The sequence below is a fragment of the Brienomyrus brachyistius genome, chromosome 13, assembly GCF_023856365.1.
Source record: "Brienomyrus brachyistius isolate T26 chromosome 13, BBRACH_0.4, whole genome shotgun sequence".
Lineage (NCBI taxonomy): Eukaryota > Metazoa > Chordata > Actinopteri > Osteoglossiformes > Mormyridae > Brienomyrus > Brienomyrus brachyistius.
In genome coordinates, this window is record NC_064545.1 from 23,793,310 (window position 1) to 24,051,682 (window position 258,373).

A 258,373-nucleotide genomic window follows, 5' to 3' on the forward strand; every position below is an offset into this window, starting at 1 on the left:
GGGCTGCTGTTAATGGGGCGAATCGCTCACCTGAGTCTGCATTTATTCTTTCCTACAGCGTTTACCCTATTTGACTGGCATAAAGCTTAACAATGAATTAACTTCACTTCATTTATAATTCATATTCCTTTTTAACCTTCTGCAAAATTCAGGCCAGGGTTTCAAGCCCCGCGGGAAAAATGTCAATCACAAAACTGGTGGCACTGGGCAACACATATAATATATAGAGATTATATCGCTCTCCCCATAAACGGGAACACTGGGGGAAGTAGACACAGCAGAGAAAATGCACGTCACTGAAAACCTTAGAAGGATCTGGAATTTTTTTCCTGTAGTCTGTTTCTAGGCTCCCATTTCTGCTCGGCAATTCAGTGCAGCTCCACATCAGCCGCACCCTTGTTCCTCGCGCTGTAGGCCGTTGCCATGGACACGTACGAGAAGGGTCAGCTGACGTCCAGCATGGTGGATGACAGCTTCTACATCGTGAAGAAGTGCATCAGCAGAGCGCTGTCCAGCTCCAGCATCGACTGCCTGTGTGCTATGATCAACCACGCCACCTCTGTGCTGGAGACGGACTTCAGGTGCGCCGCCTCGCGACGCCCCCCCCGCCTCCTCCCCAAAGCCCGCCGTCACCGGCGGCTCTAATGCGCCTCCTTTCTTGCAGGGAGGTTCTGTACAACAAGCTGCGACAGGGCTTCCCTGCCACTACTCTGCAGGACATCCAGCGCGGCGTCAGCAGTGCAGTCAGCCTGATGCACAGCAGCCTGCAGCAGGGCAAGTTCAACACGCTGGGCATCGAGAGCGCTGAAGACGCCAAGGCCTCCTTCCTGGTGGGTGTCCGCAGGCCCCCCCTGCTCCGCAGCAGGCCCCCCCTGCTCCGCAGCAGGCCCCCCCTGCTCCGCAGCAGGCCCCCCCTGCTCCGCAGCAGGCCCGTGACCACATCCTCCTTTTTTACTGTCCATTAAATAGATATTCTGGATATACCTGTCTTACACCACAGCGCTGTTGAAGTCTCAGGTCTGATTGGTCAGAAGGGTGTTGATTTAATTTTCTATAACCGCACATGTAGTGCCAGGCAGCCATTGCTGTATTATAATTTGAAATTCTAACTAATGTTACTTTAAATTCCAGACATAGAACAAAATTTAAAGTTTAACAGAAACTATAAAAACATTAGCAAAAGTAGTTCTACTGATAAATGCTTTTTTGGTTTGTAAACGTAGAACTAATGTCTGCAGGTACAGACCTGTAAGCCAGATGCGTAGTGACTGTCGAATAAGCGGGTTATTGCACTCTGTGCCGTGCAGCATGCATTTCTACGCGAGTGGCGTGTGGTTCAGCGGGCCCAGGTTTGAACCTCGGCAGAATGGTCACACGTCACAGCTCCCTGGGGGCTGCAGGGTAGCTGCCCCTGCTCTGTGACTCCCAGGCTTGCTCTCGCCTGCATTTGCGTCTCATGGAGAGCAAGATGGAGTAGAGTGAAAGGAATTTCCCTACGGGGATTAATAAAGTACCACTATTCTACTCTATTAAATGCGCTCTGCAGCATGCGTTTTAAAACAAGACCCGCTTGTTGTGCATGAGCCCTTGAGCCCTTACTTGTGGTGCCTCTCTGTCTGGCAGGTGACTCTGAATAACGTAGAGGTGTGCAGCGAGAATATCATCACCCTGAAGAAGAACCTGGAGGTGTGAACACCGCACCCCCGCCAGCACCTGTTACTTTGTGGAGAAACGTGCTTTTCAGATGTCTTGCTGCTTATAGGCATGTTTTTGTCCCAGTAGCTGAAACTCCTAACCATTATCGAGCTGCCATTCATCGTATCATGATGATTTTGTAAGGGATTTAGGGATGTGAACCTCAGGAGATTTCAGAGGGATCTGTTAAGGGTCTGGGCCGGGGTCAGGCCGACTGGAAGCATGTGCACTCTAACGCCATCTGCTGACAAGATGTGAGAAGAACAGAGGTTTGTCGCCCCCTGTCCCAGAACGACTGCGCCAAGCTGTTCAGCCAGGGGTTCGGCTCGGGGGAGCAGGCGCAGGCCAAGATCGACAGCTGCCTGTCGGACCTCGTCAGCACATCCAGCAAGTTCAAAGACCTGCTACAGGTGAGAGAGCACCCCCTGGTGGCCTGATTACTGCACACGGTCAGTCACTGCCTGGATTAACCCCTCTAGCACCAGTAACTGGAGCTGCATTAAACCAGCCTGTAACTGAATGTGATAATCTCCCCCCCCCCCAGAATGGCTTTGAAGCTTTATTTCCCTATCACTAGCCTCTTACAGATGGAGTGTTCTAAAGAAAAAAACATTCTAAAAATTCTGGCGTAGTGTGTCTAACTTGTTGGGGGGGGGTTGGTGTTTGGTGCAGGAGGGTCTCACAGAGTTGAACAGCACGGCCATTAAACCCCAGGTCAAACCTTGGATCAGCAACTTCCTGTCCGTCTCTCACAACATCGAGGAGGTAGGGCGGCCATGTTGGCTCAGTGTCCTTATTTCACGCGTATGCCAGTCTGCAGCTGCCAGCCCAGCGTGGGATAACGGGCCGGGCCCCCCCGGCATTCCTATTGCAGGAGGAGTTTAATGAGTATGAGGCTAACGACCCCTGGGTTCAGCAGTTCATCGTCAACCTGGAGCAGTTGATGGCTGAGTTCAAGGTAACGCCAACCTTGGATGCTAGCTCGTTGCCATAGCGATCCTGTCATGATGGAAAACAATCTGTAGAGGATGCGTCCTCTGACAGCAACCAGATGAGGTTATGGGATCAATGAAACCCACCTTCTCTCTCCACCCTCAACCCATGCCCCAGGCCGGCCTCTCTCCAGTTATCTACGACACACTCACCGGCCTGATGACCAGCCTGATCTCCCTGGAGCTGGAGAAGACTGTATTCAAGTGCACCTTCAGCAGGGTGAGAGTCCAGTCACGGCCGGTCGTAGCACAAGGGAACTGTCGCCCTCTGGCAGGGAGCCAAGGGGATTTGGGGGGGGGGGGGGGCTGCTTAGTGACTCAGAGGAGAGCAGGAGCCGGCCTGCTCCCCAGAGAGTGCATGGACCATCCGCATTCTCACAGAGTAAAGACGGATTTATCCTGCTCATTATACCAGGCAGTTATGACCTCGGGAGGAACAGCTTATACACAGGATGTGGTCTGCAGAGTCTGGGCAGTGATGGTCCTGCTTTGTTTGAAGTGAACACAGAACGGTTTTGTATTAATGAGATACTGAAGATCTGCAGGCATCTGCCTGACTCTGTTTCTCCTAGTAGGCTGCTCTTGAGGGAATTAATTGTCTCCGAAATTGTTTGATTTCCCTCCCCCAACCCCCCCCAGCTGGGCGGGCTTCAGTTCGATAAGGAGCTACGTTCTCTCGTGGCGTACCTGACCACCGTCACCACGTGGACCATCCGAGACAAGTTTGCCCGCCTCACCCAGATGGCCACCATCCTCAACCTGGAACGGGTACTTCTCCAGGCTCCCTCTCTCCTGTCTCACGTCAGCTTATTGCATTAGTTATTGCATCATGAGTATTTAATTGCGACAATATTTCATCCTTTGTGCCTCTGAGACTGAATTATGATGGGCTGTGGTTGTGGTGGGAAAATCCCATAATGGGAGAGGGAGGCGGTTTTTGCCATTCCTGAAGAAGGTGGGGGGCTGAGACGGGAAGGATCCCGGGTAAAGTTACACCCCTGCCCTTCTCCTGGGCCCAGTGACGCACGCTGCCCCCTTGTGGTGCGCAACTCACTCACCACATAGCTGCCAGGGGAAATCCTTGCTGCCTTGTGGTCTGTTCCACACTGTAACCCAGACCCTGTCTGCAGGTTTGCTGTAGCTTGTCTGATGCAAACGAACACTGGAGCAATAAAAGATTAAGTGAAACCAATTACTTTAACAGCACATGGAAATATATATAATATATTGGAATGCGGTTGCATGACTCATGCTTCAGAGTGACGTTCCATCCATTTATGCACCTCGTAAATTACCGGTCAGATAAGTACCTTACTCAGGTTTACTACTGCAGGGATACCCGTGGGATTTGAATAAAAAAAAAAAACAGTCATTGTTTCTGAGCACCATGGACGATCTCTGGTGGTAAAGGGTCATAAATATTATGACAGAGACTGTTTTATTCAAGGGGGACAGCACCTTAATTTCACCTGGTGGATCTTTGGATATGACCTGCATTTTCACTAATCAGGAGCAGCCTCCTGCTTATGCTTCCCTGTCTCTGTGTTTCCGCCCACCAGGTGACCGAGATCCTGGACTACTGGGGCCCAAACTCGGGCCCTCTGACTTGGCGTCTGACCCCGGCGGAGGTCAGACAGGTGCTGGCGTTGCGCATCGACTTTCGCAGCGAAGACATAAAGCGCCTGCGGCTGTAGGGGCGACTGGCTCCCGCCCCACACCTGGACGCCGCGACTTGCTGTCTCCTGCTGTAGTGGACGCTGACACGCTTGGTGCGAATTTGGCCGTACCGTTGTCCATCACACGCAAACTCATGGCCTGTTCCTCCGGAGAACGTCCACGATCATCCCAGGAGGAATCGTCAGGGTGTGGTTGACGGTGCCTTGGTGGGGAGACGACAGAAAGGAGCAGTTTGCATCCTGTGCCTGGCGGACTGATGCTGCCCTCAGGCCTTTGAGCAAGACCCTAAACCCCCCAGTTTCGACAGGGGCGTCAGACACTGGCTGTCACCTGTATACATCTGCATGTCTCATAGGGTACAAGATGGAACAGGTAAAGAGACTATTTCCCCATGTGGATTATTATTAATAATAATAATAATGATGGTGACGATAATAATAAAGTATCACTATTGTATTCTAATGTGTTCCCACATGCTAAGATGGGGGAGGGGTGTGGCGTCGGTAACCCAGCATCCTAGGAGAGCAGAGAGACAACAGTTGGATCTGTTGAGCCCAACTGGACTAGCAATACTGCAGCAACCAGCAAAGCAGAGCCTGTACTGGACCTGTAATGGACTGGACTCACGCCATCAACTGTATCACAGGTGGCCATAGATTATAAACAGTTAGATAATTAATATGTGATTTTTTTATCCCTTTGAAATATATTAAAAACATTGAATATGGTGAATATTCTAACACTGAAAATTGCTGCAAGGGCCAGCTTTAGGTCAGAGGAGAAATTAGCGCAAAACTTTAGGCTGATTGCAGATTGTCTGAGCAAAAGCAGTTTGAAATATAGAGACGTGGATCTGGTAGTTAAGAAAAACTAAATCAGCAGTATATAGTCACCCAAACATTTTTGGGCAGTGCTGGCTTAATGGTTAGGGAAGCACACTTGTAATTGAAAGATCACAGGTTCGAATCTCCGACCAGCTAGGCACCTCTGAGGGACTTTGATCAAGGTATCGCCCCCAAGCACTGCTCCCTGGGTGCTGAATTAGCTGCCCCCTGCTATGTCATATAAAGGTTAAATGATAGGTTTCCAGAAGACCTTTGATGTTGTCCCACAAACGGCTCTTGCTTAAGCTCAGAGCTGCCGCGATTTTAGGAACTATAGCAGCTTGGATCGAAAACTGGGTAACTGACAGGAAGCAGCGAGTAGTTATTAGAGGCACAATGTCACAGTGGGCCTGTGTTCATAGTGGGGTACCGCAGGGTTCAATTTTAGGACCACTATTGTTTCTAATTTACATTAATGATATTGACACCAATTCATACAGTAAACTGGTTAAATTTGCTGACGACACCAAGGTGGGTGGTGTAGCAGGTACTGATCTAGCAGCAAAGAGGCTACAACGGGATCTGGATTTAATTAGTGACTGGGCTTGATACCTGGCAGATGAAATTTAACATAGATGAATGTAAGGTAATCCATACAGGGAGTAGAAATATAAAGCACAGATATTTTATGGGTTCCACTGAACTAAAGGTAGCTGATTATGAGAAAGACCTCGGTGTGTATGTTGATGCTTCCATGTCCCACTCTCGCCAGTGTGTGGAAGCAATAAAAAAGGCCAATAGGATGTTGGGTTACATCTCTAAGTGTGTGGAGTTTAAGTCAAGGGAAGGTGATGCTACAATTATTTAATTCCTTGGTAAGACCCCACTTAGAATATTGTGTGCAGGTTTGGTCACCATACCTAAAGAAGGACATTACTGCCTTGGAAAGGGTTCAGCTTAGGGCTACGAGAATGATTCCTGGTCTTAGAGGAATGTCTTATGAGGAGAGGTTAGCTGAGCTGAATCTGTTCAGTCTCGAGCAAAAGAGACTAAGGGGGGGACATGATCCAGGTATACAAGATTCTAATAGGTCTGGATGCTGTTCAGCCAAATGGCTATTTCAATATTAGTTTAAATACTAGAACTCATGGTCATAGGTGGAAATTAGCAGGAGAACATTTTAAAATGAATCTGAGGAAGCACTTCTTTACACAGGGTGTAGTTGGAGTATGGAATAATCTTCCTGCTAGTGTAGCGCAAGCTAAAACCCTGGGCTCCTTTAAACCAGAGCTAGGTAAGATTTTAACAACTCTGAGATATTAGTTAAGTTCTCCCCAAACGAGCTTGATGGGCCGAATGGACTCCTATTTGTAAATTTCTTCTGTTGTTATGCAGAGGACACATTTCTTTGTCGTGCCTGTTTACTGTGGTGTGTCAGCAATAACCACTGATCACTAAACTCAAATTCAAAATGTGGAATTTAATGATACTTGGAGGCTTTTAATATCCAAAGTCTGTTCCGGCCAGGGATTTGTTAGACAACATATAAATATTGAACTGAATATTATACACACTCAGTAGCCAGTTTTTCTGGTACGCCCGCTTGTTAACGCAGACAGCCAGCTAATTCTGCCCAAACAGCCAATCGTGTTGCTGCGCCTGAATACAAACAGCATGTAGACGAGGTCAAGAGGTTCACTGCAGTTCCCGGAGATTACAGCGAATGACACCATAAGCCAAAAACATCCAGCCATGCAGTGGCAGTCCTGTAGCTGAAAATGCCTCAGAAATAACTGAAGTTAGATGGTAATGGCCAGGCTCATTAAGCTAACTGGAAGGACACCAGTACAGTGATAACAGCTGAGTACACAGTGGTGTGTATAAAGTTATCTCTGACTTAACAACTCCTCCAAACCTGAAGTGGTTCTGAAGACAAGAGGGGAGCCCTAACTGGTAGTACACAGACGTACTCAATGACGCGGTCACTGGATGTACATCAATAGCCTTTGCTAATACTATCCATCCATTTTCTAAACCCTCTACCAAACTCTGCACAAGGAGCCAGAGCAGAATCCCAGAGGTGTGAAGCAACACTGCTAACCACTGCACCACCGGGCCGCCCTCTTGGCTAATATATGTAAAATGTTTAACTTAGACATTAAAAACTATAGAATGACAATTACTACGTTTGAGAATGTTAAAAAGTGATTTGCGAATTAACTTGTTCAAGTACCACATCGTCTTCCAGAACCAACTTTCCTCACTTTTGACATAGTACGCTTTTAGTTCACACTGTTAGTATTTACAAGCTACATATACAATAATTTACCATTATTTAGAAGCTGCAGGATGAAGCAAAAATGGTGAGAACAAATCTCTTGTGGACATCAATACATGTTGCGGTCACAAACAGCGCGATGTCGGATGCATGACAGTCATCATAAATAGAAGCTTTTCATGATTATGCGTTGCGTCTGAAACTGCAGACCGGGCGCTTTTTTGCACCCGCAGAGCTGCATTTAAAACCTGTGCTTACCTGGTGCCTTCTGCTAAAGATTACATCCAGCAAATGATCATGGTACAAGGACAACATTTCACATTTGAGACTCCCACCGTTTCATCATAAAAAATAACACCTACATAAATGTCGGTGTCCATATATCAATATATTACTTTCACAATAAATTTACAGGGAAAGTGAGAAACTGGTGATTAAGACCACAAACTTGTAACCTGCAAGGTTGACTAGGTCTAGTCCAACTAACCGTCCTGGTGTACTAGCTACGAGCAAAGAACATGAATCGTTCCACCAAAATATTCAGCGATCGACGACAGAAATACTGTCAGTTACCTGCTTGCTGGTAGATTCTCGCCTGACGCAGATCCCTTATCGGATGCCCATATTCTGCAAACGGCTGGGACTAGACAAAGGTGAACCCATTTACAGATATATTGGTTTAAAACCCGTTGTTCGTATATTTAATCATTTTAGATGTTTTTAGCACTGTCAACAGATCCGTATATTTTATGTTTAATCAATTATTGTGTTCTGTATATGCTTTTCTATACACTATATTGCATAAAATGTGCAGGCGTATAATTAAAACGCATAACTGTGATTGAATTGTGATTACCAATTCCCTCCTAATTACATTTGTTATTAACTTGCACGTTCCTATGTGAGGGATCTTTTTAAACCGGATTATTTTGCGCCTTGACATCGATGTCAAGTCATTATTGACTGCTTACAGACCTCGGCCTCATCCAGTTGCTGAGGCAGCTGCGAGATATCGCATCTGTATGGCTGGACCACAGACCTCAGACCCATGCTGAGTTTTGGGGGGGATTCCGGGGATTGTAGTAAAATAGCACCGCCAAATTTGATAAAATCGCTGTATTTTCTGTTCATTTTGAACTACATATCCCTAAAATTCGATTGGCGACCCCCCTAAATTAACAGGAGTGCTTATTAAGGATTGTAGTTCCTTGGATATCTGAACCCATTTTATAATTCATTACGGTAAATATGAAGAACTACAATACCCGAAGTCCCGCGGGTCTCGCATCGTACTTGGGGTGTCTTTGGGGGGGGCTGAAACATACGTCGGAGTCTAGGCACGGACTCTGCTTTTGGCAGAGTAGGGTTGTATGACAGATGATGAAGACAGAGCACAGACCGGGAGGAGAAGTAAAGATAAAATAAAGAAACGCTTTGAAAGAAATAACTGTCATTATTCCGCAGATGGGGATGCATCGTCGTCTACAATGGAGAACACGTTATCGCCGTTGTCATGAATTTTAATTAATGTTCACAGTACTGTTGTTTCTCCCATGCAGATAAAAAAGAAGAGAAATGAAAACCCCGTGCAACCAGTATGGATAAATCAGTAAATATCCCTCGGTAAAATACCGTACCGTGTCTGACAATATCTAACACAGTCTTAGTACAAGAAACGCTTATTTTTCTCTCGAAGGAGACACTACACAGATTTACAAAGGGAATGGTTTTTTGGAGTTGAAGAACGAGAATACATCACGAAATACCTAAGGTAAGGAATCATGATTGAAATGCATTTCCAGATATTTCCACTGTAACGGCAATAGGTAATGCAATAGTAACGGGTCGCGTCTGAGGGGCAATAGTGAGTTTCGGCGTTGAACTTGCTGGTTTATGTGCATTAGGCGGATGCGATTTTGGTTCGCAGCGCTCCGGTGTGGCGGGTGGAAGCCCCCACGCGTCCCCATGAAAGTGTGATCGCTCCCTTGCCCGCTTCCCCACATGAAAGGCAAGTTCCGTCCAGCCGCGGTCCTTCTGCTGCCCGAATCCCCCGCCGACCCGCCGGCGTTGCTAAGATACGATCGTCATGCTCGCGCAACGTTACTGCACGTATGTGGCTTTTGCACATGTGTGTGGCTCATCTGCGCTTTGCTTTCACGCAGCCCGCTCCCCCCAGACAGTCCTATAGAAATCTGACAGTAATATCCGGTAGGCTGTCGGCTGTGTGCCAGATTCTGTCCCGATCCCCCATATTTTGGGCATAATCCCGAAAGGCTACAGAGGGCCGAGGCTGCGTTTCTCTACATGCATTTGCCTCAAGTTTCTCCTACAGTCCGGAGAAAAAGTTTTTGGCAGCCAACAGCGGTGCAATTGGATTTACGAGATAATTAACGAGGGAAACGGCATTTGTTGCAGCTGGAACCGAGCGCATTCATTACAGACTAAACACTGGCCATTAGGTTTTTAATGTGTTGGGGAAACTTCTTACAAACTTGTCGAGTCGCTACGATGCAACGATGCAGATTTTTTTTGTCACTCATAGGCGTTATATCCGTTAAATGGACCCCATGTGTTACACAGACGTCCTTTGCCAGCGTATGGGAGTCCACCCCCCCCCAACCCTGGCCATGTAAACCGTGCATTAGGCATTCTGGTTCACTAGTTGTCTGAGCTGGTAATGCCATTGTGATTAATTTGATAAAAAAGTTTACGAGCAGTCATTTGTGGTATTATCCTAGTTGGAGTCCGGCATGTGTAATCGGCTGCGTACACGATGGTTAAAGAATCTGCGCCATTTCCATATACTGTGGCTCGTTTTTCATCACGCAAGAGATAAAAATCAAATAATGTAATGAAAAGGTGCATATTGATGCGATCTGTTGGTTATTAAACACCTAAACCTGACTTATGCATATCGCATTATTACCACAGTTGGCGCTCATCTTGTTAGTTGAACCTTCATGTTTTTGTTGAGCTGTTATGTTACAGCAGAATCGTTTCTGCGAAACCTGCTAAAATGCAGGGCAGTCAACACAGATGGTCTCTGCAGAAGTTGTGGATTTGTTGTCTTCTTAATGCTCAGTGCGACACTTGTTGGAAGTCCAGTTAGGTTCATGACTTAATGTTTGAAAAGACCAAATGAGAAGGAATAATCGAAAACTGAAGAGGGGCTTTGTTATTAATTAATTCACATGGGTGGCCATTTTCAATAGGGAGAATATCTCATAGGTACTAATTATCAAGGGGATTAACCTATTTCTATGACATTTCCCTTGGTGCATCATTACATTAAGCCATTAAATTGGAATTCATGCAGTATTAAATGATATTAGGAAACATCTCAGCAGGCTTGCCTGGTTTTGGTTATTGCTCCACGTAGAGCTGATCTGCAGCTCTTAGCTTTCAGTCGACTGTAAGATGTGTGTTAATGAATGGGTTGTGTGAATGAAACAAACGGCACTTGAACTTTTGGGTCTTCAGAGCCCGTAGACCTTCTTCCAGTGGTCCGCTTTCCCCCCTCTCCCATCTGCACATTTCGGCTCTCTGGAGCTCATCCCTTAGGATGCAGCCCTTAAGTCTCCCGGACTCGTCGGCACTCATGTTACCCGTTGTGGGACCTGTTGTGTGAAGAGATTTGAGTCAGGGCTGCTTACCAAGTGACATGTTGCCTGAAGGCTAATCAGATTTGCCAGTGGATATGTATTAGCTGGCTGTCAGTAGTCACCTGTGCATAGTGACAGGTAGCAGGGTGATTAGAGACGCATGGGCAGTTACCCTTGTGGAGGAATAAATGTGGAGCTGGGACCACTTCTGGGGGGGGCGATTTCTCTGAGGTCCCTCATCAGCATTTCAGGTGCCTCCCCGCTAAAAGACAAAGAAATGCATACAGGATGGTCACCTTGTCCACGGAAGGAAGCGTACGAGCGGTACAGTGCGGTACAGTGCGGTACAGTGCGCCCCTCCCGACACAATATGAAAACCAATACTTCGCACACAGCCTGTCGCCCTGGCTGTGATTGGACAAGTAACCCTGATGCGTGTTAAGCTAATATATCAAATGTCTTCAAGGACATTTCAGAGACTGACGCTAAAAGGCAATAGGTATTATTACATTTATGATATTATGTTTGTAATATATATTCCCCTCAGGTTGAATCAAATAAATCTCAAAAGATATGACACTATTTTTAAGAAAGCATGTCTTCCTTTCCCAACATGATCCAGAAACACTAATCACAACTGTTAGGACGTATGACGTACCACAGGTCTTGTAACATGTCTGGCTCCATTTTTCCTTTCATATGGGTTGTAGTGTTAAAAACAGTTCAGCTGCTGACTATATGTCGGAGTCCTGATTATTAGAGTTACGTATGAATGGCTGCCCAAGATGAAAGTGTTTTGTTCAGTTATTGAAGCAGTTTGAAAGAGGAAAACCGGTTGGAACATCACCTACACGAGATTAATACACACCGAGACACCAAGATGAATTGCTAACATCTGGACTGCTAAGATCCCTTGGCCATGCAGCCTCAATCTGGTAATCCGGTGTGGAGAAGCCTTCAGAGATGATGATGAAAGACACGTAGAGCGTCTGGGGGAGTCGCAGATGGAGAGTGGAGGGAAGGGAGTGGGATGGATCCGGAAGAATAAGTATTTTTTAGGAAACCCCCATTTTGGTGTGACAGCATCTCTATCATGGCTGAGAAACACTCTTTTCTGCCGAGAAGCGAATAAGCAAAGCCGGAGGGTGACCAGTACATGCAGGTTTTGTAAGCTAGAGATACAACAGATGAGATACCAGAAGACGAGTCGTCATAGGGAAGGGAAACATGCTGAAGACAAAGGAGGATTTGTCAAGATAAGAGAAGTGCGAAAGGGAAGTGGAGCAGCATCGAGGCACATTGTGTAGGGTGCTGGTGAGCACCATCAACATCAAAGGGTCCTGAGAGGGTTCAGACGGTGGTCAGGTCAGAATCCGTCCTCGGCCAAATGATCACATGCCGCTTGGGTGCTTGAGCACGGCCCTTAACCCCCTGAAATGCTCCAGGTATGTCAGATAAATAGCTAACCCTATAAATAGCAAGACGGGCGACGCGAAGAGAAGCACTCAAATATACCCGTGCGATTAACGCATCGTTTCATCAGATATTCCGTGGGAACTAATACAGTTTCCCAAATCTTCAAGGAAGTCTGAACACTGAATAGCAGTGCAGTGTTTCCCGCGGGAGGTTATGTCAGGATATACGCCATGGAGGGGGTGGGGAGGTGAAGGTAGGGCAGGAATCGCTGGCGGGGAGCGCAGTCATCTGAGCTGTGTCACTGCTGTGCCAGGATGGCACTGCTTAAGGAACTGGACCGCATGCAGTAGGGAGACTGATCAGAGCTGAGCACTTGTCATGGGAAATGCATGTTTCTGCCCCGAGCGATAAAGACCGAGCTGATGCGGGAGTAAGAGCATCCAGAATTGGCAGGGGACAGCGGGGAGGAGAGGTGTGCTGCGGGACGTGAGTGACTGGAGCCCTGGTGAGCCCGTACGTCCAGCAGGGCTTATGTGATTAGACGCATATAGGTATCCTGCCAGACTGGAAATATAATAGAGAGCAACACAAATGGCTTGACCCGTTACATAGATGGAAATGTCCCATTTCCCTTTCTGTCTAAAGAGAATGGTACAGGGAGCCCCCACCTCCACTAGCCGCTCAGAGAACTCAACGCTTATACTCAACACAATAATATATTCTCTCTCTCTCTCTCTCCCCCTCTCTCTCTCTCTCCCTCTCTCTCTCCCCCTCTCTCTTTCCCTCTCTCTCTCCCTCTCTCTGTCTCTCTCCCTCTCTCTCTCTCTGTCTCTCTCCCTCTCTCTCTCTCCCTCTCTCTCTCTCTCTCACACATGTATGTGTGTGTCTGTCACACCAGGAGATCCACATTTAGGTAGAGAAACTAAATAATTCATTCCAATAGTGGTCAGATTAATTTCCATGCTTCTAGAAAGCAGCATTATTGTATTCATGAATATATACAGGACAGTAATCTGTGCTAAAATGGCAATGAAGCAAGTCACCACTGAAAAGAAGCACCTTAATTATCCTCTTTTTGTATATACTTTGGCTGCTCATTGCCAACTTAATTCCTCTGTTCTAGTCGCCTTTCGTGATAACGACTGAATTGCTTCATGGCAAACAGTCCTGATTAATATTCATATTTTTTCCCACTGGTTTCCTTGAAAAAGCCTGACTCTTGTCAGACTGCGGTGATTTGCTCCGGATAAGCCCCGCCTCCACAGTCCAGTGGCCCAGCGCCTGGACGAAGCAGACACCTCTGACGTGCCCCCCCTCACCCCTCTCCCCCCTTCTCGAGGAACAGAAATTGTCAGCCGCACCCCATGCTGGTGTCACTGGTTCGAGTAGCGGAAAGGCTACCACACAGGGAGACGGTAGAGTCCTCTGTTCCTGACGTGTTGCCATTGGCCGGATTTCTGCCGGTAGGTTCTTGTTCATGAAACTGATATTTTTTTTTGCATTCATAATGAGATTCTTTATATCCCCCGGCAAAATGGGGGCATGTCATTTTCCCAGACAGGCATATTATTTCCTGCTAAATAGATGTGAATGCAGATCCAAAATGTATATTACCAGGTGAGCTTTATATTGCTCGTCTGAACATAATCAACCGGTTAAACTCGACAGACTGTAAAGCATGCGGTTATGTTCCTGTCTTAAAAAAGCAGCCCCCCGACAGTGACCTATAGTAAAGGTGGTAGTACCTGTAGTTATACACTGATATATGAAAGGAGCAGATCTGAAAAGTCTTCCAAAGTGACTAGCTAATTGGTTAGCCAATGATAAAGAAAAGGGCCATATATCTCATTTTCAACCCAGAGGGTCTTGATTTATAAAAAAAGAAAAGAAAGGTTTGGTCAGTCTTCTCTTTGCTCCAAATTTCATCATTTCAATTTATTTGATTATGACAGAAAGTCCCTTGCAGGCCATTTAAATGGGATATCTTTAATCTCCCAGACTGGAATCTTTCTTTTCGCCAGCTCACAAAGCAGGCACCTTGGAGGGCCTACATTTAAATGGGAGCCGGTTCCCTCAGTACCACGTAGCAGTAAAGACGTCTACTTTAATTACCGCAAGGTGTAGAATTACCGCCGCCTCCCTGCTATCGGGAAAACAAGGGCTGAAAACCAAGCCACCTGCGTGGGAATCCAGGTGGTTTACCTTTCGCCTAGAGACGTGCGCAGAATCATCGCAGAACAAAGAGTTAATTTCTGCAGCCTTGGGGTCAGCACCCTGGAGAACCAGTGAAGATCACGTACTGAGGCTACCATCGATGCAGGCTTGCTAATCAGGACTTATATTAAATAGCTGAAGCCCAGGCTTCTGTCATTAGCAGGGATTGTGTTACAGTTACAGTCCTCGTTATTAGTTATTGTTAGTTACTAATGTCTGAATCGCTATTATCTTTTTCTTGTGGTGGGGTAGCCACCATCCAACTGCCATTAATCATTTTTTTAATCGTCTTTCAGCACAATAATTAGAGTACGTTTCAGTTTGAAAACCGAACAAACTCGATACGTGAAATTACAAGCAATCACAGTCCTAATGGAGCAACAGCAGAATGAACTGCATTGAATCACTGTCTAAAGACTCCTTCCATATAGGGGCAGATTAGTGTTAAAATTAATCTGCAAGCATGGACTGGGGAAAACCCTTACATAGTTCTGGCACTGGTGAACAATTGATAGATGGGAACAGAAAACAAAAGTGTATTTCAGAGTGGGGCTTTATAACCTTTTAATGACCGCAGATTGGGGAGGGGGGTTGTGAAATAAGGCATGGCTTGAATGTACAGTTTATTTTTAGAAATGAACCAACCTTTTCCTCAAAGCCCCAGTGTTCCAAGGGGGGGGAAAGGCAGCTTTAGAAGGCCGTATCTGTTAGCTGGAATATCTGTCCGAGTGATAACCGCTGTAGCTAACGGGCTCTGTCATGTGATAATGCACAGATCTGCATACACAATTTCCCACACTTACACGGCTGTCGCATCAGCCTTCATCCAGTAGTTTTTCATCCACAAGTAAATTCAGCACAGAGGGTCAGCAGTCCGTAGTGAGTTTGCAGAACTGCAGGCAGATGCTGTCTGAGAAGGACTGCTGCGGTCCCCCCTGGTGGATACTCACCAGGTAACATCAGCCACAGCGCGCGTGCAGAGTTGGCAGATAATCATGGCATATTGGGTTATATTAGTGTTTGCTAGTCCAGTCCTCAGGGACCCACAGCAGTCCATGGTTTTGCTCCCTCCCAGCTGGACTGTCTGGCAGGGAGCCGGGAGGAAGCAAAAATGTGAACTGTCTAGCAGGTAGCTAGGAGGGATGCAAAAATGTGAGCTATCTAGCAGGTAGCTGGGAGGGAGCAAAAACATAGACCGACTGGGTGCCCAAGGACTGGATTGGGGAACGCTGGGTTATATAGATGCCTGTCCTCTTTGCCTGACCTAATCTTAAGACTGAACAAAAGGGCCCAGCAGGTAACTGTGTCTCTTAGGAGACATTATGATTCAAATAACGGAAGCGGTTTCAAGTTTTAATTCAATTAGATTATTTTTTTTTTTTTTGTTAAGCCAGTTGGTGCCCGAGAATAAGAATCTGACCTATATTCTGTGCACCAACCGGGCCCCTCCTGGCCTCCGCCCTTCCATACCAGGGAAAGGGAGTCACGTTTCACCTGATCCTTGGTTAGTCCGTCATCGGTGATGAGCGAAAGGACAGGGACGGGACTGAGTGGAAATGACAAAGGCTTCGGAAATCTCAGCTGCTTTAAATCTTTACGTCAGAAGAATTTTGTCGAAAGGCGGTAAAACGGTGCCCGTCTATATGGTCCTGCATTCCTCAGAAGAACAACAGCTTTGAAAATCTGCCTGTTTTTATGACGCCATGTCACCATTAGCCCCTGAACCTCCTCCGGTCGCCATGTCGGCACTGCGGTGTTTGTCCATGATTTCCTGTTAATCCTGAGCCGGACCGGCCGCAGTGTATGCATGTCAGTGTTCGCCTGGCAGCTGTGTGTGTTCCCATGGACACCCCAGGGAAGGTTAGACCTCGTTTGTGCAGAATGGCTGGTCTGCTTTAACACTTACACCGTACTGCTTACACTTACATAAGCAGCAAACAGCCATCGCATTCCAGACGGCCGCTGGGAAGACGTGCCCGCTGGCTCGTCGGGGGCAAATGCCACTGTTCTCATATTAGGAAAGGGGGCTATTTGGGGGGGGGGGGCATTAAAGGGGAAACAGGGTGGGGTTGGGGCTGCTACAATCTGCTGAAATCTGCCAATACCCCATTTCTGGAGGAAAAACACGTTGGTGGCAGCACTGATGCCTGCGGGGGCCAGTGATATTATAAACGGTTCGCTGGCAACACTGCTGAAAATACTGTGATCATGCTGGGGGTCTGTGGGAGGCTGCGGCTTTCATTCACACGACGGGATGAGCTAAAGCAGAGTCGGCCAGCGGGGCAGGGGCGGGGGGCTCTGACTGGGGATGGGACCCCGAGTACGATGCAGCAAACGAGCGTCCGCTGCTGCTGGGGGGGCGTTTTACACCTCTGAATGTGGTCCAATTATATTGTATACTGTGGGCTAGTGGGTTTGACTTGTGCCAATTTGCCCATAAACATAGCTTCCTGGTGGATTTCCCTTCTGATTGGTCTAATCCTATCTCACAGAGACTTAAACCCCTGACCGGTCTGTGGGTATTCGCCAGGCAAGGACCAGGGTTATTATCGTTAACTAAAACTATAAGAAAACATTGTTTAAAACTGAATTAAATAAACAAAAACAAAAGAAGTACAACTAAACGAAAACTATAAATATTCCTCCAAAAACGAAATGACAAAAATGAAAACAAACGTCAAATTCCCGTTACTGTTTTTAAAATACTAATTAGCCAAAGTTATTATTTGTTTATCTTTAATTACCATTAATTATACCTGGGACAGGCTTTGCCTGGGCATTATTTCATATCATAGTGCTCAGACACAGATCAGACACATGAAATAGGTTCATAACTTTCAGTCTATCCCTAGAAATAAAATTACTAAGGCAGAAAGTGAAACTAAAATAAATAAATATATATTTGATATAAAAACTAATAAAACCACATTAAAAACTGAAATAGAAAAGTAAAAACTAAAAAAAATCATTATAGAATCCCTTCCTGGTGGAATTCCCTTCGGACATGTTAGGGCAGTCATCCCTCTTCTCCTTTCTCTCAGACTTAATTAAACCCCCACCTCACCAGACTGTGGGTCGTTGCTGGGTGGGGGCACAACCCTCTCGACAGGGGATGCTGCCGCAGCCACACAGGCCTGTAACACGGATCCGCCGTCGTCATGGACACCACAGCCATCGGAATTCTTACCGAAGCTCCGATCAGAGGACAGGATCACGTGGCATCTGATTGGCTGACTTGATTGCAGGCATGGCTCAGTGTCAGAGCCAGGGAACGGGGTCAACAGCCCCCCGGCGAGGTCAACGCTGCTTGTCCTAAGCTGAAATTACAGTTCATTCCTTGGGCGCGTGTGATGGCCTGGATCCTCCTGTTAGCAGTAAATCATAACAGCGTGTAGAGCAATGTGTAAACAATGTTAATGAGTTTGAATCCCAGAGAGTGTACATAAAAAAGTGCAAGCCGCTCCGGATAAAAGCATCAGATACGTAAATGTAAAATCATGCAGCAATACAGCAGAATTTGCAAATCGCCAACTGGGTGTCTGATTCCTCAGAATGGAAAGAACTGAACCCAGGCGGGCTGATTGGAGACAGTGCCTGTCTTTCTCTCTGGGGCCCCTTCAAGTGGGCTGCTGCCGAGGACCATCCCAGTCACATTTACCTTTTTTTCTACACAGAAAACACCACAGTAAAACCACAGTAAAACAGTAATAAAAAACTGTAGATGATCAAGCTAAAATGTGCTGGTGCAGTCAGCACTTGACTTCCAGAGAGAACGCATCGCGGGTGGGGGTGCAAAGACCATTGAAATCATTAATCCAGCGCCTGCGTTACTTGCAGGCACCAAAGTTGGTCTGTTTCATCGCATTAGCCTGATAAATGGGGGCTGAATCTGTCTTTCTGGTCCCATCAGTAACTGGTTCTTCTAAAAACCGCCTCCTGGAATCTTCGGTTTTAAGCTCATTGATTTCTTTCATCGCATCTCCATAGCAAGTCAGGGGTGATGTTGCATCGTCATAGCAACCTCCTTCCCCCCCCCCCTTTGCTTGTCCAAACAGGATGGTAGCTTTGTGAGTTTATGTCCCTCACTTCACTCTGGGCTCATGTCATGGAGGAGCTCGGCATGGCGGGGGGTAGAGACCCCTGTGACTGTTCAGGGAGATTGACACGTTAGCTGGGGGGGGGGGGTGTGTCCCCCCTTCATCTGCTTTGTTTTCCTGCACATTCTGCAGACTGAGACTGTTTACTGAGGGATCCCTTGTGCTTGAAGCAGAAGTACATTCCGAATGTATGCCAGTCCCCCCTCCCCCCCACCTTCCATTTCTTTATCGACGGAGCCTGACAAAGGGCCCTTGTTAATCAAAGTGAGCGCGTGAGTGTCAGTTGGTGCCATCAGCTGGGCTGCCCCCACCTCCCCACTTCCGTGTCATAGGGAGAGCTGATGTCTTAGTCTGCGGAGGCACAATCTCTCAGTCTTCCTCATTGCTTCCTCTTCCCTCCCCTCCCTTCCTTTCTGTCGTTCTTTATCTCCAGTCCTTTACGTTGTCAATGCTTAAGGACACACAAATTGCTGGTTATGGGGGGGGGAGTTGAAACGCTGGAGATGTTACCTGGTACCTTGGGCGGAGCTTAATTTGGATCCGCTTCTTATGTCATAAGCGGGGGGGGCGTATCCCTTATTCTGATTGGTCGATGGGTTATGTCCATATATGGAATCATGCATGCATATGCCTATAGGGGGCCATATGGCTTGGGAGATAAGGGCTGCCGTTAAACTTTAATAGAATAAAAACACATTACATGTATTTGTGTTACTTTTAATTACGTTAAGGAATAATGAAACATATAGCAGGATGAATGCAAGCTAGCGCATAAACGTCCAGCGGGGGTCCGTCCGGCCGTAGCCATGGGTTGTTAGGAGTAAGCACAAGCCCCACGGCGTATCTTAAAAGAAAAAAGCCAAAATGTTTCAAAGAAGAAAAGCTTTAGCGGTATTTATCAGTGTTTTATTTCATTGTTAGGTTGGAGAAAGCATTTAACCAGCAAGCTTTTAAGAGGAATAACCTTTAAGTCCGATGGTAGCTAAAAGGTGAAATGAGCGAGTCCCGCAGCTCTGGCACTGTACGTGTGGTAAAAAGTTGTTCAGAAATCGCCACAGATGCGTAAATCGGATCGGATCCGTACGTGTTTGAGAGTCAAAATTACGAAAAGATGAGCTCCGTATGGGACTGGTGAGTGGCTCAGTGGGCTAAGTCGCTGCACTTGTGATCGGAAAGTTGAGGTTGGTGGTTCAAACCCGCCCTCAGCAGGATGGTTACAGGATGGGTCCTTGGATGCGCTGGCTGACCCTGCAGTGTGGAGTGTGTGAGGGAGAGAGAGAGTGGAGTGTGTGTGAGAGAGTGGAGTGTGTGTGTGAGAGAGAGAGAGAGCAGGATCAGTCAGTGTGCTCAAGGGCCTGCCCTGTAACCATTCCGCGGAGGGCAGGCTTGAACACACTGACCTGATCGCAAGCACAGAGATTAGCCACTCACCACCCTTTTTTTTGAAAAAAAAAAATTTTTTTTATTACAATTCACATCCCACCTGTCTCTCCATGGCCCCTCCTCCATCTCCATGGCCCCTCCTCCATCTCCATGGCCCCTCCTCCATCTCCATCGCCCCTCCTCCATCTCCATCACCCCTCCTCCATCTCCATGGCCACTTTGCCAGGGCTGGATTCGAACCAGCAACCATCTGATCACAGATACAGAGGCTTAGCCTGCAGTGCCACTCACCATCCCTACTTGTGTGCTGTTTTTCGTATATATGTCTTTTTTTTCCCCTATCTTGCCAAATAAAGGATTCACACACATGTACCACCTATCTCTTCTGCCAAGGCTGGGCTCGAACCAGCAACCTTCTGATAACAGATGCAGAGGCTTAGCCTGCAGCACCACTCGCCATTCTGGTTTTTATGCTCTGTTTTTCGTATATATGTCTTTTTTTTCCCCTATCTTGCCAAATAAAGGATTCACACACATGTACCACCTATCTCTTCTGCCAAGGCTGGGCTCGAACCAGCAACCTTCTGATAACAGATGTAGAGGCTTAGCCTGCAGCGCCACTCGCCACTCTGGTATTTATGCTCTGTTTTTCGTATATATGTCTTTTTTTCCCCTATCTTGCCAAATAAAGGATTCACACACATGTATCACCTATCTCTTCTGCCAAGGCTGGGCTCGAACCAACAACCTTCTGATAACAGATGCAGAGGCTTAGCCTGCAGCGCCACTCGCCACTCAGGTGTTTATGCTCTGTTTTTCGTATATATGTCTTTTTTTTCCCCTATCTTGCCAAATAAAGGATACACACACATGTACCACCTATCTCTTCTGCCCAGGCTGGATTTGAACCCACAACCTTCTGATAACAGATGCAGAGGCTTAGCCTGCAGCGCCACTCGCCATTCTGGTTTTTATGCTCTGTTTTTCGTATATATGTCTTTTTTTCCCCTATCTTGCCAAATAAAGGATTCACACACCTGTACTACCTATCTCTTCTGCCAAGGCTGGGCTCGAACCAGCAACCTTCTGATCATAGATGCAGAGGTTTAGCCTGCAGCGCCACTCACCACTCCTGCTTTGATGCTCTGTTTTTCGTATATATGTCTTTTTTTTCCCCTTCTTGCCAAATAGATTCACACACACACACATATATATATATACCACCTATCTCTATGTGTTAGAGTTAAGGCTGTTGCTCTAGGGTCTGCGCTGTGACTATTCTGCTAAGGCTGAATAACAGCTACTACTCTGCTGAGGCTTGAACCAGGGACCTCCTCGATCACAGACACAGTCGCTCAGCACGTTGCGCCACCATCCATCCACTGACCAGCCATGCTCATGGGTTCAAGATAATGATGTGCTGGGTGACACTCGTAATAAAAACTACTACTCTGCTGAGGCTTGAACCGTGGACTTCCTCGATTGCAGGCATGGTCACTCAGTGTGTCGCGACACCGTCAATCCTCTGACCAACCACCCTTAAGGGTTCATGATAATGACCTGCCGGGTGACGTGACGCAAGGGGGATGGATGGTGACACAACGCGCTGAGTGACCGTTCCTGCAGTTGAGGAGGTCCTTGGTTCAAGTCTCGGGCACCGGAATACATGTCATTGCGTCACGTCCCCTGGCAGATCATCATCATGAAACCTTAAGCGAGGTTTTTGGGAAGATGGATGGTGGCCCAACACGCTGAGTGACAGTGCCTGCGATCAGGAGGTCCCCGGTTCAAACCTCAGAGTAGTATCTGTTATTCAGCCTTGGCAGAATAGTCACAGCGCAGACAGGGGAAAAAAAAAACCATATATACGAAAAACAGAGCATGCAAGCAGCGGTGGGGAGTGGCGCTGCAGTCTAAGCCTCTGTATCTGTGATCAGATGGTTGCTGGTTCAAGCCCAACCTTAGCAGAAGAGATAGGTGGTACGCGTATTTGAATCCTTTATTTGGCAAGATAGGGAAAAAAAAACATATATATGAAAAACAGAGCATCAAAGCAGGAGTGGTGAGTGGCGCTGCAGGCTAAGCCTCTGCATCTATGATCAGAAGGTTGCTGGTTCGAGCCCAGCCTTGGCAGAAGAGATAGGTAGTACAGGTGTGTGAATCCTTTATTTGGCAAGATAGGGGAAAAAAAGACATATATACGAAAAACAGAGCATAAAAAGCAGAATGGCGAGTGGCGCTGCAGGCTAAGCCTCTGTATCTGTTATCAGAAGGTTGTGGGTTCAAATCCAGCCTTGGCAGAAGAGATAGGTGGTACATGTGTGTGAATCCTTTATTTGGCAAGATAGGGGAAAAAAAAGACATATATACGAAAAACAGAGCATAAACACCGGAGAGGCGAGTGGCGCTGCAGGCTAAGCCTCTGCATCTGTTATCAGAAGGTTGCTGGTTCAAGCCCAGCTTTGGCAGAAGAGATAGGTGGTACACGTGTGTGAATCCTTTATTTGGCAAGATAGGGGGAAAAAAAGACATATATACGAAAAACAGAGCATAAACACCGGAGTGGCGAGTGGCGCTGCAGGCTAAGCCTCTGCATCTGTTATCAGAAGGTTGCTGGTTCGAGGCCAGCCTTGGCAGAAGAGATAGGTGGTACATGTGTGTGAATCCTTTATTTGGCAAGATAGGGGAAAAAAAAGACATATATACGAAAAACAGAGCATAAATACCGGAGTGGCGAGTGGCGCTGCAGGCTAAGCCTCTGCATCTGTGATCAGATGGTTGCTGGTTCGAATCCAGCCCTGGCAAAGTGGCCATGGAGATGGAGGAGGGGTGATGGAGATGGAGGAGGGGCCAACGGAGAGACAGGTGGGATGTGAGTGTGAAATTGTAATAAAAAAAAAATTTTTTTTTCAAAAAGAGGGTGGTGAGTGGCTAATCTCTGTGCTTGTGATCAGGTCAGTGTGCTCAAACCTGCCCTCCGCGGAATGGTTACAGGGCAGGCCCTTGAGCACACAGACTGATCCTGCTCTCTCACACACACACACACACACACACACACACACACACACACACACACACACACACACTCCACACTCCAGGGTCAGCCAGCGCATCCAAGGACCCATCCTGTAACCATCCTGCTGAGGGCGGGTTTGAACCACCAACCTCAACTTTCCGATCACAAGTGCAGCAACTTAGTCCACTGAGCCACTCACCAGTCCCATACAGAGCTCATCTTTTCGTAATTTTGACTCTCAAACACGTACGGATCCGATCCGATTTACGCATCTGTGGCGATTTCTGAAAAACTTTTTACCACACGTACAGTGCCAGAGCTGCGGGACCTGCTCATTTCGCCTTTTCGCTACCATCGGACTTAAAGGTTATTCCTCTTAAAAGCTTGCTGGTTAAATGCTTTCTCCAACCTAACAATGAAATAAAACACTGATAAATACCGCTAAAGCTTTTCTTCTTTGAAACATTTTGGCTTTTTTCTTTTAAGATACGCCGTGGGGCTTGTGCTTACTCCTAACAACCCATGGCTACGGCCGGACGGACCCCCGCTGGACGTTTATGCGCTAGCTTGCATTCATCCTGCTATATGTTTCATTATTCCTTAACGTAATTAAAAGTAACACAAATACGTGTAATGTGTTTTTATTCTATTAAAGTTTAACGGCAGCCCTTATCTCCCAAGCCATATGGCCCCCTATCCGCAACATGTGGCATATGCATGTATGATTCCATATATGGACATAACCCATCGACCAATCAGAATAAGGGATACGCCCCCCCACTTATGACATAAGCGGATCTAAATTAAGCTCCGCCCAAGGTGTATAGCTGGTAGAAAAAATATCTAAAATTCATTTCTGAAATTGGGGGAAGATCAAAGTGCCAGCTACATTAGTACGCCGCCCTAGTGAGGCCGTGGTGCGAGGCTTTTGTGCCAGGCCGTGGTGCGAGGCTTTTGTGCCAGGCCGTGGTGCGAGGCTTTTGTGCCAGGCCGTGGTGCGAGGCTTTTGTGCCAGGCCGTGGTGCGAGGCTTTTGTGCCAGGCCGTGGTGCGAGGCCGTGGTGCGAGGCTTTTGTGCCAGGCCGTGGTGCGAGGCTTTTGTGCGAGGCCGTGGTGCGAGGCTTTTGTGCCAGGCCGTGGTGCGAGGCTTTTGTGCCAGGCCGTGGTGCGAGGCTTTTGTGCGAGGCCGTGGCCTTCAGGCTCATCACAGCCACCTGTACAGCTCTGTTCTCCTGCCCCCCGGGCCCGCGGGCCGCGCTGCGTTATGGTCGCCCATCAAGCATAACAGGCCTCTGCGCTGCAGCTCGGCGCCTGAGAGGGGTGCAGAGTGGACGGTGTGTGGCGTCGCCATGGTAACCTGTGCTCTCCCGGCTGCCCTGCTCCTGCCACGCCAGCTGTCAGTCCAGATGCACTTAACATAGCATTCCATTAGAAATATGCACATTTCACCAGGACCTGTCCTCCCCCATACTGTCATTTGCTCTCTCTCTCTCTCTCTCTCTCACACACACACACACACACACACACACACATTTGTAATTATATCTTTGTGGAGACTCTCCATTCATTTATATGGGGAAAACTCCAATCCCAACATGACGACCTTAACCCCCCCCCCCAGCCCTAACCTTAACCATAAGTAACCAAACTAAATACGAGACTTTTAGTATTTTTAGTTTTTTGACCGAAGTCACAGATCTTTGTGGGGACCTGAAAAAAGGTGCCTGCAACATCAAAATAACAGGTTTTTATTACATTGTGGGGACATTTGGTCCCCACAATGTAATATAAACATAATCCACAAACACACACACACACACAATGGTTTTTTTGCGTGTTTCACAGCTACTGAGAATCAACAAAAACGACCACGGAGGAATCCTAGAATTGGCTGAAAGCTGAAACCATGGCCTAGAATTTTACCCAGTTTTTCACGTTCTGATGAGTGAAATGTGGGTTGCTAATTATGATAATTTTTAAAAATATATTTTTGCTTTTCTGAGTGGCCGCTTGTGCTAGTCAGTTCTTGGCAGTGAAGCCGTCGCTCTGCAGAGGACATGTGTCTTGCCTCGTCTAAAGCTTCCCACTGGAGACACCCAAGATAGCAGCACACATTCTTCCTATAGCCAACTGGGACGAGCCTAAGAAAGGGAGTGAGAGCAGAAGGAAAAGTGAAGGAGACGTAGGGGTGACAGGGGACGTGGTAAAGAGCAAAGGGGAACAGTGACGAGAGAGACAATAGGGATGAATGGGAGAAGACAGACAGACTCACTCAAAGGTGCATGATACACCGATAAATGTGTCTTAAACCGTGAGTGGACACAATGTCTGTGTGCATTTAGCATACGCATGGATAAGAGGTGACCTCATACCACGTGTGATCAGTCTAGCCACAGCGATTGTGTCCAGCAGTAATCCAGATTATCCGTGTGGAGAGATCACAATCCCATTGTCCACTCTTTTTGCTCCACCGCCTGCATATTGACCTCTTGTCCCTCCTTAAATCTGCTGAGAATTTTGCCCAGATAAATCCAGATAACAGAGCTCTTTGCTGGAAAGCCAAAGACACACATAAGCCCATACAAATGCACCACAAATGACAACGCTGAATGAAGATGACTGATCCAAAGATGGAGCCGACCACTAAAAAAAAAGAAAACAATGCAATGAGAGAAATGAAGCTGTAAGACCCAGGGTAGGTAGGGGTGCTGCACGCTGTCAGTTACTGCCTAATGTAGACCAACTGAAACCAATAAAATAACCAATGAGAAGTGGGTTATGCCAGTCGCTCACACTAATCAAAGACCCCATGGGTTTTTAAACCCTTGTTTGTATCATTACTCACAGATAGTACCTTCCACAAATGCCACTCCGTATTTTAAGACTTGGTGAGGTATGTATAAATTGTTTTGGCCCTGGATGTGAATGTAAGTGTACAGCACATGAGAGTCAGGGACACTTGGGCTATAAAGAATCGAGGACCGGAATCAAGACGGCCAGTTTCTGTGCTCCGGATACATGAGGATCTGGATTTTCTGCTCATTCTTCTTCGAAGGGAAGACGGCAAACCCTTGTTGTTTGATGCAGTATGACCTATATTTATTTGTGGCTGCAGAATGCAGTGAGCAGTGCATTTCAAACTGGGGCAGCAGATGTAGTAATTAAGACACCAAAGACACACAAAAAAAAATTGTGGGTTGAATCCATTGTCCCCTCAAGCTGAACAACAGACCTGCAAGGTTCCTTCGTAAAATATCAGGCCTTATGCAGAAGGAATGCAAGCAGCCATGTATGAGCGGCTTTGAGTGAACTTTCCTCCACAGATAATGCAGACTGTTTTACCGCAGTGATGTCGTACCTACCTGCCGACCCTGTTAATGGGACGCATAGCTGTCTCCGCCAAGCAGTCAATATGCATATGGACCTACTGAAGTCTAGCATTTTTAGCCAGTTCCTAAGCAACATACTTTTTTTTCCCACCCCCAACTTTGCCTCCAGTTAAAATGATGTTGCTGCTGTTATCATTTCTGCAGAGTGAAGAGCACAAGAAAAAAATGCATTTTATATATATATATATATATATATATATATATATATATATATATATATATACATATATATATATATATTTGTGTGTGTGTGCGTATAGACAGACACACTGCAGCTGGAGGGCTGTCAGTCAGCACAGTGACACCCATCATTTGCACATGGGCAGATTTCATTCTGTTTGAACGGCTGATATTAGAAGTGATGTGATCATTGTCAACACCTCAAAGCAAATCGGGCAGGCGCTGTACTTCGGAGGTCTTCCTGGCTCCCAACGCGACGGAACCCAACACGCGAAGCTGCCGCCGTGCCAGTATCCCACGCGTAGTGCGCACACCCCCGCTCGGCCTTTCTGCACATAACAGACAAGTCCCCTTGCTGCCCACCACCTCTACATGATTGAATTCCAGCGTCTCTCACCTGTAATTGCCTGGCAGTGCCAACGTTGCCGAAAGGCGCCTCGCGAGACATTCCTGCTGGGTGGCGAATGAGGATTGTGGGTGGGTGTGGAGGGACGGCGGCCACAGAGCTCGCTCAGGGACGCTACGAAGCCCAAATTAAAACCTGCTTGGCAAACTTAACACTAAAACAAAAACACTGTTTCATACAAGCCTTCTTAATACATGTAAGGGGGGGCAGTCAGTGGTTCTCAAACTCGGTCCTCGGGCCCCACTGCCCTGCTTCTTTTCCTGCCATCCCTGCCTCACACACAAGTCCCAGCTGTCTTTCAGCTTCTGATTGACTGAACACACCTGATCCAGGTAATCAGCAGTGTGTGGGCCAGGGAGAGCTGCCTTCAGGCATGTTTAGGAAGCCGTCTGGGGCTCCCAAAAAAATCCAGGGAGCCTGTGGAGACAGAATTTTTAGAAGTTATATTTGTGGATAGGATTATTAAATTATACCATGTGCGTTATTAAGGTTTTTAGTAACAGTTTTCGGTGTAGACAAAGTTGCCCCTTCCACCCAGGCAGAAATGGACTTTGAACTTTACTTGACCTCATTCAGGACCTCATTCAAGGTAGAGACATATATGTTTTATTACCTTGTAAATAGTCTACTGGGTTTGCAAACTACCCCAATGCTTTTGATGCAACTAGTTTTAGGTTTATGAAGGAAAAAAATTGTCATAAAAGATTTGTCAGAAGATTTCTTGCATGAGCCAGAGCGTCTGAAAGTCCGAGCGTCAAGCCAGATGCGTGAGAGTTGGCAAACCTAGAGCCCCTACCAAGTGCGCTTTAATACTCATACCGAGAATAACATAAGCAGTCCACTCATCTCTGTTTCCTTCTCTGCCTTTTTGTCTCCTCTGCAGTCCGAGCCTCAGCTCGCAGGTCAGCCCTGAGCAGAGGCCTCTGGGGAAGTGGGGGCAGAGACCAGGAAACTGCTGGGAGAGCAGAGATACAGGCGCTCCAACCAGCGCAGATCGGGGATGGGGGGGGGGACAGCAGAGGTGGTCTGGTATCAGGGCACAGCTGCCACTGTGAGACTGTGGGACTTGGTAGACAGTCTGCTGTATCTAACCAAGCCGGCCGTCCAGCTTGACCCACGACAGAGCTGATGACTGGTGGTCACACCGTTCTCCCAGAAACGAGAGTCCACCTGAAGTGGAGAGATTTTCGGTGTTCCTTGTTAGGGTTCTTGCTCAAGGTAGCACGAGAACCTGTTTGCCGTGTCGTTCCTGCGATTTTTCGCACCGAGATTTGATTTGCATTTCCGTTCTGCCTTGGTTGGTTCCATTGGCCGACCCTCAAGCTGTTCCGGATCCTCCCTGGAAATCCTCTGCACACCCTGCATGGCTCACTCTGGAAACAGACACCCCTGGAGAAGTGATGTGAGTGAAAGGATTTTCCACACGGAGAGCAGGAAGAGGAAAGGCTGTAGACAAACATCTGCTACGGAAATAATGACTTTGCACAGAGCTCCTTATAGACCACCTGCATTCTGAGGGACAGAGACTGTGTCATTCTTTCCAGCAGGATAGACAGAGACCATGATTGTATGAAGGGTGTAGATCTTTAGCTTCAAAGCTGTTCTAGAAGGGACGGTGGGAGACAGAGAAAGCAGAGGATAAAGTTAGGCCTTCTGAAAGAGAAGCTGGTAGATCAAGTTGTCACTCAGCCAGTTGGGTCCAGGCTGTTTTCTCTCTGGGACCAGCCTGAGAGAGCCAGGAGACTGTGTGGGGAAGCGAAGGTGGGAGGGCTGGCTGGGATCAGCCAATGGGAAAAGGGGGGCGTGGCCCTGTGTACCACGCAGCCCCGTGAGCCGGGGTGGGGGACCTGGGCCAGAGCTCAGAAATCAGGGGGAGGTAGACTGTGGTGGGCAGGTGGCGGGGGAGGGGTGGAGCGTGTTGGGTGGGGCAGCGGGGGCGGGGCCATGCGGTGCTCCCTGCGTACCTGGGTGCTGCTGGGTTCCCTGGCGCTCCTCTTCCTCACCTCGCTGCTCTTCTCCCTCTCGCTGCGCGGAGGTGGAGGCCTACCCTACTTAGACCCCCCCAGCTGGGAGGAATCACGCAAGGTTAAACTCGTGCCCAGCTACGCCGGCTCCCACCGGCTCGGGCCACGGGGGGGCGCTCTGCCCAAAACTTGCGCCTGCCGCCGCTGCGTGGGTGACCCAGGAGTGTCGGACTGGTTCGATGAGAACTACGACCCAGACATCTCGCCAGTTTGGACCCAGAACAACATCCAGCTGCCTGGCGACGTTTACTACTGGTGGGTGGTAAGTGGGCCTGCTAAAACCGCCTCCTCCATCTTCTCTCACATTTCCGCTCCCCTGTTACTGTCCTTCTCCCCTATGGTTTCCTCTCTGCTTTTTAAAGAGCGAATGAGGTATAAATGACACTGAGCATAAAAACACACGTACAGGTGCAAACAAACAAGGAGATATGAAGCGTAGCCATCGAGACAGACGAGGATAATTGGGCTGGTAAGACAGGGAATGAGAGGCATGAGGTGGTGATAAGAAAGGAGACGGGAAAAGCAGAAAGCTTTGGGTATAGGCGCACTCTCCAAATTCTGTTTCACATTAACCGTGACTCAGTAAGGTCAACAGGAACATTTGCAAAGAGTTAGTCGTTCGAGTCACCGGTGAGCAGTGCCAGGCACTCCTCAGAGTGATGGCACCAGATACTGGCACCCAGCGGGTGTATGGTGTGGCACTCACGGTCGAGAGGGGAAAGTAACATGCCAGTATTTCAACTTGTGTGCTTAATCACACCATGAAAGAATAGGTTTCCTGTATAGATTGTAATGTAAGCTGGTCACACAGCCATTGTATTTATTCAGCAGATACTTGTATCCAAAGCGATGTACATTTTTTAATAAAGCAGGGTCTTTGGAGCAATTGAGTGGTTTTGGGCCTCGCTCAGGGGCCCACTGGTGGAACCATTCCACCAATTCTAGGATTTGAACCCACAACCTACTGATCACAGGCTGTGTCCTAACCCACTGAGCCACGCCACCCCCCATCTTACAGAAGTTCACAAAGTTGATGGGAAACCATTACCCAGAACTGGCAAGATACCTGTCCAGCTCGGCTCCAGTCTGTATTTGAAAGTCACACTGGTGTCTAATTTTCCTCTTTGCGGATGAAATGGCATGCTGCAGTGCAATCATGTTACTCGCCCACAGTAAAATGGATTTATCTCCTTTGTGAAGTCACGGGCCACACTTGGACCGGGCCCAAGCCAGCCTGACTCCCTCCTCCGCCCCACCCCCGCTCCGATTGCAGATGCTGCAGCCGCAATTCAAGCCCCACAGCATTCAGCACGTGCTGTCGCAGCTGTTCCAGGTGATCCCGGGTCACTCACCTTACGGCTCCTGGGACCCGGGACGCTGCCAGCGCTGTGCCGTGGTGGGCAACTCGGGCAACCTGCGCGGCTCCGGGTACGGGCACGCCATCGACGGCCACGGCTTCATCATGAGGTCAGTGGGCAGGGAGAGATATGCCTGTGCGTGCGTGTGTGTGTGCGTGTGTGTGTGTCCACTTTTCCAACATACCCACACCATAACATCAGCAACATAAATGTTCCTTAATGTTCCTTTTTTACATGTTACTGATGGAGCTTCTTAAAACAACAATTAACAGAACAACATTATGTTTTGCATTACAAGAGCACATGCAGGTGAAACACTGTACATTGGTGGCTTAACTTAATACCAGGGGTCAATAGTATGGCGAATCTATTTTTACCAGGGACATAGTATTTAAAAATGTAGCCTACAAAGGTTTTTTTTCCTATCAATCAAACCAGTTTGACACAGGCACATATGTACATATCCGGATAGGATGATCATCCCTGAACTGCATACAATAACAGAAACATTCACATTAAAATAGTGCTCACACCCACATGCTTTTATGTGCTCAGCATGATGGCAAGTCCGCAGCCTCGTTTCCTGCCTCCCTCGAGAGGCTGCCTCATCTTCAGCTCTGTAAATAATGAGAGCATGAATTCTGAACAGCACAGAATGGCGGAAAGACAACTGCTTTTGGGTGGTGTTCCCTCAATACAGCCAAGACCCCACCCAGGTCCACCGTCAAGTGCAGAACCACTGTTTGTTCTGGAAGCCCATGGACTTTTGTGTGCGTGTTACAACTGAAGCGATGTATGGAAGAGTGTTCTGTGTGTGTGTGTGTGTGTGTGTGTGTGTGTGTGTGTGGGGGGTAAGTCTGCCCGATCTGAAGCATCCTCAGCTTCCACCTTCCTGCTCACTCGTACAGACCAGCACACCATGGCTGTGTGAGAGGAATCGGTGCCATGTGACGATGTGGACGAGGTCAGCGTGTGTCTGTGCGCGCGTGTGTCTGTGTGTGTGCGCGTCCCTCAGGCCCTGCATTGTTCTCAGGCTCTAAATGAGATTGGAATGTGTGGGAGGATACATGAGAAATATAAACACGCTGCAGCAGCAACCCTGTCGTGAGGCCCCCTGTGGGGTCCTATGTGGGCTGGCTGAGCCGTCTATCCACCTGTCTCTGCTGTGTCTCTGCTTTGCGGCGGGCAGCCGCGTGTCCCCCACGCCAGCAGGTAGCGTCATCGATCAGGCGACCATCCTGTCTCTCCTCCCATCAGGATGAACCTGGCACCCACGGTCGGGTATGAGGAGGACGCCGGCAGCAGGACCACCCACCACTTCATGTACCCCGAGAGCGCCAGGAACCTGGCGGCCAACGTCAGCTTTGTGCTGGTGCCGTTCAAAACGCTGGACCTGCTGTGGATCACCAGCGCGCTGTCCACCGGCCAGATCCGCTTGTGAGCATTCAAAAAAAAAAATAAAAAGACTAAATACTCGACTCTGTTGCACGGTGGCACCGTGCCATGTGACGCCCAGCATCCCATTCCTCATAGGTGCCCGTTTCATCACACAACAACCGGCGCCACCTGCTCATAGTGTCTCGCACACTTACGACTGTAGGCTGCTGCTCCCCCATTCCATTCAGGTCTCCATGACAACCTCCAGACATGAAAGAGATGCATGATGTTACACAGTGAATGTACCCTTCGACGTAGGAAGTAACGCAGTCTAGTGGTGGCCTATCAGAGAGACATGGGACCTCCCTCCCTGACCTCCTGCTCTCTCCTCTCTCTCTGTAGCACATACGCTCCTGTGAAGCAATTCCTGCGTGTGGACAAAGACAAGGTACCCCTCCATCTCTTGAGCTGGGACAGTGACTCACTTTGTTTTTACAAGCCGTGTTGAGCAGCTTTGTTGGCCACTCAATCACTCCCTGCTTTCATCTGCCGTTGGGGAGTTGCTCACTGGCCTGTCACAGCCATGGAGTTACACTGTACATGTACAATGACAATAAAGACATTCTGTTCTCAATAGCATAGGACAGAGTTTGATATTGGGGGAGAACATGCCTCTCTGTCCCCCTCCCATCCAGTTTCTATGACCTTGTCTATTCTATTCTGTCACCAGGTTCAGATCTACAATCCAGCCTTTTTTAAGTACATCCATGACCACTGGACCCGGCACCATGGCCGCTATCCATCCACAGGCATGCTGGTTCTGTTTTTCGCTCTACATGTTTGCGACGAGGTGAAATACATGTTATACCTTCTTTGTTCCTCACGCTCATTCACCCACTCCTTCGCAGCACAGATTGGTGTAAATTGGCTACCTCTCTCTCTCTCTCTCTCGCTCGCTCGCTCCCTCGCTCTCTGGACAGGTTAATGTATTTGGCTTCGGCGCAGACAGCCGGGGGAACTGGCATCACTACTGGGAGCAGAACCGCTACTCCGGAGAGTTCCGGAAGACGGGGGTCCACGACGCCGACTTCGAAGCGCACATCATCGACTCGCTGGCGAAAGCAGGCAAGATCACAGTGTTCCCTGGGAAGTGAAAGTTAGGGGGGAGGAGCTGCAGGAGCCAAAGCGGAACCCCACAGTATACGACTCACCTGTACCCACCCATGGCGGCAAATTACCGAGGATCAACCGACTGTGACCCAGCATGGATCCAAAAAGTCAAATCTGATGGAAGGGAGTGTCTTGGGAGCCCTTAGGATTCGCCCCATCAGGAAGGAGCAGACTCAAGGTTGGAATGGTGAAGACAAACACACTAGAGACTTTTGGAGAAACAAAAGGATGGCTGGCTGGGATCAGCCCCTCCTTATGGCCAACTGGGGCATAGGCACATAGTTTCACTGGTGATGAAGGGCTCCAGTTAACCCTCTACCCAACCCACAGGGGGCTCCATGAACAGTCAGAGTCTCAGTCTACAGAAAAGGACCCGTTTGCGATTGACACAAAACCCTCTTAACTTTGTAGCGTTCTGTGTTAGGTACCATATAGACACTGACCTGCAGCTGTACAGAAGAAATTTACTTGTGACGAGGTAGAAGACTGAGGGGGGCAAGGAGGACGTTTATATTATCGTTAAGAAGACATTCCCCCCCACAATGAAGGGAAATTCTATGCTGCTACATGCTACCCTCACCAGGCAAGATGACAGTATTAGTCAGCTCATCTGTCTGGAGTCCCATCACGCCCCGCTGACTGTGCACGCCTCGCACCCTTCAGAGGTCAGAGGTCACGTCTTACTGCCGACGGTGTTGCTGAAGGGGAGGGGACATTTGCGGGGTAGCCATTTGCTTTCTTTGGCAAAAAGACCCAAACACATTGGTCTCTCCCTCCGGCTGCAGTCTCGGATATATTTGTTGCTTACAGATCTGCCGAACAGATGGACTGAGACGATGGAAGTGCTGTTATGGTGACACACACACACACACACACACACACACACACACACACACACACACACACACACACACACACACACACACACACGCACGCACGCACGCACGCAGCTGCACTGTTCACTGTGACAGCTCATATCTCTCTCACACACTCACCTGAACAGACAGCGACTTTTCATTATCCAAAGCTGTGCCGGGCAATGAATTACTGTTGCCATTACAATGCGAATATTAATCGGTAATGCTGTTAACATGTTCCAGTTACAGCACTTAAACTCGAACAGAGTGCAAACGAAATGGACTGGAGCGCCATGCCCAACGAGCAGGCAGTCTAATAGAAATGCAAATTAACGCAAACCACCGTTAATTTAAAGATGACGTTGCTTCTCCTTTTCTGACGCCCCCTACTGGCCGACTGGGAGCAGCGCAGGTACAGGGTGCGCCTGAACAAACACAACCTCATATCTTACTGGCACATATTAGTGTAGAACTTGTGAAGTTTTTTTTTTGTTTTTCCTCTGGAGCCCGAACTGGAGGTATTGTGATATTCTATGAGGTAGCAATTTGTTTTACATTTGTTCGTGTTATCAGGGCTGTCCTTAATAGCTTTGTGTCGATGTGACATTTGAATAAGCTGTCAGGGTCATGTCGGCCTGTCAGCTTGTCTCACCCCATCCCACCCACGACCAGCCACTGTGGGGACTTTGACAGGCAGGAGAGACCCCAGCCATTGTGCGATTGGGATTGTGGAACATAGAAGGAAATGTCAGACTGACATATATCCAGCTACCGCTTGCATAAGTGGCTTTGAGCCCCGTGGTGAGGGCGGGATTACTGAGCACCGTCGCTCGCTGCCTGGCTTAGCACCCCTTCAGTGATCATCTGATCCCCTTTCCCCCCCCCCCCATTTCCCCGCAGACAGCGTTAAAGTCCGCCTTCCCCATGCTGGCGTCGCCCCTGACCAGTGGAGTCGCAATCATGCTTCTATATCCCTGATACTTCCTCTTTGATGAAATGAAAACGGAACCCCAGTAAGGACTACTCGTATCCCTTTTCCCCTACCAGGTGTCGTTCAGGAGACTGATTGTGTCGAACCACCTCCCTACTGTACCCCTTCAGGCATCACGTTTTGGGTTTAAATCACTGACCAGGCTCGCAGATTCATCTACCCGCTGCTCCCCGCCACGGACGTGCAGACGTCGCTCGCTCGCTCGCTCTAGTGCCTTGTCTTCCTCGCGGCAAATTCCTGACCCTCCCACGCGAATCCGCCCGCTCCGCAGCCCCCCCAACCAACCTTTTTGTAGGGGGGGGGGTACCCACAGTGTGTAACTCGTACCGCTTCAGCTGTGCCAGGAGGACGCGAGACACGCCGTCCCACAAATCGCTGCTGCCTCCTCCAGAGGCCCACACCGACCACCTCACCTGCGCCCCGCTCGCCGCTAACGGAAGGTAACCGTGACAACGCTGTGCCTTTACGGGAGCGACTGTCGTAACTGCTGCGCGCGCTGCTCCATCTCCTTACCCCCCGAAAGCATCGCCCAGATAAAGTCGGTACCGTGGAAACGTAATATACGTAATATCACTGACAAAGCCTGCGCTCATTAGGTCTTAGCTCGCTATCATTTAGAAGTACACTTATAACCGTAGTGCTCCGTCTGTTCACCAGTGGAGGATTTTACACGCGTTGACAAATAGTGATCTGTGAAATTTTCCCAATCAAAACACATATAGAACATTTTTTTGCAGAAGGAGCTTAACGATTAAAATAACGTGCAATATTCCACCAAAGAATTTTACTCCCAGTATTACTTTTTAATCTTAATTTGTTCCAGTTGAAATATTAAGGACACGCCTGTCAATCAGTGCAGTATCTACAGCTTTAAAAGAAAAAAAAACCCGAAGAATTCTTAGCCAGTTTACAGTAGAGCTTAAGATTCATTCTGTGGAATGGCAGGGAACTCGCGGAGCTGGACCACTAAACCTTTCATTCCATTCTGATCTCCAAATCCCCACCCTCAGCATGCTGATCCCACCCCCACAGGATGTCCGTACCGTCTCACCTCCACAGCTCTGTGGCAGGTGCCTGAGGAAACCAAGCCCCCTACTGGAGGCTTTCAGAAGCCGCAACAAGGTATCATCCGTGTACATTAAGAGCCAAATTTATCAAGCTTCCGCGTTACCCAGTTCCCTCTGAGGATTGAGGGGAAAACATTTTTAACAGTAACCTCTAAGCTCCTTCTAACTCTTAATTAATTTTCTAATCATCTTAAGTATATGTTTTACAGTTTTATTACTGAATGGGGGGGAGGGCATGTATACTTTAACAACCTTCTGCATCACACATACAGAACAGCCTGATTTTGAAAGGTCTTTGGCCCAGACCAGGATAACAGGTCCGGAACATGGAAAAAATGGATGGATGGCTTGTGTGTGGGATTCCCAAGTGGAGATGAGGGACATGGCCTTACCTCATAGGGAAGAGTTCCGGGTCTTTGGGGATGTTAAGAGGTGCTGTGGGTGGCCTCCCTCAGGTTCTCCAAATCAGCATCATAAACAGTGATCAACAGACAGCCCAGCCCAACCCCCCCAGGAATCTGTATATAACCACATTAGGTGTGCAGCTTTGGTGTCCCCCCCCCCCCCCAGCCATTTGCAGTTGCTCACTGTCAGTCTCCTCTCTCGTTTTATAACCGTGACTTTTCTGTGATGACTTTTTATCTACTGCTGTTGTGAAAATAAAATGCAGAACTGAAAGAATGTGATGGTGCCATTTGTTTTAGCACATTTTACATTTAAAAGTTGTAAGTTCAGAGCAAAAAAAAGTTTAAGAAAAAAAATAAAAAATACAAAAGCTGGTAGCCTTTAAACTCAGAAAGCCAATTTCGCTTCTACGCGTAAAGGGTGACCTACCCTTCTGCTAACTCATATTTTGGTATTTACTGGGAAAGTACAGATAAATATTCATTTGGGGCATGAAACATGATAACGGAATGTTTAAAATAGGACCTACAAACATCGCAGGTCAATTCGCACTTATTTTTAGACAGGAGGGAACCAGCTTCACTGCAGTGGGTTCTTCCACTTGACGTCTAATTTGGGTCACGCAATTTAAAGTACTGAGGTCAAAAAAATGAGCAGAAAGATGATTAGGATCAAGTTATGAGCAAGACACTTCATAACAAGCAAGGTGGAGAGATTCACGTTTCTATGCTTTATTCAAGTGTCAGACTGAATCAAAGAAAGCAGGCATTTTATACAACAGCGATCAGACAGTCCAGATACACGACTGACGCACTGAGTGGCCGGACCCCGATTTAACAGCGCAGGACAACGACCTGCATGCAGCCAGCGGTGGAAGAGACATCCTGCAGACAGGACCAGGATGGGGGGGTGGGGGCATTTTGGTGTGACTGTGGCACGGCTCAAAGGGGGCTCAGACAAACATCTATGCTGGCAGGGGAGTCCTACGGCTATTCCCTTAAGATTAACTTAAAATATTTATTGTACAGATTCCCAGTGCGTGCAAGAAGGCTTTACTCACATAAAAAGGAAGTCGCTGGCAGGATAGCGAAGCAGACCAATGAGAGATGCTTGACAAAACCCACACCCCCACCCAGCTCCATTACACCCCATTTTACCTGAAGAGTGTCAGAACTTCTGTAAACATCTACCAGTCCCAACCAGAGTAACCACAACAGCCGGGACCCCACAACCCCCTGGCGCATCCCTTCTTAATTCTGAAGATCCAGTTTCAGGCGGGCAAAACCGTCAGCCAGTTCCAGCGCCTCCTGCAGGCTGTGCGTATTCCGGCCGGTCGCCTGCGCGGACGTGTCCTTGCCACCACCTTTTCCATCCAGCAGAGGGCAGACTTCCTGCACCCATTCGCTGGCCTTCAGGCCCTGATTTGCTACCTCCTAATGAGGGAGAAACAGAATGAGAGCGACTGGTCTGGCTGCCCACGTACGATTAGTCATGTGACACCTGTCAGCGTCAGCCGGGGGTCTCACACTCAAGCTAAATGAGCCTCGGTGGATGCAGCTCAACCTCAAGTAGGCCAGACCAAGAACATCTGGATAGTAAGCTGACATGTTTTTTTTTTTTCATTTATGCAGGAAGCAGGACAGCAACAGCGATTCTGAATCCACAATAAAATCACAGACATGATAAAACAGGCTACAATGCAAAAGTATCAATGGTTTGCCCAGTTCATTATTATTATTATTATTAATAATAATAATAATATTATATATTAATTAAATATTAATATTAATATTAATAATAATAATAATAATATCTGGGAACAGACTGAGACACTTCAGTTAAACCTCAGCTGGCAGTGATCCTGGTTACAGTGAGGCAGTCCAGTCCTATAGTCATTCAGTGCAGTCTATGCAGTTAATCGCCTTGCTGTTAGTGACTGAGTAGCGATTGAAGAAAATTTATAAAACATGCAAGACTGTGGTCCCCCCACCCCCAATGGAAAATTAAGACCTGGAGGTTTTTTTTTCTCTTCTTCCTAATAATTTATTGACAAACTCCTACATTACAATGCATTTGTACTTTCAGATCATCGCTGCAGGCTGCATTACAGCTCTATGTTTGACGAGGCGGGTTGTAACGATTACTGTCAATTAATCTCCTCACCATATGAACCGCAAATCAATCAAGGACCATAATGACTTGTATAAATGGCCGATCATTTGCAAAAGGGACAACAGACAAGCACACAGACACGTACCTGGGGCACTTGGCACAGGCAGATGATCTTGCCGGCATCGTTGTCAACAGTGAAGAGCATAGCAGCTGTGCTGGGCGAGTGGCTCTTCAGCAGCTTCAGAGACTCATTCAGGGCCTGTGGATGCATAAGGCACACACACACACACACACACACACACACACACACACGCGCACACGCACGCGCACGCGCACACGCACACGCACACGCACACACACACACACACACACGCAGGGTGAGCTCCAGGAGAGGTCCACAAGCCAAGGCTCATGCAGAGCTTGCAGGCGGCCGGCTGTCCTCACCTTTGCAGAAGCCCCGCTTTCCATCTCCATGACCAGTAAGGGCTGGTTGGGGTTGCTGTCGATCACCTGCTTCGTCTTCTCCAACACCTGAGGTGGACCAGGTAGCCACGGTCAAGATGCAAAGCGCAGGCCATGAAGACCCCCTCACACAAAACTGGGCGCTGACAGCATAACCACAGAAATACCAAAATAGCCCAGGACATGACATTTTCACCACCTAGATCCGCCGTCAACAGACAGGCGGCACAGAAAGTTGACTTTCGATGACTAACCTCATTCCAAAAAAAAAAATAAAAACCCAGTTGGCCCCTATAGACCTGACAGACAGGCTGTCTGAACAGGGTCACCAGCTGTGAGCTGGGAAGAGGGGTGTCATAAGGGGGGGGGTGCCAGGGCCACTCCAAGGGCCCTTGACTGGGCGGGGGCCTAAAAAAATTGGGAAATGTTTGGATAGCTGTGGCTTTAGCGACCAATATGATGTGCTCTCATAGGGCCCAAAATCTGTAGCGGCTCCCCTGCTGGAAGGAGGAATGAGGAGATGGTCGGGGGGGGACGTTTAGGGCTTTTGGGGGCTCTTTGCTGCGTTGATCTCCATCAGTTGCACCTTCTTTAGCTAAAGAGCCCCGTTCAAATTTGCCCATTACAGCTTGCTGCAGCTCCACAGCCCCCCCCCCCCAATAAAAGCTCACCCTTTTCTGCACGTCAGCCTTGCTGGCACGGTCCAGATCATCCATCATCTTCTTCAGTCCCTTCAGCTCCTCTCGCATCTCGTCCTTCTGCCACTGCGAAGTCACAGCGGTGCCCAGGGACTACAGCAGGGGGAGAGCGAGTACAGTGTCACACACACAAGCCGCACCGGACCGGGACACCGAAGGCAATAAAACAGATTGAAAGTACTGAACTAGACAGAGATGAATACTGTCTTCATACATGAAATATGGTTTTGGCTCGCTGTGATGAAGAGTGAGGAGAGTGTCGGTGAAATTTAACACTTCAGTCGAAGGGCGATGGTGATGTCACCCTGACAGGGAGCTTCTCACCTCAGTCAGGTCTGCGATCTCCTTCTGCACGTCCTTGCTGGGGGCGGTCTGCGATTTCACCTTCTCCCCCAGGGTAAACAGAGACTGCCTGAGGGCATCAGCCTTCCTCTGGGCCTGAGGGAGCGGCGGCGATTAGGCGAGTGATTCCCGTGACATAAGGGAATGATATAAAGTGACACTGGCAGGAAAAAAACATTAGAAATAGCGGACAAACGTGTGGGAGACAGGTCAAGCCGCGCCTCTGACCTTCAGTGCCTCTGTTCCCGTCACCGCGACAATACGCCGGATGCCCTTGGCGATGGCCTCCTCCGACACAATGACGAAGGGCATGGCATGGCTGGAGTTCTGCAGGTGCCTGGGCACACAAGGTCAAAGATCAAGGCACCCACACCGGGCCCAAAGGCGGCCGACTCGCAAACGTGACCGAGGACACTCACGTCCCGCCGCAGAACTCGATGGAGGTGAGCGAGCCTGCGGCGCCGCTGGGGTCCTCCAGCAGCTCCTGCACGGGCGTGCCGATGGACACCACGCGCACCGGGTCCGGGTACGTCTCATCGAAGACGGCACGCAGGCCCTGGATGGCCTTCGCTGCTGCCAGAGGTGCTTCCATGGCAAAAACTGGCTGCGGGGGGGTTGGTAGAGGGACATGAGGCAGATTTAAAGGGTGAGTGTCAAGTCAGGGAAAGAACAGAGGATTAAAAACATGACCTGAGGTGTGGTTTGGTATTTAATATAGTCAGCAAACCTCAGCCCACTCTGAAAACAAGACAAGAGCACTGCAGGGAGAGAAAACTTTACTCATCAATGTAACAGGCAGTAACTCCCCCTCCCCCCATGGATTTTCACTCCCCATCTGCAGTCGCATTTAAAAACAAGAGGAACCGTGTCAGGTATCACAAGGGGCCAAGAATCTCAGGATGTGAGAGAGCTTCTCCAGAACATCCCTGGACCGGCAGTAATGAGGAAAGTGCAGTGTGACACCCTCAGAGGTTCAGGCCTGAGAGGAACTGGGGGAATTCCTTAGACAGCAGCCCCCCCCCCCCCCCCCCCGTACCCGCTGGGCGACCCCTAACCTTGCCGTCCACCATCATGCTGCGGGCGATCTCCTCGGTGCGCTGCACCTCCTTCGTGCTCATAGCAGCCTTGGCGGTGAAGTCGAAGCGCAGGCGATCGGGGGCCACCAGGGAGCCCCGCTGGTCCGCCTCCCCAAGGACCCCCCGCAGGGCAAAGTTCAGGATGTGGGTGGCTGTGTGGTTGCTCATGATTGGCCGGCGGCGAGCCTGGGGTGGGGGGAGGCAGGGATGGAGAATTGAGATGGAGAAGAGCGAATAGGGGGGTGGGCCGGTGACAGAGTGTTAGAGGGTGCTCACCTCGTCGATGTGCAGCGTCACACGGTCCCCCACCCGCAGGGAGCCGTACACTGTGCCTACGTGCAGCACATAGCCCCCGCGCACCTGCGTGTTCTTCACGGTGAACTCCATTTTCTGCTCCAGAGACGAGACACATGTTCACTATCACACATTACTCACGACTCACACCATGCACCCATACCGTTTTCCAGAAATTTCCATTTGTGGACTGCATACTCCAAAACTTTACTAGTGTGTGCTAGTCTGTGCACGGTCTGCTTTCCTGTACGTGTACGTTCCTCTGCGCTCTACATACCTTTGCTACTGTATGCAAACGAATTTCCCTAATCTTATTACGCACAGTTCAGTGGTGAATCTGCTTCATACACACGCTGAAAATGAGACGTGACCTAATTTAACAAGGCAGCAGGTCTTTGACTGCGTTACACAGATACCCACAGAGCAAACATAAGGAGGCCCCCTCCCCCACGTGTGCGGCGTTAAGGACACCCCCCTGTGTGCAAGCCCCCGCTTACGTCCTCCGTCGAGTCATCCTCCCTCAGCATGTAGCCCTCGTCGAAGGTCTGCCCGCCCTGCTCGGCGTAGAAGCAGGTCCGGTCCAGCAGCACACCACACTCCTGCCCAGTGAGCACCTCGTCCACGAAGGCGCGCTCTCGCCGCAGGGCCAGCACGGTGGCAGTGACCTGCTCGAACTCTGAACACGCAGACGCAGCGCTCAGTGCGGCCATCAGCCCACCACCCAACGCAAACAGGTCTGCAAAGGCTCATAAGCAGCTTGTATATACTACCCCAGAAATTACAGTAGCTACAAAATCCACACTAAAACCAACACTCTCTTTCTCACTTTCATCCTAGGTGTACCTACCCTGCTTTGCCTGAACACCTACGGATTTCATACTCTTATCGTGAAACATTAGAAATCCCTGCAAACCTGATGATAAACATCAGTAACAGATGCTGAAAGGTGGCCTTGGGCCGCGGGGTGGGGTCCCCCAGGCATACAGCCTTCCTCACATTCGTAATAATAATAATAATAATAATAATAATAATAATAATAATAATAATAATCGATACTTTTATTGTCCCCGTAGGGAAATTGTCTTTACGCCTCCCACAACTTGCTCTTTTTCCATAGAGGAAGTTGTCTGTGAAGGGCTGCCACCTGTAGCGGCGCCCAGGGAGCTGGGGGTTAAGGGCCTTGCTCAAGGACCCACAGTCTGAGGCGGGGTTTGAACCTGCGACCTTCTGATTACAGGCACACAGGCTTAGCCCACAGAGTCACACACTGCTCCCACACACTGCTCATTTGTCATGAGCTCCCAGTTTTACCGTAGTTCCCGTTGTCATCAGAGGTATAGTTGTACTTGGGGGAGTCGTCAGTGGCCGGCAGGGCCTTGTTCCTCAGCTCCTCGATGGCATAAATGTCCAGCATTATGTGGTCCTCGTCCCCAGACCCTTTCCCCTGGGACCGCAGCTGTGGGGGCGTAAAGGAGGTGTGTCACCCATGACCTCATACCTACGACCTCTGACCCCGAAACGGCGTGTCACGCCGGCGCTCCTCACCTGAGCCGCCTTCTTCTCCTCCTCGAACGCCTCGTGATCGATGCCCAGGCCGCGTTCCTCAGCGATCAGGGCAGTGAGATCCAGGGGGAATCCGTAGGTGTCATACAGCAGCCATGCGGTGTCCCCTGGACAATACAGCACCACAATGACTAAAGCACAAAAAATAAAAACTATGCACAAGGATGAAAGAGTAAGCTGCTGTCCCACCTGTAAATGTCTATTTGTCTTATAGTAGAGCATGATGGGATATTTGAAAAGTACTTTTACAAATGACCAATGAAAGCATCTTATTTTAGAAACACGTAAGGATCCCCTCAAACCTGGGATCGTCGTGCTGTCTCCCAGACTCTGGATTTTTCTGTCAAGGATCCGTCGCCCCCTACTGAGCGTCTTCAGGAACTGCGCCTCCTCCTCATTGATGATGTCCTTCACCATATCAGGGTCTTTTCTCAACTCTGGGAAGGCGTCTCCCTACAGATTCGAACGCACGCGGGGCAGGGGGACGTCGAGGATCAGCGGGACGACAAGACGCTGGAGAATGCGGAGAAACAGCTGGCAGGACGTCGAGGCGGAGAGCTGTCCTTACCAGTGACTCCACCACCACGTCCACCAGGGTGGCGAAGAAGCCCCTGTGGGCGGCCAGTTTCTCGTGGGCGTACCTCACTGCCCGCCGCAAGATCCGCCTCAGGACGTACCTACAGGCACAGACACCACTTAGAGCGCCACCTTCCGGGCGCGCGGCACACGGCACCGGCCATCCTGCCCGCCGCTCACCCTCTGCCCGTGTTGTCGGGTCGCCCGCCGTCTGACAGAGCGACAGTGATGGTGCGGGCGTGGTCTGCCAGCACGCGGTAGGCCATGTCAATGCCGTCGCTGTCCTCCGCTCCCACCTTGCCCGTGTACGGCCTGGCGCCGGTGCCCTGTGGGCAGGGGGTGCGAAACAGCTGAGCGTACAGCAGCCACATGCAAATTAAGGTTTAAGGAGAAAAATTCTGCGGTGCAGCAGCTCCCCCTGCTGGAGGCTGACATGTATAGCCCACATATTCTAAAGGCACTGCAAGTAAACAGAAAGTCACTGAAATACTGATCATAACAGACATGCCATTAAAACATCGACTGTCCCAGCTGGGCTCAGATGACCCTTACAACCTTAACTGCACCTTCTCATATTTCCCAGCACAATCATTCTCTCTGTACTTCTTCTCTGCACCTCATGCATATTTTGGACAGAACGATAATAAAAATGACTTTAATGTTTTTTTTTATTTTTGCACTTATTATATTTATACCTAGTCAGATGCTAACTGCATATCAATGGCTCTTTATCTGTACTCAGCATAATGACAATACAGATTAGACTAGATTAATCTATTCTCCAGTTAACTTGTTTTCCCTGCCACATTGCTGAGGCTAAGCTACATTCAGCTGCCACATACAAGTCTGGTTTGACCCGTTTCCCTTATAAGGCATTGTGGAGTCAGTGGCAGGAGTTTCTGTAACACTGCAAACGCCTCCAGGGAGCGCAGCACGCGAGATCCCGCCTCACGCAAAAGGGAACAGCGCCCCCTTGCCTTCTGGATGGCTTCAAAGTAAGGAATGAAGAGGTCGGTGTCGTAGTTGGACATCTTGTTCTGCAGGACGGAGACCAGCCGCTCCAGGCCCATCCCTGTGTCGATGCTCTTCTTGGGGAGGGGCTTCAGCTCTGTCTCCGACTCCCTGTTGAACTGGATGAAGACCAAGTTCCAGACCTCCAGCACGTCGGGGTCGTCCATGTTGACGAGGTGGGCGGCGTCGCGGCCCCCGATGCGATCAAAGTGGATCTCGCTGCAGGGGCCACAGGGGCCCGTGTCACCCATCTCCCAGAAGTTGTCCTTCATGCTCCCAGGCAGGATGCGACAATCCTCCATGCTGTGGGAGGTGGGGAGCAGAGGGGAGGCACAGATGAGACACGGGAACACAGGATTGTGGGTAAAGAGGACCGTCACCCCTCAGCCAGAATGACAGACCCCCAACTTACTCTGACTTTACCTTCACTTACCAACTCAAAAAAAAACTGTTCACTGTCAATATACGTTTACCCCAAGGAAATAGACACATTATCCTTTTCATATAATTTGCTTTAAAATGAAAAAACTAGAAACATGGCACTGAAAATCAGTGGGAAACCCTGCAGGACTAAATGGAATTATGGTATTATGAGATGAAGTCATCACACAGTTACACGGCGCACCATAAAGCACTGAACTGAGGTGGGGGGTGGGGCTTTCATCCTCAAGGGCAGTGATTCCCAATCCGGTCCTCAGGAACCCACACCCGGTCCATGTTTTTGTTCCCATCGAGGCCCCTACTACACAGGGCACATTTCTGTTCCCCCGGGAACTAGGAGGGAGTGTCTGTGGGTCCACAAGGACCGGATTGGGAATGACTGCTGAAGGAGACTCACCCTAAATCCAGCCAAATCTGCTTGCACTCCAGATCGGGTTCCAGTCCGGCCTCGGCATTGCCACCGAAGTAAGTGACGTAGAGGCGATCGATGGAGATCCCGAACTCCTGGGTTAACAGATCTAGGGCCATCTTACAGGCCAGATGCTGCAGAAAGAACAAAACAGCTTTATTTTTTATATATAATTTTATCTTTACAAACATTAGTTCATCTGCTACCTGCTACATAAACATATAAAAACCCATCATCCTCCAGCTTCCGTCCCTCATATGGGTGAAGGCCCAACCGCTTCGAGAACATAAAACCCAGGGATGCTACTCCACCTTGAAGTAATCCCCGAAGGACCAGGAGCCCAGCATCTCGAAGAAGGTGTGGTGGTAGACGTCCTTGCCCACGTCATCCAGGTCATTGTGCTTGCCGCCGGCGCGGATGCACTTCTGTGTGTTGGCCGCGCGGCGGAGCTTGGCCATGGGGTGGGAGGGGTCGATGGTGTTCAGGAAGATGGGCTTGAACTGGGGACAGACGAAAATGGGAGGGACAGGGTGGAATAACAGGCGCTAATGAGACAGAGCAGAATTATGGACGCATTTATGATAGGGCATAACCATTTAAACGATGTGACATGGATTTACCATTTGAATTTAATCTCGGGATTTTATGGTTGAATTTATTGCTCTTATACCACAGATTTAGTGTCTAAAACAAGAGAGGCTGCCAGCACAGCAACACAGTACAGAACAGACAGGAAGAGCGGATCCAAAACAAGACAAAATCAGTGTGTAAAGAGGCAGCCGAGTGCAGAGAGATCCAGTCAGGAGCCCATCAGCGCCACACCAGCCCATCTTAAAGTAAGAGGGTCACTGGAGCTGAGGAGCACCTGGTTCATGCCAGCATTAGCGAAGAGCAGGGTGGGGTCGTCCAGCGGGATGGTGGACGACGAATGGACATATTGGTGCTCGTTTCGCTCGAAGAATTCAATGAACTTCCTGCGGATGTCATTGGCAGACAGGGACGTGTCCATTTTGGGACCTGCCAATGCAAGACAAGATGCAGAGGAAAAGACTTTTACACAGGAGTGAGCTGTGAGGAGTGAGCTGTGAGGAGTCTTCAAAACACCCTGGTCCAGATGTGATGATGATGTTACTGATGGCATTTGTAAAAGTACAGTATAGCGTCAGACGATCAGCCATCTTCCCGACACCCCTCGGCGATGCAGAGCTTAGTTTTAATCAATGTCTTGCTATAGCCACTAACCTCAGGCCAGCCTTCTGTATCCGTGCAAATACCCAGAATGCTGTCAAAACCTGGAAGTCCACAAGGGCTCAGTGGTGATGCGACTACTTTGCTGACCACAGGATCAGAACCAGGGACCTTCCGATCACAGACACACAGCCCGAACCCGGAGAGCTGCACTCCGCTGTATAAAATACCGCCATATTTCCTGTGTTCACTTAGTTACCAGCCTGAAGGATTCAGAGTGACATCATTCCGCTATATACAGTAATAAAGATTTGAGGCCCGAAATATGCCACACGTGTCTCACGAACACCCCAGGAGTGCTCAGATATATTCAATGTCTTGTTACAACTGCCAAGAACAGTGGGCCAGCATAGTACATTCATACAAATACCCTGAATGCTAGCTTGAAGTTCCCTATTAAAGGGAGCAGGTTAACATGTGATCTTGAGCCCTTTAGATAAGCACCAGTCCTCAGGGACCCCGGCCAGTCCATGTTTTTGCTTCCTCTCAGCTCCCAGCACCTGTACCAGGTATTCGCTGTTCTTGATTGGCTAGGAGCTGGGAAGGAGCAAAAATGTGGACTGCCCGGGGTTCCCTGAGGACTGGGTTGGGAAACACTGCTTTAGATAATTATAAGGATTACCTAGGGAGCCTCCCGGCTGCTAAGAGCTGTGTGCTAGGACACAAACCATAGGCAACGGCCCAACACTCAGTCCTGACAACCACAATAAAAACGACGACAGACACAGATTAATCTGCTCCGCCAGAAGAATTTGGAAATTACAGGATAAGGTGGGTTATACACGGATTCCTATATTCATGATATCGCTGCGGAGCTGCCGATTTGAATGTTTTTCATCAGGCCAAAGAAAACAGCGTGATTTCAGATGTCAGATCCTCAATTTACTGATGATGGAGCATAATTCAATTCACAAGCAGTCAACAAAGGGGAGCTATTTGTAAGAGAGTTTACCGCACAGTTAATGTACTGCAGAATACCAAAAAAAAACTAAAATCTAATGACTAAAATCATAAAATAACCATCCAGCAACGATCATAGTATTACTGCGATCATAATTATAATAATGAGATTTAATGTGCCCGTATAATGTGCTTTATTCTAAAAGTTAGCAAGGCCTTGTGATGTTACTGCATACGTTCCTACAAATCGGTTAGCATTCGGAGCCACCGGCTTTTACACACACATGTAACACGAATGAACGACAAGCTAACCGGGTATTTGTTCAGGGTTTAGCTGACGTTTGCCTAAACCGGAAACCTGAAATGTGTCAAATTTACAATATGCATCTACATCATGCTTATTGATCATGTCATATACTGCTCTGATTAGCTATTATAAAGAATGCCGCAATTTAAATGGAACAAGATTCATTATGCTATGTTTTAAAGCTAACTTTAGCCGTTACTTAGGTATTAAAACTGCGAAATCTTTATTCTGGGTTTGAATCAATTACGCTTTATTGAACCGTATTGACCCTGAAGCGAAACCGACAGCTTGTATTTAGGCTTCATCTAAAGAAGAAATGATATATTTTAAATATTTTAGAGCAAACAACTCCCCTATAACTTAATATTTAATTATGATATAATTTGTACAGTACTCACTCAGTAGATCTTCTTATTTCGCGCACAATACAGACACTACAAAACCAACGCACGCGGGAGCGCACGGCAGCGGTAGAAGTATGTCTGCCGAGCGACAAATGTCATTGGCTGCTACAGTAGGCGAGGTGGTAAAACACGGCATACTATTGGTGGGTAGTGCTGTCGATCTCCCTAGCCTGGAAGTGTGTTATGCGCAGCCGCTGCTGAGCGGCTGATGCAATGAAAAGGCAAAAGATTCAATTCAATCGGCAGCAGGTTCTGGGTAATGGAATGCGGCTGTGTTGTGATGTTCTGGTAAACTTAAGTGTACTTCAGTCTTAGTTAAACAAGCGCAATTCCAGTATGTTGTGTAATAATATGTTGTCATAAAATAATCATATTTCGCTAATTGCAGTTCTCTGATTCATCCTGCCTCAGTTGTCTTTTTTTGAGCACATACTACCGGTTCCACCACAATCGAGATACGGGTATTTGGTCTGTAATTACATATACATATTGAAAACAACATACAAACAACATACGAGTGAGGGAAACTATTCGTCAGAGCTTAGGCTTGGCCTGCATCCAGCACCCTGGAGAGCAGTTGGTGTTAAGCACCTTCACCAAGGGCCCAACAGTGATAAGTCAACAGTGATCAGTTTTCCCGCAACTGTACAACTTGGTCCTGAATTACACATTTGTGCACAACTTAATTTACACTAGTGTGCCCATTTTCCCCTAGTAGAACAAGGGCTGGGTGACGAGCCAGGACAGCTACTGGTCTGCCTTTGGGCCCATTTAACCAACTCGGCTACATCTGTGGAAATTACAGAGATTTTCACAAGGTGAATAAATGACTCAATGCTCTGCAATAAACAGCCAATAAACAATGAACGTCACTCAGATTTACCCAAAGTCTAGTGCACGTTAGACATTGGATGGCAAATAAAAGCGTGAGAACAGGGACATTGCAATGTGTCTTTTGACGCTTCCCATCTTGTTGTCTTGCTTGGGGTCTGAGTGCAGGGTCAGACCATCCATCCATCCATCCATCCAGTGCCTCGGAAGCATTTTCCAGGGGGTTAAGGGTCTTTTCCAAGGACTCGGAGCAGACATGGCGATGAACGACCGTCTGATCCCAGCCACTGAGGCCTAAACCACAGAGCCCCATATGGCACATACCCCCTTAATAACCTTTACATTAAGAATAGCCAGTCAACATAGATCATTGACACATTTTTTATTTTCATATGTAATCCACCATACATTAAAGCATTAACAAATAGAATGACCCAGAGTAGATGAACACAATTAATTCAGCTATACAGTCCTATTACAGTTTACCTGAATATGAGGTTCACCTTCTAGAACCACGGGACCAGGAGGACCGAACTCGAAATAACAAACAACAGGGTGTGATCTGGAACAGCCCTTTAACAGCCCAGTGTGAAACTGCTGATGGTCGCTTTCCTCCACACGAGGAGGAAGCTTGGTCTGGTCGCATTGCATAAGATGATGCCTGCTGGTGTCTGCACGGGTACTGCTAGACATTTTGGGCCCCATGACAGAATTTTATATTATTTTTACATTAGATCCACAGCTGATAAAAAAAGACGTTCAGCTCATGCTGGCCTGGGGGCCGGTCTCACTTTCCCCGCACGATCACCGTGGCAACCCCCTTGACATCCTTCAGCCTGTCTGAGTCGAAATCCACCAACAGCTTCCGTAAGCCGGGTCGCGTGGGTTTGAAGGAGAACTTGACAGTGACGTCCTCACCTGGTCCAATATCCCCTCTGTAAAAGAACGTCAGTCAGCCAACCGCAATGAGCGGGAAGGTTTAACCTCTCAGTTCCAATGACGAACTTTCAGGAGTCCAGTAGATTTATCAGAGATGAAGGCTGACATTTATACAAACTGACTATAAACAGGTTGATCAAAAGAAAGTGAACCGTAGCTGTTTTTTATAGAATTCTTACCATTATTTTTGCATCAACAAATAACTTTTTAAATACAAAAAGGGGACCCATCAATACAGGTTAGCACTGCACTGTTTCTTTCATTTTCACTAAACTGGATACCATTTTCATATTGTTCATATATTAATTTCAAAGTGAAAAATCATGTCGACTTATAACCACGTTTACATTTCTAATTAAAGTACTAAATTGCTTCCAGCTGTCACATAAAAAGTAGTTTCTTTCCCCTCTGTCCAAATGGCATCGATTTTTACAGACATCTTGGCCATCGCTATTTATCTGAGGTAAGACCTGGCCTGTGCTGAAATAGGAAGGAAAATCACGTGTTACGTGCGGTTTGGGCAAAGTAGCAGCATTTGCATCAGAGCGGGAAAGAGGAAGAGAGGAAAGACAATTTTATCGCCAGGAGAGGTTTGTAATTGCAAAAAGGCATGAATAGGGCGAATAATGAGACATGCTACACTCTCTCTCCCGCGTTCCTGGAAAGGTAAACGTCAGCTGACTGACCACAAGGCCATGAAGCACCTGTAGAGCTCAGTTCAAGGGCTGTGGTCAGCTAGGCTGTAACGCAACCATGCAAGACATTGCTCTCTGACACTTTCACACACTCATCATTCTGAGTCTCGGTCTGAGGCACTAAGCTATCAGGCAAGTAGAGCTGAGCAGATAGAGGAGATTCAAAATGAAGAGAGCTTCACCCCAGACGCCTCTCAGTAAATGCCAACGTTCGCACATAGCTGGTGCAGTGATGGCCAAGAGACATGTCACACGTGTGTCTGCGTGCCGACGTGCAAATACATACAGGGCTGGGATTTCCCTTGCAGGGGTGAGTCCCGCCCCCTCCAGTGTGAACACGCCCCCTTTCAATGTGACAGGCAGCGGATTGCTGAAGGTGACGCGGGTGGTCAGTCTGCGAGACACCACAGCCTCCCCCAGCACCTGCAGCAGAGCGCAGAGAGTGAGGTCAACATTCACAGATCGCATTAAAAAGCATCACTAGAGCAAATGGTACAGTCAGCATTAACAGCTTCTTAAAACACCCGCTGCATCTGGTTGGAACCAGAATAGCTTAACTTTCCAACATAAGATGGTCGTGCCAGTATCAACTTCAAAACACTGGCTAAAATATTCATGCCAAATTTCTATGGAGATGTTTAGTTTGAATCAAATATCAAACATTTCACTTTTTCAACAATAAATATGATACGATGAAGCTGAGTGCAGACTGGCATCCCATCCACAGTGAGCCTGTTCCCATATGCTGACTGGGATAGGCTCCAGGCCCACCTACAACATCCTACAACCCTATGAAGCAGTTTGAAGATGGATGGATGGATGAATGGATGGATGCATAGCATACGTGACTCTAGGTCTTTCTCTCAAGGTGCGAGAGCCCAACCATCATTGATTCAGATAATTTTTTTTTTATTAAAGTGTAGATACATTTTCAATAAATTATCATTACACATTGATATGACTAACACAAGCCACGTTTTCAAATATAACTTTTCAATATAATATAATTTTATTGAATTTAATATGCTCAAATAGCATTTTCATTTCAGCACTCCTGGTATAATCGGCTATCACGAAGAGCATTCCATACTCATGCCACCTTACCACATACTTCTAAGCAAAGGGGTGGCTCTGGAATGTGCCTACGTGCCTCTCACGGGCGGCCGCCCGGCAGCACAGGTCCTCCCTACCTTGACGTGGAGCTCCGGTATGCGCAGTGGGATGTTGACCTCTTGCAGGACGGCGTTTCTCTCTCCATCAGTCTGTAGCAGAGCCGTGACCCGGATCAGGTGGTGCTCGGAGACGCAGGACGCGTAGTGGGTGTAGCGCAGCCGCAGCACCTCCTTGTGCGCTGCTCGAGGTAGAGATGCACATTGTAACGGGTATTGGCGAAAAATCAATATATCAATACATGACAAGATCGCAATAATTTGATACGGTCATTTCTTTCCACCCAAATGATACTTGGCTACTTTGGATTGATCCAAAACATTTGAGAACTACTGTTAACTGGCAGGGTTAGAGTTACAAAGGAACAGGTCTTTCCGTCTGCGCAATGATTTGAGCAACTAGAGATGCATTTCCCCAACAAAATGCCAATGCGACTGCCTCAACAGCACCAGTGGGCCGTCACATGCCGTCGCATACCGTTATCACGTGCAATTATTTGGGTGCTAACACTCAGCCTGCGAAACGAAAGGTTTGACATTCTGGAAAGAGGGATGGAAACAGGGATACAGGTGGAATATCAATATCACCCTTAATGGGTGGAACATTTGAGAGGTAGAGCGGAGTTTCTAGGTGAAAAACTAGGCGGAGATTGGTGCCAAAAATGAACTGAAGTCAATGTGAGGAAACAGAAAGATGAAAAAGAGGCGGGAAATGAATGAAAGCTGGTTGAATTGTTTTCAGCTGCACACTAGATGTCTGTGGGAGCAAATCTGAAGCGCTTCCCCTATAAATCTACGGAAAATGTGACGGAGCGAGGGATGAAAAAGTGGGATGCAGATGGAATATCAAAGAGAAAAACACAAGCACACTTTTCCTTAATGCGTGGAACATTTGAGAGGCGGAGTTTCTAGGTGAAACGCTGCAGGAGACAGGGTTAGGAATTCACAGGATAAAAATGAAGAACAATATATAATGGCTGCACAATCACATGTTTAGAGACTGTGAAAGAACATCTGACGTGATTTATTGTATCAGGAGAGCATTCAGGACGTTACTTGTCTTGTGATCTGCATTAGATGTCCTGCACACTGTGGTGTTGTACTTCCCCCCCCATGCAGCCCTTATTGGCCCTCACCCCTTAGTGCTGGCACGGTGACACTGGCATTCTGCCTCTGACACTCCCCCCGGTGAAGGCTGTTGTAAGTGACGCCGCTGGAGGTGATGGTGAGTTTGGCCGGCACGTCTTCCCCGCCTTTGTTCCGCACCTCCACGATGACGTCGAAGTCCGTGCCGTGCACCGCTGGGGCGTGCCTGATCGCCAGCTCCAGCCGGCCCTCTCCTGCACCCCGCTGAGATACCCTCCGGCCCGCTTTCTCAAACATCTCCCTCTCCTTCTTCGAGCCTGGTTTGGGTTTTGTTGACAGTGGGGCTGATTACCATAATAACATCAGCAACATTTCATTTTATAATGAGACCCTTCATGTACACTAATGTAACTAAATTACCACACAAATTTTGCTGGTAATGTTTATAAACAATCAAAGAATGTGTACAAATATCCAACACTGCACAATTCCACAATTTTGGCCACTAGTGTAAAAACAAAGTGAGAATGTGTTACTGATTCCGATTCATATAACTGTAGCTTTCAGACTTTATTTTGATTGACACCTTGCGGTCTTGTGACATCACTGCTCACCCTCAGGGTATTTGTAGAGGGAGGTGACGTCCTCCCTCTCGTCTCCATACACACTCTTGGTGCTGATGTTGCGACCCACTGTGGCTTGGTTCAGGGAGGCCGGGGTCCGCTGTCCGTCCGGCTCCACGATCCAGCAGGCCAGGTCGGCGTTGACCTCGGAGAAGACGAAGGCCGTGTCGTACTTGACACCCACCTCGCCCTCCTTTATGGCTCTCACTGGAGAGGGACCGCAGCAGAACACACCTGGGTCAGGGGTACAGGAGGACATCCAGTGGAGGGGGGGTACAAAGGAAGGGAAAATAAAAACATTGCAGATCACCATTTTGTTCATTTGAAATCTAAGTAAATGTCATAGAATAGAATAGAATAGAATAGAATAGAATAGAATAGAATAGAATATCTTCGTTGTCATTGTACAATGAAACTCTGTAATCTAGTGCTGCTTACTTTGTTTTTATCTAAACTGGCCACAAATACCAACAAGAACAAATGTCTTGTGGTCAGATCCAGAGGTGCAGGCAAAACCGCGTACATATGATCCGTGTTGATGGATCCAGGCCTTACCCTCACTCCTCTCCTGGGGTGTGGGGTCCAGGACCTGCCATCCATCGTAATCCTCGGATAGGTCTTCTCGGGTCATCCATGACTCCACCCAGCAGTGGAAGTTCCTGTAGAGAAGCACATCATCGCTGCCCAATAAGAAACACCTTTCTCCAAAAATCCAAATTTCGGCACAGGGAAAAAAAATGCATTTTTGCAGAAACTGGACCTAAAACAAGATAATGAGACAACCTTAGTGCCACAAACAGAAGCCTGTCAGTGACCAGCTTAATGTTTTTAATGGACTTACAATTCAGGCAAATATGTCAGTGTCAACTAGAGACAAGATACAAACAATGATGTTAGTTATCTACCTATCTATCTAGTTTTCTACTTATCAATGTTAAGTTGGTACAGTTAGTGATATAAAGTAATTTATACAAACGTGAACTAGTGGAAACAAATGCTAATGAAATAGATGACTTCATAAAACATTTTTTCATTAGTGAATTAGATGTCAAATCGTATCAGTAGGCAGAGAAGAATGGATGTATTAATAAGTCACAATAATCAAGAAGCGGGTGGCCGTAGTTTTTATCCGACTGCGATGACGCCTGCTAACGGAACAGTACTTTTCTTGGGTGGTGAGAATCATGCGAGCAGTACTGAGGATCTCACCAGATCATGTCCTTCTTGCCGGCAGATATGTTCTCCAGCTCATGGTTGTAGAAGTAGTCGACTGTGAGGTTGCCGTCTGTATCGTGGGCAGAGGAGTAGTTGGTGATGCAGCGAGTCGGGATGCCCAGGCAGCGCAGAACTGTGGGCCAGAGGAACAGCGTAAGAGTGGGCTGAAATGTTAGAAATACATGGACTGACTGGGGGGGCCGCTGAGGAGCGGATTGGGGATTAAAGGGGTGTCCATCTAGCCATCCAACAAGATGTGTGTAACTTTTATAGAACCTTCATTTTCATTGTGTCATTGTTAATTGGTATCTGTTCCCATGTTTAATTGGATTCAAGGGGTTTATTTGTCACTTTGTGAGAGAATGTACACTTACTACTCAAATAAATAGCTTTAAACATTTTCTTTGACTGCCTAAGACTTCATGTAAATGAGCGAAAGTATGACATAGGCCTTACAAAAGAGGAACTCTGAAAAAAAGAGGAAGTTTGGACTACAGAAGGTTTCTGCATGGAGGTTACAGCGGTATGTGGGTGTCTAATTCAAGGCTGCCATCTGTGGCCCATCCAGTGACCCCATACATAGGAGACCATCTCCTTCCCCACCTCACCTGTGCAGGCCACACCCGAGAAGACCCAGCACTGGCCGTATCTCACTCTCCTCGCTCCAGTGCTGCTCCACTGCCTCAGGATGGGCACACTGCCTGTCCAGCGCGTGGGCGCCACACCATCCGAGTACTCCCCATCCCAGCGGCCCGAGATCACGCCCCGGTCATCGTTGGAGTTCACCTGAGCAGACAGACAGGGTGTCGTGTCACAGAAGCAGTGTCACAATCAGCTGTCATAAAGAAGTATGTCAGATGTATTGTATTTCCATACACAACCAGTCTGACAAGGTCTTGTTTGACAGCTAAGGATATATCTAATTACCCCCCACCTGACGTATTGCTGCGAAATATCTAAGCGACATCATCGTAACATTCTTTAGGCTCAATTGATGACAAACAGCTTTGACTGCTGTAACATCTCCTTAATTTATCGTCAAATTAATAGTGTTTCTATCTATATATTTGTCAATCAGACTTAGTCTTATTCCACTGAACTGTATGAGTAAATAATACATGTAGCGCCGATGTGTACAGTTTCCTTTGGTGGACTGTTTGACATCGGCAGATGATTTATAACCCATTTCTGAAGGCCTGGAGCCCTGGAGGCAGGCGGGGGGCTCACCATGGCGGTCACAGTCCTGCTCACGTACACCGGGTCGCTCCGATTGGCCGAGTCCATCTCCGGGTCCCTCAGCGCTGCCGGCGAGTTGTCCAGAATTTCAAAGCAGATGTCCACTACGTCCTTCTCAAACTGTCAAAAAAAAATTATAATAAGGGGGAGAAAAGCCCCCCCAAGCACATTACATTTCACGTTTTTTCAACAGATGCTTTTATCAGAAGGGACACAAAGTTGGGGGTCGAGGGCCTCACTGAAGGGCCCGTCAGTGACATCACTCTGCTGACCTCAATGAACCCCCCACCGGGCAGAAAGTGAAAGTATTCTGTGGACCACAGGATTCAAAGCGGCACCCTTCCAATCAGAGGGAGGTACCCTCTCCTAACCTGCTGAATCTCACACAGTCACGGTTTTATGGCCCCTACTGCTGGCATAAGCCTGCATCCTGGGTAACACAGCCGGGTATAAGCCTGCGTCCTGGGTAACACAGCCCGGTATAAGCCTGCGTCCTGGGTAACACAGCCCGGTATAAGCCTGCGTCCTGGGTAACACAGCCGGGTATAAGCCTGCGTCCTGGGTAACACAGCCCGGTATAAGCCTGCGTCCTGTATAACACAGCCCGGTATAAGCCTGCGTCCTAGGTAACACAGCCCGGTATAAGCCTGTGTTCCGGGTAACACAGCCCGGTATAAGCCTGTGTTCCGGGTAACACAGCCCGGTATAAGCCTGCATTCCGGGTAACACAGCCCGGTATAAGCCTGCGTTCCGGGTAACACAGCCCGGTATAAGCCTGCGTTCTGGGTAACACAGCCCGGTATAAGCCTGCGTCCTGGGTAACACAGCCCGGTATAAGCCTGCGTCCTGGGTAACACAGCCCGGTATAAGCCTGTGTTCCGGGTAACACAGCCCGGTATAAGACTGTGTTCCGGGTAACACAGCACTGAATGTCAGTCTTCAGGCCTGTTTGCCATCTCATCATCTTTAACCATTCCTTCTCTCCTCCTGCTCCCGCTGCACTGCTCCCCCGGATAATGTTGGCAAGTGGGAGGGCTGCAGTAGACTCGTTTGTTTGCGTTTGGCAATCTTGCACCTACCTGGCAGAAATGCCTTAAAACCACCAAGCAAGCAGCCAGCTCCAGTCCTGCCTGGCAGCCTTTAGATCTGATGACAGACTGATTCCCAGGCCTCCCTCTCATGCCTAGGCCCCTCATGATTGGGGGGCCCAAACAAGGCACTACATTGTGGGGGAGTGATATAAAAATCCTCTTACCTCCATATATAGAACTAGGAAAGTGAGTCATGGGCTGAGCTGTAGGGTGCCTTCTGTGTGGGGTTTGCGTGTTTCCCCACTGTTTACATTTCCCACAGTCCAAAGACTGGTAAATTTCCAGGTGAGTAGCCAATGACGGACAGGCATCTGATCTAGGGTGCCTCACGCGTGTCTTATGAGCTTATAGACCCTAAGTGGAGGTCCTTCTTTGAGAATTAATTTATTCAAAATGACACAAAACAAAACCTTGGAGTGAGAAACATCTCATACTGAGTGTTGTTTGCACCAGGCCCAGGTGTGGGTACCTGTCCAAAATTCCAGGGCAAGGAGGAGATCATGTCCCAGGAGCCTTGGTACAGCAGACCGTTCTCATTCAGTATGTACTCCTGCAACTGCTCCTCATCGGGGAAGTACACTGCGTCAGCTGGGACAGTGCAAGAACGAGGGGAGACACAAGCAGCCCACTGAGACGCTAACTGGACACAAACAGGAAGTGTTCCCAGACAATCCTATTTTCAGAACGTTGGCTTCCCAGAATCACTTTACTGCTGTTACTGGCCTATTAAATGTGGAAGGGCAAGAATGACACGTCTCTAGGAATGAAACAGCCAGACAAAACACACTTAGTTGTAGTCCATTCCCAGCATGCATTGCAATGTTAATGAACGAATCAAATGCGTGTAAACTGCTGAAAATGATTCAGCAGGTGCCAGATGAAAATAAAATGATCTGATAATGAATTTTTGTGTGTATAAACATACATGTTAATGTTTGCTGCACATGCAGTGCAGATGCTAACCTTTACACCAGGGGTTGAAAAGCAGGTAGAATGTTCCGGCACGAATACGCTCCTGAATGTGCCCCTCAGCGTCCAGCAGCACAACGGTCATCTTGTAGAGCCCCACAGGTGCATCCGCTGGCGTGTGCACTGTTAGGAGCAGCTCATTCTGCGCCCCCTGCTGGTGGAACCACCACTGGCCCCGCTGTCCACGGGCCTCTGACACCTTCACCACCAAGTCCCCCTCTTTTCCTGCACAGCAAAGCACACGAGAGAGAACTGAGATCTTCCAGCAGACAATTATCATCTGCATCGTTTAGTTTCCTAAGAACCGTCCTGCCTTTGTAAACCTGTATACGTGCGGACCAGAGGACCTAACCGCTCACACCTACCCTGGGGTCAAACTGACCCCCAAAGCCGCATGTCCAGTGACTTTTCTCATAGCAGCGATTATTGTGTAAGAATTAAGGGAACCGCTAAACCTCCTATCACAAGCACAAATTTCTAACTCGCAGAGCCACACAGCAAACAAACATTTAAAAAAAAAAAAAATCACTGTTGCATTATGTGTCACTGTAAGTCTGTTGTAAGTGTCCCTGTAAGTGCAGTCCCTTCATCACGACTTTAAGCAGGCTAGGATAGTAAACAAGATATTAGCATCTTATGAGGGAAATCGTCAGACCAAATGGCATGAGATCAACAACCGTCCAGCCTAGTAACCGTCACGTGGAAATCAAAACATGATATAAATCAAACTCAGAGGAAACAAAAGTCCCAGAGCACGCAAAGGTAAATACACAGACAATTATTCATTATTCAACTCAGGTGGGTCAAATTTCACATTTACTATATTTAAATTGAAATCTCTCCAGTTACAAAGAATAAAAACACATTGTAGTAAGGATAACTAGGGCTAAAAAATATGATCACGTTACACCGGCTTTTATCGGCCTACTCTGGCTCCCAGTTTGGTTTAGGGTGGATTTCAGAACAAAATCGCTGCACCATATTTCTCTGAATGTTCACGCGCCAAGCCGCGCTCTCTGCTCATTAAACTCGGACCTTCCAGTCGTACCGCATTCCACACCGTGCGACAGCTTCCCCACAGGCCTATGAGATGCAAGACGCCTCCTCTGTTGCAGGCTTTAAATCATAATCAACGACCTACCGCTTTGGCCCAGCATCAGGCCAGACACGCATCATTCCTGGGCCCAGGACATAATTACTTCAGCTGAGCCCACATGACACACAACTTCTCCCACCTGGACCAGAGCCCAGGACAACTTCCCCAGTTGTCCCCCTGGGACGACGGGCCAGGCCAGCACACAGCAGATAATGCAGCTGTATGTGCCCATATCCCAACTTCCCCAGCTGTCCCCCTGGGACGACGGACCAGCCCAGCACACAGCAGATAATGCAGCCGTATGTGCCCATATCCCAACTTCTCCAGCTGTCCCCCTGGGACGACGGGCCAGCCCAGCACACAGCAGATAATGCAGCCGTATGTGCCCATATCCCAACTTCTCCAGCTGTCCCCCTGGGACGACGGGCCAGCCCAGCACACAGCAGATAATGCAGCCGTATGTGCCCATATCCCAACTTCTCCAGCTGTCCCCCTGGGACGACGGACCAGCCCAGCACACAGCAGATAATGCAGCCGTATGTGTCCATATCCCAACTTCCCTCTGTCTCCATGGCTTATTTGTCAGTGTAGTGATCCTCTCCCCCCCAACATTCCCCTGGGATTCCTGGAGCTCCAGGTCTGCTTACTGACTTCAAAATAAAGCCTCCGTCTTGATGACAGCGACTCCTCACCTCACAACGACAGCCAGTGACAAAGGACAACTGCAGGTAACATTGAGCCAGAAGTGGACCAACTGAACATCACCTACCTGCAGATATTTGGACACTTAATTGAATTAGTGCAGCTAGTGTGGCCTGGTGGAGAGGCCAACCAGATGTCAATGGATCCCCCCCCAGAGATGTTTTCCACCAACTAGTCCAACCTAAGTCTTCTGTTCCTCTCTGCTCTTGTCTTCTGGCATTTTATGTTCTTACAGTGTGCTGTGTTTAAATATTTAAACAAGTGCTCTGAGAGACCTACAATGACAAGAGTGCAATATAAAATAAACTGAACACAGGGATGTTTACAGGGGGTGGGGTTACAGGCCTCAGCTGAAAGCTGATTGGCCTGCAGAATAGACACGCCCCTATCACTCACCAAGTAAAAGCATATTATTGGATAATGATACAGTTAGCCCCTCTGTATAAATTATGCCTCCCACCTTTAAAAAAAATCCTAGAATAGTCCCTGAATGAAGCGAAAATGTAAGCAGAAGGTATCGGCTACGATGGTGCGGCACTGGAAGCTTGCGAAGGGGGGGCCGCTCCACTCACCAAGGTGCAGGATGAGGTTAATGCTCTGCTTCGGTGGCAGTGGTGATGCGCTGCTGCACTGCAGCACCAGGGAGAACGGCTGCCCCCTGCGCAGAAGCAGCCGCTCCGTGTCCGTCTCGTCTGTGCGGTGGGCGCGGTTGTTGGTCGGGCACTGCAGGTCAACGGCACGAAGAACTGCGGGGACTGTGGGGGAACATGGGCCGTCAGGAAGGGGTCAAGCTCACTGCAACCTGGGCAACAGAACTGAAAAAAAGAACTGAATAACTATTAATGGAAATTTCGAAAGAAACCTGAATTGTTGCCCGAGATGAATTTCTTCAGTTGAAAAAAGAAGTTCGCAAAACCACGATGGAAAAAGAATTTGCGAATTCGTTGCTATGTAAGACATGATTATTAGTACTTCTACAGCTACCAACTTCTGGAAAGTTCGCTGCATGTTGATCTTAATCTCATGGGATGGTAAATGGTGCGTAAGCATCTCCAGAAGCTTTTTCTCCACTCAGCGGAGTTTTAATCACACAAAAATGTTCTGAGAGCAGAGCAAAAAATGATAAATAAGAGAGTTAACCAAACAGATTGAACAGGAGGTGGGACCAAGACAACCTTATTGGTTGGTACTGCCTTATCTAGTTTTTTGGACCCGCCTCCTCTACAATCTAATTGGTTATCTCTCTGAGCCAATTATTTTTCCTTCTGCCCTCAAAACATTTTTGTGTAAGTAAAACTCCCATGAAACTTTTCTCCTGCAACAGATGCCACCTGGCTCCTTCCACAGATTTTACTGCTGTATAACATTAAGTGCCATAGTATTACATCCTGCTGCAACTTATTGTAATTATTTTGGGCAAACGATGCAGGGAAGGGACTGCTGTGGAAATAAACAGAATAATGAAAGAACTACAATTCTGTTATGACTTATATTGTTTAAGGAGCATTTTTATTGCCATTAATTTCTCTTTTAATGATCCAGAAATCCGCTTATCCTACTGGGGCACGGGGGGTCCGGAGCCTATCCAGGAAGCACAAGGCAGGGAACAACCCAGGATGGGGGGCCAGCCCATCGCAGGGCACACTCACACACCATTCACTCACACATGCACACCTATGGACAATTTAGTAACTCCAATTAGCCTCAGCATATTTTTGGACTGTGGGGGGAAACCGGAGTACCCGGAGGAAACCCCACGACGTCATGGGGAGAACATGCAAACTCCACACACACGTGACCCAGGCGGAGACTCGAACCCGGGTCCCAGAGGTGTGAGGCAACAGTGCTAACCACTGCACCACCATGCCGCCCCATGATCCAGAAATTTAATGCTATTTTTTTTTAAGAACCCAAATCCGAGATCCAAGATTACATTTGTCACATGCACAGTTATACTACTAAAATCTGGCTTCTCTCCAGCAACAGTGCAAAAAAAAAGCTTATGCATTAGTGGCCAAGACTGTGGAATAATGCTTCCAATTTCCAGAGGTTGCAGAACTTTACTCAGCTGTCGCTCCAGTTACTTATTTAATTGTCCAGTGTATGATATCTGCAAAAACCTTTGATCGTTTATAAACATTACTGCCAATATGTGCCAAAAATGCCAGGTGCTTCCACAGTTTTGACCACATAGATACATAGAGGTTAAATTCAATTATGTTAAAATGGGAAGTAGCAGGCTGAAAAAGTCTAAATAAAAGATAAATGAAGGGCTATTTATAGAAATACTATTCAGAAGAAGTTGGCACTGAGCAAGTAGCAGTTTATACAAATATGAAGCAAGTAAACAATAATGTGAGAAGCTGACATACGAGGCATAAAAAGGCATAAATGATTAAGTCAGTTATAAAAAACGTCATCAGGCATGTACAGAAGTCTGACGGGCTGAGGAGAAGAGCTCCTCTTCAGGTTTTGCCCATCAGGCTGTGGAGATGTTAGTATATGTGAAGACTTTGTCAGTCCTCTTGGAATCTCAGTTACTTAAGGTTATAATTTGTGGACATCGGAGCGGAGACTCTGGAAAAGCCCATAGATCCCTGATATTACTCTCATTCCTGAGCGCAAAACCCAAGCAAAAACTCGGTGAAAATGACACAAACTGCACCCGACTGTTGTACTAATCTATGGATCACCTCCATGGGGGTGGAGGTCTGGAGCCCCACCGGTCACTTACCCTCACGGCTGGCCATCTCTCAGGTTCCTGCGAGCTGGGATTTTAGATGACCGCACTTCACTGAAGGTGCTCTGACTCCTCCCCGCTTCTCCAGTCCCGAATGCGCCGACTCCTCAATGCAGTTTCTTTTCTCCAGCCGCTAGCTTTCTTCTTGCTGAGCAGAGTCCTCCCTCCTCAGTGTTCCTACAGTGCTATGGATCCCGTTCTCGGTCCAAGTGATGCCTTTGATGGGGAGAATCTTGTCTTGGAAAAGCTTGGCTGTGACTCTCTTAGTTTGAGTTCTTTAGCTAACAGGACCTGGTACTTATACCGCTCCTGATTGTCCCACCCACCCATACTCATCTCTCTCTCTCTCTCACACACACACACACACACACACACACACACACACACACACACACACACACACACACACACTACCTCACCAACCATTGTCATCAACAGGCTTCCACGACAAAACTCCATCCAGTCCATATTACGTATCTTCAGGAGCAGGACTAACCAGCTCTGCCTTTATGAATATTTTGCCTCCTAAATAGCACATGGTGAACTATTTACCAGCAACTGTAACAGGTATTTGCCAAAGCTCTTTCTGATCCTGGGACAGACACTGAGGTTTTTGTCACTCGGAGAGGCTGTGGGCTGACATGCCCCCAGTCTTCCAGTAAACGCCACACATTACACTCGATTCACCATTCATCCTTTTATGATTCATGTAAAATACACCAAGTCTTCCTGTGGGCTCATGTGATTTACGTGCGTATGTTTGAGTGTGTGGGGAGGTGGGTAGGTGCTACTTCTGTGCTGCCCGATTGCGTAAAAAAAAAAAAAAAATCATGCCTCTTCCGCGTTTACTTTTACTTTTGACTTCACACCTGAGATCTGTCCAAGCTGGGGAAATTTAAATTGGGTTTTGCAGCCATTTGAAGCTTCACTTGCGGATGGTAGCACAGCGAAGGTAAACGATGTGATAAACAAACAGAAACAACAATAAAAATTAAAATTTTATTCAAGGGACGTATCGCAAGAACCTGCCTAGGATCCAATCTCATCCTTCATTTAAAAATGGAGGCACTTGTTGCTAACCCAACCGTTCTAAAATGGTATGCAAGACAAGAAAACACACCCCAGCTCTTAACCAGTATTAGTGAAAGTTTGAGAGTATTTCGTCAAACTCAAAGCCTCGGTAAATACCCAGATTCCTCCGAAACGTGTGTGAGAAGGTACATCCCAGGACAGGTAATTAGACAGAGAGCAGGAAGGACAGAAATCTTCATTGTAGAATCTCTTGGCCAGACGGACTCACAAAGAACAGAATGAAAAGAAGGGGGGTGATTTCACCCAAGACACACCTTTGAGAAACTGTCATGTAAACCAACTATTTGCAGACACCAATAGTCACATCTCAGAGGTTCAGAAACAAGATTTCACCTCCTTGTTCCATCTGAGCACCAGGTGTAGTCCATGCCCGAGCGTCTCACACTCATCCTCATGTTCTTTACATCATTACCTGAGAATGACGTCGTGTGCTGCAACTCAGACAGTACAACTGCAAACTGGCACGAGGCAAATTTGAAATGATATCAAATATCCAAGTGAAATGCTTATACGAACCACCCGGAGACCCCCAAAGCAAATTCGAAAGGATTCTAAATAGTTAAGTGAAATAAATCGGGCCCCAAAGCAAATTATTAAAAAATTTAAATATTCAAGTTAAATATCTATAAAAAAATAAAAGCAGGGGCCCGCCGAGCTGACAGGTCACATGGTAATGGAATCTGAATCGCAGTGAAGAGGAAACGAGCTGCACAGACAGAGAAGATGGACGCCGCTCTTTGTAGCCTTTTCAAGGGGCTCGTCGGAACCAAGATAAAAGAAAGAGTTTCGCTTATAAAATTCATCACACAGCTACAGACACAGACAGGGAACATCAGACAGACGCCACAGTTAATGCTGTTTCGCTCCTGAGTCAGTCTCAGATCGTGAAAGGGGCAGTCCGAGCTTCCGACCCACTGCTTAAGTGGTACCATAGAGTGTAAATAAGTGGTTTTGTACCACGGCATGTGTTTCGAAAGGAGTGCAGGTGTGTGTTTGATGGGAGCGGAGCTTCCCCTTTCACGGTGCCCTCAGGAGGATCTCGGTGACCTCCGCCCTACTTCCGATCCTCATGGGGATACCATAGTGCGCCGTCCCGGGCGAGACGTACACCAGGCTGCTGTCGCCGACGCGGTACAGGCCACAGAAGTAAGGGTTCAACAGATATGCCATAATAGAGAGGGGGAAGATCTGACCTGCATGGGTGTGACCTGAGGAAGAGAGAAGTACACAGCGGTCAGAGGTCACCGGCTGCAATCCAGGACGACGGCCTTGCAAACAACTTTATTTATGGTGGAAAAAAAGCTGCTAAACAATGATGAGTCTGTTTGAATTATAAACAAGCCTGTAAATTCTGGCACCAACAGGTTCTATAGAGTAAAATACTGTATTATGGCAGCAAACCAGCAAATCTGCATTGCCTGTGTGTTTCATTCCTGTGTTACTCAACTAAACCTGCCCAAAGACGGGATTATCTCACAGCGCACACTCTTAGATCACATTTCAAGATTTTTACAACACTTTCCATTTTCCTTTTAACACAGTAAGGGTCTGGATGTGGTTTCCAGGACATCGCTGGGCCTTTGTCTGAATCGCAATCACGCGCAGATGGGCAGTCGAGAAGCTGAGGGAACAATCGGCTTGCGACACCGTAAGAACACTGAGAATTCTCACTTAGCCGCTGCATGTTCAGGGAGATTTTCTGCAGACCGCTGGCAGACAGACGCAGACGGACGCTTTTTTCTGCAGACGCAGTGAGCGAATGCCTTGGCCCATTAGCTCCAAGCCCCAGACCGGGGGTGTGACAGAACCCTGAGGAATGCTGGGACAGAGAAGGTTCCAGAAGGGGCAACATCATGAGTGCATCATCTAACCCCTGCCAGCTCCAACCGTTTCCAATACATTCTGATCATTTTTACGTAAAACAAACGCTTTTACCATGACAAGATGGTTTCCATTTCCAGCACTTACACACTATGGAGCACCTGGTACTTATGTGCAGAGGTGGAAAGTTCAGGTCCAGAAAGTATAAATCCTGAGTAGGATTTTGCTTCAACCAGCCACCTGAGTACTCTCCGACTGCGATTCTTTATGTTGAACTGGTCGGTTAAAACAAAACCTTGGTCTGGATTTGTACTTTCGGGACCGGAACTTTCCACCTCAGCTTATCTGTTATAGCCTACTTGGTCTCCGACGAACCACACCTGATCTCAGGCGAGTAAGTATTCAACAGGTAGGACAGAAAACCATCTGGAAACATGCACTATAAGATCAGGATTGCTTACGGCTGTGTCATGGTTGCAAATGTATGTTTACCAAACATAAACGTCCATGATAGGTTAGAGTAGGGGAGGCCAATCTTACCTGCAAAGGGCCGGTGTGTGTGTACGCAGTGTAAGGTGTGTGTACGCAGGTTTTTGGGGCAACTTGTAGGTCAGCTGTTCACACCCAGGTGTGAGGACTCTTCAGGCAATCAGTCCTCTAATTAGTAATCTAATTAGAGAGTCGCAGCGAAAACCTGCACACGCAGCGGCCCTCTGCGGATAAGATTGGCCACCCCTGGGTTAGAGGAACAGAGTGTGGATCCTTCCTTTATTTGAACGTTCAATATTTTTACTTCTTTTTAAAAAAAAACTGCTTAATAAAACAATTTTTGGAACTTCATCGCATTACTGTCTCTACTTATATCCTCCAGGAGACTTAAATGGAAGGCCAATAAAATGTTTGGTCATGAGAAAGGAGGTCGGAATTTAAAGGGGAAGGCCCCGTTTGGGCACGTAAAAATAACACCTCCCAAAGACATGCACACACAGCGTCAGCAACAAACCCGCCGCTTCTTCGGCTGAGACAACAGGGACCTTGTACCCCCCCGGCTTCCTCTCAGCACTGTGTGGATGACGAAACATACGAATATATACACGTCCTCCTCAGAGTCAGCATGGTCTCATCTCACTGCAATGAGTCACTGTGTCAGGCGCACCGCTTCAGCTTGTGGGCCCAGACCAAAAGGCGAGACCAAATGTGTGGGTGGGGTTACACTGGTGGGCGGGGCCAGATAGGTGGGTGGGGCCGAACTACCTCAAATTACCCCGGTCTAGGCCCAGATTAGAGCACAAAAGCAAAGTCAGGTGATTCTGCTGTTGACCCACAAGGTTTCCAAATGCTAGGGGGGAGGGGGGTGTGAAGAACGACTATTCCTATCATTCTCTCTAGTGATGTTCCTCTCCCTCAGCTCGCTCCGCAGGGGATCTCGTTTACCCATAAGTCTCTGCATGGCCCTGTGGGAGTACACCGCAGTAGGAGCCAAAGTATAGCGTAGTACTTCCCAGCAAAACACCTTTATATCCACTTCTAATATAAAGTAAAATATAAATATTTAGTATAAATTTACCATGTCACATCACATACTTTTTTTAGAAGTATATTTTTTACACTATGATACTGGCCTGTAGTTAGATGAATTAGCCTACTTATACTGTGTCTTAACTCAAGCATTTTTGACACGATAAGAATTAGGTATCAGTGTACAGCTGTTCAGTGACACACCTGACATCATCAAGTTAATCCTACCCAGTTAACCCAACAACCCATTAACCTTTCCTGGAATGCAGCAGGTCGATGGTATCCGAGAGTCCCGGATTAAGCAGAACCTGGACATGAACGTAGCTGATGTGCTCTGAGCATTACCTGAAAGCACCAGACCGATGTCAGGCCTCTCCTGCAGAGCCCAGCGGGCCGCCCGAGGCTGGTGTGCAAGGAGCACGATGGGCCTGTCGGGGGAGCATCCCTCCAGCGCCTTCGCCACGTTCATCCCGTGTCCTGGGTACCTTCGGGGGTCCCGTGAGGTTGAATCCATTACCATAGCATCAATAACAATCACCATGGCAACCAGAGCAAAATGACCCCTGCATTCCAAACCACAGAGTTTCATATCGCTGTCCATCTCTATGTCGCTGTTACACGGATGCCACAGAAAAAAGCAGATCCCTCTAGCAAGTCAACGCAAATACAGTACAACAGGAACAGAGACATCATCGCAGTAATAGAGGAAACTTTTTCAACACACTCCAATGAAACAATGACAAAGTTTTAAACTTAAAATTTGTAACTGTATGGTCACAAAACATCCCTTGCATGCATAAGACCTTAAAGGATCTTACGTAAAACTACTAGCTGTTAAAAAGCAGGATTTTATATTAGACAAGCAGTAATCCACAGATTAGCTTGGGGGGGGAATAAGAGGCTGTCCCATGTACTGACCTCAGTATACGGGCCTCTAAGTCATCCACTCCAGCGAGGCAGAGCCAGTCACTCTTCTGGCCGGGCTGAGAGATGCGAGCGTGGTCATTGTGCAAGGCCTGGATGTTGAGAGCGCGCAGGTGGGCAAACCACGCCTCCACATCGGCCGTATAGTAGTCATGGTTACCTGGGGAAGATCAGGTTACGCGGGTAAGGCAGCAGGCAAGCTGACATAGCGATGGAGAGAAGACCCCATCTGTCCATCTCTTAATGACTTCGTAAGGTCAGTGCCTCCTGATTGCCGGACCACTGCACCTGTGACAAAGTACGAGCCCAGCTTGGACTTCATCCCCAGCAGCGGCTCGGAGGCACTCAGGAGTCGTGACACTTGGGAGTCGGCAAGGTCGCCGGTTATGGCCACCAGATCTGGGCTCGGGGGCACAAACACCTGTGATCAGTATATTTACTGCACACCAAACACGCAATGGAAAGTTGCAGAATGATGCTAGTGCGAGATGGCACACATCTACTCCCATAAAAGTGTCTCAAACAACTGAAATGCTTTTCCTCTTTTGCATAAACAAAAGCCTACCCTACCAAAGCACTTGGCTATTGCACAAATTTGCATTTGCTGACATAATTTTCCTTTGTATTCCTTTATTTGAACACTCCAAGGATCCTAGCAACATTACCTGCCTCCAGCCTGTTCACTATAGAAACTATTAGGTCCAGCCTGGAGCGGCCGACAGTTGATCCGAGATGGATGTCGGACAGCAAAACAATCTTGAGGCCGTCGAGGGAGCGGGGCAGTTTGTCCAGCGTGATGTCCAAGCGCACGACCTGCGGGGGCAGGGACGCATTCATGAGCCCGAAGGTGCAAAGCGTTACGGTCAAGGCGACGGCCAGAAGCGCTTGTCTGCCCAGGGCGCCGGGCGCCCCCGCCACTGTGGCTTCTGTCCCTGCCGGCGACCGTAGCTTTGCGCGTACGCGGCTGAAGGTCCTGCGGCATAACGCCATGCACTCCAGGGCTAAGAGAAGAAAGAGCAGGATGACGTATGCGCCCAGGCAGGTGTAGCTCACCCGGCTCAAAGCGTGCGGTTCCTCGGCTACCAGATAAAACAATGTCAAGAAGCTGCTATGGGTTAAGAGGAGGAACAGTAACACACCGGCTCTCCAAGCCTGATAGAGCCAGGGCGAAGGCGGCTTCGCCCCCAGAATCACCGCAGAGGCGATCCTCCTCCAAACGAAGAGCGATCCCAGCAGCATGAATGAGTTGATGAACAGCAGGAATTGCACTCGGTACAGAGTCGCCCGGACGTTTATATCGAAGCGCTCAGACATTAGATTCCTGGCGATCGCCATGGAGAGAAGCACAGCTCCAGCCGCCGCGGCTACTTTCGCTTCCAGGGAAAGCGTGCTGGATTTGCGCATGATTGCCGTGTTCCTGGGCGCCGTCCCGGTGCTGCGGCCGATCCGCCAGTGAGGTGCCCTTCTTCTGCTTTTGCGAATAAGGTCGACATGCGACAGCTAATCTTTCTGGTTTCTAAATTCTGACTCGTCACCTAACCCTTTGCATCACGCTGCTTGTTATGCAAACTGTTGAAGGACATAACACAAGTTTATTGCTCTGTTTTCTTAAAATTTAAAATCGCAACATAAAAATATCAAAACTTTTTTTATATACCGCCAAATTATACAGTTCAATTTTTCTGACCTGATACGCACAGAACCGACACATAAATCTGTATACACACTGCAAAAAATAACGTTATGGAGTAGAAAGCAGTATATATTAGTACGGCATTAGTTCACATATTTTCTGTCCATTCAAAATATTCTCTATAGAAAGAAATAGATCAATCTGACAACATATATTAGGGTAAATCTGTCAATGATTCTTCCAGCCAAAACTTACAACCACTGTCAGGATGGCCGAGCGGTCTAAGGCGCTGCGTTCAGGTCGCAGTCTCCCCTGGAGGCGTGGGTTCGAATCCCACTTCTGACATACTTTTTTATATTTATATTTTTATAGCCATTTAATGTTATTTCAAGTTACTTCTCCGTGTAATTCGACGTATTACATTCAGATAATGTGATCGTTTTCAACGAAGAGCAAAAACAAATGGTAGAATACGTGACAACGCATTTACCCAGCGAAGTTACAAACGCAAGAGATTTGTCAGAAGTGGGATTCGAACCCACGCCTCCAGGGGAGACTGCGACCTGAACGCAGCGCCTTAGACCGCTCGGCCATCCTGACATGTAGGGTTTTTTTTTTTAAATCAGATGAAACAATTATAACGCAAACCTTTGTCCTGGTATACATGCGTCGTATTATGACAGGCTGTATTCGTGATACATTCTGGTTTTTAATGGATATGTATGGCTTTATTTAGAGAAAACGTGCATTGTCGGAACATCTGTGCAATAAGTATGAGTCACTTTCTGGTTCATGGCATTTTATCGTGTAGTAATACCTACACAAAGGAACTAAACCACAATAATTAATTAGTATGTTGTAAGGCCTCCTTTTGCGGCCAGTAAGATAAGATAAAAGATAAGATAAGACTTTATTGATCCCATAGCGGGGAAATGTACTTGTTACAACAGCCTATAGCTAAAAAAGCAACGGGAAGAAAATCGACCAAAATACACTATAACAAACAGAAACAAATAAGGAAAATTAGTGCACAATTACAGATACAGGTTCGGCTATAGCAGCCCAGTCATGAATATCGACCCTGTGCGGCTTCAGACAAACAGTTCTGGTGGAAACAGACGAGTCTTGCTGTCTGTTCAATTCCACAGTGAGTTGGGCAGCTGTGGTCTTATGTCTTTTGGATACAATCCGGGTTAGTACCCGGACGTCCATTTCAGTCAGCTTCCTCTTGGGTCCACAGTTGCTCCTGTTGGATGTGGTCCGTCCTTCGTGGTGGCATGCCGACATTACCATGGAAACCGTGGCTCTCGATACACTACAAAGGCTTGCTGTCCTGGTCACAGATGCACCAACAGTTTGTCCTCTTTTGATCTCTGATATGTCTCCCATTTTGTTATGTGTGTTGCAATATTTTATATACAGCTGTGCTACTGCTCTGCTAATTCAACCTTCACACTTTACTCTCGGTGAGAATTGGCCACCAGGCCGCACATATATAGGTGTGAAACCTCAATGCTATTTTGTCCAGTGTTTCCGTTTGATTGCCCAACCCCTGTACAATACAATACTAGAGTGTGTGTGAGAGAGACAGAGAGAGACAGAGAGAGCGAGAGAGAGAGACCCTTGTTGAACTAGAAAGAGAAGTTGAGAAGAGATAGATCACTGTGGTTCTGCCATTATACAGGGTTATGTGTCTGATGCAGTGTGTAGATCATTAAATTGGGTGATGGCTGAATTTCCAACTCAGGTGACCACGGAGACCAGCTCAGCTAATTTACAGAGGATCTCCAGCTCACAGAATGCAAGCTCCATATTTTCGGGGATACAAATCTCCCCGGACATCGCTTTCCTGAAGACCATCCCCGCAATGCTGATGCTGGTGGAGATAGTGAGTATTACTTTAATCAAACTAAATATGATACATTACAGTTGTGGAAGGAACATTTTTAAAGCCTGAGTAATGTTGTTATTGTATAGATTAGTGTTCCTCATCTTCTGGGTTGCGGAGAGTGTGGCACCTCAAAGCTCGACGTTTACTATTCCCACCCCCTCCATCGACAAATTTTACTGCTGCCACCACCTAGTTGACAATTTTATGGTGAATTTGGGGTATGAAGGAATAATGGGAACCTAAACCAGTTGAGAGCCTCTGGTCTAAGTTTAAATACACATAACAGTTCACACCATTATACCACGTACAATATGTTCACATATACAGTCAGACCTGGGACATTTGTGAGGTTTGACCCCAGAACCCGTCACAAATGAGGAGGATTCGCGGATGTTTGGTAGAGTCACTAAAAATCATGTACGTGCTTATTTCTATAGTTTAAATCATACCGTTTAAATCATAAATATGATGTCATGCTCCCAAAACACATTACTTTCATTTAAAAGTTAGCTTAATACATTATACCTGTACTTTAAAAAAAACCAAATGTTTGATGTAAAAATACAGTACAGTATCGCCTAACGGATATTTATCACACTAGCACATTTACAGTACAGCATACTAATGTTACCCCTACTAATTCATAGAACACAGCATTGGCTGCCGATTGCTTTTGCATTAACAGTAAGGTAAAATGAGTAAACGAACAAGACTGTAAACTTATTGTCAGAAGTCATATATTTAACCAAGTTACAATTCAATAAAATACGTAAAGGAAACATGTACTGTACGTATAGGGTACAGGTATTCAGTCAATTAAAAATTACATAAAAATGTAGAGAAATAAGCTGCAAAAACACTAATGCAGACATTAAAAATATTTAATGAAATATTTTTATATCTCACCTCGTAAAAGCTACTTCGTTGTCTGATCTTTAGTATTTTATTTAGCAGATTCTTCAGTCTAAAGTGATGTACAAATGAGCCAGAGATGCACTTCAGCAAGGCTAAGCTTCACCGAACGGCCCGGGACAGTGCAAGTAGCACTGGAGCAAGAGTCACACAACATTTTACAAGAAAGCTAGAACGTGATAAGCCGGTTATCACCGAAAATTACTATTTTAAGCGTAATCATGGAATGCGGGGTGGTGTAGGGTAGTGTAGGTGTTCCTGAAACATGGGCTTCAACAAAATCCCCACCGTTGTAAAGTGTTGCAAGCTAATTTAAGAAATCGATGCCTCAAAATTCCGAGAACTCTTCAGCATTGCAAAAGCATTTCCCCATTTCAAAGGGATGTCTGGTACAGAGCTGATTGGAAGTGTTTGATATTCATTTCTATTGCTATTAGTCAATTATATGGACTATCAAAATGAAGATGGTCACTACGGTAACCTGTGTCAGGCCTGTAGCATGAAGCCGCATGTGTTACTTGCATGAAGTTGCATGTGTTGCAAATACAACCGTGAAAATATCTCCATACGCAGGAGTAGTAATGTAACGGTGACAGTTGAGGAGATTGGTGTAATGCCTGTGTATTCATGTGCTCCTGTTGAGGTGCCATTGTTTGCAGCTGTTCTTAAGGTTTCTGATATTGGTCTTCTGGTTCTGTATGACCTCATAGTGCTGTCATGCCCCCAGGTCAAACCTTAGTTGTTTTTCTCCCCCAGGTTCTGGGACTTCTAGTCTGGTCCCTCGTTGCAAGTCTCTACCATATCCCTCCGGTTCTCGTGTGGGTGATAATTATCACCTTGTTGGTCTGGATCTCTACTATTTTGCTGTTCCTCATCTACTTCTTCGGGGTCCCCTCCCAGTTCAGCTCCGTTCCCTGGCTAACACTGGTCAGTGGCCCGACACCTCGGTCTTCCCTACTTCTCTGACCACATTGGTCATACATTTCCAGGCCACCCTTGCTCTCGTGAGGAAGGGAACCTGGGAACCATAGCTGTGGCATTTTTAATACATCGTGCAGTTAGTGCAGACTTCAATAATCCTTGAGGTCTGTGTGATGCATTATGCACAAACCTTCTGCCTTTCACTTAACCCTTAAAAGAACTCTGCCCCCCTCCTGTTCACAGCTGCTGGTGTACAATATCGTGGCAGCTGTCCTCTACCTCATATGTGCTATGGCTAATGCAGTGTACACAGGCCCCTTCCTGCTGCTGATAGGGTACGAAAACCTCGCATCATCCACGGTGAGTGCATCTCCGAGAACCCTCATTTAGTCAGAGGTGGAAAGTGCAGGTCTGAGGGCAAATGGAAAATGATTGGTTCAGAGAGATAACCAATCAGATTGTACAGAAGGTGAGTCTAAGCAACTAGAGGAGGTGGGACTAACCAATTAGATGTCTTGGATCCACCTCCTGTACAAATCAGAACACGAGTGAGTCTTTAAACTCACCATGGATGGTGGAAACAAAACCATGGTCAGAATTTGTACGTTCTGGACCTAAACTTTCCACCTCTGCATTTAATTAAGCCACAAAGCCAATTTATCCTGTATTTTTTTTTATGCAACCTAATCTGGGCTGACCCCACTCCGCTCAGCCATTTTTACCATGAAAATAGTGGAAAGTAGCAGGGGGGGGCAACTCAAGCAGCCCAGGTTCCAATGACCATGTAAATACACCCCCGGATGTAATAAACAATGAGCAGATGATGTCACGCGTTTAGCACTTTCTGCGTGCGGGAGGAGCAAAGGGCTCAAGTGACCGAGTGACTTTTGCAAAATGGGGCTTGTGAGCAAATGCTCTGGGTCGGTCTCCTGTTGAGTAACGAGGGTTGCTGGTATTGTGGCTTTCATGAGAAGTAACCAGGACGAGTCAGAAAAGGTGTAAAGTATTGAGCACTTTATGCACTATTATATGTTACGATTCCTGGGCTTTTATACAGCAAAGCGTTGGACACACGAAGTATGATGATATATTAGGTTAGGAGAGCACAGTTATACCATGGAGCTGGCGTGTACTTTATGAGCTAACCGATAATGGCATGTTTGGTTATGAAACCAAGAGCTCTGTGGTAACACAGCTGAGTAACTCCATACTAACTGCTCCTTTATGGCCTCTCCCTCCTCCTTCCCATAGTGCCTTGCCATACTGGTGACGGTGACCTACAGTGGCAGTGCCTTCTTTGCTTTTAATGCCTGGAAGAGTGCGAGGACAGACCCTGCAATGCCCCCCGTCACTTCATAGAACTCCATCTCCATCCTTCTTCTAACCACTGATCTATATCACACTTAGAACACATTTAGAAAGGGGCACGCAGTGTCTCTCTGCCCAGATGTACTGTGGTCTTAGACATTTTGGGCCTGGAAGCAGCCTGCCACTCGGTGTTTTCTTAAGCCAGCAGAGCCAGGATAAACAGCATTTAGCAAGAGATTTTTTCCAGAGTTGTATATATTTGCCCTAGGACGTAAAGACTGAAAATACACACAATTTCTGTATGCTGTCATCTCTCCCTGGTCCAACACTTTTCTGGTTGCCCTTTTGGTTACACGCTCGCACCCAATATGGGCTCTCACAGCTTCCCTTTCACAGAGAAGTGTCCCATGAACAGCACAGCAGTTCCAGCTTAACCATAAATCATCTACTCGTTAGTACAGTGGTGAGAAGCCCCACCTGTCCCACAGGTCCCTGATAGGGGAGGCCCTGGGTGTGAGTTTTCTTTCTCTTAAAAAAAGAAATATCGTACTAGCAGTGTGTGGCTCAATGGGTTAGGATGCTGTGATTATGACCAGAAAGTTGCTAGTTTAAATCCCAGGGTTGCAAGAGAGATTATGCCATTTGATCCTTGAGCAAGGCCCTTAACCCCCAGTTGCTACGATGATTGTCTAACCCTGCTTTCTCCATACATGCATGCTGATTTGGATAAAAGTGGCTGCTAAACAAAATGCGAACAGGTTTACTGACTTATATTGAATATATTCGAAATGTATCAATATTTACAGACAACAGTGGATGACAAAGTTCTTTAAGAAAAAGAACAACAATGAATCACAATCACATCAAGCCCGAACGCTAAAAAGCCAGGCAGAGAAGAGGCGAAGGTCTGGCGGAATGAAAAGTGGGACGTCCCCAAACGTGATACGGCCCCTTGGGAAGCAGGAGTTCCGTACATCAGGCCGCGTGACGGTACGGCGGTAACGGAGAGCCGCTGAAACGCGGCGGACAAACGTTCTGTGCTCAGGAACTTCAGCGCCTCCCGGCCGCTTCATTCACAGCACGCCCAGGAAAATGGGAATCATTTTCACCATAGAGACACACCACTGAATGTGACCACCACTTATAAAACACAAGCAAACCACAGCACATTCACCAGAGTGCACAAACTATACAGCTGGTCTATAACGTCAGTGAAAGTGTTTACCTTCACTTAAGCAAACTAAATCTGACACATACATACACTTCACACGCACCCCTGACAGGTTAAAATAGGAATTCAAGTAAATTATTTTGAAAGCCCCCTCAGTATGTACATGCTACATTCATTTTAAAAAAATAAACCAAAGCTACCGTTTTTTAAAAAAAAAAAACATCAGAAATGATCTTTAAGCAAAAACTAGCTTTCAGGGAAAGACAGCAGCATTCACTCATCAGGGAAGTTTCTTACAGATTGTGATTTTGCGTGGGCAGTCCTCACAAAGCGATGTAAGACTTAGCATACCGAGTTAGCATTTGTGCTCGAGTTGTCAGCTGGGAACTGTTCAAAGGCATGTAGGTGTGTCTGTAGCTGAAGGGGGGAGGGTGGAACGTGTGTCTCCTGAGAACTGCACGGGGGGGGCTCCTCAGGAAAATGCTCCAGTCACTGCTGCCCCGATGTCGTGCATGTGCTGATGGGCGCGGAGGAGGAGCCGCTCAGAGACTTTACCACCAGCCCACTACTGAGGTCCAAACCACGTCCTTCCCTTTCCTATGAACAAAAGATAAGCTGAACCAAAGAGCCAGTCCTGTTGTGACAAGACTGAACCGCTACCGTTCCATCCAGCTGCACTACAGAACCAAGCTGCACAATCGGCGAAATGAGTGACTGCTCATACAATGCAGTCAACAGGAAGAAAGATGCACAGCACCTTATAAATATCAAACTGCATTTCCTTTCAGGTGATATATTAATCATCTATGATACTTAAGAATCGGTACTTTAAAGGCTGGGGTTTTCTGGTCATGCTTACCGCTCTGTAGTCCAGAAACATTTCTTTAAAGGCCAGGAAGTCAGTGAAGGTGAGTAGCATGTCGAAGATATCTCCTGACACTTCATCCTTGTGCTGTCTAATATACATATACACATGTCAGCGTGAAAGAGAGAGAAACAGAATAACTGTAAGGGAACTTGGCTGTAACAACTTACAGCAATGCAATCACATGTACGCAGAGTGCATTATAAGAGCTGTGAGACAGCAGAGAAGAGCACAGGAGGGTGGGAAGGGAGGAGTTTTACACAAAAATGTTTCTGAGGGCAACAGGAAAAATAATTGGTTCAAGGAGATAACCAATCAGATTGTAGAAGAGGTGGGCCCGAGCAACTAGAGGAGGCGGCAGCAACCAATCAGATGTCTTGGACCAAAGGGGCTCTCACGAAGACACAGGAAACGCCACGGAGACTCACTTGAGTGAATCCGTGAAGGCGTTCATGCAGAAACCAGGGATCCTCGCCATCAGCTCCTTCTCTATGTGTTTCTCCAGGAGCTCGATCTGCCAGAGGGAAAAAAAGGCATCAAACGGGTTCGATTACAGACAGGGATTCACATAAATGGTACACAAGTATGCATTTGTACATGTAGAGGCTTACAAGCAGCGTGCACATTACATAATGACTCATTATGCATGGCTACATATTTATGTATGACTACATAAATACCAGGTGCTTACATATTCATTGAATATGGTCGTATAGCTGAGCTTGTTTTCCTCCGAGTCGTCAAACTCCATGTAGTACTTTTCCATGAAGCTCTGCTGAAGGCCCTGGAACTGCTCTTCTGTGGAACCAAACCGTAAAGTTAATCTGCAGCCTGTAAGCCTCTCGCCTAACAGCTACCTAAATACTATCCCCACTCCATTCCCATTAATATAGTAATCAGAGGGAAAGGGGGTAGGTATACAAAATCCTGGGTTCCACTCACCCATGATGATGTCCTCAATGTTCCCGATGACAGCGTCAAACGCAGCGTCTGCATCGGAGGAGCTGGGGCGCGAGAAACACAAAGGAGCCAGAGATGTAGCAAGAAAAGTGAGATTCTGTCCCGCTTTTAAACAGAAAAGGCGGTAACTTACAGGCACAAATAAGAATACTTAGAATTACAAATTTTGCCAATCACATTTTTCATAAGCGAAACGTTGATGGCTTTTTTATTGACTCCTAACGTCTGAGCTGGCGCGTCGCTAGGGCTGTTTTAGGGGTCACTGGAGCCCTCTCCCACAAATAAACATACAGTATTTAGTTAACATAGCGTGTACTCGTATTGTTTCGTTAAAATCAGACCGCCCTTATAAAAGGCATGGCCACCTATTCTATCTCTAGTGACACTCCTGCTCCTGAGTATTTCGGGTATTTTGCTTAATTCCACGTTATTTACAAAGACGATGCACGCCTACTTGGATAATGCGAAATCCTCTGCGTCCAAATCCTCCATCTCAACCAAGTCGCCATCGTCCAGCAGAGCTTTCAATGAAAGAGGAAGCAAATCACAGAATAAGCCGACATAAAAGGGCTTAAAATACACATACACCATCACAGGTCAAGCATCCCTAGCTGCCTAATTCCTATTAGCGGATTGTCGGTTGGTAAAAACACATTATTTAGTTACGACAGAGCACATAATACACATTATTTAGCTAACTGGGCAAACGCGATATTTCGTTTTCTAATCCAGACTATGAATGTTTTATATCATGGAAAAACACGTGTATGACATGCAATAAAACGTTCAGTCTTTTTTAACACACCATGTAAGCGTGTTTAGTATTAAGTAGGTGAGCAAACTGGCTAATATTCATTAACCAGCTATATACAACCCTAAAGAACTGGTTTATTTCCTGGACGTATCAGGCTACGAAATGTTCCATTTTCATCACAGTCTCAAAGAGGATCGATAATTGGAAAATTAATTACGGTCTTACTTCTCTCTTTCGTTGTCATTATCTTGCAACCACTTGCTGCCAACTAGCTTTTCATATAAATAACTCCACAGCAACGGCAACACGCTTCCGTCACACAACACCCTTCGACTTGAAACATGACTAAACTTTGGTTCCGCTTTACCTGTATGCGAGTTTCAAGCCTTAAGTAACGCCATTGAATAACACCCATGAAAAAATAAGACGATATAAACAGAAATGTTTTAGATGGGGAAGCCGGAGTACCCGGAGGAAACGGCACACGGAGAAGCAATAACTCTAATCACTGCCCCACCCCACGAGGCAAATTCAGTTAGCCCGTTTTACGTGTTTCACGCACGCATGCACATACCTGCAATATAATACCATACATATATGGGACATATATTTTATATGGGTGGCGACATGGTGGTCCAGTGGTTAGCACTGTTGCGTCACACCTCTGGGACCCGGGTTCAAGTCTCCGCCTGGGTCACATGTGTGTGGAGTTTGCATGTTCTCCCCATGTCATCGTGGGGTTTCCTCCGGGTACTCCGGCTTCCCCCCACAGTCCAAAAACATGCTGAGGCTAATTGGAGTTGCTGAATTAACTGTAGGTGTGCGTGTGTGAGTGAATGGTGTGTGAGTGTACCCTGCGATGGGCTGGCCCCCCATCCTGGGTTGTTCCCTACCTCGTGCCCATTGCTTCCAGGATAGGCTCCAGACCCCCCGTGACCCAGTAGGATAAGCGGTTTGGAAGATGGATGGGTGTTTTAGATGAGAACATTTTGTATAGAAAACATTTATATGGCTTAAATAAGCAACTATCCGTTGCGATTCGTTTTTCAGTTTCACGCAGACACAAGCAATTTGAGCCTTGATATTCCTGCCACAGGTTTTTAAAGCATCTTGTGCTTATTAACGGCGTCGGCATATGTCAGATTTATCCTCAGATGCACATGAATAGAAATTGAAAATAAAAACGGAAAACACCCGAAACAAAATAGATATTCTGTTTCTAATTCGTCATGCGTAATGTATTGACTTTTTTTTTTAAAAAAACAAACCAGTTTTAGCGCAGCATAAAACCGGAGAACTATACCTGGTTACTATTACCACTAGAGGACCTGCTAAAGCAAGGCAAACAAATATTATAAATATATAAAGCGCTACGGTGAGAGTAGCTCAAATCTTAGCTGGGCGACTACATACCTTCCCGAAGCTAAAGTGGTCCCGTTCTTTAGTCGAGTACTCCATAATCCGACATTTCTTTGACTAATCCATCGGCTAGCCTTCTTCCCAAATTTCACCTGATGTAGGCAAGTGCCCGGGCAGCTCAAAAACGCTGCCCGCCCACTCAGTTGGTTTAAACATTAAAGTGACACGTATTTTTGTTACAAAACGTTGATTCTTTTAATTCAGGCTATAAATGACCCTACCAGAAGGGGGTAATGGACCAACAGAGTAAACAGATGCCAGAAATATTCTCGAAGTATATCAAAAAATACCATAAACCCTCAAAACTACTTTGCAACACATCAACATACATTTCTATGCAAACATCACAATCCATAAATGAACACTTTGCTCTTTCTTAATTCAAGTCATTGTAACCCTTATCTGTGCCAAAGGTGACGAGCAGAGAAATGGTGTGGAGGATCATCTCCTTAAAGGAACCTACAGCGGCTGAATCTGCAGTTCTTCAGATGTATGTGTGTGTGTATGTAATGCAATATATATATATATACACACACACACACACACACACACACACATACAGAGACGTAGACTAATTCATCGTCACTGGTCATCACACTGGGTGAGAATTTTTACTTCAAGTTTTTTTTTTACTAAATGGCAGTTTAATCACACATAAATAAAATATCATGTCAGTATATGTATTTTTTTTCCTCATCGAAAAAATTTGTGCCGTGGTATGAATCACTGCAAAACTGCTTCAAGTAGGATGCAAAAGAGGCGAGAGGGAACAATTCGATTCGACATTACATGCCCCCCCCCCCAACAGGAGGTGGGTGTCACCATCGTCTGTGTGCCTGTTTGAGTGGAATGAGAAAAACTAAACACTGATACACTGAACAGCTGGAAACAGATGTGCAGACAGAGAGAGTCTAGGCAGAGGATGAGCAGACAGAACTGTGTACTGCACGCTGGACACGTTAACAGAGGGTCACGCGGCTCGAGGAAATTTAGTGGAAGCCGCTTGGTCTCTGGAATCTTCTGGTCACTGCTAGCAGGAGGCAGATTTGAGCCTCCCCCCACGAGAGCATTCCGTGGAGCGCTCCACCATGAAAGGTCATCCCCGGTCTCCTCTCGTAAATCCGCGAGCCCCCCTGGGTTCTTCCCGCGGCCTCTAGGACAGAGACCCCTCCCCCCAAGAAGCATCACAGTCCTGGGCCCTGTTGGGCGAACGGGGGTCCGGGCTTGGGGCAGAGCCCCCCTGCCCTGGCACAGAGGTGGTGGCACCAGGGTCAGGAGACGTGCGAGATCAGTCTGACGCGACTCTGTATGTCGTGACGGCACAGGGGGCAGGTGTCCAGTTGTAAGGCACACTCCATGCACATCCCACTGTCGGGGGGGGGAGGGGGGGGGGGAGAACAAACAGGTTTTTTTTTTTTTTTAAACGCCTCCTAAAGACAAAGTAGGGTACCAAACAGGCAGCAAGCAAAACCGGCAGCTACCACATGCTGCATACAGGAAAGAGCCACAGGAGCCGGCAGCCCAAACCGCAGGCCTACCCGTGTCCACAAGGGCGCAGTTCAGTGTCGGCAAGCTGGTCACAGCAGAGTGTGCAGCAGTTGTCTCTGATGCTGACCTGCTTTAGCAGGGCTAAACGCCGGTGTCTGTGGAGAGCAGAGACATTCACAGCGTGTGTATAGACGGGAAGTAAAACACGCATGCCGCTGTAGACTTTAAATGCACGATGACGCAGTGTTTTAATGCGGTTCGGCATGGGGGACGTCTTGCTGGTTGAGGCTATTTTTACAGCACTCAAGGTGTTCAATGTAGTTGAAAACAACAACTTTCATTAATTACAATTACATAAATGCATTCATTCATTCATGTCCCCATGGCGATCGCTGTCATTGCCGTTATGTAACATCCTGACTTTAAACGCTTCTTAATTAAGCAACGTCTTTGTCACCCCCCCCAAAACGGTGCTCATCATTATCTTTAATTACTGTCATTATCATCAGCAGACTGGCTGCTGCAGGGTGTGAACGCGTTAGGCAGTTAGGGAGGTCCGCAGTGCGCCCTTTGAGATGACGTCACGCCCGCGTCACCTGCACACCTGGTCCGGCCATCGGCCACGCAGCTCACCTGGGCAGGATGATCTTCTCGTCGGACGCCAGCGAGGCAAAGTCATTGAACGTGCTGAACTTGACGGGTGGCGTGTGTCGGAACGGTTTGGCCCCAAAGTTGAACTCGCATTGCTGGTACGACATGAAGCTGGCCGCTGCGAAGAAGCCCGACCTGTGTGGGGATACAGGGCTTAATTCGGCCAGCAAAAATGTCATATTCAGGACAAGGACTGAAATCCTCACCAAACAACCTCATTCGGCTAAAGAGATTCAATGTCAGGAGCCATGCAGCAGTAAGTGGTGGGTTGCTGTCTATTTGGAAGATAATACGGTTGTTCATTTTTATTAAGGAGAACATTCTAGAATGATTTTAAGGCAAATCTGGCAATAACGAGGGTTGGGGTGTGTATATGTGTCTTTCCTTCTGAACAATGCATGTCAGTCACAAGACTACACCAAAATAAGGCATGGAGCAGTAACTCAAGCAAAGCCTGAGGATATGGCAGGGTCTCCGGGCGGCAGGCAGCCATTCCCACGCCTGGCGTACTCACGTGGCCGAGGAGAAGACCTGCTTTTCGGGAGGGAGCTGGTGGCCGTTCAGATAGAAGACCATCTGCTTTTTGCTGAGATCCAGCAGGAAGCCAACAGCATCCCCTGCAGGGAAAGAGGGCCGCATTTATAATGCGAGTTGCACCTGAGGTTAGTATCAGGGCACACAGAAGCCGCCCAGCTCAGGTGAGGGGGGTGAGCGGGTGTCAGGCTCACCTTCCTTCCAGCACGGGTGCGAGTGCGGCTTGCTGCGGGCGTTGTACCAGATTAGCTGCCTGCAGCCGTCATACGCACAGGAATACTCATCATCCCCGATCCCATAGCCCTCCTGTGATCAGAAACACGGACATCAGCAAACCGGGACGTCGGCACGTGGTCGCAGCAGCTTTGGAGTCACGTACATGGTTCAGGAACTTGCTGTCTTTGGTGGCCCAGCCGATCTGCATGACCCCGGACGTGATGACGGTGACCTCGTAGTACCACACCCCCGAGTCCACGCAGAACGTGCAACGGACACTCTCAAAGGAGGAGGCGTCGCAGCGAGCCTGGGTACGCGGGAGGAGGGCGGGGCACGGAGATGTAGAAGACCAGGCACGGAGATGTAGAAGACCAGGCCCAATGACCAACATAATGAACAGACATATGAAGGAGAATCTCAACCTTATTACCAACTCAGTGTTTCCAGGTTCAGCACCCTACTGCATATTTGTGTTCTGGTACATTGGATTAGAACAGGGACGGATTACGGACCGGGCCAGAGGGGCCGCTGCCCAGGGGCCCTTGGGGTGCAGGGGGCCCATGGGGCCCTTAGCCCAAAACAATTTGCAACGCTTATCAACAATGTATTTTCGTTTGTCTATTTTAGAGGGCCTACATTCTTTGATCCTCTGCCTACAAAGGCCCCTGACCCTATAGGGAGGGCGTTTGGCTGCCAAGGGCCCTTGAATTGTGGTGGTTGTGGTGGTGAGGGGGAGGGGGGGGGCCCTCACGAACATTTTGCCCAGGGGCCACACAACCCATAATCCGTCCCTGGATTAGAAGCCTCCATTCATGGTTTCTAGCAGAAGTAGGGGAGTCTAACCCAGAAGAGAAAAGCTGAGTATTGCTGCTTGCCCAGTCTTTAAAACGAAATGTATATTTGGACGTTTCTGAATGTATGCAGATTCAACTTTTAACAGGAAGTGTACAGAGATGATGGAAAAACCATGAAAGAACAGGACTCAGACTTCATTAATTACACATTTTCAATACCTGATAACATTCCTAAACACAAGGTCTTCCCCCACAACAAGGCTGAATGGAAAACCAACCTCCAGACCAGTGGGGGAGATTTTCAGGTATTCGCTGACGTCATTGCTATTCAACATGGCGTTGATGTTCTGAAGATTGACCTTCTCGTACGTCAGCTGGCGGCCCTCCTTCAGGACTGTAGGTGAGACCACAGCGTGGCTTAGAAGAAGCGGACTGACTCAGCAGCTCGTTCCCCACAATGCACAGCACCAGCAACTCAAATGCTCATAAGCTGTCTAAACCATCACTAACGGCAAACCAGTCGACTCATTGTTTGTTGTCAAACACACCTTCAATAGTTTTCCAGTCATTATGAGTCACATAAGGTAAATAGGCTAAAGTAAAACGAGTCGATACTGTTTGCTTTAAAGTGCAGAGAGGTTCCACTCGCTGGCAGCCCTCACAGATACTCACACAGGTTGTCCAGGCTCCACTGGGAACAGAACCCCACCTGCCGCTTCAGGTAGTCTGGATGGTTGGCCCAGGTCTCCAGGACGGAGAGCCGGTCACTGATGCATGACTCCGAGACAGTCAGCTTATTCTCACCTGAGGAGACGAGAGGCATGAGCGCCCCATGTCGGCCACGGCTCTGGGGGCATTACGGCTACCCCCCCGCGAGGCACAGGTCCCAAAAGACACAAGCATTCTCAGCTACAAAATAAGACGGCATTCGCGTGCGATGTCATGATCATTAAACACCCTCCCGAGAGAGACACATACTTGTCTGTGAAAATTTCTCCAGTGCAATGAGGGCAAACAGCATGACCGTTGGGTGTGCTTCTGAGCTCTGGAGGTGGAAAAAAAAAAAGATAGGAAGATATGAAGCTGAGAGTCAGACGTAGCTGCACGACGTCAGAAGGCATCTCCTTACCAGACTCTCCAGTAGGTACTCCAGGGTGCCGGGGCTGAGGAGGCCGATGCTGGCTGGGCCTGAAAAAGCAAGAGAGCAGAGATCAAGTGGGGAGTCACTGGAATGTGAACTTTCTGCTAGTCCGTCACACTTCTGTGCAAAATACACTGCAAAAATCACATGGTGGTAAAGTGGATGACAGTCAAATGGGAGCTAGTTGTGGAGAAATATTGCGATGGGGGGGGGGGGGGGTTAATAAAAACATGACTACTGAAAACCATAGGTTCACTTCAATGGAATTACGACCATATACATTTGCACCGATTAGGGGAGTGGTGTGCATGTCCCAGGGCTATACCTGCCATCTTTTCGGCCAGGCAGCCCAGCACGGCCGTGGTGTTGCGGTGCTTGGCTGGGATGAGGGCGTCTTGGCGGGCCGCTGCAGAGCTCAGGTTCAACATGTCTGACAGCTTCTGCAGCGCATCCTGGTGGAGGGAGGAAAGAATCACAACGGGCGTCGCTGTAATGCCCCTGCCAAAGCGGAGGATGAGGAGGGACGCTCACTTTGGTGGGGAGCGGGCACTCATCCAGCAGCAGGGTGATCACAGCCGGGCCCAGTGGGTCGTCCAGGGGAATCACCCGGATCAGGGACTGGACCACCTCCAGCCAGCCGTCATCTGGAGCCAAGCAACCAGGGGGAGGGGGCACAGAAGCCCCAGGAGCGAGAGGCATTTTAAAATGTGCGTTACATCAGGTAAAGTGCCGTTAATGCATCATTTCTCTCTTAAAATTTACTGTACCAAAAGATGGTTTTTAAGAAATGAAAATTCAAAAATTGAATATCCCAGAATTCATGCTGAGAAAGATAACACAGTAGTGCGCCAACTGTCCAATTCACAGCCCGCTGTCTAGGTGGAACTGAATCCAGAATCGGATCTCACCTCCTCCCACCTAGGGGAGGGACAGAACGCTGAACAAGCAACCGAGAGAGAGAGAGAGAGAGAGAAACAGAGAGAGAGACGGAGAGAGAGGCCGGCGTTCCTAAAAGGATCAGATGTCACGCCAAGAGGAGGCGCGTGTGGTCATGTCAGTGGTACTCGCGTCTCCTGAACGGGACGGATGACAGGCATGCGCCTCGGCCAGGAGGCCATGCTGACATCGGCTGCACCGCATCACCGCAGCCAGAAGCGCAGAAGTGCCAGTGCTTATGGCACGCAGTCACCACGCTGACACTGCGGTGAAACTGACCGCGGCGCATTACTTCCTGCTGACCCATGCGCCACCGAGGCTTTCTGGTACCTTCCGAGTGTGACAGTGACCCTGCCTAGGTGATCAGTAGTGCGGGGCTGCTTACCGGTCTCCGCCATCTCGTGCAGCGTGATCATGGAATATGGAGGTTCTTGGTCACTGAAAGAGAAAAACAGAAAAAATGCTACGTGAGGATGTACCATCATCTGGCAGCAGGCACCAGTTATGATGACCGAGTGGGGGGCCCAGTGATGGACGGGTGGGGCAGACAGCAAGTCTCCATGTGGCTCCCTGTCATATTATTTCTGCTTTGACGCATTTCCTCTTTCTAATAAAACCCATCATGTTCAAGGCCAAAACAATGAACAACAGGATTGGGACTCAAGTAACGATCATACATTCGGGGAAAAACGGAGGAAAGTGGCGTGTCTGTGAGTGACGTGTACGAAGCTGAATGTACATGCGTGAGGCTGAGGTGACCGAGCGGATAGAGAGAGGGGGCAGAGAACCAAGAGGGAAGGAGAAAAGGGAAAAAAGAAAAAGGGAAAGAAAAAAAAAAAAAGATATCAACACAGCAGCTGACCGAGAGAGAATAAATAAATTAGCTGCGAGGATAAATGAATAAAAGAGGCGTCTCTTGTTTAAAAATGCAAAGAGTTAGCTGGAACTTTCTGTTCAGCGTCTTCCTGAGCTAAGCACCTTTGGGGGGGGGGGGGGGGGGGGTTGCGGTAACAACACACTGCTCTTCCCCAGGAAAGCATGCTGGCTCCTGTAAGCAAAACCACCAACAAGCTGCTGAAAGTAAGGCGTCAGGCACACCGTCGTGCGGAGCGACTTGCCGACTGGAATGCTGTTTTCCGGACGTAGACGCGTCAGCATCAAACCGCGGCATGATTCGCAAAACGGGGATGGAAGCAAATTCTTCATGAGGCCCTCGCATGTCCGCGAGGCTACCCTCCTGCTCCTCTCATAAGGCAGCTCAGTCACCACCCCGATGACACAAGGCAGGTGGCACTGTTACTTGGCGGGTGTCCCAGGAAAAGGACAGAGGCTCCCCCGACCCACATTCCCGCCGGCTGGGCCCCTCGCGGAAGGGCACGAGAGAGGACAATGTGGCCAGAAGCTACCCAGCACAACTTAGCCTACCAGCACAACAATTCACAGCTGCCCGCGTGCAACAGGGAACACGTCACATTCAGCGTATCCGCCAAGCGACACGAAGCTGCTCCCCCCCCCCGCCTGAAACGGGCAGCCATTCGCCAACATCGACAGCTTGGTCCCTAGCGTCGATGCCGGCAGAGTGCGGGAGGCAAAACGGAACAGGGGGAAGCATGCTGAGTGCGCGCAAGTCAGAAATGCGTGCATGCCAGAGCACGCAGCACACGGTGCATGGTGGGGCTGACTGTACCGCCGAGGAGCAATGAGTACAGGCAGTCACAAAGCAAGTGTATAAATCACTATCGCTGTTACATTAAGTGTTATCTGCTTATAGCAGCCAACAGGACCCCTCATTCCCAGGCCCACCGGAAGAGCCGCTTACTTGTCGACTAGCGTCCGAATGACGGCCAGCGTATCCAGCACCAGCCCATCCACGTTCTGTTTCTTCCTCCTGGGTTCATGGGGCCCTCGGCCACGGCGTGGCGGCCGGACTGGGTCTCGCGGCCTGCTGCCTCGGATCTCTGCCGGCTCGGCAGAAGCATGGTCCACCCGCCGGAGGTGTCCGCGCGGCACGGAGCCGTCCTCCACGTCGCTGTCCTCCCGGCACACGCAGCTGTTGCCCATGGTCCCAGGCGTCGCCTCAGCGCTTTCCCAGAACCGGAGGAGGAGAAGCTGCTCTAGGGCGAGCCGCAGACCGCAAACGAGGCTCCTGCTGGCACAGAATGCGATCCAGGCGGCTACGATCATATCATTGGGGCGATAGCGGGGGCAGTCTTTGGGCGGTCGGAAAGGTCAGTCATGGTCATGGCTGCGGGGGGCAGGTGAGGAAGCAAAGAGGAGGGCAGCGGTCGGCACGAGGTCCGTGAGCATCCTCGGCCGATCGGACCACTGACCGGAACTGGGGACCAAAACAAACAAAACGATTGACCTGCTTCAGACGAAAGTGTGAAAGCACGACTGAGTGTAGACATACATAATACATTCATGGGAGCAGTATTGTTTACAAGCACTATCATGATGTTGGATAGTCGGTAGGGACTGTCCACTTAATGATGTTTGAAATAAAGAACATGGAGAAATCACCTCTGAACACAACCGTAAACGTGAGAAAATGTGAACAAAGAAAAAGATACACAAATGCATTGTCTAGCAAACTGCAGGTATTTCAGACAATGCTCCAAAATTTTGGTTTATTTACTTAAAAACTAAAAAGCCTACTTATGAAAAACAGATAAATAGTACAAGAATTACACATTTTATCACCTCATCATACTATGTTCACTTACGTTCAGTTTAACCGTGATTTCATCTCAAAGTCCTTCCACGGTTAACTCGCGGAAAGTTCCCAGTTTACCTGTCATTCTGTATTATTATGGGTGGGCAGCTGACAATCAAGCAGTGAGTCGATGAAATTAACACACACTGGTTATTTCTGAAGTGCTGGTTCTGACTGTTCTGCGGCCCATACTCGCCCACCTAACTTTACTGAATCAATTCAGAATTTGCAAATTGTCTGACATATAACTGAGTTCACTACGTCCAAAAACGATACTGAAAGAACACTAACCGATAAGCTATATGGAGCTGGATCAGGAACTGAATAATGTCTCAACGACAATATATTACAATTGAATCACAAAACCGACTCCTTAGACATTCATGTATAAGAAAACAAAACGCTGTACAACGGCATACTAATCATCGTTACGTATTAAGGTGTAGTTCGGGCCGAGGTGTACACCCACACGTACCTGGCTGAGAGCAGAGGTTCTCGGTCTGGCCTCGCTACTTTAGTCCGGGGATGACGACGCGGCAGGCCTTTCCGGTATCGCTCAAACGGGGAAGTTAGCGATACGTTACTAAATCCGAAGCTGACAAATGTATTTTAAAAACCCCACGGGATACTGCAGCTATTTCAACGCGGTATATGTCAGGCGCCGCAGCGCACGCCAGCCCTGGATGGCGGTCCTTCAGCCGTAATCCGGCTCATGGTCAGACGGTTTTGGTTTTTGTGGATATTGTTTCTACTAGTCAGGTGGTGAACGCCGATGACGTCAGCAATGACTACTGCCCATGTCCTCCTCCTAGCAACTGGGCACGTGACTGCCCATCCCGGCGGATCCCTTTTTCTTTAATTGCTTTAGAGCGTAAGCATGCGGTGATTTACAGATTAACGTACTATTACAGTAAAACGACGCTGATATCCTGCTCAAGGGTCAAACACTCCTGCTGTGAACACTCCTAACTTTCATGTTCCTACTCTTCATATAATGCATGCCCGCTATTCTGCCTGCTGACTAGGATTAAAATATTCACCGAGATGATAAACCAGCTTCCTGAATATTTTATTTACTTTTATTCATTGATGTGAAATTCACAAAGTTTCTAGACAGATATTTTTACTGTTACTTGAGACGTATAATTTATCATTTTATTTAGCATTTTCTTGTTGTTAATTTTTTTTTTAATGATTTAATCTTGGCCAGGTCGTTCTATATCTAGTTGTAGTGGCACTTTATTTAGCCGTGCTTATGCCGCATGTTTTAGCTTAAATATATTCTCCAGACGATGACTAAACATTTAGAAACATACTTACACATGCAGTTAGGCTATTTGTCGTTTCTAAATGTCCAACAGCACATGATCGTGATAGTATGTATGCTCTCTGCGATGGACTGACATCCCACCTAATATATTGATGAAAAAATATAGACGTCATGATATATCAGACCTTGGCGATTGCTTTAATTAACATTGAGCCCACGTGCAAATGGAGAGAGGACAGGAAATCTGCATACAGTGTTAAGAGACGGGAAAAGTTCACCTGGCACAGGGGCGTCCAAATAGGGGACATCAGTCTGTGAAGCAGATGGTGTTACTGGCAGATACACAAGAGAATCAGGCAGCTTTTGTAAAGCTGAACAGTGTCAATAACAGGGCGTCGCCTAACTCCCGCCCCAGGGTCTGCATGTCCCAACACTAAATTAATAAATTGAAATTGATGGTTGAACCGACAGTATCATTACACTAATCCCTTGAATTCTGAACTGCGTGAACCGCAAGGCTAATCTAAACACATACAACTTCCCACCGCAGACAAGGTCATAGGCAGGTCTGGAGCTCATGCCAAGGCAGGGTTACAGTCTAAATGTGCTGCCAGTCTGTCATCTTTGGACTGCAGGGGGAACCCTGCAAAGCATGGGGAGAACATGCAAGCTCTACACACAGAGAGCAGAGGCAGGATGGAAACACCCTACCTTGGAGGTATGAAGAACAGTGTTTCCTACTGAGTTGACATGCCAACCAGTGAATCACAATCCTGTCCCTAGTAACTACCATGTGTTTGGTATTTTAAATTTAAATTCATTAAGAATGACTCAATTCTGGTTGTAACAAAGGCACTGTTCACGTATCTGAGGATCTGACTTGAGGTCCTTGTGTGCTGACTTCTGAGTGAGGAAGGCCCACCAACCCCAAGAACCATCTTTGGTGTCTCAGGGACCTCAAGATGCCTCTCCCAGTACTAAAGAATATCTACACTATCACCATCTAAAGCATCCTGACAGGGAGCATCATTGCCTGGTTCAGGAACAGTACACAGAGATAACCAATCAGAATGTAGAAGAGTCTCCATGTAGAACTAGAGTAGTTGATTCTCACTCAGAGTGAAATCCAGTTGGTTGGTCCCGCCTCCTCTAGTTGCTTGAACCCACCTCTTCTCCAATCTGATTGGCTATCTCCCTGAACAAATCATGTTTCCTTCTGCTCTCAGAACATTCTTGTGAAAGTAAAACTCCGATGAGCCAACAAAGACCTGTGCTCTTTGCACAGGTCAGGCAAAACCTATCACTGCCTGTAGGCCGACACAGAAAGCCTGAGGAACAGCTTCTTTCCCCAAGCAATTCGTATCCAAAATGAGAACAGTGTCTAGGACCTATTCACCAATGTTATATCTTATCTCTTAAACCTGTGTCCATCCATCATTTGACAGTCTGGTTCTAGGCAGCTATACATTATGCTGCACATTTTATTGAGTATAATTGTGTATGTGACAAAAAAAACTTTGAAACGTTAATTGTCTTATTTACATCCTGTAACAGTTCGATTCAATTCAGTTTATTTTTATATAGCGCCTTTCACAACAGTATCGTCCCAAAGCTCTTTACATGTACGTACTGTGATACATAATCATTAGACAGGGATACAGAGTGGCAAAAGGGAGCCAGAAGACAAGGAAGGGGATGGTTTTTTATAACATTTCAGAGTTCTGAACAATTAAAAGGCTGAATGATTGATTCACCCCGTTCAAGCTGTGATCTTAAGGGTAACAAAATTAAAGTATTAACTTAATCTTTTATTTATCTGTAACTTTAAAAAGGAATTGTAGGTCATTACTTTTGACGGCCTATTTGACTTCAGAAATTAGCAAGTTTATTGTGACAGAAAGCAAAAAACAACAAACAAAAGGATGTATAAAAGCTCTCTTGCACTGGGTTTGAAAAACAGTGATTCAGATGTGATCCATTACACTTAATCATTCATTCTGAAAGTCACTGGAGAACAGATTCTAGTCCAACGGGGGGCATAGTGGTTAGGAACAAGTTCAGATTATTGGAAGGTTGCCAGTTGAAACCACAATGAAGAGTCTTTTTGTAGAGCCTTTGAGAAAAGTGTTTGACCCGAACTGCTCCAGCAAAATGCCCAGTTGTATGAATGAGTAGAAAATATAGGTTACTTTGGATCAGCACTTCAGTTAAGCTACTATACGGAAACATAATGTCGCAGAAGAGCAGAACTGGCTGCTAGGGCTTTCCAACACGTGATTAAGCTAACCGGATCAGTGTCTGTCAGCCCTGTCTCCATGGAGACCCAACAGTGAAAAGCCGGGCACTGCAGAATACATCTCCAGTAATTCAGAATGTAGGTATGGAGTTAAGAATGTTCATACTGCTGGTAAAATACAAGAATTTATACTAATGAGGTCGAAAATGCGTGAAAATTCCATCTGAAATCAGAGTACTTAGTTTACTTCCACATAAAAACAGAGACTGTCAAGTTCATTTGCGTGGTTCAGCATTTGATGCGTAAGCGGATTACTCTTTGTGTTCTTTTCGAGGTATTAACCAATATCACTGGATTCTCATATAAAATATCCATCCATCCATCTATCTATCTATTTATTTTCCAAACTGCTTATCCTACTGGGTCACGGGGGGTCTGGAGCCTATCCTGGAAGCAATGGGCACGAGGTAGGGAACAACCCAGGATGGGGGGCCAGCCCATTGCAGGGCACACTCACACACCATTCACTCACACATGCACACCTACAGTTAATTCAGCAACTCCAATTAGCCTCAGCATGTTTTTGGACTGTGGGGGGAAACCGGAGTACCCGGAGGAAACCCCACGACGACACGGGGAGAACATGCAAACTCCACACACATGTGACCCAGGCGGAGACTTGAACCCGGGTCCCAGAGGTGTGAGGCAACAGTGCTAACCACTGCACCACCATGCCACCCCTACCATGTCACCCCCCCCATGTGAAATATATATCCCATATATGTAGTGTTATATTGCAGGTATGTGCATGCGTGCGTGAAACACGTAAAACGGGCTAACTGAATTTGCCTCGTGGGGTGGGGCAGTGATTAGAGTTATTGCTTCTCCATGTGCCGTTTCCTCCGGCTTCCCCCCACAGTCCCAAATCATGCAAGAGTTACCAAACTGCCAGTAGGTATGAGTGTGCGGGTGAATGATGCGTGTGTGTCCTGGGATGGGCTGCTGCTTGTCTTGCGCCCAGAGGCTCCGGAACCCCCTGCAAGCCAGAATAAGACCGATAATGGATGAGTTCCGATAAATATATATATATATATATATATATATATATATATATATATATATATATATATATATATATATATATATACATACACAGAGAGAGAGAGAGAGAGAGAGAGAGTCAGCGTGTTCGCTGCTTTAATATTGTTCAGAACCCAAAAGTATCTTAAAATTAAAAATTAGATTTAAATAAGAATAAATTCCAACGAAAGCTGATTTCCACCTCTGACCTTGGACCAAAGTTTCTAAATGTACGTGCTGAGTGCTAGCTGTGTCTCCGAGGTTTAATTTCGGATAATTTCCAAATTAATTGGAAAATTAATTCACTAGTTTCTGATAAAGTCTGAACAGCAGTTTTAGAAAGAGACCGATCATTTTGATCTTCTAATAAAGGAAAAAAGGGATTGAGGCGAGTATAAATCTGCTACAAAATAATGTTGAACATGTTTAATATAAGCTGTCAGTTACGGAAGTTTGAATAATTGTTTCAATCCCACTTCCGACGTCAAAGGAACATTTTACGTGGCGTTGTGTGTCTCGTCGGGTTCACGCTCAGTGTTCGCGTCGTTTAGAATCTACTGGCCAGGAATAATCATAGGGGACTAAAGCCCCTGCCTAAGGCCGTTAATACCAAGTACTCCAGGGGTTCTGAAACCAATAGCAAGGGAAAGCTTCTTATATTATAAAGTAGATATCGGGGCCTTTATTCAGTGCGAGCAATTTACAAGCTTTGAATTATATGAGGTTTGGTTTATAGTTTACTATTTGGTTGATGTTTGACATGGTTTAATTACTAGCACTATTTAACGATGAGTCAATTCGGAAATACTGTATGTCCTCTTATGTTTTTTTCCTGTTATGCGCATTTTAAAACTGCCAGAAGGGGGCGACAGAGTATTTTTTACATGGCAGCATAGGGAGGATCGGATCCTTGTTATATTTCTTCCTTTCCTTTATCACAGTGGTTCTCAAACTTTATGGGCTTTGTCCCACTTCAGAAAAAGCCAAAGCAGCCACGTACCTCATGGTTGAAAAAAAAACCCTCAGTCACCTGAATACATGTGCGCGCGCCCGCCCTCACACACACACACACACACACACACACGAAAAAGCAGCACCATTTGCAAACACTAATCGTCAGGGTTGGGCGGGCACCGAATACCGGTAATCGGCGATACGTATCTTGGTATTGGATCGAATCGGACCGAAAAGAAGATCAGAGTATTCTCCATCCTGGTATTAAAAGCTGAAGATGTGCCGCATGCAGTACTGAGCAGGCTACCTTTAACCTGCCCTAAGCGTGATATAACAAAGAGTATGAAAAGTATCTTGATCAACCTAAAACTATTCATATATTAAGTAATCTCACATGCTTACAATTTTCAATTCCTATTTTTTGAGTGCACACAACAAATCACCAGTCTTGTCGCGCAACACCTGGGAACGCCCCGAGCAGCGCAGTTTGAGAAGCATCGCTTTATCTTTGCCTTGCTGCGCCGTTCCTCGTTATTGCGGTTATATTTGGGAAATATTTTTTTCCCAGGCACATCTCCCAAACGGGTTAAAGGCGCGACCCGAGGGCGTTTGGCAGCGTACGCCGGCAAGGCAGAGGGAGTCACAGTGCCGATGTGTTTGCACCGATGCTCGTGAAGAACGGAGAACGTCTATAGATCCGCAGAGCCTTCAGGACCCGAGTCTGTAGGCGTTGAGAGCAAAAGCGTGGGGTAAATCAATCACAACTTCAAATGCAATGAATTTTCCTTTTACTCGTCCCGTAGCGATTTTTTCTGGGTTTTTTTTTTCTTCGAGAAGCAACATTCAAGAACGAGGGAGGGAACAGAATCTGGTCATTCTCTTTGTAAGGGTTTGTATGCTTTTCAGGCGCATTTACCACTCGTGGCGGTTATTTATTATTAAAGTTATATAATACTTTGTTTATTTTGACATCGGTGCATATATAGTCGCGCTTTGCCACAGCTAGCTGGAGGAAGCGCTTTGCTTTACAGGAGTGCAATGAGGGCGAACTCCAGTGTAAAGCATAGTTGCGGGTGATCAGTTTGTTCCCTAGCATAAGCTGTTATCTGATAGATCTGAATGTCATTAATTTTACATCAACTGTACAAATGGCAGATGGGCATATCAATAAAATGCTTGTAATATAGGCCTACTGTAATTTCTCTTCCCTTCGTTGTGAACATGGCTGTGAACCCGAAATCCGTGGGTCCATTTAAAGATGACCCAAGTGAAACATTTCTTCCCCGAATATGTACGTCAGCTTGCAGTAGCGAGTGGAGGTTAAGGTTACAAGCTCCCAGCTCTACCCACAAGAATATGCGAGCAGTTAATTCTGTTCTCACTTCAACTAGGACAGGTCCTAGCTTCTAATGATGCAACATATACACCCTTAACCCTTATAAAACACAATTCAGATCATCCATCCATCCCTTCATTACCTTCTGCTTGTCCAGGGTTTGGGTCGTGGGGGTAGCAGCTTCAGCAGAGATACCCAGACCTCCCTCTCCCCAGCCACCTCTACCAGCTCTTCGGGGGGGATGCCGAGCTGTTCCCAGGCCATCCAGATACAATCCCTCCAGCGTGTCTTGGGTCTGCCCTGGGGCCTCCTCCCTGTAGGACATGCATGGAAAACCTCTCCGGGTAGCCACCCAGGAGGCATCTGGGGCAGGTGTCCAAACCACCTCAACTGGCTCCTTTCGACGTGGAGAAGCAGCGGTTCTACTCGGAGACTCTCCTGGATATCCGAACTTCTCACCTTATCTCTAAGGGAGAGCCCAGACACCCTGTGGAGATCATATCTCCCCATAAATATCCTGCCACAAACAAATTCTTCAGTTAAGCACATAGCATGCTGTGTACATCTTTGGCTCTCCTTAAACGAGGGCCATTAAATTGGAGACTGGCGTTTCTTGGCAGTTGTGAATGACAGTTGTCTATGTTTTGCTACAACCTGAATGCATGTTCTTTACATGACTTAACTGGTTTCTGCTAAATAGCTTCTCTTTAAATGGGCCAGAATGCAGATTACAAGGTGAACAGTCTCAGGAGCCACTAAAGGCCCAGAATAATGCAATGAAAAAGGACCAAACCAGAACCAGTAGTTAATGAGAGCCAAAGACCTCGCTTCTGTTCTGTGTTCCCATCTTTCCCATGTTCTTTCGCTTGCGCTCTTCATGTTCTTTCCCTGTAATAATGTTAACACTTCTGTGTTTGAGCCTCCCACAGAATCTGAGGATTTGCTGTTACTATAGGAACTGAGTCTAGCATGTGAAAAGAGCCCATCAGTTTCAAACATCCAGTATAAAAGGTACGTCTTTCTTTTTTGGTTGTGTTGGTTCTGTTGTTTGTTTGTCCGTTTCTCTGTTGGTCTTAATAACGGAGCCAAATCAGGGCTCTGATCACTCAGTTTCACAGCCATACTCTGTCATTAAAGGCGGGTGAAACTAAATCGGCTTTTCTGTATTTTCATGACCCTTTTCCCTTTTGACTTTCCAGTTCTCTTGGTCTCTGGGCATTTCTCACCTCGGGGAGCCAATTACACATGAGCTTGTTAAGATATGATCCGCACACTGACAGCACTCCTTCGCTTTGTAGCCTTGTCATCAAAAGTCCGACCTCGTTGCTTCGGCTTTCACCGGCCGTTTCACAGCCGGCCTCTTTCCCTGACAGCTTCGGGTGTCTCTCTGCCACACGCTCTGGCTTCTCCCCCTCCGGTTCATTACGCCCATGTCCAACGTACGCTTGATGGAGGTCAGGGTGAAAACATTTCCCCCTCATTAGTTCTACATTCCCCCATCCTGGTTTCTCCTCCCTTTCAAGCGAGGTGAACCGAACATGAGGACATATTCTATCACTCTGCCATCAACCCAAACCATAGCTGTTAATACTCCGTGGTCATGTGGGGGATCTCTGACCACTTAATAATGGTTTGGTTTACAATCATTTCACAGAATTGTTTTAATCACAAGTAGAATATAACAGAGAAAGCAGAATCAGACAGTCCATGGAGTAACTAGGGAGTTAAGACTTTGCTCAGGGGCTGAACGACGACATCTCTCTGTATACACCAGGATTTGAAGCAGCAACCTTTCGATCCTAGCCACAGACTCCTAATCCACCAAGCCACACCAGTTGGGGTACTGTGTGAAGGACACAAATAGTGACAATTCGGTGACAGCAATGAACCTTGGGCACCCAACTGAGCTACATAGTTGAGTGATGGGTTTCCCGCCTTCAGGCTGATTGATGATGAGTGGCAGCTTGTCTTTATATTGTGCTTTTCAGTTTGAAATATCAAACTTGCCATGTGATACAAGCTGTCACCTTAAATTGCCTTTTTTGTGTATTTTGACTTAAGGGCATGATTTTACAATGCTAATTGGATTTTCTTTCTAACCTACATTTTAACTTAAGTAACCCCTCTCACTGCGAATCTCCAGACCGTGGCAGGTCTCCTGATAGCAGACATTCTGGGAGCGAAATACAAACACACCATGATTACAAATTCTTTGTTGACAACAAACAGGAACACGATGTTCAGGCTTACAGGGCTGACGATCAAACCGTGCGCTGTCACGGTCAATGAGAAACAGCCACTCGGCACCCAATCCGCTGCCGGCCTGAGAGCAAGTTGTCACGGCAACGTCGGAGAGATGGTTAGTCCTCCTCGGAACGTTTACAGCGATTAGCATTCACTATGAGTCAGATGCTATGTTAATTATCTGCATGTTTTGTAACATATTCTCTCCCGGTTTGACACTCGCAAAACTTTTCATTTTAAAAGCTCAGAGAATGCTGTTGTAAGACAGACGAAGGCACTTGTTAGATTGCTCATGCTCCGAATTTCCCACTCGCATTAATTTGGCGTCAAAATGGTTGTAGAATGGTGGACGTCCTGATTCTCACACGACCTGTTTTCAACACCGAAGTGGGAAAAACCAAGCAGTGCGGAGCATTTCGTTCATGTCGTTGTTGTACAGTAGTACAGGGAGATCTGTGTGGTCATTGTGTGTTTGTGGGGTTGCCCATCTACCTATCCATTTCACTGCGTTTGTGGGGTTGCCCATCTACCTATCCATTTAACTGCGTTTGTGGGGTTGCCCATCTACCTATCCATTTCACTGCGTTTGTGGGGTTGCCCATCTACCTATCCATTTAACTACGTTTGTGGGGTTGCCCATCTACCTATCCATTTAACTGCGTTTGTGGGGTTGCCCATCTACCTGTCCATTTCACTGCGTTTGTGGGGTTGCCCATCTACCTATCCATTTCACTGCGTTTGTGGGGTTGCCCATCTACCTATCCATTTAACTGCGTTTGTGTGGTTGCCCATCTACCTATCCATTTCACTGCATTTGTGGGGTTGCCCATCTACCTATCCATTTAACTGCGTTTGGGGGGTTGCCCATCTACCTATCCATTTCACTGCGTTTGTGGGGTTGCCCATCTACCTATCCATTTAACTGCGTTTGTGGGGTTGCCCATCTACCTATCCATTTCACTGCGTTTGTGGGGTTGCCCATCTACCTGTCCATTTCACTGCTTTTTTGGTGGCGCTACTAAAGAAAATCGGTCTTGAAAGTGCATAGAAGATGGGCGGCTATAGTGGAACTCGCCTGCCGACAGGAAAGAGATGTTGAACGAGTGATTAGGGATGTGTACATGGACAGAGAAAGTGACCTGCTGTGTCAGTCTGTCTCAGACCGAAGTCCAGACGTTTGCATTTCGATACGAAGACACACATAAATGTGTCCAGAGAGACCAAAAATAAGGGCAAGTCATGCATCATGATATATCGTTTGATCCAATGTGACGGGAAAAGAACTGAAGTCATGTGTTTCATCCAAGAATAAGACACACATCCTACAAAAAGAGTTTTATAAGTATGTCGGTGCAAAAACCAAAAGTTTTTTTTAAGGTTTTAAAATGGTGAAAGGTGTAAGGCATTAGAAATGGTTAAGCTACTAGGAAACGCTGCAGATTTGTGCATCCGAGAGCGGCCAAGAGCGAGAAAGACAAAGGCCAAGAATGACGTGGCATAAAGGGTTGGTACTCGGTGTTCTCACAGACCAAGAATCCCCGATAAATGTTGCCGTTCTAGCATAGCGGATTCTTATAGTTCCACACCTGTATGTCGTAACAGGTGAACTGGAATTCATCAAGAGTCTTTAGTCAGGACTTTGAAAATCATATCTGCCCATATTAACATGACATTTGGAGCACAAGTATCAGAGTATAAATACAGAAAAGTACCACAGGATCTGTGTAGATTTGTAATTAGACATGGAAAACAAACCTTTAAATATTTAAATGGATTCGCATAATTACGAATTTATGCAAATATATGGCAATATTTATTATACATACAACTTACATTTTTGTTTTAGATCGGAAATTGTGTATTGCACTGCAAATTCAAACTGAAAGTGAACGTACAGGTTTTTAAGTCCAGCTGCTGGTATCTGCACATCAAATTGTACATAAACGTCAAGAGTTTCCTGTTAATTCTATGTCCATATTAAAAGCATAAAAACACATTTTCCTAACCCTTTAAAGAATGGACACCTTGTTGTAGGTCCCTTCACTGTCAGCAGACAAACGAACAGACACACACACAAGCAGACATTTATCTATGAATCCTAGATGTATGAGAATTTTCTATTGGCTGGGACCCCAACACAAAAACTCAGAGAAGAAAACTGGCGGGAAAAAAAAACGACGTTTTGGCACTTTTAACAAAATAAAATAAAAATGAATAAACATAAAAAAAAAAGGTTTTGCAGGAATATTCTCCTTGTTGACACACACACTTGGACACACACTGATCAGCTTCAAAGCACAGGTCTGTATTAATGAAGGTTTATTGACCTGAGAAGTGACAGAAATAACAGATAAAATGAATAAAATCATTAACGACAAGTACTTACTGTTCCACAGACGGCAGTTCACTATATAAACATCACATGTACAGTAACATGATCATCTCAGAAACCAAGAACCCCGAGGATAAAACAGAACACGAGTACAAATGAGCATTTGGCCATTTTTTTCCTGCCTTGCGGCGTCTCCCAGTCCAGTGAATCCAAAAGTCCGCGTCGAATTCTCCGTTTTCATTTTTTTTTTCGGTAGTTCATCGTAAAACAGTCTTGGAATAAAGATACGAACATGGTGAATACAGAGTGTCATGCAGGTCACATGTTGGTGATGCGCTGTAAACGGCGGAGTCACGGGGGGGTGCCGGCGGAGGGGGGGCTGTTGGCAGCATGCAGGCCGGTTCTGAGTGTCCTCAGTCTGAAGTGCTGTTCCTGGGCGCCAGGTCTCTCTGTTTGAAATACTGTGTTGCCTGCTGTGGCAGTTCTGCCAGCACTGTTTTGGCTAAAGTTTCCTTTGGAGCCTGTAAAACAGCAGCAGTGAACGTTTGGTAGACGCCCTCCGCACTGAAGGTCTCTGCCGAACATTGCATGCCATCTTCCTGACTTGCCGCTGCTTTTATCTAAAACAACGTACATGCCTGGCCCTTTTTACATGGACAGGGGTGATTCTAGCATTTTTTTTAAGGTGGGGGGATGTGCATAAGAGGGGCCATAATTCATACAGAGGGGCAAACCTTATCATTAGCCAATGATGTGCCTTGACTTGGTGAGTGACAGGGGAGGAGGCACGCTGTGGGCCAATCAGACTTCTGCTGGGGCCAGTGCCCATGAGGCCCCGCCCCTGTACTGCATGTTTCAGTTGACTCGCTACGGGTTAAATGTGGGGTGTGGCCCGGTGAGTGGGGCCCATAGCCTGATCACTCTGGTTCTGTGGGTTGATTCAGCTCCCTGGATTTGTGCATGCGTGGAGGTTTACATGTCCTCCCTGTGTGTCTAAATTGCCCGTAATAAGTAGGGGGTTTGCTCTAAAATGGACAGCATGTACCCAGTGCCAGACAAGTGCTTATGGTGATTGGATGGATCAGAACAGCCCAAGGGCAATAAAACAGGACCTTGGAGGGACTTGAACAGACAATTTCTGGGCTAGTTACTTAAATCCAGGTTCACTTCCATTACGTTCCCAAAATACTATGTTTATCTGGCAAGACAAGCTAAGTTTCTGCCTCTCTACACTTCCACAATAAAATTAATTTATCGTTTCCTGAAGATGGGCTTGTTCCAAGCACTGGTGTCTGCTTTCTCCTTCTGTAGAGGAAGTCACATGAGTCCAAGAACACCCACTCCTGCCTCCTACTGCTGTCCTGTTCACACACGTGCCGCAGAACTGGTGTCAGCCCTGGACAGCAAGAAGAATTCACCGCTCACAGGCTTCCCAGCACTGGACACTTCGCTCATGGTAGCTATGATGTCACGCTGTAAATTTGCTCCAATATTATGATCGTTTGCTCTGGACAGCAACACTGACCGCATTTAAAATAAACAGTTTCCTAAAAAGAGGAGTCGAGTAAGATAAGCAGAGGGAACATTTAAACACCATTAACTAGTTTCCAATAACTTGCCTGTTTCATGTTCATTGGAAATAACAGATAATAATGATAAAAACAAGGAGGCTGTTTTTTCTGTAAGCGTTTTAAAGATTTCGAAACGTAGGCCAAGAAGTCCCGAGACTTCAAGGTTCTTCCTTCGTTTGGAAAAAAAATGTGAAGGTAAAATGAATTGCTACTTCCATTAATATTCACTCTGAGGAGGGAGTAGTGCTTACATCTGACACCGATTCATGACGCAGTAATATTACACGTCTTACACCGTCTGAAGAATCACTGTCACAGAAGCACAGCTTACTAATGGGACATGAAGTGAAACTTACACTGGGCAACAGGAAAGACATAAACGCGATTATATTTCTGAACTGCAGTGTTCAAAGAGGACACAAGGGGGCAGAGTGATTAAAGACATAGACCGATAAGCCAGAGATGTATAAAAATAAGCAAATGAATGAGGTTAAAAATGGCACTTTGGGATTGTGGCACATATTGATTTAAGAACTGAACTGTTTTTTTTGTTCACAGCCCTGTGCTGTAACATCACTGTACACTAAGCCTGAACCTCATCCATCCAGCTTCCATAACCATTTATCCAATGCATGGTTGCAATGTAAACTGGTTCCAGTGAAACATAAAACGGCATGACTGGGTACGAAATCGCGAACCGCTTCAGAAAATGCACCAGCCCGGTGGCGAAAACGTGGAACTAAATTTTGCTGAAAGGACGGAGGCAGGGGCACTCACGTTGCGATAATCACGGAAGGGCACGAACTGCACGATGTCCCGGATGGCCTCCTCGCCTGTGTAGGACCGCAGCACGCTGTTGTCCCCGTCCAGGAACTCCATGGCAGCGAAGTCGGCGTTGCCCACGCCCACGATGATGATGGACATGGGCAGCTTGGCGGCCTGCACGACGGCATGCCGCGTCTCGTCCATGTCGCTGATCACGCCGTCCGTGATGATTAGCAGAATGAAGTATTGCTGTGCAGGAGGGGTTGGGGGGGGGGACACTACAATTACCAGGGTGAAGCAGGAAACACGCATTTCCTCCTGAAGAGGAACAGCAGGAATAACACCAGTATGAGTAACAGTGGATTCCAGGGGTGTTTGTTTATGTCAGTCATAAACCGGCACTCTGATAAACAAACCGAGGCAATTCTAGGATGTTTTGTTTGTGGTTGGAAGTATGAAAGAGGCCATAATTCATGTACAGTGGCCAGCCTTATCATTAGCCAATGATATGTTTTTAATCGGTGAATGACAGGGGAGGGGGCCAATCAGCTTTGAGGTGGGGCCAGTGCCTCTGTAGCCCCGCCCCTGTATACACCCCCTGCATACACCCCCTGGATCCGTACCCAGAGCAGGTTCACTGCTGTTCTTGGGAATGAAACACTAGTGCTGTGAACGAGCTAAAAAGGCAGCCTGTGATTCACAGGGAGCTGGGAGCCATTTACACCTCTCCACGCCCCCCCCCCCAGCTCTCTTTCAGGGAAGAGATCCACGGCCCCCGTGTGACGCCTGGGCAATAGATAAGGAAGAGGGCAGTAAGGACTGCGGAGAGACAGGGGCCGAGATATCATTCAAAGCGAGTGAGGAATCGCTCATCCGGATAGCCCTCGGATCCCGAGTTCCATTGTTCTGTTTATCACTGGAGAGATGAGAGAGAAAGAGTCACTCAGTAGCCGGGGAGGAGGCAAAGAGACCCTGAAAAGTCATGGTAGAGAGGAAAAAATCCTACACTAAATATGGAAAAGCCCACATTAAAGCATACAAGCACTGATATCAAGCTAGACCTTGTTGAAGTACCAAAAGTACAGCACCTGGTACAGTGGAAAAGTGCCCCTTAGAATTAGACATTTTTACAGCGCTGTACATTTGATATGCGCTGTACATCCCCAGCTATGCTTCAAGCTTCTTCTGTGTACCGGCATCTTCTTTCTTTCATCTTCCTTTTGCGGGGGGGGGGGGGGGGTCGGGGGGGACTGTGGAGCATACTTAGAGCGCCAAGGCCAACTGGGTCCGATTGAAAGTATACATCTGGGAGTAAGTAAATCGACTCCCAATCGCATTATCTGGGCGTCTTAGTCCCACTTCAAGAAATTCGATTTAGTGCGATTTCAGTTGGACTAACATGTTTACATGTCCGGTTTTAATTAAAATAATTAGATTTTCTTGGTGTGCATGTAAATGTACTGACTGTGGAATAGGCAGAGTGGAATAGGCAGAGGTCATTGACCTTTACCCATGTCACACATGGGGCTACATCTGCTCACATGTGTCCGTGAAGATGGTGCAGCTCCTGCTGACGTCCTCTGAATCTTTTCTGTGATACTATGACCGACCTTCTCCCACAATTACACTGGACCTCACCAGCCTCTATGCACACATGCCAAATACTCTCCAAATACTCACATGTAAGAAGTGATGTAAATAAGTGTTTTGTTTGCTATCTTTAAAAAGAAAAATCCTGTGATTCTTACAGTCCCTGCGGTCCACATTCAAACGGCAAAACAAATTCCTGTGCTAATGCTTTCTGCCGTTAAGGAGACAAATCGCTTCAGCAAAGGTGAAATCATTTAACCAGGAGTGAGAAATGCATCTACGCACAGGGAAGCACCGACACTGACATAACAGATCAAATAAAAGCCTGACATTTTCTCATTTCACCACTTTACTCTGTTCTGTTGATTATCATGTTGCAGGTTCTGGCCATTTAAATGGCTGGATCTTGTAGCAGCACAGGCTAATCACAGGCTAATCACAGGCTAATCACAGGCTAATCACAGGCTAAAGGGAACAGCACCAGGCCTCTTCCTTTGGGTCACAGTGCCACAGCCTTCACTGCTATGCTGCCCGGCCGTCAGTCAGCTCCACTAACTCTACCCCCCACCCTTCCTTGTCCCAGTCCACCCCACCCCTCTCTCTGAACACCTTATCTCCCCTTCCCACTTCCCAAGCTCTGCCCCCCCCACCAGGGGCACATTAACATGGTCAGAGACTCCTTGGTAATTTGAGTTGTGAGACCCCTGATTCTATGGACCACCTGCTAGCATTTCATACCCCACTCCGCTGCATGTCCTCAGATGTCTGCCTCTTTAATGAGCTAATAAGTTCACTTATTAGGAAACTTGTTAATGAGGCTGCAGAAACAGTCATACCCATATGAGCGTGACAGCAAACGCTCGGCATTCGTGGGAGGGCAGAGCCTGAACACGGGCCACCGGGACCCCATGCTCAGCATTCGTAGGAGGCAGAGCCTGAACACGGGCCACCGGGACGCCACGCTCGGCATTCGTGGGAGGCAGAGCCTGAACACGGGCCACCGGGGACCCCATGCTCAGGCATTCGTAGGAGGCAGAGCCTGAACACGGGCCACCGGGACGCCACGCTCGGCATTCGTGGGAGGCAGAGCCTGAACACGGCCACCGGGACGCCACGCTCGGCATTCGTGGGTGGCAGAGCCTGAACACGGGCCACCGGGACGCCACGCTCGGCATTCCCGGGAGGCAGAGCCTGAACACGGCCACCGGGACGCCACGCTCGGCATTCGCGGGAGGCAGAGCCTGAACACGGGCCACCGGGACGCCACGCTCGGCATTCGTGGGAGGCAGAGCCTGAACACGGCCACCGGGACGCCACGCTCGGCATTCGTGGGAGGCAGAGCCTGAACATGGGCCACCGGGACGCCACGCTCGGCCTTCGTGGGAGGCAGAGCCTGAACACGGCCACCGGGACGCCACGCTCGGCATTCGCGGGAGGCAGAGCCTGAACACGGGCCACCGGCACGCCACGCTCGGCATTCGCGGGAGGCAGAGCCTGAACACGGGCCACCGGGACGCCACGGTCGGCATTCGTGGGAGGCAGAGCCTGAACACGGCCACCGGGACGCCACGCTCAGCATTCTGCTGGACACAGCAGCATCATTAGGATGCTCTTATCTGCCTGAACACACACACAGGTTTGCAATTATATGTTTGTGGGGACTTTCCATTCATTTCTATGGGGCAAACTTTAATACCAACACGATGACCTTAAGCCCTACCTAACCCTAACCATAAGTAACCAAACACAATACCAGACTTTTGCCATTTTTTGTTTTTTGATTCCATACACAGACCTTTGTGCGAACCTGAAAAATGGTCCCCACAACATCAAAATACATTGTGGGGACACACAGGGTCTCCATGAGTTCCTGTAACTTCATACTTTCAGTCTTTCCACTTTGCTATCCACTCGACATGTCAGCTGACAGTCAAACCACCAGTGAGTGAGGCATGGCCGTGACAGGAAGGTCAAGACACGTGGAGTGTCATGTGACCGTAAGTGTGAGAGACACACTCACACATTTAAGAGTGACACACCACTGAGCACCCCTCACTGTATCTGTTCCTTCCCTCATTTAAGTCTTGTCAAGACATTTACATTTTACATTTTAAATATTTAGCAGATGCTTTTACCCAAAGCGACACACATTATTGTTTTTCTGGAGTAACTGGGAATTAAGGGCCTTGCTTAGAGGCCCGACAGTGAAATCACTCTTTGGATCCTGGGATTCGAACCACCGACCTTTTGATCACAGGCCCAACCTACTTAGTCACACAGCGACCCAGACTGTTCCAGACATGGGTTCCGGCGCCTGAATGCCTGCGGGAGAGCATGGTATCCTGGCCATGTGCAGAGCCGAGGGGTGATGGGACCAACCCGTGTTGGCGCGCATCAACTGACCCCCTCCCCCGTGGAGCTGACCTTACCCACAATGCCTACTTCCTGTATCTGAACACGTCGTGGACAGCTAGAGCATTACTGTGTCATAATAACATCCAAATCATATTAATTTTAAGTTGTTTTAGTCTGTCTTCTGCCTACACTGGGCACTGAGCCAGCGGGCTGCACGATGCAGCCTTAAAAACAACGCTTCTATGCTCCATACAGTTCAGCTGCATAGTCAGTCTCAGCACCTCTCTGGGTAAGAGCCTAAGAAGGGCGCATGGATTATGTAACACAAGGCATTGACACGCACTCAGAGATTATACACACTCACACGCACAGCAGCGTCAAAAAGTGACAGGGAGCATTTAAGGACAAAATGGTCTTTGTTCCCAACCTTCAGAGGGGAGACTGTATAAATAATAAGAATTATCTCATCACTGTGACTATTTAATAGTTTATTTTTTGCACTGCCACCAGACCCCTGCTGATGACCCCCCCCCCCCCCCCCCCCCCCCGGTATCTTCTGAACGCCGATATCTGTCCATCATTCCTCATAACTCACAGTTTAATAGTTATTATACCTAATTATGCACCTGCTAATTGACTAAATAATTACATTCGATACGCTGGATGGAGCTGCAGAATTCTCTTTCCACTGTATCACTGGACCCGCGTCCATTTCCACAGAAACGTACCTCATTCCATCCTTCTCTGACTAAATCAGAAGCCGCATTCTGGCCCTCTGTGACATACATTACTGTCCCACGCTGTGACCCTCCCAGACGGTGACATTTCTTTCCTCCCCTTTACTCTGACGTCCCCTCACACTGCCAGTAGTTATCAGTACTGTGATAACGCTCGAATTCCCTTCCGCTTTGTCACCTTTCCAGGACTGACATTTCTCACAGTTACGCACCATGGTGGACCCAGCTATATACTGTTCCGTTGGTTCTCTTTCAGGCCAGAAACACCAATGGGAAAGATATTTCTTGTTAACCGAATTCCACTCCCCAAACAGCTATATTCGGAAAAGGAAGCTAAAACTACTGCATCCTTACCCACATTCCCCGTGACTGAATTGGGGCTGCATATTAATACAATCACACACACACACACACTAATACAGGATTTACCACTGAGAGTCATTCTGCTGTAGCTAACGATCTGTAACCTCAAACCGCTGATACAACATAAGAGGAAATAAGCAGAAAAGGCTTGATGCTTCTTCATTTTCTGAATAAAAGCTGATGAGGGAGGACACTGTCGGGTCCTGATATTCTCATAAGATGCTGAAATCACACATACAAACTGCAACACTGCAGATGTCTGGTGGGTCACGACCCAGAAGTGGTTATTAAAAAAAACACTGTCAGAACCTGACCTCGGATTAGGAAATCTTACTGGCAGCACTCCCCCCCCCCCCCCCCCCGCCCCGCCCCGCCCCCCGTTTGGCAAACTTTGCCGGTAGCATCTTCCAATTACGGCCTTATTTTAAAATACAGGTGAGACTGAACCAATTGAGAACCACGATCCTTCAGCCCAGTCACCGACCGCAGAGCCCTGAGGACCCTTTTGTAAGGTCAACATCTCGTGTTCCTCCTGGAGCTAAGACCAGTGGGTAGAGGGACTTCCCAGCTGCACTTGGGGGTCAAGGAAACAATGACAGCTAGCATGAACCCAAGAGCACAAGTCAGGACAGACACCGGTCACAAAAACACTGAGTGGATTCAACACATATTGGTCCAGGAGAGAGACCACGTTGCTATGGTTATGACATGAATAGAAGAAGCTGGCTTGAAGTATCTCAAGGTTCGACCACCTGAGATGGTGCAGAAAATCGTCCAACATTTCCAACATTCTGTCTTCCTTCTCTGTCAATGGAGGACAGACACCTCCTTCTGTTCCAGTAGGTATAATGACGATTCCCTCTCATCAAATGCAACATGTACTCTGCTGCTTGTGATGGAGTGACAGAACAAGGCCAGCCTTCTGAAGGTTTATGACAGATCACGGGGCTAATTAGACAACTGGAACCTGGCTTTGTTTATTTGTTCCAAGGGGAAGTTCAGATCTGTAGACAAACGTAATTGATTTTGCATGCCAACAAAACCTGGAGGGCAAGTGAATACATTTCATTTTGTCCTCATACTGCAGTTATTTTTACATCTGCTCTCTATCCTACAGGTATAAAACGTGAATTATGCATCTGAGTAGTTGTGGAAAGATCCACCCCAGGCAGACAAATAAAAAGGAAAGTCACTTGGTTATAACTAACCTGTCAGCCTGGGTTTACATTGACTCACTTTCATCATAGTTATCAGAACCAACGCCAGCCTGGGTTTACACTGGCTCACCTTCATCATAGTTATCAGAACAAACGCCAGCCTGGGTTCACACTGGCTCACCTTCATCATAGTTATCAGAACCAACGCCAGCCTGGGTTTACACTGGCTCATCTTCATAATATTAATCAGAACCAACGCCAGCCTGGGTTTACACTGGCTCACCTTCATCATATTAATCAGAACCAATACCAGCCTGGGTTTACACTGGCTCAACTTCATCATAGTTATCAGAACCAACGCCAGCCTGGGTTTATACTGAGTTATCTGAATTGTATTTACAAGAATTAAGAACCACCCTGGGTTTATGCTACTTCTTCTTGCCCTGTCCTTGTCCCTCTCACACACTTACCCTTCTCAGCTTCTGACCCGGGATACTCCGCCCACCCTTCTCAGGGTCCCTACTGTGGGTACCCCACCCTCCTCCCCCCACTCACCGCCGCCGTCTCCTGCTGGATGGCCTGAGAGGCAAAGCGTGCCACGTGGTTTATGATGGGCGAGAAGTTGGTGGGACCGTAGAAGCGGAGGTGCGGCAGGCAGGCGGAGTAAGCCTGGACGATCCCTTCCACGCCTGCCGGGGGCACAGGAGACAGCGAGCACCGGACTCTGAGCTTCAGACACTCAGAACCCTACCTGGCCAGAAAGCTTGTGGCTGGCATCTCATGTAAAATTTTAAATTAGAGGCAAGATTTAAAAAGATGACTTTCATGCCTAGTGCTACCATTTTGGATTCTTCACCGTGATTCCTGTAATTCCCTCTGACAATCCCTTATCCTCTCATGAGCATCAGTAATGGTATGTAACATTCGTACAGGAAGAGAGAGATCGAACTCCCAATTCAGACGGTCACACGGTCACATGGTCACTCACCCGAGCAGAAGGGGTTGGTGGGGTCGAAGTTGATAGCAAACTCATGTGACACCTGTAGGGGCAAGCGGGTGGAAGAGTGAGACACCAGAGCATGTTTCCATGGTGACGAGCATGATAATGTGAGGGGGAGATTATTAACACGTCATGACTCTTACACTCTCCCAATGTCATTGTGTCACGCCTGTTTCTACCATCCTCTGCTTGCCTGGCTTGAACTACCACCACAGGTACATCATGCTTTTTACAGGTTCAGCTATGCATACATGCATGCGTGTATCAGACATACGTGTTTTCAGAAGGGCCAGTTACCTCCAACCACTGCATGCTGCCTCACATCCCCTCCTCTCTCCTGTCTGTGCCCTTCTTTCCATCTCTCTCTACAGCACAGTGCCATAGCAACCCGTGTATAACCATGAATCGGTTGCATAATTATGAGATTATGTGTATATTGTGCTGGAGGATGGGGGGGGGGCAGTGTCCAATCAGCCTCAACCCTCATGTGCCTTCCTTTGCTTCATTATGACATCCAATCATCTTCGAGGAGCCTGTGTCACATGATCCCCAAGGCATCCACACTCGAACGCAACTTATGGACAATGAGTGACACTCTACCCCATTGCCAACATGTAAATGTTATGGGATTCATTTAGCAGGAGAGCCAGACATCTAATTAGGTGAATTAGTCACATATCAACATACGCTTCACCTTGCCTCATTACGTTTTAACTCCTTCGACACTCAGCCGCCCAACTTGCCGAGTACAATTGCTGCACGAGCAGGTGGCTTGTGAATTTTTCATATATTGTGGAGAAAATAAGCCGAAGGGTACCTTCCAGTCAGGGGGAAGCTTAGCTCCGAAACCCAGAGCGGGGAACATCTTATCCCTGAAGATCGAAAGCAAGAGGAAAGAGAGAGAGAGAGCATGCATCGTTAAGGGCCAAAATTTATAAAGGGGGAGCAAATTTATTATTGTCCAATGATATGCCTTGAATTGGTGAGTGACAGGAGGAGGGGGAACTCTAGGGGCCAATCAGATTTCAGCAGGGGCCAGTGCCCCAATGAGTCTGATCTTCAGGAAAAAGGGAGATTTAGCCTGAAATGACATTATGTGCCTTTCTGGTGTCAGAACATAGGCGTGTTTGTGTTTGCGCACCAGGCCGGACTCACGGACTACATGCTTCTCTGCGTGTGCGTCCGCCGGACACTCACGTGTCATAATCCTGGATGATCTGGCCCACAGCCCAGATGGCCGACAGGTACTCGTTGCTGCCCATCGGGTTGATGTAGTGCAGGGAGATGGGCTCGCAGGGGTTCCCGTTGGAGGCCGTGAAGTCGATGCCCACCTGAATGGTGAGAGGCCGAGGTTCACGGGGAAAAAGGCAACACGTGCGAATGTGTCCACTAGTCGTCCGTACAGAGACATGCACACTCGCCACAGGAAGTGAAATACAAACATCCACACGGATACAGAGACCACAGACATCTGTGTACAACAACAACACACACACACACACACACACACGCACTAACCAGGCAGTCCAGAATAAACATTCAGATTGTGTTTTTGTTTTTTTTTATATCAAACATGCAGAAAATGTCAAACGAAAATACACATGCTCACAGACTTGGACACAATCACACCAAGGTGGGTGTAGCTGCAAAGGCTGGGATTATTAATAAAGACACCATATCACAGTTTTTTTATCATCATCATATGCGTGTGTCTTCTTGGATTTCCTGCTTTGCCCGTGGATCGAGCTTTTATGCTAATTTAGGTTCTTTTCTGAGCATTTGATTCTCACCCTTTCATACAGCTGGATATTCTGCTGCAATCATTTAGGTAAATTGCCACCTCAAGGGTATAATGGTGGGGGGGGGGGGTGCTGACCATATAAAGAGGGAGCTTCACAGAGCGGAACATGTGCAATGTGCTCGAAAGTTCTCAAAAGTTGACATCACAGCCTCAAATTCATTCCATTCTACATATTTCAATAGCCAGAGAGCAAGAGCACTAAGGAGGCAAAGGACGTTTTAGCAGTGAAATGTTTTGCTTGCTTCTTTCCCCACAGACGTCCTACGTGGGTTAATGCATCTCCCATCCTGCTGGTCAGTGGGTTAGTTCAGGCTCACCTGATTATTGGATTTGTGTCTGTCTATCACTCGCTCTCCAGATATCCTCCCACATGCCTGTGTTAAGTGTCTACATATCCCCTCACACAGACTCATTAGGTCATGCGTCCATATGCAGCCCCCCTATCATCCGGCATGCGTCCTCAGATCATCATGCGCTGGCTCGCCTTCCTCATGTCCTCCTCATGTAATTTCTCGCGCACAGCGCCTGATGTTATTTTTTTTCTTGTGTGTACTCGCCCCCCCGCCCCCCCCAATCCTCGGATGTACGGACCCGCTTCTGCACAGGTCACGGTTACTATGGCAACACAACATTCCCTCTCTCCCCACATCTTTCTGACAATCACGTAAGAATGAAATGTCAGAGTTAAATATAGAACCTGTTCATATTGCAGACAGGAATAAAAAAAAAAAACCCTTTGTCAAAAGAGATGATGTATGTAATGCTAACAGCAGCTCTGTAAAGGCTAACAGCAGCTCTGTAAAGGCTAACAGCAGCTCTGTAAAGGCTAACAGCAGCTCTGTAAAGGCTAACAGCAGCTCTGTAAAGGCTAACAGCAGCTCTGTAAAGGCTAACGACAGCTCCGTAAATGAAAACAACAGCTTTTACGGGAAGCTCACAGTCTTGGTTTTACAAGCTACTCAGGGGTGGGGTAGGGCAGGGCATAGCCACCTGATGCGCTGAAATACACTCCCCCGACCCCCCCCCCCCCCCAAGCACTCCTGTCATGAACCAGGCCAGCTATTGGGTCTGGGAGGCTCTCGGCACTGGGAGGGTTTGCGAAAGGCGTGTGGGATCGGAAGCAGTACGAGGCTGGTGTTATATTACACGCTATTTTTAGTTTCTAGGTTCTTAGCTGACACTTTCATCCCAAAAAAATGTACAGCTGGATATAAGATTATCAGACCTGTTTGGGCTCAGGATCTCGTCCAAGAGCATTACAGCAAAAGCACTTCTGAGACTTGAACCAGAACCCTCAGGTCACAACTCCAGGATGCGAATCATTACCTACTGGCTCAGTGACATCATCAGTGGAGTGTGATGGAGTCACAGGGGAGTGGGGGGGGGGGTGTATGAAATGAGTGAAAAGCACAACCCCAATACTCACAGTGAACATGAGCTGGCATCCTCCCAGGATGTAGTCCAAGAAAGAGTAATCTCTCGCAATCTGAAGAAAACACCTTACATTTTACTCTCCGGTACATTTAATAGACATTGTTAGTTTGTTACATGCCACCCCATCTCACGCTACGCATCCTCATCAAACCCACCTATACTCTGTCTCGCTGACTGGTAAGAAACACAACAAATCACACCGTGATTTGATGTGATTCATTACAACACGTCGTACATCCATGGCTAACCAAAAAACACAATCTAATTAGGTGAGCCTGTGATCATCCACGAAGGATTGAAAACCCAGGGCGCAGTCGATCGTTGCACAAACACAGCTGAGGTACAAAGGCCCAAGGTGCGGGTGACCGTAGAAAACCACACGACTTCTAAATGTTCATAATCAATTTTCGAGAGTATTTATGAGCCAGAACATTGTGATGTCAACGTTGACCTGAGTACATCGATCCATTAAATTAGTTACACATTAATCATCAGTAGCTACATATTAATGAAAGTGCAGCACTTTTGAATGTATGCATGGCAGAACTGACTTGCTCTTAATGAACAGACAGGTCATGCTGCCTTAAGGGAGGTACTCAGCGCTCACTGTGCACGACTTCAGAATGATGATCCCAGAATTTTTGTAAGACTTCTTCTTCTTCTGTTTCTTCGGATTTATGCATTCAAACTCTACCTGCAATGACATCATCATCATCAATATTATGTTGCTGAACAAATGTGACTTAACTCTTAAAAACCAATGCAGTAATTCACCAGTTTTAGTTATATAAATGCATGGGTGTAACGGGTTTAAACCAACAACCATCAGGCGACAAATTCAGTTCCTATTATGCTACAAGTACATATACCCTGTGTGTAATAGCTGTGTGTGTTCAATCTGCCTAGATTGGCTCAACAGCGAAGCGTCACAGCTCCACTACCGTTACTCTCTAAGACGAATGCATTCAGACATGAAGTAAGAGGAGCACTGATTCATTGGAATGTTACATAATGTTTGTCGCCTTTGTCTTTAAAGCAGCTAAATTCAACTGGAGCAACAAACTGGCACCACTGGAAAATACAGTATTTTAGCATTTGTAACTCGACACGAAGATGACAGGTCTGAGCAGATGGCAAACCGTCCCCCACGTTGTAGTTTCATGCAGCTGGAAGAGCCACCAGTGGGAGGCATTCCTGTGTGCTGTCAATCACTGCTGGCTTTCAGCCAATGGGAACAAATAATGAGATCAACAGAAAGTGGCCTCGTCCAATCAGTGACTAGCAGCATGTCACTCTCCCACCCACTGGTCTTGAAGCCTCATTTCTCCAGTGATTAGCTCTGTGCCAAGCTTTCAACGAATTCTCACTGAAAGTCTGTCTTATAAGTCTCAATTAAACAGAGAGGTCTTCAAAGAAAAGAGCTGCTAATACAGGCATTATAATACACTACAATTACGGAAATGTTAAAGTAATCCACTGGTCCTTTGAGCACCAACTCTAATGTCTCCATCCATCCATCCATTTTCCAAACCGCTTATCCTACTGGGTCGCGGGGGATCTGGAGCCTATCCTGGAAGCAATGGGCACGAGGCAGGGAACAACCCAGGATGGGGGGCCAGCCCATCACAGGGCACACTCACACACCATTCACTCACACAAGCACACCTACGGACAATTTAGCAACTCCAATTAGCCTCAGCATGTTTTTGGACTGTGGGGGGAAACCGGAGTACCCGGAGGAAACCCCACGACGACATGGGGAGAACATGCAAACTCCGCACACATGTGACCCAGGCGGAGACTCGAACCCGGGTCCCAGAGGTGTGAGGCGCCAGTGCTAACCACTGCACCACCATGCCACCCCTCTAATGTCTCATTTGCTTTAAGTGTCCTGTCAGAAGTGGGATTTGGATCCCACCGCCAGGGGAGATGTCCTGACTACAGAGAGCACTGACATAGGAAGCACATGCTGTTTATATCTGGGAGATGCTACTAAAGTCCATACATGCATCTACATACCCTGGCTGAGGAAAGAAATAATGGTATTAGCAGAAAAGTTATTCTGACTTGAAGGTGGCGGCATTGTGCTTAGCTCAGCTTTTAGGGCTTTGGTGAACAGTGCTGCCGTCAAGGGCCATTAGTCTTGATGAACATGTGAATCCAGCAGAAAATCGGCCCATTCTGCTCCAGCTCGGGGGCCCTGTGCTCTCGCTGCCGCCGTCGCCTTCTTTATTCTCTGCGGGGCAGAATGCTTAGGCACCGGCCGATAAAAACCCATTTCCCCCGCAGTCAGGAACGACGCGTTTTTCAAACACACGCTACTAAACTAATACCCCAGGACACACCTTCCCAGCAATATGTTCTTGTGAGCAAAGACTCCTAGCCCTAAAGAGCCCTAAAACCCCACAGCAATTCTTAAACAACAGGATGGAGACACAGTAACTACCCCACAAAATTGTCCAACAATATACAAACCGGGGCTCAAGTCTGATGAAAAGTTTGGAGTGAGATTAGGGTCGTGTGTCTCACGGCCAGCGCGTGACACTTCAGGGCCCTGGCTACTGCAATCCTCGGATCTCGCTCTGCCGCTTCCACCCTGTCTGTACTCCGTATATCGTATGCACGCATGCATGCGATAATGTGCTTGCAGCGGGATCACATGTAACAAATGCTAGTTTCTGATTGGCTGGTAGGTGGCTAGTAACTCTGCCCAACTCAACTGAGACGGCTATGAGCTTGGCGGAAAACTCCACTCCGTATTCCAGCGCCTTGTCCATTAATCCCACATAACGGGACACGTCGGTGAGCGCTACCGCTCAGGGTGAGAAGCACAAGGTGTCGCGTGTGAGCGTGTGAACTGCTTCAAATGCTCGTGTCTCACGGTCAATGCGTGAGACTTGAGAGCCCCACATACTTTAGTATATTATCATATGATAAACTCTGAAAAACCATATCATTATACCCAGGTAATTAACTACAAATTTGCGACTGAATGGTGTGCATATATATTGCAGCATTTTCAATGGCCATTCTATTAGGGATACACCTGCTCATTAATGCAAACAGCTTGCTCATGAAGACAGAGAATCACGTGACTGCATTTGAATACATACGGCATGCAGACAGGGGCAAGAGATCCAATTAGTGTTTGAGTAAGCATCAGAATGGCTAAGTGATTTTAAACGTGGTATAATTGTTGGTGCCAGACGTGGATTCTGCAGCTCAGAAACAGTCACCCTCCTGGGATTTCAGAGAAGGGTGAAATAAACAAAAAATAAATAAACTTACTGTCGGTGGCAGTTCTGTAGCTGAAAACACCTCGCTAATGAGAGCAGTCAGAGGAGGATGGCCAGACTCGTTAAAGCTAACAGGAAGGACACTGGTGCAAAAATAACAGCTCAGAACAACAAAAAGCATCACTGAACATGCAACTCTGCACACAAAAAGGGATCATACATGGTACTATGTAGGGGCACCTAATAAAGTGGCCATTGAGCGCCAGTATATACCCCACCCAAAAATGTCCCTTCCTACCTCTTGTGAATTCTGGGCTTCGCTCATTTTACTGACAGTGGTGTAAAATTCTCCAATAAAGTCGTGTCCTCCGTCATTATCGTAGTCAAAGCACACGACCTGCAAGAGGAGGAGGAGTTCGAGCCGGAATGTGTGAGGGAAAGAGAGAGAGAGACTGGATTTCATCAGGTCAAAAAAAATTCTAAATCTTTCCAACAGCTAAACATTAGCAGAACAGTCATCTCGAGAGAAGGAGGAAGACAAGCCTGCACGTTAAAAAGTCCCAGGGCTCCTCTGTTCTCAGTACGCTGATTAAATATTAAGCCAACATTTTATCAATTTATTCCCACATTATGATCTTATTTCTTTACGCCAATTTTATTCGTATTTTTTTTGCATTTTCAGAACCTTCTTCGGCTTTATTGTGTAAACTCCCCAGGAGGTGAAAATCACAAAAACAGCATGCGATTACATTCCCACAGTGCAGCAGGAGAACCCAGGCTTAGGCCTGAACCTCACAATCTTCTGTGAGTTAGACAAAGGACCCCTGTGTTCTACGGCGTAACCACCTAACTCTGGAAGGTTACGATAGAGAATCCCCTTAAGTTTAAAATTGCGGAAACTTCACACTCGATTACGCCACGAAGTGCGGCTTTAGAGTCCGTGCAATTTCTCCCTCCCAGGTTTCAGAACCCACCCGTGTCCCACAACCACACCTACCTTGATGCTCCTATCTACATCCCCATTGCAGAGCGAGATAAGGGGCATTGTGAAGGACTTCCAGACTGGATCCAAAGTGTTTTTGATTACCTGAAACCGGAAGGAGCACAGAGGTAAACAAAACAGGGAACACTGTCTTAGTGCAAGAGTGGAAACTGCACTAAACAGGTGCTTCGAGCATAAATTTCCTGGGTTCGAGGTTTATGTCATTCTCTTCCCTCTTTGTATGTGACCACAGTGCTCATTGTTTTTCGCGTTTTAGGGAAAACTCCCAAGAGAATCCCATTACACTGCCCAGATATCTCGCTATATCGTACAGCATGGCGCCCAGGTGCCCAGCACAGAACCAAAGATGATACGCCAACCACAAATGAGAGAAACAGGTAGGCTCTGCTCCCATAAGGGTAATGCATAACAATGTGTTAACCACATGCATGACATGAATAAATCACAGGCCCTTCTGTCTGAGTCTCTTTGCCTTATTCTGACGCGGAGAAAACGGGGCCATTTAATGACTGCAGCCGCGGCTGAAACGCCAGCCATGACCGCGAGAACGTGCTTATAGAACAGCTAGCGTGACAGAAGTACTCGTATTCAGGGCAGATGCGGCTAGTGCCTGTGGAGGGACCTGGTTCAGAAAACCCAGAACAATCCATGTGAAAAAATGTGAAAATTGTAGAAAGGAACCTGAAAATTTTAAATGCTATGGAGTAGGAAATGGGTTAGTGGATGGATGGATGGACAGACTGATAGATCTGTTTCACAGACCAACCTCCTGGACCCTCTCAGTTTTAGAGCCGTCTTTATCCTGATACATCCTGATACATCTTCCTACAGTCTTCGACACTATAAACTACTAAATACTCCCAGCTACCATGACACTTGGCCTGACAGGGACTGCTCTGAACCATTTACACTCTTGCCTGTCAGGACAATCATCCCAAGAGCTTTGGAGTCCACGTCATATGAGGTAATACTGGATGTCCCTCAAGGTGCAATCCTTGGTCACCTCTTGTTCTCTCTCTACAGCACCTCTCTATGGCTGATTTCTCCTACCACTACCTTGCTATGTGACACCCAACTTCCCTCCCGACAACAACACGATCTTTGTATGCCTTGAGGACGTTGCAGCCTGGAAGAGAGATCATCACCCCCAGCTTGATCACGTGTTTCATACTAGCCCTACAATCCAGCATGACATTATTGTGCACAGAACCATCCCAAAACACAAACAAACCAAGTGACTGCTTAAGGCCCCAGCAAAATCTGGGGAAAATGGGACAATCGATCTCCTCCCCAGCTCAGCAAATTTGATCGTCAGCAACCCACCCCCCAGTACATTTAATCTGCCCCTGGCAATCGGTTGCAATTGAAATTTTGTTGAGGGCCCCCAAGACGGTTGGGTCAGCACTGGCCATACAGATTGGATAATTGACGTTGTCTCCATCTACGTCTGCCAGGAAGTTAGGGATAATGATGGACAACCAGCTCTTCTTTGCTGACCACATAACAGCAGTCTCCCAGTATTGCAGAATCACCCTGTATAACATCTTTGTACATGCAGCATATCTTCTAGTCCACACACCTGTTTTCTCATCACTATAATATTGCAGCTCTTTGTGGCAGCACATCTGGTATTCAATCGGCCTAAACATTCTCACGTCACACCCTTGCTTGTCTCTCTTCACTTGCTCCCAATAGGCGCTCACACCAAGTGCCAATCCTTGGAACTAGCTTTCAGATCCCTTAATGGATGGCCACTCAACTCCATAAAAATGTTCCTCAAGACCCATCTTACCTACGACGCTCTTCGTTCAGCAAACCAAACACTGCTTCTCTGCCACCGTGTGAGAAGTCAAAATCCACATTTCTCTCACGCGCGGTTCCCCCGATGGTGCAATGAGCTTCCAAACCACATTTAATCATCATATTCTCTTTCAACCTTCAAGAAATGCTTAATGGCTCATCTGATCCCAGAGCATCTCTACTAGCCTTTAGCTCTCTATGTTCCCTTGCTGTTCTCTCATATATCCTGAATGTCCTTGGTGCAGCAATTTGTCTGTTGAATGAATAGTCCTAGGTTCTTGTTTATGTCTGAAATGCATTGTGTGGCTCTTGCTCAAACCCGACTTATAGCTATTATTGGGCATTCAGGAAGCTCAGCCTAACTACACTTATGCCTTCCTGACTCCTTGACGGTCGTATATTTGTAATGTGCTGTTTGCCTCACTTGTACGTTGCTTTGGACAGAAGTATCTGCTAAATAAATGTAAATGTGAATTAATATGCAAAACTATATTAACATGTAAATATATGTGGGGTGTTTTAACTGAAAATATGGGCTGACGATTAATTGCTATAATCAGATAAATTAACATTTAAAACTAAATTTAACACGATTTCCTACGGCTAAGTTCGCAACACATCTGTTACTGTTCAGAAATGGAAAAAAAAACACGTTAATGACATGAATGTGATTACACAAGTGTGGTCTGGTGCCACGAACTCAAACAAATGTGTGAATTCTGGCCCCAGCTCAGTGCATTTTATTTCCACATCTAAGGAGGTGCCCAGTGAGCATGTGCAAAGGGAACGCACGTCTGTGTGGTGGGTGTCCCGGCTGTGCTGTAACCAAAATGTGCCGGTAACAGGCCTCAGTTCGTCACTGCTCGCATTCCATAAGCGGCGATTTAAATACCACGGGTTGTTAATGAAAATTATTCAAATTCATTTACACCATCAAAGTTGTTTTAAGGTCGACATTAGCCATCTTTAAACACTGCCAAGAACCATCGAAAGAAGTGGTTTAATGGCTTAGAGCCGATGAAACTTTCCTTTATATGACTGACAGAGTCTGGCAACCCCGTACTTGATTAGCACTTGAAATATGGGCGATGAGGCTAACTGACGCAGCCATGGCGGTCGATACGAGGCCATTTAATACTGTGCTGCCTCGCCACCCACCTCTGTCCGGTGCACCATCATCCACTTGCCGTCCTCCCCCTGCTTGTGGAACTCTAAATAAGGATCCGATTTACCAAAGAAATCCTGAAGGAGTCAGAAATATATAAGAACTCAACAGTTGTCATGTTATATAAACTTAACACAATTCACTTTCACCCTTGCAGATACTCTCCTCTTTCCTAGATGCCTTTTATGAAACATGCAACGCAATAAAGCTGGAATTAAGAAAGCAGTATCTATTTTGACTCTTTCCTTTAAGAGAAAAGCCTCTCACCTTCTTGTCCAGTTTCCTCCCACAAAAACTCAGTGTAATTATCCTGTTGTCTGACAACTCCTGAGCTGTTATCTGTGCAGCGGACAGAAATAGACCCTTCAGACCAAAAGCATGGTCCTGATTCAAGAATTTTGTGTACTGAAAATTATTTGAATCATCCTGTTAAAAACAACATGCAATTCGTACTTTCTTATTGTTTTAATTGCCAGTTACATCCCCATTTTCAGTTCAAGACCAATCGGGAATATACACAGGGGTGGGGCACTGGTCCCACCTGAAAACTAGCTGCCCCCCAGAGTGGCCCCTCCCCATATCATTGGCCAATGATAAGACTGGCCCCCTTTGTATGAATAATGGCCCCTCTTCTGCCCCCTCCTGAAACAAAAATCCTAGAATCACCCCTGTGATTGGTTAAGGGTCTGTACTGAATTGAACACTGCGGCCTACTTTCAGTCATTAGCATGGGAGATCCACACAATCCTACTGCCTTCCCCCAACCTTAATCCAGCCTCTTTTAACACTGCAAATCAGCTGACTCTATGTACAAGGGCTGAGTGCTGATTGGAGCAGTAATATGACGGACATCTTTCAGATCCAGTAACTCAGGGCCACCAGACAGGCTATTCACTCCCTCCGTGTGACAAAGGATTCATTTCCTCCACCCGTGGGAGCTCCTACGCATAGAAGGTAAATGACACGTTTGAGGAGCAACTTGGGCTTCGGAATTCTAAGCCACTCCAAGCCCCTTAATCTTTGGAAATACATGCAAATAAGAAACCTGTTGCTATACACATTGATTCCTGCTCCAAGCTGTAACAGGGGTTATCAGAGAGGAGCCGTCAGTGGTTTTGTTTGTTAGCGTGCATCCACTCACCGTGATGGTTCCTTTACCTGCCGGCTTCCCATTGGCCAGAATAAGCGGCCGCTGAAGCTTCTTGCCGGAAACAATCTGGTGGGACGTTCGAGGACAGGTGAGAAGAAAGGGGAACGTGGACAGACAGAGACGACCAGAAAATGTGGCAGTAAGCCGGAGCCTACCATCCCAAGCGTGCAGGTGAACTCCCCAAGGAAGTCGTGTTCGTACAGCTGGCTGCTGCACTTGTCCTCGTCAAACAGGGCGAACTTGAGCTTCTGGACCTCCTCGAAGTGATAGTCCACCTGGAACTTCTCCCCGAAGACGGGGTTCAGGTTGTTCACGGCCGTCTCCGTCCGGCCCGTCTGCACAGAGACACGCACGGCACATGCGATCACTTTCAGGATGGCAAGGGTTAAGCAATCCATCCATCCATACATCCATCCATCCATCCATCTTCCAAACACTGATTATGTCATGGTGAGCCTGGAGACAAGGACAAGACGGCAGCTCACTGTAGGTTTGGGGAAGACACACGCACACACATGCACACGCACACATGCACACACGCACACATGCACGCACGCAGACACACACACACACGCACGCACACACACGCAAGCTGAAGTACTTGAGTGTCAGGGTTGCCAACTCCCACACATCTGGAGTGACACTCACGCTTTCAGACTCGCGCTCAAGCAAGAAATCGTACAGCAAATCTACAATATATCATTCCATTATAAGCCTCAAATTGCCTACATCAAAAGCTTTGGGCCAGTTTGCAAGCCCTATGCACTGTTTACAAGGCAATGGAACTCGTCCATACATGTAAATGCGGGTGCAGACTCATCTCACACTGACCACCTGACCAAAGTCGCCAATCCTGAAGTGTGGCAGCTAATATGGCAACTTTAAGGGGCCACCAGGGCACCAGAGGAAATGGCAGGTGGGGTCAGGATCTGTCTGTGTGTGATGTGGTGTTCAGCCTCGGTTCCTGTGTGCCTATAGCTGAACTACCTTCACACTGCACTCAAACTGTCATAGCTGACGTCTCAATACCAGGCAGCCCCTGCTCTCCGCGAACAGGATGTCACACTGGGCGTTACAGTACAAACCCCGCCGGATGAGCTCTCGTTATAAATATAAATATATATATAATCTCATACAGCAAACTGGTGGTTTGTCTAACCTAGATAAACCAAACCATCACTGCGACCCTATCTTCCATTGGAGGGTATGCCTTAGCCCTGCTCTACATGACATATATGAAACAGAAGAGGTTTGACTATTTGAACCTTATGTTCCGGGAGGGGTTAGCCCTCCTCCCCTCACTGCAGTGCATTTCCAGCAATAACAAGCGCAAACCTTCGTTTTATATGCAAAGAGCTCGGATTGGGGGGGGGGGGGGGGAGGGGGTTGGCATCTTATCGTGTTATAAAAAAAATATGGACTGTTAAACTACCCTGATGGTATAATCAGTGCAACACGTTTTTAAGAAAATGTTCGGATGTGAAGTATGCAATGCATGTAACGTACCCCAGTGCTCTGCGCACATCATGGGTGATACCCCCCCCCCCGCTATCATTACCTTTTTGAATGGGTTTAATTTGAACTCGACACACACCTTCAGCAAATGCGCTCACACACGCGCACGAACACGCAGCGGAAACACAGACGCGGATTTAAAAATACGGTGCTAGCGAGCCGGACGGCGTGAGTCAGCCTCGCGGCTCTGGGGCTGGACGGAGAGTCTTCTGAGTCATGGCACAGACGGCACGCAGGGCTCAGCCACTGACTCGCTGTACGCCACGGGGCATGTGCTGCCTGGTTCAGGCCCTTTTTCCCCCTCTCTTTAAATGACTGTCATTCACATTCAATTGTCTCTTTATTACGTTTCCAAATGCACCAGCCGTTTGCAGCAGGCAGCGGCGGATTCCAAACCGCACGGTTATTCTACAGACATGAGCCATGGTGCTCGTCTCGGATCATAAACTCCACATTACAAATGACCTTTGTATTTCAAACCTGTCTTTATCATACAAAGACATACTCATAAGATAAGAGCATATCTATATATATATATATATATATATATATATATATACACAAAACTCTTTATAATTATATACATTGCAAAGAAAATCATTTCTACATGACAACCTCCTGCCACTTAGATAACGTTATCTTGATGACATCGCGACATTAAGAGCTTTACTGAATGTTTCTTCCCTTCAAATCATTTCCTTAATCTATATCTGCCCCAGACATAGAGATCTTCATTGATATAAAGCCATCTAGTGATGCTAATGCGTTCACCCTAACCCTCATTCTCATTTCCTTGCATTTAAACGCTCCCCCAACCACTTCCTGTTGCCCCTCCCTACTCTGCCGATACAGACGGCGCTTTTCTGCTTCTTCAAAGGACTCGCTCTCCGCTACAGCCCATGCTAACCGCTCTGTTCCAGCACAAACCACGCTTACACCGTCACCCTGGCAACCATCGCTCCGGCATCGCGGACGCACTGCCAGTGCTGGGTCTCCATTAACTGTGCCCAGCGCGCTCTCTACCCAAAACTAGGTCCGAAACCACAAACACAATCGGCGGAAGACATTTTGCCGCATTTTAAACAAAGGCTTTGTTGGAGGCCAAAGCAAGATGGGATACGAGAAAAGATCAATTTCCCATGGAGATAAAAAAAAAATGTGAAACTGCAATGACAAGTTTCCAGTTCCTATTGCTATGTGCGTTCCGCAGTGAAATTCTTATGCCACAGTTGCAGTGTAGGGAAATGGTGGAGGGGGAACAACAGAACAAACAGCAGTGCAGGAAGAGGCAAGACAGTAAGACACTGCAAGAAGACAATAAATACGCAATAAATAGGTGATGCATCAAGAATGGAGTGTACACGGGGCAGGGGGGGTTCTGCCTCATTTACACGCTTCACTCTGTCTACAGCATCGCAGCCTGCATGAAACCAAATAAAACAGCCAAAGGCCATCTGTGTTTCCGACCTGGATCCCGCATGGACACACTGCACTCTGTTTACTTTTAATTGCAGCCCTCACTGCTGCCTCTCTCCCCAACCCATCAAGTCACTAAATAACCAGTGACCCGCATCTGTCCTCACTGCACTGCTATTAAAATTCCACTTCTGCACTTTATCAGAACTGTACTACCTCTGCGAATATTTGCACATCCTTCTCTGATGCATCACCTACTTATTGCATGTTTATTGTCCCCCTGTTATTATACTGCAGTGTCTTACTGTCTTGTCTCTCACTGCACTGCTGTCTGTCCTGTTGTCCCACCTGCCCTCGTCCTCTACACTGCTATTGTGGCATAAGAATTTCGCTGTGTTTCTAAGAACGCATGAAACGATCAAAACTCGAAACTTGTCATTGCAGTTTCACATTTTTTATTTCCATGAGCAAATGATCATTTCTTGTTCCCCATCTTGCTTTGCATGAGACACACAGACAGGTGAGAGCCAGCTTGGGGGGTCACAGAGCACGGTTAGCAAGTATGCAGCACTGGGGTGGAGTGGGGTGGAGGGTTAAGGGCCCTGTTCAGGGCCTAATAGTGACATCACTCTGCCACCCCCAGAATTCGAAACAATGACCTTTCGATCATAGGCACAGTGGCCCAAACAGCTGAGACACACACCACCCCCCGAATCTGACACTTCGTCTAACCCCAGCTTCCATTTCTCACTCTCATCTTTTCTATAAAAAGAGGTTTTGCAAAAGGGAAGATCCTGAGGAACTCAGATTTAATGATATCATCAAATTACAGGCTATTTAAAAAGATAATGTGCGCAAGGATTCATCGGCAAACAGTCAGTGGACTGTGCTCTTTTCAGCAGACCTGAAAATTCCTTCCCACATATGCAGACAATAAAGTGAACTTCAAAGCTCATTATTCAGACCTCTTTTCCCAGTGGGGGATATTTTTGTATATCGTCTATGGCTCCAATATGACCAACGGGTCCCCTGGCCTTGCATCGTAATGCGAGTAGCTGTCCCATATACATGCGAAAAGGCTCCTCATTGCTCACCACAGCCGCTCACCTCCACCCAGTTGCCGTCCACCTCCAGGAAGAGCACGCAGAAAGGGTCCGACTTGGAAGTGACATCTCGGTCCAGGAGGTTGGCGCCCGAGACGGACAGCTCCACTTTGGTGACGCAGTATGGAGAGCTGACTGTGGACCCCTTCCCAGGCTCGCTGGCCAGTGTGTAAGCCATGTCACCCAGCGGCACCCTCTTTGCACACCCTAGAGCAACAGACAACAAACAAACCTGAGAACATGCTTACGATCTGTGACACTGAGTGCAGCCCACCATCAGCCAGCTCACACAGACCTGCTTGGGGAATTATGCTATGCTAGCCCCCCCCGGGCGGGGGGGCTGGGAAGCCAGTTTTTGGTTCCTCTCCTCCGTTGTCTTCTGGTATTCCATCTTTCTTTCCCTTTTCCCTTTTTGATGAAGTATTGGATTGCCACACACTCTTGTCAAGTGCCTTCGGGTGAATGTGTTATGAAAGGCGCTATATAAAAATAAACCGAATTAAAAACACCTGCGCGGTTAGGCTGCTTTCACCTGGTACGTGTTGAGCGTCGCAAAGAGCTGTGTTAACGCGCCACTCTCTTACATGAGCGGTGTTGCTATGAACCAGGATCTGAGATGCCATCATAAAGTGCTCTCCTCCAGAGACGGTCTTTTTCGGTTGGTTACTTGTGCGTGATAACTACGTTAGGATCAGTAGATATGGTCTCTCACCGACACTAAACAGCGAAGTCAAGATCCTCGTGCTAACCGTCCATTTCAGATGTTGCAGCCTTTTTCAAACCTGCCATCCCTGCCTGATAACTAACACCCGATACCTGATAAGCTGCCTTTTTCCTAGACCGTGATACGATTTTAAAGTTGCGTACACAGATTGGGAAACTGCAGGATTCTAAAATAATACCGTTGGATTTCATGTATATGATCGCTATCATACCGGCTATTTACCAGTTTAAATTTTGCGGTAAGATTTTATGTAGAGTTTCTATTTACTATGTTGTGAAGCACTTCGGTAAACACTTAACATTTTTAAATGCTATTTATAAATAAAGTAAATGACACAAGCTATGAGCTTTCCCTCCATCGTTCCGTCGCTATGCCGTCATGTCGCTTCGGCTCACATCACACGCAGCGCCTTGAAGTGGTCGGGCGGAGGATGGACAGCAGCTGAATCTGCTTGTACTCTGAGCACGGCGTCGAAACGGAGAATCTGAGCGGAGCGCGTCGCTCAAGGTGGCGTGACAGTAATGGGACGCCCAACTTAGCACGCTGCCCATCTGGAAGCCACCTAGACGGCAAGCTGAACGATACAGGGTTTGGATGGATATTCTCCTGCGCTATTCCACTTCTTAAAGACTTGTGTTCGCGGTCACATGCGAGCACTAATGGCCTCCTTCAGATCGGCTGCTCTACACCACGTTCCATGGCTTATAGCTGAAGGGTAAATGTTATTTAGCTATGAACTTCTAACCGAAACCTGGTGTTTCGCTGTTAACTAAAACATTAAAATACCAAGATCTAAAAGAGGAGCAGAGGTCCAAACATCAAATCTCATTGTCCTCCTGCCACTTAGGAAATGAACCCAGTAAAATGTCACCAGCAACAAGAAAAATTCTGAGAACTGCAACGCATCAGGATACAAGGAACAAGGCAAAGCTTCTTGTTGCTAAGCAACGAACAACGGGTCAGTGTTCCTCATTATGTAGGTCCTTTATTGCAGCAGACTCTACCCCCTGACCCGTGTCCTACAACCACACACAGACAGCAATGGCTGAAAGTTAATAGAGTAACAAGCCAGTGCGAAAAATCTGCCTCTTTTTTTTGACAGGAAACAGACCCAGAAGGAACAAAAAGTGGATTGGGCCGATTTTATTTGCACCCTTGGGATATTTTGGGAAGACACGCTGCTCAATAACTTAAAGGAGCATAATGTAAACGTGTGAAAGATGTGCCCAGTGGTGCAGCCCAACACGCAGCAAACACGCTTTACCACCTTAATTATTAATTACAGGCGAGCAGAGGTGCTTGTTTCTTGACCTCGTAGTCGCTGTGTTTCACAGCCACAAGGACCTATTTTCCTTTCTTCTTGGGTACTGAAGGCACGTGTTCTTATCTGGGGGAGAGCAAATGATTAGCTCTGCACTGCACAGCTTTATCACAGCGGGACATATATAGAAAGAGAAAGGCTCCCAGCAGAGTGAAACAGGCATCTACAGCACCGGTGCTAAAATGGGCAGTAACCCACAGAGCAGACTGTGGATGAGGTCTGAACCTCAGACGTCTGAAAGCAGCCCAGTGCTGCCAAATCCGGCATCATCATCTGTGTCGTCATAGCTGGACCGCCACAGGACCCCTGGGCAGCCAGAGTACAGGTCCGGACAGGCGAGATGGCTCCCCCCCCCCATTAGCACAGGCAGGGAGGGGGTGTGAACTTCCCACTCTCGCACTCGCTTCACATGACCGCTGTCGTTCATCACCCCGCCACTGCGGCCATCAGCAGGAGGAGGACAGTCTGTAAAGCTCACTGACCTGCCGTCCTCAGATGCTGAGGAAGCCTTTACGACATCACCCTCACGACAGAGCCGTCTCCCCGGCGACCGGCACGGAACATCTGAATTCATGATACCGAACCGGTGCCCACATCTTTAGCTAAATATATACATTTATGTCAATACAGTTGGAGCAGCAAAGGTTAACTTTGTTCATACACAAACCACCAGTGGTCACAGGAAAACACTTTTTTTAAATTTCACATCTTCAGTTATACTTTCATTTAACCAGAAAGACTCCATTTCCTGAAACATACATCCCCTTCATATTTCATTCATATTCAGCTATACGGTTTTACTTCTGGCTATTAACAAACATAAAAATATACCTTCCTTCCTATCACTTTTTTTTTACACCAAGGCTTAAGTTGCTTGTTATTTTCAGGAACAGGGGAGGTTTTTAGGACATGGTGTACAGCTCCTCTACAAAAACTGTCGCCCCCCCCCCCCAATGCTCCATGTAAAGGTGAAGAAAGCTTACCCCATGTCCGCAGGCAGTGCCTCAGTCCAGCAAACATGAGGGCTATAGGGCTGCTCCCTCGTTCGATTCCACACTTTGGTGCATGGGCGACGTTAGGTCCAATCACTCGGGGTTATATATATATATATATATATATATATATATATGTGTATTTTAAGACGAGCCCCAAGTATTTTAGCTCCAATGTCAGTCTTCCTTCCTTCAAAAAACGTCAGGCACGAGGTAAACTTGACCCTGGTCTTTTCAGTAGCTTGAAACTCCCCTAGATCCAGACTCTCCCGAACTGATATTTATACGTACAACCACTCCCTCTTATCCATAAGTGGCACTTTCTGGGTACACTAATAGGCACGAATGGCAAGATGCGCCTCTGGTCACAGAACCTGACGCGATGGAAACTGTTCGCCAGACGAACACGCCAGTGTGACCCATGAAGAAAAAAAAACCCTGACCCTCGAGTGGAAACTACAGGTCATGAGATACTTTCGGGACGAGTAACCATCACTTACAGTAGCTGGTCTGCCTCATGCCATGTAATTAGCCACACCAGTCTTACCAGGTACATTTAAATGTGATTTGGTGGAGAGAGACCAGCTGGGTTTCACTCAACTGAGGGTTGGCAAAGCAGTGAGAGGCTGCGTGCCACACTGTCCTGGAGCATCTAACTTTAGGAGATCAATTTCGGCCCAGATCTCAAAGAATTTTATTACTGCGTTCGTTTTCAAGTTTGTGTCTCGGAGCAGGTGCTAAATTTATGACTCTTTTCGGCAATGCAAGTTAGAGCAACGTTCTGGAAGCTTCTGTGACTGATCCTCCGGGAGGATTAGACTGCAGCTCATAGGCAGTCTTTAAATACACGCAAAGTGATGATCTCCACTAGGGAACAGGGCTCAAACAAAAAATAATAAGAATACATACCCAGAGGTAAGACGTCGATGACACGTCCTGCATGCATGTCTGAGATGGGGGAGCACGTTCTGAACCACGGAGCTCCATGATCCTGCTATTACGGTCAATGTCTGTGTTTCAACTGACATGAACAGTTAATTGCTAGTCATCACCCCTTGACTGATGCTTGAGGATGACAAAGACCGATGCGGATCTGCATCCTCAAAGCTGTGGTCTACAAATCAGAGCCACAGACTCTTGATTTTAGGTCAGGAAGTGTAGAAATAAAAGGTGTCTGACACACACACACACTCTTCAGGGGGAAAAGCCCTCAGAAGCTTTCGCGTGCCTGGAAAGGTGACGATCCTTCTTTACCCGAATCACACGCACACAAAACAGGCATAAACACGCAGGTATGAACATGCTACGCTTAGCTACCGCTCTGATTCCGGTGTCACAGTAATTAACGATGCCGGCTACAAGCTGCCAAAGCTGAGAAACAGGTGAAGACGATGACAAATAAAATATTTCTGCAACATGATGACACGGTAAATACAAGTTGTTTATTTTGTCAGGTTTGCTAGATAGTTAAGCAAACACACACAGGAGGGAGCAGGGACAGGGCGGTGGGCGGGGGGACCGCAAGCTTGAATACTAAACACTATCACTGTTAATCATTAGCCTGAATCAGCTTATCCTCTCTGGGAAGTCTCACCATCTTGCACTGGTTTTTCTGAAACGTGTTTTCATCTTAAACACCTACAGTTTCAGTCCATGAGCCCTCGACAGTCATGGCATGGCAGTTGGCGCGAGGCAAGAACCAACGAAATATTGCAGCGTGCACACCGAGTCACACCTACGGTCAATTTATGCACTGCAGTTAATTTAAGTTACACGTTTCTGGATAGTGGAAGGTAACCGGAGAATCCGCCGAGAAGCACCGCACACACAAAGTGAAGGTGCAGGCTCCACACACACAAAGTGGCAGTGTGCGGTGACGGCGCTAATCACTGCGACACTGTGCCTCCCTCAATACTACAGGCTTGCACAACTTGCGACGTTCATGTCGACACGGCATTTTACGCGCATCCAGTGGTCACGTGGCAAAGAACGCGATAGTGTGCTGGGTTCCCTTCAACACTTCAAAAGTCGTGCTAAAAATGTTGTCAGTAATAGGAAGCAAGATTTGGAAAGGTTTGCAATTTTAAGGATGGCTCCTCTTCTACCTAGTATATGTAAACTAGATAGATAGAATCAATCAAAAGTTTGATTGGAGCGCAAAAGAGAATTGCATCAACTAATTTGACAGACTTCGTTGGTAGATAAGTTCAGTTTGGCTATAGTCCTATAGTTAATTTTGAATTCATAAATATCAATCTTTAAATTTTTTTATATCGCAATGTGGACTTTTTTCAATATGGTTCGACCCTACTCAAAAACACACAATTACGCTCACCAAAAGTATTGTATGCGGTTATGCAAGATGATGCGGATAAGTGACGGGGAAATAACGTTCGTTTTTAGCAGGAATTATTTTGACAGAGAACGTAAATTAAGCAAAATGATTTAAGTAAAAGTGATGATAAAGACAGGATAGGCTACTCCGAGAGGCTGAATGGCACATACTTATATCTAACCTCGCATTATAGGTGTCTCCGTCGAACATGAACGTCTTCTTTTAAGATCTATTTGAATTCCAGTTGTGCTGTGGTGATATTTAAATGCAGTTTTGCAATACTGACAAACGACTTCATTTTCATTCACTTTTAATGTTAAATGCTTCCACACAACTGATGCTTTCGCTCTTTATTTGGATCATCATGCGCCGTCTTCCTTCTGCCATATTGCCGAGTAACCGAGAAGGAAATTTTTTAATCGATCATTTTAAATAATCGAGTAATAGAGTTTAATCAAGTAATCGCGACAGCTCTATTAATAAAACAGTGATAAACAGACACACTGGACACAAACAACAGTAAGATGAAAGTCTGATTTAGACATAAATATCACGGTAATAACGTGACCCTGCATGGTACTCTTCAATTCCCTTTTCGCCAAAGCACATACACAGCCTTGACCCCCTCCACTGGAGACAGGTACATCTATGCCTTCATGACAATGGTCATACAGTCAGCAATTATTTTATTTTCATGCTTTTATATTTATTGGTGAAAAATTACAGGTAGGCCTATAACCCATTTATGTAGTTAAGTATACTACTGGCAGAAAAGATCCGCTACCTTCATGTAAAAGGATACATATCCACTACGATACCGGAAAATCAAAGGCTTTCCACTTTTTTTAAGCAAGTCAAAGGGAGTTTAAAGCGCAATATATGCCCCCGCCCCACAGAGACTGACTAAAGAAAAGCCGGCACTCCCCGGCAGACAGCTACCGATATGTTGATGATGTTTTAATTCCAAGATGCACAGGGTGCTAACGGAAACCACGGCCAGAACAGCATGACAGCGCCGAACAAGGTGTAGGAGGTGACAATGGCAGCACCTGCGATGCCAGCCTCTGATCTCCCGCTCACCCCGAGCTGCCACCTGCTGCCCGGGACCGCGGAAGCAGGCATTCTCTCGGGAGGGGCTGCCTCAGTCGCTGTGGCGGAATGCCGTCACTTCTGTGTGTTCGTGCCAGTGACACACTGGTAAACGATTACTGGTTTAGTTGATCTATACAAACAACCTTTTGTAGCACTTACACTTATTAAGGGTTTCCCCGGGATCAGTAGAGTGTATCTTGCCTCTTATTTTACTTCTTTGAGGGGGGGGGGGGGATCTACTACTGTGTACCGTGGCTGTGCCTTCTGTAGAGGGAGTCACGCACTGCATTTAAACAGGATGAAACCTAAATGACCTCAACCCATCCAACTGTAACCGGTGTAACAGTTAGGAGTAAAGCAGGTTTTTTATGGGGAGGGATGCTGATTACTGGCTCTTACAGAAGCCGCAGTCCTATATGAAACCGCAAGAGGTTCCGCGTCAAATCACGCGGCTCCATGTCCAAAAGTCGTATAACAGTTAATTCCAAAGAAAAAGCTCCGGCCATCCGTCCCTATGTGGTGCCCGCAGGACGGAGGCGCTTCTTGCACCGTTGCTCTCGTTACCGGTGACCGAGCTCACATTTGATCTGCGTTGCGCCGCTGACCGGACACCGCGGCAGAAGCCGCGCATCAGTGCAACTACAACGGGATCTGCAGGAGGAAAGTGTACAGAGGGTCCGAATCACATCGGAACTGCTCAGTGATCTGTTAGCCTAGAACACACTGTAATTTAAGGGTGGAAATTGAAAAAAGCGAATCAGAAAATATGTTACATATCCAGATTTGGTAGTAGGTTTGCGCACAAACTTATCTGGAAGTCAGGGATGTATGGACATGGAGTGGTCTGGTATCTTTTAACCATGCATGCGACTTTCCCTTGCGCCCACCACACCAACCTGTGAAGCCCGCTTAACCTAACCGTGATGTAAACGACAAATTAAGGTGTATGTTTCATAATGAGTTTCAAAATGTTACTGTGACGCACGTGGCACGGAAAACCCCCCCAAACCACAACGATTCTGTGTATAGTCACTTAAAGCGTAAAAACGCATGTTACGTAAAACTGCTTCTTTCTTGCAGATACAGCACAATAGAGACGTAGTGCGCTCACAGCAGCTGTAAGAACGTAGGAAACGCACTCCAAGAGGCTGCTGTCAGCTGTCTTTCAAGTCTCCGTTTACATACAGCTGCTGGAATAATGCTTAAAACGAATAAATATTAATTAAGGTCAAAGGATGGGTGCCGTATACATTCCAACTTGTGATGTCATGCACTATTACATTTAAATGAGGTTTCTTCGCACGGTCTAATTTAATTTTTAATGTATATATGTATCTATTTAAAGCATGCCCACTCTAAGGGCAAGATAGGGGGCAGAGCCAAGCGAGTGCAAAAGACAAGATGCTAAGAAAAACCTCATCTTTTCTTCGGCAGTTTCCCGTATTACTTACCCTTGGCAGTGGAGCGATGTACCGTCGCAAGTTGCTGTCCTTCGACTTTTGTAGTGAGATTCTTTCGTAACTAAACGTTGGGCGTCTTTGTCTTCATTGTATCCAACAAGAGTGCGCGCGGAGATCGGGGCAAAATTACAGCCCGGCGTTGGAAAAAACCAATATACTACCGTTATGTACGAGAGGCATCACTGCCAGGCACCGGAGTGAAAGTGATATCAGCATCCGCGGACTCCAGTCTCGAAAAACTCCGCCCAACTAAGGCAAGTCAATCGCGCACCAGCCTGAATTCACAGCCTGTTTCTCTATGCGCCCATATTTGGTACATCAGGGGACCTTAATATTGCGGAGACTTGCTCTGGTCCTGTTTGACAACAGTGTAAAATCTGATAAATGACTGAAAATTGCAAATAATTCCAGATTATTCACTTTAATTAATATCTAGGTCGTAATTTATCGAATGCATATCTCGAATTGCACTAAGCAGTACTAAGTGAAAAGGCCACCAATCAGTTCCTTTTATATTAGTCTGACAACCTATACAAGCAATTAACCGTAAAATACTTTTAATTTTCTGAATGTATATCATTTTATCCATAACTTTGTTTGATTACTAATCACCACAAATGAACTTATGCATTTCTGCGCAGGAGCTCCTTTCGGGGACAAAAGTCCAGCAGACCAAAGAAGTCAGGACTGAAATTCACCGTCGTGTGCCTACAGGTTACTGGTGCGCTTCCAGTTGGCGACCTTCAATAGACCTTGGACTCACTGAATTTCTATCAGCGGGAAAAAATGCCCCGATTTCACCTTTATTTCAAGAATGAGCTGCCGACGCCATTATTTCAGCTTCCCTCAGCACCTGTGCTAACTCACCTCAGGGGGCACCTGTATCAAAGGCAGATCGGTAACGAAGCGTCAATTTTTAGACGCATTAAGAGGATTTAAAAAAAAAAAAAACTGACCCCAAAAGGCATCGATTTTAAAACGGGGACACATAAGTGGACAGCTTAGAATGGGCCTAACGGACAACCTTAATTAACCCAAAGTCCCAAACGGCGAATCAGTTTGTCTTAAACACTCCCGTCTGTATCCAAGGATGTTATCACGTTTCACATTCAATTAGAAATGTTGAATAACATACAAGAATTAAATACTGTGGCCGCACTGAGGAGAGGATGCATAGGATAAAATGGAACCCCGTGCTAATGGAAACTAAAGTGAACAAAATTTGTATGGATACTATTACTGGTTTCTACGCTCTAATGCACAAAAACCTATTTGACAGCACTATAGCTTGAAGAAAGTACATTTGTAATTACTTGCATTTTACACTTGAAAATATCCAACGTTTCAAAGTCTTGCTAAGAACGTGAACATAGAAACGACGTTTGTATAACCTTTGTATGGCTCTGCGAAAAGCAAACGCAACACTGGGGAAACCGCGAAGGTGCATTTTTGCAGCAGTGTGTTGTTGCGCATCTGTGGTTAGGCAGCTAATCTTCCTTCTCTTATTATGGCCGTAAATGTTTCTGTAGTTGGGCTGCCATCTAGCGTTCAAAATATATAACAATACTCGAAATAATGAATCGGATGAAAATCATTTAGGCTTACTTGGGAAAACAACGAAAACGTTTTAAAATATGATCAATGGCAGGCACGTCTAAGGGGTAACTCGTGTCATTCTTATATATATGATTCTTATATAACGCTGCCTCAAAATGTAGCGATCCTTCTTTCAGACGTTTTGTCTTATTAACAAAGATAAATAGTAAAGTGAATGAGAAATTAAAATAAATCGCATTCAGATGTTCAGACATAAGTAGTTAATCAAAGAATCACGTTTTTTCATGCAGAATTGTAGCTCTTATAATCGGAGAGTAAAAACCTGAGCGTACAACTATGTTTTGTGATTTGTATTCGGTCTTGTTTTTTTTGCTTTGTTCCGTGGTTGTGTTTTACCTGTCTTTGTTATCCCCCTACTGTTAGATTCTGTTTCCTAGTTTGAGTTTCATGGTTTATTAGTTTCACCTGTTACCTGTTTTACCGGCCCTAGTTAAGTGTTTTCACTTGTCCTGCGCTACTCTTGTTAGCCCTCTGCATTTAAGTGTCTGGTCCTGTTCTGTTCCTGGTCATTATTGTTGTTTACGGTGCTGTTGCTAATGTTCTCGTCGACTGTGTTTGATTTTTGGTTCCCTGCCTGCTCCTTGTTGCCCTGACCTTCGGTAGTTAGTCTTTGTTTTTCCTACTTTGCTTTTGACCCCTCCCGGTCTGTTTGTTTTACTAGTGTTCCCAGTGTTTTCAGTTCTCTTAACAAACCCCCGGAGCTGTCAGTGGAACAACCGCCTTCCTTCCCTGCCTGCACCGCGCCTCGCCCCGTATCAGAAACCCCTCCAGAGCGTGACACTAATAAGTTCCCAGAAAGTGTACATAAAAGAAAACACAGGCTGTGATCGACAATTACGATGATAAAGCTGTGTGCAAAATTAAACAAATTAAAAATTAAACAAAACTTAACTTAAAACTGCTCAGTGTGATATACAGTAATATAGAATAAACTGGTTAGAAACCAGTTTTGGTAAGCTGCATTTTGTATTTGAAAGTATTTATTTGAACAGAGTACAGTAAGACAGCAAGGCCCAGTTTAACATTCTTTAGCCTCTTTAAATATAAAATTAAACATGGCTTTCATAGCTCATGTGATGGAAAAGAATTTCAGATCAGCAATGCATAATATCACCTTCAGAGATAAGTAAAGGCTCACCGGTGTTGAAGGTGGCTAGTGACTCTATATCAGAAAACTGAATTTAATAGTGACTTGCAAAATGCTTTTGGACAATGAATAATTACATAACAGTATACAGGTTTTGACAGCCCTTAAACACACTCATTTCAAACGATGTCAATGGTTCCAAATTTTGAAAAACAAAAGTGTTGCTGCCACTGCCCCTTTGCCAACAACTTGGGCTATCAAAGCTTTTTTGACCTTTACCATTTTACTATGTCACTGTGACAACAGTCAATGCTACATTGTTTAAAATAGCAGTATTGCTCAAAAACGGAATTCCATGTCTAGTGGTCACAGAAATGTACATTTTAGCACTTAAGAGTACCTTTTCCTTGTAAATCATTAGGAAGTGCGTTAAACCGTCATGTCAATATTATGGACAATGAGGCTCAAAGCAACTCAAAATCTCATAGACCTAACACAAGTATCTGGAATATATATATAATGCTTCCAGGATAAGAATAATGTCAATATATACATACACAACACAAGAGACTGGCTCTGCAAACCTGTTTTACGGCGGATCAAGTGATAACTGAATACGTTACCACACCTCCAAAATGGCCCTTGTCTGGGATTTGATTGGACACCACAGCACGGCATAATAAGGACATGGATAGGTTTGAGTCCCAAGGGCTGCGCTGTGACACCCTTTAGCAAGACACTTAACCTGAATGAATCCAGTGAAATATATAGTTGTACCAATTGGGTCAAAGTTGTGTCACGGTGGTAGGTGTGTGACGCGAGTTCTCACAGTACACTGCACTTCCTGTCACTCAAGCGTCTTCTTAAGGAAGTCAACAAGCAAATGGTGAGGGAACCCAAAGTCCAGCTGTACCACAACATAGCCCTGCAGAAATGGGAAGAGCGAGATGAAGCTTCACAGTGCGAGCAACTGCCTGCTGTCAGTCGCTGCCTAATTTCACCCAATGGGAACTAATAAGATATCAAATCAGAAGCAAAAGGATCCTGTTCATATGATGATTCTTTTTGCTGCCTTCTCTCTCGCACCACTAGCTGTTAGTGTTATTGCAGTAACTGAATAAACAGACACACATGTAATTATATCTTTGTGGGGACTCTCCATTCATTTCTATGGGGAAAACTCTAATCCCAACATGATAACCATAACCCCCACCCAGCCCTAACCATAACCATAAGTAACCAAACTAAATACGAGACTTTCAGCATGTTTAGTTTTTTGATTGCATTCACAGATCTTTGTGGGGACCTGAAAAATGGTCCCCATAACGTCAAAATAACAGGTTTTTATCACATTGTGGGGTACATTTGGTCCCCACAATGTAATATAAACCTAATCCACACACACACACAATCACTCTGTACTGTGTGGTACGGAGCTTCTTGCACTGAAAACGGAAAATGCTGTAGCTTGAGATTTAATGCCTATTGAAAAATGGGTGAGGTTAACCAAGGGGTACGTTACCTCCTGGGGTAACACAACAGGGTTGATGATATCAAACAGATCCAGTCCTTGTTTGTTCATTAGGGTCGTTATCCCCGTCTCCAGGTCTGGGGAAAAGTCAGTCAGTCAGTCAGTAAACACACAGAGGCGGCAGTAAGCACTGGGTTGAGAAGAGTCAGACTTAAGACACGGCTTTATGCCTCCCGTCAACACAAGCTGTAAGATTCAAAATCCGGAGGCTTTATTTACACTTTACATAAACACCAGTATTTTCTGAGGCGCTAAATGTAATCACACAAAAGTCAGAGAAAAGATCTACTAGCGACGTCCAGCACAAACTTCTGCAATTTAAGTTAATCATCGAGATGATTACTATTGATTAGATGACAGATGATATCTGGAGAAAGTGGCACAAATATAAAAACTTACAGGAAGTGATTTTAGGGACGCCTATCTTTTCAACAGCCTCCCTTAAGTAGTCCAGCTGCCCACCCTGGAACCAGGAAATATGGGTTAGGCAGATAAAAGGACGGAGACCTTCCCTCCGACTTGCCATTATGCGAAGGCTTACCTGGAGGCTTCTGGGAGAGACCGACTCCTCCAGGATGGAGACGCTTTCAAAGAGATAAACAACATTTTACTGGGTGATTTTTAAAACAGCCGGATGCTAGATGCTGAGCTGCGGCATCGTCTTCTGCTTCTCCCTTTTTTCGGGTTTCGTTTTATGTTTGTTGTCGTTTACTCTTAAATACCTAGACCTAGGTTTCTCAACGCGAGCGGCCGCCGGCCACGGAACTGTGGCAGGGAAATGTGGTCTGGACCATAATGTGCTGCTGCACGGATGAAAAGCCGGTCGCCAGCCAAGAAAGAGACTCAGTAAATGAGTTATGGCATAAATGATGAACAGAGGGGCCTTGTACTTGGGAAGGTTCAGAAAGCCTGATCTAGATTATATTAGAAAGTCTTCTGTAACCCCCTAATGGACCATAGCCATTTCTGTATGACTAATGCTAGTATTTAAGTTTGACTATACCACTGTTCTCGGGGGGCCCTCTGGGGGCATCTGGCTCTCAGGATCAGTTTTTTGTTAGCGTAGGATGCTGTCACGAGCACCTTCACTTCCTAAAAGAGGGAAACGCTCAGAGTTGATTGAAGTCACAAGAACCAAGCGCGTTTCATTTCCCCAGTGTCCATGTCATGTGGAAGCTGGGAATGTCTGCGGAGGTTACCGCATTAAAGGAGAGTGGGGGGGTGCCGAGGCTCCCGGCCAGTTCCACTGAGGCAGTCCCTTGCACAAACGTGCCCCGGGCGGTGGTCCAGAGATGGGGGGGGGTCACACTGCGCACCTTCAGCTCCGGTGCCTCTGTGGACAGCAGCTTAAAGACGCGTGTGAAAACATACATACGGCGGATGGGAAAATACAAAACGACACAACAGAACACGGGTGACTCCTGCTGTCGTCAAAATAAGGCAGGAAAAACAAAATACGCTGTTATCCTCACTGCATGAGGTTACCACGAGAACCTTTTGTTTGGTAGCGCTGAAAATGGAGCCGTGTTGAACCAACCATGGGAGCTGTTAGATAAAGAGCACAGCTTCTACGTCCTACACCCTGAATCCACAAATTTGGTCAAGTTTAAACAAGGCAATCAGTCCAATCAGAATGAAGTGGGCTTTATTACTAAGGGATACGCGACCATTCAAAAAGAGAAGAGACTCCAAGGCTTCAAGGAACACAAATATATCTCACACAATTCAGGTTCTAGCTGGCATCAGAATTTATATTATTAAGGCAAGAGCCCAATAACCTTCAGCAAATAAATGTACCTCTTCCAGAAGAGCTGGCTTGGCTGTAGAAAGGTCCACTTTGAAAAGATCCTGAAATAGTATTCAGAAACAGAATGAAACTGTAACACGCAAGTAGGGCCGATTGGGAAACGCTAATGTAATGCATCTGCTCAAGGTGCAACCACACACACACACACACACACACACACACACACATACACACCAGGAGCTCAGGGCCAGTAATGGTGCATTTATAGCGGCTGTCGAGATGAGCAACTTTAACCAGAGGCTCCAGGAGATCATCCGAGATCCAGAAGTACAGCATGCGGTCCTCTGTCAGCCGGGCAGGGGTGAACACAGAGGCATTGATGACCGCTGTCATGTTGTGGTACTGGGTTACTCCCTAGGCATCATGGGAAAGGGTCATGCAGCTCATGACATCAGAACACAGCAAATTCATGAGGCATCTCATCACGGAATGCATGCCAAACAATGTACCACACATACAAGCCACGTTAAATTAACAAAATGTAAAAGATTCAACCACTTATCTAGTCATAAACATAAATGTATCAGAAACACATCCAGACAGTGAAGTCTATGCAGCTGAGGAAAGCAGCTGCTTTCCATTCAAATTACAAATGCGGTTTTGGCAGTGCTGCAGTATCACGGCCTGTTATTGGATGGTGGAGGGGGGTACCTTGTGATAAGACTCTATGTAATTGGATGTGATGACTGGTGGAGCAGTGACTGAGATATCCACACCTATATCGCCATCACTCAGGAAGTTTTCTGCAAGATTTATGGAAGAGTACGACTTACTCAGATCCTAGAATGAGATTATAAATGCATAACACACAACACATTTAGCCCGGCCTGACAGATCATGACTGTAAATCCAAGACATACCTGCAGTCTCTTGTATAAAGTCAGCAAGTATGTCAGCAAGCTTATTAATCTCTTTACAGATCTGAAATTAGAAAAAAGCAAGGACACTGGGATGTTACTCTTCCCTTGTAGCCGATGGTTTGTAACAAGCATGTTACAAACAGGAGTCCTCTTAACCCCCAGCGTTTGGACATGTGGCTCCAAAACCAACCACCAGGTGGCACTGCTGAGTCACCAGCATTTCACCAACACAGTACGTCACACACCATTTCAGAAAAAATAAACAAAGGTTTATCCCCTCTTGGATATTCCTGGAGATGCAATATTTTCAGCAGTTTCACTCCATTTGCTGAACCATACAACACAATGGTCAAGGATACCCATCACCACATCTGAACTGACCTCCATCCTATAATACTAACCTGGCTCTTAACGACCATCTTCACCGTGAACGTGACAAAATCTGTGAAGAGCCTTTTGAGCCACCCTGGCCTGAAAACAAATAAAAATAACTGGCTTTAGCACAGGATTTAAAAATATTATATAAAATACTAACTTGTCTTAGCTAAAGCTATTATAGGTCGACATTGGTTCAACAGTATGAGGCTGATGTGGACTGACCAGAGAAATAACACTCACAATTAATATCTGTGAAATCAAAGTCAAATCTTTGTACTGGAACACAAGGTTATAAAGTTGGGGAATATGGGGGGGGGGTCATTTCAGCTACCCACTGTCGGTCTCCCTGTAGAAGGAGATGCAGCTTGTGGAAGGTGAGGGAGCAATCGGACGTGTCAGCAGCCACTTTTCCATCCCCACAGTCTGAGGAAGGGAAGCGAACAAGAAACGTGAGGGAAGATGAGCGAGTGCAACTGCTGGAGTCGCCACCAGAGAGCGCTGCTTCACACCGTATATGCTGCTTCATTTCGTATATGCTGCTTCACACCGTATATGCTGCTTCACACCGTATATGCTGCTTCATACCGTATATGCTGCTTCACACCGTATATGCTGCTTCACACCGTATATGCTGCTTCATTTCGTATATGCTGCTTCATACCGTATATGCTGCTTCATTTCGTATATGCTGCTTCATACCGTATATGCTGCTTCATACCGTATATGCTGCTTCATACCGTATATGCTGCTTCATTTCGTATATGCTGCTTCATTTCGTATATGCTGCTTCATACCGTATATGCTGCTTCATTTCGTATATGCTGCTTCATACCGTATATGCTGCTTCATACCGTATATGCTGCTTCATACCGTATATGCTGCTTCATACCGTATATGTTGCTTCATACCGTATATGCTGCTTCATATCGTAGTCATGCAGCGCTAGACGTTCCGCCCGAGTTGGGTTTCACCAAAGCATCGTCGAACCGAGATTATGGTTAATTTTACCACATGAAACATTGTTAATTTAAGAACATTTCTCAGAACATTCACTGCCAACACAGCACTTCATTCCTATCGTTAATTAACAGGCCTGACAGAGACTGGTTCGGAGCAGCCAGAAGCACTTTAACATGCAGAATTAAAATCTGACAATAGTGGCTTTAAAATACAAAACAATTGCTGATTTGCTGTATACATCCCATTCACACACGGTAGTACATTCAAACTAGACTCATTGTTTGAGCATTAGTACGTTAACAGACATCCCATCTCTCCCAGCAACTCCCTGACGGCCCCGAATCATGCGGTGAATTTTCATTTTACAGGGTGGTTTGGGAGCATTCATTAATATACATAAGAGAAACGCTATCTGATTGGCCAGTGAATGCCATACATCCAGTTCACCGGTCAATCAGGTAGCTTCTCTCAAGAATATTAAAGAGTTTCCTGAACCACCCTGAAAAAGCAGGTACCACATGTCAATGGGAGCACATTCTCCGGCCAATCAAGTAGCTTCGCTCGTGAATGTTAATGAGTTTCCTCAACCCACCCTGCAAAACTTAAATTCGTAATTATGTGTAATGTCCTAAAAACTTGTCATTCCGCTATTCAGTGGCGGTAAAATTAACAGGGCAAATGCTTTACAACCCCACCTCACCTGCTTACAAATACCTCTCAAGTATAGCCAACATCCCCTATCCTGCTTGTCCCTCATCCACCTCCCACAAATCATTATGTGTCATATTATGCCATTATGGGATGTCTGTGGGATGTAATTAAACCAAAAACGCGCGCGTGATGGTCGGCTGAGAGCGCTGGCAGGTAGAGGTATACTCACGCAGCTGGGGGTTGACAACCAGATCAATGTTGGATTCAATCTCAAAATCCACCGAATGTCCAAAGCCTATTCTGTTGAACAGAAGTGAATTTTTTTTTTGGTTGTACACTTTTTATTAAAAGTAGTGGTGTTGCATTCAAGGGCACTAGGCCCTAATGCCCCGTGCTTCTACAGGTCACCGAAATGAGTAGCTAAATTCACATGCAATACGAGAGGCTTGTTCCTCTGGTGAGTCTTTAAAGATCATGGAGCAGTATATCAAACTCAACAATGCAAGGCTAGTTGGGTGGTGCACATCCATATTTTGATATGTCAGGTTTAAATGCCTCACATGTTTAAATTCTGTCTGTTGCTGGTTCTTGTCCCATGACAAGATCGAAATTGTATGACTGGTGCCCCATATAACAGAAGATGACAACAAAGATATTTTGAGACGAAGCGAGAAGCAAAAGGACTTACAGCCAGCTGCCATATCCATAGAGGATGGTGCCCTGGAAGACGGCGGAGACGCTGGAGATGGAGAGTCCGATGTGTTCGTTCTCCCTGAGCTCCACCCTACTCTCCCCAATGGACAGATTGTGGATTTCCAGGCTGCAGTGTGATTTAAGGGTTACAGGGGTTAGAGTCTCTATTGCAAAAGTCATATGGTGGGAAATCTTCATACTGTCAGCAGTAATGTGTGTCACTAAATCCATTACTCAAAAATAACATCGTTATCAAATCTACTGCTACTGTTACTTTAGATCAAAAGAAATGTAAAAAAAAACATTTTTGAATATGACGAGAATGTTGGCCACTACATCAGGTATTCTTAAATAAACTGGAATTGGAACACATGTATGTCTTCAAACACCCTGTTGGGACCATGGACGTCCTACTCACTTGCTGAGATCGTAATGCACCTTCCCCAAGAAGGAGGAGGACTCTCCGCCCATGTTGGGGTAGCGGGCGTGCTGGAACGCAGCCTCAATCACATTGGTGGTCTTCTCGTTCACTGTGGAGACAGCGGAGTGCGTCGGGCTGCGCTCCGTAACCGGACACCAAGGAAGCCACCATCCTCATTAGTGGCAGCCGTGCTACCCGCCCCTCACAGGCACGGCTACATTCAGGAAAGCAGTACCCTGCAAAGCCTCTTCGGTGCACCAGCGTATTCCCACAGGCCACTGCGTTGGGTTACATTTCACCCTTTTCCAGGTCAATTCTTCTAAAGCTGCAGATGATTAAGGGGGCAGCAATTTTTCACCGTAATACAAGCCCCAAGGACAGTCTCTGATACTGGGTTACTGGGTGAACAAAATTCAGAGAAGTCCCTCGTTTTGCGAAGCACATGAAAAAAATCATTTTACAACATGTTAGAGGCTAACATATAATGCGTTGTCACATAAAGTTTATTATTTAACAATTAATTTTATTATTTGATTGAATGACAGTATTAGGTTGAACAATTACCTGACTGTGGGGCCTAATGGTTTGGAAGGTTGCTGGTTTGAATCCCTAACCTGCACAGTACCACTGAGGTACCCTGAGCAAGGTCCAGCTCTCAAGCCCTGCTCCCCAGGTGCTAAATAATAGCTACCCACTGCTACGACACATATTGGCTAAATACAGAGGACACATTTTGTTGTGGTGTGTCAACAATGACATTTTCATATTTCAATCAAATACACTAGTCTCCTCTAAGCCAGATATCATGACAGGAACACCTCAGCAAGGGCCCCAAGGAAGTAATTAAATTGGTAAAACAGTCAAGGCTAAACAAGAACTATTTTAATAAGAGTGGTCAAAGAACTGAGGCCCAGAAACCCACAATGGGAGCGGCTATCCTAAGCTGAGGAACCAGTTGGTAGCTAGCATGTTAGTTGTATGGAATATTACATACATTAGTGTTGTAATTAATGGAGACCCCTACAGTTAGATGGTGCTATATACCGGCACAGAGTGAGACAGACAGGAGATTGGAGACACACAGACATCCGTAGTCGGTGAGCTCAGCAGGCTGTACTTACACACCAGTGCTGCTGGGTAAGTGAGTCGACACACGGCACCGGTGATCCTGTATGCAGAGTTGGGGTCCAGGCATGACCAGGTCAGCCCAGCAAGGCTGAAGAACAGGAGGAGAGTGGAGATCCCCATAGCACCAGCTGGAGTGCCTTTGCCTGTGTGATCTGACCGAACGCTCGAGAGATCCTGCACCTCGGGGCAAGCCGGGCTGTATGCAATAAGGAGGGGGGGGCAGGGCTCAGCATGTGGGGCCGTCCTCATCGGGGGTGGGGTGCTGGTTTTAAACATCCATACAGTGCTTCGGAGACTAGTGGGGGCTGGGGGCCTAAGGTTTTGGGGGGAGGTCGGATGTATGATCGAGTAAGATCCCACCCCCCTCAGAAATGTCCAATAGCTCTCAGACACATATACATTATGGAAAAGCACCTAAACAATTTCTGGACTGTTTTACTTCCCCATACTGGAAAACTTCTCAATTCACTTCAAATATATACCAACATTCACAAGAACTAACCTTTAAAATGATCCGAATCTCGCATTGAGCCCATCATGTTCCGCCCCGCTTACCTCAGCTATGGTGGTTCAGGAGAGATGAACAGGGTTAAATGAAAGCTAAGGAAGTTTCACATTATTTGGTTTATGTTTAACAAATATCATCATAAAAAATGAATAAGATTTGATGGTGATTTCTTGGTGAAATATTTGAAAGTATGAAAAAAGGCTTCAAATAAAGTATTTCATTTCAAAATATCAATTCATTCCTGTAACTAACTGTAATTGTGGGTTTGGATGTGACATTCTGCTCTGCTTACGCTCGGTGCTGTCGCTGTGGTACTTCAGCATGACGCAGCGCTCTGCTCTTTTCCACAGTGAAGATGGTGTGCAGAGTTCAGGGTCCGCACATCCCAGCTGTTCAGCCGGCCTCCTTAAGACTCCCTCCCCACCTCCTCCAAGGGCTCTAGAGGAAATGATGCAAGAGGCGAGGAGGCAAACAGCCGGCAGTGCTGAACGCTGCTGCCGCAGTGGGGTCATGGTGACACGGGCCCCTTGGAACCAGAGCGGGAGGAAGCAGCTTAAACACCTAGGAAGGGAAGTGCAGTGAGGATCAATCCCTCGGAATGTCTAGCACTGCCTAGCAACACTATTCGTTCAACAACAGGAACGTATACTCAGGATGCTGTATATGATCCATCCAGTGATTCTCAACCCAGTCCTCCGGGACCCCTAGCCAGTGCACATTTTCGCTCCCTCCCAGCTCTGAGTATACCTAAACCAGGCGTGCAGTGAGGTAAGATGGAGCAAAAATATGGACTGTCTGGGGCTCCTTTAGGACTGGGTCGAAAAACACTAACCTAAGGTAACGCGTATCTCATAGGCTGTGAGCATCCCTGGCAGTATAAGGGCCAAGGTTTTGCAGCAGTTATAGGACACTAAACTGGGTTATACTACAGGTGCTGGGCAGAGACGCAAAGTACCACGTGTATGATAATGCGACAGTATGCAGCATATGTGGGTGCACTGCTACACCAGCACCGCGTCCACAGAAGTGTCTAGCGGCTGCATGCAAACCGCACAAAGGAAATGCGCAGCAGCGCGCTTAAAGGCCTTTTGGAATGCGACACCATAGGCGCAGGAGCACGACTGGCATTTCCTGCATAAACTGCGGCACCTCGCAGTAAACGCCATGTTTATCTTCCAATCAGAATCTGCAACAATACCAGGAGTAAGTGAACTGATTGACAGCAGGGAGGTAGCTCTGACCCTCCCCAGGAGTGAATGAAGAAATGGGGGCACTTCTCCAAGCTTGCTGGGGAGGAACGACGGAAACATGATAGTCTTTCCACCTTTCAAGGAGACACGGGTGTTGCACAATAAGGGGGAGACATGTGATGGATCTCAGTTAGCTGGCAGGGGGACTTCCAGATAGTACACCCCTGCAGCGGAGCAGTCCTGGGGGAGGGGGGTCTCAAGTTAAAATCTCAGCTGGAAGATGAATGCTTAGACTGGTTAAAACTAGACCAGGAGAGGAGAAGACCCACTCTCCCTCGTACGTGTTGACTTTGTGTGCTACTCACAGCCTTATGTAAACTTCAGAATATTCCAGCAAGAACATCACGTTCTTATCCACGAATAATGAAACAAACTGCGCAAACATTCAAGACATACATAAGCTGTTAAATATTTAATATACGCTTACAGAATTAGATACATATGGTAAAATGTTACGAGCAAATAAATCAACAGCCTGATAAGGTGCAGAGGCTAGAAGTACACTTAGTGTATATGCTTACATTAAAAAAAAAAAAAAAAAAAAATCATCCCAAAAGGATTGTACTGTACACAAATCCTGATTACAACATAAAGGTCATAATTTAAATAAAATGTACAGAATTTAAGAAAAAAAATCAACGGTTTATAGCAATTTTTACATAATTAGTCCATCAGCATGCCGACATGACGCTTTGCCCGAGACGTGCAGAACCGACCACTTGCGGTCCAACGCAGTTTCTTGACAGTTAGAAAACAGAAGTTGGTGACAAAGCGGTGAGAAGCCTCCAATCAGGACAGGCGGGTCTCGTTCTAGCGACGCCAAAGGTGCGCTGGAGGAAACGCAGCGGAAATGAGGACAGACAGCTCCGTGCTCCTGAAGTCTTTAGAGTCCCATGCGGTTTTACAGCACCTGCAGTGGTCCGAACAGGAAATCCCTGGGCCATTCTGGGAGGCCACCAAGGGTTATTAAGCTGGAGGGGCAGGAGAACCTCGTCCAAAAATGTGTTAGGAGTTGTAGGAATAGTCATGAGTCACCCCCTGCTAAGGGTAAAGTCTGTCTCTCTAACAGAAGAGTGACAGTACGTTAACATTTAGTGGGTGCTTTTAGCCAAAGCAACATACATTTTTGGAAATCAGGGTCAGTCAGTACCGGGAGCAATCGCAGATTAAGGACCTTGCTCGAGTGCCATGACTCGGCCAGCCATGGGATTTGAACTGGCGACCCTCCGATCGTGGGCATGGAGTGCTAATACAAAGGTCAGTTCACTATGCCCTGTGGTGCCTCGGGGACCAGCGAGGCGAAAAAGGTCTTGAAGAAGACCCAGGCTGTCTGGAAGATGGACAAACGAGGAGCTTGCAACACCACCGGTTCAGGGAGTCTTCCGTCTTCGCCATCTTCTGCATCAGCCCCTCCCGCTGGGACATGCACCTGCAAGGAAGATAGCACACCCTTAACTGGGGGGAGCATAGCAGGACTCCTAACCTGAAAAGGAGGGGCCCTACTGCACAAAACAGCTTAAGTATCCAGCAGTATTAATGGTCAACATGGGAGGAAATAATCCAATGAATGCAGTTCACCTTGACCTGAAGCTATGCCTTCATTTCAAAGTAAAAGTCCTCAAAAGTCACTCATGGGGGGATGGGCATTATAAATAAACTTTTCTTGCAACTTCGCAAAATGGGACAGATCTAGCCAAAATAGTAAATTCTGCTTATTTCCCAGTAGACTCTTCTCCATATTTAACTCCCATACAGCAGAGTATGTCTTTACCAGCTCTGGGTCTCTGTCCTGGTTATGGACCACCTCTGGGGCCTGATCACGTGGCCCAGGGCCCACAGGCATCCGGCGGAATGGGAACCAGCCAGCTGTGTGCCTAGAAGACAAGAAAGGGGAGGGAAACGTGTAATGTCCACTGGCAGTAGGACAGAGGCTGGACCAATGAGATTACGGTGGGACCAGGGTGGGCGGAGTTCTATTCTGAGTATTACACACTCAGAAATAAAAGAGTAACAAAAAAAATAAATAAATCTGTACCTTTGTATGTCAATGGAGCTAAACCCTTGTAATTGTACCTTTTAAGGTACAGAAATTGTACCTTTGGGATGTTCCTCAGAGTCTAACAGCCTTAATGTACCATCAATGGTACATAAATGTACAGAAATGGGCTCTGACGAACCTTAAAAGGTACAATTACCCACAGCTAGGGTACAATTTGCAGACCCTTGAGGGTGCAGCCCCAGTGACAAGCAAAGGTACAAATATTTACCCTTTTTTTACTGAGAGTGCAGTGCATTTTTTTTGTTTTTAATTTAGATCAGGGCACAACTTTCAACAAACACAGAACCCTTGGATCACAAGTCATGCGAGCAGACAAGGACACGGCCTCCACGCCACGTGGCCAGCGAGTTAATGATTACCCTCCTCCACCGTTACCGTGCGCAGGCCGGCCGATAAGCTGGACCGCGGCACACGCAGAAAGTGAAGAGCTACAGTGGAAAGTAGGCCTGGGGGGGGGGGGGGGGGCAGAAATGAGATCTGAGCCGGTGGGAGCCTCTGCGGCCCTGTATGCCAGGAGTCCCCTCACACATTGTGAGATTCCCAGAAAGCTGAAGCACTAAGGGGCAGGGTTACATGAGCAGGGAGACACGCGACTTCACTCCGACCCAGAGGAGGACATTCCGTCTCTGGCTTGAGGAAGAACAAACTACTTATTTCCAAAACAAACAGCTCCTGCTTGAGGTCTACTGCCAGAACATTTCAGCCTGTATTTCAGAAGCTCCTAACTAACCACGGACCAGCACTGCAGACACCTACATGCAAGAGAATAATTATCACCTACAAAAACGTCGGGGGGGGATCTACACAGTGACAGGGGAAATTAGACTTGGTGTCATGACTTCCTGGTTTAACACAATGGAAGCCAAAATAAAAAAACCAATCAGTGAGTAGCGAGGCACTTTAATCCCACCCACAAAAGGAACTGGTGACTCACTTCAGCAAATCACAATCACTGAGGTATGAGGTTAAGGTACAGAGCCACACTCACAGGTACAAGAGGAACAGGCTGCTCATCACAAGGACGAAGCGACTGATGCTCGAGTAGAAGTACATGATGCCCAGGAACACGGAGAAGCGGGTGGCCGTGTACACCCATTCCAGCCAATCGTGTTCCACTCCATCATCCTCCTCCATGACAGGCCCACCCTGGGCGTTCATACGCAAGTTCTGATTGGCTCCTGCGGGGTTGATGAGGCGGGGCTCCGGGACGTTCTGGTCGGCTGGCTGGTTGGGCAGGGCCGCGGGGACGGCAGCGGGTTGGGGGTCTACAGGCAGGGAGTGACTGGCGGCATTGGCCACAGGGGTGCTGGAAGAGGCTGCTGCCACCAGGGCCGCTTGGCTGCAAGAGGGACAACCAAAACTTAATATAGAGAAGCAGAAATGCATCATGGGAAGAATGCCCGAGATGCACTTCCTGTAGAAGAAACGCCCCTTACAGGGTTTAATCAGTTTCACTCTTCTTCTCAAAAGTTTTTTTTTTTAATACTTGTTATCTAAGAAGGAAACCAGGAACAGAAAGTGCTACTTGTGACTGCAGTAACTTCCTGACACACAGCGAGAGAGTGGATTTAGCAGGTGCTTTGGTCCAGAACGACATACAAATGAGGCAAACTGCAAACAGACACGATGTCAGTCAGATAGGTACAAGTGCAGCTAGGCTGACCTTCTAATGAAAGCCCAGGTAGAGGTGTAAGCAGGACTGGAGCAGCAGCTGCACAACTTCTAACACACCAAGAAACTAATAGGACCATTGAAGGAGCAGAAGTCGAACATTCAGGGAACATAAAAGGCATCTGGCTCGGGCCACAACATCTTAACTTCTCCCCTCAGGTAAGAGCTACAGCCCACAGAAGAACACAGGAGGTCACGCACAAGAACTGCTTCTCACAAGCCGTCTCTCTCATCGACACCCGAGGTGCCACAGCTCAGCCGCACCGTAACCCCCCTCTTGACAAGAAGCCTCATTGCTCTAAACTCACTGCGCTTAAATACAGTTCATAGAAAATGTCGCATTTCAACAATCCTTGTGCTTCCACAAAATCATGCACGTTCCCTACATCTATACCTTGTATATGAACAGAATTGTATGTCACCATTGTCTTGTCTGTACCACTGCATGTATGACAGCCACTGACAACTGGAGACAAATTCCCATGCTTGGCCAAACAAGTCAGACTGCAGTTCTTAATATCGCGTACGCACCTCCACCTAGCGTGCGAGAGCAGCTCTGTGCACATGAACGAGTACTTACTACTGCATGTAGTACTGCTGAGCGTAAACTCGCTGAAGCCAGAGCAGCTGCTGGGGGCTGTACAGGGAGTATGTGGGGAACACGGGCGGATTCATCGGTGCCCCAGACCTGGAGGCGGAAGGAGGACCTCAAAGTCAAGGGATGGCAACACAAGTACAGCAGCTATATGGGGCCGCTTTAAAATCAGGGTATAGTCATCTTGTTGGAACCAGAGGTGGTCTCCTGCTCTGTGCAGGGTCTGCATTTGGGGGGGGGGGTATTTTAAGAGAGCAGATCATTCCCCAATCAGCAGGGACAGATGTCAGAGGCTGATGCAGATAATGTTCTCACCCGGGGGCTCTGGCCGGAGGCTGGCCCCTGTTCCTCAGCCCATCACCTGGGAGCGTGGGGGGAGGGGCAGTGGTGCTCTGCTGGGGGAGTCTATCACCAGCGGAGGAGGAGCCCCCACCATTCAGCTCCGCTTCTGCAACCTGAGCAGCGACAGGAGACATTCATTACCAGCGGAGACACAGGACAGCGAGGAGGGAAACCAAGTCATCCACACCATTCATGTCAAACTGCGGAGCTTCAGAGTCTTAATCTCCACCTCAGGATCTTAATGAGAAGAAGCCAGGGAGATGCCCTCCGGAGACGGTAACCAGAGGGCCAATGGGCCGGCATGAGCAGGCTCTTCAGCACGCAGCGAACCTGATCCTAAACACTGATTACATGCTAATACCAGAAGGATGTAACAGGCCTACCTTGGGCTGGGTTCCAGGCTGGCCACCAGCCTGCGGTCTGAAAGCGCACACCATATGGATGATGGGCGCTGCCTCCAACTAGACGGGAAACGAGGAGGATGTTTTACATGTCAGTCGCAGTGAATATATCGACTGCAGCATGCATGATGGCTCAGACACAAGTATGCGAGATATGAGAAACACTGCTCAAGAAGAGGCCCCTGTGTGAGAAATGGGCCAAGATCGACCTTGTATAGTGACATACGACTGGATCTTGTTTATTCTGGTAACCAGATGAGCCACTTAAATCAGATGTAGTGTCAATCAGCCAGCAAAGACAAGCCTTAAGGTTTTCACCTCACGTTTATAAAGATTGGGAGTTTTTGGTTTAACAAATATAAAACGTTGGTCTGGTGCAGGAACCACAATTACCACTTAACTTTTAACGTGGTTAACTTATAAACAAACGTGTTACCTTTCCGAAGACACTAGACACATGTTGCTGGTCCAGGAGCAGCTTTCCGGCGTAGATGATCCTCTGGTCCCTTTCAGGCTGTCGCGATGATGCAACATGCACGGTTACGTTATCATCAGTATTCATCACCAGTGAAGAACCCTAACCCTACCTTAGCTTGCGATTTTAAATGGAAATTACAAAATATATATACGCAAAGCTTCAGGAGTAACTCTCCACTTCCGCCTTAAACTCCCCTCAAGTTAAAAACAAAAGCCTGGAGGGCCCAGACGGGACAACGCCACTTACCGGGTTGCTCGGGTATACCACGGACAAATGGGTTTTCAGCTCCTTTATGGTCCAGTCAACCCCAACCCCTTCGATGGTCTGATCTTCACACGATCGGTTCGACGATCTGATTATAAGCGTGAGCGTCTTTCGTGCAGCAGTATCGCAATCGTCCATTTTAAAGAGTGATTTTCACTTCCCCACCCAAACAAACCCGACCCCAACGCCGAAGCAAAACTGTCGCTTAAACAGGAAATATCGACGCAAAAGGCTTTGCCCGTTGTATGCAACGATCGCGTTTGTTTAACTGCCTTATTTAAAAGACAATGTGAAAGTGATGCACAATACTACGCCAAGCTACTAAATCCTACCCGTTGACAGGTGTGCAAGAAAGTTGAGGTCGCCTGTTAAGTCCATGGAGGTTTGTTGCCAAATAAAGTGTGGCTGCCCGTGATTGGCTAAAAATTGTACCTCAGTGCTGTGTGGCCGTCAATGATTGGTCAATCATTAGCAATGGTTTTAGAAATACATCCGGAACTAGTGATACAAACTGCGCATGCGCAGTAGAGCATACTGACGCAATAGATTCTGTACGGAAAGCAACTGTTACGCTCTAGGTAGTTCGCTAGAACTGATTACGTGTAACTGTGCAGTTAAAGCTATCGGCTGTGCTTCTTTTGTTCATAATATGTTTAATAACTGTGATGTGTATCTTTTTATTGCAGCTATATAGTATGACCAACCTTTTGTTAGGATCAGGAAACGAGCAAAAGAACAAATCCATTACTGTTTTGATTAATTGAATGTTAACTGCTATTTAATGTTTCTTAATTTGATTAATAAAGACTATAGGAGGTTTTGTTCAGCCGTTCTTTTTTTTATTTATTTGTTTGTATAAACACGCGAACAGCCCTTGTTTTATTGAGCAACTATAAAAATTTAACTGCCATAATGAATTATTAACCTTAATAAATCAAATCACTTGGTTTCCCTAAATGTTTAACAGGAGTTGTGGCCCTAGATGTGATTCCAGTCCATTGCAAGGTTGTCTTACACTCAGGGCAGCATCGAAATACCAATACAACTAAAACTGTATGTTCCGATTTCACCAGAGGAAACCCACCTGAAGTTTACATTTACAGAACTGGGGCTGGATTCAAACCCACAGCCCTAATGGTGAAGAGAAAACTACAGTACTAATCACTGACCTACCAAGCCACAGCAAGCAGAGTTATAACACCTAAACATAGAGGCAATTTGAATAACACCAACTTAGCAGAACAGCTACCTGCCAGCCACTATGCAAAATAAATAAATGAATATTTCATTAGAGCAGTAACATTAATACAACTTCTCATTCATTTACAGAATCTAAAATTCAACTGAATGCAATTGGAATGTATATATCAATCATTACAGGGGCAGCATTGATTTGAACAAGATTTTTTAGAACACAGATTCCAAGGCCCAAACTAAACAATGCAATCTGCTGAAGTTTTATATATTCCCATTTTGCACAGTTTGAGTAAAAGTTACTTCATCAAAGTGCAGAATTAAATAGTGGGTAAGAAGCAGAATAATGACATTTACAAAAACTAACATTGTAAGACAATTTGACTCAAAATAATAATAATTTATAATTATTATCATAACTGTGCTTCAGTGGGGCTCTCAGTGTGAGACACTGTATGGCCAAAAGTATATGAACACCAGCTCGTCCGCCCACTCATTCCGAAACCAAGGGTACGAAGATGAGGTTGTTTAACCCTGTGTTGCTATAACAGCCTCTACTGTTCGGGAAGGGTTGCCATTAGCCGGTGGAACATTGCTGGTGCCACGTGGAAAGTCACTGAGCTCTTCTGCACAGCCGCACATTCTGCTGCTAATGTCTGTTGCAGGAGTTCGCATTGCTGTGTGCTTAATTACACCCCCATGTCCGCTGTGGCTGTGACTTATTTTGGCAATTCACCTAATTAATAGGGGTGTCCACATATTTTGGCCATATAGCACATGAGATCATTCACCCTAACCCCAACGTGCTAAACATTCTCAGACTAGCTCCTTAAAAAAGTCCCTAAAAAGAATTCTACACTACTGCATCTGCCAAGAGCACGTGGTACTGGAGAATCAGCGGCCAGCTACTGGCAGTAGAAGGTGAGCACATTCTGTTGGTTGCCCCTGACGAGGAAGACCGGTGGCCGTAGGTCACATGACAGGGTCTCCAGCCAGGCCATGTAGAGGGCACTTGGACAGACACCTCTTCTGCCTACGGGCATAGTCCTATCATAAGCAAAGACAGGGGGGAGGATGGATGAGTGATATACAGTGAGAAATAAAGAAAGAGGCACATTGTACATTGTACATCATTATGTTATAATTGTGTTAGATTGCCCCCCCCCCAACAGTACGTGGTATGTGTGACCAGAGGTGACCAGAGGGGTCATGCGCAGAGGTGACAAAGTTCAGGTCCAGAAAGTAAAAATCCCGACCAAGATTTTGTTTCAACCAACCAGTTGCGTACTCTGTGACTCTCATTCTTCATACTCAACTGGTCGGTTGAAACAAAATCTTGGTCGGGATTTTTACTTCCTGGACCTGAACTTTGTCATCTCTGTGTATGACCCCACAACCTGCGAATGGGAACCTGGTGGGAGTAGGAGCAGGACATGGAAGCACAAGAAACAGGAGAATGAAGTAATGTGAATGAGTGGAGCAGGTTATTGGGATATGTGGGCAGTCATATGTTTCACATTGAGCTGACATTGGGTTGCATAGCCGGGAGATACTACGACAAATGAAGGTGTAATAAACCAAGCTTGTCTAAAGCTCTCCCCACACACACCCAGGATCAGTGGGTGTTGTGCTTTAACTGGCCAAGCCCTTGACAGCACTTATTTCTCCTGAATTGCCTCGACTCACTTACACAATAATCAAGGCCGCGTCTCTGGAGTAATCCTGCAAAATCTCATTCAGACGAATCTGTCGAAGAGACTGAAGGACAAAATGCACACGTTTAAGACAAGTTTATATGGGGAAGTGTCACTGTCCTCATGAACGTAATCAGAGCTTTGGGATTCTGGATAATCCGGAGTGACCACCGGCGTAAAACAACACTTGAACTGTTTTTGTAATCGTGTCCCATCACAGAAAGACATTACAGCAGACTACACAGCCCGGAGCACTGCACACTGTAATTAGTATACCACAATGTGTCACGCCGTACCTTTCCAAGTGGTGTAAACTGACCACCCAGTACTGCAGTTGCAGTGTACGCCATCTTGTTGTCTACATGTCTTATCAATGCCCAACAGAAAGCACAATCCTGTGCCATTCTCACCTTTGCTTTGTTTCTCTCCATGTCCTCGTCAGACACCATCCATGGACGGCTCTCAGCCTCAGGGTTGCCTGATTGCTCATCCTTATGCACATTTTTCAGCTTGTAGGGGTGAAGTAGGTCCTCAAATCTCTTCACGCTGATGACGAAGAGAGAGAAACAGAGACAACTGGCCCCCACTGCATCACCAGGACAAATGAGGTTGGGGTGCTTTAGTCACCTGGGTGGTTATGAAACTGTATCGTAATTAAATCTCACTAAAAACCACTGAAGCCATCTGATCTCAAGGTGTTGCGGCCTATATCATCAATGAAATAATCATTTATATGTAAATAAGTAATGATTATATCAGGCAGGTAAAACTACCTGACATTCTCCTCAAAGCTTCATACAACATACATACATAAAGGTGTAAAGCTTCTAAGGCAAATATAGAATGTCATGGGAGAAGTACAGTACGAGTGCCGGGAGGCGGAGAGTCACGGCAGAGCGGGCCGTACTTTTCAGGTCGCGGCCTCTCATTAATGTCAGAGAGCACCACCACGTCATGGAAACGGAGACGGAACTTGGCGATGAGAGCCAGGATTCTGGAAGATGGCAGAGGAAACAAAGCATTGTGGGAAAATGTCAAGGCATCGTAAGACAAAAGCATCAGCATGGACAGGAGTAACTTCAAAGTCAGTGTAGTACTAACCAAAGGACTCAAGACTGCAAATAGCCTGTAAAACATTTGTTTATGTTGATGACTATGTGGACTATCCATCATAACGTCGGATCAATGCTATCTGGCGAGCTACACACATGTTAACTGCTATTTAATGTTTCTTGTGTATGTAAGTACTGCATACAGTAGAAACACACAACTGCTTGCCCTCATTTTTAACCTTCATTGTGTTAGTCTCTGCTACAGCCTGCCTGTGTACGGTCCTGACGTCTCCCTGGCTGAGACGACGTTGGCTGAGATCATCACTCACTCTTTCCTCTGCTCCTCCATCTGCTGGACATCTCCCCCCACGAAGATGCGCACCTTACATTGCGCCCAGCGCTTCTTGCGGGTCAGCAGGTACGGTATGAGCAGCGTCAGGCCTGTCGACAGATCGCGGCGGTCTCTTGGGATTAATGCTCCGACTTCTACCGCATAAATCCCACAGCCCTGACCTCCTGGTTTTGGACACCTTGCTGTCTCTGCTCACAGACTCACCTCCGTCATCGGAGAGCCAGTACACATCAATGGTCTTCTTTCCTTGCTTGGACTGGAACACAGTGCGGGGCTGGAGCTCAGCGACTAGGGCGTCCGGGTCCACTGAAACAGACACGCACCCCCCCCATCCTGTGAGGGATATACACTCTAATGCTGTGAGGGGCATCTGAGAGAACAGCCTGCTGCGGCAGAACAAGTGGAGGCCGGGGTTTTTATCGCTAAAGGAAACTAAAACTATAAGAAAACATTTTCGTAAACTGAAAGATGAAATTAAAATAAACACAACTTATTCAAGTAAAAAAAAATGTAAATTATAATAACAGAAGTGAAGGGTCCTGCTGTTACGTACATGTGCTATCTGTAGGGATGGTCAGCGTTCTGCCATTGCTGTGAGCCTGCTCAGCGGACGCCTCGAACCCGGGGTTCACTGCGGGAAAGGAAGGGGTTGACATTAGGGGCTGAGGGCTGAAGCAAAGACAAATGAAGGATGCTGGGATCCTCACCGTGGGCCTGCATGTTGTGGGACATGTCCAGGCCTTCCTTCATGCGCAACACACCGACGCTATACTGCAGGTCGAAGGCATCACTGGGAAACACAACACAACCAAAAACCATGAGCAGAAGCTCAGACATGATGGCCAGCATCCATCCCACAGTTCCTCCACCTCTGGATATGCCTCAAGACATGGACCCTTACTGCACTTTGAGAAAATCCTGGAAATAGAAATCAGGTTGCAAATGGAAGGTAAAAAAATTAATAAAATTCACTTTAGTGTAATACTTTTTCTTTGTGATTATAACCTCATGCAGCGTGAACTGCACTGACTCACTGTATGACCCCGACGTAGTTGTCCATGCAGCGTGAACTGCACTGACTCACTGTATGACCCCGACGTAGTTGTCCATGCAACGCGAACTGCACTGACTCACTGTATGACCCCGACGTAGTTGTCCATGCAGCGCGAACTTCACTGACTCACTGTATGACCCCGACGTAGTTGTCCATGCAGCGCGAACTTCACTGACTCACTGTATGACCCCGACGTAGTTGTCCATGCAGCGTGAACTGCACTGCCTCACTGTATGACCCCGACGTAGTTGTCCATGCAACGTGAACTGCACTGACTCACTGTATGACCCCGATGTAGTTGTCCATGCAGCGTGAACTGCACTGCCTCACTGTATGACCCCGACGTAGTTGTCCATGCAGCGTGAACTGCACTGACTCACTGTATGACCCCGATGTAGTTGTCCATGCAGCGTGAACTGCACTGCCTCACTGTATGACCCCGACGTAGTTGCCCATACAGCGTGAACTGCACTGACTCACTGTATGACCCCGATGTAGTTGTCCATGCAGCGTGAACTGCACTGACTCACTGTATGACCCCGATGTAGTTGTCCATGCAGCGTGAACTGCACTGACTCACTGTATGACCCCGATGTAGTTGTCCATGCAGCATGGTTTATCCTTGCGCCAGTTCTTCTTGTATCCCAGCACCAGCACGTTGGGCTTCATGCGACCTAACCCAGACGCCTGGATGGGGAAACATGAGGCAGCAGGTAGCCTGCGGTTTTAAATCCTGGTATTCTTGGTATTTGAGTGCCAGCAGGTTCCCTGCGCTAGTACCTCAGGCTGTGTACACTGATAATGTAACGCTGTCAGCTTTGCAAGTCTGTTTGAATAAACATGTCTAATCAGCAGCCAAAAATACACTTTCAGTGAAAAAACTCTTTTTGTCATATTAACATTAAAATGTGACCAATTACATTGCAGTTACATAAAATATCATTGGGCGTAGACAGAGAGTCTGGCCCCCCCCCCCTAGGATTACCACTTTCAATCTGAAGAAATATATGTTGTTAATAGTAGCATTTGCCAAATGGGGGGGGGGGTTCCCACTGGAGTGGGGGGCCCTGTGCATAATATAGGTCCCTTGTAAAGGGTTGGGCCCACTGAATCTGCCAGGGAATCCATGCGCCTGGAGTATCCATGATTGTCATCAGTAGGTGAGTCTCACTTACTAGAGATGCTGGCTTTGGTGAGGAGTGGGAGTGCCAGGGGAAAGAGTGAGAGGGGAAAAGCACAGGGGCCGAGGGACAGGAAGGTCACCCACCTGAAGCAGCATCTGCACCCCAGAGCGCAGGTCAACCGCAACCACACCACGGTAGAAAGACCTAACTTGCCGCTTGTTTAGCCATTTGACATGCCTGGTACTGTGTGCTGCTTCAACAGATTCAGAGGAGGGGCTGTCCTGTGGGAGGGGGGAGGGTAGTCCGAGGGAGGAGGAGGAGGAGGAGGAAGAGCATGTGGATCATGTGTGTGCTTACTGAGGAACAAAACCACCACATCAGCTTCTTCAACAGCTATTTAAATCGTTCCAACTTTATTTGAAATGTCTCAGCTCACATGGGCACAGATTGTTTCTTACGCATGTCCAAGCGATTAGCTCCCCATTATCCCCAATCTCAGACGAGGACGAGGCGAAGGGAGCGAAGCAGCTTACTGTGACCACGTTCCCGCACATCATCATGCTCAGGTTCTTCGTGAAGGTGCTGACGAAGTCCACCATGGCTGGCCGGAAACTGGGGGGGCCACTGAGTACCAGACACTGCGGCCTGTGTGGCGGGAAAAGACGGCCGCTCTGGGAAGAGTCTACTCTGCGACGGAGAGGGTGGGGGAAGGACTCCGACATGAAATATTCTGGCTACCTGTAGTTCTTGATGTGGTCTTCAATGGTGTTGAGGCCAACAGAGTAGGATAAGGCCATGTTGTAGGAACTGGCCTGGACTGAGGACCCCCAGTTTACACCTGAAATTGGACAACACAACACACACCAAATACTTTGTTAGATAGATAGATAGATAGATAGATAGATAGACAGACAGACAGACAGACAGACAATTGATGCAAATGCTTTCATTTCTTTTGAATTTGAGATTTATTCAGTTACCTGTATGATGTAAAAATAATATAGGCATATGGCCATTAACAGATATACGGTAGCATCAGTTATAGTCCCTGGTATGTTACTGTATATCTGTATATATTAACTGACTATAGCTGTGTTTGATGCGAACAATCTGATCCGTCATCTGATTGAAATGCATCTGAAATGAGCCAAAGTACTATACTTGTAAACGGGATTGCGGCTGGGGTGTGTGGTGCGGGGTACTCACCTGGCTTCTTGTACAGCACGTAGGCTAGCAGGAAGATAATGATGCCGATAGCTATGAGGGCCGCCCACCAGGTCAGCAGGAACATGATGACCACCGAGACCACGGCGCCCAGCAGCGACAGCCACTTGCTGTAGAAGCGGAAGGATGGGCGCCACCCTGTGGAAACCGCCGGAGGAACGAGCTCAACTTGCACTTGTGGGCGTGGTCATTTGTTAATGTGAACATACAACACGTGTGTCAAAACAGACTCATCTGCACAAATTGTTATATTTTGAAAATTGGGTTCTCGAGCACCAACAAACCTACAATATTATTATTGTAATTATTGTTACAACTTGCTGACGTTTTTGCCGTTCATGTACGTGACATCCATTAATCCTGTTTATAGTTCAGCTGGACCAGAACTACTCAAATCATCAAGCACCTCCGATTTCCCAGCCTCCTTTACTTGTAACTACCTGGGAGAACTGAAAGCAAGACCTGGATTTATAATCAAGGTACAGATTTGAGGAACCTGGAGCCAGACATTTTGATGAGGGAGGTTCTGCCTTCAGCATTCAGCTCCATAGGATGTGATATCAGTTTTCTCATGCTTTAGACTGCATTTACACAAGCCCCCCCCACACCGTGCGCTTTTACCAGGGGAGTTAGTGATGGAGGCGTGGAAGCAACTGAAGTTGATGAGGGCGTAGGAGCAGAGGAAGAAGTTGGAGATGATGGGAGCGATGGTGTTCAGCTCGGCTGCGTGGGAGAGACAACGGCAGCATGACATCATCGCCGATTAGCGCTCCCAGACGCCGCTCGTCGTCGAGACCCGAATTAGATCTCCCTCTCTCAGACATGGCGTGTTCAACACCCAAGAACCATTCAAAGCCAGATCATCTCAAACAAAACAACTCAGAATAGCATAGACATTTTATATATATATATATATATATATATATATATATATATATGCGCTAAGGAAGACCTTACTGAAGCATTTTAAGGCTTCTGTCAAAATTTTATCTGATTGAACTTGTCCACCTCCTGCCAAACTGTCCGACCTACCAATGAGAATGAAGCAAACGGCGATGATGTAGGCGAGTAGGTAGCCTCTGATTGGCTCATCATTCTTCCCATAACCTTTCCCAAAGAAGCCGATTGCCGGATACAGTCTGTCTTTGCATAGGCACTGTTCGTATGGTGGGGGGAGGGGAGGGGAGGAGAAGATTAGTTAAATTACAGAACGATGTTCATGTTGCTTAAAGAATAAGTAACATTACATCAGAACAAGTAACATTCTTATTTGAACACACTGTCACTGTCACATGCCCCAGAGTTATGCATAAATACACACACCTGTAACTCCCTGTATATATAAAGAAACACTTTGCATATCGCTCATCTGTACCTCCTGCCCTCACAGTACTTTCATTTCTGAGTCTGAGAACTGAGTCACAGCTGAGTGGGCGTGGACACATATTTGCAGGTGTGTGTGTGTGTGTGTGTGTGTGTGTGAGAGGGAGTGCGAGGGAGAGTGTGTGTCAGTGTTACTCAAGAGAGGGAGGATGTTTGGGTTTGCAGGATAAAGTGAAGTCTGGTGTGACTGAGGAGCAGCATTGCTGTGTGTTATATGTGCGGCTTTATCTAATAGATACGTCCTTAAGGAGTCAAGCAAGTCAACTGCTTTCATCAACTGCCGAAAATCCCAAAATGCAAAACCTTTTAGTCTAATATAATCTGGTGCATGTGTCAGACGGACATGGCTGGCAGGTATCTGTACTACCTGAAATACTTTGGGTGCGGAGACAAGGCAGGCCAAGGCTGAGGAGAGTGTTGCTCCAAAGATGCCAGCAGTGATGAGGGGCGCGAAGGCAGACACCATGCTCATACTCTGAGGTGGGGATGAGGAGGACTGAGGAGCACAGACTCGGGGATGAGGAGGACTGAGGAGCACAGACTCGGGGATGAGGAGGACTGAGGAGGACTGAGGAGCACAGACTCGGGGATGAGGAGAACTGAGGAGCACAGACTCGGGGATGAGGAGGACTCAGGAGCACAGACTTGGGGATGAGGAGGACTCAGGAGCACAGACTCCGGGATGAGGAGGACTCCGGGATGAGGAGGACTCCGAAGCACAGAACCTCAGTAACATTCTCCTACATATTTAGCTGGAACTCCAACTGACACATTTGTTAAATGCTCCTGATCCAAAAGCTACTATTGACTATTGTAACTCAACAGGGTCATGCTCCATAAAACATATTTTACTTGTGAGTCAGCGTGTGTCTAGGGCTGTGACAAATATTACGACCCACACAGACTCAGGCTTGGTGCTGTTTTTGTGAGTGTTTTGGGTGTATTTACCTGGTAGTAGTTACTGAGGCCATAGCTGCAGGTTTTGTTGCTGATGCATTCGCTGAAATCCCAGCCATACTGGCACGCTGGTCCCACGCAGTCTGTTGAGTTGCTCATGTATATAGTGCCGTTGAGATCCCCCGATGCATCGCGGACCACACACGATGCTAAAACACCAAAACTCACATGCATGTACTGCAATCCACTCATACTATACTGATATAATCTGTTACAAGGTCAAAATGTCATCCTGCATTGTTTCCTGCTTGATGCCTGGAGCCTCCGGACCCCCCCGTGTCCCTGAGTAGGACAAGCAGTTTCAGAAAATGGATGAATGGATGGATGGACAAATGGACAGACAGATAGATGGATAGATTCATTTTGAGCATTTCTCTTAAGAGTCTTTTTCCCTGTTGACCTGGACTTCCATGGAGTGACAGAGTTCAGAAAGAAATAATTTTTTTAAACGACCAAATTAGCAAGGGTTGGACCATTAACAGATGGTAGAATCTCCTGAGGGATTAAGCTTACCGATGGTGGCGGAGATGATGAGGTAGGATAGTGTAGTCCAGAAGATGGACAGCAGGGTCCCCCTAGGGATGGCGATTGCTGGGTCCTGCAGAAGGTGCCATGGGTCACAGAAGATGACATGAAGCAGAAGGACATGGACACTTAAACAAAATGTTAGCAAGAAAATCCAAAGATGGATGTTAACATTTGAGTGATATACTGAATCTGAAGTCCTTTAGAGAACAATGCTAGAGTCATAAACAATAATAAATAATAAATGAACAACAATAATATTAATATTAATAATAATATTATTAATAACAACAACAATAATAATAATAATAATGATAATGACAGATACTTTATTGATCCCCATGGGGAAATAGTTTTTACGTCTCCCCCAATTTGCTCTTTGTAGAGTAAGAATGCAACAGAAATGTCACCTAGACGGAAGTGAAAGGACAGTAAAGGTTAATCTGTGCTTCATTTATGGGATTTATTTTGCTGAACCGGAAAAAAAGTTTCCAAACTACGACTCGTTTCGCTCTATTCGTCTCTATTGACTGTATCCACTTTTGTCTCTGTAAAGGCTCCCTGTCTGCGTGGGAGTGACTTTATTCTCGCTCCCTGTCCTTTTAAGAATCACGCAATAAATGGGCCTCATGATCTCTTCGCCACTCGAACACCACAATATTTTATTTATTCGAGCTGTAACATATTTATACTTCATTGTTAAATCTGGCCAGCAGATCGATCTTTCGTTTTTCCTCAGAATAAAAAAACGATGTAACCTTATATCCCCGTTCCCTGGTCATAAAAATGGTTCATCGTGATGCAAAAGAGTCAACTTGCCTTGAGGTCACCTGAGATGTTCGCTCCGGCAAGGATACCGGTGGCCGAGGGGAAGAAGATGGAGAACATGCCGAAAAAGCTGCCCTCAGGACCTCGCCAGCTTGGTACAAAGTTCACCGCGAAAATGTCAGCTAGTGTAGAGTACAGAGCTGTGTCAGTCAGGAATGGAAGAATCATCATATGGCGTGATGCTTTCAAGGAACACTGACGGCTCCTTATTGCATCTTAATCGCATGCATCCATCCATCCTTTATCCAAAACAGGATTACACTGCCAGTTCGTATCTCAGGCCCTTAGACAGTGCAAAGCATAAAGCAAAGATGATGTCTGAACAGCATGCCAGACCTGCGCAGGACACACCCACACACATATACACATAAACACAGAATATGGGCAAGCTATTGACACCCAGGTCTCATCAATCCTATAGGCAGCGCAGGTGTCTGACTAGGGTGTGCTGACTCGCCAGCCGATTTCAGTTTGTCTTGGATGGGGGGGGCTGGGGGTGACACGCGCCCGGGGTGCCATACCAGCTGGGACCAACCCTTTTGACTTAACTGCATGTCTTTGGGCCACAGGAGAACACTGGAGTACACAGGGGAACCCGGGGAACACAGGGGAACCCGGAGCAGCACTGGGAGAACATGCAATATCCACACAGCATGGAAACTCGAGCCAAACCCCAGACCCTGGAGGCAATGGTGCTGCCCACTGATATACTGTGCCACCCTTAGTCAATTATTCACTGAATTACACCTCGTTTTACTTTACAGGCCTTATATACATACAGCCTAAGGTTTGAAAATGATTGGATTCAGCTAGTTAATGAGTTAACTAGCTAACTTAATGACATTTGAGTAATAAAGCCTAAAAACATCATGAGGAATTACAGTAGGTTGTCCGAAAAGCCAGCCTCTGACCTTTATAGCTGAAGAAGCCTTTTGCCTGCTTCTGAGGTGTGGCCGGCATGATGGTGCCCACGAGGTAGCTGGCAAAGGAGACCATGATGACCAGGAAGAAGAGAACCTGGGCCTGCATCGGGAAACTGGAACCTTCAGCTCGAAATGGTAAAAACCAGAATTCGCAAAGAAGCACCATCCACGCACAATCTCAGGTGTATAGCACAACACACATCATCATGCATTCTTCAGCCAGCTTCAAGGTAACCAAGACAGGCAGACAACAGGAGGTACAGAATTTTTATCTCCGGCCCTCACCTTGGACTCCCACTCCATCCCAGCCAGGGAGATGAGCAGCAAGCAGGTGACGGTGATCACCCCGATGATGCGGATGTCGTTAAGACGATCTACCATCATGGCGTTGTTCTCCTGGGAGGATATGGGGGCTGGAAGTCAGTCGAACTTAGGAGACGTGCAGGAAACCATAGAACTCCAACAAATCTGTTACTATAAAAATGAAGGATCAGTAATACTTAAAGCAGTCATCATAATGCATTATAGATAGCTTCATAACGCATTGTAAAGGTCAGTGTAAACCATTATAATGCATTATGAAGGAATTTATAGGGCATTATAGATGAGGGCTTCATAATGCATAATAAACATGGCTATAATGTGTTGTGCCTTTTATAGTTATAGCCTTGTTTATAATGCTTTGTGAATGCATTATAATGCATTATGAGGGTATCTATAATGCATTATACGTGAATGCTTTAAGTAAAGTGTTACAGAAGGATCCTATTATTTTAACGTAAACACGAAGGGTTATTCTACTATACCGTACCTTAGGGTGTGTTACCAAGCCTTGACTAGGGTAAGCGAAGACACTCTCACCTGCATGAGTGCCTGCACGGTCTCAGCGAAACCCACAGTGTGCATGGCGACCGCCACAGCGTTGGCAAAGGCAAAGATGAGGCCGATGGAGCCGCCCAGCTCGGGACCCAGGCTGCGGGAGATGAGGAAGTAGGTGCCCCCTGTAAAGAGGGTTTTTGGGGTGGGGAGGGGGGGGTGGGAGTGTCACCACAGTGAGTACAGGCTGATCGCAGAGCCAGGCTATCCATAGTCTATATACAAGGAAAAGCCAGGTCAAGGGAAAGACTCCTGGTCTACAGCTCTGCACGTTCAGGAGCCAGTGATATTTAACTGGAATTAGTCCAGAAGCTGGCCTTGCACCAGCAGCCTTCTGATCTCAGGCAGAGGCTTATCCTCTGATCCCCATCGTGGAAACACATCACATACCTCCTTTGACCTTGCCGTTCGTGGCGATGGCAGAAGTGGACAAGCCTGTGATGCCGGTGATGCAGGAGGACAGCAGGATGATGATCCAGGCGAGGCCTGGATGGATCAGGAGGTTGGTCAGAGTGCGGAACGACCTCAGTCATTCTTAAGCTGCTGGTTTATCGGGAAATCGATAGCCATTAGTTGACGAGACTGCATACAAACGAGGGGATTGGAAAAGGGCATAATGTCTCCTTGATTGATAACGAATAGCAATGATTTTTAGGAAAAGTTATTCAGATTAATTTCCTGTCTCCATACGAGATCTGTCACAATACCCAGGGGAGCTTTAACCAGGTTTGCTCACAACAGTACAAAAATAATGTCACCAGGACAGCAGGCTGCTTTTAGATGAAGCAGAAGCCTACGCACCGATTCCGGCCTGCGCCGTGATCCAAGGCAGACGCAGGTAGAGGATCACGCCCCAGATGTTGAGCATGCACCGAACCTGCAGGAAGCAAGTCAACTCACTACAGTCCAGGGCTGAGGCCAGAAAGACGAAGAATCTTAAGTGTTCATCAGTAGACCATGATGCCGCTCAATAATGAACCATGAAGACTGAGGAGCAAACGTCCGGTGTCTTACCATGACGCCCTGCACCCATCCAAACCGTGTTGGCTCTACGGGAGGCTGATCCTCTCCCTCTTCATCTGAGCTGTTTCCATGGCCCACTCCATCGGTCTCTTCGTACAAGGGGGGTGGCGATCCCTCTTCCTGAAAGTAGGAGAGAAGAGGCGCCATAACAAACAAACATCTCCAGGCTCCAGATTCCTCCTTCATTATAACGGCATTTTTTTATTGTGATGGCGTCCTTGGTGAGCATTTATATTATTTTACTGAATTACAATGTTTAATGAAGCAATTTTGCTAATATAAAATAATTCTCTTCTGAAAAAGGGATCAGTATTATTATAGTTTTGAATTTGTAATTTAGTTCTCTTTATTTTACTAGTTTTATTTGAAAATCCAGTTTAGTCTTAGTTAGTTTTCAATGTGGTTTTATTAGTTTCTATCCATCTATTTTCTCTAATCAATTATCCTATTCAGGGTTGCAGGGAATCTAGAGTCTACAGGCACAAGGTGGAGGATGCCCCAGGATGGGACACCAACCCGTCACAGGCACCTTGGTGACTCCAGTCAACCTCAGCATGTTGCTGGCCTGAGGTGGAGGGGTACCAGACCCCAGAAAAAACCTCACAGCAACACAGGTTAGAACATGCAACCTCCACACACATGGAACCACAGACTTAAACCCTGGTCACAGAGGTGTGAGGCAACAGTGCTAACCACTGCACCACCATGATACACTTATTTTGAAGATTTATTTCTATTTACTTTTTATATATTTTAGTTTTAACATAAGTAATTTTATTTCTAGACATAGACTGAAAATTGTACAGATATTTTAGGTAGCTGGCCTTTGGAGAATCCTATATGCGTGCACAGTGCACATTACGTACCAACGTCCTCAAAATGTCCAGGTATTATTAACTGTAATCAAAGTTTAAATATATCACGACTTTTAAAACAGTACTAAAATCAGTAAGTACAGATGCTCCTCTACTTACGAACAAGTTACGTTCTGAATGGCCGTTCGTAACTTGAAATGTTCGTAAGCCATTATTCAACATCATTTTAAGGGTATATGCAAGTACAAAGAACTACTGTAGGATGCTGGGAGTTCGCACGCTACGCTGCTGTGAGGCGGGAGTAGCGGCCAGAAGTTGTACTCGGCGGAATTGGGGCGCAGAAAAAAAAATTATGTTGCAGACAGGAAACAGGAGCCCAGTGAACACAATCTGGACTTACAGTCCTCATCGTTCGTATGTCTGAAAGTTCGCTAGTTGAAAGTTCGTAAGTACAGTAGCGTCTGTATTTGACGTTTGTTTTCAGTTTCAGTTTTGGAAGTAATATTTATCATTTTTGTTTAGCTATAGTTTTTTTTTATTTTATTTTTGCTTGTTATTTTATTTTTTTTCCCAAAAATGTTTTCTTATAGTTTTACTTTTCGATAACAATAATAAGCCTGGACAGGATGCTTTTCAGCATCAAATAATGGCTCCTAGCCAACCACCACCCTGTACTGGATAATCAGCATGAAAAATGGACGGATTAAGAGATCAGCTCATCAGTGTTTTATAATGTTTAGCACCTTGTTGGGGTGCAAACCCTGCCAGTATCTTTATATCCATTTTCTGCACCTTCAAGGTCATGGGTGTCTGGAGACTGTAAGGCAGAGTATGACTCAGGGTACGGCAAAAACCCACTGCAGGGTGCTCACTTATGGTGTGAAATCAGATTTACCACAACCTGAATCTGGATTTATTTACTCGAATTTCAGTGTGTTGAACCCGAACTTCAATTTCATTACCTGAATACCAGAACCTGGATTTCAATTTATAAAAAGTCGACCTTGAATACGTTTATTTGAAAGACATCGAAATTTAACTGCTCACCCGAACTTCAATTTATGTTGCTTGCGTGGTAATGAAAATTCAAGTTCAGGTTGTAAAATTCGGCTTTTTAAAAATTCGTATTGTGAGATTCGGGTCAAGAAAATTCTGGATGAGAAATTCAAGTTCAGAAAAACACGGAAAACATCGGAAAAACGAGCAAACGAGCGTAGATCTAATCAAACGCAATCCTGGCCAGTACAAGACAGGTCAGCAGTCACGTGAGATGCGCTTTCTACATCCATCACGTCAATGATGGTTAATACCAAGATATTGAAATCGACTACACCTATCTGTTTTTCAAATTTGCACGAATATATATTTGTACAAAAGGTCTCCTCACCTGAATGATGGAATGTAACTGGAAGAGAGAAGGTCTTGTTTTGCGGGATCTCCCGTACACCTCTGTGTTTGTATAAAAGTCATAGTTTGGCGGGGCGTCCAGAGTATTGTACCCTGAGAAGACCTCTGATCTCGTGGAAGCCATGCTGTTGACATCGCAGTTGTAGAAGTACTTATCGTCCACACTGTAACTGTATTTAGACTCTTTCTCACCAACATTTGGTGTGGAAACGGCTATGGTGTCCATTGCTGGCACCTCTGCCATCCCAGTGTCAATACCGCTGCCCAGTCTTTTTCAGTGACAAGGCGATGAAGTCCACATGGGTTATATATGCATGTGAACCAGCGAGAACTGCTTCTGTTTGGTTACAGGAGAAATACAATTTATTCTCCAGCTAATTACTAATTACTAATTACTACCTTGGGCAGTTGAGCAAGATCTGTGCATGTAGACACCATTATTACATTAGGTATTTCAGATCTCTGGCTAGATAACATTAATTGAAAACTACAAGGACATAAGGACAAAAGACTGAGTCACCTGGTCAATGCTGATTGGTTGTCCTCAACTCCCCCACAGACACCTTCGACACTGAATGAACTCCACATGATCTTTCCTCATTGACACTCGATGGAATCATTCTAGGCAGTATCAATACTGTTAAAGAGCAACTACAGAAAACAATGTTATCGGTGATCCTTCATTGGCATCTCTAGTGTTCTCCACTGATATATTAAATATTTTTGGCTAAATGAAGTAATAACGGATTGTCACATACTCTTGTCAAGTACCCTAGGGGCAGTGTTTCTCAAACCAATCCTCAAGGACCCCCAGAGAATTGGGAGTGAGTAAAAACATGGACTGCCTGGGGTCCCCCGAGGACGGCTTTGAGAAAGATTGTTCTAGGGCAGCTGTGCTGCAAAAGGCCCTGTATGAAAAGAAATAAAAATTGAATTGAATGGAGTTGAATAAATGCAAATGAATGGCAAATTTCTCACTCAATATTTTATTGTTTTTGGGATGAGACTGCCGATAACATAAAACATACCCTGTGGACTGGGTTTAGGTCATTTGCTCTTCAAATGATCCAACAGTGACTTTAGAAAACCAAAACTCAAAATGCAGACTAATTACAACTTCTGTAGGTACTTCAGAAGCAGTAACCAGACTAGCGTCCCGGCCAGATTCCATGAGCGAAATAATTTGAGCAGACTGGGGAAGAAAATACGAGAGGTATTAATGGTCTCATACATTGTGTTGTAAACTTTTTATTCAAGAAATAAAAATGTTGGCCGCAGTTGGGGCAGCGCTTAGGGCTATTGCCTCGCAGGAGACCAGGGTTTGAGCCTCCATCCTTGCTTCACCTGTGTGGAGTTTTCATGTCCCCCCGTGTCGTCGAACCACAGGGTCCATGAACCGGCAGCCGGCAACATGCAGGTTTCCTTTAAGTGACCTTGTCCTGCCAGTAGCCCCGACGTGGAGCTCACTCCTGTTCCTCATTAACCCTCAAGGCCTTATGTTCCCTTGAGAGCACTGCCCAGGTCACTCTAGGTGGGCGGGGGGGGGTGAGGCTTGGCCGTTTTTCCTTGAATAACGGAGCCACAAGATGCCCTGAGGTGGACTCTACCTTTCTTAAGGTAGAAACATGACGCGACAAAAAGCTTCGCTTCCCTGTATCACAAATCCATCCGTTCGGTGTCACGTAGGTGTTGCATATTTGTTGGTGTGGTAACAGGTGAGATGTAATGAAGTCAAGGTCTAACGTGGAACTAAAATCCACAGGAGGTTCTAAATGCTCTTCAAAGCAGCTTCAGTCCCTATTTTTCTGTCTCTGTCCCCATGAAAAATAATCTTTCTAAAACCATTTAGTGATTTCTCCCATCTTTTTAAACATTTCATACCCTCCCCCAGCAAATGATATAATTGTGGGGGGCATATTTTATCAGGGCACTGAGCCCCCCTAAGGGTCAAATCCTGAAGTCACCCCGGCTGAAATCAGTATCACAGTGACAAAAAAAGGTCATGGTGTGTGTAGCCAGTCCTGCTGGGAGCCGGAGGCCGATCAGCGCGAACATTACTGCAGTGTTTTATGTTCAGACGAGATGCTGTTAGATCTGGGATGGATCAGACACAGCAAACAGGCAGAGGAGACACAAGATTCTGTCAGGTTCTTTTTATTTATTCATTTTTGCTTTTAAATTGTATGAAATTTTGGCATCCATTTTTGAAACATGTAAATTCCCTAGAATTTCTTTAAACATGTAAAAAAGGGGAAATACATAGCTAGGTCTCCACAGAAAAAAAACTCTAAAGACCCCAACAGACTCCCAAAACTCTAAAGACCCCAACAGACTCCCAAAACTCTAAAGACCCCAACAGACTCCCCCCCCTCCTCACAGCCCATTCCCCAGGGCTACATGTCTATATTTCATAGGCAATTATGAAACAATTATTTATTCTTGTTTTATCAACAAATATATAAATAGGTTCTGTAGACAGTGGCACGACCCACCTGCTGAAGGTTCTGGATAGAGTAGCATGGTTCATCTGCTGAAGGTTCTGTAGACAGTGGCATGACCCATCTGCTGAAGGTTCTGTAGACAGTGGCATGGCCCATCTGCTGAAGGTTCTGAAGGCAGTAGTATGGTACCACCCTGGTGTTGTGAAATAGCCGGATTCTAGCAGGCGTGGGTCATCGGCCTGATTCACAACACCAGCTGGGGCACGCATACCGAGCAGCAGGGCAGTATGAGGAGCCATATCAGCTCACCTGGGGTCCAGAGCATCTCCACGGACACAGAGAGACATACACTGGCCTAAACTTTCTGTCTGGTGCTTCCTTGCCGGGTTTATCATTACCATCTGTGTGTACGCATTCCCAGGGCATGCCTCCACCATCGCACCATCTGCTGCTGGTGACAGCAATCCAAGCTGCAGAGATATGGAGGTACTGAAGCAGAATCTGAAAAAAGCTCTGGTGTGATCCCAGGCAACATGGCCCAACAGTGAGCCAGGTAAGGAAACTCTACTAACCTTAACCCTATTACTGAGAGTGTGTGTGTGTGTGTGTGTGTGTGTGTGTGTGGGGGGGGGGTTGATTATTGAGCAATAAAATCCGGCAAGGCACAGGTAAATGTTGGGGGCCAATCTTTGAATTTAAATCATCCATGAACAAATCACATGGGGTAACTTTGTGAGTAAAGAAACTGCAGGTAATTCTGAAGAAATAAATATTATTCTTATTATGTCCTTAAATGAACAAGATTCTGGTTTGGAATTTGGCTCTCTGGGGGGGGGGGGGGGACCCGTGGTCGAACCTTAGAACAGATGTACGTTGTTTAAATCCAGGACCAGAATATGTCCCCTCCCAAAATTAACATCCCCCCCACTCACCCCCGGGCAACTACACTTATGATCGCTCAGGTGTCCGCAGGGTAAAGGAAGGGGACACAGGAAATTCACTGTGCTGTGAAATTCTGCCAGCTCTGACAAAGAGGGGATTGTTTTAGTCATGGTAAGCAGGCACAGTCAAATTGCAATAGTACCATTTTCATGTGGCTTTAAAGCTCATGTTACAGTTTCACAGAACCATAAGGAGGGCGGAGCATCCCGGGGAGTTCCAAGAACCAGAGTAACATTCCACAAAACCAAATGTCACTTTCCAGAATTCCAGTGGCGCCCTGTCCTGTAAAACACAAACTGACTGTATAACAAGTCCCTCTGTTTCTTTCCACGTTCCACTGTGAACAAAACAACAAAATAGTTTGTTTTTTTTGTATTAATGTCTTAATAAATTTGCATGGGAACGTCTCAAAGTGGCAGCCGAGAAGACAGGATGTGGAAGGATCTTCTGTGCCTGCTCAGTGCATGTCAGTAAATATTTACAGTTTAAGCATGTCAGAGTTTGAAATGGAGAGTGTTTCGTTTTTGTGTGAGAGAGAAGCAACTTCTCCTGTCATTGTGTCTGTCAAATGGCATTAATAAACCCAATAAGTCTTTCAGCTCCCACCTCAGAGCAAGAAGTCTGCAAAACACATACAGAAAGCTGATGTGAATGGACACTTGTGTCTGCGTGTGTGTCTGTGTGTGTGTGTGTCTGCGTGTGTGTATTCACAAAGCACAGTATGTTTACCCTAACATTAAGCTAAACCAACGCACAATCTTATTCTTGCAAACTGACAATCCCTTTATCTAACTTTTCCTAACATAAATTTAAAAATTCTTGTACAAAGCGGACAGCAAACAATAATATTCTCAAATAAAAGAGTCTAGCTTGAGTAGTGATTTAAAAAAAAAAAAAAACCATAAAAATTCACACAAAAAGCACATTACACAAAAAAAGCTGGAAAACCTCAGCAGCACGCAGTGAATGAAAAGAGAAGACATCACTGTATTCACATTCACCATTAGCTGGCCCTGCTGTGAGCTTCCCATTCAACTCCCTGTTTTGACCCCCAGCATCAGATATAAAAAATTCTCCCAATTAAACTGACACTTTCACTTTTGCCGTAAAAAACCTTGTAAAATCTCAAAAGAACATAGAACCCGGTGAGTCGACCCAGCTCCCATCCATGGGCAAAAGGAAGCCCTTTGTTGCCCCCTAGGGGTCACTGTGCTTCTGTGCACCTGCCTCCCGACTTTGGAGAACCAAGGACTCTCTCTCCATGTGACCGGGGCATGTTAAGTACCCAGAAAAACAGACCGAAACACTTTGTAACACCCCGTGCTGGACTTTTCTCAGCTTTTATATTTGCGACGTGATAACCTTACATGTCCTTTAAGTTAAAGCTTAAGCTACCGGCTCGGAGGCAATTAATAAAAACGGAACTCCGCACAGCATTAAGAAAAGTGAATGTGTCAGCTATTCACGACGACTCCCGTGACTCACAGCCTCGTTCCCTTTTTAAGTATGAGCCTGAGATAAGGCCGTGAGTCACCGTGCGGGAGAAAGGAGAGCAAGCGAACGAGGGAAAATTAAAACATTAAATTCCGACCAGCTGAACTCATTTCCTTATCCGGACGGCCTATGTCTCTTCGGAAAGGTGACTCTTAAAAATAAAGTTGTCACACTTAGCTGCCTTATCGGACGGCAGACTCAGGCGGTTCGGCTCTTTAAGTTACACAAAAAGCAGGACTTCACTAGCTGTTAATCTTTGCGGCATTTTTTCCTGATGTCCAGCAAACTAGATATGATCTCCTGTCTCTGTTCACTAGCTATCTGACGATTTTCGAGAGGAATACCAGAAGCAGCAACACGTCTGGTATCCCTGAGGTATTTGGGGGCTGGCATTTGACATATTTATGGATGGCCCTGCGACCTCCCCACGTTCATCTGGCTCCACAATATGTCTCCTGTAGCAGCCGAGTCAGGCACCAATACAGTACCGGTCAAAAGTCTGGACATGCCTGCTGAAAATCCCCACAAAAATCTTATGATTTGCAATAAGAAAACAATCCTAAGCACACATTGAGGCCATGTAAATACTGCACTATCTCGTAAACAAGAAAAGAGGTGGAGTGCTGTGACAGATGACCTGGCCCCCACAATCCCCCCCAACCTAAACCTCACAGAGATGCGTGGGATGAATTGGATTGAAGAGTAAGAGTGAGGTAACTAACTTGTGCCCAGACCTTGTGGGAATTCCTTCAGGACTGTCGGAGAGGGATTCCAGGTGGCTACATGTGGAAGCTGGTTGAAAGAGTGCAGAGAGCCTGCGATGCTGTCATTGAAGCAAAGGGGTTATGAAGAATCTGAAATTCAAGAAACTTTTTGAACATTTCTCTTGCTCGTTGCAATATTTCATATTTATTATTTAATTGCCTCGAGGCCTTTTACTATAAGGTGAATGACATCGCTGAAATAGAGACAAATAGTAAAAAGTAGGTGTGTACAGATTTTTGGCTGGTGCTGTAAACGCGGACGAACGTCGGCCGTGGCCGACAGCAGCGTTACGTGTAACGTTACAAAAACATCCGACATCAGCTCTGAGTAGCAATGAACGTGAACAATATGGCTGCCCGTTTACACTGTCCGGTTACACTGTCCGGTTAAGGCGATTCCCAGCTCATACTGACATCATACTGAGTGCATCTTCTGCTGTGCTGACAACAGGAAATTGCTACCTTGGAAAGTCAACAATCCATGATAATTATCCTGGGATTCCCTCTGAGCAGCTTCAACCTATTTGCATCACGCCTTCAGTGCTCCAGAAGGTGTTTTAGTAGAGATATTTTTTTAAATGGCTCTTGAAAACACACGCATCGTAAAGGTTTATAGAACTCGGATAGACAGTGCCCGTGCTACGGTGAATTGGGTTTAGGACTGACCTTATCGTTGGCATAACCAGCACACCAGGGGTTTCCCAGCAAGCACCAGTCCAATTCTCAGTGACTAAGGCCCAGTTCAGGAGTTCACTGTCAGGACAGCCCAGGAGCCTGATAATAAATGATGGATGGACAAACAATCTGACAGAAGAGGGAGGATGTAGCGCCAGAGCTGGGTGTGAGCAGTGATGTGGGAGGCGCCACTGAAGACAGACCTGACCCCGGCATGTGTGGCCTGGCAGAGCCCCTGATACATGCTGTCTTGGAACTGCCATCTTACGTAACGTGGCCCAGTGCGCCCTCTACAGCCTGGGAGGTGTTACTGCACACCTGCTGTCACCGAAGGTCAGTCCCCACATCCTGCCAAGCATTTATAAATGTGTTTCTCTCATCCGGCGGTGTTTCTTCATATTCTAGTAATACTTCTGAACTGTGAGAGGGAGGCAGGCAAGCGATCGAATGATACATGAAAAAATCTGTGAAGTAAATAAACCTAAATTCCTGTGAATAATAGCATCAGTTCATGACGTTTTAATTTGTTTGTATATTAAACAGAATAAATGGTTGGAAAAAACAGTTATAGAATAAGCAGTTATGGAAGATGGATAAATAAACTGTCATGTTATGAAGTAAACATACGCATAAGTATATTTTCATCATGTATTACACACAGCAATAGCAGAGACACACATTCCTAACAGGCAACAGTAGGTGGATTCCACTGAATTCTGCATGTGTGTGTCCATATTATGTAAGGGACTATCTGATGTTAGAGATTTAAAGTAGCTGCCATCTTAGGACCATGTTGGAATCCCTGCGCAGCCATTGGTTTGAGTCCCTCAGTGGGTGGGGCCTCGGCAGCAGTAAGATTAGCTGCGGGGGAGGGGCCAGGTCCCGGAAGTGTGAGCGCAGGGTGCAGGGGGGGGCAGAACCGAACGCAGAGCTTTTAACTGCCGGCTAACAATCATGGCAGCCAGAATGCAGCCCACGCACTTTGGAAATCTCATACTACGCTTGGCCAGGCGGCGCGGAGCGACACTCGCGGTGCACAAACACATCCACGCACACCCACACATACAATGCAGATCACAATCCCTATGGATATTTTATCAAAATTAAAGTAAAGAATACAGTCTACCTGCAGTCCTCAGAGGACTAATATGTGAGACAGGCAGGCAGGAGAGACACTGTGATCAGTCTGAAGACAGGAGAGAAGCTTTTAAATCCCCTGAATGCTTATGTAACATTAAAACAGGAAACGCGTTCGGCTATAGCAGAAGGAGTCCTTCCAGTGCTGTTTTGTGTTTGAAAAGTAATATATTTTTGATGAAAGCTTGTGAGTATTAAGTACTTTTCCTTGTCTACACTCTACAATCCTGGGTGAGACTCGTGCGGAAAAGCAGCAAACAGGAGTGAGAGAGAACGGCGTGAGGAGGAGACAGGAAGCAAAAGAGGAAGAAATTTGGGAGAGAAAAAAATGCTCCCGAATAGCAAGACATTAGGAGAAAAGTTTTGGTGCAAATTTGCCTCTGAGGGGCTTTCTGCTAGCGGTTAGAAATGCAGGAACTCAAAAGGTGTGATGAAGGGACGATTAAAGCACGGAAATCGCGGGAACTTCCGAATGATTGATGGAGAGAGACAATGAGAGAGACTTCAAACTGGGTCTTGTCCGTTGGGTGGCGTGGAAATGCAAGAGCAGGAAATAGATGCAAAGTGGGTCTGGACTCTCGACTGGTCCTGATTTAGAAGGAACCCCGATTAGAATCCGAAGGCTGTCTATTTTCTATCACACCTGGGGATCACTTCATAATTGCTAAATTTCAAATTAAACCTGCTCTGAACTTCATCAAAGCAAAAAAAAGCTCAGTATTAGTCAAAGGACAAAAGCTCTCAAACTTCCTGAATACAAAGATACCTGTGAAGGGATTATTTTCAGATGATGAATAAGAGAGTTAAGGAAACCTCTGCAAATGACTTCCTGGCTGTAATGCACAGCTTCCTGCTAATACTGTAGGTTTCTCAGAGAGATCCCCCTTTATTAAATCAGCCAACATGTGCCGATACGCCGCATCTACTATTCAAAGTGTTCAGTGTCCAGGGCAGAGGCCCAGTATTCTGTCATAAGCGGAGTTAGATGTTTGCTATTGGCGGTGAGAGCAAAAAAATTGAATCCTGTTTACCTTATGTTATATATACACATAACCTGTTATTTTGACTAGCTAAACGGCACCAACAAACCACTCATGCGAAGAGTCAAGGTGTCAGTGCAGAATGTGTGCAATGCTGGTCTTGCAATTAATTGCAATTTTGACTTAGGAGACTAGGGGGAGCAGTGGCTCCCCGCCCCAAACTCCCAGGCATCGTGTCTCATTTTACAGGCACCCGCTCACCAGGAAAGGACCAGAGTGTGTGAATGGCCGATCCACTTCTTCCGATTTGTAAATGAAGAAGGTCCACTTAATAATTGTAGAAATGCTTTTGAATTTGAAAAGTATTGCTGGTTGGGATGACTGTAGATTGTTAATCACAGCCTTGGGAAACCCAATATGACCCAATACATAAGCCAATGGGAAGCAGGTTACACCAAACAGCGACTGACGGGGCGTAATAATCCCACCCACAGTAGGTTTCAGAACTTAATTTCTGCCATTTCTGTGTGAGGTCAGGACAATGAGCAGGACTGACAATGAGAGTAGGCAAAGGCAGTTTTGCAAACAGAACACAAAATACAGGCGTAAGAAACATGTCACAATTGATGCATGATGTGGAGGACATGGTGTGGTGCAAGGTATGAGGAACAGGGCATGGGAAATGGGGCGTGGTGTAGGGCACGAGGAAGAGAGGATGAGGACTGGGGTGTGGTGTAGGGTATGAGGAAGGGGCACAGGGAATGGGGTGTGGTGTAGGGTATGAGGAAGGGGCACAGGAAATGGGGTGTGGTGTAGGGTATGAGGAAGGGGCACAGGGAATGGGGTGTGGTGTAGGGTATGAGGAAGGGGCACAGGGAATGGGGTGTGGTGTAGGGTATGAGGAAGGGGCACAGGGAATGGGGTGTGGTGTAGGGTACGAGGAAGAGAGGATGAGGACTGGGGTGTGGTGTAGGGTATGAGGAAGGGGCACAGGGAATGGGGTGTGGTGTAGGGTATGAGGAAGGGGCACAGGGAATGGGGTGTGGTGTAGGGTATGAGGAAGGAGCACAGGGAATGGGGTGTGGTGTAGGGTATGAGGAAGGGGCACAGGGAATGGGGTGTGGTGTAGGGTATGAGGAAGGAGCACAGGGAATGGGGTGTGGTGTAGGGTATGAGGAAGGGGCACAGGGAATGGGGTGTGGTGTAGGGTACGAGGAAGAGAGGATGAGGACTGGGGTGTGGTGTAGGGTATGAGGAAGGGGCACAGGGAATGGGGTGTGGTGTAGGGTATGAGGAAGGGGCACAGGGAATGGGGTGTGGTGTAGGGTATGAGGAAGGAGCACAGGGAATGGGGTGTGGTGTAGGGTATGAGGAAGGGGCACAGGGAATGGGGTGTGGTGTAGGGTACAAGGAAGAGAGGATGAGGACTGGGGTGTGGTGTAGGGTATGAGGAAGGGGCACAGGGAATGGGGTGTGGTGTAGGGTATGAGGAAGGGGCACAGGGAGTGGGGTGTGGTGTAGGGTATGAGGAAGGGGCACAGGGAATGGGGTGTGGTGTAGGGTACAAGGAAGAGAGGATGAGGACTGGAGTGTGGTGTAGGGTATGAGGAAGGGGCACAGGGAATGGGGTGTGGTGTGGGGTATGAGGAAGGGGCACAGGGAATGGGGTGTGGTGTGGGGTATGAGGAAGGGGCACAGGGAATGGGGTGTGGTGTAGGGTATGAGGAAGGGGCACAGGGAATGGGGTGTGGGGTAGGGTATGAGGAAGGGGCACAGGGAATGGGGTGTGGTGTAGGGTATGAGGAAGGGGCACAGGGAATGGGGTGTGGTGTGGGGTATGAGGAAGGGGCACAGGGAATGGGGTGTGGTGTAGGGTATGAGGAAGAGGACACAGGGAATGGGGTGTGGTGTAGGGTATGAGGAAGGGGCACAGGGAATGGGGTGTGGTGTAGGGTATGAGGAAGGGGCACAGGGAATGGGGTGTGGTGTAGGGTATGAGGAAGGGGCACAGGGAATGGGGTGTGGTGTGGGGTATGAGGAAGGGGCACGGGGAATGGGGTGTGGTGTAGGGTATGAGGAAGGGGCACAGGGAATGGGGTGTGGTGTAGGGTATGAGGAAGGGGCACAGGGAATGGGGTGTGGTGTGGGGTATGAGGAAGGGGCACAGGGAATGGGGTGTGGTGTAGGGTACGAGGAAGGGGCACAGGGAATGGGGTGTGGTGTAGGGTATGAGGAAGGGGCACAGGGAATGGGGTGTGGTGTGGGGTACGAGGAAGGGGCACAGGGAATGGGGTGTGGTGTAGGGTACGAGGAAGGGGCACAGGGAATGGGGTGTGGTGTAGGGTACGAGGAAGGGGCACAGGGAATGGGGTGTGGTGTAGGGTACGAGGAAGGGGCACAGGGAATGGGGTGTGGTGTGGGGTACGAGGAAGGGGCACAGGGAATGGGGTGTGGTGTAGGGTACGAGGAAGGGGCACAGGGAATGGGGTGTGGTGTATGGTACGAGGAAGGGGCACAGGGAATGGGGTGTGGTGTAGGGTACGAGGAAGGGGCACAGGGAATGGGGTGTGGTGTGGGGTATGAGGAAGGGGCACAGGGAATGGGGTGTGGTGTAGGGTATGAGGAAGGGGCACGGGGAATGGGGTGTGGTGTAAGATTTTAAACAGCACAAAGACTTACTGCGATGTGTGACGCCCACAGATGGAAGATTAAACTCTCCTTCCCTTCCACGCCTCTGCCATCCTCGCTAGTGTCGTGCTGACAGGATCAAAATCTTCACACTTCTCCTTGTGTTCTCTGGCAATCTAACAAACAGAAATCTTTAAAAAAATCAAGATTCCCACCTTCAAAAAAGCCACAGTAATGTGATGTTTAAAAAATGTGTTACGTGAATAACTGCATTTAGAGAATATTAGTGCTTCGGTCATTTGACATAAGGAGCCAATCAGATTCAAAGTATGCAATGAACTCCATGCACCAAACCACACTCACAACAACTGACGCATGCACACAGACGCAAACACATAGACGCATGCACTCAGACGTACGCATATGCCGTCACGCATCCATGCACTAGCATGCACACAGACGCAAGCACACAGACCAATGCACGCTACTGTCCCTTATTCTCTCCTCATCTTCTTTTTAGCTTTCTTTTTCTTTGATATGTATCGTGTTTATAGTGTAATACAAAGGCAAAATAACTGCATATTTCATCAAAATTGACCACGCCCCATTGACCAAAATCCAGTCTCTTAGGCTCTGAATTCTCGCCGCAAATATCATATTATTATTACTCTTTCTTAATAAGTACACTATCGTTTACGTATCTACTTCTCAGTTTCAGTGTCGGCATAGTGTCGGCTTCTTAGGGCAGTATAGTTTTGTGTTTGTATAGCTCTGTGATGCTATACTGTCTATGTGACATTGTGTGGGGTTGTACTGGATGCTTTTCTAGGAATACATCTTGCTAAACTTGTGTGTGAAGCTGGTACGCATGTCAATGACGTGCACGCTGCATGTGTGTGGAATAGCACCCTGTAGTGTGTGTGTGCATCCCCGGTGCCCTGGGCTCCATCGTGTGTGCAGTTCGGTTAAACGCAACATCATAAAGCAGCAAAGCTGAACCAGTTCTAACCAGCTGGATGCGGTCAACACAAAGCAGACGCGGTCACCTGGACCCCAATACAGTCTGTTACTCCTTCATCGGTCTGACATGTTAACTGCACACAGACACATACAACTGCTGCGGCTGAGTGTTAAAGCTGCAAACCTTAATTAAACATACAAGTAACGCATAACAAAGGGAGAGGTTTAATTTCATCGGATTCCTTACAATGACTTGTCTAACATATCTGAATAAATGAAGCCTGACTTTAGATAAACTAAAAGCCAATTACATCACGGTTCTCCCTGGATGCTCTAGACTTTGTTCTGTTACATACAAAGCTAGGAAGTGATAGCATATGCAGGCAACCCCTGTCTGCTTCCATTTCTCCTCCCAGGAGATGCCACATATATGGTGTGAATTTGGTACAGACCAGAAAGCGGGGTGAGGGTGATCTTGGCACGGCACACGGCGACCGCTCGCACACAAAGGCGACGTGACCAGGCGGTTCTCACACACCGAGCAAAAATGATGGGTTTGAACGGGCGATGGCGGCCGCTGCCTACACAAAGAGCGACCACACCCCACACCACGCCAAGAAAGGAACCACACTGCGAGATACATGTGGTGGATACGGACGGAGCGACCACACCCCACAGTGACGTACACCACCTACAACACATAGAGGGGCCGTGGCACACGGCACCCAAAAACCGCATCCTCAGAGCCTCAGAACGAGCACATTGCCATGTGACACTCGCACAGCTCACTTACCCAGGGTACAATATCAAGAATTAAAACATGCAAGCTGAACAAACAAAAAAATAAATGCGATGAGGGTACACCTGTTCATGCCGTGTTAACGCACACACCTGAACGTCAGACGCAAACGTCATTTAAGTCCGACGAGCACACGCGCAGACTCGACTCCCTTGCAAACGCTGCAGCGCTGTTGAAATCTCTGCACACAGGGACCGTTTCTGTGCCTCATACCTGCATCTGCACATGCACAGACCCCAGACGTGGTGCTGCTGCGCTGGGTAGAGGAGGCTCTCAGCGCTCGGCACAAAGCGGGCAGGCGGGCGGGCGGATGCTCATCGGCATGAGCAACTCGCACCATGGATGCTCACGCTCACCCATCCGGTCGCCGACACCCATTTGATAATCTACACACGCCGGTCCGGACGGAGGTACAACCGTCTCTCTCGGTAAATGTGCACATGCAGGCAGGAAGGAAGTCCAAGTAGTGTGGAGATGCCAGTGAGACATTAAGCAGGGGGGGGAGGGGTATCCCCTCTACATGCTGCTCTGCTGGGTGGGGCAGGCATAGAACTACGGGCCCAAAACCACCACCCAAGGAACATTCTCCGCTCCAGGCCCGACGACGGCCTGCTACCACACCCCCATCCTCCACATCCCCCCCAACTTTCATCCGCTCTAACAAAAGGCATCCCCCCTCCCAATATAACAAACCCATAAGTGACTCTAGGTGCTTCCTTGCAGGCCATTTAGCTCACGCATGGCCCCCACTAGATGTTCACAGCAATTGCCTTTCTTATGGATTTGTTCCCACTCTGGCGTGTCCAGCAGACGCCCGCAGACGGAAAATGACATCCACCCCCAAAGCTAGATGGCAAGCGGCTGGCCCCTCCCCCATCACTGCTGCTCCAGTCTGCATGCCCCTCCCCCAACACCATTGGCTCAACCCCCTCTCCTATTAATTATATCAGATTACAGCTGGACACCCAGACACTTGTCTTTCATAGACATCTATCAATTATACTCCCCCCACGTCCCTCCCTCCCAATTTACCCCAGTAGAAACCCACTAGATGGAGAGCAGGAGAGGCGTGGGGGGGGGGGGGGGGGGGATGGGGTGGGTTTTGAAATTGACTTCGAATCGCTGCCTTTTTTCCTGAAGAGGCTTTGAATAAAACCTACGATTATACTGGTTCACTGATGGCGAGTGAGCCTCCGCGATTACCCCGTCCCCTTCGTCATCTCCGTCGTGGTGGTGTCCTCTCCAGGTGGGGTTTCCAGGAACAGGGTCGCTTTCCCGGGGTCAAACCTTCCAAAGTTCTATCCAGCTGTCATCCCAGTGCGCAAGAATTAAGGTTCTTCTTTTTTTTAGCCCCTAAATCCAAAATAAACCACTTCTGACTGGCTACCATTAGCATCTATCTTGAAATCTGTCTTGCAAGTCATGGTGGGAAGAGAGAGACACGGACATTAATACTGGACCAGGTTTCTGCAATTGCTCAGTTTGTCATCTCTGAAAGAATCTTAGTGATTTGCGCACATTTAATTACAAATGTAACAACAAGAATCAAAATTGTCACATTTGTTTTAAACCTACATATCGCTATGCGTCAGCTAAATACGCAGGCACACTCTTCATCAATGTGTTCGCTACACAACCGATAATTACACTCTACAAAGCGAGAAAAAGCAGATGAGCCCCCCCTTTACAGGCTAGCTACTGTGGATCTCCAGAATATTCCAGATGTTCTGCCTTCTTCTGCCGTTCTCCGGGATGTCAAGGGGAAACGGCGGCCACCATCAATAGATATCCAATGGCTTCTCTAAAAAGAGACCCTCATGGTGAACCTGAAGATCACGCACATGCATGTGTATGTACAAGACGGGATGCTCCACATCTGAAACTCAGCGCTCTCCCGGGACTAAAAAAAAGCTTCACCCTACAGAAAATTACCGTGTGACACACAAGACTCTTATTAAAGCTTATTATAAAAATATTTTATAAATAGCAGCATAAAACAGCACAAAAATGACCCAACATGACGAATACATAAAAGACCTAAGCAGTTGTATAGTATAAAATATTCTGGGCTCTTTTGCTTCGAACTATTAAAATTCACACCATATACAATATGAAACAACATTCATATGAAGGGAAGATATTAAATGAAAGAAATATTCAACATAGTGCATGCTAAAACAGCCCATTGAATACCAAAGTGATAACAGAGGTTATACTTTTATCATTCTGTAATGACATTCGATAATGATATTTTCGATTCAGAGAGAGAAGGAACTGGAGCAGATGGTTTAATGTTGAGGCATCAAATTGCATTTCCTCCATTTACTTCTGAACAATGAACTAGAGTCAAAAACCCCACCCTTTAAACTGACTTTCAGGACAGCCGTAACGGTGAACATTGATCAGCATCACCATTATCAACATCCTTAGCCACACAAACTAGGGTACTGGGCTGTGCTGTCAGAGGCAGGAGGAAGAGAGGTGGAGGAAGGCGGTGGGAGACAGACAGATAAAACTAGACGTGCAAAAAAACGAGAGAAGTCGAGCTCTTTGGAGGCTAAGAGAAGATGAGAGGATACTCACATTGCGACTGGAAAGGACTGGGCTCCCCGTGCTGCCTGCCGGCATGTGACAGGAGAGGGGGATGGAGAGAAAGAACGAGAGGAAAGAGAGGAGAGGAGAAAGGCGGCGAGCAGCGCATGCAGGAAGCAGGCAGGGCGAAGTTACCGTGCAGCGCCGTGGCGTGTGACTGCATCCCACTCACTGGGGGGGACCGGCAGGAAGACATACTGGGGGGGCCCTGAACCTGCCCCGGGGGCCACAGCCGAGCTGCTGCGGGCGGGCCCATCGCCGTGTCCTGCCTCTCCAAGCTGGCTCTGGGTGCCCCCGTGGGTCACTGGTACGAAACCCACTAAGAACTGTGCCACGCGACGGGTTACTGTGGGCTGTTTTATTGTTGGAGGACCATACCATGTCAACCCTATAACTCGGGGGGGATCAAGGATGAGTAGGAGTGACTTCTCAACATAATTTTCTACTCTGTGTCTGGAACACCCCCGCCCACTCTCCTGCCTCCTCCTCCTCTTTCCATCTTACTCTGACTTCTTCCTTTTTAGACATCTCTCTATCCCTTCCTCCTTTGCATTTCCCCCTCGTTCCCTGCACAATGCAATTATGGTAATGGGTTTTTTCCTTTCTCCTGATGGCTTCTGACATCCTGTCCTGAAATTGGGCTAATAATCCTTTTAGGAGTCATGTTTACTTAATGAACAGAGTGCTGCGGCCACATCCCCACTCCCCGTGCTGCGCAGACAATGTGAAGCTATTTCCCTAGGCTTGCAGACGCAGACGCAGACGCAGACTGCTTTTATTAGCACACGGAGCGATTCAACAGCCAGTGCTGTCTGCACCAGTAGGAGAAACGGGAGGAAAAAAAGACAGAGAGAAGGAGGATGGGAAGAAGACAAAGAGAGGGGGAAGACAGAGCAAAAAACTGGTAGTGATGGAGAGTGATTGAGAGGAAGAGAGACAGATTCGGTCCTCAGGCTTGGGTGCCGCCATGTTAACACAGCAGCATCTCTCTCGCTTTCCTGCATCCCTCCCCCATCTCCTCCATCCCTACCTTTCCTTTAGGCTGCCTCTGCTCGCAATTGCAGTCCTCCTTGTGGATCGTGCGGTCACACACACACACACAGACACACACACACTTACATACAGAGACACACGTCCTTACACGCGGTCCCACAGACATGCACGATGGCGTTGAACACCACCTGCAATAGCGTGGTGGCGGGCACACCCCAGCGCTCCGGGACACGGCAGCACACACGCACACAGACACATGGTCCGGGAGAGCATCCCCCCCAACCCCCCACAAGCACGCGCACTCACACACACACACACACGCCTGTACAGAGAGCTACACCCGCACACGCAGCCCCGTCTAGGAGCGCGTCCTGCATCGTGTATAAATCTCGGCTTGTTCTTTTGTCCTCAGACCTGACCAGGCTATACAGCAAATATATAACACGCAACACGATCTGATAACACGCAGGGGTGTGACGGAAAAATGCCACATCCCAGAAGCCTGTGGTGTTGCATATCAGCCTCTGATAGTTCTGCAGGCCAGTAAGGACTAATATGCGGATGAAGGATCGGTAGGTTTGTGGGAAACTACAGGGATTTCAGACCAGCGACTGAAGGATGAACGACATCACCGTTTGCGAAAGGTGAGCTTATGATTCCAACATTCATACCATGGTTACACCCATTTTTCCCCATGAGCACGACAAGGGCTACACGTCCGTGATCCGATGAGTTGTACGGCGAAAACACAGCCAGCTCCGTCTGCTATGTCTGAAAGCAAGAGGATTTAAGGGTCATGTTAGCACACATTGCTACCCTCCACACAGGGAAAGGTGCAGGAGGAGATGCGGGCACACACACACCGAAGCTAGAAGAGTCGCACTGACCACTGGCCCCAGCTCAAGCTGGGCTCTGGGCCGCGCTTGCTGAAAAGTTCCACCTCGTGCCAGGCGCTGAGAGCACTTCCAGTAAAATGACCTGCTCTCTGCACATCCGCAGTGGGGGTCAGGCCCAGCCTGTGAGGTGGGGGGTGGGATGACAGCAGGGAAGGAGCGGGCTTGTGACAGTGAGCAGGGCTGCATCTAACTCTAAGCAGCGTTTTAATATTCGCTCGAAGAATATTAAAAAAATAAAAAACACATCAGCATCGTTTACGTGTCAAAATATAGGCAGCATCCTTTCATCCTTATTTTATTAAGGAAATCAGTCAGAAACGTGTAAAATCAACGGCACGCTCTGGAAATCAAAGACACCCCACAGTTCACATCGTTGTATCCTGCCGCACTGGACGTGCACAAACACACATAACCCTGCTAACGTAGACGGACGCTGAGTGACGACCCTCAGCTCTCTCACCTGATGTCCCCCAAGGGGGGGTCAGGTTGGGGTCACCACCTGCCCAGGATCCAGTGAGGAATAGGAGACACGGCCTCTCTGTCTGTACACACCCACACGCATCGAAGCGGGAGTCTGTAATCAGGGCCAAAAACATGTCAGATTTTCAATTTGCATCCTACGCCTAGAACTCTGTTTTGATGCATTTAAGCTCAACCTGCAGAAAAAGAACATATTTCTACCGCCTTTCATTAAGAATTACCAGACATTCTGTAATTTCTAAGGCAATAAGGAGTCTTCAGAGTCCATCTGGTTTAACAGTCTTCTAATATGGTAATTCTTCTAACATGGACATCCTGAGCAGAGTCCGTCTCCTTAATTCCTTTTCCGTTTCAGTTCAGATTCGACATTATAACTCTTCACCGAATCAAGAAGCCATGTGTACGTCCTGTCAATCAAAGCAGGACGATGATGTCGGGCCCATCTGGAACCGGCTACACACACGTGAACCACAGGCTGCCATGCAGTCTTCCGCACCGCGAACAAAGAGGGGGGAAGAGCCACCTCCTCCCACCCACATGCACCCGCGTGCCCTCGCTCTCTCTCGCTCGCTCTCGCTCGCTCTCTCTCTCACTAGCATGCCTTGCCACTGCACACACTGCACACTGGCTAACAGACTGCTGTTTCTTCAGAAGCAAGTCCCATAACCCTCTGCTCACTCCTCCCATTGTCCCCCCCCCCCACCATGTCACAAAAACACACCTGAATAAAATAAAATCCCAGACGGGTTCATGTTTTCCATTTACCTTTCAGCATGGAATGCAAGTCTGTCAGCATGAAACCAAGTGAATTATCTGACTGTTAACACATCAGCTGATTGACAGTATCTCATGACAATAACAGTTGACAGATGGTCTGATTATAATGAATAGTTCCACTTATAAAGTGAGTGATAAAGTATGATGAAGGTACTAAAAATGTTGAAAAAGCACTGTCACATTTCTGAAGGGGGCCATTTTGCAGCCATGCTCACTGCTGATTGTGGACAATCTCACAGGCATCTCTGAGGATATTCAAACTATTTTTGCATAACCCAGTTAAAGACCCATTTCCTAAAGCAATTCTGGCTGGGAGTCTAAACACCACCAACAATAAATATGTTTTCTTGTAATACAAAAGCTAGTTCAATACAAAACAGATCTCGTTTAAAGTATGAATAGTAAGGGATCCGGAGCTTGATGAAAAAGGTTTACTGCGTTTGTATTGTGCTGCTGTAGTTTAACTGAAGGCCGTCGTTGTCTGGTGATTACAGACCACATTTGTGTGAATCCAGAGAGGCAGACAGTGAGGTAATCACACGCTCATATTCTAAATTCAACCTGAGTGTCACGCCATTCTGTCAGAATTGCACTTTGATGCTCTTGCTTCCAGCAAATCAATTCTGTCTTGTTACGGGAAGTCCAAGACCCCCGACTCCGACTCACCGAAGGGTGACATCACCACAGACACAACAACGATAGATTAGAATATAGTAAAGATGTCCAACAGGGCCATAACTTTGAGTTGAACATTGGAGGGTGTTGGGGGGTTGAGGTCTCCACCCATTTAGGAGGCACAGGGGCATGTGCCCCCCGCAAATTCTTTCATGCAAAAAAGTTGTGAAATGGCTTTCACACTAAATTTAAAGAGAGGCGATGAACCCAAACGATATACATATCCATCCCAACTAGGGGCTTTATTGACTGGTTTTGATAATAATCCCCCCCACCCCCCATAATATACACATACGCCATCCTTGGTTTAGGTAACCCCATAAAATGACATGACGTCTCAGGAAATGAGCAGATGACTAAACACAAATCCGACACAATACACCAGTTCATGCTCAATGGCGATTTGAAGCAGTAACTTCCCGTTGTTTTATGTAATAACACAGGTTAAAGGAACAGGAATTACAACTTGTGCATCATGAAAAACTGTACACAAAAAGAACTAATTTTCCTAATGTCTGGCACACCATGCCTTTAAGGAGAAAGGACGAAGACACATTCACTTCGGAGAATCGTGTCAGAAACGAAGCGTCATCAAAAACAAAGTGTCAAAAATTAAATTAAAAAAAATGTTTCTTTGTGATGCAGATAAAGGACACGGGTGTCACTTTCAACATGTAACCTCAGAGGTTTGCACACGAGCCTGCAGTGAGATAGCTACGCCCTCCAGTGGTGACACTGGTACGCGAGTTTCGCGTGTCGTTCACACAAAATGAGCAACGCAGCAGAAGCAACGCAATAATGAAAACAGAAGCAGCCAGACCCAGAACAGCAAGGAGAAAAGATGGATTTGATATCAGTACAACAAAACAAGAGGATCAGAATGCATAAAAAAAGCATTAATCGGGGAGACTTTAAGTAGATTATTAGATTAACTGTTGATGTGGGCGATTACAGATTGAGGCTATTTCCCCTGGGTGGTTGATCACACCCTCACCAGGTAAAGTGTGGGGTTGATTCGGGAATGGCTACATCAGAGTAACATGAGATATGTTCATCAGAGTCTTGTAGCAGCTTCTCTTTTGCCTTGCAATTTCAATATTTTATACTTAACCTATCGGGAATGTACCCAACAAAACAATTCTCAGAATTCGAAGTCATTCCAAGTACAGCTGGTGATATGTTGCAGTATTCCACCTTATCACATCCAGCAAGATTGCTTTTCATTGGGACATACTAATTTGAATAATGAAAAATCACGATGGTCCTTTGTTTAACAACGGAGATCATGTGACCAGGAAAGGCAGCTGACGATGGTAAAAAGTCGTTGTCAGAGCGGTATCTCTGCGAAGACTTAATACCCAAATTTCTTCCGTCCTTCTATGCGAGCCCTTGAGAAAATAGTACCTAAAGCCTTTGTCCAATGTAGTATCCTAACATCACCATAAGCCGAATTTCATACTGTTCCAATGGGGCTAAAAATAATTACGTGTCTTTTGAGGAACATTGGCTATACCATCTTACGAAGGGATCGTCAACCTGGCCGTACAGACAAACGGGTCCTGGGCAAACCGTTTTAATTGAGAACAAAAATATTATATAAACTACATTTTGATCAAAATCTAAATCAGGTGTTGACCCCTGTTTTGAAGTACAGTGTGCTAAGGAATGGATTTAAGGGACAAATAAACAGCAAGACAAATAATGCAAATGCAAGATATTTATTAGAGACATCCGTGCGTCAATGCGTTATAAATGGAGAATGTCGCTCATTTGCAGCAGCTCGCGTCGCACGTGCTTCCCTTGCACACGCAGCCAGAGGCGCATTTGGCGCATCCGCGAGGGCAGCAGTCGCAGCAGCCTGCAGTCGTGAAGAGAAGGAACCGCCTTTAGCTGCGCGCAGTGGGGACCATGAGCGCCCGTGTCGTAACTGTCATTTTTAACATCCTCCGACATAAATCAAGACAGCCGTATATGTAACGTTCGTTTCATAAATCGCTGGAAGAAAAATCACTCACTTTTTTTGCATGACTTGCAGTTGCAAGTCGTGCATTTGCAGCTGTCACCGCAGGTGCAGGATCCATCTAAAATACAAACAGGTCCAGGTTAAGTCTTGGCATTAACCAAAATGAATAAGTCAACAGTGAAAACTTTTACTTAGTTCAGACCTCAAATGCAGTATTCTGGATAACAAAGACAAAAAAGGTTCTTACTCTTGGAGCAGGAGCAGGCATTTGGGTCCATTGGATGCGGCTTGTTTTCTCTTCCTGAAGGAATTATGATTATGAGTCGATCTTCTCTGCGTAGAGTTGGTGTCTGCACGAATGATCGTTGGGATTATATAGTTTTCAGCTCCTTCGTACCGAGTGAAAAGCCATGATTGCAGACTACTTTGCACACGAGAACATGTTGCACACGAAATTCATTGTCGTATTGCACAACAAAAAGGTTTTGTTGGAAGTGTGGACAAACATTACTGGAAGCCAGGGGCGTCGCTAGGAATTTGTTAAGTTACTAAGCCGTTACTAAGGGGGTAATTTTAATTAAACGAATGGGAACTAGTCTAAAGTGTACATTATAAGAGCAGTTTTTTTTTTTTTGGGGGGGGGGGGGGGGGGTTGGGGGTTAAAGCCACTCTAAAACAGCCCTACCGACGCCCTTGCTGGAGACGTTACTGTAATTGCCATAATTTTATTCAGCTTCTTTTTGTGTTAGAATTTAGATCAATTTGTATTAAGGAATGTGACAAATTCCAAGTTCTCCATTGCTTTTATTCTTCTCTCCACCCGTGTTGGATTCCGCTTGTCAGGAAGATTTTATTTCAAAGAATTATTTTATAATTTAAAATGCGGTTGTTTATTCATAACAAATATTTAATTAAATTGTATTTATAGAATAATTTCAATTCAGTCGACAATTAAAGAAAAATCCGGCAAACAAGTGCAAATTGTGGTGAGAAAAGGTGGTGACACACAGCATTGTGAACGGTTCATTCAGTAAAGATGAGTCATCGTTTTGCTTGGAAATCGATGACAAAGGCAATGCACGCGGCCCGCTGTGACTGTGCACTCAGCCTGAGATGCGACACAATGATTACACCCGAACGTACGAGGCGTTATGTGTTGTATGCAAACACATCAGCTATATCCCAGATGATATGGCGGAAGTTTAAAATTTCTTTACAGTGTATTTAAAACTGGGTCAAATGATTCATACATTCGAAATATTTAAACATTTAATATCCATACATCACATTTCTTCCCAAGTGTGTACTACAATTATTAATATAATTGTATGAACCGATAATCTGCAGTCCTCCTGATGGCCAAATGACCATCACTATTGTACTATTTTAAAGCTTCCCAATTAATAGAATTCGTTAAATTATCTTATCAATATAAGACATTTATTATACTGTAGGTATCACACAAAACTTACAAATAACGGACAAGGCAACAACAAAAAGTACGTATTGTCCTCCCGAAAATATTTACAAGAGCACCTACAATTTTACAAATTATTTTTTGCCGCGTTTTACTCTACTTATTTGTAAAATTACAATATATTTTGCAGACTAAAGAACCGGAAGTACCATTCAGGCATCGTGTTTAACTTAATATTAAAACATTAATGTTAACATATGTGAACCAAGTCTTACGGAAATTTTGAAGTTTAATCAAAATGATTCGCATTTGAAATGACAGGCCCTGGCTTGCTCACTGGGGGCTTTGAGCAGGGATAATGGATCGTGCTTTGAGACAAAGTAATGTGAAAATGCGCTGTATAAAATAAAATTGAATTGAATTTGACAGTTTAAGAAAAAATGTTGTAACTATGAACTAAATCACGGTTCCTCAGGGACCGCCATACGGTCCACGTTTTCGCTCTCTCCCAATTGTCAGGAAATGTGACAGCAAAAATGTGGACCTTCTGGTCGTCCCCGAGGACTAGGTTGAGAAACCCTCAACTAAATGATATGCTAATTTACTAAACTATGTCATAATCACTCATGCGGCGCCATGTTGTGCTGCATAGTTTTGAACGCTAGAGGCGCTGTATAAAGTGTTTAAAACAGCTGTTTGCGGTGTTAATTCTATGGTATCTGAACTTTACACTTTGAGGTGATTTGATCACTGTTCTAAACTGATATATATGTGAATTATTGCAATTGGAAAAAAACGAAAAGCAATGCAAGAAGGAAAGATGGGTAATTAAGGTTACAGTCCTGTATATGCGCTTGCAAACTCCCCTGTGAAGGCAAAGCGGCTTGCAGTGACGTCACTCATTCCCGTGAAAGGCGGAACCACGAGCGCATTCTGTGTTTATATTCTTAAGTGAAGGCTGCTGCGTTCAGTCACGCTGTCTGGTAAGAAATATTTACATTTTATCGAACGTTCAAACGAACGGCGCACTTTATTATTATTTTCCGGGATAATTTAAATATTCGAATTAAAAAAAAAATTGTGGATAACTTGCTTTTCGCGTCCTTATTGAAAGCTTGTTACCAAGGTGATGTCCTGACAGTCGAGATTAATCCACTTGAAATCATTTTAGTGCATATAAATGTTTATTATTAGTAGACGTTTCGGGAACTATGAAATTTACTAGTGGGTTGTAGCTAATTTTATATTAAGTGATGCAGAAGAGAACCAAGCAGTGATTCTGTAGTTAGGGTTTGAGAAACTGCAGTACGTTGCTAGGCAACTGGAGCTCTAGCTGAAGTCGCTAGCTATGGTACTTTAGTAGGCTAAGCAGTTTATAACATTAATCTCTTGTGGGTAAGGTAGATCCAATTAAAAAATCGGGCTTAAACGAAGACTGAGATGATGGGAGCGGTTAGAAAATACGGTAGCGACGACGAGAATGCTTCACACGTCTGGCAGAGCGTCAGTTCTGATACTATAGCTTAAGGTTTGCAGTTACATGTGCACCCACTAGAGCAGGGGTAGGGAACCTGATCCATGGAGAGCCGGTGTGGGTTTTTGGGATGGCCTCTCAGTCAGCCAATAACAGTGGATTAAAAGGACTGGAGTTGAGAATCGCTGCTTTATTATTGGCTGATGGAGAGGTCATCCCAAAAACCTGCACTCACACCGGCTCTCCATGGATCAGGTTCCCTACCCCTGCACTAGATAGATTATTGATACAAGAAGAAAATATCTACAACACAAGACAGGTCTCCATATAACTGTTCCCTCAAACACCTGCTCCTGTCTTCATCAGTAACGTCTAACCATGCTGGTGCCAATCTTCACTCTCAAGCTCAACCACAAAATCAACCCACGTATGGTGACAGTGGGCAAGTTCGACGGGGTTCACCCCTGTCTCGCTGCAGCCACGCAGGCAGGGAAGGTAGGCGTGTGTTTCTGTGCTTTACATTTTCAGTTCTGAGAACTTTGCACGTGAATCTACAAGGGAGCATCCACATGAAGATTAGATTAAAGAAAGCAGTACTGCTGCTGTTACTTCTGTGACTTATTCTTTATTAAAGATGTTCCTGTTAATTGTAGCATCTTTCCATCAGCTAATCAAATAAAAATCGGAAGGTCGCTGGTTTGAATCCCAGGGCAGAGTGATTTCACTGTTGGGTCCCTAAGCAAGACCCTTATCCCCCCGTTACTCCCGGGACTGTCTGACCCTGCCGTCTCAATTGCACGTCACATTGGATGAAAGCATCTGCCACATAAATAAAATGTAGATGTAAAATTTACTTCTTGCTGTTAATTGCTACCTGCAGGGCTGGCTATTTAACACCGCTTTAGCCAAGCAGTAACTAAATGAATGTCACATTTCCGCTCCTGTCTTTTCATACCCGTCCTTGGCTCAGAGCAGCACAGAGCTGCAGCTGTGTAATAAGGACTATTTAATCCTCCAGGTGTTCATCCATAACCCCCATGCCCGCGCACAGCGGCAGCAGCCCGCCCACCGACTCAGCCACAGCGCACAGGACTCTGACATTTCCCTACTGAACATCAACCAGGCTGTCAGCTGCCTGACAGCCGGCGTGCTGGGGCCTGGCCGGACAGGGCATGCCCTCCTCGTGGGCTCACAGAGCACCCTGCTGGCCTACGACGTGCATGACAATGCAGACATCTTCTACAAAGAGGTGGGCGCGACGTGACAGACACTCATGCATTCAGGCAATGTCTTATACAAACACGTTAAATTGATTCACGCGACTGGATCAGCACTGTTACTTAATGGTAATTCGATTCCGGAAGGCATGTTTTTGGAATGTTTTGTAGGTAGCAGATGGGGCCAATGCAATCGTCTTAGGGAGCCTGGGGGACATTCCCTCACCCTTGGCCATCATTGGGGGGAACTGTGCCCTGCAGGGGTTTGACCACCAAGGGAATGACCTGTTTTGGACGGTATGATTGCAGCCACAGTGATAATCTCCTACCGTCGGTTATGGGACAGAAACCTTATAGAATAATGCATCTGACACAGCATACTTGTATTTTACCAACTTGAATTAACTCTAAGAAATAAATTATCAAAACATTTTTTTTTTTTTTTTTTAAACATTTCCTTAAGGTCACTGGGGATAACGTGAGATCTCTGATGCTCTGTGACTTCACTGGAGATGGAAAAAACGAGGTTGGTAGTGAATCACCTACAATCAGACTCTTGAAAATGTAACACATGCAAATCCTTAATGAGCACCTGGTGTCACCAGCTACTCGTTGGGTCGGAGGACTTTGATATTCGAGTTTTCAAAGAGGATGAACTGATATCCGAGATGACGGAAAACGAGGTAGGGATCCCGGCTGTTTCCATGCTCTGAATCGTCATCGTCGCCATCGCAGTACGATTTCTGCAGATACGCGCTGCAGCTTGAAAGCTGACAGCTTTTCCCTTCTCAGACGGTGACATCACTTTGCCACATGCATGGCAGCCGGTTTGGGTACGCTCTGGCCAATGGAACCGTGGGCGTGTATGACCGTAGCGCCCGCTACTGGAGGATTAAGGTACTGAATTTTTGCCAATGGCATATAATGAAATTCAACTGTAAACTCCATCCTTTCAACCCATCTGTTTACCTGACACACACAGGTTGTTTTTCAATATGCGTACTTGACCGTTCTTGTGCTCTCATGCACCCGTTTTACATCGTCTTCCATTGCCGAAGACCAGTTTCAATACAGAGGATGGCAAAAACTCCCAGATGCCATTCTTACCTCGCCCCAAATATCACCTATGCATTGGTTGTATGCTTGATGAGAGCAATCCCATGATGCACTGCACCCCAAGTTCGTTCTTGGGAGGCAAGTTAGCCAGACCAGTCTTACAAAGACCACAGTTACGATCTTTGTGTTCTTGGTATTGAGAAAGACCTATTTTCCATGCAGGGTCAGGGTGAGACCAAGCCTATCCCAGAAAGTATAGAACATGAGCTGGGGACACCAGCCAATCACAGGGCAGAGTCACACGCTATAGACAATTTAGAGAGACCAGTTCATGTAAACTGGTACAAATTACATATAGTACATATTGCGTAGTTATTGGTCAATCTGTAAGCTTAGTCATGAGTAGTACACAGGAGGAAGAAACAGAAAAATAAAACAAGTTCTCATGTGAATAGGGATCCACAGGAATGATTCATGTGCAGATTCTCAGGACAGGGACAGCAGCTGTTCCCACAGAGCGAGTAGCCCCAGGATGCACAAACAAAATGCGCATCACAGCACTACAGAAATGCTAGAATCGCATGCTGGTGGTTTGTGGGTCGTCAGATGTCATTGATGTCTAAAAACAGGAAGAAAGTGAACTCCATGGACCCCTCATGACTGAAGAGCTCCACGCTTTCAGGGTGTCTGATTTTCACGATACTGTGGCTAGTATTAGATACTGAGTGTTTAATGCTGTCTGACTGGGCAGAAACAAGGGTCAGAATGGGTTAGAAATCTAGCTGCTTGTAATATATAACAGTCCTGAAAAGCATCCTGACAGCTACACTCAGGCAGTTCACGGGAAATCAGGATAAATATATTCGCCAATATATACTTATATTTGTCTTGGTCAAATGACAAGGCAGGGAATAATGAATAGAAACAACTAAATTGACAATACAAAGAGTATTGAGAATATAGTACATTATAGTAAATATAATGTACCTTTATTATATGTGCTTTGTAGGGTGCTTTGCCATTGCACCAGGCACTGTATTTTTGTAAAGTACCAAAACTACGCTACTTCAAGGTGTTGGCATTGCCCAGGCTTTTTCATACCTTCATGCTGTCTGGACAATATAGCATTTTTATAATATTTCTATTCGTTTTTGTGAAAGGTGTTGCTGAACAAAACAAATAAGCAGATCTGTGTGAATCATTTTGACCGTAGATTTCTTCCTGCAGCATAGTGACTTAGCTTTTGTTTGTGCAGCATGACAGTTAGTTGTCGTCTATAAGAAAATATAACAACAAACACTAAATGCGTAAAACTAAATAGTCTGGCATGTTAATTGGCACAAATATCTCGTTTAATGTTTAGTATTTGATAAAGGAGAAATGAAATTAGTTTTGGTATTGGCGAATACTCAATTTTAGCATTGGATCGAAGCTGAAAAAATGATATTGTTCTGTAATGACCAGTAATGTGGAGGCCTACTTGTCCCATTGTGTTTCTGCAGTCTAAGAATCACGCGATGAGCATCCATGCGTTTGACCTAAATGCGGACGGGGTTGTGGAGCTCATCACAGGCTGGTCCAATGGAAAGGTGAGTGCGGCTGGACTGCTGGAGCCCTTACTCTGCTCCCTACTGCAGCTTCCAGTTTCACACTAGAACAGTTCAGGTTCCAGGGCCCACAAGGAACTGGAACTAAGAAGGTCAAACCATGTCTGTACCCACAGTGCCTCCTTGCTAACCCAGCATGCTACTGCCTCAGCATTTTTCAATCTGCCTTTACAGTTCCGCAAATACAATCATGGTACACGTTTAGTGTAGAGGCATAGCACTTACTTTCGTTTTCTGTCACAGATTGACGCACGTAGCGACCGCACAGGTGAGGTCATCTTCAAAGACAACTTCTCATCCTCGGTGGCCGGTATCGTGGAGGGCGACTATCGAATGGATGGCCAGATGCAGCTCATCTGCACCTCTGTCGAAGGAGAAGGTAGAGAAAGGTTCATCCAGTTGAGCTGTATGCATCTCCGTCGCTAAGCGTCTACGAGTTGCGCGCATGGCGTTTTATGAAAGGTCACTTGTGGTTGGTGTGCATGCTTTGTCTCCGAGTGAGGGGCTACCTGCCGGCCAGCAAAGAGATGAAGGGGAGCCTGATGGACAGCAGTGTGGAGCAGGACCTCATCCGTGAGCTGAGCCAACGGAGACAGAACCTGTTATTGGAGCTTCGCAACTACCAGGAGAATGCCAAGGTTCTGAAGGACAGATGCTTATAAAACACACACACAAATAACCAAGCCTTGGGTCTGTCCAAACCATTGCCTGACTGCATTTGCAGGCCGTCCAGGGATCTCCAGGCCCAGAGGGGGACAATCAGATGGGGGTCATCCCAGCAAACACACAACTCCAGACCGCCCTCTCAGTCAAAGCGGCCACAGAAACGCAGAAAGCCCACATTGAGCTGAACATCTCAACACCCAATGGTAATGCACCTTGAAGCAGGCTTGCCGTTTAGCCTCTGAGCTAAACCTACACACACGATTACTACATACTCTGGGAATTGTGAGGTTAAAGCCCCTTCATTGCATTTCATGGTTGGAAAGTCGTGGGAATTGATCCGCCTCCTCCGACTTGGTAAACTGATCCTGGCAAACACTGCCCTCTGAAGGCAAAATGCAGTAACTACACTGTCACTAAAAGTGAGAAAAGGGCTTTTTTGACTGTCCATCTGTATATGCAGTAGGTAGGTAAATGGTAGTTTAACTATGGTTGGTTTTGAATAACACTAAGAAATTTTGTCACAAGATAAAATAGAGTCCAAGAGACTCAGTTTTGGTCATAACTGAATTTTAATATAATATGCATTTAGTTTTTTGATGATTTTTCCTTTCAGCCAGTTTAATCAGATAAACATTTGTATTAATAAGATAAATAATTGTAATCAATGAAAGGCCAGGTTAGCCCAGACCCTGAAAAAGCACAATGTACTCTAAACCATGAGTGGTTCTATGAGTCCGCATGATGTCCTGCAGGTATGACAGTGTCTTGATCATGCTTACCTATCCTGCGTTCTCATTGGCTCTTCGCCGTCACCTGACCACCGGCCTCCACCCATCCAGACACCATCATCCGTGCGGTGCTGATTTTCGCAGAGGGCATCTTCGAGGGGGAGAGTCATGTGGTGCACCCAAGCGCCCAGCACCTATCAGGCTGCATCCGTGTTCCCATCATCCCCCCAAAGGACATCCCTGTGGACCTGCATATCAAGGCCTTCGTGGGGGGCAGGAGCAGGTGGGGTGCTTTACTCCACATCACAGACCACAGAAATCATCTTCAGATTTCTTGGAAGGGAGGAGAAGGTGCATATGAAACCCAGTGCATCCTGCTGATGGAAGCAACTCAAAATATAAACATTTTCTTTAAAAATATCAGACATGGTAATCAGTGCGACTTGTAGCTCAAATCACCTTTCCCCAAGTAATACCTGTTTATCTGAAAGCAAGCTTAAAACCAGGTGTCACCATTGAGGGTCTGTCGCTCTCCCACCGACAATTAAACTCACGTGTAGCAGTAACTGATAGCAATGGACTGCTAATGTATGAATTTGATGAATCATGTGGAATTGTGGGTTGTTTTTAAAGAGATGCTCCAATTAAAAGTAGTTTCTTCTTTCCTGAAACCCAATGAGCTGATGTGTTTCGGCAGCACTCTGCCGTCCAGGTAGCTTCCCGCCATGCCTGTGGACTAACTCTGCGGCTCTCCCTCTCAGCACGCAGTTCCACGTGTTCGAAATCACGCGGCAACTGCCCCGCTTCTCCATGTACGACCTGCACGTGGACCCTGCCGCCAGCCAGCCCACGGGCAGAGTGACATTCAGCATCAATGACCGGCCACAGAGGGTAAACTGCACTCCTGGGTCGAGAGCTTCTCACTCTTTCACACTCTTAGTCCTGTATTCACCTTTTATCCAAACCGATGGCGTTTCAGTCTGTTTGTGAAGGCAGATGTTTCCATGGAGAAATTCTTGTACTTTCAGGGTTATAGACTGTAGGGGTGCCATTGACCCCCACCTAACTACTCATATGGGAGTGTTGGTGTGATTCGTGACGCCCTCTCCTTGCCCGTAGGTCATCATATGGTTAAACCAGAACTTCCTGCTTCCAGAGGGAATGGATTCCCCGGACGTGACCTTCACTTGTTTGCGTGGAAGGGGGCTCCTCAGCATCAGCATGCAGTCCAGTGGGGAGGTACCGTGTTCTAGAAGCGCTCAGAACCAGCTGATGTATGCAACTGAGCTTGACCCTGTAGCCTCGATTCAAATGCAAAGCGCCAGGCTGTATTTACAGTCATAAGCAGGGCAAATTACAAAATGAAAATGATTAAAGTCCAGCCCTAAATTCTGACCCCCAGTGCTTTACTAGAAGCCGCTGCCACTAGGCACCGTGGTGACAAGGTCCTTCCGGCTCGTTCCAGATCACACTGAAGACTGACGACATGGACTTGGCGGGGGACCTTGTCCAGTCCCTGGCCTCCTTCCTGGCCATCGAGGAGCTGCAGGTTGAAGCAGATTTCCCTGCATATTTCGAGGAGCTGCGAGGGACCCTGGCTGAGGTGGAAACACAGGGCGCACTCTGCTCACCCCGTCAGCCATGGCTTCTTAAATGCTTCGTCTGATTGAGCGCGCAGTTTCCGAATCGAGCGATTTCTCTTCCACATTTGCTTTGTAGGTGGACGAGTACCACATGGTCCAGCAGAAGCTGACGGCGGCCATGGCCGACCACTCCAACCACATCCGCACCATGCTGGTGCAGGCGGAGGATGCCAGGCTCATGGGCGACGTGTAAGTGACAGACAGCCTGTGGCTGCGCGTTTGCAATAACATCAAGGCATATTTAAGGAATGAATTTCACGAACCTGTACACACAGCAAAAGCTTATAGGTAGCTGTAGCAGAATTGAGGTCCACAGAGGGGGAGGATTGTAATGTCAGAGGCACTGAAGAGTTTAACCCACTTTTAGTTCCTGTTGGACTCACCTGGTAAATCTACCCACCTCAGTTCTACATTGACAATAAGATCGATTCGAATGGGAAGAAAGAATATCTAGTTTTTCATTTTTGAGTTGAGAAAATGTGAGGTTTGCAATAGTGTTTCATTTACATTATTTATTCAGTAAATGCCTTTATCCAAAGTGACATACAAGCAAGGCAGGCAGTACAGCATAAGCAGATACCAGGCAAAGAGCCAAGCCAGGCATAGCTTGGCTTAGGGTACTTTAAGTAGAAAGAGCTTTTAGGGTCTTGCCTCTCTTCCTTCATGTTTATATTTAGCCGTTTTACTTCACGTTCAGGAGGAACATGAAAAAGCGCTACATCGAGCTTTATGACCTGAACAGAGACCTGATTAACGAATACAAGATCCGCTCCAATAACCACAATGCCCTCATCGCCTGCCTGAAGTCCGTTAACCAGGCCATCCAGCGAGCGGGACGGCTGCGGGGTGAGCAGAGAGGCTGAGTGCATATCCTGCCCCTAACACTCTCCTTACAGCAGAGTTTCTCAGGCCACTCTTCAGGGATCCTCAGACAGTATATATTTCTGCTCCCTCCCACCTCCCTGGACACCTGAACTAGACAGTCAATAATACCTCATTCCTGTTACACGGGGAGCAAAAATGTGGACTGTCTGCAGATCCCCGAGGACACTGATCTAGGGGAACAAGTTATAGCCCAGTACGGTCACATGCTTCTTGGTGAATTGTAACCTCCTTACTATACGCGGGGGAGTCCTAACATCAGCAAGTCAGCAATTACTGCATGGCCATGGAACATGTATGTAGCGAGTTTGTTACGGTGTCCTGGTTTGAATATACGAGGTATACATACCTCCTATGTATGTATGTTTTCTTTGGATCTTACCATGTCAGACTGATTCTTCTGTCGGTCCCTTAGTGGGCAGGGCCAAGACCCAGGTCATCACCGCATGTCGAGATGCCATCAGGAACAACAACATCAACGCCCTTTTCAAGATCATGAGGGCAGGTACAGCTTCTTCTTGAGGACGATTACTGCCGGTACCTCGGAAATCCCTACGTGAGGGAGTGGAGATTCTGGTCCTGAAATGATGCCAAGCCCGCCGGCAGCTGTAGGAGAGAGACCCTCCCCCACCCCGGAATAGCACTGGACATGTCCCATTCGGGTCACGGAAGCTGCTCTGATAGTTACCTTAAGCTAAGAAGTCTTCGTAAGACTAGCTTATGCGGGTCTGCAGTGGGACGCAAAGGCAACCTAGAGGAGCCATTGAGTGACAATGACTGGATGGTTATGAACACGCTGGTGTAGCCAAAGAAACACAACACTGATCAGCAGTCAAGCGTTAGAACATCAGTCGTGGTTCTTTTCAAAGCCTATAAACAGTAATCTTGTCTGTCTATATACATATTTATGTGATATGTATACATTATTCATTTGAATTTAGTAACAAAATCTTATATATAAAGTATTATGACTTTCTCATTTTCACATCTCTTCATTTATATGGGTGATTTTACAAGTATATTGGACATATTAAAATAGACTAACGGTGAAATCCCAATCGGGCGGCTAAATGAGTTTTATCCTTCCGTTTCATACTAATAATACCAGACCGTGTGTTCCAGGATCACCACTGTTCGTTCGAGAGGCTGGACACTCCATACAAGTACCGAGGGGCGCGTTAACGGCGATGTGATTTATGGTATACTTCCCGATCCGGGAACAGTTATCGCAGCTTATAAAGCGATACAAAGCTCAGCAGCCGAAACCCCATAACAAGCAAGTCTCCGGTTGCCTCGCTGGCATCTGGCTCGCAAAGGGATCCTGGCTGCAAAGAGGGACGCTGGCGAACACGCCTTAAGTTACAGGGGGAGACGAAGTGATCGCAAACGCATCAGGTACTTCTGCAAGTGTAACAATTATTTTAGTTTTTACATTCTTTAAAGGCTCGTTCAAAAAAGCGGTTTCAATCAGATCCAGATGTTGGCAGCTGTGCCGCGTTGCGTGTGCGACTCGCCGTTTTTTAAATGCGGTAAGCGCGACGAATGCCTGCGACGATTTATATGGCTTGGTGCTACCAATTATGTTTAATGAAACTGAGTAAATCCCAACAATAAAGTGACTGCACGGAAGGTTTTTAACGCAGGCCGGATTTAGTACCAGACCGAGCCTCGATCTTCGTTTCACTGCCCTAACCTGCACACTTCCAAGGTATCGTTTCTTATACATTATCGCTACAAGTATTCAGGCAGATTTTGGCTCCACCATCTCCTTAAATCTGTCTGCATGTTTGGAAATTTTCGGCTATACTATGGCTGTTTTCGGCGGTCACTAATGTAAAACAGAAGACTAGAGTCCCAGCACAAGTATTTGGCAGAGGTGAAAGACTGAGTGTGAAGTGGATTTGTAGATTTGAGCAAGTTCAACAGTTTGAGTAGCCTATGAAATATAAGCGGTAGATCATCGCCCAAATAGTTGTCTTTATGAAATCTTCGTTTTTAACACTTTTCTTGAATGGGCGAATATAAACACTTGTGTTAACCCAGAACTTGCTCAAGAGATGTACCACTGCTTTTTCAGCTGAGTACGTCTGAACTACGTGGAGACTTTCCCATCCTTTTTATATGTAAAAGTAATGAACAGTAATACCGATACTAACCTGACACGTTTACTGGAACAGCCGTTTTCTATTTTAAGAAGATCTGTGGAAATGAAAACACGACCATCAGGGAGTTGCTGAAATTGCCGACTGTCGGGCATTTTAAAAATGTTACACTATTTATTTGGGCAGCAAATGCCATAAGATCGGTAATCGTTGCGAATCAAGTCGTACATTTACAAAGAATGTTAAGTAAATGTAGGAAAGTGATCTTGAGGAGGAGACGGTGAGTGTAGATATATGCATTACAGACAAAAAAAACTGAACTCTGACCCACTGATGTTTCCCAGGCTAAAATCAGGCCTGTCTGTGGACATCTGACGGAAGACTTCCCTTTAAGGGGGGACAAGCACCGCCCCTAACGCCACAGACATGTCTGTTAACGTCATCCAACAAAGGCAAACCAAAAAAAGTGAATTTGAGGTGAAAAGGATTTTTAACGCTGGACACACAACCGTTCTGTAACATTTCTGTCTCCAGGGATTCTTTGAGTTATGCTAGAGCAATAAATATGAGCCGGACTTGAAAGGTCAGTATGAAGCAATCCTCACTGGACAAATCTGTTTGGATAAAGGTGTCCGTTTAGCATCGGGAGGTTTGGAAGTGCTGTGAGTATCAAAGCAGGAGCCAGACTGACCTTTGAATGATGAGGAGGTTCCACCTGAAGGGGGACGTGCTGTGCACTGTGGTCCTGCTGCTGCTGCTCTGTCTGGTGCTGTATTCCTGGAACGGCTTCCAGAACGTGTGGAACCCTTGGCCTCTAACAAAGAGGCTCACCAGCTCCCCAGCTCCCCTGACAGCCACACATGAGAAACGGACATCGATACGAGGTCCCAGCAGGCTCACTGATCGGGCCACATGCCAAACCCAGTCCCGGGCACCAGCTGCAGTCCAGCCCAGGGTAAGCACAAGGAAGAAGGAGCCCCCTACTGGTTTACCTGCAGTCACACACCCACCTTTCGACTTCCAGCAGTACCTGCGGAACAAAGACTGTCGGCAATTCAGGCTTCTGATTGACCAGCCGGGGAAGTGCTCGGGGGGCCTGGAGGGGGCGCCCTTTCTGCTCATCGCTGTCAAGTCAGTAGCGACCGACTTCGATAAGCGCCAGGTGGTGAGGCGTACCTGGGGCCAAGAGCGCACCTTTCCGGGTGGGCTGCAGGTGCGGACCATCTTCCTACTCGGCCTGCTGCAGAACCGGACCCACCTCCCGATGTGGGACCGGCTGTTGGCTTATGAGAGCCAGTCGTTCGGGGACATCCTGCTTTGGGATTTCGAGGACACCTTCTTCAACCTTACCCTGAAGGAGACGCACTTCCTCCAGTGGGTGGACCGCCGCTGCCCAGGCGTCCGGTTCATCTTCAAAGGCGATGCTGATGTCTACGTCAACGTGGAGAACATCCTGGACCTGCTGCAGGGGCAGGAGTCCGGCAAGGACCTCTTCATTGGCGACATCATCGTCCACGCCCGGCCAATCCGCAGGAAAGCCAGCAAGTACTTCATCCCCGAGCTCATGTACGGCCTGGGCATCTATCCATCATATGCTGGGGGCGGCGGCTTTGTCATGTCGGGTTTCACAGCGCGTCGGCTCCACCTGGCCTGCCAGCAGGTGGAGCTGTTTCCCATCGACGACGTTTTCCTGGGCATGTGCTTACGGCGGCTCGGCCTCCAGCCCGTCCGGCATGACGGCTTCCGGACTTTCGGCATCGTGCGGCCATCGGCGGCCCCCCACCTGCAGATCTTTGATCCCTGCTTCTATAGAGAGCTGATGGTGGTCCACAGCTTGACTGTTCCTCAGATCTGGCTTATGTGGAAGCTCCTGCACGACCCCCAGCTGCTCTGCCACACACGGCCATCGCAGCCCACAAGGCCCTTCAGGTGGAGAGGGAATTTGGGCGGTGGACCCCAGGTGAAGGGCACCCCCTCGGACCAAGACTACTAATTACTGGCATTCGTGAGACACTGAAGACGTCAGTCCACCACAGACCAACCCAAATAGCATACAGCATGTCATTATCCTTCAGCTTGGCAGTTACAAATCAGCACAGTGCAAAGTCTGAGACTAGCTGTGTAACAAGGACTACCTTAAAATAAGTGTTTATAAAGCTGTACCACTGGCAATACGAAAGGGTTGTGGCCCCCTCCAGCATGCAGTGCAGGCTGAACAGACGTCCAAGTTGACGCCACGCCGTTACACTTTAAAATCGCGCGACACTGTAAACAATAAATCACGAGTGACGACAGTCTGCAGCTGCACGCCATCTTTGTCAAAATGTATTTTTATAATCTTGTGGTCACTTTTTAAAGATGGTTATTCCACGAGGGGGTAAAAAGGGAAAGCCGCCATTTTGAAACATGCATTTCTAAGACCTGACAGAGGTAGATGCAATTCACAGTTCATGTGTCTTATACATTTATTACGGCACTGAATGTAACAAGATTATCAGCAAAAACAAATGAGGGTTCTTAAGAACCGCGGATATAGCGTTTAGAGCAGAAGAGATGGCTCTTTCAGATCAGGTACTTCAACGCTCCTGCAACACAGTAAGAGTGCGGACTTCATTTCGGCTCATGTGAAACTGACCCAGCGGTATTTATTGCTCTCAGACATGCTCTCCGCAAGGCCAGATGCGACGGCCGCTCTCGACGGCTGGCGGCATACGGACAGCCAGTCGTCTTCTACGGCGGCGCTTCTCAAGCCCCCCCCCCCCCCCGAGACGGTCCATGTTTTTACTCCCTCTCAACCCTTGGGGAATTGGGAGCAAAAACATGGACCGTTGGACTGGTTTGAGAAACACTGTTCTACACAAATAAAACATAAAAACACAACAATCCATAAATTTAATTCACCATTTTAATCAAGGCTAGCCCCATTTCCAGAAATGGGTTAAAATGTACTTAATCCACAAAATAATTGCTTGCAAGGGCGAGTACATACAATAGAGAGAGAATATATACGTTTACATAAACTTCGCTCTGGGTTAGACAGACAGCACTGCCTTCTCCCAGTTACAATCTTAGGGGCAAACCTGTATCCTGAAGCAAAAGAGAGCAAAAATCCAGGGGACAGGAAACCTACCCAACAGAAGAGAGGCCTGCTTTCATTTCGCTCCCCAGTTGTCTTGTAAGCCAATCACCTGAAGGCTGTTGATGAGAACCTACGCCGTCATTTGGCTACACAGAGACTGTCACTGCGATGACCACGTGACAGTTCCACAGTGATGCTGCTGGAAGATTCCAGAAGCTGTGGTCACACAGGGCCAGCCTATGAGAACTATCCTCTTAATTATTTACACACGCTAGAAAAGCAGCGATCCCCAGACACAGACAGCATAACGTTTTGGTGTACAGATGTAAGTCGCTATAAACCAGAATCATTCCTGAATCTAGAACACAAAGTGACTGGTTTGGAGCTGAAACTAGCCTTCCCTACCCCTCCTGACCTGGCACGACCCCCCATCCCTTTTTTTGTTCTCTTTTGCGGAAGATTTGTCTGTCTTGTGTAGCACACAGACTTCACAATCTCACATGTTGACAGTTCATGCTCATTATATGCAATTCATTTCACTATTTCTGTTATACAAATGTCAACACAGGCCGGGCACAAATTTACTTTATTCCCACCCCATTGTTTTTTCGCAGTAAGCACAGCCAGTACAGCCTTCCATTGCAATCTTTAAAACAAATTAAATAATAATAATTAAAAAATAAAACAGTAACAGCAAGCAGAGGAATCGGGAAACTCTGTGAACACTGAAATGCCGAAGAGATGGGGGTTCATGTGAAAAGGAACCGCAACTGCAGCCACGGATGCTGGAACACTGCCCTGGGGGGGGGAGTAGGTGCACTCAAGGCTGGTCCTGGGGGGCCACAGGGCTACCGGGAACCCTCTACGCGGCTCGGATTAGAGCAGGCCGCCCCAAACAGACCAGGCCGAGTACCGCTTTATGGCACTAGGGGGGTGTCCCCCCCCCATCCCAAACAGACATCCCTGGAGATGGACCCTGGAATCCATATCTCCATTTTCTGCGTTTTGCGCAACGCAGGGTTACATCGTAAAACCTCTTTACAAATTTTTTTCTTTGAATGACGAAAAAGGTAGCTGACGTCATATTTACAGATCTGTACAGGCTTCCCTGACGGCACATTTCACCAGGAAAACCGAAATGAGGCCAGACTTTCGTTCCGTTAAAAAACCCTATTAAAAGCATTATGCAAAAAACGATAAATGACAAGAACATTTTAATAATAATAATAATAATTATTATTATTAGACATTTTTTAATCATGAGAAGTACAAAGTACTTGGTAGAAATGAAGGAGTTAAGATTAAATATGGTTGGGGGACACTGTGCAGTTTCGGAAAGAATCGATGGGAATGTTACTTATTTTAAAGCCTAAAAACGAAACAAAAAAAAAACCTTCACGTTAGAATAATAGTCTGATGATGCCATTGTTTCAAATTTTATCTTTGAAAAGTGAAGGTCATGTGGGGGGGGTGGGGGGCAGTTATAACCAACTGCTTCCTATTGCATGGAAACTCCTAATTCCTAATTGAAATTCCTAATTAAAGAAATTCCTAATTGGAAATAAGACTCAAGTACGTAATGTGTACATTTTAGTGCAAATGTTAAAACTACTGTACTGAAGGAAGGAAAAATTTAACTACGGGATAGTAGGTGTGAGAAGAGGGTGCTGGGGAGCGTCGGCGCTGTGTTCGGGGCAGAGCGATACAGACTTCTGTCTCTGATGACACTGTGTGTGTGTGTGGGGGGGGGGGCTTGTGCTTATAGTCACTAAACATTATACAATGTCTTTTAAAATGAGTAGTTCCTCACCCTGTGTGTTAGCGAGCGCGAGTCACTCAGTACGCGACGTGCCGCATGCCGGCAAGCACACGTGTGACCGAAGCTCTCCCTGTCCGAAGGGAGCGAGACTCGTGCCACTGCATTTGAAATAACGCCACTTCCGGCAGACAGAAGCGTGCTTTAAAAATCACACACATCCGCCTCTGCCTGGCCATTCCTGCGGACACTGGTCATGCAATGGGTGAAAGGGGCGGAGCACGGACGACACGAGGAGGGCAGGAGAGACGTACTGGTCACAGAGACTCAGTACTGGTGTACCTGGCTTGGTGGGCTGAGGACGAGGGTGACCTCTGGGTGTTCCCAAAGGTCAAAGGCTGCCTGTAGACTTATTGGCACCCCCTGGAGGGCACAGAACGGAAAAACCAGAGCGACTTGCAGAAAGTTTCTCGCGATGGTGGGAATCAAGGCACACTGTACTGTTGTGATGTTCCTCTAGATCTGGACGGAGCTCAGAGGGGGCAGGATGGATGTAAATGTGTGTGGGGGGGGGGGGGGGGGGGGGGGGGGGGGAGTAGAAGCTCAGTGTGCATGGGGCCCAGTTCGGGCCTGGGCGCTGGGCCGGGGGCTGCCGTACAGGGTGACTGACGCGATGTGCTTGTTCTGCATCACCTGAAAACAGCAGGAGGCCCATTCAGATCACACATGACTGTAATGACACACACTGAACACTGCAAACGGCAGGAGGCCCTTTCAGATCACACATGACTGTAATGACACACACTGAACACTGCAAATGGCAGGAGGCCCATTCAGATCACACATCACTGTAATGACACACACTGAACACTGCAAACGGCAGGAGGCCCTTTCAGATCACACATCACTGTAATGACACACACTGAACACTGCAAACGGCAGGAGGCCCTTTCAGATCACACATCACTGTAATGACACACACTGAACACTGCAAACTGCAGGAGGCCCTTTCAGATCACACATCACTGTAATGACACACACTGAACACTGCAAACTGCAGGAGGCCCTTTCAGATCACACATCACTGTAATGACACACACTGAACACTGCAAACTGCAGGAGGCCCTTTCAGATCACACATCACTGTAATGACACACACTGAACACTGCAAACTGCAGGAGGCCCTTTCAGATCACACATCACTGTAATGACACACACTGAACACTGCAAACTGCAGGAGGCCCTTTCAGATCACACATCACTGTAATGACACACACTGAACACTGCAAACGGCAGGAGGCCCTTTCAGATCACACATCACTGTAATGACACACACTGAACACTGCAAACGGCAGGAGGCCCTTTCAGATCACACATGATTGTAATGACACACACTGAACACTGCAAACTGCAGGAGGCCCTTTCAGATCACACATCACTGTAATGACACACACTGAACACTGCAAACGGCAGGAGGCCCTTTCAGATCACACATGACTGTAATGACACACACTGAACACTGCAAACGGCAAGAGGCCCTTTCAGATCACACATGACTAATGACACACACTGAACACTGCAAACAGCAGAACACACACATCCATGCTGATCACGTAACCCTATACCCCACACACACACACACCCTGAAGTCTTACCTCAAAAATCATCCTCTGCAGGCCAAAGCAGAAGGTTGAACCAAAAGGGTTGGTGTTGTTCGCAGATGATGACCTGCATGTCAGAGGTCACACATCAGACAGGATGAACTCAGAGCCCATGGTGTGTCCTCCGTTTGGCTCCTGTCTGACCGTCAGGAACAGGACTGGACCAGCCATCTGGAATTCTGCTCAGAATCTGCCGTGGGGAACCCCGGTCCTGTGCCAAATTTTAATTCTGGTCCAGCCCCAGTCAGAAGGTATGAGAGTAATACATCTCCTAAATCAGGGGTGGGGAACCTCTTCCATGGAGGGTCGGTTTTTCGGATGACCCGTCAATCAGCCAATAACAAAGCAGTGGGTCTCAACTCCAGTTCTGAGGACCCACTGTCCCCAAGAACCCATACCGGCCTCCACGGAACAGGTTCCCCACTTCCCCACCCCTGTCCTAAGTTATCTATGAATGGATGGCTTCCATAAAACACGGGGGACATCTGTCAGCAAGGCGGGGGCCATTTAGTACAGAACAGCGTCTTGTAGCGAAACGCAGGACGCCACGATTGTCAGAGCTGCATATCAGAAGGACTGGCTACAGAAGCTAAAGCACCAAAGCTGTAAGTGGAGGGCCAAGACACAGGGCAGGGGGCTTCTACACAATGCGTGTTTCACATAGCACGCGAATGGTGCCACCTGCAGGTACCCAGGGACAATACAATCCACTGATTCGGCCCTCACCTGTGGAGGACGACGGGCTTCTCCATAGGATGACCCAAGAGCTGCTGAATATGATCCCACTGTAATAAACACAACGAACGGCTGTCAGCACACCACCCCTAATCCACACCCCCAACCCCCCGGAGGAGAAACACGGCAGCTGAGACTGGCACCTTCATAATGCTGAACACAAGAAATCAACACAAACAGGCATCAGACACGACCTCAACCTGCAAATGCCCAGTGTAAACCTGAAATGGCAGGAGGCGGAAGATCCTCTAGAGGATTTGTACCTTGCTGAAGGTGGTCAGGATGCAGTCTTCGGGCTGAGCCTCGGCACCTTCTGGAGGAGGCCAGAGAAGAGGGGTGAAGCAGAGAGTGGGGGCCACAGAAACACTCACTCACACTCACTCAGTCTACCTACCAGTCTTCACCACAAGCGGGATCTTGAAATCACAGCGGTGGTATCTGTTACGGAACGGCGGGGGCACATATTAGCATGAAGTGCATCTGCAGCGAACGACATCGTCATCTTTAAGAGGCCTACTTGATGGATATGAGGCCCACGTGCGGTGAACCTCATTCGGGATCGCGGACATCGAGCTGCTTACATGTTGAAATTGTAATGACCGGGGAAATTGGTGTGGAGCACAAACTTCTTCACTAGGTGTGTAGTGGCATCGAACAATATATCCTGAGTTGGGGCAGGGGGTGAGGGGGAGGGAAAAGTCAGAAAAACAGACACTTTAGAACTAAAAAAACTACTTTTGAACTAAATTTTACCTTGTGTTTATATCTATATAATTAAATTGGCAGATCAAGTGTCAGCCAAACGCATTAGAAATCAGAGGGACATGGAGGTCTATGTCCTGAGGTTTGCTCTGCTCCTTAATTACAATAAATTGCACAATTATTAAACATCTTAAACCATTTTGCGGGTTTAAATAATTGGGCCTGTCTGTGCAGTTCTGGCTAGCGCCGAATGGCTGACTCTTGGCGCACCATGACACCCAGCCCTGGGCCAACCCAGCCTGTCGGCACGGATACGCACCACTCCCAGAGTGAAGTAATTGAAGAAGTAGTCGTTGCATTTGGAGGGAACTTGCTTATGTGGGGAGGGGGAATGGATCTTCATCTGGAAAAGGAAACGGGGGGGGGGGGGGGGGGGATTCAAGTCCGCAGTCATGAAACCTAGACAGACGCCATCATCAGGAGTGAAGGGAACCACCGTGCATCAGGAGGAGAGCTTCTGCGCACCTTATCCTCAGACTTGTAGAACACCTTGTGTGGGGAGCCCAGAGCACTGAGGACATCTTGACAGGAGTCTCCAAAGTAGATGCTGCTCTCAAGGGTGCGGACCTTCGCATCTGCCATGACCCCCAGGCCACACCCTGTCCATGAAAGCACAGAGAGAACGTGCAGACACACGCATGGCGGCACAAGTACGAGGCTAATGTGGCGAATCAGGCCAAGGGTACCTGCCGTGAGGAGGCGGAGCCTAAGGCCTAGAGGCCCAGCCCCATCCCGCAAGACATCTACGCTCTCCGCGTACACGTTGCCAAGGAAACAGGCCAGAGGCATCCCCGGAGCCCTGAAACAACCACCACAAAGGATCCAGGATTTAGTAAACACAGGCACCTTAGGGTGGGGTTCATTATCATTTATCTGTTTAAGGGGAGGGTCAATAGAGCAGCACCCCCCGCACCCCCACCCGGGACGCTCACTTGGTGTCCTGCAAGCTGTTCCCGGTGTAAATAAACATGCGCTTCACTGTCGCTCCATGAGGAATCTGCAGGGAAAGCAGACCCGTGGGGACAGTCAGGGTGTCAAGATAAAACAGCTAAACTCAGTGGGCCGTGCGAATTTCACTTTGCATGGGGAACGATCGTCCAATTACCAGCCGACTCATTTTTGACAAGCTACATGTTAAATTACTTGTATATACAGACATCACATCCTTACCAAAGAATCACAGCAACCACTAATTTTACTGAACATAAATTTTACTTGAAAACCAAACTAGAACCAAAATTAATCAGTAAACTCAGTATAAAAAATCCTTCATATATCAAGAACTCTTATGGGGAACAGAGTATTAAGGAACCCCATCCAAGTAGGAGGGAGAATGTCCTTAGATCTCGTCTGACCAAACATCTCTGACAAAACAACTTTGCTAGACCAGCCGGGAATCTCACCTCATATTTCGGAGCTTCGCTCCAGGAATCCAGTTGGAAGGAGAAGGAAAGCCCTCGGAAATTCAGCTGGAAGAGCTGCTCAGCGGCGTTGTAAACTGCAGAGGGTGGGCGCCATTCAACTTAGAGCCAAAATCCTTCAGCGTTCCATTATGCATAGTGCTTTAGACCACGCCCCCACCGCACAACAATAACAGCACTAATGACGAGGTTTAAGTAGTAATGCATCCCAGGCGAGCGAGTGTAGAAAAGGGGGAAAGAGTTTACAGACTCATCTAATTCAATTACAGCACAGAGGACACAACACTAATGGCAAATTTGATGATGAAATGACAACATTTGTAATCGGCTAGGTAGTTACTATCAATGATGAGAAAGAACACGAAATACGGACAGAGAAGGCTTCTTACCTCCTGGGTGTGTAGCTCCGAAAGACTGGTCGATCTGCTCTATGGTGGGTGCTATAGCCTGAGAGTTAAAATGGACTCCACTGCCGAATAGAGATGGCGCATTACCGTGTGATACCGTAAAACATCCTCTAAGCACATCCCATGTAAAAGAACAAACCTCAAGCTTGAAGCAAATAAAACAAGGAAGCATTACTTTCTTCAAAGGAGAAGAAGGGCCAGTTAAGGAAAAATAAAGAGGCAAAGAAATGGTGCCCCCCCACCCCAATAAACATCAGTGGCGTCAGTGTATCAGTGGGGCTGAATACCTTGACCACTCACCAGTATTTCAGCTTCACTTTACTCATGTCATAGACTTCAATGACCTACACAGGACAAAGGGGCAACAAGTCAGTCAGGGGCAGCCGGTGGGTGTCTGTACAGCTCATGTTGTAGGAACAATCAAACAAAGACGTGCAATAAATAGCTTTTGTGCCTCAGAACTGGAACACAAACAAGGTGGCCTTTCATCACTTTCACACTGACAGCACGTCACAAATTCTAAAAAGGCTTTTTTCTTCCCCGCTCTTAAAGAGACAGAACATCTTTAATGTGCAAGAGATGCTGAGCAGACGTTCAGTAAGTGGAAACTTAAAAAGTATTATATTAACGCCATCCTTTAAGCACATCCTGTGGAAACAAACAAACCTCGCACAGTTTGTTGAAAGACTACATGCTACATGGATAACCACCATCTCACACACGGACGGCATGACATCTACAGTCTCACCTTCAGTCTCTGATTACAGGCATCAAACAGTAGTTTAATTCCATCCTGAGTCAGGCTGAGAATGAGGTCATGACTGAGTGGTGTCTAAGAAGACAGACAGTGGACTTTAGTACAGTGCTATACTTATGTGATCGACAAGCACGTGGCAATAAGTTTGCTCTGGGAAAACAGAAGTCCAACACAATGCAGTACCGCGCGACACCGGGGACCACCACGTGACACGCAGCCCACTTACCTGCTCACTGTAAAGGACCTGCACATTCTTGATTATTCGGCAGTGTTTCTGCAGAATGGAGATGGCCTGGGCCAATGGCATCCCTGAGAGACGCAGAAAGAATAGCTTAAAACATTCCGTATTTACACAAGAAAGTGATCAAGACATTACTGTAACGCAACCCCCCTGTAAACACTCAACTTCCGGTTTCTTGCTAAGGAGCCAACAAAAACAGACACTACACAGACATCTCAACTCCAGCACAAATGTTCTGAAGTTTGCACTTGCAATAAATATTAATCAACGTCCGTCAACAAGTTTACTGGCAACCGAGCAAACCAAATACCGCTAGCCAGGCACCAATGGGTATGTAAATACTGCACCTAAATGCAGTCAGACGGTTAGCATCAGCCTGCAGTGTAAATGATGGTATAACGAAACTGCCAGCTCACCTAGTGCGAATTCCCATTGCTCATTTCCTAGCGATCTCTCCGGAACGACCTCCAGATCCAGCATTGGCGACTTGGTGGTCTGATGTTCAGCTCGCTTCCCCGCCTGCACTCGGGCTATTAGGCTTAGCTTAAAAACGACGCTGGCAAAACAGCTCGACGGGAACTAGTCCTGGAAAACCGTGGGGATCGGCGACATTAACGGCGGACGCTCCTGTAACAGAGTCGCTTTGCCGCCCCGGTGATGTGTCACCGCTGTTTGCCAAGTTTAAATAACATAAAACAACCTAGCTGACGTTCCTGTTATGAAGATTAATAATTAATAAAATACGCATACACAAAAACACACTCGCATGTAAAACCAATGGAACGGCCCCGTCAATTCAATAAATAAATATGTTAATCAGTATCACAGCAGCCCAGTGCTCAAAATAGCTAACGCGTCCGAATCTAAAAGCCTCGTCTTCCGTTTCATCCGCTTCCAGTCACTAGTACGTTATCGGCAATTTACTACTATACAGATTTATGTTAAAAAAAATTCAAACAGTCAGATAATAAAGCGCAGTAAACGATGTGATCAATATTACACCCGCTTCTTATTGTTACCCAATAAGTTTCTCAGCTGTCTTCGTCAATAAATTACGAAATGCCCTTGTCTGTTTTATCTAATAAAATGCTGTCCCTGTACCTGCCGCCACATCTGTACATAGTATCCAGTATTTATTCATGCCTTGTTTTTTCTAGTAACGTAGTTAGCTAGCTGGCCAGCTACACAGAATTCGGCCAGATAACGTAGCAAAATTACAACTTCAACACCTGTCTGTGATGTCAGGTTACCACGGAATTTTGTCTTATTTGCTTGTGTATTTTTCGTGTTTTAAAAATAAAGGCGATAAGCAGAGCGGCAGCAGCAGCTACTCCCATTAAAAACAACTCAAATCAGCTGATACTGACTTCCGGTATAGATGACGCGGTCACTTCCTGGTCACGTGGTCTGCGAGCGAGCAGTAGACCTGCGGATGCAGGCACGTGTGAGACGTGTGACTTAAATAAAGCTTTTGATTTCGTAACCGTGCCGCGGCTTTTCGTTTTATTGCGTATATTTATATTTCATAACGGTCATACAAAGCAGGTTACGTAACATGCAGCTAAATATTCCCTCGGATCATATTTGGTTGTTGTTTTTCTGAATTGATCATGATAGTTTATAATTGTTTTCCTGTTTGATGGACACCGATGCATTTTCAAACCGTTTCTTATTACTAATCTCATGAGTATCTTCTGACACATCTAATAATGAAACCATGTGGAATAGTAAAGGCTTACGTAAGTTTGTTGGTGCTACCCTTTAAATGGGGATTTTTGCAAAATGTATTAACATACTTTTAAAATAGATGTAAGGTATTTTTTAATAAAAGATGTAAAATGGTGAGCGTTTACATTTAAAATCATACGCACTGTTAAATTTGATACAAGTTTATTAAGAAAAAAGAAAAAACAAACACTTCAGAATCAGTCATTTTCCCAACAAAGTAAAATGTAGCGAAAGCAATCTTTGTCACGTAAGGCAACCACTGAAAAACAGGAAAAACAGAAGTACACATTGTCTTATCTTCATAACCGACCCTGAAAACTGAACAAAGCTCCGTTTGCTTCAATAACTTAAACAAATAAGAAAATAAATCAATAAAAAAGAAGAGGCAAGCTTTCCAGCAGACAGTCAACTGTGTGTAACTCCCGGCCTTAATGCCAGCATTAAGAAGGGATGAATGAGTAAAGGGCGGGCAGGTGACGCCGGGCAGCGGCCAACGCCCTGAGGACGGGAGCGAAACTGTCCGTCGCGGCTACTAAGGCTACCATCTGTATCTAGATGTTCGCCAAACTCTTTGGCTGAGAAAGTTCAGCTTGACTGCAAATACCAATAGGTGGTAAGGAAAGAAAGTGGGGAAAATACACATACAACCCCGGTTATGTATAACGTGTTCGTAACAACACTGTGATCCTGTTGGAACATTATTACATAGATACAGGATTACATACAAAAGCTGTGGAAAAAAAATCCCAAAACTTCTTTTTGGTATACGTTGGAGGTAGGTCTTAAATAGTTTCCGACATCTAACAAATGAATAAGCAGTGCTACTGTTAAATGGACAATACACGATAATCTTTCCGTTTTGATATGTAAACTAGACATAGGCATAGACCCAGGGCTCTTGTTATTGATAGATCATTTCAAAACATGCCAATTAGTTGTGAACTTGGTCAAGCACTCCAGAAATGACTTAATAATAATTTTAAAAAAGGGTGAAGGAAAAACTACACTGAATGTTCACAGGCACGTGAAGTACATTACAGAACGACGACCCTGTCTGTCAATCATTATATGACAGTGTTCTTTCTGGCATGCTTGAGGATTACGCAATTTTAATCACGTTTCTGTTACGGACTCTCCTCCAAATATTCAGTTGAAAGTAAACTAAGCTTGAAAATTTCAAATTAAATACCTTTTTAAATTAAAACCCAAAAGGGGATTTGGGTTACTCTCGACCAGTAATCAAACGTGGACCCCCTCACTCAGACCTAACTTCCACTTGTATCACAGTCCATCTCCTAGCCCCCACCCCCCCCCCCCCCTCCACATTCCTTTAAAAACCTTCAAGCAAGACCCAAGACCCGAGTCTCATTCATTGCTTTCCTTCAATCACCTTCATAAAGCTCATAACCAACCTCCCCAGTTTTGGACCAGTTAGAACTCTTTCAAAACCAAGAGACTGAATTCTATAATATGTACCTTTCCTCTAACCTGCACAGTGAGGTTCATGCATTGATGTACATAAAACAGATCAATCCATTAAATAAAATTCCCAGCCAAAACAAATGACTGATCACTCAGCCATCAATAAACCAAAGAGCAAATGCATTCTTAGGAACGAAGCGACGAGTTCCCAGTACATGAACCTATTCCTTCCACCAGGGGGCAGGCATACACCTCAATTACTACTACGCTGATACAAATTAATTACAGTGGCCCATGAAGGAAGCGTTGTAACCATTCCCACCCGGAAGGCAAACAATTACATTAGATTGTTAACTTTGAAATGTGCAGCTTTTATAGAGCCGCGCTGAAGTGTTCTGGGTTAACTGGGAGAGAAACACAGACGACTGAAGATCCAAATCAAATTTGAACGCTCCATTCAGCGGCGGTATTTTACCCTAAAAATGTCACCTTTGTGTCACTGATGGGATGAAATGAATGATAATACAACGACCTTGTAGTAATGTTACAAATTACCCTGTTAGTTATAGATTTCCACGTAGAACATCAGCTTTACTCGAATGGAGCAAAATGAACTAGATATAAACCAATTTATCATCCTGTTGTTTGTCCAAATCAGACACAGTCCCCATTCTACATCTGAGTCATGTGTGATCAGAGACAGAGATAAATTTGAGAAAACAGGGAATATTCTGATTGAAGTGTGGAAAAAGGCCCTTTTCACCTCGCAAAGCAGCAGCTTTTATCTTAAAATGTCATATTGAGATCATATTAATGTTCAGACAAGTTCCAAAACATTTTCCTTGTTACATCTTAATTGTATCCTAACTCTAAATCAGGAAACTGACCTACAAATATCAAAAATACAAAAAAAGTAAACATCCTGACTTTTTAGACAAAATATTAATAAAATAATAGAAATGCCATTGTATTAAAATAGTGCTTGAAAACAATAAAGCTTGCATAGGGGACAAAGAAAACAGAAGAATCGATAGGTGATCCATGCATACAGGCATCGTGGGAGCCGAACTGTGTCTGCCACATAGTGCAAAAACACCCAAGAAACGGGGTAAGGGGGACCGGGGACAGTCTGCCAACCCCACTGCATTGCTACCCCAATGGTCCCCCCACCACACCATAAAACCAACCCCCCCCCATCCCAAAGAAGAATGACCAATGACTCCCCCCTCACCCCCCAGCCCCTTGAACTTTGGTCTCTTCCATATTCAGCTCGATGCCACACTGAAAGATGGCCATGGTGCGAGGGTCACATGACTCGGCCCCATGACTCGGCCCCATGCCCCTAACCCCCCCCACCCGCCACCCGACACCCCCCCCCCCCACCCGTGTCCCGCGTTGTTAGCGCATCTTGTGGTCGTCGGCATTCCCCATGTTCGAGCCAGGGCTAGGGTCCTGCTGTCGCCTTGCCTGCGTGAGATCGAAACAGAGTCCGGAAGGTTAATATCAGAACCTTGGGACGCAGAACGTAAAAAAAAAAGAAGGACCGGACGCTCTCTCTGTCTCTCTCATGTTTCAGTTTGAGGAGAAGTTGTCACATGACACAAAAACACAATATACGTCACAGTGCTGTGGTACACAAGGGGCAGTGAGCACAGGCTCTGGAAGCCAGGGTACGCCCCCCTGTCCACCTGCAGCACCTCGACTGTCCACCAGGGAAAATCGGAGGGCATTGGCTACAAGCCTAAAAAGTGATATTCTTTTTTGGGGCAGAGGGGCAGACAGTTATTCATCAGGAGGAAGTCTTAACCCCTCCCCTTTAAAAATAAAGGCATGACTGCCTGCCTGTCAGAGATACATGTGTTTATGTCTGTGTCTTAATCACTCCCAACATAGATGTCGGGACAGGGACATGCAGGCAGAGAGGAGAGAGACAGACAGGCCGGCAGACAAGGGCGTGAGCTGTATATCTGGCACGCTATGGAGTCATCATCCCACTATTACAGCAAACCCCAACCTCGCTGTGGGACCGCTGCCCAAAGCCAGGGTGCATTCTGTTATTTGTACCGAATCACATGATTAGTTAAATGACGTTACAGCTCCTTCATATGCAAAGCAAGGTCAATACTTTTGAGTCAACATGCCATTAATGTGAGTTAAGGCTACATGCCATCACTCCAACGCTGATTTTAACAATGAACACATTCCTAGCTACTTGCAAAAACATACACACACATACACAAACAGATAGACACACACAAAGACATGTCACTAAATCCAGCAATTTGAAAACTCAAGTGAGAATTTTAAAACACGTTCAAATGATATTTAAGATCAAGGTGCTACTCACAGTACCTAAGCTCTGAAATATGATAATCATCGGTGTTTGTCCAACTGTTTACATTTATGTTTCTGGTTGATTAATTTTTAATTTTTTTTTTTTTGGGGGGGGGGGTTCAAAATTATTTTAGCCAAACAAAATATCTGCCTGGATAATTATTTACACAGTCTGGCCAAGAGAGCAATTTTAGGAAGCAAAAGGGGAAGCAGAAGAACGACAGAGGCTGGAACCTGAAAGGCCTAACGAAGCGTTCAGTGCCTGTGTACCCGTATACACAGGCGTATCTGCACTGCACGCACACATCTGCGAGCATACCTAACACACACGCACACACACATCTGCCCGTACACAGCACACACAGGTAAGTAAGAAGGCATGCATTCAGAAACACAAACACCGGCCAACATCCACACCCGTGCATGCACAGACAAACCGCATGCATGTGAATACGTACAGACTCACGGTCACACCTGGGAGGTCCTCTGACCACATGCTCCCCCCCCCCCCCCGGAGAAAAGGAAGGAGGGGGGAAATCGTTACTCTGCATGTAGAGTCTCACATGCAAAAGCCGGTTTTAGTGAATACAGCTACCTGCCCCTGCCAAGAAACACCGGTTGTTATTGCACTCTCGGTTAAATGGGAGGGGGGTTAAAATCCCAGGCCACACAAGTAGTGGCTGCAGCTCAGGACAGTGCAGGCCTATGGTAGCATAAACGGCCAAAGATGTTAAATAAGGCACCTGACACAGCATGCGGGGGGGCTGATGAATCGATCGGAGGGCCTGGCTGCAGCCTATCCAGCCTCACTGCAGGTCAATAGCGCCTGGATTGGGCGGCCGGATGCAGGGTGGGGGCTAATCAAGGAGATCAATACTAATGGCATATTAATACGTGGGACGGCAGCACATATTTCACTCAGTAAGTCCATCTGCAGCCCAGGGGCCGGTGTGATGAATGTGGCCCCTCATCGGTGTCTCTCACTCCGAACGTCTTTAGAGGCCCACACTCCACCCCAGGTCCCACATGGCATCTGCCAAAGGACCCTTTGTCAAGACCTAGCCATGTTGCTGTGTTATTTAACAAAGCACTGATGGAAAAAATATGCTTTGGGGGGAGGAGGTGTATAATTAATAGGTTTAAAACTCCATCTGAAGTGGACCTCCTCAGCTTTTATATACAGTGGCAAAAATGCTGCTTTGGCGTTTACTGATACAAAACAGGCATTAATATTTCCAGTAATGGTCATCTGTAGTTTAAAATACAGAGTCAGGATGTTCCTGTGCTCATGCAGGGTCTCTGTACAGACGCCCACGGCCCGTATTTCAGAGCAGGAAGCACAGCCAAGTCTTTCTTTGGGGCCCGTTAAGAAAACAACTGCAGTTTATATGGCAGAGACTGAGCTGCGTTAGATTTTTAATTTTTTTTTGGCAGTGTAGCATGTCTCCTGTGAAACCGGAATAATTTCCATTCGGGGACATTCCTCGGGTCCCAGGAAAACCGAAGGGTGCCTTTTCCGACGGGTCTCCGAAGAGGGAAGCGCCCGGGAAAAGCTTCCAGGGGAGATTCCGGCTCACCCCTCTTGGGGATCACGTGCTACCAAGCTGTGGAGGACCTCGCCCGAGGCCCCCCCGCCAAGCGCGGGGGGTGGCAGAAATAAGAGGGACAGGGTGGGCACAGTGAGACAGGATGCTGGTTGGGAAGGTCTGCTTTCCATTACGTCCCGGCGTGGGGGGGAAGGGAATCTGCCTCCTTGTTAGTGTCCCTACAGCAAAGAAATCCGACTCCATGACCACTCAGGAATTTTCGCTTCCTTCCAGCAAAGCACCGCGTTACCGTCACAGAGGATGCCAGTACGCCTCCCAGGGGAGCCTGCAGACCGGACAGAGTTCCTCTCACACAGGAAGCCCCTACACCCCAGGGATGGACTCGTGCCTGGACAGTACAGGAAGCTCTTGCAATGGAACCTGACCTTGGCTAACCTTCAGTCTGGTAAAGGAGACCCCTCTCCAATCAAACGAGCAATAAGATCTACATATTACCCATAATCCCTGCCTTCAAATAGTCAGTCTCTACTCTCCAGGTGTGACAGAGATCACCTCGGATACTCAATAAGCGCCACCCCCCCCAAATCTGAAGCTTCAAGTATTTCGGTCAGCATGTTACTGATACATTTTTCGTATCCCACAGAAAAATGTATATGTTTGTTTCTCAGAGGGTGCAGGCATGCATGCCTGGGAGGGAGCGTCCTGCAGGAATCCTGCATCTCAGACTGCCACCACAAGCAGTAGCGTGTATGTATGTATGCATGCATGTATGCATGTATGTATGTGCGTGTACATTTCCCATCTCACATGCACGCACAGGCAGACAGAGAAGACACGCATTCCCAGGTCGGCACACGCAGCCATGCATGTGCGTCTGCTCGATCAGGCCTGGAGTTTGTACATGTGGACACGCACACACACACACACACACACACACACACAAACACATATAAATATACACATATACACACACACGCGTGCAGACACACATGTTAAGTGCATGACAGAGTTGAGAGTGAAAAGCAGGAAGGACAGACCCTCGTCCTTGAATCCCATCAGTCCCAGATTTTTGATCCAACAGGGTCCTAAAAAACACAATTTGGTTTTTCAACTTTGGTTGGAATGCAGTTCAGCGTGATGTCACGTCCTGTCAAACATGCCATCCGGCGGGACGGGGACACGAAGACGGACACGCAGACGGGCACGCAGACGGACACGCAGACGGGCACGCAGACGGACACGCAGACGGACACGCAGACGGACACGCGTGCATTCTGCACATGTTTGGCAGATCTAAATGCTGTATTTCAAATTTGTAGGTGGCCCAGGGAAAATAGTTATTTAATACAGGTGGATAAAATGCAGATCTTTTGTGTCAACATGTGTCACACACACACACACACACACACACACACACACACACACACACACACACACACGTATACATATACACATACAAAAACACAAAACATGCATGTCCAGCTGAAGAAACACAATTAGAGCAATACACACACACACACACGTGCACACACACACACACGTGCACGCACTCACATGCACACACATGTAAGTATCACAGCGGTCTGCAAATCATAAGCAGAAACCTGAATATGGGCCAGGAACATGCCGATGTAGGCCTGACAGATCCGCATCGACCCGAAATTTAGTGTGCTGTCCTCTGGCTGGTCAAGCCCTCGCCAATCCTGCACGGCCCCGCCCCTCACCTCCAGGTCTTCACGGTGAGAGCGCTCCCTGTCTTCGAATTCTCGGTTCCTCCTGCGCACCTCCTCATAGGCCTGCTGGGCCAGGGCATCCTCATGCTGTCACACACACACACACACACACACGTATACAGACACACACATGCAGATACAACAGGACAGGGAAAGAGAAATTAACTGTAACCCTCACAGCGATGTGAAGACATTATTTCAGGCCATGGGTCTGTCTGACATCCAGACGTGAGTGTGCAAGTGCAGCGTACGTGTGCGAGTGGACGTACAGTATATGTGTGCAAATGGGTGTGCAGTGTATGTGAGCGAGTGGGTGGTGGTATGGGTGGGGTGTATGTGAGCGAGTGGGTGTGCGGTGTATGTGTGCTAGTGGGTGTGCGGTGTACGTACTCGCGCTCTCTCCTCATCGTACTCCAGGCAGCCCATGCCGTCCAGGCGCTGCAGGTCGATCCAGCCCCTCCAAATGACACAGACACCGTTCAGGATCATCGGCGCCTTCAGGTACACCTGCACAAAGACATGGCCGACAGCATCAGGCCGGCGTCCTCAGGTCCGGCCAACGCCACGCAGAACGGCGACGGCACAGCAGATGGCGACACACCACAAACGGGCATTACTGTCCGTACAGTCACTGTTCACTGCCATGATGCCGGTGACATCACATCACATGATGCCGTGACATCACATCATGCCGTGACATCACATCACCTTGGCAACGATTTGCCTAGGCGGCAGACACTGGATGCACATGCTGCTGTGTAACCGAGACGACAAAAAAGGATAAAGACTCGGGGCAGACAGAGCATGTAAAGGCTGGACTGTGGAGGCCGGAATGTCAACATGAAGTACTGGAAATACTCATAAGGACCAACGTAGGGATTCAGCTGGAAAATAATTAATCAATTAAGAATAATTCATTCATGATACGAGGGTTGGGTTCCTGACTGTCATTTGTGTCAGGCACATGCTGTAGTGCGGCTGTGTTTACCATAACACAGACCCACAGCCAGTGAAACTCACCCTGCCTACTACTCATTTTATTTTTGGCGTCCCTGTCTGGCGATGGGACACCTCTTGACCTCGGCAGCCATGAGGCAGACAGACACAGATAGCCCCCGCTTCCTGTCCCCTGGCTGACCCCCCCCCCCCCCCCCCGCCGCCGTACAGGTCTATGTAAATCACCACATTTGTGTATTTGATGAATACGTGCTCCTTTTAGGCATTTGTTTCCACGAGCACAGCCGCCGCATTTGGGGTGAAAGATGAGAGCCTGACTGGGATTAGTGTGTGTGTGTGTGTGTGTGTGTGTGTGTGTGTGTGTGTGTGTGTGTGTGTGTGTGGGGCGGCACACTTGTCACCCACCCCGCAGTGAGAGCCACTACAGGCCAGACGTTTGCGGGCTGAACAGGCTGATTCTGTTCTTGTACGACACGAAGATGCACATTCTGATCCAGCTTTTCACCTTCACGTCTCGCCCCCCAACTTCATTTAGAGTGATATTTCCGTCCCGAGATGCCGTTGTATATTTATACAGACTGCATGTCTGGAGACGGGCTACTCGTCCTTTTGGTGGGGGTGGGGGGTCTGTATGGCCCCCGGCCACAGAAATATCACGGTGGCGAGGGTCAGGAATCCAGGCACAGTGGACCGTGTGTGGCCTTTCGTTTATTTCTGTAGCTGAGAGAGTGAGGAGATGTGGGGGGCGAGTCCATCATCACCTCCCCAGCAGGGGGGGGGAGCAACGTGGCTTGGCAAACCAATCAGTGTCCCACAGCGTCTGCATCAACCTATCAGCTTACACTTCTACATGCTCCACACCTTGTGCCTTCAGCCAATCACTTCCAGCAGTCTGCACCACCCCTGCCACATCTCCCTGCCACTGTCCATCTCATTAGGCTGCATCCTGTCTTTGTGTTCACCAGGACAAGATACACCTGCTCACACATAGAGTGCACAGGCAGGTACCCGCTCACACAGTCTGGGACCTGCTCGCACCGAAAGGGAACCGCTCGCATATACAGGGAACCACTCGCATGTACAGGGAACCACTCGCGCAGACAGAGAACCACTCACAGAGTCAGGGACCCGCTCGCAGAGTCAGGGACCCGCTCGCATTGACAGGGAACCGCTTACACAGGCAGGGACCCGCTCGCACAGGCAGGGAACCGCTCACACAGTCCGGGAACCGTTCACACATTCAGGGAACCGCTCGCACAGGCAGGGACCACTGTGCACAGGCAAGGAACCGCTTGCACAGGCAGGGGACCCACTCGCGTAGGCAGGTATGTAAATGCAGGTAAATGCTGGTACAAGCACTAACTCATTCACACAGACAGGGACCTGCTGGCACAGGCAGGAACCTGCTCGCACAGGCAGGAACTCTTTCACACAGACAGGGACCCCGCTGGCACAGGCAGGAACCTGCTCGCACAGGCAGGAACTCATTCACACAGACAGGGACCCGCTGGCACAGGCAGGAACCTGCTCGCACAGGCAGGAACTCTTTCACACAGACAGGGACCCGCCGGCACAGGCAGGAACCTGCTCGCACAGGCAGGAACTCATTCACACAGACAGGGACCTGCTGGCACAGGCAGGAATCTGCTCACACAGGCAGGAACTCTTTCACACAGACAGGGATCCACTGGCACAGGCAGGAACCTGCACGCACAGGCAGGAACTCTTTCACACAGACAGGGACCCGTTGGCATAGGCAAGGACCCACCTGCACTTACTGTATATAGGCAGGAACATAAAGTATTTTCACAAAAAACACTTAAAACAAAATAGTGTGTGGAGCTTTTAGGATAATTTTACTTAACCACTCCCCCTGCCCCCCCAAGTCCAACCACCACAATAAAACACACAAGAGTTTTCCTTGTCAATATAGAGAGCAAAGAACTCTCAGCCATTAATAACACATTTAAAACTTCTTTCTGGGATGTGAGCAGGGAAGACATCCAGAAAAATGTGACACATTCCACTTTCCCTGGTGCAGGCTGGGGAATCTGCCAGCAAAGACGACAAACTGAACAGCGGCCCGGGGTTAGCACTCTCTAAGGCAACCCCAGCTCTTCCAGCGCCACAAGTTTACTGCCCCCTTTGTGTGAAAGGGGTACTGCACCCTGGTTGCCTAAGGAGCCTTGAATCCTGCACTTTAGGGTGGGGCAGGGCAGAGGGGTGGATGTTGACAGTTTGGGAGGGTTGGGAGAAGACCAGTGTGTGTGTGTGTGTGTGTGTGTGTGTGTGTGTGTGCCTGCCTGTGTGGGTTTTTGTTTACAGCCGTGTATGTGTACATGTGGGTGTGTATGTACATATATATATATATATATGCCTATGTGTGTCTATGAGAGAGATTATTACTATATCCGCATCCTGTCTTTGCAAGCATGTGTGGGGCTGGGGGGTAGTGTTACATCCCCTGGGGGCACTTTAGTGCATGGGGGGCTACCACCGAAAGCCAAAAACTCTCCTCTCCCCTACGCACACCTACACACATCAGGGGAGCTGGGGGTTCAAAGCAGGTACTGTACGTCAAGGTAGGGAGGGGGGAGATGGTGGGTTAACAGTAGGACTCTGTTTGGAGGGAGAGACTCCATTCCAGCTGCCAATGATCAACACGACTCTTTGAAACTGGCATTTGGCGAGATGGAGGAACAAAACAGGCCCATTCAGAGGAGTCTGTTTATTCTTAAAAGGAAATAAATAAACAGAGCCTGTCACCATCCATCTGTGCCCATCGCACCCTAGGTAGGGACATGGAATCGAGTCACAGCACCTTAATTCCTCACAGACAGAAAGGAGGTGGGGTTGTGTGGTCACATGACCGAGTGCTCCTCCGTTTGCGGGCTCCTCTGAGCCGTTCACACACACAAGTCGAGGCGCGTGAGAACGCGTCTTTAAAATGGAGGCATTACCAAGGAAATGAGCAGAAGCGGGAGACGTTATGGCTGCATTTTTCCAGTGCGCTTCTGGCTTAGATTATAACATCTTCTCTTCTGGTGGGGCCGACGGGCTCGTCCTGACGGGACCATGTTGCCCACGGTGCAAACGCAGCATCCCGCCAAAAGGTTTGTGAACTTTCTTGGCGGGACGAGTTGCAGGGAGACGCTCCGCCCCCCTGTCATCACCCACAACAGCCTCAGGGAGTAAATTTAGACACCCGCCGAAAACAGCCCCCTTGCTGGGTGAGTGTCCCCGAGCTGCCCCGCACCGGCGACCTCGATTCACTGACAGCCTGCCCTGATTACTTGGAAACCGCCGCGCTGGGTAAATGAAAACAAGGCAGCTGCTAATCAGACCCACATCGGAGGACAGGCCCCTGTATGGCTGCATTAAACGCCTCGACCGCTTCTGCTGGCTCCTCATCACACACAAAGCGGCACCTCCTGCCCTTAAATTACCCTCCTTCTCTACATGCGTAACAAATGAGCACCGCTCAGCCCTTCAGAAGTGCAGACGAAATAACCTTTGCGGAGAATTTCGAGACCGGGCATACATTTCCTTCGTATGCGTCAGAGTACTCGGGAAGTAAGGGCTGTAGCTGAGTAGCATGGAAAGGAAAGGTACCGAGTCAGTGAGAGAAGATGTGAACTTTCAAGAATCACTTCGCTGGTTGAGGCGCAAAGAGAAATTCCCCGTTTTGTCAAACGAAACTGCAAGCAAAACTGAAACAAACACCTATACAACATACAGCTTTTGGCACAAAGACTGAAAGCTAACATTGTCTATAAAGGTTTACGGGATCATCCTAGTGCAGGTGGGGCCCGACAGCGTCCCCCCGGGGGGAAGCTGAAGCAGTTCCAGTTAACAGGACAGCTTCCCCAATCTGCAATCAGCTGCAGTGTGTAGCGAGAGCCGCCTGTCTAGAAGCGTTGCATATACAGGGAACCCTCATGGGCCGCCGCGCTGTCCCACCCGACCCGACGGCTGCAGGGAAGACGGCCCACCACAGTGGGCCCCTCCCGCGGGAACCGGGATGCGAGCGCTCTGCAGCCCCCGAGCTGTGATGCACAGCAGGAAGTGTCGTCGAGACATTTCCTTCTTCTGAGCTCCCATGAAAGACAGGGATGGATTGAGCGGCGTGCCAGGGAGGGGAGGGCGTGGGGGGGCTGGCAATTGTCACTTCATCATGTGCATTGGTGGATGGGGGGGGGCAAAGAAGCATGAGAGCGGCCCAGTGAAACATCACCAATGTGGGGCTGCAAAAAATGGCTGGAGGAGGGGGGGCCTTTACATGCACATGTATATTACACACACAGGCAGCACTAAATATGTAAATATACTTAGATTCTAATCCCTAATAAAAAACAAATACATGAAAAATTAAAAGAGAAACCTGCCTGTCCTTCAGCCAGAGTCACGTGTAGACACAGCCAAGCCCCCCCCCCCCCCCCCCCCCCCCCCCCCCCCCACGCACATGGATCACGTTTCCCGTTTTCGTAGATATTTTAAGCCAACGCAAAACAGAAGATACATTTATGACGGCTCCGGGACCGCACTTCCCCCACAATGCACTAGGGGGCCCTCTACCATGCAAGACTTTATCCACAGTCCATCAGGACCCAAGGCTGGTTCATTTCACACGTACAAGAGCAGAAATTGCTAAGAGAAACGGGGAAGAAATATGGCTGAACCACAGACTTCCTTTTCATGAGAACGTCAACCCCCACATCTCTCACTCTGACTAACGGAGTGCATGCATGCACATTCTCACACACACACACACACACACACACACACTGACACGCTCACATACACACTATATTTGGGTTACGATCACTTTGGTAAATAAACCCACCCTACACATGTGAAGAAGTTCAATGTGTGCTATTAATAAATATGAGCTGATGTGGTGGAGCAGCTTCCCATGATTGCACTGCTGCAGGGCGGCACGCCTCTTTTTAAAGAACAAGACTAAAGCCGCAAATGTGACATCGATGTCAGAAAACCAGCAGGCGAGCGGAGGGGGGGCTCAGTGACTGGGCTGAGCAGCGGGTCACCATGGTACCCGCAGCCCCGACATCCACCCGCGGGGACCAACCGACCAGGGCCGTGAGAGGGGGCAGCCTCCCTCTCAGGAAGTGGCGGATAACCGCCAGAACCAGACTCGGTGTGCCAGAATCCATTGGGTCATGGCACTCTAAACACAGAGAAGCACTGGAAGGGAGCCAGGAAGTGGACCACAACGGGGGGGCCTCAACAGGGGGCCCCCTCTGCACGGGCCCCCTCAGCACAGGCCATGGTCTTGACCACAAATTCACAAATTTGTACTTGGTGTCCACGTCCAGAACCATGAAACTGGTCCCTGGACCCTAATGAACTCTTCCCAAATTACCTGAGGCTTACAGCGGGATCTTCTCCAGAATCTAAAACACATCAAAACTGGCCAAGACATGGAGAGAGACAGCAGATATGGATGCATTGCTGCAGTGAGCTATTTGAACAAGTCACATACAGATGTTCCACTGCACTACATCCCACTGCCACTGCCAGTACCAGCGCGTACAACAGGCCAAGCGGGGCAATCCTCAGGGGGTGGCGATCTCCACCCGGAAGGTACGTGACCCCACCCCGCTCCGCCCCACCCCACCCCCACACAGCCGACCTGCTGCGCTCACTCAGTCAGTCGCATTTCTGCTTTTTTGCATTTGTGCGAAACAGGCACGGACAGTTCTGCTTGCTCTCTTTGGCTCCTTCAGTGTTCCCACTGCGAGGGGTTGAAACATGCCTTTAGGCCTTTGGAAACATCCTTTCTGTATCTCCTTCACTGTAAAGAGATCTCTTTCAAATGCAATTCAGTTCTTATCAGCAATTTTAGTGGCTAGTAGTAGGTTTATGTTAGGATGTAGAGAAAATGTATGTTTGGGAGTGAGAGTTAGAACACTGACAGGCTCATGGCAGTATTACACAAAAAAAGTTCTGAGGGGGAAAGGAAAAATGATTGGTTCAGAGTGATAACCAATCAGATTGTAGAGGAGGTGGGTCTAAGCAACTAGAATAACATCTGATTGGATGGTCCTACCTCCTCCACAATCTGATTGGCTATTTCTTTGAACCAGCAATTTTCCTATTGCCCTTGGAACATTTTTATGTAAGTAAAACTCCAACTGATGGGCGTTTGGACCTGAGGGGGGCAGGCCTTATTACAAAGGATAGACAAGAAGACCCCGCCCCCCCAAAAAAAAAAAAAAAAAAAAACAGAACATGCTGGAGATGGGAATGAGACTAGTTTTTCACCACCCCCCAATGCCCCCCGGTGGCAAAGATAAGCCAATGTGACCCTGTAAAGAGACATGTGATCTCCCACACACATCCAAACACACACACACACTCACAGACACACACAAAAAGGAGGGAATTGCCTCCCAACACTTTGCAAGTGATTTCCTTATGCGTGTGTGTGAGCGTGTGGTTTTAATGCAAGCAGACTATGAGTGACTTGTTCTCATGGCGCGCCCGAGGGCGTTTAAGAGTGTGCGTGCTTCTCCCCCCCTGAAACGTCAGCCCGCTCGCACGTGTGCAAGCGCTATCGCATGCCAGAAGCAGGTCGCGGAACAATGCGACCTGGCGCGCAGGAGCTCATTATACTATTGCAGTTAATGCGCCCACTCACACTGTACACTGTGGCGTGCCTCATTCACACAGGCGTCTGAGTCACGATGCGAGTCAGAGTCCCACTGGGGCTGCCACCGCCCCCCCCAGAGGCCTTTCTCTGCAGCCCTCCCCCACTGCTGAGTAACCAGTGACTAATGACAAACCTGCTGGATCATCCAGCCTCCAGCAGCCCAGAGGAACAGCTGGCCATGACCCCCGTCCCCCACCCCCCACCCCACGCCTCCCACCCCCCCACCCGCTTCCAAAAAACCCAGAGCATTTGACTGCTTTCTAACTGCGCCAAATGGGGGTCCACTACTTGTGTGAAGACGCCAGGCAGCATGGTCAGCCCGTCAGACCTGACAGGAAGTGACACGCATGTGAAAGTGACCATCGCCCCCTCCCCCATATCAGGCAGCCTCCTGAAGACATCCATACATCTGTTACATTCACAGATGCCTGGGGCCTCAAGGTAAATAATATATATATCTTTAAATAGGACCCCTCCACCCAGGTGTGGGGGTGCCGGGAGGTAAACCAATCCACTATTATCATGTGCACACACACACACACACACACAGATACACAAAGCGCCCCCCCCCCCCCGCCACCCTAAGCACCTGCCACAGAGACAAAGGAACGTTTACCCCCCAACTCCAACCCCCAACCTGCCATAAAGCCGGCAATTACCCCCACCTCTGCTAGACCGTGTCAGGCCTGTGCCAGGGAGACAAAAACAAATGTGTAAATCCCAATGGATGGGGGCCAGATGCCACCTGGGTAGGAGCTCGAGGTGGGGGGGGGAGGGGGGGCCGACCCGCAACTTAAATTGATATGTGTATATATAAAAAACGGACATGCGGTCACCATACTGGACAAACCGACAGCATTACTCAATAAAGACGACGTGTTTTTCCACATCATTAAATAATCGGATCTTTATAACTAATGAAATAATGTTTATTGGACCATAAGCAAATTAACCAAGAAGGATGTGCTATATTGTGATTGGCCAAATGCTGTGTTTTGATTGGCCAGGTGGCCAATCAGGATCTCAGAGGGAGACCATTGATCAGATCCCATATGCTGGGTTGGTACACTGTTCATTAAGAGCCGCAGGTGGAATGGAGGGATGTGGTCTTTTTCCCCCGTATGCTACCTGAGCACCGAAATACTCAGCATATTTTGTATGGCTAAGAGCCAAAAGGAGGGAGAATGCTGGAAAAGCTGAAGGGAAGAGGGGCGACGTTGGTAAGAGGAGGGGCAGGCCCGGCGCAGAGCGCTGCATCGCCGAAGAGGGGCGGGCGTTGGTAAGCGGAGGGGCAGCCCGGCGCAGAGCGCTGCATCACCGAAGAGGGGCGACGTTGGTAAGAGGAGGGGCAGCCCGGCGCAGAGCGCTGCATCGCCGAAGAGGGGCGGCGTTGGTAAGAGGAGGGGCAGCCCGCGCAGAGCGCTGCATCGCCGAAGAGGGGCGGCGTTGGTAAGCGGCGGGGCAGCCCGGCGCAGGGCGCTGCATCGCCGAAGAGGGGCGGCGTTGGTAAGCGGAGGGGCAGCCCGGCGCAGGGCGCTGCATCGCCGAAGAGGGGCGGCGTTGGTAAGCGGAGGGGCAGCCCGGCGCAGAGCGCTGCATCGCCGAAGAGGGGCGGCGTTGGTAAGCGGAGGGGCAGCCCGGTGCAGAGCGCGTGCATCGCCGAAGAGGGGCGGCGTTGGTAAGCGGAGGGGCAGCCCGGCGCAGAGCGCTGCATCACCGAAGAGGGGCGGCGTTGGTAAGCGGGAGGGGCAGCCCGGTGCAGAGCGCTGCATCGCCGAAGAGGGGCGGCGTTGGTAAGCGGAGGGGCAGCCCGGCGCAGAGCGCTGCATCACCGAAGAGGGGCGACGTTGGTAAGAGGAGGGGCAGCCCGGCGCAGAGCGCTGCATCGCCGAAGAGGGGCGGGCGTTGGTAAGCGGAGGGGCAGCCCGGCGCAGAGCGCTGCATCACCGAAGAGGGGCGACGTTGGTAAGAGGAGGGGCAGCCCGGCGCAGAGCGCTGCATCGCCGAAGAGGGGGCGGGCGTTGGTAAGAGGAGGGGCAGCCCCGGCGCAGAGCGCTGCATCGCCGAAGAGGGGCGGCGTTGGTAAGCGGCGGGGCAGCCCGGCGCAGGGCGCTGCATCGCCGAAGAGGGGCGGCGTTGGTAAGCGGAGGGGCAGCCCGGCGCAGGGCGCTGCATCGCCGAAGAGGGGCGGCGTTGGTAAGCGGAGGGGCAGGCCCGGCGCAGAGCGCTGCATCGCCGAAGAGGGGCGGCGTTGGTAAGCGGTAGGGGCAGCCCGGTGCAGAGCGCTGCATCGCCGAAGAGGGGCGGCGTTGGTAAGCGGAGGGGCAGCCCGGCGCAGAGCGCTGCATCACCGAAGAGGGGCGGCGTTGGTAAGCGGAGGGGCAGCCCGGTGCAGAGCGCTGCATCGCCGAAGAGGGGCGGCGTTGGTAAGAGGAGGGGCAGCCCGGCGCAGAGCGCTGCATCGCCGAAGAGGGGCGGCGTTGGTAAGAGGAGGGGCAGCCCGGCGCAGAGCGCTGCATCGCCGAAGAGGGGCGGCGTTGGTAAGCGGCGGGGCAGCCCGGCGCAGGGCGCTGCATCGCCGAAGAGGGGCGGCGTTGGTAAGCGGAGGGGCAGCCCGGTGCAGAGCGCTGCATCGCCGAAGAGGGGCGGCGTTGGTAAGCGGCGGGGCAGCCCGGCGCAGGGCGCTGCATCGCCGAAGAGGGGCGGCGTTGGTAAGCGGAGGGGCAGCCCGGCGCAGAGCGCTGCATCGCCGAAGAGGGGCGGCGTTGGTAAGCGGAGGGGCAGCCCGGCGCAGAGCGCTGCATCGCCGAAGAGGGGCGGCGTTGGTAAGAGGAGGGGCAGCCCGGCGCAGAGCGCTGCATCGCCGAAGAGGGGCGGCGTTGGTAAGCGGAGGGGCAGCCCGGCGCAGAGCGCTGCATCGCCGAAGAGGGGCGGCGTTGGTAAGAGGAGGGGCAGCCCGGCGCAGGGCGCTGCATCGCCGAAGAGGGGCGGCGTTGGTAAGAGGAGGGGCAGCCCGGCGCAGAGCGCTGCATCGCCAAAGAGGGGCGGCGTTGGTAAGCGGAGGGGCAGCCCGGCGCAGAGCGCTGCATCGCCAAAGAGGGGCGGCGTTGGTAAGAGGAGGGGCAGCCCGGCGCAGGGCGCTGCATCGCCGAAGAGGGGCGGCGTTGGTAAGCGGAGGGGCAGCCCGGTGCAGAGCGCTGCATCGCCGAAGAGGGGCGGCGTTGGTAAGCGGAGGGGCAGCCCGGCGCAGAGCGCTGCATCGCCGAAGAGGGGCGGCGTTGGTAAGCGGAGGGGCAGCCCGGCGCAGAGCGCTGCATCACCGAAGAGGGGCGGCGTTGGTAAGAGGAGGGGCAGCCCGGTGCAGAGCGCTGCATCGCCGAAGAGGGGCGGCGTTGGTAAGCGGAGGGGCAGCCCGGTGCAGGGCGCTGCATCGCCGAAGAGGGGCGGCGTTGGTAAGAGGAGGGGCAGCCCGGTGCAGAGCGCTGCATCGCCGAAGAGGGGCGGCGTTGGTAAGAGGAGGGGCAGCCCGGCGCAGAGCGCTGCATCGCCGAAGAGGGGCGGCGTTGGTAAGAGGAGGGGCAGCCCGGCGCAGGGCGCTGCATCGCCGAAGAGGGGCGGCGTTGGTAAGAGGAGGGGCAGCCCGGCGCAGGGCGCTGCATCGCCGAAGAGGGGCGGCGTTGGTAAGAGGAGGGGCAGCCCGGCGCAGGGCGCTGCATCGCCGAAGAGGGGCGGCGTTGGTAAGCGGAGGGGCAGCCCGGTGCAGAGCGCTGCATCGCCGAAGAGGGGCGGCGTTGGTAAGCGGAGGGGCAGCCCGGCGCAGAGCGCTGCATCGCCGAAGAGGGGCGGTGTTGGTAACAGGAAGGGCAGCCCGGTGCAGAGCGCTGCATCGCCGAAGAGGGGCGGCGTTGGTAAGCGGAGGGGCAGCCCGGCGCAGAGCGCTGCATCGCCGAAGAGGGGCGGCGTTGGTAAGCGGAGGGGCAGCCCGGCGCAGAGCGCTGCATCACCGAAGAGGGGCGGCGTTGGTAAGAGGAGGGGCAGCCCGGTGCAGAGCGCTGCATCGCCGAAGAGGGGCGGCGTTGGTAAGCGGAGGGGCAGCCCGGTGCAGAGCGCTGCATCGCCGAAGAGGGGCGGCGTTGGTAAGCGGAGGGGCAGCCCGGTGCAGAGCGCTGCATCGCCGAAGAGGGGGCGGCGTTGGTAAGCGGAGGGGCAGCCCGGCGCAGGGCGCTGCATCGCCGAAGAGGGGCGGCGTTGGTAAGCGGAGGGGCAGCCCGGCGCAGAGCGCTGCATCGCCGAAGAGGGGCGGCGTTGGTAAGCGGAGGGGCAGCCCGGCGCAGAGCGCTGCATCGCCGAAGAGGGGCGGTGTTGGTAAGCGGAGGGGCAGCCCGGTGCAGAGCGCTGCATCGCCGAAGAGGGGCGGCGTTGGTAAGCGGAGGGGCAGCCCGGTGCAGAGCGCTGCATCACCGAAGAGGGGCGGCGTTGGTAAGCGGAGGGGCAGCCCGGTGCAGAGCGCTGCATCGCCGAAGAGGGGCGGCGTTGGTAAGCGGAGGGGCAGCCCGGTGCAGAGCGCTGCATCACCGAAGAGGGGCGACGTTGGTAAGAGGAGGGGCAGCCCGGCGCAGAGCGCTGCATCGCCGAAGAGGGGCGGCGTTGGTAAGCGGAGGGGCAGCCCGGCGCAGAGCGCTGCATCGCCGAAGAGGGGCGGCGTTGGTAAGCGGAGGGGCAGCCCGGCGCAGAGCGCTGCATCGCCGAAGAGGGGCGGCGTTGGTAAGCGGAGGGGCAGCCCGGCGCAGAGCGCTGCATCGCCGAAGAGGGGCGGCGTTGGTAAGCGGAGGGGCAGCCCGGCGCAGAGCGCTGCATCGCCGAAGAGGGGCGGCGTTGGTAAGCGGAGGGGCAGCCCGGTGCAGAGCGCTGCATCACCGAAGAGGGGCGGCGTTGGTAAGCGGAGGGGCAGCCCGGTGCAGAGCGCTGCATCGCCGAAGAGGGGCGGCGTTGGTAAGAGGAGGGGCAGCCCGGCGCAGGGCGCTGCATCGCCGAAGAGGGGCGGCGTTGGTAAGCGGAGGGGCAGCCCGGTGCAGAGCGCTGCATCACCGAAGAGGGGCGGCGTTGGTAAGCGGAGGGGCAGCCCGGTGCAGAGCGCTGCATCGCCGAAGAGGGGCGGCGTTGGTAACAGGAAGGGCAGCCCGGTGCAGAGCGCTGCATCGCCGAAGAGGGGCGGCGTTGGTAAGCGGAGGGGCAGCCCGGTGCAGAGCGCTGCATCGCCGAAGAGGGGCGGCGTTGGTAAGCGGAGGGGCAGCCCGGTGCAGAGCGCTGCATCGCCGAAGAGGGGCGGCGTTGGTAAGCGGAGGGGCAGCCCGGCGCAGAGCGCTGCATCGCCGAAGAGGGGCGGCGTTGGTAAGCGGAGGGGCAGCCCGGTGCAGAGCGCTGCATCACCGAAGAGGGGCGGCGTTGGTAAGCGGAGGGGCAGCCCGGTGCAGAGCGCTGCATCGCCGAAGAGGGGCGGTGTTGGTAACAGGAAGGGCAGCCCGGTGCAGAGCGCTGCATCGCCGAAGAGGGGCGGCGTTGGTAAGCGGAGGGGCAGCCCGGCGCAGAGCGCTGCATCGCCGAAGAGGGGCGGTGTTGGTAACAGGAAGGGCAGCCCGGTGCAGAGCGCTGCATCGCCGAAGAGGGGCGGCGTTGGTAAGCGGAGGGGCAGCCCGGTGCAGAGCGCTGCATCGCCGAAGAGGGGCGGCGTTGGTAAGAGGAGGGGCAGCCCGGTGCAGAGCGCTGCATCGCCGAAGAGGGGCGGCGTTGGTAAGCGGAGGGGCAGCCCGGCGCAGAGCGCTGCATCGCCGAAGAGGGGCGGCGTTGGTAAGCGGAGGGGCAGCCCGGTGCAGAGCGCTGCATCGCCGAAGAGGGGCGGCGTTGGTAAGCGGAGGGGCAGCCCGGCGCAGAGCGCTGCATCGCCGAAGAGGGGCGGCGTTGGTAAGCGGCGGGGCAGCCCGGCGCAGGGCGCTGCATCGCCGAAGAGGGGCGGCGTTGGTAAGCGGAGGGGCAGCCCGGCGCAGAGCGCTGCATCGCCGAAGAGGGGCGGCGTTGGTAAGCGGAGGGGCAGCCCGGTGCAGAGCGCTGCATCACCGAAGAGGGGCGGCGTTGGTAAGCGGAGGGGCAGCCCGGTGCAGAGCGCTGCATCGCCGAAGAGGGGCGGCGTTGGTAACAGGAAGGGCAGCCCGGTGCAGAGCGCTGCATCGCCGAAGAGGGGCGGCGTTGGTAAGCGGAGGGGCAGCCCGGTGCAGAGCGCTGCATCGCCGAAGAGGGGCGGCGTTGGTAAGCGGAGGGGCAGCCCGGTGCAGAGCGCTGCATCGCCGAAGAGGGGCGGCGTTGGTAAGCGGAGGGGCAGCCCGGTGCAGAGCGCTGCATCACCGAAGAGGGGCGGCGTTGGTAAGCGGAGGGGCAGCCCGGCGCAGAGCGCTGCATCGCCGAAGAGGGGCGGCGTTGGTAAGCGGAGGGGCAGCCCGGTGCAGAGCGCTGCATCGCCGAAGAGGGGCGGCGTTGGTAAGCGGAGGGGCAGCCCGGCGCAGAGCGCTGCATCGCCGAAGAGGGGCGGTGTTGGTAACAGGAAGGGCAGCCCGGTGCAGAGCGCTGCATCGCCGAAGAGGGGCGGCGTTGGTAAGCGGAGGGGCAGCCCGGTGCAGAGCGCTGCATCGCCGAAGAGGGGCGGCGTTGGTAAGAGGAGGGGCAGCCCGGTGCAGAGCGCTGCATCGCCGAAGAGGGGCGGCGTTGGTAAGCGGAGGGGCAGCCCGGCGCAGAGCGCTGCATCGCCGAAGAGGGGCGGCGTTGGTAAGCGGAGGGGCAGCCCGGCGCAGAGCGCTGCATCGCCGAAGAGGGGCGGCGTTGGTAAGAGGAGGGGCAGCCCGGTGCAGAGCGCTGCATCGCCGAAGAGGGGCGGCGTTGGTAAGAGGAGGGGCAGCCCGGCGCAGGGCGCTGCATCGCCGAAGAGGGGCGGCGTTGGTAAGCGGAGGGGCAGCCCGGTGCAGAGCGCTGCATCGCCGAAGAGGGGCGGCGTTGGTAAGCGGAGGGGCAGCCCGGTGCAGAGCGCTGCATCGCCGAAGAGGGGCGGCGTTGGTAAGCGGAGGGGCAGCCCGGTGCAGAGCGCTGCATCGCCGAAGAGGGGCGGCGTTGGTAACAGGAAGGGCAGCCCGGCGCAGAGCGCTGCATCGCCGAAGAGGGGCGGCGTTGGTAAGAGGAGGGGCAGCCCGGCGCAGAGCGCTGCATCACCGAAGAGGGGCGGCGTTGGTAAGCGGCGGGGCAGCCCGGCGCAGGGCGCTGCATCGCCGAAGAGGGGCGGCGTTGGTAAGCGGAGGGGCAGCCCGGCGCAGGGCGCTGCATCGCCGAAGAGGGGCGGCGTTGGTAAGCGGAGGGGCAGCCCGGCGCAGAGCGCTGCATCGCCAAATGCCACCTTCTGCATTGGGCAGCTGTGAACGACGACGGGCCGCCACCCACTGAGCGAGGATGGGCTGGATCCGGCCGGCTGGAGGTCGACACAAACCCATCACCGGCAGATGGGCCAGGCAGCCCTCCCGAAGCGGCTACACAGGACTATGGGTTTCTCCCTCCGGGTCCCTCTCGTGGCCCTGGCCTCTGCCCACGGCATGTCAGCCACCTGCGACGGGCTGCGGCGTCGGGACGACCGCAAACACGCCCACGCAGCATCTGAAGAACAATATAGGCGTCTTTCTGTTTACGCCGATGCTGCTCCCATGCAGATAAACACCATAGAAAACAAGAGAGGAGGAAAACTAGCAGGCTGCTGAAATTCCTACCACAGCGGCATCAGAATGTGACTGAAGCCACGCTGGGGGTTGTGGGGGGGGGGGGAGCGTATTCATGGCTCTCCAACTCTACAGAGACATTCACAGCTGGGGGGCACCAGTACACCAGGTCGTAAGGTCCATCCTGGAAGATGGAGAACCTCTTAGAATTTATCTATTTGGCAAAGGTCCATGAGGAGAAGACAGCAGGGCCAGACAGTCTGGGGGGGGAGGGGTGAAACCCCGCCAGCCACAGGATCTGAACCGGCGACCTTCTGATCACAGAGGCCTCACCCACAGAGCCCACACACTGCCCCGATAACCAAGCATGAAGAACGGGAGCCGTATATCCCTTAACAGATGCCCAGCTGAGTCACGTCTGAGGGGGAAAATAATCTATGTCCCTGCCTGCAGTTTGAGTGATCAGACCCGACCGTCTTGGGTACATTTTAAATTTGACCAGAACTAAAAATAGACAGTCAGATGTTGGGGGGGGGGGGTGAGAACCAGGAGGTACAGAGAAGCATGCTGCCTGGAACATGGAGGGGAGAAGGCCGTCGGCAGGACCACGCCACATTTCTCACCACTGGGGACCCGAGGGTGCCGAGCTGGCAGGGACCCCCTTTGCTACAGGCCAACTTCTGGTGCCGCCTGAGAGGGGTGGGAGGACCCCGGCTGTCTGTCCATCCATCCACAGCGGGCGTGTAAGCGGGCGTAACATCTGACCGCACTGAAGCATCCTCTCGCATTTCATCGATGCAGGCGGGTCACGACAGGAGCCCATAGGAGAGGGAGGCGAGGAGGGGCCCCTCTGGACGCTACAAGTCCGCACTGCACGAAACTCAATCCATCACTGTCCCGTTCTGTACCCATAATCCCTGCACTGTTATGGATTCCCGAAGATAAATCTTCTGCCCTATCCTCCCAGCGCGATGCCGACGCTGGGGCACGGCGCTCCAGGCCGATATTGATTTCCAAGCCACCTCTGAGCGAGTGCTGTGACGTCCAAACCCATCGATCGTTCGCCCCCCCCCCAGTGTCACAGGCTTTAATTCATACCTTTCTGATATGGCATATAATTTACATTTTTCAGGGGGTCCATGTGAGCAGAAAATCTATTGTCCGGTGACAGATTCCCCCCCCTCAGAGAAAAAAGAAAGATGAGTGTTAAATACACCAGAGCCCCCAGTGGCGGCTGAAAGATCCACACACTCATAATAGTCTAATTACAGCCACCTACGTGCACAGAGGCAGGCAGACACACACACACACACACACACACACACACACACACAGAGTACTGGAATTCCACTGACTTCAGTGGTGTGGGCCCTAATCGTCTTGCCATGTAAAATACACTCACTTGTTTGTCAGGAACAGTCACCGCACATTAACACTCTAGGCTTTCATCCGTCCCGGGTGATTAATTAATCATGCACGCTCACGTTCTCCAGCACGAGAAATGGACCTTCCAAGTGAAAACAGAGCCCAATATTATTTCCCGTTATGAAGGGGCGTCATTATCAGGAAGAGCGGCATCAAGCTCACGTCGATAAAAGCTACCGGACTGAACCCATGGACTGAGCTTTCTGGAATCTCTTGCCCCATTTCTCAAGCTTATCAGAAGTCCATCCGGGCACCGCTGATGACATCGAGAAGAAAGACGCATCTCTTTTTGTGTCAGACGCACAAGATGTACCTGTTCAGGAGACCGAGAGAGGCAGGGAGAGATAAACGGCAGGGCTGGATGGTACAAACCAGGGTCTGGGGGGCGGGAAGGACCACGATGGCGTTGGCCAGGCGCTGTAGGCTATGAGCCATGGAAAAATCCAGACCAAGGTTTTGTTTGAGTAGCCAGTTGAGTACAAAGACTCACAGTCACTGAGGACTCAACTGGTTGGTTGAAACAAAACCTTGGTCTGGATTTTCGTTCTTTCTGGACTTGAACTTTTCACCCCAGAACGCAGGACTAACTGACAGCCTCACCAGATCCACTGTGAGCCTCAAAGTCTTCTGAAGAGCAGCTTAGGCATACTGAGCACTGTCAGGCCCTGCGACTGCCCCGCGCCCCATCACACACTGGCGGCAGGAGGTAGAGGAGCTCCTACCAAACCCCTTAATGACTGGCCCTTTATGGCATTACATTCTCCATTTAATTACAGGGTCAGGGGATGACGAACTACAGTGACGGCACATTTTTTCCACAAAACAATTAACGATCTGTAGAACGCGGCGGGCATGGCAGTGGGCGTGGCCTGGCGCATAAAGCACAAGACAGCACAGCAGGAATCAATTAAGGGACTCACTTTGATGATGTCATTGACAAGCGTTCTGCCGGTAGAGCGACTTCCGCCGGGGCGGGGGGGGGGGGGAGGTGACCGCAGGATTCCGCGACAGGCCCGTTCGTAACCGGATCTTCGCCCCCTCAAGGCCCGGCTGTGCATCCCATTAAGGGCAGGGGCTCACGATGAACTCATTAAATGTACAATGCCTCTCCCCAAACACCCTGCCCCCCCACCACACCATACCAAGTTCACCACGCCCGCCACTCGCTGGACTCCCGGCAGACGGAGACGTTCTGGAATCCAGTGCCGAATCATTTGGACGCGCATGGCGAGGACAAAGGGTCCATGTCAGGGTGGTGGGCACAGTGGTAATCACATCTGATCCCCATTTCACTTCCTTAAATAACTTGTCAACAACAGCGGGCAAAATTAAAGCTCTACACTGCAGACTGCATTTTATTCTCCTCTAGGGTAGCTGGCGCCAAACAGCTGACAGTGTGTTTGTGATCCACAGCCCATCATGAATATGAAAGTGCATTCCTGCAGTGGGCTGCGCGGAACACCCACACACACACACACACGCACACACACACACACACACACACGCACACACACACACGCACGCACACACACACGCACACGCACACACACACGCACACACACACACACGCACACACACACACACACACACACACACACACACGCACCTCAGCCCCAAGCTCCCGGGAACAAGCTTTAACACAAAACTATTAACTCCAATTCCTGTGGTGTCGCCTTAGTCTGCAGCCGTTTTCATAATCAACCCCATTTACTTAGTCTGCTCCAGCATATCTACCCCCAAGCAAACATTCTTACACAAAGACAGAGTGAGATTTATAGCAGCAGTGGGGGAAGACAAACACAAAAAAAAGAACAAAATACCAACAGGAGATTTAGCGTGACAGATATCAGATATCAGGTTTGCGTTTTTCATATCAAAAATAATATTCAACAAGTCTTTAGTGGTTCTGCCCCTGTTATTTGCGTCCATTTTTGTCCTCTTTATTGAGCATAAACATTCACGACGCCACCAGCTCCATGCCCGGCCAATATCAATAGCAGCAGCCGGTGCTGCTCGCCGGGCTTTTCGGCGCGGGGGGACGCGACCCAACTTCTTGGCGTCGACATTAACGCCGGATTTTTTCTCGCTTCTCAAATCTGCCCTGTCCCCCCCCCGCACAGAGAAACCACACATACCGCCATAGAGAGAAGCGACCCTAGGGAGCGGGCTGAGGGGCTGATACACCACAGGCGAAAGGCTGGAGGAGGAGGAGGAGGAGGAGGAGGAGGAGGCCAAGTTGAGGATCCACTATGTCCTCGCGGCCAAGGCTGGTGCCGGGGGAGTCTCCCATTTCAAGAGGATTGAGTTCGTTGGAGGAGATGTACATGGTTAAGTTTAAAGCGTCTCTTCAATCAAAATTGGCATTCGTTTTCTTTCCTCATACTCCACTCCTTCCCAGTCGAGTCTTGGGCCAAGTGCACCCCCTCGTCCCCATTTCCCTAACCCATCCCATGCCAAGATGAACACAGGAGGTCTAGAGTTACCCCAGAGGAGCAGAGACAGACAGCAGATGATCTCAAATCCCAGATCCATAAAACAGGAGCCTGGGATGGGGCCCAATCTGGCCAAATGGCCCCGGCGTGGGACGCCATACAGGGGCTCGAGGCTGCTGCCACACACGCGGGCGTCACAGGCGCTTCACGGTCGCACACCAGCAGGACGGCGAGTTACTCCTGCATGAACAATGGCCCCTTTCATTGGCGTCTTATTTTTCCGTCCGAGGCCTGGCGATGGCGTCGATCCACTTCCCCGTGTTTACGCAAGGCGGGCGGCACATCTTCCTCGCGAGCCGGCAGTGCCCCGGCCAGCTGCTGAGACTAGGAGCACTGCAAAATTTAAAAGGGGGCATCCCTGGGGGCACGGACTGTATTGAGGGTACAACCCAACCCCCCAGCACCAGGAGCACGGTCCCCCTGCTACGAGGCCACGGTGGAAAGAGGGCAGCGAGACAAGGGTTAACCGCACCTCCGCCCCGAGGCCCCGCGCTACCGCTAAAATTAACCTCCCACGCAGCTGGCTCCCATTAGCCGGTGGTGACACTCGGAGCCTGTGTTTAAGCTGCACCGCGGGGCACTTCTGGAGGAGATCTTGCCGCTCCGCGCAGATAATACTACCGTCGGCCGCCAGCTGCCAAGTTTTGACTGGCCCCGGTCCTCTGGCACGGCTGTGTTTTGGAACGGGGGGGGGGGGGGAGAGAGAGTGGCGGTGGAACGTTACCGCTAATTCAGTCCCCAGAGAGGGCCGGGTGGGGGTGCGGGTGGAGGTGGGAGGCTGAGAGGAAAGAGCAGCGCGCATGAGAGAAAGAGTGAAGGAACCACATCAGAGGCGGACTTCCCGCCGCGGGGCTCCGACTCGAGAAGAAGCGCGACAGTCACTGAAGTGTGGACCGGTACCAGGGTGAGACCCGGGCGCCCAAGACGGCGAGGGCCTTCGTCTGCATGTCAGCATGGCTCTCGTGAGCACATGTGACCCAGATAGTAAACACAAGAATCTTGTGCAGGGGAGAGAGGTGGCCCAGTGCCTGCGGGCCGGTGGGGGCGCAAATTCCCACTGCCACCCACAGCCAGCTGAGGCAGAACTTTCCTCTTCCTCGGAACCCCGTCTGGAACGTCCACAAGCACGGAAGCCCGGGCGGTTATGGAAACGCTGTCCCAAGGTTGCCAAAGCGTGTGAACGCACCGTCCCCCAACGCCAAAATACCTCAGCCTTTTTTTTTTCATGTTAGTTGAGGAATTAGATTTGCGGTGTCAAGGTGTCACCCAGCCATTTCTTACACGAGTCTATTACTCACTTTGGAACCATTTTTACACATAATGTGAGAAAAACCCCAAAACCCAAGACTGTGGTTCCAGTCACCAAACCTATGCCATCCTTTTTAAGATAAACGAACAAAATAATAATAATCATTATTATATTTAATAAATAGACTAATAAATAATAATAATAAAGATACTATTAATAATAATAAGTCCGCTGGACCGCAGCGTGTTGTGGGTACCGGCTTGACCTCACTGCATGTGTTTGGTTACTTCTCCACCGAGCCCAGTTCCGTAACAAGAGAGGAACATCGACAGGTAGCTGATACCCAGAGCAGAGATCGCCTGCACCCATTTCCGCGACGTTCCTGTTTTGTAACATCATATCGGACGCGGAATCGCGGCGTCCCTTAATGGTCTGCACTCGGCCAGCCGCCGGCCTGACCAACTCTCATTAGCTTCCCCCGGGGTCATAATATTTACGCTTTCATCGAAGAGCATCTCAGACCACACTTCACCTCTCTTACAAGCCGGTTAAACAAGCCAAAGACGGAGTTACCGTCTGATAAAGTGATCACTCCCGGGATCGAGGGGTCGACACAGCGGGCAGCGGGACCTACTCATGAACGAGCAGAAGAGGCTCAAACACAGCCTCCAGTTCTGGTGTTCAGCTGCACCTCTGAAAGGTGAGCTCCCCGCGGCAGACAGAGCACGAACGCACTCTGTTCCTCTTCAGGTTTATATTTATTCACTCAGGAAACACACAGCCATGCTGGTGGCGATGGAGGGCGGTCACCTTCCCTGGGTCCCCTGTCACAGCACCAGGTCCTCCAGACACCGTTCAGCGTCAAGCTTAAATTATTTACAGTCCCCCTTACTGGTAAAGATCAGGAAGTCAAGACCCATCGATCCTGTGCCTCACTGAGGCCATCGCTGATGCCATGACACTGGACAGATGGACCACACATGGGAAAAAATCGTAATCATGTGTTCTTGCTCGCTGGTGTTACTTTTACCATACGACGCAGGTCGTGATAATGTGAGGTTGTGAAAAGGGAAAGTGTTAAAATGGACCCTGACAGTATCTTTCTGTGTGGACTTTCATCATCCATCCATCTATCTTTGTTCCGGCAGACATGTTGTGAGCGACCTTCAGTCGGCTTTAACAAACATGTCTGGCCTTCATTTTCTTAAGAGGGATGATGACCATCAATTGGACATTTACCAATAAACAAAAAGGGGATCATTAGCTAAAACACAGGTGATACGTGAACAACATCAGACAGACGTTAATTACAGTGCGTTTGCTACATGCAACACATGAGACAACAGGAAAACTGAATGATTTTAAAAAATGTTTAGGTATGGTTTCGATAACAATTTCTGTGTGTGTGTGTGTATGTATGTATGTTTGTGTGTATGTGTGTGTGTGTATGCATGTGTGTGTGCATGTGTGTATGTATGTGTGTGTGTGTGTGTGTGCGTGTGTGTGTGTGTATGTGTGTGTGTGTGTGTGTGTGTGTATGTGGGTATGTGTTTGTGCGCATGTGTGTGTGTGTGTGTGTGTGTGTGTGTGTGTGTATGTGTGTGTGTGTGTGTGTATGTGTGTGTGTGTGTGTGTATGTGGGTATGTGTTTGTGCGCATGTGTGTGTGTGTGTGTGTGCTTGTGTGCATGTGTGTGTGTGTGTATGTGGGTATGTGTTTGTGCGCATGTTTGTGTGTGTGTGTGTATGTGGGTATGTGTTTGTGCGCATGTGTGTGTGTGTGTGTGTGTGTGTGTGTGTGTGTGTGTGTGTGTGTAGGCCTATATTTTTTATTCATTTCCAAAAATGTCTAGCGAAGTGCCCAGTACATATACTTATGTGATTGGCCAGATGATAAATTCCCCTTAAAATGTGCAACACCCTGTTACATCAATATTTATAAATACGGCATCTGCTCACAAAGATTAAAATGGGGAAAACTGTCAGGAAATGTTTCATGAGGAGATGATGTAGTAAGGAGGAGGAGGAGGAGGAGGAGGGGAAAATGAAGGAGTAAAGAAATGGGTACCTTTCCTGTCTCGCGCTCAAAGTCGACATACTCTCGTGTGGGAGCTTGGCGCTGGTCCCCGTGCAGGTTGGCTGGGAAGAACTGCAGCGAGAGATTGGTTCCCGTTGCCACAAAAGCCTTTTACGGAGAAATCAATACAAAGAGGATCAGAAAGCAAGGCCTAACATAAATTATGCAGCCAGTCATTTATTCTTCACATCAGAGAAAGAGAGAGAGAGTGAAAGAAAGCGAGAGAGAGAGAGAGAGGGAGAGAGAGAGAGATGGAGAGGGAGAGAGAGGGAGAGGGAGAGAGAGAGGGAGAGGGAGAGAGAGGGAGAGGGAGAAGGAGAGGGAGAAGGAGAGGGAGAAGGAGAGAGAGAGAGAGAGGGAGAGGGAGAGGGAGAGGGTGCCTGGAGCCAAGCAGCAGTTCTCACAACAGCAAAAGAACAGTAAGAAAAATGAAGGCAGGAAAAAAAACACAAGAGTCATCATTTTCTCAATTTGAAGTATAGAGTTACACATCTGATTCTATTTGACCAACATTCAGTGCTGGCAGAGTGGGGTATGGGATACAGCCTCGAATGGAGAAAGCGGGAGGGGGTGCGGGGGGAGGGGAGGGGAGGGTGGAGAAAAAAAATCAATACATTATTTTAGACAAGACCTTCCACTAGCATTAAGAAAACAGAATCCGGAAGGTTTGGTGTGAAAAACCGGGTTCAAAACAACTGGAGAGAAATAGTTTACAAATGTTAATTGCTGTGTAATGTTTTCCCCCAATCTACTCACCATTAATTAATTATTTCAAAAAGGAAACAAACACAGAGATAGCAAAAGAGAATACCCTATCTTATTATTTGCTAAAGAAATTGGGTTTTCTCCAAGCCGCCATCATAATAAAACGTTCAGCTCCGAAATAGGATGATGTAGATATAGCGAAATCAGCGGGACCCAGAGAAAGCGACCCTGACTGTTCGTCATCCAGACTCAGAAATGGCTCGGAATTATAATTAAATTAGTTAGACGGGAAAATCGGGGGGAAGGGGGGGCAGAGGGAAAGACAGGGGAAAGGGTTATACGGTACATCCATAAAACGTATAAACATGTTATGTTGTTTGACTTTAAAGTGAGGTACAGATATTTTATTAAGTATCGTGCTTTCGGAAGCTTTAAACTACTGGAAATCCGTTTTAATCTGTATGACAATGCAGTATATATGTTTACCATCAGAATGAGATACGCAGGTTTATTCCCGGCAACTTCACGACACCAGAAAACAGAAACAGCGATATTAAAGGATCACCGTCTTATTTTGGCCGCCGCTATAACAAACCCCTTGCTTTAGATCGTTTTAGACTAAGCCAGTTTATATTATGAAATGTGTAGTAAACCAGTAAGATAACGTGATAAGAGAAGCTTATGAAAATGCAGAAATAGGCAGCGAATTGCGGAAGAGCTCTTATCTGGTGATGGCTAGAAAGAAGCTGCAGAAAGCGGCGGAGCGCAGAACCGGCCACTGGCCACTGGGGACCGACGACCGGCCACTGGGGACCGGCCACTGGCGACCGACGCTTCCATTCATTGTTCAACGTACGTAATCTTTAACAGTCAGCTCTAGTGGAAACATCCGGAAGAGTTTAATTAACCATCTAAAAAAGAAATGATCTTACACAAAAGGCGTTTGAGCACATGCGGGATTTAACTGCAAAGCTTCAGAATCCCACATGTAGCATTTCCTTACTTTATTTCAATTATGAAAGAAAAGTGGCGAAACTATTGGCTGCACTGTGACTAGTCTGTCTAGTTTTCAGGTAATTATACTTCGCAATACGATACTTCAGACATGATGCTGCTTTACCGACTGAGGTTAGTATTAATTGACAGTGTAGTAAAAATCTCCCGAAAATGATAAAAACTCACAATTTCGGAGCGCCCGTCCCGACAAGCATTTTGGAACCTGGCTTGTCTTTCCTCGTGTGGTCTGTCTCGGAAACCGGTGTACTTTATCTGGAGAGAAAAGGGGGTAAAGAAATGAAAAATTCATTCTTTACATTTTCAAAATGCAAAAACTGGGCCACTTTAGAAACTTGCATTAATTCGCAGACTATTAAAAGCGGTACGAAAAGCTGCACTTACAACCTTCTTACTTCCAGGCTATTCAGCAGCGAGCTCAGTAAACATTATCATGAAAACAAAATCTTAAAACGGCATGCTATTAAAAATGGTGGTATTTTGCTGTGTGGTTGCCATTCAAAACGCATGCGATCGGACACGCGAGAAACTTACGATCTGACACATGGTTCGATTATAGCCTGTACATCAAGACACTTATGCGACTGTCAAAACTTGCTATGTGACCCAGGGTGAGCGAAAAGAAATCCATATTGTTTTATTTCAAAAAAGAAACACGCTCGTCTTTTCAACAGGAAGTTTATACCAAGCAATAATTATAAGAGAATAACATACTTAAAATAATGTTCGGCTTCGCGTTATAGAGCGTGCGCATTAAAAATAAAAAATACTTCATATACTCGTTATAAATAATAGCAATATAGCAAGCTAACCTTGTTCGGTATTCGTATTAGCCAACTCGTATCCGCCACTTGGTACCTTATTTATTTATTCCGCTTACCTCGCACTCCCGGCTGAGCTTTCGGAAAAATTCCTCGTTTTCGAACTTGCTTCTCTGATCCGGGACCACCCGAGGCATCTTAAATATTATTTGATCAATTTTCGTGCCTTTTCTTATTTGTCACGCTGCTGGAGAAATGCTGGACTCCCTCGGGTCGCGCTTCTTCTCTCTTCCTTCCTCTTGTATGCTATACGTTGCCTGGTTTTAAGTGACTCACTACAGCAGTGATCCGATGTAAAGTGCGCTGTAATGCACTAGTGCTTTGTTTTTTTTTCCCAGTCTCAAAACCCAGCTACTGCGGCCAGTTTTGGCCACTGCAAGCAATACGGATCGCTTTTGCTATTGCCTATGATTCCTCTCCGATCTGTGGCGTGTGTTCAATCCCCTGACAACAAAAGCTTCTCGCCTCACTTTAACCGTCTCTCTTCATAGTTCGAAGTTACTTCCTGGCTCGTCCGAGCCCGACTTATGACTGCACACCCAAAAGGCACCCCCCATTCACAATTCTCGCCACTACAGGCCCGCAGTGCGCAAGCGCGCAGCTAACCAGCGCTCCGGAAAGCGCGCAAGCGTGCTTTCAGTTATTCGGGCTTTTCGTCGGTGTGGGACGCTGTAAATCTAATACAGCGAACTTAATAACTGTAAAGACCTTCTTATAATTAATAGAACAGCGCCAAACATAGTTGAAAGGAATGCATTTATTTTTGTAGCGGAGGAGACCATAAAATCACCCTGACGTAATTCCGTTTTAAATTGTTATAAGCAGAAAAATGTGAGGATGTCAAGTTGGTACATTATAAATGAACATTTTGTATCAGTATTCATAATTCATTCCTGTTAATTGAGTAGATGGTTAAACTACAGCAATTATGCATGTCTATCAATCCATCTTCACCTATCCTGTACAATATAAAGGCCTGGAACGTATCCCAGGTAGCGTATGCAGGGCGAGACGCACGGCTACATCCGAGCTACATCCCAGCTACATCCCATCAGGTTCTCATACGCACACGGTATGGGCGATATACAGGTGCCAATTTACTCTGACATTTTTCTTCGCACTACATAGGGAAAACAAGAAGGAAACCCGCACAGACTGGAGAGAACTTTAAATACCACCGTGGTTCGGAGCCCGAAGCCTGCGCGTGCGGGGACTGCATGCTTTTAATGTGACTAGTAGTGTTTTCTTTCGAAGAATTTAGTTTTAAGTAGCATATTAGATGTATAGTCTTGATGCATATTACATATAAGCTACTCGATAAATATTCTATATATAATGTTATTTATTGCTATATTTCTATAGCTGTATTACAATACTTAAAGGAAGAATAATTACTTGAATTCCTATTTTAATGTTTAAAATTCCACAATCAAACATTCTATCACATCGGTCTGTATCAATAAATAAATAATAATAATAATTATAATAATAATAATAATAAAAACACTAAAGCTGAGAAATAACCGAAATTACAATTAAAACGCAAAAAAAAATCAATTATGATTACAGCTTAACAAATGTAATTTATGCAATAAAAATGGGCATTGTTGATAAACCAAAATGGTGAAACATTATGCAAATACAGAGGAGTATATTGATCTTCTGCATTAGTATTCCTTATGCCGTTAACATTAAATGGATTTTCAATTGCCTAATTTAGTCAGCTAAAGAACTCCTCAAACAAATTTGTTTCATGGGTACTCTTATGAATGCAACTCCTACGAAAAGATTGTGAATTTAAATTTCGTATTGCAGTGGCCATGCTTCACGTTAACCATCAAATGATTATAGACATTTTGGGGACGTGCGTTGTGCCGCTTCCCACCGTTGTGCGCGTGTTCCAAATGAGCGAATATTTACTCGGAAATGCGTGTTATTGGCGCGTGGGCGTGCCGTTTATCCCACACCTCCCATTTAGTCCAGTACGACTGATTATGGGTACAAACGCCCAGCGGTGGATGAGGTAAATGCGCAACCATCCTTGGTGCTACCCCATATCAAAATAATAAAACGAAATATCTATTATTTTATTTTCTAAGCGAAACCATATAAATATACATATAACTGACCCTAGATAGCTACCCCAGTCAAAATGTTCTGCTTATGGCACAGTAAACTGGTCGTGGATTGTATCCCACTTTGCGTTGTTCAAGGGTCCCTGTCATGAAATGTTTCTTCAGCTATTAGTGCGAAAGCGGAAAAAAACGTTTCCTAAAAGTTTGACATTGTATAAACAGTCACAGACAAACACAATAGTGCTCCCAGATGAATCGTTGGAATGTTTTTGTGAAGTATTTAAATGAATAGGCCTACCTAAATTGTAGTTACCATTCCAAAACACAAAGTACTCACAAAAGGAACAGCACGTCCCAAAAGTGCATAATTCATTTTGCATCTGCCAGCAGCGAAAAAGATGGAGAACCATTATTGACAAAATGTCTCCTTTTTGTGATTTTTGGATGTCAAGGTTTCTTTATACGGGCTCCGTGGATCATATTTCCGATCAAATAAAATATTTACAGCGCAGCAGAGGCGCAGCGTGAAAAACACCGCGGTCTGAAAAAAACCTGCGTACAAGCAGGCCGGAGTACGTTTGTTTTCTAAATCCAGATATCTACGGGCTATCAATAAATCAGACAGGAAAGGAGTCGGGAGGGGATTCCAAATGACATATACAGTATAAAGTTGGCCCGGTGGAGCTAAAAAGAGAAAGTCGCTCATCGACTGGCGGTCACCCTATCTGCCAGATTTCTGCGCACATCCATCCACTAGGTTATCTATGCCTCGGGTGCTGGCCGGGGTTTGCTTTACCTTAGAAATCATAAACTAAATCTAAATTAAGTCAATGACTCCTCTTCAGCTGCTTCCAAAGAGACGGTAAAAAGGTTTACAGTAATGTCTGTGATCCAAGTGCGTCATCGCGCCCCGCATTCAAACTCGTGATGCGTGAGCAATAAAACAAACGGGCTCCAACCCGGCTGCGCTGCTCCGAGCCCCCCTGATGCCCCCAGGGCGAGACGGACAATCCGCCGTCCGGGATCCAACCACGTCCCTCACCGAGAACGTCGCACTTATTAATGCAACAACGCAAAAGTCTTTAAAAAACGAATTACAGGAGCATCAAAAAGGGGGATTTAACATATTTATTAGGTTTAGTTTATCTCTCCACAAAGTAGTTTATGCGGTGTTTTGGATTCACGCAGTGACAAACACCCGCTTCAAATGATGAAACTGTAATTTCGCATCGCCCCCCCCCCCTTCTCCGTACAAACTGCGTTAGGTGAGCGGAGCGGCGCGCATCTGCAGTGGTGCCGCGGGGGCTGCGCACTGCCGGGGGCCGCGAAGCCAGACGGCGCGATGCCACAGCGACTTGGCAGCGGTGTCAGTCGGCCTGACGTCTCCCCTGGTGCGGCAGCAAAATGACATCAAAGTCCAGAAGGGACGGTTCCGGGAACATAGAGACTTTGACTGTCAGAAAATGAGCAGACTTTGAGACGCATGACCGTTTTGCTTTAAAAGCAAATGTCGAATTTGTTTTATACTAACCGCATATTTTGGATAGGCTACAATCGGTATGCTCAGTAATTAATTGCAGGCTATAATAATGTCAAAGTCTGAGAGGAAAAATAACGAATTATTTTATGACATGACTGTTGCTTTGTTTGCCAAATGAAACTGATATATGAAAAGAAATATAATATATACTAAAATGTGTTATTATACATATTCGCAAAACAGAAAATTATATTTCCCTGACTTAAGTTACATGGGTTTTGAAACTAAAGGTAAAAGTAATGAAAAATCCGCCAAACTTGAAATATAGCTACAAGTATGCAAGTCATAACACGTTAGAGTGAAAACGACTGAAATTTGAAATTGAGCCGTCAGATATTGAAACCAGAGTTAGTGCTTCAGAGGGTTTGAAGATGAAAGACTCGGCGCCCTGTTCATAGTTTCCACAAAGCTGCGTGTGCTGTGAAGTTCACACCTGCAGTTACACCGCTGGTTCCGCAGAGGGCGCCATACCTCATACACCGATGTCATGTAGGAAAAAAAAACTATAAGCTTACTTGTTTTCCCTAAAGAGCAAAAATTACAACACTCGATGGTCCCCCCCCCCCGAAATTTTCAAAAGCGTCAGTTTTTATTAAGAATACCTTACGAATAGAAATCATGACAATTTACGTTTCGTTTCAGGCCTACTACATTAGCCGTCAAGTAGCCCACTGAATTACTGTAAAATGGGCTGAGAAAATAGGATAAAAAAAGAAGATGGTATCCCTCGATTGTTCATTAAAAATTGTTGTTATATTATTGCTATATTAACAAAATACGTGACAGGAAGTGAAAGACAGAGAGAGAAACATCACGCAAAGGAAAAAAAGTATATAAACCAGTTTAGTAATTAAAACATAATTATTGTAATATTAAGAAATATGCCTAACATCACTTTCCATGTAGCCTATTTCTGGCAAAAATAAAATCCTTTTGTGATAAAAAAAGACACAATAGTGATTACATAGGAATATGTAACTTATTTATACATTTACTGTATGTGGGGCAAAAGTAATTAATTGATTTAAGGTAGGCCTGTAAGCCGACCTTCTGTGAAATCCACCACGGCCTTTTAATATTTAAATCAGGTTAAACTGAAAACCCATGTGCTGATCTAAAAAAATATGGTTTGTTGAGCATGTGCTACTGCCCACCAGTTTAAGATACAAACATGTTCTCTTGTGTTTGAGACTTTGTGTTTGATAGGGAATAATACCTTTAGATACATATGAAATCAAATGGTGGTGCTCGTGTGTTCTGGAATCTGCAATTTCGGGTCATTCCCACCTCATTTATTGTGAAACATGATAGAATTATTATATATTATATTATTATATTTTATATTATATATAATTTGAACAAGGCGCTTAACCTGAACTGGTGCAAAGCTCGAGATTCTGGGCCCCGCGTAAGCGCGTCGCGTGGGGATACTGGGCCCCGCGTAAGCGCGTCGCGTGGGGATCCTGGGCCCCGCGTAAGCGCGTCGCGTGGGGATATGGGCCCCGCGTAAGCACGTCATGTGGGGATCTTGGGCCCCGCGTAAGCGCGTCATGTGGGGATCTTGGGCCCCGCGTAAGCGCGTCGCGTGGGGATACTGGGCCCCGCGTAAGCGCGTCGCGTGGGGATCCTGGGCCCCGCGTAAGCGCGTCGCGTGGGGATACTGGGCCCCGCGTAAGCGCGTCGCGTGGGGATCCTGGGCCCCGCGTAAGCGCGTCGCGTGGGGATACTGGGCCCCGCGTAAGCGCGTCGCGTGGGGATCCTGGGCCCCGCGTAAGCGCGTCGCGTGGGGTAACAAATGCCATTTAACAAATTGTTCTCAACGATTTGTCCTCATTCCTGTGATATTACATTTTAGCTATATGTCATATTTAGTGTCACTCTGCTACAAACAAACCAAATGTCCTTCATTTAAATGTGAAGTTCTGCACTGGAGAGGGAGGGGGTGACATAGGGCCCTCAAGTTCATATCTATAGCAACCGTGAAGGTGTTGTCTGGTCAATAACTCCTGCAGGACAAAGTCATGTGTACTCCTAAACATGTTTAACGTGAGCTTCAAATAGCCACATTCCCCTCCCACCCCTCACACGTGATAATAACACCCTGAGGATCACAAGACACAATCCATTTTTAACCCCGATAATAGCTTCAGTATTACGTGGCACTCTGCCACTGTCTGCTGCAGATGCGGGAGAAGGGGGATCCTCAGAGCGGGGAGGCCTCTGTCACCGGCGGGGCGACACGACGCACTGATTGACAACAGTGTTGTCCAATAAATCACTGCGCTCTTGGACACCTCATGAAGTTCAGAGACTAGCATGGTTCCCATCGGGGTTTAAATGACTGCAGCATTTCATGCCAAAGTGAATTTAAAACAGTGACACAATTCGAGCTGTCACCCACAGATACAAAAAAAAAACACAAGTTTAAATATAACTAAATTAATAAAGTATTAAATCAGTTTTTGAACGCATTTTTCTTCCGAGCAAAAAATTTAGCTTCACATCGTTTCGTAATACTGTAAATAAGGCATTTATTTACTAGGCCTGTTTTGAATATTTAAAATAGAGCTTTAAAAAATAAAATCTTCAGAAACTATGTTTCTTCACATATAATTTAATTTATACATTAAACGGGAGTAATTCTGTGGATGCTCTCACTCATTGGTTTCCAGGCTACAGCCAGACGGCACTAACGGGCAAAAAATAGCGCGGCGTATGATGACAGGCACTGGCAGGGCGCGGTGGGGGTATTTAACCTAGACACTGAATGCTCTTATTTCACGTTTCCTTTTGGGTACCGTGCAGAGACAACCATCAAAATAGATTTTTATATATATGTATTTGGATATACTCTCTAAAGACGACCTATTGGAGCAGAAGCGTGTCATTAATCTTATTCAATGACCTAATTAATGAAACGTTCAAACGTAGCTGACTCACATACCTCCTGACTCGCGGATGCGACGTTTGAGCTTTTATTTATTGAAGAATCCGTGTGTTCGCCGGTTTCCATGTTTTCCCATCACTGGTAATTCAAGGACGCCGGTTGGGTTAAATGCATTTCCTTGCGGGAAGAGCATGCAAACTCAATCCATCACAGTGTGAGTGGGATTCAGACATTGGAGTTTGGAAGTAGACGGTGACCGTGCAGCCCCTAAAAGTAAATATTCGCTATCGATGACATGGCAAGCATCCCCATCCAAACCTTCCATAATGATGCGCTGACTCTGCTTGCATCGTTTACTTTGGAAAACTATGCAATCATCTGTTGATGTGTCTTTAACCCTTGCATTAAAATTAAGGGTGGAGTTACGTAATCATTCGATAATATACACGTTATGTGCAGAAGGAGCAGGTTCTGTAATCCTTTGCAACTAATTATTATATGTAAAAAGTCAGTCAAGAGAATTAACTGTATCAGAAGGTAAACTGGCGACAATTAGCACAGTTGATCTACCGTCAAAATAAATTTGCAATGACACACACTGGACATGATTTTCATAAAATATCCAGAGAGCGTTTACCTTATTCGATGTTTATAACGATTGCTTGGTGTAAATTCATGCCTATTGGAAACGATTTATGTAACAAATCAATTCCGAAGTGCGCATTATTGCGCCTCTGACTCGTCCGCTGCATTTGCCGTCTGCGGATCGCCTTCGCTGCAGCTGATTCACACATCGGTAGCAGCATTAATAAACCGGTTCATTACGGTTCACTGGCTCTCATTCATTACTTTTTCTTCAAAGTCCGGTTTTGCTTTTTAGAAGTTGTGCTTGTCTCCCGGGAAGAGGGAACTGTGGAAGCTGCCCATCTCCGTCTTCAGTCAGGTATAATTCAGTTTTATTGTTAGAACCTGCGTCCCGTCGAAAGGTGTGTCCATGTCTCACCGACCCGTCCGGTGCACTGATTGACTCTTATGTAATTAACTAAATAACTCAAAACAATATTCAATCTCTTTTATTTTCGAGAACACATAGGATAAATGTTTACAAGCACCACGTGAACTAAACGAAAAAAAAAATTGTGCTTCACTAAACTTATTGTTTGTGCTTAATCGCAAGGTGAAATGGAGCAGAGCCCTCAGAGGGAGGTCAGTCGCTGTTTGTGTCTTTCACCAGCAGGGGGCAGATGGGCCCTTTTCAGCAGAGCCTACCTCAGTCCTCATAATCTTTTGCGAGGCCTCTCCCTTTTCCTTGCTATAACAGAAAATGGTTTCACTCACCAACCAAAGCGCCAGTAACTTTAAAAAACCCAGTAAGAGACACATGAGGACTCACCAGGGCGGCAGTGTGGTACGTGAGACCTGAAACATTATAGCAACACACTGGCGTGAACCGGCCCATGACAGAGAAAAAAAAACATCTTTGCAAACTGTACATAAATTCTGTTAAACTTCTAAGAAAAATATACTTGGACACAGAAGCGTTTCAGCTGCTACTTACATTTCATGTGTTTCTTTCCGAGAGCAAAACTCCTGATATTCATACATGTTACATGATGGTCATTCACAGACAGCGTAAATGAAAGGGTCCCTAATCATTACAAGGAATATACAAAATATTACACTACAGAACTACCATTTTGCATAAAATGATGAAGAAACCTGTATTTTGGATCAAATGTATTTTTTTTTACGGTAAATGAGGCAGCGTGGGTGTGGATTGGAAAGCAAGCCAGTAGGCGGGGGGGGGGGGGGGGGGACGTGGACACCCATTGGTGCATACCTCATGCAGCTCCCTGACCTTAACGGGGCATCTGCGGTTATTAATGTGTGAGCGGGTCGCCCACACACTCTAGCGAAGGATCAGCCCAGCAACGGCACCAGAAGGCAATCAAAAGTCGACATGCTTCGTGTAGTAGTCATGAAAACTGTGGCTTTTAATGTAAACACTACATTCGATTGTTTTTTTTTTTTTCAGCACAAACATCCCACATGAAAGAACAACCATTCACTAAAAAGGTAGGGGGGTAGCACAAAAAGCATTCACTGGAATAAAACGAAAAGTAAATGGGTGGGGAACAGAAAGGCTAACCGGAATACGTAATAACACACAGTATTCTTTCATTTATTTATCTTTCTTTTTTTTCCAGAGCAAGAAGGAGAAGCGGGAGCTGAGAGAGATTATCCTCCCAAATCTACAGGTGAGTGAACGCTGTGCTTTTCGATGCAGACTTGGAAGGTGTTAAAGAACGATTCCCAGAAACGGAAGATGAGCAACCTATCTACACAGCCGCGTCGACACCCGTCAGCGTCGGGCCGCGGGCCCGTCACCGTGACGACCCCGGAGCAGAGGCGCTGGGATGCTGGGCAGTCAGGCGAAGGGGTCGGTTTAGTTCATTACACATCGGATATGAGTTAAATCAGTGAGAACAATCCGGATTGTATTGGAGGGACCCTTGGAGTGCTTTTTAAAGAAAGGGAGGGGGGATGAAATGTTGTCAGCTACAAAGCACAGGAAATATCATTCAATTGTACTGTTGGTTTTATGTAATTGTGATTGCTATTGTTTTTCTTGATTATTATTTTTTGTTCAACGTGTAAAGGTTTATAGTATTCTAAAGACACACACAGACCAGTGACGGTGGTCTTCAAAGCATCACTGTTCCTGGTCTTGACAGCTGTCACCCAACCTTCCCTCTACCCCACCACATGTTTTTTTTTTTCCTCTTTTTATGCAGTTTTGTATTTTCTATTTTTTTGTGTAATTTTTTTTTTTTTTTTCATTTTTCTCGTCTTCTACTTGAAGTATTTATCTGTTTATTTCTTTATACAAAGGCCAAAGGTCATGCTATTAGTGACAGGGTCAGTTGCAGGAGACGCCATAGCCCAGCCTGTAGTCTAAAAACAGGAAGTCAACGAGAAATGGTGCATGATGGGAGGTAGGAAGCCGAGGGTTGGGGGGAGGGTAAAGGTGGGGCGGGTCCAAGGATAAATAAATTAATTCATAAATTAATGACAATTAAAAGTATACGCTTCTTGCACAATAATATTAATAGGTTCTTGTTATTGTAACCTAGTGTTTCTAGCGCTAATCCCAAACCCCCCTTTCAGAAGGTCTTGGGGATCTTGGGCCCCGCGTAAGCACGTTGCGTGGGGATCCTGGGCCCCGCGTAAGCATGTCATATCAGGTCCCCAAACCAGACCTATCCAATCATTTCTTACGGCACCTGGAATCATCTTAAGTCCTAAAGGATGTGATTTGCAGATGGATGGACAGGTGTATGGATAGGTGTATTTATTAATCGGTAAAAATGCTGTCAAATGTGAATATGGCTTTGTAAATTGTAACAGATGTAACAAATGCCATTTAACAAATTGTTCTCAACGATTTGTCCTCATTCCTGTGATATTACATTTTAGCTATATGTCATATTTAGTGTCACTCTGCTACAAACAAACCAAATGTCCTTCATTTAAATGTGAAGTTCTGCACTGGAGAGGGAGGGGGTGACATAGGGCCCTCAAGTTCATATCTATAGCAACCGTGAAGGTGTTGTCTGGTCAATAACTCCTGCAGGACAAAGTCATGTGTACTCCTAAACATGTTTAACGTGAGCTTCAAATAGCCACATTCCCCTCCCACCCCTCACACGTGATAATAACACCCTGAGGATCACAAGACACAATCCATTTTTAACCCCGATAATAGCTTCAGTATTACGTGGCACTCTGCCACTGTCTGCTGCAGATGCGGGAGAAGGGGGATCCTCAGAGCGGGGAGGCCTCTGTCACCGGCGGGGCGACACGACGCACTGATTGACAACAGTGTTGTCCAATAAATCACTGCGCTCTTGGACACCTCATGAAGTTCAGAGACTAGCATGGTTCCCATCGGGGTTTAAATGACTGCAGCATTTCATGCCAAAGTGAATTTAAAACAGTGACACAATTCGAGCTGTCACCCACAGATACAAAAAAAAAACACAAGTTTAAATATAACTAAATTAATAAAGTATTAAATCAGTTTTTGAACGCATTTTTCTTCCGAGCAAAAAATTTAGCTTCACATCGTTTCGTAATACTGTAAATAAGGCATTTATTTACTAGGCCTGTTTTGAATATTTAAAATAGAGCTTTAAAAAATAAAATCTTCAGAAACTATGTTTCTTCACATATAATTTAATTTATACATTAAACGGGAGTAATTCTGTGGATGCTCTCACTCATTGGTTTCCAGGCTACAGCCAGACGGCACTAACGGGCAAAAAATAGCGCGGCGTATGATGACAGGCACTGGCAGGGCGCGGTGGGGGTATTTAACCTAGACACTGAATGCTCTTATTTCACGTTTCCTTTTGGGTACCGTGCAGAGACAACCATCAAAATAGATTTTTATATATATGTATTTGGATATACTCTCTAAAGACGACCTATTGGAGCAGAAGCGTGTCATTAATCTTATTCAATGACCTAATTAATGAAACGTTCAAACGTAGCTGACTCACATACCTCCTGACTCGCGGATGCGACGTTTGAGCTTTTATTTATTGAAGAATCCGTGTGTTCGCCGGTTTCCATGTTTTCCCATCACTGGTAATTCAAGGACGCCGGTTGGGTTAAATGCATTTCCTTGCGGGAAGAGCATGCAAACTCAATCCATCACAGTGTGAGTGGGATTCAGACATTGGAGTTTGGAAGTAGACGGTGACCGTGCAGCCCCTAAAAGTAAATATTCGCTATCGATGACATGGCAAGCATCCCCATCCAAACCTTCCATAATGATGCGCTGACTCTGCTTGCATCGTTTACTTTGGAAAACTATGCAATCATCTGTTGATGTGTCTTTAACCCTTGCATTAAAATTAAGGGTGGAGTTACGTAATCATTCGATAATATACACGTTATGTGCAGAAGGAGCAGGTTCTGTAATCCTTTGCAACTAATTATTATATGTAAAAAGTCAGTCAAGAGAATTAACTGTATCAGAAGGTAAACTGGCGACAATTAGCACAGTTGATCTACCGTCAAAATAAATTTGCAATGACACACACTGGACATGATTTTCATAAAATATCCAGAGAGCGTTTACCTTATTCGATGTTT

The 258,373-nt window shown here is 47.6% G+C and overlaps 17 protein-coding genes, 2 long non-coding RNA genes and 2 other non-coding genes across 33 annotated transcripts in view; 7 read left to right on the forward strand and 14 right to left on the reverse strand.

The window, feature by feature from the left end:
• The window catches only part of cog4 (component of oligomeric golgi complex 4), an 8,140-nt gene extending 3,314 nt beyond the window's left edge, over positions 1 to 4,826 (forward strand). Inside the window, exons 11-19 of the mRNA XM_048972657.1 lie at positions 415 to 581; positions 665 to 830; positions 1,624 to 1,686; positions 1,986 to 2,105; positions 2,368 to 2,460; positions 2,570 to 2,653; positions 2,806 to 2,907; positions 3,327 to 3,455; positions 4,247 to 4,826. Coding sequence (XP_048828614.1) covers positions 415 to 581; positions 665 to 830; positions 1,624 to 1,686; positions 1,986 to 2,105; positions 2,368 to 2,460; positions 2,570 to 2,653; positions 2,806 to 2,907; positions 3,327 to 3,455; positions 4,247 to 4,381 — 1,059 coding nt within the window. The 3' untranslated portion in view covers positions 4,382 to 4,826. The remainder of the gene's footprint in view (positions 1 to 414; positions 582 to 664; positions 831 to 1,623; positions 1,687 to 1,985; positions 2,106 to 2,367; positions 2,461 to 2,569; positions 2,654 to 2,805; positions 2,908 to 3,326; positions 3,456 to 4,246) is intronic.
• Positions 4,827 to 9,235: 4,409 nt separating this feature from the next.
• On the reverse strand, positions 9,236 to 27,231 carry LOC125706130 (uncharacterized). The gene is made up of 3 exons (XR_007381903.1): positions 27,160 to 27,231; positions 11,241 to 11,330; positions 9,236 to 11,083 (listed from the first exon to the last, which is right to left on the reverse strand). It is a non-coding gene; the product is annotated as an uncharacterized LOC125706130 (long non-coding RNA).
• A 1,875-nt stretch (positions 27,232 to 29,106) lies between these two features.
• On the forward strand, positions 29,107 to 36,693 carry st3gal2 (ST3 beta-galactoside alpha-2,3-sialyltransferase 2). Its single transcript, XM_048972667.1, has 6 exons — positions 29,107 to 29,454; positions 30,466 to 30,659; positions 31,808 to 31,987; positions 32,330 to 32,375; positions 32,658 to 32,777; positions 32,908 to 36,693. The coding sequence occupies exons 1-6, from the start codon at positions 29,113 to 29,115 to the stop codon at positions 33,079 to 33,081; spliced, it is 1,056 nt and encodes a 351-aa protein (XP_048828624.1). The 5' UTR covers positions 29,107 to 29,112; the 3' UTR covers positions 33,082 to 36,693.
• A 435-nt stretch (positions 36,694 to 37,128) lies between these two features.
• Positions 37,129 to 48,624, reverse strand: LOC125706115 (alanine--tRNA ligase, cytoplasmic-like). Its single transcript, XM_048972655.1, has 20 exons — positions 48,255 to 48,624; positions 46,267 to 46,418; positions 45,713 to 45,901; positions 45,390 to 45,535; positions 44,518 to 44,854; positions 43,721 to 43,866; positions 43,533 to 43,641; positions 43,267 to 43,417; positions 42,947 to 43,071; positions 42,713 to 42,857; positions 41,899 to 42,077; positions 41,384 to 41,497; positions 41,087 to 41,293; positions 40,451 to 40,635; positions 40,260 to 40,368; positions 40,014 to 40,127; positions 39,663 to 39,782; positions 38,974 to 39,060; positions 38,675 to 38,788; positions 37,129 to 37,850 (listed from the first exon to the last, which is right to left on the reverse strand). Exons 2-20 carry the CDS (start codon positions 46,408 to 46,410, stop codon positions 37,668 to 37,670), a joined length of 2,904 nt encoding a protein of 967 aa, XP_048828612.1. The 5' UTR covers positions 46,411 to 46,418; positions 48,255 to 48,624; the 3' UTR covers positions 37,129 to 37,667.
• On the forward strand, positions 47,317 to 54,972 carry LOC125706129 (uncharacterized). Of its 2 annotated transcripts, none has more exons than XR_007381901.1 (3): positions 47,317 to 47,420; positions 53,014 to 53,119; positions 54,838 to 54,972. It is a non-coding gene; the product is annotated as an uncharacterized LOC125706129 (long non-coding RNA). The 2 variants fall into 2 exon arrangements; XR_007381902.1 differs by lacking the exon at positions 54,838 to 54,972 and adding an exon at positions 53,689 to 54,040.
• tgm2l (transglutaminase 2, like) lies at positions 49,459 to 63,500 on the reverse strand. The gene is made up of 13 exons (XM_048972658.1): positions 62,647 to 63,500; positions 60,485 to 60,667; positions 58,109 to 58,339; positions 57,615 to 57,733; positions 56,046 to 56,174; positions 55,427 to 55,604; positions 54,813 to 54,951; positions 54,159 to 54,262; positions 53,595 to 53,837; positions 53,031 to 53,297; positions 51,916 to 52,076; positions 51,012 to 51,148; positions 49,459 to 50,026 (listed from the first exon to the last, which is right to left on the reverse strand). Exons 1-13 carry the CDS (start codon positions 62,660 to 62,662, stop codon positions 49,879 to 49,881), a joined length of 2,055 nt encoding a protein of 684 aa, XP_048828615.1. The 5' UTR covers positions 62,663 to 63,500; the 3' UTR covers positions 49,459 to 49,878.
• Positions 63,501 to 63,637: 137 nt separating this feature from the next.
• tmppe (transmembrane protein with metallophosphoesterase domain) lies at positions 63,638 to 69,411 on the reverse strand. Of its 7 annotated transcripts, none has more exons than XM_048972664.1 (6): positions 69,147 to 69,411; positions 68,673 to 69,008; positions 68,296 to 68,406; positions 68,002 to 68,167; positions 67,429 to 67,568; positions 63,638 to 64,952 (listed from the first exon to the last, which is right to left on the reverse strand). In XM_048972664.1, exons 1-6 carry the CDS (start codon positions 69,409 to 69,411, stop codon positions 64,762 to 64,764), a joined length of 1,209 nt encoding a protein of 402 aa, XP_048828621.1. In that variant the 3' UTR covers positions 63,638 to 64,761. The 7 variants fall into 7 exon arrangements, 5 of the variants coding, with proteins under 5 accessions (XP_048828621.1, XP_048828623.1, XP_048828619.1 ...); XM_048972666.1 differs by having other exon boundaries at positions 68,673 to 68,820; positions 69,061 to 69,411; XR_007381899.1 differs by adding an exon at positions 65,416 to 65,563 and having other exon boundaries at positions 64,835 to 64,952; positions 68,673 to 69,411.
• Positions 69,329 to 74,966, forward strand: LOC125706126 (CKLF-like MARVEL transmembrane domain-containing protein 8). 2 transcript variants are annotated; one of them, XM_048972673.1, is made up of 6 exons: positions 69,329 to 69,464; positions 70,881 to 70,994; positions 71,388 to 71,528; positions 73,200 to 73,370; positions 73,608 to 73,724; positions 74,616 to 74,966. In XM_048972673.1, the coding sequence occupies exons 2-6, from the start codon at positions 70,932 to 70,934 to the stop codon at positions 74,721 to 74,723; spliced, it is 600 nt and encodes a 199-aa protein (XP_048828630.1). In that variant the 5' UTR covers positions 69,329 to 69,464; positions 70,881 to 70,931; the 3' UTR covers positions 74,724 to 74,966. The 2 variants fall into 2 exon arrangements, with proteins under 2 accessions (XP_048828630.1, XP_048828631.1); XM_048972674.1 differs by having other exon boundaries at positions 69,362 to 69,459.
• Positions 69,903 to 69,985, forward strand: trnal-cag (transfer RNA leucine (anticodon CAG)). Its single transcript has one exon. It is a non-coding gene; the product is annotated as a tRNA-Leu (tRNA).
• On the reverse strand, positions 70,158 to 70,240 carry trnal-cag (transfer RNA leucine (anticodon CAG)). Its single transcript has one exon. It is a non-coding gene; the product is annotated as a tRNA-Leu (tRNA).
• A 475-nt stretch (positions 74,967 to 75,441) lies between the features above and the next one.
• LOC125706127 (ADP-ribosylation factor-like 2 binding protein) lies at positions 75,442 to 79,975 on the reverse strand. 3 transcript variants are annotated; one of them, XM_048972677.1, is made up of 7 exons: positions 78,790 to 78,976; positions 78,123 to 78,189; positions 77,651 to 77,712; positions 77,400 to 77,506; positions 77,137 to 77,222; positions 76,703 to 76,799; positions 75,442 to 76,440 (listed from the first exon to the last, which is right to left on the reverse strand). In XM_048972677.1, the coding sequence occupies exons 2-7, from the start codon at positions 78,158 to 78,160 to the stop codon at positions 76,333 to 76,335; spliced, it is 498 nt and encodes a 165-aa protein (XP_048828634.1). In that variant the 5' UTR covers positions 78,161 to 78,189; positions 78,790 to 78,976; the 3' UTR covers positions 75,442 to 76,332. The 3 variants fall into 3 exon arrangements, with proteins under 3 accessions (XP_048828634.1, XP_048828633.1, XP_048828632.1); XM_048972676.1 differs by lacking the exon at positions 78,790 to 78,976 and adding an exon at positions 79,836 to 79,975 and having other exon boundaries at positions 75,445 to 76,440; XM_048972675.1 differs by lacking the exon at positions 78,790 to 78,976 and adding an exon at positions 78,648 to 78,783 and having other exon boundaries at positions 75,450 to 76,440.
• Positions 79,976 to 80,011: 36 nt separating this feature from the next.
• rspry1 (ring finger and SPRY domain containing 1) lies at positions 80,012 to 89,111 on the reverse strand. 2 transcript variants are annotated; one of them, XM_048972660.1, is made up of 15 exons: positions 88,790 to 89,111; positions 87,421 to 87,936; positions 85,987 to 86,039; positions 85,197 to 85,309; positions 84,991 to 85,117; positions 84,654 to 84,712; positions 84,503 to 84,569; positions 84,197 to 84,328; positions 83,803 to 83,918; positions 82,894 to 83,037; positions 82,709 to 82,820; positions 82,495 to 82,597; positions 81,963 to 82,115; positions 81,380 to 81,484; positions 80,012 to 81,209 (listed from the first exon to the last, which is right to left on the reverse strand). In XM_048972660.1, exons 2-15 carry the CDS (start codon positions 87,783 to 87,785, stop codon positions 81,113 to 81,115), a joined length of 1,746 nt encoding a protein of 581 aa, XP_048828617.1. In that variant the 5' UTR covers positions 87,786 to 87,936; positions 88,790 to 89,111; the 3' UTR covers positions 80,012 to 81,112. The 2 variants fall into 2 exon arrangements, with proteins under 2 accessions (XP_048828617.1, XP_048828618.1); XM_048972661.1 differs by having other exon boundaries at positions 87,421 to 89,111.
• A 10,607-nt stretch (positions 89,112 to 99,718) lies between these two features.
• On the reverse strand, positions 99,719 to 133,577 carry LOC125706031 (copine-2-like). Its single transcript, XM_048972464.1, has 16 exons — positions 132,843 to 133,577; positions 124,932 to 125,134; positions 121,049 to 121,228; positions 120,885 to 120,959; positions 120,011 to 120,082; positions 119,737 to 119,820; positions 116,773 to 116,862; positions 116,074 to 116,172; positions 113,147 to 113,233; positions 112,532 to 112,591; positions 110,502 to 110,635; positions 110,122 to 110,176; positions 109,293 to 109,344; positions 108,860 to 108,993; positions 102,115 to 102,351; positions 99,719 to 100,287 (listed from the first exon to the last, which is right to left on the reverse strand). The coding sequence occupies exons 2-16, from the start codon at positions 125,103 to 125,105 to the stop codon at positions 100,180 to 100,182; spliced, it is 1,641 nt and encodes a 546-aa protein (XP_048828421.1). The 5' UTR covers positions 125,106 to 125,134; positions 132,843 to 133,577; the 3' UTR covers positions 99,719 to 100,179.
• Positions 133,578 to 135,465: 1,888 nt separating this feature from the next.
• LOC125706033 (cholesteryl ester transfer protein, plasma) lies at positions 135,466 to 144,840 on the reverse strand. The gene is made up of 18 exons (XM_048972465.1): positions 144,785 to 144,840; positions 144,487 to 144,544; positions 143,978 to 144,180; positions 142,854 to 142,965; positions 142,431 to 142,562; positions 141,972 to 142,042; positions 140,467 to 140,554; positions 140,155 to 140,224; positions 139,754 to 139,814; positions 139,545 to 139,636; positions 139,068 to 139,247; positions 138,884 to 138,934; positions 138,286 to 138,432; positions 138,090 to 138,178; positions 137,628 to 137,670; positions 137,486 to 137,549; positions 137,078 to 137,163; positions 135,466 to 136,480 (listed from the first exon to the last, which is right to left on the reverse strand). The coding sequence occupies exons 3-18, from the start codon at positions 144,102 to 144,104 to the stop codon at positions 136,403 to 136,405; spliced, it is 1,491 nt and encodes a 496-aa protein (XP_048828422.1). The 5' UTR covers positions 144,105 to 144,180; positions 144,487 to 144,544; positions 144,785 to 144,840; the 3' UTR covers positions 135,466 to 136,402.
• A 1,286-nt stretch (positions 144,841 to 146,126) lies between these two features.
• Positions 146,127 to 151,968, reverse strand: herpud1 (homocysteine-inducible, endoplasmic reticulum stress-inducible, ubiquitin-like domain member 1). The gene is made up of 8 exons (XM_048972466.1): positions 151,535 to 151,968; positions 151,247 to 151,324; positions 150,793 to 150,870; positions 150,383 to 150,522; positions 150,053 to 150,160; positions 148,790 to 149,140; positions 147,514 to 147,616; positions 146,127 to 147,171 (listed from the first exon to the last, which is right to left on the reverse strand). Exons 1-8 carry the CDS (start codon positions 151,688 to 151,690, stop codon positions 147,001 to 147,003), a joined length of 1,185 nt encoding a protein of 394 aa, XP_048828423.1. The 5' UTR covers positions 151,691 to 151,968; the 3' UTR covers positions 146,127 to 147,000.
• A 401-nt stretch (positions 151,969 to 152,369) lies between these two features.
• Positions 152,370 to 168,304, reverse strand: slc12a3 (solute carrier family 12 member 3). The gene is made up of 26 exons (XM_048972463.1): positions 167,964 to 168,304; positions 165,753 to 165,881; positions 165,540 to 165,615; positions 165,129 to 165,224; positions 164,724 to 164,863; positions 164,148 to 164,258; positions 163,851 to 163,962; positions 162,931 to 163,061; positions 162,100 to 162,184; positions 161,578 to 161,735; positions 160,997 to 161,104; positions 160,279 to 160,402; positions 159,868 to 159,969; positions 159,229 to 159,384; positions 158,761 to 158,860; positions 158,556 to 158,667; positions 158,166 to 158,303; positions 157,479 to 157,585; positions 156,552 to 156,634; positions 156,398 to 156,475; positions 156,049 to 156,150; positions 155,822 to 155,933; positions 155,348 to 155,434; positions 154,851 to 154,986; positions 154,437 to 154,504; positions 152,370 to 153,793 (listed from the first exon to the last, which is right to left on the reverse strand). Exons 1-26 carry the CDS (start codon positions 168,225 to 168,227, stop codon positions 153,652 to 153,654), a joined length of 3,057 nt encoding a protein of 1,018 aa, XP_048828420.1. The 5' UTR covers positions 168,228 to 168,304; the 3' UTR covers positions 152,370 to 153,651.
• Positions 168,305 to 188,918: 20,614 nt separating this feature from the next.
• LOC125706028 (metallothionein-like) lies at positions 188,919 to 189,617 on the reverse strand. The gene is made up of 3 exons (XM_048972461.1): positions 189,427 to 189,617; positions 189,232 to 189,297; positions 188,919 to 189,074 (listed from the first exon to the last, which is right to left on the reverse strand). Exons 1-3 carry the CDS (start codon positions 189,455 to 189,457, stop codon positions 188,983 to 188,985), a joined length of 189 nt encoding a protein of 62 aa, XP_048828418.1. The 5' UTR covers positions 189,458 to 189,617; the 3' UTR covers positions 188,919 to 188,982.
• A 1,720-nt stretch (positions 189,618 to 191,337) lies between these two features.
• bbs2 (Bardet-Biedl syndrome 2) lies at positions 191,338 to 200,848 on the forward strand. The gene is made up of 18 exons (XM_048972458.1): positions 191,338 to 191,579; positions 192,437 to 192,565; positions 193,089 to 193,319; positions 193,459 to 193,584; positions 193,751 to 193,813; positions 193,893 to 193,970; positions 194,080 to 194,184; positions 195,846 to 195,932; positions 196,194 to 196,329; positions 196,449 to 196,588; positions 196,675 to 196,819; positions 197,456 to 197,627; positions 198,106 to 198,235; positions 198,464 to 198,583; positions 198,810 to 198,947; positions 199,064 to 199,176; positions 199,685 to 199,833; positions 200,285 to 200,848. The coding sequence occupies exons 2-18, from the start codon at positions 192,449 to 192,451 to the stop codon at positions 200,389 to 200,391; spliced, it is 2,157 nt and encodes a 718-aa protein (XP_048828415.1). The 5' UTR covers positions 191,338 to 191,579; positions 192,437 to 192,448; the 3' UTR covers positions 200,392 to 200,848.
• A 53-nt stretch (positions 200,849 to 200,901) lies between these two features.
• On the forward strand, positions 200,902 to 204,589 carry b3gnt9 (UDP-GlcNAc:betaGal beta-1,3-N-acetylglucosaminyltransferase 9). The gene is made up of 2 exons (XM_048972459.1): positions 200,902 to 201,264; positions 202,316 to 204,589. Exon 2 carries the CDS (start codon positions 202,669 to 202,671, stop codon positions 203,962 to 203,964), a length of 1,296 nt encoding a protein of 431 aa, XP_048828416.1. The 5' UTR covers positions 200,902 to 201,264; positions 202,316 to 202,668; the 3' UTR covers positions 203,965 to 204,589.
• Positions 204,590 to 204,862: 273 nt separating this feature from the next.
• Positions 204,863 to 214,562, reverse strand: phaf1 (phagosome assembly factor 1). Its single transcript, XM_048972460.1, has 16 exons — positions 213,207 to 214,562; positions 212,776 to 212,858; positions 212,541 to 212,624; positions 212,093 to 212,136; positions 211,775 to 211,854; positions 211,368 to 211,462; positions 210,897 to 210,961; positions 210,651 to 210,763; positions 210,430 to 210,563; positions 210,224 to 210,307; positions 209,784 to 209,866; positions 209,597 to 209,640; positions 209,466 to 209,515; positions 209,194 to 209,252; positions 208,462 to 208,534; positions 204,863 to 207,499 (listed from the first exon to the last, which is right to left on the reverse strand). The coding sequence occupies exons 1-16, from the start codon at positions 213,268 to 213,270 to the stop codon at positions 207,410 to 207,412; spliced, it is 1,245 nt and encodes a 414-aa protein (XP_048828417.1). The 5' UTR covers positions 213,271 to 214,562; the 3' UTR covers positions 204,863 to 207,409.
• A 2,753-nt stretch (positions 214,563 to 217,315) lies between these two features.
• cbfb (core-binding factor subunit beta) lies at positions 217,316 to 247,279 on the reverse strand. 2 transcript variants are annotated; one of them, XM_048973685.1, is made up of 7 exons: positions 246,771 to 247,279; positions 246,059 to 246,145; positions 244,163 to 244,279; positions 221,945 to 222,061; positions 221,546 to 221,641; positions 220,859 to 220,906; positions 217,317 to 217,407 (listed from the first exon to the last, which is right to left on the reverse strand). In XM_048973685.1, exons 1-6 carry the CDS (start codon positions 246,846 to 246,848, stop codon positions 220,877 to 220,879), a joined length of 525 nt encoding a protein of 174 aa, XP_048829642.1. In that variant the 5' UTR covers positions 246,849 to 247,279; the 3' UTR covers positions 217,317 to 217,407; positions 220,859 to 220,876. The 2 variants fall into 2 exon arrangements, with proteins under 2 accessions (XP_048829641.1, XP_048829642.1); XM_048973684.1 differs by lacking the exon at positions 220,859 to 220,906 and having other exon boundaries at positions 217,316 to 217,407.
• Positions 247,280 to 258,373: the final 11,094 nt, after the last annotated feature.

What these genes read in the sequence shown, in the direction of transcription:
- st3gal2 (XM_048972667.1), top strand. Translation starts at nt 29,113, where the DNA reads ATGCGGTGCTCCCTGCGTACCTGGGTGCTGCTGGGTTCCCTGGCGCTC. An exon ending in TCCACCGGCCAGATCCGCTT is followed by an intron (nt 31,988 to 32,329) that starts GTGAGCATTCAA and finishes CTCTCTCTGTAG; the next exon opens with CACATACGCTCCTGTGAAGC. An exon ending in TGCGTGTGGACAAAGACAAG is followed by an intron (nt 32,376 to 32,657) that starts GTACCCCTCCAT and finishes TTCTGTCACCAG; the next exon opens with GTTCAGATCTACAATCCAGC.
- LOC125706115 (XM_048972655.1), bottom strand. Translation starts at nt 46,410, where the DNA reads ATGGACACGTCCCTGTCTGCCAATGACATCCGCAGGAAGTTCATTGAA. An exon ending in AGGAGAAGAAGGCGGCTCAG is followed by an intron (nt 42,858 to 42,946) that starts GTGAGGAGCGCC and finishes ACGCCCCCACAG; the next exon opens with CTGCGGTCCCAGGGGAAAGG. An exon ending in AAAGCGGGGCTTCTGCAAAG is followed by an intron (nt 38,789 to 38,973) that starts GTGAGGACAGCC and finishes ATGCATCCACAG; the next exon opens with GCCCTGAATGAGTCTCTGAA.
- tgm2l (XM_048972658.1), bottom strand. An exon ending in TAACCTCATCCTGCACCTTG is followed by an intron (nt 58,340 to 60,484) that starts GTGAGTGGAGCG and finishes TTTGCTGTGCAG; the next exon opens with GAAAAGAGGGGGACTTGGTG. An exon ending in CTCGGGTGTGGCCTGCACAG is followed by an intron (nt 54,952 to 55,426) that starts GTGAGGTGGGGA and finishes TCTGGCCCACAG; the next exon opens with TTCTGCGCTGCCTGGGCATC.
- tmppe (XM_048972662.1), bottom strand. Translation starts at nt 69,411, where the DNA reads ATGCGCAAATCCAGCACGCTTTCCCTGGAAGCGAAAGTAGCCGCGGCG. An exon ending in GGGCTCGTACTTTGTCACAG is followed by an intron (nt 68,168 to 68,295) that starts GTGCAGTGGTCC and finishes GATCTTCCCCAG; the next exon opens with GTAACCATGACTACTATACG. An exon ending in CATCGGTCTGGTGCTTTCAG is followed by an intron (nt 64,953 to 67,428) that starts GTAATGCTCAGA and finishes TCTCTTCCTCAG; the next exon opens with GTCACACCCATGCAGGTCAG.
- LOC125706126 (XM_048972673.1), top strand. Translation starts at nt 70,932, where the DNA reads ATGGAAACCGTGGCTCTCGATACACTACAAAGGCTTGCTGTCCTGGTC. An exon ending in TGGTCACAGATGCACCAACA is followed by an intron (nt 70,995 to 71,387) that starts GTTTGTCCTCTT and finishes TTTCCAACTCAG; the next exon opens with GTGACCACGGAGACCAGCTC. An exon ending in TGCTGATGCTGGTGGAGATA is followed by an intron (nt 71,529 to 73,199) that starts GTGAGTATTACT and finishes TTTCTCCCCCAG; the next exon opens with GTTCTGGGACTTCTAGTCTG.
- LOC125706127 (XM_048972675.1), bottom strand. An exon ending in GAGGATTTCGCATTATCCAA is followed by an intron (nt 77,713 to 78,122) that starts GTAGGCGTGCAT and finishes CTCGCGCCCCAG; the next exon opens with CTCCTCCGATGCAGACGCTG. An exon ending in CGACCATATTCAATGAATAT is followed by an intron (nt 77,223 to 77,399) that starts GTAAGCACCTGG and finishes TCCCTCTGGCAG; the next exon opens with ATCGAGCTCCTGGAGAAACA.
- rspry1 (XM_048972660.1), bottom strand. Translation starts at nt 87,785, where the DNA reads ATGATCGTAGCCGCCTGGATCGCATTCTGTGCCAGCAGGAGCCTCGTT. An exon ending in ATTCGGACGCTAGTCGACAA is followed by an intron (nt 86,040 to 87,420) that starts GTAAGCGGCTCT and finishes TTTCTCTTTCAG; the next exon opens with TGACCAAGAACCTCCATATT. An exon ending in GTGGAGCCTGGACAACCTGT is followed by an intron (nt 83,919 to 84,196) that starts GTGAGTATCTGT and finishes TCTCACCTACAG; the next exon opens with TCCTGAAGGAGGGCCGCCAG.
- LOC125706031 (XM_048972464.1), bottom strand. Translation starts at nt 125,105, where the DNA reads ATGGCTTACACACTGGCCAGCGAGCCTGGGAAGGGGTCCACAGTCAGC. An exon ending in TCATTCTGAAGTCGTGCACA is followed by an intron (nt 112,592 to 113,146) that starts GTGAGCGCTGAG and finishes TGTTTTCTTCAG; the next exon opens with ATTGCGAGAGATTACTCTTT. An exon ending in CACCAACCCCTTCTGCTCGG is followed by an intron (nt 108,994 to 109,292) that starts GTGAGTGACCAT and finishes TGCCCCCGGCAG; the next exon opens with GCGTGGAAGGGATCGTCCAG.
- LOC125706033 (XM_048972465.1), bottom strand. Translation starts at nt 144,104, where the DNA reads ATGGGGATCTCCACTCTCCTCCTGTTCTTCAGCCTTGCTGGGCTGACC. An exon ending in TTACCCAGCAGCACTGGTGT is followed by an intron (nt 142,966 to 143,977) that starts GTAAGTACAGCC and finishes CTGTCTCCACAG; the next exon opens with TGAACGAGAAGACCACCAAT. An exon ending in TTACTGGCCCTGAGCTCCTG is followed by an intron (nt 138,935 to 139,067) that starts GTGTGTATGTGT and finishes ATACTATTTCAG; the next exon opens with GATCTTTTCAAAGTGGACCT.
- herpud1 (XM_048972466.1), bottom strand. Translation starts at nt 151,690, where the DNA reads ATGGACGATTGCGATACTGCTGCACGAAAGACGCTCACGCTTATAATC. An exon ending in TGGTATACCCGAGCAACCCG is followed by an intron (nt 151,325 to 151,534) that starts GTAAGTGGCGTT and finishes TCATCGCGACAG; the next exon opens with CCTGAAAGGGACCAGAGGAT. An exon ending in TGTCTAGTGTCTTCGGAAAG is followed by an intron (nt 150,871 to 151,246) that starts GTAACACGTTTG and finishes TTTCCCGTCTAG; the next exon opens with TTGGAGGCAGCGCCCATCAT.
- slc12a3 (XM_048972463.1), bottom strand. Translation starts at nt 168,227, where the DNA reads ATGGCAGAGGTGCCAGCAATGGACACCATAGCCGTTTCCACACCAAAT. An exon ending in AGTTACATTCCATCATTCAG is followed by an intron (nt 165,882 to 167,963) that starts GTGAGGAGACCT and finishes TCCTACTTTCAG; the next exon opens with GAAGAGGGATCGCCACCCCC. An exon ending in GGATGGAGTGGGAGTCCAAG is followed by an intron (nt 163,963 to 164,147) that starts GTGAGGGCCGGA and finishes TTCCCGATGCAG; the next exon opens with GCCCAGGTTCTCTTCTTCCT.
- LOC125706028 (XM_048972461.1), bottom strand. Translation starts at nt 189,457, where the DNA reads ATGGACCCAAATGCCTGCTCCTGCTCCAAGA. An exon ending in TGCCTGCTCCTGCTCCAAGA is followed by an intron (nt 189,298 to 189,426) that starts GTAAGAACCTTT and finishes TTTGTATTTTAG; the next exon opens with ATGGATCCTGCACCTGCGGT. An exon ending in CTGCAAGTCATGCAAAAAAA is followed by an intron (nt 189,075 to 189,231) that starts GTGAGTGATTTT and finishes TCACGACTGCAG; the next exon opens with GCTGCTGCGACTGCTGCCCT.
- bbs2 (XM_048972458.1), top strand. Translation starts at nt 192,449, where the DNA reads ATGCTGGTGCCAATCTTCACTCTCAAGCTCAACCACAAAATCAACCCA. An exon ending in TTCGTGGGGGGCAGGAGCAG is followed by an intron (nt 197,628 to 198,105) that starts GTGGGGTGCTTT and finishes TCTCCCTCTCAG; the next exon opens with CACGCAGTTCCACGTGTTCG. An exon ending in TCAATGACCGGCCACAGAGG is followed by an intron (nt 198,236 to 198,463) that starts GTAAACTGCACT and finishes CCTTGCCCGTAG; the next exon opens with GTCATCATATGGTTAAACCA.
- b3gnt9 (XM_048972459.1), top strand. Translation starts at nt 202,669, where the DNA reads ATGATGAGGAGGTTCCACCTGAAGGGGGACGTGCTGTGCACTGTGGTC.
- phaf1 (XM_048972460.1), bottom strand. Translation starts at nt 213,270, where the DNA reads ATGCTGGATCTGGAGGTCGTTCCGGAGAGATCGCTAGGAAATGAGCAA. An exon ending in AAAGTGAAGCTGAAATACTG is followed by an intron (nt 211,855 to 212,092) that starts GTGAGTGGTCAA and finishes TCTATTCGGCAG; the next exon opens with TGGAGTCCATTTTAACTCTC. An exon ending in CGGAGCTACACACCCAGGAG is followed by an intron (nt 211,463 to 211,774) that starts GTAAGAAGCCTT and finishes CACCCTCTGCAG; the next exon opens with TTTACAACGCCGCTGAGCAG.
- cbfb (XM_048973684.1), bottom strand. Translation starts at nt 246,848, where the DNA reads ATGCCTCGGGTGGTCCCGGATCAGAGAAGCAAGTTCGAAAACGAGGAA. An exon ending in GGGACGGGCGCTCCGAAATT is followed by an intron (nt 244,280 to 246,058) that starts GTGAGTTTTTAT and finishes TCTCCGTAAAAG; the next exon opens with GCTTTTGTGGCAACGGGAAC. An exon ending in ACGATGAGGAGAGAGCGCGA is followed by an intron (nt 221,642 to 221,944) that starts GTACGTACACCG and finishes TGTGTGTGACAG; the next exon opens with CATGAGGATGCCCTGGCCCA.